The sequence below is a fragment of the Python bivittatus genome, unplaced genomic scaffold, assembly GCF_059951505.1.
Source record: "Python bivittatus isolate LINGU-HERP-01145 unplaced genomic scaffold, Pbiv_v1 ctg000020_np1212, whole genome shotgun sequence".
Taxonomy (NCBI): domain Eukaryota; kingdom Metazoa; phylum Chordata; class Lepidosauria; order Squamata; family Pythonidae; genus Python; species Python bivittatus.
This window is the reverse complement of record NW_028277030.1, coordinates 128,254,261-128,510,708: the sequence shown is the minus strand read 5'-3', so window position 1 is coordinate 128,510,708 and position 256,448 is coordinate 128,254,261. Positions and strand designations below refer to the sequence as shown.

Genomic DNA, 256,448 nt, shown 5'->3' with positions numbered 1-256,448 from the left:
TCCATCCAGATCTTGATCCTAATCCTAATCCATACACACCAGTGTTTCTCAGCCTGGGTAACTTTAAGATATGTGGACTTCAACTCCCAGAATTCCCCAGCTAGTGCATGAAGTCTACACATCTTAAAGTTACCCAGGTTGAGAAACATTGATACACACAAACAATCAAATAAGCACACTGCTTTCAAGCTTTCTCTTCTGATTGACACATGCTGTGGTTACTGAATCTTTCTGTACGTACAGACATATGTAACTTCTGCAAACTTTGAGATTCACATACACACACACAAGCTGGTGTTTTCCTATTGTTTATTGTGGCCCTGATCTTTGGATTCTTGGACGTATGCTTCAAGATCCTACCATAGCTCCATTACCACCTGGGGCAAAATCTCAACTATTTGCTAGACAGCTGCACTTAGTTCACTTGCAGTTGCAAAGTAGGTTCTGCTTTTCAGATGTTCAAGATGGGCTTCCGACAGGCCCTCAAAACTTGGTTGTATCATTGGGTGTGGGGATCCCCTGGAAGCAGAGACCCCATTAAATGGCTGGTATAGGTTGATTGCATTCTTCCCTGTCTTTTGTTAATACAGTTTTTAATTGTTTTTAACCATTTTAATGGATAAATTATATTGATTGTTTAGTTTTGTTTTAATTATGTACACCACCCAGAGTCATATGCAGGTGAGATGGGCAGCTATATAAATTTAATAAATAAATAAATAAAACTTGTCCTTTAAAATGGACAGGTGTAAGGGACCCAATGCAGAGAAAGTAGGGGTGATTTTCAGTTTGAAATGTGGCCAACAGTTACCTAAGGTCCTGCAGTATATAAGGCACTGGCCATAGACTGGAGAAAATCACATACACTCCACGTTTTGTGGCCCCTTCCCTCATCTATCTGCCTCCCTTCCCAATTTTGTTCTTTTTTCACCACACCCAACAATCTTCTCTCAAGCTCCTTCCCTTAGAGCTGTAACTCCAGAGACATGTTTCTTGGATGCTCACATGCCACTATTTACAATAGGATGTACCAACTATCAGAGGCATGCTCCTATGTGTTCTGCATGCCATGAAATACATTATCCATTAGGACTGAACAGCACTACTATCCATCCATTTACACTGTCATTTTCTGATCATCTGATCTAAGCGTTCATCACATTTTATCCTCAGGGCAATCTTATTTGACAGAAATATATATGTATGACAGCAAATTACCTTTTAGAAGAGTGTAAGCACACTTCCAATTTATTTTATGTTTTACTTGGTAGGGGGAAGACTTTCATCTGTAATAAATCAGAAAATGATCACTGTTATTAAATGCCCACCATAGAATATGACTCTAATTTTCTCAGTAAAATGAAAGCAAATATTCTACCCTCACAAGGTTTTAGCTTGCCCTTTTTCTCAGTTTCTTAATGGTGTCTGTCTTGCCTCCAGTAAGGCACAATGCTTCAAAGATTTTTGCAGAGATGGAAAATACTATCAATAAGGTATCTCCAACAGACTATAATAGTTGTGGCAGAATGTCAGTTGACATATAAATTCATAAAGGTAATACTGGAATAGGCAGACAAGAAAACCTTCAATCTTCAGAAGATGGACTTTCATCTGTTTTCCACCCTTTGACCAAAACAATTCATTGAGCACAACTTGAATTAGAAGCAGCTTAATTGGTGCCAAGAGTTCCGTCAACTTGGCAGCACTATTTCATCTATCACTGGATGCTTGTGAGCATCAGTAGAAAAGATTTTGGTGCAATGAGTTGGCCATTGCTGTCATAAAGGAAGAAGACCTGCTGGTCTGCTAAGCCTGACAAGTTGCCTCCAGGTAAAACTGAAAGCAATTGCTCCCAATCAAAGCTTTGCAAGAAAATACAGCTTCATAAGCTCAAGATACAATTCTACTGACCCCAAAACTAAAGTCCTTGCTTTTGAGACAAGATCTGGTTCAGTTCAGTTCAACTTTATTGATTTAGTCTATTGACCATATCAAGTATAAAGGGAATAAGATAAAATAAATGCCATTATAAACATACAAGTAAGAATTAATAAAAATATAAATATAACTAAAACTAAATACAAATTCATATCAAGCCATCACCCCTGCAGTCAACACCAATCTGCTCTAAATAATCTGCCCTCTTTATAACTGCCTTTGATATAAAGAGTGCAGTCTTACTGGTGATACGGAAGTTCTTGCCCTGTAAAAAGTAGGAAAGTTTCTGCTGGCCGCTCCAGTATTTTTTATTTTTTAAACATAAATCTAAATGGTCAGTCCTCTCTACTGAATATAATCTACAATCAAACAGGATGTGTGCAGTATTTTCAATAGCTGGGGCACCACAAATACATAGTCTTTCTTCATATGGGACTCCTTGAAATCTCCCATATCTTACCATACAGTCTAACTGGTCGAAACGAGCTCTGGTGAAAGCTCTTCTAAGATATTGGGGGAAAGGAGTTGTTAAATACTTTTCTAATTGGAAGACTGATTTGTGTTGGGCCAGCCACTTCAAGGACTTGAGATGCTTAAGGTGTGCTATATCCTCTTGGGCAGCCACATCCAAAACCCTTTGTTTAAAACTTTTTTTGGCCTTCAGGTCTGATTGTACTGGGAAATGGGTTGAAAAACCATATTGGGAAATTGTATTGGTAAGTCGGGCTGCCCAAGCACGAGGAGGCTTATTGTGCAACTGTTCTTCAAAACAAAGCTTTGGTAATTTTTCTGAGTCCATAGATAGGACAAGATCTGATTTATTCCAGGATTGGAAGAGATGACAGCCAGAATCAAAATTGGGAATCAAAACGCTAACAGTTTAAGAAATGTGGATGATACTATTTTGTTAGATGAAAGTAAAGAAGACTTAAAAGAGTTTATTAGAAAAGTCAAACTGGAAAGTAAAAAATCCAAATTGAAGTTAAACATTAAGGAATTTTCAACTTGGCATGCTGAGTGAATTTACAGTTGATGGCAAAGCAATTAAGGTGGTAGATAACCTTGTTTTATTGGGCTTAAATACAATGAAGAGTGTGCTGGAGAAGGAAAGAGGAGATTAATCTTAGGGAGAAGGCAATAACAACAAGATCTTGAAGGATAAGGATAATTTTAGGACAATAAAGATCAGAATAGTTAAAGCACGTTCTTTCCCAATGGTAATATATAGTTGTAACAACTGGGCAGTGAGAAAGAACAAAGAAAAAAGATAGATATTTTCAGATTATGATTTGGAGAGGAAGAGTAGGAAGCATAGGAAGGACTACAAGAATAATTAATCAGTTCTGGAAGGAAAAAAATGACCCAGAGGCAAAGATTACAAAGCAGAAAATGACAAAATTTAAGCATGTGATGAAAGCATATGATGGATGAGAAAAGATTGCCATGCTTGGTAAAGTTGAAGGACATAAAAGAAAAGGAAAGCAACAGATTAATGTGGATTAATTGGCTCAAAAATATCAAAGAAAGTCTCTGTAAGAGCAGCAAGTGTCACTAGGGACAGGACAAGATGAAGGACTTTTGTATGTTAAGCTGCCAGGAGTTAGATCCAACTCAGTCACATCAACTAACAAACTGGGATGGATAAGAGTCAAATAATCAGTGTATTGTATGGAAAAGACAGCTAGTTGTATGGAAGGAGTTCAGTGTGCCCTTGCATGCAGGCCTCTCTCCTGTCCTACATCACAGTGCAATATATAATGGCAAAACTATCTAAAACCAATCTCTCCAGTAGGATTTAACATTCATGATTCCCAATTCAACACATCATACCACCCACTGTTATCGGTTCAGTTAATCTGCCCCATAACCCAGGAACAGGCAATATTTTAATTATCAGGGAACACATTTGACAATTATGCAAAATAGGCTATTATGCAAAGTAAGTAGGGCCTGCCACATATGAACTATGCCAGAATTTCCTTTCTTCCTGTCTGGTTTGCAGGATAGGTCTTTTTATGGTTTATAGTACAAATCATGTCTTTATATGGGAAACTGTTATTTAATTTTAAGTTATTTAATTTAGGCTATGCCCAACTCCAAATATAACAAATATAACACATATTTCACAATATAACAAATAAAATAAAATAAAACACAATTCAAAAATAGAATCTGCAAAAAACAAATAAGCAGATAAAAAAGATGGAGAATCCAGACAACAACAGAACTCACAAGGAGCTCCAGCCACTTTAGCCTACGAGAGAAAAGGCCTGAAAGAAAAGCCAGGCCTTCAAAGCCCTCCAGAATGCTATCCGGGTGGGAGCCACCCACAGTGCAGGGGGAACTTCATTCCAGAGGGCAGGCACTGCAACAGAGAAGGTTTGTCTCCTGGATTGCAAAAGATAGCACTGTTTTATTGAAGGAACCCAAAGCACACCAGCCCTGTTGGTGTGTATCAGCCAGGCAGATACCACAGGAAACAGATGGTCCCTCAAATAACTGGCCCCTGTGCCATGTGGGGCTTTATAGTCATAACCAGCTCCTTGAGTCATACCTGAACGCAGACTGGCAGCCAGCGCAGCTCATGGAGCAGAGGCATCACATGGGCATACCGAGGCAGGCCTATCACTCTCAATGCTGCCGCATTCTGAATGAAGCTTCTGAGTGATCTTCAAGGGCAGCTCCAAGCAGAGCACTTTGCAAATAGTTGGGCTTTGTTATGAATTTTCGGCAACTGTAACTCAAGGTAGTTTGAGGAATTCCGAAAAGAAAAAGAAGGCTTCATGGGCCACATATGGACCTAGAACCCCAGGTTATCCATCCCTGCCTTAATGGCTTTCCTAAGTCTATTCTCAACATCTTCCATTAATTATAATAACATCACAAAAATATGGGCCAAATCTATCATCATTTGCTTTGCTTTAAATTGCCTTGTTTAATCAGAGTTAGGGTTGTAATAGCAATCTGCCATGGATTCAGTTGGATCTAAGCCATCTCCCCACCCCTGACTTTGTAGTAGCACGGACCACCTGCATTAAATGGAGTACACTAGCACCTCTTCTCCCACAATCAAACATATGCAGAATCATCTTTAAAAAGGAATTGATCCCTCTGAAAATTCCATGAAGATATTATAGTGCTAGGCAGAGAAAATCTCACTATTGTACGCAGTGTATGGGGGGGGGTGTTGTTCTTGCACTTACTTTTTATTCTTGCATACTACTTTTCACTGTAGAGTTCTCTTTCTCAGGGTGTGCAGCCTTCCTACTTTTTTCCATTTGAATTAAATCCCACAGGGGGAAAACTTACCAAGACACTCTTCCCATTGGACTCTCAAATAGCAATATTACACACATCACTAAGGGGAAATTTGCTCTTCTTCCCTTAGAGGAATTCAAGAAGTCATTCACCAATTTCTTTGCCCATGAATTTGGCAGAGAAGTCAAAAAGTCAATTTGTACCCAATGAAAAGAAGAGAGAAAATGTACAGGAAAATGTACAAAAACTTTTACTATGAAATTTAAACTAACAAAGAACAAAAGCAAGGTGATTTTCATTTTAAAACCCCAATTTCTCAGAACATTAACATATCCATGTAAATTTAGGAAAGTTGCCTTCAAAGGATAATTGAGCACTAGAGATGATTGCCCTATGGTTTGTTCCTTCTTTCTTATTTCAACTTCATTTCCTATTTTAAGACTTCTGTTCTTAACCTTGAATCTCTGTGTACTGATCAACATCTTTCTCCAACTGAACAAAAAGTTTTTCACTTCTCCTTTTCTCACACATCCTTGATTAAAGATCTCTATTTAACACTTTCTTACTCTTTCATTGTTTTACAGCTTAACTATTAGAGTATTTTTACTACTGTAGTCTAATTTTTACTTTTCTCTTCTCCCCACCACTACTCTTTTTCCCCATAGTCACTAGTCACCGCTGAGTTCTCTTGGCTGTCTCCAGCAGCATGTGGCCTTGATCCATGTCCTTTGTAATTTCTTAGGGGACTCTAATGGAAATGTAACAGGTTGACTCTGGGAAGTGATCAAAAACAACTTTAGGAGAGGATGACGCTAACAGCCTTGAAAGAAGTTCTGGAATGTCCCTTTCTTAAGAGGCTCTCCCTTCTTTCGTCTGTAATTGATAACTATTGCCTTCTCTCTAACTTCCCCATTTTGGGAGAAGTTATGGAGGTTCTGGTAAGCATAAAGCTACAGAGCATCCTACAGGAAGCAGATAATCTTTTCAGTCAGGCTTCAGACCTTAACCTAGGACAGAGACAGCATTGGTCACCTTTGTGGACAACTTATGCTAGGACCTGAATGGAGGTAGAATCTTTCTGCACTGCCTGCAAGGGTTGGGGACTGCAGGCAGTACTTTACAATGGTTCTATTTTTTTCCTTAGTGGGCAGGGGGGGAAGAGGGAGGAGAGATTGGTCAAGCAGTTGGCTCCCTTGTGAGGTGCCACAAAGTTCAGTACTTTCTTCCCTGGTGTTTAACATTCATATGAAGCTGCTGGAGGAGATCATCCAAGAGTTTAGGGGACATTATCATCAGTATATATTTCTACCAGGGGCCATACAGAGGATGACCCAATATCTGGAGTTTCTGAGGGTCTGGATAGAATGAAACAGGCTGAAGTTGAACCACAGCAAGATTGAGTTTTTTCTTGTTCATTGAGTTTCCTTGACATCTCTAGTGATGTCTCTTGGTAAGATGGCGCTGCCCCTGAAAGAGCAGGTGTGCAATTAGAGTTCCCCCTCGACACACAGGTACTGCTGAATGGCCAATAGAGGCCATGGCAGGAATGGAGGCCATTTCCCAGCTTCAAGTGGTGTGCCAGTTACAGACCAATCTGGAATAAGAGAATCTCATGAAGGTAACTCACACTCTCATTACCACTTGTCTGAAATTCTACAATGTGCTTTATGTGGGGTTGTCTTTGAAGACCACTTAGAAGCTCAAAAAGTCCAATTGGTGACTAATACTTGCTGACCCGAACATATTGTACCCTTGCTCCAGGCCCTGCATTGCTCCCCATAAGCTTCCCAAAATTCTGGTTTTGATCCTTAAATTTCTAAATGGCTTGGCACTGAAGTATTAGCAATAGCCTCTTCTCCAATTGGTTTGAAAAACAGTACAACAAAAAACAATTCCAGATAAATGTAATTATTTATTAGCTATATTAACAATGTTTTTTCCAGAGAGATTATCCTTGTCTGCGTAAGTGTTGTTCTGGATAGAAATATTGAATAAGAATGTTTACATATTTATATTTCTCCTTAAAACTTCATATTTGTATGTTTGTGAATGTACAGTATCTGTATGTGTATATATAAATACAAACAAACCAACTATTATTCCCACTTTCTTTTTCTTTAAAAGCTCCCACTGTATATTTGTCTTGATTTACATGTACACATATGTATACAATCATACATGTCATAAAATAAAAGTAAAAAAAATAAAAAAGCAATAAACCTAATTAGTTAAAATATAAGCATAAACTTGGTATTCCCCTGTTTACCGGGAGATTGATTACAAAGACCTGTCCTTTTATGGACCAAATTTCCATTGACATGGGATGCACTGAGAAATGAATGAATGAATGAATGAATGAATGAATGAATGAATGAATGAATGAAATGAGTAAGTGGAGACTCAAACAAACATGCATTCACCTCCTTCTCCATATTTTGTAAAATCCCTCAGGGCAGTAGCTATGGGTCCACTTTCTCAGTCTGTGAAGTTATAACAACATAAACCTAATGCCTCATCACAAAGATCCTGATTAAAAAAAAAAAAAAGTATGTTTTGAAACACCTCTTATTTCACATTTTCAGCTATTCCAAGGTTGAAAAGTTCATAATCCCTCTGAAAGCTTTGGCAAGTTGTTCTAAATCTATTTCCTTTCATCTTTGACATTTATAGTACACCTCTTTCAACGAAGTAAATGATGACAGAAACAGGAAATCGATTTGGGGCACTTTAAGTTAATATTGTAAACATATGAAAAACTGCTTTGTAAGTGTTCTGCCCTTCCAAAAGCAAAATTTACACAATGTGATTGAAATCCTAAACCCATTCCCTTGAAATAATTAAGATGTGATCAATCAAACAAAAAAAAAATGCTTTATGACTACTGCAAACTCCCAAGATTTATTTTCCAATGAGGCTAAAGTGAACACTGTAAACAAGTTCAGAAGTCATGAAAAGCCTGCTATCTTTCCTGGGACCCAAGCAGAACAACACACTGACCAAAAAAAAAAGAGTTTGGATCTAGTTTTCAGCACTCTCAGATCAATATCTTACTGAGTAAGACGGTTCCCCAACCTATGCATCTCTCAGATGTGTAGGCCAGCTCTCAGAATTGTATAGCAAGCATGATCATTGCTAACACAGTGGGTCTTTCTCCACTACTGAATTACAATGCTCTCCATCTACTGTATCCTTGAATTGGCATGAAATTATAGCAGTATGATGTTTGCTGTTTCCAATCCTATCCTGCATCTAATGTTAATTTCACAGTCACTGCAAGTGACCTAACTTCCTTCCATGGTAATGGGTAACACAGTTTAATGATTTACGTACTTTGAAGTTGCCCTTGGATGGTGTCAGAATAAGGAAGAAACGACTACTTTAATACTGGCACAGCTACAGACAACATAAGCCTGTCTTATTCATGGGCTGGGGTTGACATGAAGGCATTATTATGAGGCCAGCATAGTAGGAAAAAACATGTTGCTAGGGAACGATTAGGTACATGGTCAGGTGCAAGTGAGGACATGGCCTTGAGGGAGACCTTCCAAGGAAGATCAAAACTTCTTGACCCCATAATTCTTCCCACTGTTGAGGAATTGGGAAGAGATAATTTTTAGATAAATTAGTTTTATACCCTTGCTTTAAAGCATAGTGAATGGTTTTTATTATCATGTTCTCCCTTTCTTGGATATCTGAGCTGGGAGAAATTTGAAAACTGGAGATGTCCCCAACTGCACATGCATGGCAGTTGGATGAGATTAGTCAATAGAAAGTATATTTCATTCCCCATATGAATTTTGTAATTCATCTGTGTTGGGCAGTGGGCAAGAAACAATCCCTTAATGACCTATCTGAATTACTAGCAGTTCTAATTTGGGATGTAAATATATGTTCAATGATAAGCTGTTTCTCAGTTTTATGAAGAATTTCTCCGTTTTGTTCTTTCAGCCTTCCATGGGAATTCTAAGAGTAATAAATCTGCAGGACATTAGGTTGGGGAAGACTGTTCTAAAGCTTAAATACAAATTTAAGTGTTATGTTTTTGTAGCAACCACATATAAGAAGGAGCTATCAATTGCCACTGAGTAATCTCAAAAAAATGGAGATGTAAGTATAATCACCACAGGAGTCACACACTCACCTCAATCTCCAATGAAGATTGAGTATCTGCAGTCAGTGCAGTGCTGATTGACTAATTAAAAGCTGGAAAACCAAATAAATGGGATGAAAAGGAACATCAGAGTAAATCATTTTGTTTTAGTCTCCATTTGTATATACTAATATTGATCTTAGTTCTTAAGGTGCCATTGGTTACACTGTATAAGTAAAATGGTGTTAACCACACATATAAATAAGTTTCAGCAGACTTCTGGGAACCAATATTTCTTTGTTTTTTAACATCTGGGCAGTGTTTCTCAACTTCAGCCACTATGTGGTCTTCAACTCCCAGAATTCCCCAACCAGGTGGAAAAACACTGTTCTAAGGGGACTTCTAAAAAGCCACCAAGCAGAACAGCTGACTAACCACTGTTTTTCTCAAACCAAATGGGAAGAGAAATGCAGTGGAGGGGCTGAATCAATAGTACAATGTAATTCTCACTTCAAGCTTCTCTCCACTGCTGAGTGGAAGTATTGTCCACCTATCCTTAAATCTGTTTTAAATCATACTACCATGAGGTTTGTTATTCCATTGGTCTACTTACTCTGCCCCTATTGCTTCTGTTTCAGATCTTTGCCTGTCTTCTGACTGCCCTCCAAAATAATGAGTGACCCCCCCAAAAAACCCTTATGTTTTTGTACATTTTTCTCTATACATGCATTTTTTGTGTGTGTGATGCAAAAGAAAAAATATGTCCAAATGATGTCAGAAGAAGGAATAGCCTTGTGTTTCAGAAGTCAAATGTTGTAGAAATCAAAACCACTAATTACTAGTGGTAAACACTAGATACGCTGCAGTATCTAATGCTACATGATTAAATCCTCTGAAACAAAGTGTTCCTAAAGCATTCAGAGAAAGAGAAGTTAGAGGAAATTAGCTCCTAAACATTTACAGTTTTATAAGACTCCTTGTTGTTTTTACTGTAAATTACCTATTACCCCTATAACTTCCCTGGTTAAGCAATACTCCTTCATTACATATACCTCCAAACTGATGATAAATCTGTGGAGACACCCCAAGAAGAATCAGTACATACGCTGTGGGCATTCTCATGGAACATCTCTCTTGAGTTTACAGTCCCTGGGAATTGTCCTGTTGTAAACTGCAAGTGAAGGGATTGAGTAAGAGAGTTCCAGCTCAGCACCTGCTAGGGAGTGTTGTCCCACCTATTTGATTTCAACAAAACAGGAGCTGCTATAGAAGCTCTTTGCAGCTCCTATAGAAATAAAAGGTTGCCTCGTGTACAGAATGCAGCTGTTCCTTCTCTGTTCCACCAAGAATGAACCATGTCTGTTTTCTTTTTTTCAACATTACTGCATAGCAGGGCTTCTAATGAAAATTATATTTGACCATAAATGCCAGCTGCCTTGAAAAAGGAAGGCTGCAATAACAAGTACATTTAGAGTTTGTTTATTTATGTTCCCCTAAATAACAAGAATTGTTTCTAGGTTTTAGCCATCCCTATCCAAGGGCTTTCACAGTAATCAGAAATGACTTGGCCAATTTCTTTTCACAGCCTTTCTACCCCTCTTCCTGTTGACCAAGGAATATACATAATGTGCAAACCCCGAATGCCAGAGTCTGAACTGAAACTGGCACAGCCAGCACATCAAGCCATACATTTAAGGCAGGTTCAGCAAATGTGGTTCAGTGTCTGTTGTTGCCAGCTCATGGCTCAGATAGTCAGACAATGGAAAAAAGAATGCCATATACTGAAGAATATGAAGTGCTGACTATGAGCAGAACAAGTAATGCATATCCCAGAGACACAAACAGGGACTGAGAAACAATGATTGCATCTATGAAAGAAGATTTTAATTGCAATTTCCTCAACTGGCCTGGTTCAGCTGTGACAATCCCATTTCAGAAATTATGAGATGAAACCAAAAGAGTTTGACAAGTCTTTCTTTACTGATACAACTTATTGTGGCCATGTGCACAGGAACTCATCACGTTACTTATATGCCAAATGTTCTAAAATGGAAGCTACCATCTTAGATGTGTTACTGCTGCTCGGGGCCTGTTCAACAGCACCCATGATCTCTAAGGATACTTGTTTGTGAAACTTTTGAAAGTGAATGAATCTATGGAAAAATGAGGCCAGAAATACTGGTGTGAGGAAAATATATCTTTGGGTGAATCTTTGGGTGAAAGAAGCAAGTTTTTAGAGGCCTCGGATGAATGGGATCGCCTTGATAAAATTGAAACATAAAGGAAAGTGCAGCACCCTTGAAGCTGGTATGAACTGGGCTGATTGTAAACCCCTTATCACAAACATCCCCATAGCAACGTAAGGGAGGATGCCTTCTTCCTGGCAGTTGGCACCTTGAACATTTTGTTTCTTTCCCTCTGACACTATTGCTTTCCTTATAGATAACAGTTGTTCCGTCCTTGTAGATAGCAGCCAAGAACAGGGACAGAAAGTAACTTGAGAAATATTGCTCATTTAAGTATGCCTGCATCATCATATGAATATGTATTTAGGTATTCCTGCATCATCATATGAATATGTATACGTATGTGTTCTTTTCCCTTCCCCTTTCTTGTAGAGCTGTATAAATATCAGGGCATCCATTTTGCCTACAGGGGAGTGTCTCCTACTAACCTTTAATGGGATCCCCCTCCAGTACGTACTACCTAATAAACACTGCAGTGAAGCCTTGATTATTTTGCCTCTGTGTCCTGCGTTTTGATTCCACACTGGAACCTCAGAAAGGTTTGGGTCAAGAATATTCAGCCTGTTTCAAATGTGCTTAGCAAGAGACAAAACTCCTTGTCATAGCAGATTCCATTTTAGTCATTTCCACTTTGTCCCTTTCACTTGTATTTATAACCTGTACATGACACCTGGGATAATGTTCTTCCCATGTTCTTTTGACTCTTTCTGTCCTTGCTTAGAATTCCAGTCCTTAATTTTCCACTCTCGACTTTCCTTGCCTTGAGGAAAGAAAACATACCTTCATTTCTTTCTCAGCACTCCTAGAGTATTAGGGTTTTTTTGTTTTTGTCTCCTGCTGTGCAAACTGAATTTATTTCTTTTTTCCATATGTATATGTCTATAGGTATACATTTCTCAGCTTTCTCTTTCTTTCTTTCTTTCTTTCTTTCTTTCTTTCTTTCTTTCTTTCTTTCTTTCTTTCTTTCTTTCTTTCTTTCTTCTTTGCATACCTTTTTGTACTGCATTCCAAAGGAAGGAAGGAAATATTTATTTTTAGCATTATCTATTTTTATACAGAATTGTGCAAATATATTCTAAGAAAGCAAAGGGTGAGAGGAAATGTGTGCAGATCAACCACTGAGAAAGAGATGGCCCTTTCCTTGAAATGCGGATGTGGCTGGTCTTTTCTGAGAGACTCATGGGACATTTACTTTGGTGTTACTTTTTAATTTGTGTTATCTTTTATAAACTGTTTTTACTCTGTGATTTGTTTTACTATCATATTCATGTTTTTATTATGTTATTATTACAGAATTTGTTTTTCTTGCTTTAAGCGACTCAGAGTAGTTTATTGTAAGATAATCTATCTAGTTTGTAAAACATAGGTAGCCTAGATCAGGAGATGAAAAGTTAGGTAATAAGACATGAGGATCTCCCTGCAGTGAAAAGAAGGGTTTTCCAATGCTGTTGGAATAATATGTTCATAATTAAAAAGCAGTGGAATAATTTTTCAACCACTCACTCTTGATAATGAAAAAATACTCATATGTTCACATGACAAGACTTAAAATTTTATTCCACGTTGTCTGAGATTGCAGTTGTGTCAGAGCTAGAGAACATAATCTTCACTCTTGAAATCATAAACAACAGTTTAAAGAACACCGACTCCAGCTGAGTTTTAATGTAACTAAATATAAATTGAGAATTTTAACATGAGAATTAAGACCAAATGTCAAGTAAGTGTTATATCTCCATTTATCTGTAGCATACTTTAGCCACCCAGTTTATAACATTTTTATCTTTATCAATGTCTTGTAAGTTATATTAGTCACAGTGGGTATTATGAATATAGCCTACTGAAACTTTTGTTATCAGGAACATTAAGAAAGCACTGATAATATTTGTGTTAGAGATACCTAAGTACATTATTTTAAGCCATTTAATTTTGTTTCCTGTTTGTGTCATTCTACATCTGATCAAGGAAGGTATGGGAGGGAGGAAAAGAAATATTTGGTTTCAGTGATTGAAATGGTCTTTCAACCCTGGTGACCAACCTCCAGATATTTTAGATTTGAACTCCCACAATCCCATTGGCTGTGCTGGCTTGACAGCTTATAAGAGTTAAATCAAAACATCCTTGGAGGGAACTGGAATGGGGAAGGGTGCTCTGATATTTCCTCTAACAACAGCAATTCAGTTACTTTGGACCACAGCACTCAAGAGCAGCACAAACATCCTAAACAGAGGATAAGTTCCACCAGAAAAGAAGCCTCCAGATGATTGTAGTAAACAGAGGTGAAAACAATTGCCTCTGGACAAGACCCATTCAACTCTCTCTTCAGTACGACTACCTCACTCTGACAGTTCTTGCTGTGGGGAGGGAGGGAGGGAGGGGGGAGGAAGGGGGAGGAGGAAGGGGTGGGGGGGTGGGGGGGTGGGAGGAAATATACTAAGTAACTGAGAATAATAAACAAGTTACAACAACTAGCAATTTCCTTGCTTCAGAAGGTGAGCCACAAGACAGTGACCCCAGTTACCCTATAAATCTTGTTAAAGATTTAATCCTTTTGGTGCTACCACAAGGTGATTAATAACCTACCCTCCTGTTCTTCAAGAATTTGAATTAATTATCAAGTAGTATGCTGAGCCTTTGGGGTTTAGTGGTTCCCAGGAAAAGTTATAACTAACAGTTGTGCTGCATTTTAACTACTTTCCAGATACAGGAAAACACTGTAGAACTTTTAGCTAAATAGGTTATTTTGTTTAGCAACCTCCAATCTTTAAATATATGTTAACTAAAATATGAAAAAATAAGCAACATGCAACAGTAGTTATAATCAAGAGTATAAGGAATGCAACCTGAAGCATGATATGAAAACTGAAGCCTAGAGTTTAGAATACTTTAAGATCCTGTCTGTCTGATGCTTCATAAATAACATAAATGGGTTGTTCTCACTTTTCTGCCTCTCCCTCTAGAAGATAAAACCAAGGCCATATGCCTGGGTACAGCTCAGTGCCTAATTTATAGCCTTCATGGGAGTCATGCCAATGAACTCTGGCTGCCATAGTTTATTTAGACATATTTGTTTGGTTATTTGCTTAGTCAGGGAACAAAAACACCCTTATAACTGCATGTACACTTAACTGGTTTGTCTCTAGATTAAATTAGTTCTGGTAACCCCTGTTTGAACTTCAGCTTTTCTTCATCTGTGACCCCAGGGCATTATCACTTGAAAGATTGGGTGGAATAACTCTATATTTAGAAACCTGCTGGGATTTTTCTTTGCTACAAACACCAAAAGGCTTCTTGTTTGTGTATTTGAGTTCCTGTGAGGGACATGTGCACTAAACTGTCATTGCTCATCTTTCTGCACTAAATCTCTTGTTTACATGGCACTCTAGATTAAGAAACTTCTTTAAACATGTCCTTCATCTAACAAAACCTTCATTCCTGTTTCCTTGAGTTCTTATTGGTACCCATTCTCATAAACTACAACTAAGTTTAAGTATCATAACTACCAACCATGAGATTCTGTAAATGACGGTATTTTTCACAGGTTAGGTTCACATGACTCTTCCAGCAAATTAAGGTTCTTGCTACAATTCATTGAGCTTTTGCAAGTTCTTGCATGTGATATTTTTTTCACATGTGCATGATGAAGTGGGGCAAAGGGACAATCAAATCTGTTTCTAAGCTCTATTTCTCAGTGCATGGTACTGTACCCCTTCTAGAAAAGAATCTGTGCTAAACTCTAAACCATAGAACAACAATGCTATACTTAAACAAATCATATTATGGCTTAATGTAAGGACCTGTTTCACACAACATGCCAAACAGTGGCAGGTTCCCACAATTCATTGACCCATGAAATACCAAACTCTGTTTTAACCTTCTCTAGGATACTATATGGCATCATCTTGTTGGTTCAATGATAAAAGATAAAGGCTCCATTATCTTGAGCTTGATTCCTGGTGGCATCAAGGAGATATCCATATAGTTTTCCTGGCAGCAACATGGAAATAGTTTGCCATTACAGTCTTCCAAGGAGGTTTTTTTTTTTACTTCTCAGTTTAGTCTACAGTTGTGAAAAGTCAAAATGCATGTTATACAACTCATGGGACTTATGCTGATGCTAAATAAGTCTTTGGCCAGGCAACCTATCTGGAAAGTACAATGTTCATGAAGGTACCTTTTTTTTTTTTTTTTGATAATCCTCTTTGAATCATCCTGGAGCTACATCTGCTTTAAACATAGCTGGAATCCATCCTACATCACTTGACCTAGGATGCAAATTAATACAAGGAATTACCAATTTGCACTGGTACAAATTGAAAGGGAAAACTATTTTTAAGTAAGTACCTGAAATGTACACTGTCACTTTAACAAGCCAGAAATGATCCAGGCAAATGATGCAAACCAGAGAGGTTTCGTATGTTCCTCTTCAAAATGCCATGACTTGGCAATCCAAATCCAGAGTTTTAAAAATTGTATTCTGACAATTATTCACCTCATCACCTTGCCATTCAGAGAAAGTGAATGAAATGAATGAAGAAAGTGAATGAAATGGCTTCTCTTTTCTCTTTTTTTACAACATTAGAAATGTTGAGTCATCTATTGGTAGGTCCTGTCATGTTCTACAAGATCACCTTTCTAAATAACAACAGCCCCCAAAGAACAGTGTCTATTATTGATCTAGTTTGAGAGCCACTGATACAGCAGATAGAGGAAGAGATGCAGTCCAAGGTCACTGCCTTCTTAAAATACATGTTTAATTCAATCCAATAGGCTATTAAGTATTGACTGGAACAGTTGCTTGTGTTTATGTATGTATGTAAAGTTGCTGGCACCAAGTCAAGACACACACACACATTGTGCATATATGTGTGTGTCTGTGTGCCTGTGTGTATGCGCGTGGCTTGTCTTGGTGCCAGCAACTTTAAGATTGGACAATCACCACAAGAGAATCTGAGCTTTTAGGGATAGGAAAGGATTAAGAAAGATCATCCCATCCCCTTATTTAAAAAATATGTTTGAAAGAAAAGTACAACTTACATGGAATGGCTCTGTAAAGTTCCAATTCCTGGTGGGGCACCAGCATGAACTTCCATGATGCTGGGCCAGGACCAAGTCTAAATGAAATAGGTTTGGATATGGGAAGGATGAGAAGGACTATGGTTAGAGAAGGATGGATTTCATGAGGCACATTAAACATTTAGTTTATAAAACAAAGTAAAATAATGCAGTTGATTATTGTTACTCTTTTGCTAACAGTGGAAATATTTGTGATAAAACTTAGATTCAGGGACTTTCAATAGGCATGACTCTTAAACTTGAAAAAAAAAATCATGCAGGACATCAAACCCCTGCACCTGGCTAGGTAGAAATATTAAGGAGTAGGAAAAAATGGATTAGCAAGGACTTTTATCACCTGATGGGCAAGCAGATCCCAGTAATAGAACCACTTACCCAGACCCTGAAGATTCTCTACAATGTTGATCCATGCAGCAGGGCTTTAGTATATTTTGATAGAATGTGAGAGAAATAAAATGAAATATTTGGAGGAAACCCTTTCTACCACTAAAAAATATTCCTGTCCTTGGTGGAAGGTTGGAATGGGGATGTACTAAGATGACTCAGTTAAGGATTATTTGATATCCATACATATCATTATGTGCCACTTGGTGGCTCAGGACTTGGCTCTGATTCATGCATATAATATTTGAATTATTAACACTCTGCACTAGTTGACTCTGTGCATGAGGAACAGTTGAATTGATCTACTGAAACGGTTAGCTTTATGCTGCTCATGAGCTAAAGTACTGCTCAGACCCAGCCAACCATGCAGATACTTCAAAAGACCTTCAGAAAAACTGGGGGTATATGTGACTGAAAATGCTTGCCTCTGTATCTATAATCAGATACCCTTCTGTAGGAGATGTGGATGGGTACAAGCTAAAAGCTCCTAACCCAAATGCATCTTCCCAGAGAAAACAAAGCACTGGCTCAGCTACAGGATATGGTGTCAAAATGGGCAACTACAAACTTACAAAAACACTTTCCCAGGGAAACTTAGCTTAGCCATAGAATGTGGAAAAGGCCCAGGAATGCTGATAAGCTGGGAAGAAATACTGGGAGGTAAGCAGAGCTCTGGAAACACAGAAGAAAGTATCTCCCTAGAAAGAAACTGTGTTCTTGGAATAACTGCCTCTTTGTTCTTCAAACCCCAATTGTTTTGTAGTCCTACCTCATATAGTCCTACCCTAATGACCTTACTGACCTCACCAGGCACATGATGTGTTATATTCAATGAAACACCTGGCTGCTATATCCAATCCAATTAGTATATTCTAATTTGCATAAATCAATAAAGAGGGACTTTAACTCCACCCATCCTTAGGCCTGTCTTTGCCTATTGCAAGCATTTCTTCAACTAGCCAGCGGGAGTGAAACTTGACGCAGTAGCACCTAAGTGCCTTTAAAAAGAAGTATGCTTTCTTCTTATCAGCAGTGTTAAGTAATGGGGAACAAGGCAGAGATCAGGGACTCATGAAGGTGAAGGAGGTGCTACCAAGAATCCAGAAGCATTTTCAAAATGGAATTGGAGTGAGGAATCTCATCTTGGAGTTTAAAACAGTATTTGGCAACCTGAGGCCCCAGGATCATGTGTACCCTGCAGTCCCCCTTCTTTTGGCAGCTCTTAGAGTCACCCCCAGACCACAACAGTTGAAAATCGGCAAGAAATATATGAAGCCAGTTGTGTAAGTGCTTTAAAATTAAAGATTTAAATTAAAATTTAAGTTTAAAAAATTAAGAATAATGTTTTTTAAAAAACCCTCTTCTTCCCCAGAAAAAAAGCAGAAAATCCTGGCCCTGCCCATACAATGTGTCTGTTACCCTCTCCCAAAGCCACATGGCCTATATAAGGGCTCCATCTCTGTCCTAAATGGACTTCTCTGGCAATTTAAAGGGATCTACTTTGTTGAATGGCTTATATGCCAACGTCTTCTCTTTTTTTCTGTTAATTAGGGTGGCTGGAATGGAAGAATGTTCCTGCTGTGTCCTTATCATTTTTCTCTCTGGATGGTAGCACTTGGTACAAGACAAGTTTGGCAGCATGGCTGGCAGCAAATGGATCATATGGCTGAACATTTTGTGTTGCAATTGTCAGTGGCATAAATGGCATTTTCCTGACAGACTGGAAAAGATACATAAAGTAAACAGATCACAGCTACAGGATAAGCAAAGCAAAGAGCTCATCTGTTTCTAGATCAAAACATGGTTTTTACAAGGTTTCAAGCTCTTTCCATTAACAGAGATCTCAGACTGTCAAAGAAAAAAAAAACCTTCAGGGCTTCCGGCAAACAAAAAGGCACAGGGGAGAAATGTTTCAACTGGTTGCGTGGCAGGAAACCAGAGGCAAAGAAAGACGTGCCATAAAAATGCTAACTAGCATCTTTCCCTCCACCGCCTTGCAATGGGGGGAATGCGATTTTTCTGATAATAATCTGTCTCCCTAAAAGATGGGAGAGTGGGAACAGCAAGTGGGTTTTGTCTTCCCTGTAGATACAGACGTGTAAAAATCCAGCCATTTGGAAGCCTCCTGTCATCTCAAGGAAAGACATCTCTGAGTCCAGCAAAAAGAACTTTGTTGCTCTAGAAACCAAGGAGATCTCTGACAGTTAGGGAAGTGTAGTTCCCAGCTGTAAAATAAGTTGGCCATCCGTGCCTTAAAATGTAAAAGAAATAGTTTGTAAGTTTGATCATATTTATAAATCATGTGTGTGTGTGTGCCTTCAAGTCACTCTTGACTTCTGGTGACTGCCTGGACAAGTCCTTGCAGTTTTCTTGGTGAGATTTCAGAAGTGGTTTGCCACTGCCTCCTTCCTAGGGCTGAGAGAGAGTGACTGGCCCAAGGTCACCCACTAGATCACTTTTCAAATTTACTGCTTATTTGGCTCCATTTGGGTCTATTTTCCTGTTCTGGGGCTGAAACAAACTTGGGTACTTTCATCATGGATGATTTAGGCTGGCAAATTAATAGCAAAAGGACGATGCTGTTCAAATTCCTAATGTCTCTGCAGCCTTCCATAGCACTGACCACAATATTGCCCTGGGCTCCAGATGGGATAGGACTTGGAAATATTCTTTTAAAGTAACTTCAGTTCTTTCTGGACAGATGCATCCAGAAAGCAATGCTGGAACCTTTTGTTCCACCCATGTCTATGGGCTTTGGGGATACTTCTGAGTTTTAGAAGCAAGACTCCACCACATTCTTTGATATCTGCATTAAACTACTGAAAGATATCATCCCACTGCAGGCAAGGAGTCAAAAGCTGATTGTAAGCATTATGGGAAGGCGGGGGGAGGAAATAAAAACATTTTCTATTCAGTTATTTCTTAACTCAAAATCTTTAATCCAGAAAAAGTGATACCATTACCATCCATCTTCCCCCTCCACTCACTTATGGCTCTACAGTAAATGAAGTATTGTATTCTAAGCATGTGCAAACTACCTTTTTTTCCCCCATTCTGAGAACTGCAATTCACTGCAGACTTACATGTCTAGTCAGGAGTATTGAGTTCATATCCAGGTAGTTAGGAAAAGGACTGAAGGACTCAGTCCTATTTAGGTATTGCTATGATAATACTCATGATTTCAACCATCAAAATTTCTTATGGGAAAACATACTGTGTACTTGGCTAGACACTCATTTTAAGTTTATGTTTTCTGTTAAAAATCAAAGCCTTGTTACATATATAGAATGCCACAACTGAGTGTTCATATGGACTGTGAACTGAACAGAAGTAGTCAAGGCTTTCAACTGAGTAAAAATGCTGAGGACACCCACTATCCCTCCTGATTAAATGTAGATGTTTAAAGAACATAGTACATGAGGAGCACCCCTTATCATGATCTATTGTTTTATCCCTGTGTAAGCTTCTCAGTGTGCCTTACAAATGCCAATGAAACACTTTTTATTTGGACTACTTGTGAACTGAGGCTGAAACCGTTCTATCTCAGGTGATTGCTTCCGTGTAACTTCACTTATTTTTTTAAAAAAAGCACAGAGAGAAGGAGGAAGCTTGGAAAGAAAAAATAATAATTAGAAACTATTTCTGCTGGATTTTGAACAAGCAACATTTGAATTAGGAAGCAAGAGTTATAATGACTGTGTTATTACAACAGTCTCAGTAAAGGGGGAGAACCATAAAGAAGGCTGAGCGCCGAAGAATTGATGCCTTTGAACTGTGGTGCTGGAGAAGACTCTTAAGAGTCCCCTGGACTGCTAGAAGATCAAACCAGTCAATCCTAAAGGAAATCAACCCTGATTGCTCATTGGAAGGATTGATAATGAAGCTCAAGCTCAGATACTTTGGTCACCTAATGCGAAGAGAGGACTCTTTGGAAAAGACCCTGATGCTGGGAAAGATTGAAGGCAAAAGGAGAAGAGGACGGCAGAGGGTGAGATGGTTAGATAGCATCACTGAAGCAATGAGCATGAAACTGAGCAAACTCAGGGAGGCAGTGAAGGGCAGGAAGGCCTGGCGCGATATGGTTCATGGGGTCATGAAGAGTCGGACACGACTTAACAACTGAACAACAACAAAAGGGGGAGATCCAAAAGGTATGAGCTAATGTCAGGCGCTCGCTCAGTTGAAGGGGCAGCCCTTCCTCTGTGAAGTGGCCGATGAGCTGCTGGGGTTAGCCTGCAACAAACAGAAGCCCAAATGAACTCAAGGCAACACAATAGGGAAAAATGTGCTTCAGAAATAGAGCAGATAAATGTACCCTGAAATTGCTGTGAAAGCAAGTGGGAGATTAGTGGAGCATGATACTAAATTTTCACTGCTAAGATAGGAAATTTCTCCATTTGCACCTAACCCTAGGACAATTATATGATACAGCAGCATCCCCGGGAGGGTGAAAAAAGTCAGGATGGCATCTGCAACCATGTAATGAAAGCCCTGCCCTTTGTACATGCACATGACAGTGACACACATACAAAAGGGGCAGGGCTTTCATTACATGGTCACAACTGCTATCTTGACTTTTCTATCAACATCCCGTGTAGATATCCCCCTTTTTTTTCAGCTGTGTTCCTATAATCCTTCATCTCATTCACATCTTTAAGGTATTATAAGCATAGCAGTATTAAAGAAGCATTTTCCCCATTTATTTATTTAATCAATTTTTTATGGCCACCTATCTCACACAAGATGACTCTGATACAACAAAAACAATCATTAAAATCAAATATAAAAACCAATTAAAACAATTAAATATCTTTATTTCTACACTTCCAAGACTCGCCTCAAGTTAATCAAAATCTCCCAAGCTTTGTCATCTTGGAGGCACTGACTGGGAACAGAGATAATAGAAGCACAAAAGGGATCAGCAACAGGCCTAGGTAATGTTGTACCAGTATCTTTTTTCACCAATTGAAAGAACTGTAGAGAGAACCTTTCCTCAGCAGTGCCAAAAGGCCCATAGACTAGACTACTCTGCTGTTTTGCTTGAGTTGTTTCCCTGAACCTCACCAGATTACATTCAAGTGAACTGTATTTCACTGGCCTTTATAGGGCAAACCTCTGCTTTTTACTCAATTCTTCAGCAAAAGTACTTGTCTTTGAACTTCATCCATTTTCTTTCGATGAAAAAGGTATTACAGGTAGTCCTCATTTAATGACTGCCTCCTTTAGTGATCATTCGCAGTTACAATGGTGATGAAAAAGTAACTTTACAATCAATACTTGCAGTTACAAACTTCACAGATCAGTAAAGCAAAGGAAAGATGAACTAAGATCATAAGCACAGCCACAGTTTCACTTAGCGACCACTTTGCTTAACAATCGAGTTGCCGGTCCCAGTTGTGATTGCTAAATGAGGACTACCTGTAAAGGAGAAAACTGTGAGATCTAAAGAGCGATTTGTGGTTTGGAATTCAGGCTGCCATCTCTGTTCTTAAAAAATCTTGTCTTTTAGCTTCATCTTCATGCAATCAGGCATTTAATTATTAGATACCCCCCTCCCCACTCCACATCCTGGTAGATATTGAGGAACAGTGTCCATAAGCTCAGGTTTTTGAACAGGCCTATTGGCAAACCCAGGGGTTTTGCAAAAAAGTAAGTTCTAGGAGGGGACAGAAAGAACCGGAGACTGAAAGGGAGGCAGGCTGACATTCTGAAGAGCAGTTTTATGCATACGGGGCAGGTTGGGGAAAAGGCAGAGACAGTCAGAAAAACAAAAGTCTTTTGAGGATAGAGAACAACTAATCTGGAAGAGTGGTTGGCCGAGATGAGCGTTTGGTATGAAATTCAGCATCGGTGCTAAACACATTCTTGTTTTGTCTCAAAGGAACATACAAATATTCTTCCAAGTCTACAGCTTAGTGTTCCGTTCACTCTCCCATTCCTGCCATCGTCTCTCTTCCCACTCTCCTAATATAAGGTGCTTCCTTCTGCTGTGTGGTAGAAGGAGCCTTTTCAGTTGCATAAACATATTAAGTAAGCACCATTTGAAACAGTCTAAGACTAAATTCACAATTTTGGGGGGAAATCACTGTGGATTTCATTTTTGTTCTAACTAGGGTTGTATTGGAAAAGCTACTGAACTGTAAACACTGAAAGAAATCGTTGTGAGACAGGTGTAGCAACCTCTCTGGATCTCTCATGTCTTTTGCCAAGCCTTTTCTAAAATAGTTTTCTGGTTCCCCTGGTTACCAGGTAACCTAGCTATATTGCACATCTCTTTGCACAGGACTGTTAGCACCTGAACAGTTCTTTTAGTCCTTGTTCAAGAGACTTAAACTTTCTCACTCACTTGCTCACTTCATCTGGTGCCTGCCAAACCGTTGGGTACAGTGTTCTGCCATCCACATATTGCATATGATGCCCTAAGCACAGCCCAAGAATGGTGCCCCTCAGCCCTTCCATTGCTTAACTGACAAGACATTAAGACTCAGTAAGTGCTGAAAACTAAAGTCAATGTGGCAGTGAAAGACTTAAGGGCATGATAGCTAGGGGGAAAAAGTCTGAGATGGCCCCCTTCCCTTGGTGCCCTAAGTATGTGCTTATTTTGCTTAATGGTTAATCCAGGGCTGCTTGTGGTACAAATTCAACTTCATGGTCTTTGCCTGGCTTTGTTAACTATGTTGTATAAACATAGCCAATCTGTCATGCATTTAGCTGATTACAGCCAATCCCCTGTTATGTATGATGGCTCAATAAATCTTGCATGTTTTGCTCACAGTTAAAACACAGTTAAATTATTAACTGAGGCATCTAAGGAAAGATATAAGGCAGATTACCCTATGTGGCTAGTGTTGGCCTTTGGTGTAAGGGCATTGTAGAGGAATACTTCACATGTTTTCTTGGAAATAAGACCCACAAATTTTACTTCCAAGCAGATACTTGTGCTGCATTATGGATTTCATATTCTTCAGGTTGCAGAAACAGTAAGAGTGTAATCTATCATGAAAGTCATAATCTATTGGGTAAATTTTGAAGATTTGTTTGATAACTATAACTTTTGTTTTCTAGCTTATGAATATTGCTAAACTTTTAATATATCACAAAAATTTGGGCCCAAAAAGATTACAGTGTCAAGAGATTGCAGGAGATTGTGAGAATATACTTTTTAAAGAGTCATGTAAGGATAGATAATTGAGAGATTTCAGACTGGAGACTGCCTGTCAGAATTTGAACCAACATTTCAAAATGTCATTTATGGATTCTAAGACATTTACTATTATCCCACACACCAGAGTAACCTTTTAACTTGAGTATTGTAATATCTTGTATGAGGTGGCCCTTGGAAACAGGTCAAAACCTTTGACTTATTCAGTTGAGGGCAGGGGGAAGTTAGACCACCGAGCTTATGACAACATTGATGCTATAACATTGGTCCATTTGTATTTGTATAATCTTTGTATTTCGTGTTTTCAATCATCTCCTGTAAGAGCTATTATGGCAGCACATTATGGAATATATTCTAGGATGCATCTGAAGCAAATAGGATGCTTTACTTAGTATATATCATAGAATGTGAGTGGAAAACCTATAATGCTTCACTAACTGCTCACATTCTTCACTATTCCCCACGTAGCTCAGCAGAGTGATATTAGAGTGATACTACTAAGAAATTTCACAGTGGATGGCATGGACATTAATGTAAAATGATAATTCTACATGATGAGTCAGTGGCCAGACATAGAAGGATTAATACATTGCATTGGAGATGGAACCTGAGAGGAAAGCATATGCATGGCCATTTCAAGATATAAGATATTCCAAGGCAAAATATGAAAGGGCAAAGAATTTTTGGAAAGTAATAGCTGTGTAATCCCTACAGTAATGGAATGGTCATGGAAAGGAAATTTTGATTAAACTACTGACCCTGATCTGTTACATGAGATAATCCAGCAATCAAGCTGAAGTAATCCAACATTGGTTGTAAAGTGAACTGGAGGAAAGAGAAGTTTGAAGCCCATCTTCCACTCCATTAAGGTTTATCTCAAAGGGCACTCTGGACAAATGACAAGACAAATTAAAGGAAGTAGTGTATACAATGCATAGTTAAGCTATGGAATTCTCTGCCATCAGATACAGTAAAGGAACACCATTTTAGCTGGTTTGAAAGGGATCTAGCTAAATTCATGGAACATCAGGCTAAAAATGGCTACTAGTCTTGATGACTGTTTTCTACAACTGGAAGCACGGACAGCACAACCTTAAATACCAACTGCAAGTGAACAACTGTAAAAAAGGTTATTGTCTGATTTTGTGAGTTTCCAGAAAACACCTTATTGACTGCTGGCTTAAATGGGCCCTTGACCCTTGACCAAAGCAAGGCTTTGCTTATGTCCTCACAACTTGCCAGAGCTCTGATGCTCACACACATTGAACAAAATGTCCTCTGTGCTGAAAGCCTGTGGTTCATCAGTACCCAGAATTCTCTGACGTTCGATAGCAGGGATAAGCCTATGTGGAAAGGCTTCTCTGGAGCTAGAAAGTTTGAAAACCATTGCTCTGAAATGTACTACCTTTGTGTTTTATCACAGTTTTTGCTTTTTCAGAAAGCTCCCTCCTCTCTTGACTGAAGACGGCAGAGCAGAAGGATCATCCAGCAAGCCCACCTTGTTCAATTTTTCTGCACAGTTATAAAGAAGGAAGGAGAAAAATACCGGTTTCCACCCACAGATTTCTTTATTAAGGTGACCTCCATTATTTTTTACCATAGCAAGAACCATTTTCTCCCATGAAAACTAAACTGCACATCACAGCAAAAGTGAAGGGAAAGGAAAGGAAAAGCTAAAGGTCAAAAGGGGGAATATTGCTTACTTGGCCATATTTCTGCAAAGAATTTTACCCCTTCTAATCAACCAGTATAGCTTAATGCAAGAGGCAAAATTATTGCCCAGGAGAACAACAGCAGAAGGAAAGGAAGAGGAAGGAAGGAAGGAAGGAAGGAAGGAAGGAAGGAAGGAAGGAAGGAAGGATGGAAGGAAGGAAGGAAGGAAGGAAGGAAGGAAGGAAGGAAGAAAAGAATGAAGAAATCATTTTATCAGTTGGGGGGGGGACCTATCAGAAATATTCACATTTTATTTTCTAAACCTCAAACTATGTAGATTTCCACAGAAAATCCCACCTGCTTATTCTGCCACTGGGGGGTGGGTTGGCAGATAACAATCAAATGGTTGGTCCTAAGCCTTTGATAGACCAAACATCTATTATTAGGTTTTTATAAATAAGTTACCAACAAGATTGAAAATTCCAGTCTGCTCACTCTGATGATGTCATTGCATCACTACTGCATTCCCTGCAGTCCTCAGCTACTCCCCCCCACCGCCCAAACCCCTCTTTAAATAATCCAATCCCAGCTGCAGAAAGGTTGCTTCTCCTTGACAAATACTGTAGCTGTTTCAAAAAAAAAATATGGTAATTGCAGTGTGTTATGCTTTCCTAGAATTATTTCAAATTCATTAAAAAAGGATGAGATGTTAAGGTGGGCATTGATAAATAATTGCTACTATACATTTTAGTTCACAGGATGCCTTATATCATGGGACTGGTGCAGCCCTATAGCCTCTCTGCATATTTCTTCTGAAACAATGATGAACACTAGGAAGGCACCTTGAAGCTTGACTTTGATGGTCTTTGATGGTCTTAATCTCACACACATTCCTGTTGAAGTTGCGTAATAGCTGTTCTTTAATCTACTTGCTCCCCTTCCTTCAGTGCTATCCCATACAGCCAGTTTTTTCAGATACATGATCACCAGCAGGAAACAAGTCAATAATCAAATGAAGATTTTACCATTTGTCACACACCAGGCACAGTACTTGCTTCAGTGAGTCAAGAATTTTGTAAACTTGGTTTAGGCCGATGTCCTATGCTGTTTCCATGAGAATGGGTTGACATCAGGACTGGAGCAGTGCCACCCTACGGATTTATTTTCCACAACCTGGTGTCCTCAAGTACTGGAAGTTGCAAATCCAGCACAGCTGGAGGTCCTCATATCGGGGAAGGCTTGCTATAGTTAGTGACTCAGAATATGTCCGCAGGTGGCTCAGTAGGACATTCCCAGCTGAGTGAAGGCTTAGGAAAAATTTCCCCAGGCTCTAATATGCCCTCAGCTGAACCTGATCAAACAGCATGACTTGGATTTTACTTTTTATTTTGTAAGCAAGTCCTGTCTATGGCAGTCAAATGAGTTTCACAATGCAGGTGTAATTTGTGGACTTGGAGGAGAGTCAGGCTTCCATGCATTTGAATCTGAAATAAGAACAATAATCACCACTGCCAGCTATTACTCACCCTGAATGTCAACTCCAAATGCAAATACCTGGCCTTATATTTACCAACATTTCACATACTGTCTTCAGTGAACATATTTATCATCTAATTACCTGTCAGGGCAGGCATACATTTGAGATAGTTAGCAGCAATTTATGAGCTGAGGGTCACTATGCGTATCATGTTTCATTATTTGTCTTTGTTTCCTAAAAGGCTGATACATTTGTATTATATTTTAATGCAATCTTTTTCAAACTTCTGAACTTTAAGGAGCCTTTGCCACACTGATTTTTCTGCTAGGGAGAAGGCATGGAAGGTTTATCAGGAGATTGCTGTTATTTTGCAGAGAATATCTGAGGGCTCATGCCGGTTCCCATGGAATGTAGGCAAAGGCCAACTGGGTTTGAGCATTGCTCTGTTTGAACTGACCGTGCGCTCCAGAAGGCATCCGTCACTCTCCTGAGTGTAGTCCCTCCTGGGACTGCTCGGTGTAGAGGAAAATCAGTAGTCCTCAGTGGAACGATGTCTCAAGGCATAATTTTTAATAAGCTTCTGAGAAACCACAGGATTGCTTGGAGAACAAGTGACGCTGCTAAAATCTATTCTATATATGATTTTCTGCTGTTTTGTGGAGGTATGCAGTGATTCAGATTCAAACAGTAAAATGTGATTGGGAAAGTACATGGGTGTGCATATAGAACTTGTCAAGACCACTTTATAGCAGCTGCGTCTTTTCCTGCATTTACCTTTTGTAGCCGATGTACAATCCCAGGAAAAGATGCATGAAGGTTAACATGTTCCTGACAGATCCTACAGGCATGCCCAAGTGAGCTCTGAATCACATTTCATCCTTCAAATTCAGCTTGCTGCATAGCTCTGTTATTTTCTTCCTTTCTTTTTTCTTCCTGTGTCCCACTCCTTAATTCTGGTTTAATAATAATTTAATTAGCTAGAACAGTGCTTCTCGGCCTCAGCAACTTTAAGACGTGTGGGCTTCAACTCCCAGAATTCCCCAGCCAGTATGACTGAGCTAGAGTAATGTTATCCTAAAGCTATTCTAATGTTATAAACTTTAGGTTGTTTTATTTAACCAGAATTTTCTGGATTGGAACTGGTTACCAAAATGCAAATAAATAAATAAGTTATTAGCTTAGCCTGATTGTTAAAATAGAAGAAAATCATACCTCACATACCTTCACTTTTTAGGGTTTCCACATTGTTGCTGCTGTCTGGAAAAGGCTCTGATGCTGGGAAAGGTGGAAGGAAAGAGGACGAACAGTAGCAAAGTGGAGGGACTCAGTTATAGTGGCAATTGGTGCACCACTGGAAGACCTGAAGGACCAGATTAGGGACAGATTGTCATGGAGAAAGTCTATCTAAGTGGTTACTAAGAGTTGACAGTGACTTGATGGCATGTAATCAAACAATGTTGTTGAAGGCTGGTTAAAGGAGGTATTATGGTCATCCAGAACAAGACAAAAATGCATAACCATCATGCTATTTTGTATTTGTTGTAAACAACATTATGTCTCAGACAGAAAAGGAGAAAGAAGCACTAAGCTCAAGATGTGAAAAGAATGAAATAAGAAAATAAAGGAAATATTGCTACAACTAAGTTATACCAATATAACTTTTGATCCTTACAAACTACCTTGCTTCTTTCATGTCCATACACTGATTCATACAATGTCTTTGTTCTTTAATTTCCCACCTCTCATTTAAGGATGTCATCCATTCCATTCAACCGTGATGTTCTCAATCTTCTCCTTTTCTTGGTCCTTTCACTTTCCTCCATATATTCATTTTGTGATTTGATCGTCTTTTATTCTCCCCATATGACCAAACCATCTCAATGTATTTCATGCATGTTGCTGAAAAAATGTGGATCCTAGTGAATGGTAAGAAAGAAATATCCTACCATTCACTAGGATCCAAGTTTTTTCAGTAGCATGCATAATTTTTGACTTTATAATTGTGATTATTATTGTACACACAGTCAGCCTGATATTTAGGCTGGATTTGGCATTTTTTATCCACCTCTCAAGTCGTTCCTAAGGACCTGAGATAGGCAGATGTTGTTGTTTGATGGTGTTAAAGGTATCATCGCAGGATGTAAGCTGTTCCAAGTGAAGCTGCCTTTTGCAACTGACTGATGGTGATTTTGTCAATGCCGATGGTCTTCAAGTGGTGCTCCAGATGCTTTGGGATTGCACCTAAGGCGCCCATTGCTATTGGTACTATCTTTGCTTTCTTTTGCCATAGTTGTTCTACTTCTATTTGCAAGTTTTTGTATTTTGTGATTTTCTCCAGTTCTTTCTCTTCTGTTCTGCTGTCTCCAGGTAGTGCAATGTCCACTATCCAGACTTTTTTGTTTTTCTTCTCAACAGTTGTTAAGTCTGGGGTATTATGTTGCATGTGCTTGTCTGTTTGAATTCTAAAGTCCCAAAGCACTTTAGCTTCTTCATTTTCTATTACTTTGCCATTATTATTATTATTATTATTATTATTATTATTATTATTATTTTACTCATAGTTTTCTCTGATAGTCATCCATTTTGGCTATTTTATTGGTTTGGGTAGAGATGGTGAACCTGGGCTCATCCTGTTATGTTTCTTGTTCTTCCCATTGGTTCATTGCTGGCCTATCATGTCTTCAAAGCTTTATACTTGATGTTTAGGTTTAGGTTTTTTGTTTAGGTTTAGAGAAGATGTTTATTAAATAAAGTAAGTTAAAACTAAAATTTGTAGCTAAGTTATTAGCCTAAACAAATAAAAAAGTCTTGAGGGAGCACAGCAGAGAAGCTGCTGCTATATCATCATCTTAGCTCCATGCCTCCCCCTCCCCCATTCTTGACCTTATCTCTCTCTCCCTTTTTTTTTACCACATATACTTTGCAAGCACCCCATTCCCACTGTATTCAATTTATTTTTATGTTTCTCCTGAGATACTCAACTCTCACTCCCATATAACAAAGTGGGCAGAAGCACAGTTCTTTCAACAAGCTTTCATTAATTGCAACAGACCACTACCTAATTACCAGCATTTGCACATCTTAAAATGTCTGCATCTGATTTCCCATATTTAGTAAACATTGTACCAACTAACACAAATTCACCTATAGGTTTTGGATATTAGTTTTCAAATCAATACTCCATTATGCAACCTGTCTAATATTGGCTGCAAATCATTTGGATTATTTGACAACAGCAACCTTATCTGCATACAAAATTACATGTATATTAATATCTCCAGCCATCATACCTCTAATATCTTTACGAACATTTTTTACACATTTATGTGAAATACACTAAACAATGAAGGTGACAACATGCAATGGTATTTTATTCCCTGCTCGATGTTCAACCATTTGCTCAGCATTCCATTCATTTTCATACACACTTCCATCATACTTCCACTGGCGTTGAATGGCCAGTAAATTTAAATTATTATTTAATAATAATAATAATAATAATAATAATAATAATAATAATCGCTCTTATTGTATACAACAGCCAATCTTCCTAATTCCAGGCTATTCAGTTTATCACCTGCTTTCTCTCAATTAATATATATACAATAAACTTTCTTTCTCACATTCAAACATTCCTCAGTCTTGTACTAAATAGCAAAAAATCTGGTCCCTACATACCCCACTTAGCATATAACTAGACTGAACTTCCCAAATTCTGCTCATAATAGTCACATTTCACACCTTTTTTGTCAGAAGTCTTAAAAACATCTTTCTAGGCACACTGAACCACTAATCCCCCTGTCATTCTTTGCATTCACTCTAGCTACCTTTCTCTTTGTATACAGGAACAATAATGGCATTCTTCCAATCAGAGAGTAAAGATACAGCTTTCACACATACATTAAACAAGCTACACAGTCATTTCACAGGCAAACCACGTCCACAACATTTATACTTGCAGACTGCACTTTTCAACATTCTCACAGCATTTATTACTTCCTTTCCATTATTTTTCTTGGAAGCTAGCATTTATAACATTCATTTCAATTCCATTCTGCAATATATCACTATCATTCCCATACAAATCTCTAAAATACTTTTTCCAGTTTCATCCCAGATAATTCATCACTTTTAATTTTAATTCCATTCACTCTGCTGGTGTGTCCATATTTAATTTTGTTTACCTACTTCTAAAACAACTTTTTATTCCATCAAAATCACTCTATACATTCTCTGATTCTTTTAATCTTTTGTGCTTCATGATCTCTTTGACTACATTCCTTGTATCTATCTTTTTCTCTCTATACACATTATGCGATATATATTTCTCTCATTCTCATTTTATATCATTCTCTAAAATGCCTTCCCTTTTTTATCCATTGCCACTTTCACTTCATCATTCCACCAAGTCTCCTTCTTCGTATTTCCTATTAGCATAACTCCACACACTTCTGCAGCACCCTGTAACATAATTCATTTTCATTCTGTCTCAAGCAGCATCCATGTATCTTTCCTTACATCCACTTTCCATTCACTCTGTTGGGAATTCATCTCTTCTACTACTTTTTCATATAGAACTCATACATTCTATTCCTGCATTTGTTCACTTTCACTTGCATCATTTTTCACAATCAGTATTGGGTTAGGGCCAACAACTGAACTCCAAGCATGGTTGAGTATCTTTAGCACATATGGAGAGCATGACATAGGAATCCTCAGTAAGTATGAAAGCTTAAAACTCCTTCTGTTAAAACGTCCCTATAAAACTCTTTGTATAAAGTTTGCAGCTTCCCACTTGATAACTGCAGATCACTAGACATCAGAATTTAGTCTCAGCCAAATAAAAAGTTTAGAACAAATTTCTGCCTAAATCCTCCATCCTGCCCTCTGACTTTACCCAAGCTCTTTCTAAATGCTGTTTCTGTATATCAGCTTTCTCATGTAATATTCTTGTAGATCCTTTGACCTTAAGACAGATTCATATGGTGTTATTGTAGGACGTACTGATGGGGTTCACAAAACATACTTTAATGAAGAAAGTTAAAGACTCAGCATCTGCATTCTCAAAACTCCCTTGGTTTTTTCCTAAAGCACACAAGACCTGGCTTTTCCAGCAGGCTATTTGATATGTTGGATTGCTCTTTCTACAGAAGAATGTTGCAAGTAATTAGTTGTCCCTTGGTGTTTGTGCATTTATTATTTTGTTTCATTAATTGATATGTGTAATATATTACTGTACTCAGATCCTCCAAGTCAGGATGTAACTGGCATATAAACCTAGTAAGTAAATAAATAAACATACTAAATTTAGTTTTAAGATAGACTAGGATTTTTATGTTTAACACGTTGCAAGAACTAACCTGCCTGGTTAGTTTATAATTCAGTACATTGAATGAATCCCAAAAACCTGTTAATTCCATTACCAAATTAAATATATTGTGTAAACCCAGCTACTAGATCTCAAACCAATAGGATTAAACTGTTACCAAATATAATAGTTGTTGTTTTTTTCCAAAAATGTTGCAAGTTCTGATATTTTCCAAAACCTGAGACTATCTGAAAAATGCATATCATAACATGTGAATGATGACCCACAGAAAGAAGACCAAACATTCATACAGGTAACAAACAGGTGAGGCTCTTGTGATTTTCTAGTAGAGCTGTTCAAGCCAAATTTAAATGCTTGCCACATGCGCAGCCAGCCTGTAGTGTAAATCTGCTCTTTTCTTTGTCAAAATATAGTTGAGGGGAAAATATGAAGTAAAATAGTAAGCGATATACAGAACTCTTCTAGGAAACATATTTATGGCTTTTAGTCAAAGGATTCAGCAGTCAGACTTACAATTTCTCCTCATTCATAATGGATTGGCTGAGATAATTAGACTAATTATGTTTCCATCTTGCAATTGCTCTGATTTATGGACCTGGTTGTCTGGCTTGTTTCTATAATGAGTGGAAATATCTTAGGACCCTGATTCACTAAATATGATTTAGAGCACACCTCTTTGAAATGATAGGCAGTCAATATTCTTTCTTGACCTTTCATGCTAGTTGAGGCCTCACTGTTAATTTTGTATGGTATGATGAGTAAAATGTGATCTATCATAGTACTGACACAGTTCTCAAGTTCAGGACACAGGTTGCAGGTCTGTAGCAGGAGGCTCTGGCTAGAGCTGGATCTAGCAGGATAAGACATAAAGAACAGATTGTAAAAGGGGTTTTTGACAGATGTCATTCAAAGGAGAGAAAAACTGTACCAGTAAAAATTCCATTCCCTTTGCCCTCTCTTATACAAAATAGGATAAAAGGAAGGGCAGGAAAGAGTAAACTTTCCTGCAAAATAGGATAAAAGATACAAAATAGGATAAAAGAAAAAAGAAAAGAAGCATGGGGAGAAGAGTCCATCCCTTTTAGAGGAACTGCAGGGTGAATTCTTCTAGTTACTGTCCTGAGTTGCTTGGCTCCTACGTCTCTACTGGTCACTATTTGCTGTTTGTTTTTTTGTTTTTGTTTTTAATAATCTTGCAGTTAATCCAACTATGGCCCATGAAGTCCATGAGCTATCCTCAACCCTAAAAGCTCATGCTCCATTCAACCCTTACATCTCAGCACCTTTCCCAGTTTTGCTCAGGCTAGGTGAAACACACTCTCCTTGCTTTCTCACATCCTGCCTACAGTATTACAAAGCCTCCCTTCCTTTCTCCCTTATAAAAAACATACGTAAATGTCAATGTATGAACACTGATACTTGGTTTCCAGGGAGTCGAACTACCAATTCTTGTTGCAAATCTAAAGAAGAACATAGGAACCAAAAAACTGTTCTCCTATTGCTTTAATTATTGTAGCATCAGAACAATGATGCTACAATAAAGGGAAGGGGAGAGATTTCACTTTAACATCAAAGGGATAATGTGAGAAGAGGGAGTGAAGGCATCCATGTATGCAGACATCTGGGAAAGCAAAGGAAAAGCACAGGGACTAGAGAGGAAGGAAATCCCTAAAAAAAAAAAAAAAGCAGGCACTGGTAGACAAGTCCACAGGACCCAGCCAGCCAGGTTTACCCTTCTTCTATGAATGGGAAGGGCAAGAAGCAGGGAGACAAGCAAACAGATCTTGTGGTAGCCATAGTCCAGCCCACCCCCATTCCCAAGCCATTGCAATCCCGATTAGAATTCCTGAAGTTGGCATAAGGAACAGCTGGGACAAGTAGCTTAGGAGGCAGTGAGGAATTGCCCACAGATGTACAGAACAGTGCATATATTGCTGCCTGCAGAAGGCCGGTTTTCTTATTCACTGCTGGTTTCAGAAAAACATGAATGGAGTGTGGAGTCCATTGTGGCAGGAGCAGTAATCTCATTCTCCCTTTAATGCATGAAGGGAGCTCACCTTAGCACTTTAGTCAGGAAGCTCACTGAATGCCAGATGCTATGGCCCCTCTACGTGTAGTCTTTGTACCACTGTAAATCACCCATGTCTCACTCGCAATGCATCCAGAATCACGTTGAAGGGATTGACCCCATCATAATATTCATTCAAATGTCAATTTTTTCCTATATAAGGGAGGAATTCAAGGGTTCCAAAATACAAGTGCATGCGTGGATGCCCTTCACTCAGGAAAGCACGGGTTCTGAACTCCCCATCCTTCCCATGAATTCCTATGTGTGACTGGAGTAGAATTTTCATTTGAATCTTTCCCCAATTTCTTCTCACTGCATGCTATAGTAATGATATTTTCCTCCACAGACTGTCCTCCATTGAAATCAATGGACTGCTATACAAGAACATGTACAGGAACTCAAAATGCTTAATCACTCTTGGGATTATATTTTAAATGATTATTTTTAATGCTCTGACTGTATTGATACATCTGACCATTTCAGCTTCTGAAGCTTACCTCGAATGGGTTCTCCCTGTTTCAGACCTGGAGGAAATTGCCCCCATTGTCTACCCCAAAGCTCTACACATATAGGTGCACAGGACGAAATCAAGTCTTTCCTGCCATGCAGTCTTCCCACCTGAAATCAGGGCAAAAGGTTAAAAATTACAGTTAGAATGGGCTCAACACAAAGATTAAAATCCAGCAGGAAACACCAGTCTAATTGGGTGAATATTCCTTCCAGGCTGAGCTTACCTGGATGTCTCCCTGATTAAATGAGAAAAGATCCTTTCCCAGAAAGAGACTACTATTTCAATCAGCAATGCTGAACAAGCAGAAACCACGATTCAGCAGGGTGCCTGACTGCAGAGTGCTCCCTCTCGGAACTCCAGCGAAGTGCACTTTCTTGGAATTGCTAAAGGGCGCGTGTCCGCACTTTCGAGGAATAAAAGCAATGTTTCTCTATATAAAGGGCTTCTGGCGTGGCTGCCTCTGACAGCTGACTCTGTACGTTGTGCTCTCAAAGATAAACTTCATCTCTGGGTCAAGCACCTGCCTGCACATTTTATTCCAGCTTGGAAACGATCCTGGTAAGATTTCTTTCTAACAGGTGCTTTGCAGACATATAACACAATATGCATATGATGGAGGAAGAGCCTTCTGCCTGAAAGTTATCTCTCCTTACCTCAGGTATTTAGTGAAAGAATGAAGACTCTTCCAAATGCCTGAGAGTAACTGAAGAGAAAGTCATATCTGGCACTCAATTTTACGTGACTAAACTATGCCTCTTTTAAGTTTTCAAGACAAACTCAGGAGCTCCTACTTAGATGAAAGATCCAAGAAATTTCAAAGGAACTTGCAAGGAGAAAAGGTCAATCTTAATTTGCCACAAAGTTCAGCCCAATTTTGAGACAAATTTGCAGGTTTCTCCTAACAACAATGAGTGAGAAAGTTTAAGGAGGGGGGAACTGGGAAACAAACTAGCAGCTTGATTCTTCAAGCCCTTCCAAAACCCAGAAACACAAAGGAAAGCCATTATCTGTGATTTATTGGTAATCTGCAATGCCATTAAAAACAATAAAGGTAGTGGAGCTACACGTTATGGTTTGCCAGTTTCTGATAACCAATCACATCCTGGCTTTATCTAATATGTATTAAACAACTTTTTTTATGGGGCAGAAATTCAATGAAATCACAAACATAAAATCCAATAATTGTGCATCGTTCAACTGGATATAAAAGACAATTGGAGCACTTTGCATCATCAAGATGGGAAACATACAAAAACACCATTAACTTTTGGGGAAAGTGTGAGCATTTCTGCTATGGCCTTTTTCCCTACCTACAGCTTCCCCATATTTTCTAGAGTGCCATTGACATAAGCTTCACACATTGTTTCTGTTTTCAGTATGCTTGATATTATTTTTTCTCTAAAGACAAGAAAAATCACAGGAACTTTCATAACAAGCCAATAAACAGTTTTTATCAAGGTCTGCTCCATACGTCTTCCCCATTTAAGATATCAGCAGCAAACCCTCCTACTAAACCACAAAACTATTTCTAATATTCCTTGGCTTTTGAAAAAAAAAAATTTTTTTTTAAATCCTACTTACGTTACGTACGCCTTGATTTTTATACCATGGGTAGTATAGGCATAGGCCTGCCTGCTTCTCAATTAATCTTCGTTCTCCTGACTGCATGAATACAGTTTCCTAGTGTTTACCACTGGCTAGTCAAAACGCCACACCAAGAAGGGCCTTATATGTTCAGGAATGTTATCTGCAACAACAAAAAAGTGCATTAGGGTATGTAATATGAGTTGTTACATATTTTAAAAAACAACTGGGGAAACTTACATTAAACAAGGTACATTAAACACTGCATGGCTTCTGGAATTTTTTCAACCTCTTACCATCAGTGGCCATAGAAGGCACCTGCATTTTTTTTCTTTTTAATGAAGTAATGGGTTGCATCTGTGTGTGCATGGCCACACATGCTTTGCTCCGGGTCACATGACCAGCAGGGAATGGGGCTTACAATGGAACAGTCCACAGCATTCCAACCACTGGCCAGTTGGTTCTCCCATAGTGATGCAATGGGGGGATTTTTCTGGAATCTTTTTTCTGCAGTGCCCAGCCTGATCTGGTCCATTTTCAAACTTGATCTCGCTTTTACTGGCTTCTCCCCCACACTGAGTTTGGTCCAGTTCTTCTGATTTCAGAGAATTATTGTAGTGACAGATAGAAGTACCAAGTTCCAAGCCCCTGTGTATAATTTCTTTTCGACTTTCAGTTGGAAAGAATGAGGAAATTCAGTGGGAAAATGTATAATAACATTTACATATATTTGAGAATTTTATATTATTAGAAAAGCTCAATGTAATAGAGAAAAGATGTGATATGTTTTTTAAAAAATCAGTTACAAAAATATTGGAATGGATTAGTATCTGAGAAAATGTACAAGACTAAGGGGCTGTTTTTATATTAGTTGTCAGCCCCACTACTTTACATTAGTCTACCTATCTGTACTTAGAGCTATTCCATACCAGCAGCTGACCAATGTCAAGTGTCAAGCCAGTTGAAAACAGAACCTACTTCCATTCTCTGAAATGGTCTAGTTTTGTTTTACTTATGTCTTAATCTTTTTTAGGTTTTGAACCTAAAGACTGTATCATAAATAAATGTAACAACCCTGCCCAGGGCCATTCTTCACGAGGAGCAATAAAGGCAATGTCAAGGTCTATTGCCCAAGGTCTCAGCCTTGCAGGAGAAGTTGAGTTCAGGATCCTAATGACCAGATGAATCAGGCAAGATGATGATGATGATGATGATGATGATGATGATGATGATGATGATGCCAATTACCCTTCAAGCAAAAAAAGCCATTGTGCTGTAAGAGATGCAGAGTCAGTGCCTATTCCACCAAGAGTTCTGTTCAATGAACTTGGGACAGTCATTTCTCTCAGCCAAGTGACACCACCTAGCCAATCTTGTTCTCAAAAGATTAAGCAAAGTTAGACCTGGTTATTACTTGAATGGGAAACCACCAGAAAATTCCTGGGCTGTAGGTTAGACAACAAAGTTAACATCCTTGAGGAAGGCAATGGCAAACCATTTCTGTACAGTTGCCAAGGAAACGGCATGGAGATGACCATGAAGTCACTAGGAGTTCACTCAGCTCAGAGGAGACTTTAATGTACCTTAAAAGTTTGATATGCTTTATGAGGAAAAGTAGGATACTGGATATATGTAAAATAAATAATTAAGTGAACTTTATAGGAATTACAGACCACTTTAACAGCAACGTTTGCTATGTTAAATGAAATGTATTGATAACTAATCCTTCTAATGCAGCTTTTTGCAATCTGGTGCTCTCCAGAAGTGGTAAGATTGCACTTCTCATAATTTCCAAGAAACATAACTATGCTGGCTGTGTTTTCTGGTGATTCCACCATATTAAATCTCACTAATTAGATTCCACTAATTCCACTGTATCTGGAAGGCACCAGATACAGAAACACCTTCTAACCATAGCTTGGGGTTGAGAGGATTTGACTGCATCACAGAGGTCTTGCAGTTGTTGTAATAATTATTGAAATAAAGCATGCCAAAAGCTTTGCACACTTTGGAACACTATTGCATAAATGCAAAATACCCCTGTTTTTCTTTTCCTTTTAGATATTCTTATAAATGTTTGCCATCTGTCAATGCAGCCTTCCTTTAATCTAATTCTACTCTCAGGGCAAAATTTACCCTAAGTCTTTCCTCATCATGAATTGTGCCCAAAGACACAGCTTTCTGCAAGTTATGCTTTCTTTTAAATTTAAATAATGCAATTTATGGAAAATAAGTTGAATTATTCATATATGTATGAATATATAGTGTGTATGTGTTTCCTTTTAAATGTTTTAGCAAGAAGATTATGATGAACATGTTTTTAGAAACCTAATTTGCAATAAAAATACATTAAGATGTCTTTGCTTCACAAAATCAGATTTTACATGATGGTATGTTTTTAATCCCAATTATATATTGGGGAGTCATATGCCATTCAGTTGTACACAGTTGTATCCATAGACAATTGTATGTGTACAATCTGCAGACTGGAGCAGCCTATAAGTAAATTAATAAATAAAACTATAGGCTTATGGTCCATTATGGTTTACTTGTCTCATGTAACCTTGCACCTTGGCTGTTCATAGAAGCACAAGGCCACTTTTGCAAGAACACAAGGAAAAAGTCTAATGTTTTGGGACGGAGTGAGGGAGGGAGGGAAGGAAGGCAGGCAGGCAGGCAGGCAGGCAGGCAGGCAGGCAGGCAGGATCAAATTCTAGCTGTGTATAAATTCTGATCCAGTTTGTCTTAAACATTTTTAAGTATGCTTAGATATCAAGGCAAAATTTAAAATGTGACTGTGAATTTAAGATTCTGAACACTCTGTTTGCAAGAGACATGCAAGGCAATGGGAATAGGTGAGAGAACAACCACCTGCTAAACCCATTCATGTTCATTTCTTTTCCTGTCTACCAACTTTCCCCAGATGTGTTGAGATTGTTCAATTCAGAATTTCCAGTCAGGATGGCTTCTGGCTAGCTAGTAAGTTTGAGAACTGCAATTGCAATACATATGGAAAGCACCACTGGGAGGGGGAGAGGTAGAGTATACCAAAAAGGGCTATTCCTTCCTTCTCTGCCTCTTGCATTTATATTCATTAATCAGATGAAGACAGACAACAAGGAATGTGTGTGACAAATCAAGGACAGTCTGGAACTGGGGGAGCACACAATCCCCAAGAGAAATTTTGAGACTGTCATCTCACTTAGGATATAGAAATCAAAAACCTGTCCAAGATATTCCACATCACCAGGAATAAAGATAAGAATGCAGTAGGGATGAAGATCAAACTCAGTGAACCACCATCCATTTCTTGGTCAAATCTTCCCATTTTCAGTCCTAGTTAAATGTGGGAAGTAAGATCAAATACCTTCTCCAGCCTAGTTCAAAGCCCAGCAGATACCTAGGAATGGGTGAGCAGCAATATAACCACTTACAGTATTTCTACTGGTGTAAACACACTTTAAAAAGTGTTCCTTATCTAGTATCTTGTTAATTCCTCATCTAGTACCTTGTTAATCTCTTGCCTGACAGTCTCCTGTTGATCTATGCCTCCTTGCCTGGTAACTACTCCCTGGCTTTCATCATATCCAATATCTCCTCAGCCTCACTGGTTCTGCAAGAACCATTCATGACCATTCATGGATTCATTCATTCATTCAGACCATTCATGGATTGTGGAAATGAGACAGTGAGAAAAACAACAAAGGAAAATAGAATGGGCACATCTATCCACATCTTGCTTTTTCAATACCTATAACCTAGGCTCAGCTGAGGCATACATGGAGTTCACAATTTTATGAGATCTTTTTATATCAGCAGTCCATTGGGGTGCAAACTGTTTTTGTAAAACTACCTGTTATTGTTTTTTTTTAAGAAAATTACATTTGTTAAAAAAACAATAATGGGATGGGGGGAGTTAACATGATGAAGTGTAATGCATTTGGAAAGACTCCACGAGCCCCCTCCTTTTGTGATCCTGTGGGTGACTGCTTGGGAATAAGTCTTCTCAGTAATGGCACCTCACTTTTGGAATACAGTACTTGGTTTAGAGAGGCTTGCCTGCAACCAATTTAACTGTCTTTTCAGCACCAAAACGCTTTTTTTCTTCCTAGCCTTTGAATGTTAATTTCAGTTCCCTGTTCGTGCTGCCATGTGATCCATTAAATATGTTTATTTCTGCTCTTTTAGCTTCTATTACTCAGTAGCTGAATTAAACAATTTTCAGTTCATATTTACTAACTGAATGTATTCCTCAGATAATCTCTATTATGCTTTAATGTAACTAATCTTGGGAAAGCTTTTATGCTGAAAGCAGCATATAAATCTTAAATAAAAATAATAATGGACATTTCCCCTCTTTTTCTAAAATCTGCCTGTGTCAGTGCAGGGCTAGTAGTTGAGTACAGATCTCATCCATTTTGTTATCTAGAAAACTAGCTGTTGGCAGCTGTCAGAAACCAAAGGAGACGTATGTTTATGTGGCTTGATAGAAAGCTCCACCTAGAGCTGAATGTGCATGCAGACATTCAGACAATCTAATTCTAACAGTTTAATTATGGAGCATGTTAATATTCTGCATACAGGTAATTCAAGAAAACTGGGTTCTTGCTTCTATAAATAACCAAAATTGATCAGATTAGCAGCATTTTGTTTTGACAACATGGTTTGCAAGTCTCATTTGTTAATATATGTTGACTCTGATAGTCACAAGAAAGGGGCAAAAAACTACAATGAATATTGAAAGCCTACTATAAACAGTTGTCAATCTAATTGAGCCATTCTTTATGGTTTCAACTTACAATAAGAAGAAACCTGCTTTCATAACAGATTGGTGTTTCCAATAAGTTGTGTGTCAATAACTTAACTCAGAATTTGCAGGATGAAAACCAAAAAACAAAAGAGGGGGGGGAGAGAGAGGGAGAGGGAGGGAGAGAGAGGGAGAGGGAGAGGGAGAGGGAGAGGGAGAGACAGAGAGAGAGAGAGAGAACACTAAAGAAAGCAACAGGATGTCCATATTCTAATAATAATTTATTGAAAAGTTTATAGAAATTTATTTATTCAATTTATACAGCCACCCATCTCAGACCAGTGACTCTGGGCGGCTAACAACAATAAAAACAGTCAACACTTAAAACAGTACAAAAAAATTAAATATAAATATAAATACAGCCAAGAGATCTTAAAAAACCATCGGTATCAGCACAACCATGAAATTGGGCCCTTCATGCACTCAGGGCCCCAGGCCCGAGCATAAAGCCAGGTCTTCAAGGCCTTCCAACAAGCCAAAAGGGTTGGGACCATTCTAACCTCAGGAGGGAGGATGTTCCAGAGGGCAGGCGCCACAGCAGAAAAGGTATGTCTCCTGGTCCCCGCCAGCTGACATTCCTTGGCAGACGGGACCCGGAGCATGCCCAACCTGCTGGACCGGATTGGATGGGTAGAAACAACTGGGAAAAGATGGTCCCTAAGGTAACCCAGTCCCAAATCATGAAGGGCTTTAAAAGTGACAACCAGCACCTTGAATTGCACCTGGAAACACACCAGCAACCAGTGCAGCTCCTGAAGCTGTAGTGTTACATGTGCCGAGTAGCTGACACTATTTACAACCCAGGCAGCTGCATTCTGTACCAGCTGAAGCTTCCGAATGTTCTTCAAGGGCAGCCCCATGTAGAGAGTGTTGCAGTAGTCCAAATGGGAGGTCATGAGGGCATGAGTGACAGTGAGTAGAGCCTCCGGTCCAGGAATGGGCACAACTGACGCACAACCTGAAGGTCTGCAAAGTCCCTCTTAACCACAGCTTCCACCTACTCTTCCAGCAGGAGCCATGAGTCCAAGAGGACCCCCAGATTGCACACTGGGTCCATCTGGGGCAGTGCCACCCCATCCAGAACCAAATATGGAAGAACCTTGGTACTGGAAGGCCCAAACACCCAAAGCCACTCAGTCTTGCTTGGCTTGAGCCGGAGCTCGTTTCATTCAGGTCTCTCCAGCCTCCAGGCACTGAGATAGGACATCCTGAAATGGTCCCCGTACTTACAGCACCAGGATTCTCTTCCTCTCATTACTGTGGTGAACCCAGATTGGTGAGGATGGTGTTTCATAGAATCAGCTCACAAAGGGCTCGCTTTTGTTGGGCATGTTTTATAGCCCTTCAACCTCTTTCTAACCCTCCACCCCCAGAGTTGCTTAGTTTAGGCATCAGCAAGGGAAGGTTACATATTAGTGAGGATGAAGTGTCCAGCATGATAAACTACTGTTTATCATGGTGTATACTGAAATGCAAGTCAGGATTTAAAGCCAGCTACAGAATTTAATAATGATTTAATAATGTAATAATGTGCAAGGAACAAAAGTGATACAAACCATTTAATATGCTTTGAGTTTATACAGTTTTTGCATTCCCCAAGTCAGTCAAGAAGTATCACAGTCAAAGCAGCCACACAGCTGTTTTAACTATTGGACATGGAAGAATAATATATTCCCCTGATGGGAACATAACACAAGCTGCACTGGGTCAAAATAGGAGGGTTCTTTTTGACAACAATCAGCTGCATGTTCTCAGGAAGCTCACAAGCAGAGCATGAAGGCAGTTGACCTCCATAATTGTTCAACTGCATCTGTCCTTCAGGATTGTCATCAGAATCAACACCCTCATGTATTGCTGGTGCTAAGGCCTGCTTTGGAATTAACCCCCCCCCCCATACACACACACACATGTATATTCCAGTTATGAACTTATTTTGAATATCCCAGTGTACCAGCAGTTAGTATTTATAAATATGCACCAGCAGCTGCTATGACAACATAAACCAGGATGGGCAACCTTTGATTCTGGGTCTAATATTATCTTAACCTAATTTCCTGTGGCCCTTGGCCTATTTTCAAAACCCATCTTTCATAAATTGAGATCTCCATTGAGAATGATATATGAGCCTTTCCTAGCAGCCTGTTGCCTAGGGGAATCAAAGATAACTAGACATCAAAGGGACAAGAGGAGATTTCAGTGGGGAAATAGATGCCTTCGTGGGTTTTTTTTTTCTGAATTTTTTTACTTACATGGTGCTTATTTCAATCTCACCTACTAATCGGCATGTGGCTCAAAGATTGCCTCTAAGGGTGTGTAACTTTCTACAGTCATTCTTTATATGAATGCATGGCCAGAGAAGCAATATATGTCTGGTACATAGCAGAACTTCCTTCAGACCTAAAGTCAGTCTTCTAACAGCTGATAAGCTTCACTAAATGAGACAGTTGCATGAAGGACTCAGTAGCACAGAATGAGGCAATAGGGCAAAGAGTATCCTGTAGATAAAGCATCTCGGACTTGTAGCCCACAGAACACAGTATTATCATTTTGTATGGCACGTGCCTCCCTGACACATGTAGGAGGAGAATATAGACTGGATATAGATCAGCTTGCAAATCTCAGCCAAGCCCTACAGATCCTCCAGCTAAGAAGACATTGTATCTCCATGCCCAAACAAGGCAGATTGAAGATCTCAATCTGCACTCGTAGCCCCACCCCCACCCAAGGAAGCTGTGATGACAGCTTAGGCCAGTGTTGTCCAAACTTGGTCACTTTAAGATGAATGGACTTCAACTCCCAGAATTCCCCAGCCAGCAGCCGAAACCTCTATACTTCCCAATTAATTATAATTTGAAAATATCAAATGCCAATTGCCCTTTTTTCAGTGGGACAGAATGCATTTATTTATTCATTTCTTAGCTTGTTTTCCATTAAAAGTATTCTGAAATTGAGCTAAATTTTCAGGAATTATCAGTGAGCAACATATGCTAAATTGAAGACAGAATATGATTTTTTTTTCTCTTTGAGAACTGTCAATATTATTTTTATTTTTTGGTACAACTGAGAGAATTTTCAGGCTTAACTGTCTCTTTTGAGGGGCTCAATTCTGCCAGGTTTCAGTTCAAGAATGTTATTCAACCACCACCAAGCCAAATATTGTTCTGGTTAACAAAACATGCTGCCAGATAACTGACGAAAAATAAATGGCTGTTTTGCAGTAACATTTTGGATTTTTTTTTTAATTTAATAAATTTGTCCAATGGCATATCATTATACTCTCATTCAGTTTTGACTGACTTTTATATCAGTCTATGAAAAGACTTCAGTGCTGTGACCCTCAGGCTAATGAACTTCATGCAACCTTTATGATAATTTGAGTTTGAGACTCATGCTATAACTCAAGCATGGCTGATCTTTGCTTCTGTGAAGTCCACAATCAAGGAGGAAAACCATTGTTTCCTTCTTTAAAAAGAGAAAGAGAACCAGAAGACTTCCCCCCCCACCCCCAATCTAAGGTTCCAGAGGACTGGCATGGTGTTGTCCTTCACACCCCACCAAGGGGGCCCCATCTTCAGACTCTCACAGATGCAAATATTACCTCATCCCAAGTCACTTGCATGTTATAAAAAGTAAACTGTATGTATATGTACGTGGCACACTATTCCCCCGTTGATTACCGAAAGCTGTTTTTGCAGATTTCATTGGTGCAAAATGGAATCTAATGGAGGACCACAGTAGCTACTAGTCTCAACACCTGGCATCCCAACCCAAAGAAAACTTTCTTAAATTGCCTTAGACTTCAACCAGCAACATTGTGACATGGGAGCAGCTTAAGGGTGCAGTGCAAAAGCACCCATCATAATCTCAGAAAAAAGCAGGCAAGCAATTTTGAGATTAAATAATTTATTACCATTGCTAAAATGAACACATATGCTTGGTATCCCCATTATATGATGAATTGTAAAAAAATAGTTTTAGTACAGTATCAAAATTTACATACTTATGTCAAAAGGCCAACATCACTCAAATTATCTCCTGCAGAGCTTGGCCAAGATCCAATGAACCACAAGAGTTGCTCCCAACCCTCAACAAGGGAAGAGAAGGACTTAGACATTTCTTCCTTGAACAGCAGCCAGCTGCAACCTGTTTATAAGACTGAACGGAAAACCTAAAACACTTTGTGATACAGCATTAGGAAAGGGGACTGCCGTTCAATGAAGAATAGTTTAATATCCCACTGATCCAGAAAAGTCCTTAAGCTTCTCTAGAGTTGTTCTTTGGATCCAGTCCTTGACTGCAGGCACAAATTCTTTGAGGGTCTCTCGCTTTCACTGTTTGTTCTCATGTAATAATAGGAATACAACAATTTTAATATAAATAATGAAAGCAATGGTATCAACTAGCATGACATTTAAAAAAATGAATTACTAAAGCACATTTTTAATAACCGTTTTTTTTTTCTGGAAAAAAATAGGGGGCTGATTGATGCCACTCTATTATAGGATAAAAGGCTTATTATAGGTATATTAGTGCTGGAGTCATCTAATACCCACAATCATAATAGCTCAGAAAAAGAAAAAAGGAAAACAAACAGGACAATATCAATTTGGAATTAAACCTTATTAATCACCCCCAATATTGAGAATTGTTGCATTCCTATTTTTGCTTTGAATACTCAGCTATGGTTAAAAAGTCAAAGCAACAGCATTTAATCACAAGCCTGTTGCACATTCATACAAATGTTACTGCATTTTGATATATACACAAAATAGCTATCAGAGCATTTTAATACACACAATCTAATATTATACAGTAGAGGGGGTAGGGAGGGAAATTTTAATGTAAGCCCATTTATGTCCATAAACTCAAGCAAAATGAACAAGCATTTTCAACCTCAGATTAATGAAGGACATGCTTTCAAGAATACTGAATATTTCCTTTGAAAAGATGTGACCCTCTACAAAGAAAGCTCTCCCTACACCCCCCCCCCAATAAATACAATGTTATTCTGTTAGGCCCACAAACATTTGTAAAATAAAACATTATCTTGCACACAAAACTGAAGAAACTAGCTCCTTGGTATTCAGAAGGGATTTGTGGTAGGGTTGGGTTAAAGGTTTCAAATGCTTAATATCTATAACAGCACAATCCTAAAACCCACATCAGCAAATAAGCATTTGGAAAGGGATTTGTTGAACAACAGACCAGGATGAGCCACTTCAATGTGCTGACCTACAGACCCAGTGCAGGACTCTGTAGCAGCCCTGCGACTGAGATCAGTTTCATGAAATAAGGAGCACCTGACATAGCTAATTATTTTCAGGTACTTCACGGAATTTCTACATGGTACAAAAATGACATCATGTGACAGAGGTTGGGCACCACCCTAAAGGTCTGCTAACAACTGTAGCATCAATTGCACTGGAGCACAATTACTATGCAGGAAATTAGTATTAACGGATAACAAATGAGTCAGGAAAAGAATGAGTCGGCCGTACTTTGGTTCAAATTATCCAGGATTCAACCTAAAATGAATCTTAATCATGTATCTCAGAGATCTTCAGGTCTGATGATTAAAATATTGTAGCAACCTTCAGCCTCCAAATGGAGTTTCTCCTATCTTGTGTGTTATCTTAAGGAACTAGCAGAAACAAGAAGCATACCTATCACATCCCAGAACATGTAGATCCATAGGAATTCAGCAGTCTACCCTGAACCATACATGTGGTGCAAAATGCAGGTAGGTTATAATGAAGTTTACATCCTGTTGGCCCTGTTTGGAGAAGAGGCCATTTGGCTGCTCATTCTCTTGATATCAAGTATGATGTGGACTTGTGACCTATACAGCATAGGTTCTGCAAAAGCCTTGAATGCTTGTTGATATCCTGAGTAGCTGGGCGTAACAGGAATTTGAACTCCACTAAGTCTAGATTAGTGGACTTTAGGATACAGATCTCTGTGCATGGTACATAGTAGCAAAAGAAAAGGGAGCAAGAGGCAGCTGCTCCTCAAGTCACAGCAGAATCTGAGTGTCCAAATGCTGATGAACAGTAACAATAGTACCATTATATATATAAAGGCTTGACAGATCCAGCCTGCATATACTCTAAAATTGGTCCTGGAGCAGATGAAGAATACAAATTTGTGTGTGCATTTCTTTTTGTTGTTGAGTTATCAAGGAAGAAACCACACCTCAACCAAGACTGGCAGGGCAAGCCACTGTACATAACCAACCACCAAACTACACTCTCCCGTGCATTGATGTTGTTACCTAGCCTAGTGATGAAGAAACATCTGCAGAAACATCTGCAGAAAAACAACCAAGAACCCAACATTCTCTATTATGGGATCTATAAGGACCTTAAAAATATGCATAATTCTAAGTTTCCATTGATTTGTCAGGAAAAAAGTCTTGCCAGACTAATGTTATTTTTTGACTGGGTGTATAAAGATAGGGAACCTTTAAATAAAGATCAGATTTAGCAACAAATAGGTGGGAAGTTACCATGGCTCTTCTGTTATCAACTTAAATCTCTTTTGGGCAACAGAAATATTAGGGACTCAGCAACATGGCCCTATACCAATTTCGAGAATTTAATACTTCATTATTTAGAACCACCACAATTTCAAAAATGTATATATTATTATTGCAGTCAGAAATAGGGGATCCACTATATGGTTTAAAGGAAGCTTGGGATACTAATCTTGGTAATCCCATACAGGAGATAAATTGGCAGAAGTTATGGAAACCAGGGGGATTTACTTTAGCTTCAATTAAAGAAATGTAGTGGAAGATTATATATCATTAGTTTTGATTCCTGTTAGGCTGGAACATATATATCAAAATTATTCTCCCAAATGTTGGAGAGGTTGTCAAATAAAAGGGTCATTTTTCATTTGTGTTACTGATGCGATAAAGTTATACCCTTTTGGTGAAAAATCTTTGGAGAGATAAATACTATCACTAATCAAAGAACTGAATGCTTCACAGAGCTAGGCTTACTGCATTTATTTACAGGGCCAAACTATAAGATTAAAAATAAAGAACTTATTTATTTAATCTTAGCAGCCAAAATAGTAATTGTGCAACATTGGAAAACTCTAGATAACATAACAACGGAATTGTGGATTAATAAGGCCTCTTCAATTGCTACATTAGAAAAAATTGCAAAGTTAAATTAATGAGACACCAAATGCAGGAACCACAATTCTATCAAATTTGGATGGATTTTATGGTTTACCTCACTACCAATAAATTGTAATCTCATATACTTTACATATATGGCAAATTTTCACGTTTCACATGTATAATACCTGCCTCTTTATTCACTTTGCAATAGATCTCCATTGTATTTTCTATATTTTTTTCTGATTTTTTTTTCTCTATATGTATTTTGGATTTATGTAAACATAGTTACCTGATATTGTTTGGTAAAAACTAATAAAAATATATTATAATATTTTGATTGAGTAATTTCCTTAATAGGGAATGCTACGGAGGTATTTATTGACTTCAGAAAGCAACTGACATTGTATACTGTGATATTATGATTACCAAGTATGGGTTTTATGGTGTGTTTATTAAGTGGATCCACAACTGGCTTGAAAATGGTGTTCAAAGAGTGCTCATTAAAGTTTCCACATCAAGAAAGATATCCAATGGGATGCCAGAGAGTTTAGTCCTGGCCCCATACCCTTCAACATTTTTATAAATAATTTGAATGAGGAGATTGAAGGAATGCTTAGCAAATTTGCAGATGAAAAAAAATTGGATGAGATGGATAATACCCTAGAACACAGAAACAATATTCAATTTTGATAGGACAGAGAAATGGGCTGAAAAGAACAAAAGGAAATTTGAGACAAAATATTTAGGAAACGGAGATCAAATGCACAGATATAAGATGAGATATACTTGGCCTAGTAATGGTATGTATGAGAAACTAAGTCCTCTGAGAGGATCTGGCCATTGTCATGACAATATTTTTTTCAAGCATCTGCAAGACCATCACAAAGATAAAAAAGGCCAAAACCTGTTACCATCAAAAGGTATGAAAAGGAATCATGAATTATGTTATGGGGTGGCAGATCCCAGCTGGACATCAGAAGAACAAAATAACTTCCTAACAATTAAAACCAATTATCCAGGGAGGTGCTGGGCTCCTCTTAATTTGGATGTGCTCAAGTGGAGGCTAGATGTTCATCCATTAAGAATGCTTTAATATGATTCCTGTACAGAATATGAGGTTGGAGTCAGTGGTCTAAAGAGTCCCTTCCAATGCTATGATTATGCTAGTTTTCCACAGTATGGACACAGTGTTCAATTAACTACCCTTAACCTCCGCAGACTTTCAACTCATTTTTCAGTGTCAAAATATTATTCCTTCTTTTCTCCTGCATTATCCTTAAAGCCATGGGATATTTTGTATACAAGCCTTCAATTTTGGGTGCCAGATTTTTGGGGTGGAGCAGGTGATTTCAGCATCCATCACAGTCATGACGGATCATTTGTCTGTAAGATTAACCCAGGGCTTGCTCCCAGAAAGCTCTCCGAAATTCTTCCCTAACACTATGCAATTTCACACTGTTTTCTGATCTGCTTTTCCAGGAGCAAAGCCCTCTTTTCTTCTTTCTAATTCACCTTATTGTTTCATCTGCTTGGAAAAAATCCATGTTGCAATGTACACCCATAGTGAAAGTATTACCCACCGATAAAGAGTTTGCTTAGCGTAAAGTCCTGTTTGATTCATGACACACATAACTTATCATTTATTTTTGATACCCTGCGGAAACTGTCCATTATATAAACTGCTGGTTTTCATACTAAAAGTAGTGACCAAGGAGGGGAATTCATGTTATTTTGAGAAACTGTTATTGAAGATCATAAGTTAATGATACAGCCATCATTTAAACTCTAGGAGTAACTTTTAAGGATTTCCTTTCCTCAAATGTCTTGTGTTTGTTATTTTCTTTAGCGTAGTCATGGTTTGAGCTGAAGCCTCATTCTAAGACTCTTCACTTTCAATCTAATTTTGAATTTAGAACTGGGAGATGAGAAACATATATCCATAACATATTCCCAAGTATTTGTGACTTGTCTGGAAATGAGTGTCCATTCTGATACAAGTATTTTCCACTTTGCCTCTCAATCTATAATTGTCACCCCCCACAGCCACTACTATCATTAACACTCAAGCTTTCTTGGTGTGTTGCTTCTCTTAGTCCTGCTTGCATTTCCACAGCACATCCATCCGTTCTTTTCTGCCAATCATGAATATCCAGTTTCCATCAATCTCTAATCAGACTGATTAGAAACAGCACGCTGCTCCATGTTCCAAGAGACACAGCTTTCCCCTTTTCTAATCCATTTACATGTGTGTGTGTGTGTGTGTGTGTGTTAAAAATACCCCCCCCCCCAGTTTGGTGTCTGAGCTTTTTGTTTTGAAAGATATCAGCATCCCCAATCTATTAAAACACAATGCATATACTTGCAGTGTTCACACCACAGCTCTGGAAACAGTCCCTTCCTTCCAGCATTCTCCTTGATACTTATGTGTGGGTCTCCATTCAGATTTAGCCATGGAAATACTTGCAGCCACGAGGCAGCCTGGCTCCAGAGCATTACTAAGAGTGGCGATGTGCCCTGTCTTCAGCCTGGCTCAAGGGTCTATTTCATCACTGAAATTCTTGCTTCCTTTAAGAGCAGCACAGGCCTTTGATGCTCAGTTACTAAGGGTGCCTCAGGACTTGGCTGCACTTCTCTAAAAAGGGAATACTTTCTCCTGAAAAGAGAGAGGCCAGTTCTTTAGAATGCAATCACCAAAGTGGATGAAAATAAAGTGATTATTTTTTCTGTTTTTAGGGCAATGAGGCACCACAATTTTAATGCTTACAGATTATTTTGTTTTTTTCCTTTGCTACACTATTGGCCCTTGTGAGACTTTAATTTTGGGGGCATTTAGCACCTTAGAATGTAATAATCCTACCAACTGGAAAGGAAATGGTTTCAGCTGCAATTTGGCTATTCACCATTAACCAATATTTCATATGCTCAAGTATAAGACTACTCTCTCTTCAAACTGTGAAGACCAAAGGCACAGTTCATTGGGATCTCTTCATCTACTTGTTTTCTTTTTTTTTTTTACAAAAGCACTTCCTCTGTAAGTTTTCCTTCTGGATTAGAGTTTGAACAACCTCAATGATTGTTAGCTGTATCCTCCTGTATATATATGCTGAAAATGCTTGTGGCAAAAGCAGAATTGGATTAAATGGTGTGCATGAGCTGCAGGAGATCTGGATACATTACACCAAAGTCTATGAAGAAAAGAAGAGTGTTCTATTTTCCAGAGGTGGCCTAGAAAGGGTTTGGCATCATCTCATTACTACTAAAGGGGTTGCTGTGAAATCCACTGATATCTGGAATCCTTCCTCCTTTGACAGCCATTCACATTGGGCCTTTGTACTGGCTTCCAGACAAGTGCTGCCTAATTCCAGGACACGAGCCTGCAGCATCTCCAAGTTTCCTCCACACAACCTGAAAAAATAAATGGGAAAGGCATGTCAGTTGCTCATTTTGGAAATCAGAGATTAGGTACAGAACCGTACATTAGGTAGATAATACTATCTATTGTCATCATAAACTGAATTTAGAGAAACGTCTTGATTCAGTTGTAGAACTAAGGGCTAGTTTACATGTTTTAGCTGGAATACTACAAATTCTTAGATACGAAATACTACATATCCTTAGAAATTTCTCCAGGTTTCTATCAGCGATAATATATGCAGACTGTTACCATGTGACATAACTTCATGTATGTCTTCTCTAGCCTGGTGTCCTTCAAATACATGGACTTGCAACCCCACAATTCCAAGTCATCATAGGTCTCTTGCATTTTTGTATTTGATAATGAACCTCTTTTGAACTCTCAGTTTACAAGCTAACTCCTCTTTGGAAATAAGATTTATTACATGCTTTTTCTGTTGCAGTGCTTACCCTTTGGAGCTGCACCCCCTGGAGATCTGAATGGCCCCAATTCTACTGGCCTTTCGTAAGGCACTGAAGGCCTGGTTATTTACACAGGCATTTGGACCAGGGTGTTGGTTGAGCCCTATTGATTGGTTTGTCTGGGACTTGTTTGTTCACTATCGATTGCAAGAGGAAAGGATCTATTTGCACCTTGATATACAGATTGATATACTGGTTGTTATTGCAATTTCTTTTTTAAATAGAGTTGTTTAGCTACCTTTTGGTTTTAATTCATTGTCAGCCACCTAGAGTCAAAACAGCAACATGGGTAGTCATATAAATTGTTTAAATAAATAAAATTAAATAAATAAATAACACATACAGAGACATCCAGGTTTTTTGAAAATGTAGATTTTAACCTCTAAATTTGAAAAACAATGCAAATTATTAATTCAAGAGGATTGCCATGTGACCATTAAAACAGCAGAATGATGAAGTCAGATTTCTGCTTCCTTTCGATGAACTGGAAGATGCAAGATTGTTCTTCCTTTTCTATGAATAAAAAAATTGATAGATGTTTGTTCCAAGCCAAACAAACATTGTCATTATTCTTCTACCAATAGAATATATTTTTATTCATATAAGCTTTTCAGTTGAGAGAAACATTAACTTGTAACCACTAATATATCTATTTTATTTATTAAAGTAATTTACTTTAATTAAAGTACTATTTACTTATTATGTAATTGCTTTTGTATTTTTAACAATACAAAACTATAAACTTATATTTTATTATTGCTAGTCACCTTGACCATCATTTTGTAGCAGAAAAGCAAATCTAAAGGTATTAAGCCAATAAATATTTATTCCTATTTTCTATAACTTTTTTTAAAAAGTTACTTTTATTCTAATTAAGAGAGACATCACAAAGCCACATTATGTACATATCAATGCTTAATTGAGTGCCTTATGACTATTATCATTTTGTATCATGCAAAATGCATTTCATAACCAATTGTTTTCAGCACAGTGAGCAACAGAAAATACTTTTCCAGAAGATAATGCTGGGAGATAATGCTGATGTGGCAAGAAAGTGACCTCTAGCTGATCAGAAAGGACACACTGTACAACATCTGAATGTGCAGACTGAAGGGCATTCACCAGTACTATAAGAAAATTACAGTTTTCTTGTAAACATTACACTATCTGTGTGAACAGCAACAACTACATTAAATCCTAAAACCTTTTTTAGTACTCAATGTTCTGAAATTGTTACTTTAAGCTGAACGCTATACATAATTACTATATAAATACAAATTACATACAAAAGGTCAATTCCAAACTAAGTTAAATTGTTTTTTATGTCTCATCAAATTCAGTGTGAACTAATTCAAGTTATTATTAACTTGACCTGCTGATTTTAATATAACCTAACTGCAATTATTTATCTTTGGATCCAGCCCAGAGATGTTATCATGCCAGAGAAGTTCATTGGCTTATAGTATGACCACATTACTACAACTTCATGTCTGTATCACTACAGTCCATGTACCTCCCACCTGGTGGGATGTAGACAATTAAATGTTGTTTTGCAACCTAACCTCTAGATTAGAGATCCTAGCTTGCACAGAGAAGCACAAGCATCCATAGGGTAAAAGTGGGCATTGACTGTACTTCTGGAATGCAACACTAAAACATGACAAAAATGGCCAGTACTGTCCTTATAATTAGCTGGGAATGCTGCACATGGCTTGGCTATACCTTGTCTATTGCGTTAAAAACGTTATGTGAAAGTCGCAATTCATCAAAGCCATGATGGGAGATGGATATCTAAACGAGACTGCCTTTTCTTTTTCTTATTTCATGCCTTGACTTCTTTAGCTTACTATTTCTTACCTCTTGTTTGCATCTGGCATAATATTGCTTACACCAAAAGGAAATAGCGTGATAGGTATGCATGCCTGTAGATAACGTAGTACTATAAAAAACAGCAGGGTTCGTGGAGTTTCTGGCTCTTTCTCTTTAAAGAGGATACCCATATTGGAAAAAAACCCAAGTTGTTGCATCATATCTTTGCTCCTCTGAGTAATCATTATGTTTGCTTCTCAAAAAAGTCATTTACTTTTGAAGAAAATAAAACAATATTTTACTGAAACATATTTGTGCTGAGGGGGCCAGTTTGGTGTAGTGATTAAGGCACCAGGCTAGAAACCAGGAGACTGTGAGTTCTAGTTCTGCCTTAGGCACAAAGCCAACTGGGTGACTTTGGGCCAGTCACTCTATCTCAGCCCTAGGAAGCAGACAATGGCAAGCCACTTCCAAAAAACCTTGCCAAGAAAACTGCAGGGACTTGTCCAGGCAGTCGCCAGGAGTCAACACTGGCTCGAAGGCACCAAAAAAAAAAAAAAAAAAAATTGTGCCAATGTTTTTCTTCTTCGTACCTATCTCTTGGCTTAACAGATAAACAAAATGGCATAAATTAGTCATCAACATTTTGAGTAAGAAGTAATCTATCCCTCTCTTAAGTCAGAAGCCTGCCTCTTCAATGGCCAGGGAATATGGTGAATTTTGCTTAATCCCAACTACTAACTTCTAGTGGACTGCTTCAGATTGAATTTCTGCCTGTATGAGGGAAAGTGGAAAATTTAACAAGTGATCCAAATCCACGAATGTCCACAGGGCGTGGTAAAAGAAGTCAAGATTGCAGCCACAATGGTGTGATTGAAGCTCTGCCTTTTATGTGTGTCACCCATACAACACATAAAACAGACAAAGCTTTCAGTGCACCAACATGGCCACCATCTTAACTTTTTTTACCACATCCTGCAGGACAGCCCTGCCCAAATCATACTATTACACTTTCATGAGGGTTTTGACGCTGTAGAAAGTCAGACACCAAATCAGCAACTTCAGTTTCGTTTCCATTTCTTCAAGTAGTGAAAAAGGGAGGAAGTCAAATGACTGGCAAGTCTACCTTCTGATCATTGAGACTCTTTTCAGTCATTATGCTTTGAATGTGTCTGCTCTAAATAGGAACATCCTAAAAGAAATGTACTGCCATATACTGATATATTCTGATTGGCCATTGAGAACCAGTAAAAAAATAAAGGATCCATCTTCAAATCAAAGTACTGGCATTGGCTACATTGGTTTTAGGAATTATATCCAAATCAAGCATCTAATTAAGTAGAGGTTTTCCCGATAAACTATATTTAATTCTGTCCAAAGAACAAGAGGTTTGGAGCTATATTAAAAATTAGAATTTCCTGGGACAAGAATGCAAAAAACGTAAACAGGCCATTTTCATTTAATACTGTTAGAAACATGAGTTTTCCATTATGATGAGGAAAACATGTTAAGAAAAAGTGCTGGAATTAAATCCAAGGGGTGGGGCATTAGCGTTATTGCCAGAGACAATAAACAGTTGCAAAAGGGCTTCAGTTCTTACGTTATAATAAAAGTTCAGTTCTAGCTGTGCTCTGTAGCATACTGGGAAGCTTCAAACAAGTCCTCACTGTCTAGGGAGCCTGACAGAAAAACAGAACACAAAAAAACATACTGTTTAATCTTTTTTAACACATATTCCTTTAGTTTTCACTGAATTTGTATAATTAAATAATTATAAATTTTAATCTGATTTTCTTATCCCAAATTTGTAATAATACTATTTACACTGGAATTGTTGAATTTGATAGGGTTTATTGCCACATAAGGAGGACCTCTGCCAGATCTGTCACTATTCTTCCCCAAATCAACAAAGTTAATCTTTCTAAAAGCAAACAAACATAAAATAATTTAAAGGGGGCTTGCTCCAAAATCCTGGAGAACGGGTAAAGTGCCAGACAACTGGAGGATGGCAAATTATAGAATAGAATCACAGTTGGAAGGAGCTATTTAGGCTGAGTGCAGTACAAAAAATCCAAATTAAAACAATCCAGACAGATTGCTGTCTAACTTCTATTTGAACACGTACAATAAAGGAGAGCCCCTTATCTCTGTGGGCTCATGTTTCTTCATAAAGCCCTTGCTGTGTGATACCTGGCTTCATAATACCTAACTTATGAAAAAGATCTTGGAATCTTTTGATGTGGATGGAAAAAGGCAAAGGCAACTTTAGGCTGCAAATTCATGCAAAGTAATTATTGCATCCAATTGTGGCTACCTTAAGAGGGATTCAGAGAAACTGGAACAGGTTCAGAAAAATGCAACAAGGCTGATTACAGGACTAGAAACTAAGTGCCAAAGATTCCTGTTGAAAAAACCTGGCTTGTTTAGCTTTCAGAAGACTTATAAGCTGATAAGTAGTCATCAAGCTCTGAAAAGATGTCACATCAAGACCGGTTCTCAGTTGATTCAGACTGCAAGACACAGAATAATGCTCTTAAGACAAAGGAAGGCACATTCTGACTAAACGTTAGGAAAAAACTTCCTAACAATAAGACCAATGGATAGTGGAACCAATATCCATAGGAGTTGCGGGCTCCCCTTCACTTGATGTGATCAAGACAGAGGCTAGACAGCCACCTGTCAAGGAAGTTTTAATCTGGATTCTTTAATTTGGATTCTTGTCCAAGAGATTAGAGTCAATAGCTTAAATAGCCAATGATTTGGAATTTGCCCCTTTCTTACAACAGCTGCACATTGGGTGGACATTTCCATTGAACATGCCTCCAATATTCCTTTCCTGTTTGGTTAGAATGGGAGTTGTTGAGAACCAGAGTTTCTCTGGGCAGAAAACCAAGAGTTAACAATAGTTGTTCAGCTACAAAGCCAAGAAGTGCAGGGCAAAATGTTCATTAAACCATGTGAAGGGTGGGAGAAAGAGGCCAACATGAATATTTTACTGACCTGTTTCTAGTGTGCAACAAAGATTCTTATCTAGCCATGCTGTGTTTTGCATCAGAGAGCCTTTAGTGTCAGACCTACGAGGTAGGCCGAATCAGGAAACTGACGCAACAAGAAGACTAGAACAATACTTTACTGAAATATGCTGTAGTAACACTATCTTTAACTCTGTGATTTTCCTCCCCTCTCTGTTATACTTCAGGGAGTATAAGTCTTTTTCTAATATTTTCTTATCTCCTTGGGTTTAATGCATGCTTCTGCATCTGTTGTGGCTTTCTGGATGGCTTCTCCAAAGTCATCTCTGTGGCTCCCTACATTAAGCTATGCATGAGTCTACAGCCTAACCAAATCAAACCACTCTAGATTGAATGTCTAGGAAATTCTCTGATGTCTTTCCAGAGAGCATGACAATCACTGATAATTCAGATCCCAATTAATGTATAAGTTTGGATTTTTTCTGCCAACATGCATCATTTTATGCCAGTTTATACTTTACTGTATTTGCCATTTTGAAGCTCTAACCCAGTTTAGAGAATCTTCTGGTGCTCTTCATAATCCCTTTTTGATGCTACCACTCTCAATAGTTTGGTATCATCAGCAGACATGGTCACATAACTCTTCAGCCATAATTTTAGACCATATATACAGTGGGGCAAAAAAGTATTTAGTCAGCCACCAATTGTGCAAGTTCTCCCACTTAAAAAGATGAGAGAGGCCTGTAATTTTCATCATAGTCTCAACTATGAGAGACAAAATGAGAAAAAAAAATCCAGAAAATCACATTGTCTGATTTTTAAAGAATTTATTTGCAAATCATGGTGGAAAATAAGTATTTGGTCACCTACAAACAAGCAACATGTCTCACTCTCACAGACCTGTAACTACTTAAGAGGCTCCTCTGTCCTCCACTCGTTACCTGTAGTAATGGCACCTGTTTGACCTTGTTATCAGTATAAAAGACACCTGTCCACAACCTCAAACAGTCACACTCCAAACTCCACTATGGCCAAGACCAAAGAGCTGTTGAAGGACACCAGAAACAAAATTGTAGACCTGCACCAGGCTGGGAAGACTGAATCTGCAATAGGCAAGCAGCTTGGTGTGAAGAAATCAACTGTGGGACCAATAATTAGAAAATGGAAGACATACAAGACCACTGATAATCTCCCTCTTATCTGGGGCTCCATGCAAGATCTCACCCTGTGGGGTCAAAATGATCACAAGAATGGTGAGCAAAAATCCCAGAACCACACGGGGGGACCTAGTGAATGACCTGCAGAGAGCTGGGACCAAAGTAACCAAGGCTACCATCAGTAACACACTACGCTGCCAGGGACTCAAATCCTGCAGTGCCAGATGTGTCCCCCTGCTTAAGCCAGTACATGTCTGGGCCCATCTGAAGTTTGCTAGAGAGCATTTGGATGATCCAGAAGAGGATTGGGGGAATGTCATATGGTCAGATGAAACCAAAGTAGAACATTTTGGTCTAAACTCAACTTGTTGTGTTTGGAGGAGAGAGAATGCTGAGTTGCATCCAAAGAACACCATACCTACTGTGAAGCATGGGGGTGGAAACATCATGCTTTGGGGCTGTTTTTCTGCAAAGGGACCAGGACGACTGATCCGTGTAAAGGAAAGAATGAATGGGGCCATGTATCGTGAGATTTTGAGTGAACACCTCCTTCCATCAGCAAGGACACTGAAGATGAAACGTGGCTGGGTCTTTCAGCATGACAATGATCCCAAACACACCGCCCGGGCAATGAAGGAGTGGCTTCGTAAGAAGCATTTCAAGGTCCTGGAGTGGCCTAGCCAGTCTCCAGATCTCAACCCCATGGAAAACCTTTGGAGGGAGTTGAAAGTCCGTGTTGCCCAGCCACAGCCCCAAAACATCACTGCTCTAGAGGAGATCTGCATGGAGGAATGGGCCAAAATACCAGCAACAGTGTGTGAAAACCTTGTGAAGACTTACAGAAAACGTTTGACCTCTGTCATTGCCAACCAAGGATATATAACAAAGTATTGAGATGAACTTTTGATATTGACCAAATACTTATTTTCCACCATGATTTGCAAATAAATTCTTTAAAAATCAGACAATGTGATTTTCTGGATTTTTTTCCCCATTTTGTCTCTCATAGTTGAGGTATACCTATGATGAAAATTGCAGGCCTCTCTCATCTTTTTAAGTGGGAGAACTTGCACAATTGGTGGCTGACTAAATACTTTTTTGCCCCACTGTATACACAAGTTAAAAAGCATTAGTCTCAATCTTAGGGGACTCCATAATGCACATTTTGCCAGTGTGATAATTTCTCATTTATGCCTGTTCTGATTTCCATTGTTAACCAGTTGTCAGTCAGTAAAAGCACCTGTACCCTTATCCCATGGCAGCTGAGTGTGATGAGGGATTACATCAAAGTTTTGTGCAAAGGCCTAGTAAATGAGATGACTCCCCTTTATAAAATGGGAAGGAAATGGCATAGAAACTGCACACATGGAGCCCTCACATAGTGTACCAGTTCTCACAGTGTCTGCTTTCATATAACACATTAAGCCCTATCTCTTGATTAACAAAACACAAATGCTGTGTCCAAGCCTTCTCTGTGATCTACAACTAGCACAGCCTACCCCAAATATCTAGGCCATCCTCATTACATATTTGAAGAGCCATGAAAGCATAGGACTTATGAAGATCTTGTTTCTCATGAACACACATCAGAGATGTTGTTACATATGCGATTGGTTTGCTATTATTTTAAACTTTTTGTGTTGTTATTTGTAAGCTACTTAGAGCAATATATCAATCAATATTTTATTAAGGTCACAGACCAGAATTACAAATAAAATACAAATTTATACAAATATAAATAAAAATGCATTAAAATGAAATAAAATAAAACATGATAATATTAATTGTGGGATCATCAGTGGGCAAAGTCTGCCTAATTTTACAGACAGTATAACAAAATTTAGCTACATTCAAAGAAACTGAATCATACTGAACAGATAGCAACAACTGTACATAAAAAAGATCAGAATTTCCCAGGTATTTTTCCAAATAGGGAGTTATAAAATGGGTCCGTGAGTCCTTATAGAAGGTATAGTATAGCAGAACATGAGCTGTAGTTTCAACAGCACCTTGTCCACAGGGGCACAATCTCAGCTCATATGGAACTTTTTTATATCGGTCCTCCAAAACTGCTATAGGAAGAGCATTACAATGTGCTAGAGTTAGTGCCCTTCGAAATTTGGAGACAGTTATATAATGTAAGTATCTCGCTGGTTTATAAAAATGAACTTGACTGCTCAGGAAAATGTTTTGAGGTAGAGCAGACTGGTCCTGTCCAGATCTTTGATACATTGCTTAAATGCACTAAGTGCACGCTCATAGCCCATTATTAGGAACACCTCCCCGAAGAAGCCAAGATGTTGCAGTTTTTGAGGTAGTCCTGAACCATGCTGATTTATAATTGTCTTCAATAAGGAAAGAACTCAAACCTGTGGCAAAGAACAGTAATTTCAGCCAATGTGCTATAATACAAGTCCATGCACCTGTTTTGACTTTAGACAACCGTGCCTCCCTCCTTAATACTACATTTGGAATGTAGGGAGCTACCTGGAATACAGCCCTTAGGAATTTGGACTGAACCCTTTCCAGAGGAGTAAAGGAAGGTAAGGTCCTAGCTGGACATTAGAGTAATATATAAGCCAAACAAATAAATAAGAAATAAAAATAGTATGCTAGGCTAAAACAAATACAAACAAACAAATAAACCTGCCCGGGCAAGCATATACATTTAATAAATAAACAAACAAACCTTATTATGGTTGAATACATGGGGCCTTGTTCATACTATGCTAAGACAATGCCTAGCTTATCACAATTTAATGACCTAACTCCATTTTAGTCTGGTCAAGCATGTTATGAACCTGGCCAGTATGTTGCAATGAGGGGAGATGGGCAGGATTATCCTACCATTCCAAAGAGTATATACAACAGCACTATGGATTCTTGAATGTTATATGGACAATTATATCTTGACTTCTTGTAAATGACTCTATTGCACCTCCGTTGTCAGTGCCGGCTCCATATTCTTACCCCAAAAGGATATATTAACATTCTGGAGATAAAAAGCAAGCTTTGTCTTAATGCTAAAATTTACATTTCTTCTTCTTTCTTCCCTTTAATTTAGTCAAGTCTTGGAAGTGCAGGAAAATGCAAAAAAAAAAAAAAAGCCTATGACCTCAGTAAGAAAAAGCAGGAGTGGGGTAAGGAGTTGTAAGAAAGATATGTTTCAGTGTGCTTCATTTTGTCTTCCATTTTTAAAGCTTGAAATTGTATTCTGGGAAGTCTTATGAATTTTTTAAAATGCTGATAATATACCTTGAAAGTATTTTAGTATGAAAATGCAACCAATTACCTTTTAATTCTGTTCTGTACATTTACTGACTTTATGGGAATGTGGATATTGCAATGCTTAGGTCAACAAATAATGCTGTATATTGTCTTCCATATAGAAAGTTGTCCAGAATCTAAGCAATCTGCTTTATAGCTCCATTTAGACATTTATGAAGGACGTGGGTATCTATCAAGTCTCATTCTCACAAACAGAAGGCAGTATCATGATTTTAAAATGTATTTATGTAAAAAAAAAATGAAATCTCTAAAACACAGATTATATAGGGGAGCAATTTACAAATGCATTTTCTGATCTTTCATTTCTCTGTCAGACAAGAGTATAAATGTTTCTGGAGGATTACCTCCATCTGTAAAAATCTGCTCACGTTACTGGAGGAAAAAGATATGTACACTGAATACAAAACTGAGTTCAAGGCTCGATTTGGTGCTTTTGAAAAATGGTGTGATTAGACTTGGATTAAATCAGTGGTCTCCCACTTTAGTTCAGGCCCTAAGCAGTAGCAAAATCTATATCTTCCTTTACAGGAAAACCACAAAGAACTTATTTCACAGGCCTTGCTTGCTAGATTCCTGATCATCTTTGTTGTACTTTTTGTTCTAAACCTATTCAAGTTTGTCTGAAACCTTAAAGTGTACTGCCCAGAACTGGACACAATTCTTGAAGTAGGATATGACCAATACAGAATAATGAGGAAGTATTATTTCCTAAGATTGTGACTTGGAATGTAAAAGCCTGTCTTCGACAATCTGAAGATGAGGCAGAACTGTTCACAGTTGTTCCAGAACGCAGGACAAGAAACAATGGGTTTAAAATACAAGAAAATTAAACTTCAGTTAGTCATCAGGAAAAAAATCCTAACTGAAAGAGCTCTTCCACAATGGAACAGATTTCCTTGGGGGGGGTGGTCTCTTCATCAAGGCAGTGAAACAGAAATTGGATAACCAGCATTGGGGATGCTGTAATAGTGGATTCCTGAAGAGGGTTGGAGTAGATTACCTTAAAGATCCCTTCCAAATGTTATATTCTATGAATGAATCCATTACTTTTGTGATTTACAAACAATAATTTTATTGACTCAGCTGAAAAATACATTTTCCTCTTTTGCAGCAATATCATGTTGCTGCATCATTTTCAGCTTGCAATCAACTATCCCACTGCTTTTTTCAGTTCATTCCTCTACCTTATCAACATCTTGACTTCTATTTCTGTCTTCTAGTGTATTAGCTATTCCATCTAATTTTATGTCATCTCCAAATTTGATCAGTATTCTCTTCCTTTCTTCTTATTAGTTACTATTTATTCAAATTATGAGCTGCCCAACTCCAATGGATTCTTCATTCAAGTCATTAAAAAAATGTTGTATAGAGGGTCCAGATTGTAGTCATGGCATCCCACATACTTCAATTTAGTTTGATGAGGAATGAGTGATGAGCACTCTTTACTACTCAGACCAGCTTAATTGTCATGTACCCAGTCCACACTTAATTAGCTTTTTAATCAGAATATTATGAGGTGCTTTGTCAAATACTTGCTGAAATCAGCATATATGTCTGCAACATTCCCATAATCTACAAAGGAAATTCCCAATCAATAAAGGAGATAAGGTTAGTATGCAAGACTTGTTCTTGACAAATCCATGCTGATTTCTGTAATTATTGTTTTGTTGTTGTTGTTGTTTAGTCGTTAAGTCGTGTCCGACTCTTCGTGACCCCATGAACCATATTGCACCAGGCCTTCCTGTCCTTCACTGCCTCCCTGAGTTTGCTCAGTTTCATGCTCATTGCTTCAGTGATGCTATCTAAACATCTCATCCTCTGCCATCCTCTTCTCCTTTTGCCTTTGATCTTTCCCAGCATCAGGGTCTTCTCCAAAGATACCCATCTTCGCATTAGGTGACCAAAGTATCTGAGCTTGAGCTTCATTATCGATCCTTCCAATGAGCAATCAGGGTTGATTTCCTTTAAGATTGACTGGTTTGGCCTCCTAGCAGTCCAGGGGACTCTCAAGAGTCTTCTCCAGCACCACAGTTCAAAGGCATCAATTCTTCTTCAGCCTTTTTTATGGTCCAGCTCTCACAGCCATATATTACTACTGGAAAAACCATAGCTTTGACTATGCGGATCTTTGTCGGCAAGGTGACGTCTCTGCTTTTTAATATGCTATCTAGGTTTGCCATAGCTTTCCTCCCAAGGAGCAAGCGTCTTTTAATTTCATGGCTGCAGTCTCCGTCTGCGGTGATCTTGGAGCCCAAATAAATGAAGTCTGTTACTGCTTCCATTTCTACCCCTTCTATTTGCCATGAATGGATGGGTCCAGATGCCATGATCTTAGTTTTTTTAATGCTGAGTTTCAAGCCAGTTTTTGCACTCTCCTCTTTCACCCTCATCAAGAGGCTCTTTAGTTCTTCTTCACTTTCTGCCATTAGGGTGGTATCGTCCGCATATCTGAGGTTGTTGATGATTCTCCCTGCAATCTTAATTCCGGCTTGTGATTCTTCCAGCCTGGCATTTCTCATGATGTACTCTGCATATAGGTTAAATAAGCAGGGTGACAGTATACAGCCTTGTCGTACACCTTTCCCTATTTTGAACCAATCGGTTGTTCCATGACCGGTTCTAACTGTTGCTTCTTGGCCCGCATACAGATTTCTCAGGAGACAGGTAAGGTGGTCTGGTACTCCCATCTCTTTAAGAATTTGCCACAGTTTGTTGTGATCCACACAATCAAAGGCTTTTGCATAGTCAATGAAGCAGAAGTAGATATTTTTCTGGAACTCTCGTGCTTTCTCCATGATCCAGCGAATGTTGGAGATTTGATCTCTAGTTCCTCTGCCTCTTCGAAACCCAGCTTGTACATCCGGTAGTTCTTGGTTCATGTATTGCTGAAGCCTAGCTTGTAGGATTTTGAGCATAACCTTGCTAGCATGTGAAATGAGTGCAATTGTGCGATAGTTTGAGCATTCTTTGGCATTGCCCTTCTTTGGAATTGGAACATAAACTGACCTTTTCCAATCCCATGGCCACTGTTGCGTTTTCCAAACTTGCTGGCATATTGAGTGCAGCACTTTAACACCATCATCTTTTAGTATTTTAAATAACTCAGCTGGAATACTGTCATCTCCACTAGCTTTGTTGTTAGCAATGCTTCCTAAGGCCCACTTGACTTCACTCTCTAGGATGTCTGGCTCAAGGTCAGTGATCACACCAGCGTGGACATCAGGGACATTAAGATCTTTCTTGTATAGTTCTGTGTATTCTTGCCATCTCTTCTTAATCTCTTCTGCTTCTGTTAGGTCCCTGCCTTTTTTGTCCTTTATCATGCCCATCTTTGCACTAAACATTCCTTTCATATCTCCAATTTTCTTGTAGAGATCTCTAGTCTTCCCCATTCTATTGTTTTCCTCAATTTCTTTGCATTGTTCATTTAAGAAGGCCTTCTTATCTCTCCCTGCTATTCTCTGGAAATCTGCATTCAGTTGCTTATATCTTTCCCTTTCACCCTTGCTTTTCGCATTCCTTCTTTCCACAGCTATTTGTAAAGCCTCATCAGACAGCCATTTTGCTTTCTTGCATTTCTTTTTCTTTGGGATGGTTTTAGTTGCTGCCTCCTGTACAATGTTACGGACCTCCGTCCATAGTTCTTCAGGCACTCTGTCTACCAAATCTAATCCTCTAAATCTATTCATCACCTTCACTGTGTACTCACAAGGAATATGATCTAAGTCATACCTAAGTGGTCTAGTGGTTTTCCCTATATTCTTCAATTTAAGCCTAAATTTTGCAGTAAGCAGCTCATGATCTGAGCCACAGTCAGCTCCTGGTCTTGTTTTTGCTGTCTGTATAGAGCTTCTCCATCTTTGGCTGCAAAGTATATAATCAATCTGGTTTCGGTATTGACCATCTGGTGATGTCCATGTGTAGAGTCGTCTCTTGTGTTGTTGGAAAAGAGTGTTTGCTATGACTAGCTTGTTCTCTTGACAGAACTCTATTAGCCTTTGCCCTGCTTCATTTCGTACTCCAAGGCCAAACTTGCCTGTTATTCCGATTACTCCTTGACTTCCTACTTTAGCATTCCAATCCCCTATGATGAAAAGGACATCTTTTTGGTGCTAGGTCTAGAAGGTGTTGTAGGTCTTCATAGAAGCGGTCAACTTCAGCTTCTTCAGCATCAGTGGTTGGGGCACAGACTTGGATGACTGTGATATTGAATGGTTTGCCTTGGATACGCCCTGAGATCATTCTGTCATTTTTGAGGTTGTACCCCATTACTGCCTTTCCCACTCTCTTATTCACTATGAGTGCAACTCCATTTCTTCTAAGGGTTTCTTGCCCACAGTAGTAGATATAATGGTCACCCGAATTAAATTCACCCATTCCCGTCCATTTCAGTTCGCTGATTCCCAAGATGTCGATGTTCAATCTTGTCATCTCATGTTTGACCACATCCAGCTTGCCTTGGTTCATAGATCTTACATTCCAGGTACCTATACAATATTGTTCTTTACAGCATCGGACCTTCTTTTCGCTTCCAGATACATCCACAGCTGAACGTCCTTTCGGCTTTGGCCCAGCCGCTTCACTCTTTCTGGAGCTACTTGGAATTGCCCTCCGCTCTTCCCCAGTAGCATATTGGACACCTTCCGACCTGAGGGGCTCATCTTCCGGCGTCATATCTTTTAGCCTTTTAACATTGTCCATGGGGTTTTCTTGGCAAGGATACTGGAGTGGGTTGCCATTGCCTTCTCCAGTGGACCACATTTTGTCAGAACTCTCTGTCGTGACCTGTCCGTCTTGGGTGGCCCTGCACGGTATAGCTCATGGCTTCACTGAGTTATGCAAGCCCCTTCGCCACGACAAGGCAGTGATCCATGAAGGGGTAGTAATTATTAGGTCTGTGCAAAGCAACACAGATTCACTTTGATGAAATGACTCGCACCATGGACCTAATATGATTCACTTCATCAAAGAAAAAGGCCACCTGATTTACCTGAACAAAGTAAATCATAAACCACTTCAGACCATTACTTCAGGAGAAAACTTCTCTCAGCCTTTTCAACCAATACTCACTGAAGTGCTTCCAGATTGACAGCTTCAGGATTGCCCACAGCCTGTGCTGAAGCTGCCAAGCTAGGAAGACCTTTGGCAAAAGATCTGGAGGAGCCTCAAGGCTGGTTGCCTTTGAGGTGAGTAATCCTGCAGCTTTCACTGAAGCCATCCAGCCTGGAAATATTTCAGCCAGTGTTCTGGCAGAAGGCTCCTATAAGTCTTCTCCTATAGCTCAAACTCAGAGAGAGAAGGCTAAAAAAGTTCCTGAAATGCAGGAAAATGAAGCCTCACATTCATAGAAAGGAGTGGACCATATTGCCTCATAAAGCAGCTTTGAGGGGTATCTTCAAGGGAACTGAAAACAGAATTGCTGATATAACAATGCCCTTGAACAAATCAACATAAGGTCACATTAGAGTGCTATGTATAATTCTTGTCACTGCACCTTAAAAAGAATACTACAGACCTAGAAAAGATGCAAAAAAGGGAGCCTTTTTCAGCAGGTTTATAAGTATTCTCTTTAAGGTGCAAAAATGGACAGCTAATGTAATTAGGGAACCAGAACAGCCCTCCTAGGTGGAACGATGACAGCAGTTGGGATCTTCAGCTTGGAAGGAAGGAGAGTAAGGGAAGCCATGATATTGTGTAAAAAAATCATGCATGGAGAGAGGTTTTTTTCCCTTCTCTCACAATGTTAGAACTTACAGTTATCTGCTGAAACTAACTGCAAGAAGAGTCCAGATTGACAGAAGAAATACTTTTCCACACAGCATATAATAAAACTGTGTGGGATTCATAGCCAGTATTAGGAATTTGCTACCAACTGGGTAGTTTTAAAAGAGACTGGTAAGATCCATGGAGGAAGAACCATCAATGCTACTAATATGGATAGCTGTACATCCTTTCCTGAATTATAGACAGCATGTCTTAAATACTGGTTGCTAGGAACAACAGTGGGAAGGGTCTATAACTCTCCATTGCAGCTTGTGAATCTAGTTGGCCACTGTACCAAACAGAATCCTAGACTAGATGGGCCTATGGCCTGATCCATCAGGGCTCTTCCTATATTCTTATGAAGGCCACTGCATAACTGAACTTGTTCCATCAGGATTGGGCCACAGAAAGCATAATTTAGGTGACCAGAAACCATGAAATAAGCCAGTAAGTAGATATGAAGAATAAATGAAGACCAACCATAAGGTAGGAATGAAACAAAAAAAAATTACTTAAATTATTTCTTTATACACAAAATGCCTTTATTGCTAGAGTTTGCAGAACAAATCTAATAGCGAATATGCATTTGAAAATTTTCCAGGTTTGTGATCCACCCAATTATATGAAATGAAATAGCTGGAAGGTTTTTAAAAATAATGAATAAAAGTTGATGACATTATAAATATAAGAAATGTTGGTGAAGTATTTCTTTGGATTCTAGAACTGGTATGTACTGTTCTCTAGAAATTTAAAGGTCCATAGCTAACTGTTTTTTTAAAGTTCATGTTACACAGTTAAAATGAGCAAGATGCCTCATTTAGAGAAATTACTGTCTTGGTATTAAAGCAGGACTGAGCTTGCATTTCACCCCTTACATTCAAGCACTCATGGGCTTGCCTCTATACAGATCTCCTGCTCAAAATTATTTTGTGTTACGTGCTAGTAACTGATCAACTGCTATACAAGGAACCAGTCCATGCTCAAACTTGTTTCATACTGTATGCAATCACTACTTTGTTTCTTATTGCTCAAACCTGACCAAAATTTGTCCAAGCAGGATCCAAATGAAAACCAACTTTTTAATCTAAGTACAAATTTTGCATAACATTTTGTCACTTTCTCCCCATTTTCATACGTCTATTTTTATTGTCCTATTGTTACTTTAGTGCATGCTCATTCCTCACCATTTCCAAAAAACAAAAAAATGAGATGTTGCTCATAAAGGTGCTGCTATAAAGATGATTTCCTGAAAATCCTGTTTGTTCCCTTAATATCAAGCTGCTGTGCTCTACTGATGGTAGGAGACATATCTCTCACTAACTGAGGCCTACAAAGCTACCTGAGCATTTTGTATAACAGAGACAGCTGACAGAAGAGAATATATGTAGCTCAGGAATGAACTGTGGAGTCTTTGGAGTGCACTAGGTAACACACTCACTAGCACTGATGATGTTACCTAGTCGGGTAATGAAATGTCTGCAAGCAAACAACCATGCTCAAAGAGCACCAAGGGCTCCAGAGATAGCTGATTCAATGCAATTTGGTTTATGCATTAGTTTTTCTCCAAACACTTTCTAAAGTAATAATATACATCCACTTACTGCAAAACACAAATCCAAAATGATCATGGGACTTTAATACCTTCCTTCCAAAAAAAAAAAAAAAAAAAGACCAAAGACAAAATAGAAACTACTGAAACTGTGAACTTTGAAATGATCTTTTCCAATCTTATATAATAGATCTTGGTGTCACCAAATGATTTGGAGCAGATTAAGAATAGATAAAAGGAAGTATTTGTTCACACAAAATATACTATCAGTTTATGGGCTTTACTTTTCTAAAATATGATTCTGACCTTAAGTTTTCTTTGGAAAGAAATTAAATACACCTTGATGGACAGGTCTATCAGTAGGCTATTAGCATGATAACTGGGACTTGCATGTCCAGAAGCAGTTTGAACTCTACACAACCATCCTTCTGATTTTCAGCTCATCACATCATTTATGTGCTCCACCTGTTTCATTCTTATTCTGCATGATTCACAAACACACTGTGAAATGTAAGCTGGGAGGCAGGAGCATGGCACACAATATTCCTAACAAAATATCCAAAATACAGGGAACGCATTGGAAAGTGTATACCATTTGATGCAAAGAAAAGACAAAGCTATTTCTCAGAAGTGGCCAAAGACCAGATGTTTTGTAGATTACAATGTGCCACCACTGCTTTGCAGTCTATGTCTTCCAATGGCCAGGGATATAACCTGCAGTAATGTAGGGTAAAATCTGTGTGGTAAGATTCAATATCTTAGTTTCAGATTATGAGGATATACAACAAGGGATATTTCTCTTTCATGACATCCTGCTTACAAGTTTCTCTGAAAGATGTATGTCCATTCTGTGTTGGAAATAGAATGTTAGACTAGATCAGCTTATATCAGTTTGATGCCTTTCAGATTTGTGGGTTTATAGATTCCAGTTTTTGGAACTTATAGTTCAACATAACTTGAGAGCATAGTCTGAAGAAGGCTGGACTAGACAGACTGGTTGGCATGACTTTCCATGTTTTTCCTCTGTAAATGTGATTTTCAGTATTTGAGGGGAAAAAAACCTATCCATATGATGTCTGAAAAGAGAAGGTTCTTTATAGCTCACTAATGCAGTCTTTCTTAGCTTGGAGGATACGCCACACTAGTTCACAACCCAGATCAAGACAGATAATAAATAATGAATAAAACATGTGAAGAACATGTAAGAGATGAGAACTAGCATTTAGGGTTTATCATGTTTTCCTGTGAAATATGCTGATGCTTTGAAAACAATGGATTATGGATGGTTACAGAACATACAAGTTGGAGATTTGGCATATGTGCCAAACACAGCAAGGCATGTTACCTTGAGGGCATTAACCATCGCTTCAGGCTGCTGAGAAGATAAGGAGGCCTGTTCATTGAAGCTAGCTGGATGGCTCGGAGAACAGACATTCCCATCTGCCTCTGATGGCATCCTAATGGGATCCTTAGTAAAAAAAAAAATAAAAAAAAATCAAAAACTATTTAATAGTAAAAAGTAGGCCAAGCTAATCAAACAAAACAATTCCCATACCCACCCTTTCTCTTTACTTTAAATCCCATTGGGCAAATACAAAATCATACATATATACAATTCTACAATGTGTATCATATGGCCTCATAAATGTGGATGTTCCTGGTGCAACAAATGGTCTTTGGGTGAAGTTTCTACACATTTCTGTTATATCAGGATAGTGTCAGCCCTATCAGGTAGGCCAGACTAAGAAACAGACATCGTGTGTGCCTAAAGTTACTTTCATCAGAACAGCTGTAGTAACAGAATCTTTCAAGTCTGAATGTGCTACCTTTCCTCTCTCTTTTATCTCCATAAGAATTGGCGTGTATGTGTGCACAAGCGCACGCACGTGCTGTCTGAGGCATTTACATAAATCTCTTTCTTGGTATGGGTTCAAACTATGTTTATCTGATTGTTGCCTTGGTAACGGATCTTCCCACTGTTCATCAAGGCCATATTCTATACGCTCTACAGATAGCAACAAGCCTTCATTAGCCTTAGGAGCCAAAATTTCGAACTCCAGTCCAGTGCAAATTACAACATGTTTCAGTCCTACTGCAAACAATTTAAATTAATATGCCTTATTAATTTTCACAGGATTTAAGTGCAACTGACTGTATCAAATTGAGACCCAGTGTTTATTTTCACAAACTCTACAGGACCACACTGTATTAATATAAGACACAGCATCCACCATCATTAGTAAAAGTGAAGACTAGAAAAGTGGGCTTACAAAAGAGTCTCAGATCCAGGAACTCACGTGCTGTATCATTAATTGTCTGATTATAATCTCCATTTCCCCAATGATTTTACTAGTTGTACACAAATCCCTCTGAAAGCAAAGTTCAAGATGTTTCCTGCAGTTTTTAAAGGAGTTCAAGGTGAAACTGCAGTTGCTGGGGCAACCTGATCCAGCCATTTGCTTTGGTAAAATGCTAAAAATATCCTTACTGCAACCTCACCATACCAAGGTTATAATAGCATGGCTAGTCACAACCAAATAAAATCAGATCAGATCCATCTCATTTGCCTCTCCTCTCCTCTCCTCCAGTTTAATTTAAACATTGAGAAGAAACAGTTGGGGGGAAAGGGAGAAAAGAATCTTAGTTAAGGATTGTCTTAAACCAGACAACTTTTTCAGGCCAACTGGGGGATCATTTTCCTCAATAAATAATTGAACAAATATAATGTTTTTAATCCATTTGTTTAATTGGGTTCTCTTTAACAAATTTTAGGACATGTGTGAGGAACAGATCACATTTTAGGTCATATTTACGCAGAAATAATGAAAATTCAAAAGGGTTCACAAATTTGCCTCTGATTTTCGTGTTGAAAAGTTTTTTCTGCTAACTCAAGTCTTGTAAATTTTGCAGTATCTTAAGCTATCTGAACCTAGCTCTTGCCCATTAGATCTGTGTCCTGTCTCTCCATAGCATTTTACAAGAGATGGATGTTTGAAATCCTGTTGTATTTTCATAAATGGTAAATGCCTTACTCCATCCAACTGTAATTGCTTGGGCATTTTATTATGCAAGCTAAAACAAAGTTTTACTTTTTATTATTTTTAATAGAACTCATGTTAAATCGTAAGGGAAGCCTGATGTTCTTTGGCCTCGTATCTCAAAGCTATTAGGGCTAGATATATGTTACAGAGTTGATTTTCTTTTCTTTTCATCTCTATTGTGCCCAGTTTATGGCTGGATAAGTTCCTCAGGCTGTGAGAGCTCCATCTCTGTCACAAGCTTTCTTCCACCCACCCCTGCCCCTGGGAAGATGGTGGTGGCAGTGGCAAAGTATTGTAACAAGGTAGCCAGAAGCTGTGCGATGCGCCCCAGAAGGAGAGAGGTGGGAACAAAGGGGGCAGCTGGAAGGGTCAAGACCCTTTCACCCACAGCATGCCCTCAGCAGGCTAGCCATTCACTACAGCTGCTTTCAAACCTCCACAAGACAGAAGATAGGAGCACATTTTCCTTGAATTGAGCCCCAAAGAGATTTGCAAAATGGTGAGCTATCTCAATATTGTGTAAATGTCTCCTAAAATTGGTATCACAGCCTTTCACTCAAAGACATTCCTCTCCTCTTTGTCACGCACACGCACACAAACACATTTGAAGCACCATCAAAACAACTAAAATTACAAGTATAAGAATGTGTATGCTACTTGAACTTCAGTACAAAAAAGAAAAGGAGGTGGGAGTGTCTATAAATATAAACAAGGAAAGAGATAAGCACAGTTCTTCCATAATGAAATAATGTTCTCTTTATGGGGAACAAGAGAAGAATAGTTTGATTAAGGTTAGATCTAAAAAGTTGGTGTAGGACAGGTCAAGTGCTTATTGGAAAAATAACTGCAATGGTTGCACCAAATCTGGGTAGTGGAAGGGCCACTTAAACCTGAATCCATTGAAGCAATGATCTGTAACCTTTATGACCTGGAAAGAAAGAAAGACTCACCATTCTTAAGGTGCAGCCATTGATGATCAGTACAGATTTGGTGCCAAAGGATAATCCACAATTAACCCCTGTACCTCTATATTCCGAATCTGGTTGTAGCAACAAGGATAATTATTTAAAGTAACTACGTGGTTTAAAAAATATATTAAAAGACTGCATGAGTTTCTTTCAGATGCAGACCACATCTTTTTAGCAACACTTTTAAGTCTTTTTACTTTCCAGACTAAGGTAATAACAACACTTTAGAACTATTATTTAAACAATATTTGCTGCAGCAATATTCATCAAATTCTCTGCCTTCAGGGAGATATTAATTCATTTGCTAAACAACAAGTGCCTGTTTGGTATAATACCAAACGTTACTCAATATAGAAGATTCTGGTTATTTTCTTAGGCAGGTATGGCCAGACATTCTGTGGATGTCATTATATATATATATATATATATATATATATATATATATATATATAAAAAGATATTTATAAAATTTAAATCACTGTTAAAATCTTAAACAAAATATAAGAGAAAAATTAAACATGCCACTAAATCAAACTAAAATACTTAATTGGTGATTAGGACTAAAATATACTGTAACTCACATATTGGGAACTTTACTTACATTGGTCCAAGTGCCCAGGGAAAAAGCCAGACCGTAACCATCTTTCTAAAGGCCTGCAACTGTATCCTGGGGTGGAGGTCATTCCAAAGAGCAGGGACCACCACCAAGAAGGCATACCTCTTGGGTCCCATGAGGTGACATTATTTTGGAGAAGGGACCTGGAGTACATCCCTACTGAAGCATGTGGGATAGGCAGATACCCTTGGGGACAGAGGTCCCTTGTCACGAAGAGGTTTATAGGTGTTAACCAGCACCTTGAATTGTACCCAGAAGCCTATTGGAAGCTAATGGTGTGTTACAAGATCTAATAAGACATGCCCAAAATTACTGTTGCCATTGCATTCTAGACCAATTGAAGCTTCCAGAGGGTCTTCAAGAGCAGTCCCATGTACAGTACATTGCAATAATCCAAATGGGAAGTGGCTAAGGCATGAGTGACTGTGAGTAGGGCCCATGAATGGGCCTGGATTAATCATTAGGTGGACCTGGCTTGCTGAAACAGACAATGATTTTCTTTTCTGTCCTTCTCAGGTGTGAAAGACAAGGGACAAGACCTGGAGGATCAGGGGCTGTAGGAAAACCTCTTGATCCTCTGAAGAGCTGCAGGTTTTATCCAATCACATATGATGTAACCAGGATTGGGGACAAACTGGCCTATTCTTTAAATGAATGATTAAGGATAGAAATGGGAGTTGAGATCTCTAAGAAGCAAGTCAATTTTTTGCAACCGCCATATACCTAGCTGTTTTTGTGGGAGCATTAAGGGTAGGAATAAGAAACAGTAGATTTAACTGGCTTGTTAGAGCAACCAAAATGGCTGTACTTATGTTTTTACGTAAGATATAACTGGAAGAAGCTGAGGAACACAGTCCCTCCCTCCCTCCCTCCTTCCTTCTGTCCGTCCGTCCTTCCTCAAAGCTGACAGCAGACAGAGGCTAAATCAGTAACAATGTAAAGCAATCCTTCATTAAATTATAAGCACTTCTAATTCCTGTTACCATCAAGTGTCTTGAAGCCAGTTTTAAGGGATCAGGAAACCGGAAGCAGAGAAATATCCCTGAGGGAAATTCTGACAGGAAAAAAGTTATACAACAGCTCAGTCATAATAGCACTCAAGGAAATCATTTTCATTTCTGTAGAGCTGACACTTAGAAACTATGATTTTGTATGAGTATACTGTATTTTCTGGAAAGTTAATTATTTTTTCCTCAATCTTAAACTAGAGCAGTATTTCTCCAGATTTGGGAACAAACATCAGCAGCTCCACCTAAAAGAATCCCAATTAGCAAGTAATGGGGAATTCCCCTCTTTATGTGATGCCTATTACGAGCAGTTCAGTACAGCTGGAGGGAGCTACATTCTGGGAAATAGATAGATGGGCCAACAGCCTAATGCAAAATACTGAGTGTTATATTTACATTCACTAATCCTAATACAGTTAGTCCTCGGTTAAAGATCACTCATTCAGTGACTGAAGTTATGACAGTGCTGAACAAGTGATCGTTATGACCGTCCTTGAAGTTGCGGCCACTGCAGCACTCCAGAAGTCACATGATTGCGATTTGGGTGCTTGGCAACCGGCTTCCATTTAGGATGGTTGCAGCGTCCCATGGTCACATGATCGCCATTTGCAACCTTCCCTGTTGGCTTCTCAGAAGCAAAGTCAATAGGGGAGCTGTCAGGTAGTGCAAGTCGTTCCTGCTCCTGTCGCTTTTGCTCCCGAGGAGCCCTGCTACAGAGTAAGAGATCTCAGGGTTCTTGTACTCCATAGTGTGTGCCCGCAGCAACCCCCTGCCCTCTGCAGCACCCCCCCCTCACTCCAGGCTGCAGCACACGGACACACACGCGCACCCACCTGTGCACCTGGCGGCATTTCATAGCATCCCCCCACCTGCCCACATGCAGGGCCACAGCACCAACCCCCCACCCACCTGCACTCTGTAGTACTCACCCGCCCACTGGCCTGGTTTGTCATGACTGGGACTTGCAACTTCCTGCTGGCTTCCCCGTTGCCGCTTGTTGGAAACTGGCAGGAAGTCACAAGTCCCGGTCATGTGAGGTTCTCGCTTAGCGACCCATGATCCTTGCTTAACGACTGCAATGGGGACTGCCAGGACTGCCATTCGCTAAGCAATCCAGTCATGTGATGCTGCATTTTACAACCACATTGCTTAGCGATGGAAATTCTGGTTCCAATTACCATCGTTAAGTGAGGACTATTTGTAGTACAATAGAAGTATAATGTCCAGAAGTTAAAAACTGGAGGTTATGCCACCAGCATTCTGTTCCAAATGGTTTAATTCAATAGGATTAAAAGCAGAATGGTATAGAGATCTGAGTGCTGGAGTTAGTGTAGGAGTTCCCAAGTTAAAATCTCTGCCCAGCTATAAACTTTATCAAATGACAGGCCAATCACTCACTCACTCACTCACTCACTCACTCACTCACTCATTCATTTATTCATTCTTTCTCTCTCCTTACACTAAGAATATTTCAAAGGCAAAGTATAAACATGGTAAATAAATGTAGGAAATAAATCAGTAAGAATTATCCACCTTCAGAAAACCCAACTAGCCTTATATATTTATTATTAATAGACATTTTAGGTAACACATCTTTCCAAAATTTCCAAAACTGTATGTATCTTGCAAACAATACTGGAGTACCAAACAAGCCTTTCTGAGAGGAGCTATTAAACAAAAAAGGTGTTACCGCTCTACTTTATACCATCCTCCTTTTATGGTGCAAGACTCAGAACACAGTTTTAAAGATGTTTTTAGGCAGAATTTGGGTAAGTATATGAAGGTGGAACCTTCAAATTCCTTCTAGGACTTTAACAATTAATGCACTTTGAAAATGGACTTGAAAATCAACTCATAATCAGCACAGCTCACTTACTCCCCATTAACAATCTCATAGTCCTAATGTGCCAGTTTCTAGGCAATTTTCACCACAACTCCTCATAAGCACATTGCAGGTGTTACCAGAATGTGGACAGCAACAGTAACCCTAAATGGGTCTCAATAATCTCACAATTGGTATATCAATCTAACCTGAGAAAGATTCTCTGTACTTGTGCTTCCAAAGAAATGCTAGTTTCAAAAAGATTCCCCAATAGCTCACATTTTTCCTAGCCAAACTGCGAAATCAGCTCTCAAATGACACAAAATATCACACAAAATAAAAGCAGCAAATATGCAACACTCACAAGCTTTGTAGAGAAATGGCACTTTATCAGTCATGCTGATAATAGACCACCATGAAGGGAAGAAGTCACTGTTCCCAACGGCAATCTGTAGATTGCGCTGACCATGTAGTAGATATGCCAATTTACTTTGCAGATCACCAAACAAATGCACACAAAAATATGAGGGCAAATTCATAAAAGGAGATATGTTTTTGCTTCTCTTGAGAGTTTTTGTTTCTGTTTACTCTTTAGGAATTAGTAAGCTTGACAAGTATGTTTGAGAAATGGAGGATGTGCATTGACTGGTTAATTAATATTCTTAGGTTCTTTTCTGTGCTCAGCAGTTGGCTAACTGCTCAGGCTAAGCAGCAACTGGACAAAAGATGTTACCTTTGAACAATAGATTATCAAGCATGTGGATGAAAGCAGGGGAAAAGTATCTATAATTTACAGTAGATGGTAACAGGGATAATGTACAGTTTTGGGGTTTAGAACAAATGGACAGCATGTGTAGAGGGCCTTAAAGGACAGGAGGAAGAGACACTACCAAAGCAATGGTCAGATAAAAGTGCCTGAACCTGGGTCAAAAAAGTAACTTGAGAAAACATCTCAGAGAAGCCCCTTCCGAGTTTGCATGGAGATAAAGGGAGAGAGTGGGAAGCATATTCAGACTTGCTACTATAGCTGTTACTATAAACCGATTCTGTTACTATAGCTGTTACAATAAAAATAGTACTGGCATTGGTTTCTGAGTCTGGTCTACCTAGTAGGGCTGACAGCATTACACAGATCAAAAGAAACATCCTTTTCTTTATTCTGCAGAATTTTTTTCATTTTGATGCAAACAGGAAGATCCCTATGCACTCAGTATAAGTAGCTGTAACTTGCCCCAATGGAGGGTGACTGGAAAGAAACAATTCCAATTCTATTGTAATTCACAGAGAGGCAGTTGGTAGCCTCTACTCTTGAGAGAGATTCAATTAATCTGAGCTTTCCTGCATTTCATTAACTTATGTCTTACAGCATTCCAGTACACTGCTTGGGAAAAGCCAGCCTAAAGCTTTAGTAATGTAGTTTCCATCAAGAGTAAAAGCAAACTTTTTCTCCATCTCTGAATCTCTGAAGCACTGCTCTTTTAAAAAGAGCACTTTTTCTTATGCGATCAATAAGGGCTGGAACAAGTACAAAACCCAATGTTATTTGTCCAATTCATTGTCTTGGACATGGTATCCCGTTTGTCATCTTGCTTCTTTCGGAGAATGTCAGGCTGGCTGCCACTTCCCCCAGCAATTTCCCCTTGACATGCAAGAAAAGCCAAAAACCAGAGAGTAGGAGGGACTACATCAGTATCTTGAAGACAGGCACTCCATAAGAGATTTTCCAATAGGCTTGATTCTACCCAGCAGCTATTGCTCATTTGGCACTGGGGGATGCATTTGGGAACAGCTTCTGCTCTTTAATCACAGCAAAAAAAAAAAAAGTCAGCTGACAAAGCATATTGTGTCCTGCTGGTCAGCTTGGTATTCTAACTTTAATGCCATTCCTTCCCTTCCCATAGCTAGCTTAACCTTTAGGACAGCCAAAATAAACTATGTGCCTATAAAGTGGTGTCCAGAAATCTCAAGAGTTTGGAAACCAACCAAACACAGAGGAAGAAACAATATTAATAAATCTGGAACAACAACAAAAATTCAAACATGCAGATACAATCAGAATTATGCAATAAGAGCTTCTTCCATTCAATTGAAAATTAAATTCCTTGAGGGATCTGATTTTGCTGCTATTCTCATAGCCAGTGTGTCATGAGCTGTGTCATAATCAAGAACAAAATTCAGGCAAAGGAGCTAGTTAATAAGCGGCCTAACCATTGCTTTATCTAAAACTGTAACTTTACTGTACCTAGTTATCTCAGAGTAAGCCCCTTTGAATATAATATTTTGTTGGTAGGGAGTCTTTGGGGTAAATACCAGTAAAGTCGTGTTATATTCGACTTTACTTGTAAGTACCCCAAAGACTCCCCACCATCAAAAGATAAAGGGAAATTTAGACTGAAAAAAAAATCTATATAATCCAATTCTCAACCAATCTCCTATTTTAAAGAATGTTGCAAACTGAAGAATAACAAGAAACTATTCGATGGTTAGAAGAGCCAGAACAATCTCTATTATCTGTTCATCTAAACACAGCTGCATTAAAGATTTTGATCCATTCTAGTTCCCAAACTGTGGCAGAAGAAGACCAGAGAAAAGACATGCCCCCTACTCATCCATGATTCCTCCTGATGAGAAGAGAGATAAAGATGGATTCTGCAGATAACACTTGGCATTACTGCCACCTCCCTCCTCCAGCTTAGCAGAAGACTCTAATGTGAGGTGAGAGTATGATTGTCTAAATCAGGGACTTTCCAACTTTTTCAGGCCACAGAACCTGTTAATTAAAAAAAAATTCCTGGAACTTCTGATCAAGAGGCAAAGTTCTAGTGATAGAAAACTGGCAGTAAAACAAAGCTAGTCCTCATTGTAATTTATTGATGAAAATATATATATTAAAACATTATTTGAGTTTCACACAAATAAATGGATGTCCCAATTATTGTCTCAGAAAGTTCCTCCAATTACTGTAAATATAAAAAAATAAACTGCTTATTATAAATGAAAATTTTACATTTCCAATGCACAAAATTTAAACCTGAACCTCACAATTACTTGGAAGATTATTCATATATTAGGCAGTAATGGACTTTAACTATGAGGCTTCCCATTTGCAGTTGACTACCATATCTGAAATGATGCTGAAAATCCTGAATCCCCCTTTTTCTACTGATGACGTCTGATGGCCCAATTCCAAAAACTCTCCAAAATGCAATGCTATTGCTCAAGATACTACAATGCAGAGATCACCTCTAAATCTTTTAAACATGTATTTCTTTGAGGAAACCCTAGGCCCTTTACCAACCTCCAACTGATCAGCAGCAGATTTCTTTGATCTCCTGGAATACAGCTGAGTAACTATAAAAAAAAAAAATCCAGAGATCCCTCCTTTCTGAACTTTATCTGAAAATTTGACATCATCCTTCTCCAAAAAACTTGGTAATCCAAGACTCTAGAGCTGGGAGGCTTTGTATTTCACTCATTGGGGACAACTACAGGCCATAAGAAGGGATGCCCTCAGGGGGATCCAGCAGCATAATTTTTGACCTGACTCCAACAGATCCCTTCTCTTTTCCTTTTCGGGAAGGTTGTGAAAAAGATAATTGTGTGGCAACTGCAGAGGACCCTGAAGGAAGTAGATCATCTGGACTCTTTTCAATTAAACTTGCAGTCTAGGTACAGTATTCAGACAGCACCAACTGCACTTGTAAATTACCTCTGATGGTATAACTCTCATGGTCTTGCATGAGTTCTCAATGGTGTACCATACCACTGATCATGGTATTCTTCTGGATTATCTCTGGAGGCTGGGAGTGGGGACCACTGTATTGGAGTGGGTCTTCTTTCTCTGGAGCCAGTTCCAATCTGTGTTGGTAGAGGAGGCAAGGAAAAAACCAGTCCAAAACCCCTGCTATGCCCCCCCCCCATTCAACATTTACATGAAGCCATTGGGTGAGGTCTTCCATTGACACCTGACACCATTGACCCTGTGTCAATATCAATATCAGATAATGCCAAGCTCTTGATCTCAAATCTGGGCTGGGCAATAAGGACATGGAGGTTTTGTTCCAGTGTTTAGATGCTGTATAGGTCCATATGTGGAGAAACAGGCTGAGGATCAATCCTAGCAAGACTGGGTGGCTTTGGTTTCAAGTTACTTCCTGTCACAAGAATTTACCATTGTTAGTTCTCAGTGGGGTCACACTTCTCTAGGTAGAAATTGTATGTAATCTGGAGGTTCTCCTGGACCCTCAGCTCCTGCTCAGTTTCAATTGGCTACCCTTGAAGATTATCTGGACACTACAATTGATCCAGAATGCAACTACACAAACAGTTATAAGCATTCCTCATTTTGCCCACATAACATCTCTGATCTGTGAGCTGTACTGATTCCTGTAAGCCTCCAAGTGCAATTCACGGTGTTTGTTGTCACCTATAAAGCCCTACCTGACTTAGAATCTGGTTTCTTAGGAACTGTCTTTCATTTCTGCCCGACTGGTAAGTTTTGGTACGATTGTGTGCTCCATGCCCCAGCTGTAAAGCATTGTCACTTTACAGGACCTAGAAAGCACTGCATCTCCACCATGGAACAGTGTCTCCACTGAATTTGAATGACACTGACTGTGTTGGGCTTTTATAAAACTGTGATAACTAGAATCTCCTATAAAAGTAGCTGCCTTGACTAGTTTGTTCATATGCCTCTATGTTCTGAAGGGATAGCTATTTAATTTAAAGGATGAAAGCTCTGATATAGACTGAAGTAACCAAGGAAGTCCTCATGCTAAAATTCTTGCCTCATGTGCTCTGCACTGCAGGATCTCTATGCTGCAGCCTATCTAATTTCCAGTCCTTTGGTTATTTGGGAGTATCCATCATTTATTTATTTATCAAATTTATATGGCCACCCATCTCACACAAGGTGACTTTGTACATTCATCTTTGTTTACTATGACCCCTGAAACAAGTGCTATCACAAGAGCATCCACTGGGGGATCTTAAAAAAGTCTTGCCTGAGGGAGGTACAGAATATGGTGGCCAGATAGGAACAACCCCTTATCACTCCCAGAGAACACCCTATTAAAAGCTCCAGGAACCACTATCCCCTTTGAAAGCTTCAGGGAAGTAGAGACATTGGGGCAGGGAGGTTACTAACCAAAGGAAGACATCTGCTATATGCATGGAAAGTCTTATAGAAAGTCTGCTTTTTGAAATAGGCTGGTAGACTCCCTTATAAATTCACTTTGGGGTCTAAAGGGAAGTGTCCCAATCAATTGTGTCATGAAGGGGACAGGGTGTCTCTCCCAGGCCTGGTGACTTGCCTCTGCCACCTTCCTCACCCTCTGCAGCACAGGGTGGGTGCTGCAGCAAAGAAGGCTTTCCTCCTGGGTCCCATCAGATGACATTCCTTGTGAACAGAACCCACAACATGCCCTTCAGGAGAGGATTCTCCAAAGATCTTCAGATCACCCTGAGTTAATTGGTTGATAGACAGACAGACAGACAGACAAGGAAGGGAAACTATTTCCTGTTTCCCCTTCCTCATTTCTCTCTGTGGTTCACTCAGACTGAGGGAGAGGCATCCCAAAATGGGACTTTTTGCTTCTTGGTCTTCCTAGGATAAGTGGTCACAGGTGTGGGACTGTTCTAATGAAGCCACAACCCACCCACCCACCCCCGATGCCCTATGTCCTTCACTGGGGCTTTCTGGAAGATACTGGGCCTTCAAAGGGGATATTACATGAGACTGCCCTTGAAAAGCATCCAGACGTTTCAGCTGGTCCAAAATGATGGCGTGGGCAGTTAAATGCATATCTAGATCAGCACATTGCACCTCTGCTCCACAAGCTGAACTGGTTACCTATTTGCTTCTGGGTTCAATTCAAGGTGCTGGTTAATAACCTATAAAGTCCTACATGGCATGGAGCCAAGTTATTTGAGGGACCGCCTCTTCCGAATCACATCTACCCATCCCATCAGGTCCAACAGAAAGGGCATGTTGTGGGTTCTGTTCACAAGGAATGTCATCTGATGAGACCCAGGAGGAAAGCCTTCTTTGCTGCAGCACCCACCCTCAGAACATCATTCCCCCTGAGGTCAGACTGGCCCCAACCTTGTTGGGCTTTTGGAAGGGCCTGAAGGAATGGCTTTGCCAACTGGCCTGGGGATCTGGTAGCAGTGGTGTGGAGCCTGCAAAGTGGCTGCTCTCCCACTGATTATGTTTTTATGTTTTTGATAGTTTTTAGTGTTTTTAATGTTTATGTTTTTGTTGTTGTTGTTGTTGTAATGTCTTTGGTTATTTTTTGTATTCCATTTGTGTTTTTAACTTTGTAAGCCACCCAGAGTCACATATATGAGATGGGCAGTTATACAAATTGAACAAATTATTTGAATAGCATTGAATTCTGCTATTCCATCATTAAAAGTAGGAGGACTAGGCAACTGGTGCTTCCAGTTTCTGTATCCTCTGTGCCTGTTCTCCAAAAGAGCAGCAACAAGCCCGCTGGCAGCTATGAGAATTATGTGGCTCATGGCCAGCAACTGCTAGGGGTATAATGGGGGAAGGTTGCTACACAGTTGAAGATAAAACCTTTCCCCTTCCATCAGAAAAATCCTTGGATGTATCATCAGAGAGCTTGCTTGCTTGCCTGCCTGCCTGCCGCCCATCTCACCAGGGTTACTCTAGGAGGGGTACAGAGATTAAATCCAAAGCAACAATAATACAGTTTATAAAACATACTAAGAATCACAATATACTATATGCCTTGTGTTGAAAACGATTCCATTTCATCACTAAAACAATAATTAAACCGTCAACTAATGGGGCTCACTCACTAAAGAACATCCAGGTCTTTAAGCACCTTATGAAAGGTCTACTGGGTCTGGACCATTTAGATTTCCAGGGGAGAGCAATCCTACAAAGCAGGTACATCAACAAAGAAGGCGCAACACCTAGGTCCCACAAGACAGCACTGTCTAATAGATGGGATCTGGAAAACGCCAACCCTGTCAATTCTGGTGGGGTGAGCAGAGATAGAGACAGGTGGTTCCACAAATAACCTAGTCGTGTGCCAGACAAGGCTTTATAGTTGATGACCAAAGGTGTTACATGGACATTTTGTGGAATGTTCAAAAGTGCCTGTGCCACTGTGTTCTGGACCAACTGAAATTTCCAGATGCTCATTAATGGAAAGCCCCATATAGAGCATATTACAGTAATCTACTCCATGAGTTTACCATGAGTAAGGTCTCCCAATCCAGAAACAGGTGCAACAGGTCACAAAGCGAACCTGGGCAAAGGCCCTCCTAGTCATGACTGCCACCTGCTCTTCAAGCAGGAGCTGCGAGTCCAGGAGGTTATCTTGCTGTCAGTTATGGCTCTGCTGAAGGGAAAGGCAGAGAAGACTAAAGGAAAAATAAAGAAAAACAAATGAAGGATAAAGATAGTGAAAATCAATAGCTGTAATTAGAATGGTGCTTCTGAAGTTTCCTTGGGCTATGCTGTTCTAGCACAGCAATTTCTGTATAGATCCAATACAAAGTGAAGCACACAAGTACTTCACTGTTCAAGCAAATTACTTCCCCCTGTCATACTATGCCATATTCAATCTCATAAAATTGTAAAATCAGTAAAATCACATACACAGGAATAACTAATTATTTAACTTTATCTGACAAGATCATGATGTGACAGTGAGTATAATTATCCTTGGCTTAAAGTGAGCATTTGAGAAGAAAAGCTTGAAGGCAAAATTATTGTAGGTGGCTGGGACCTCTTGAAAAGGGAATTAAGGATAGTGCAGTCTCAAAACCAATGGGGAAGAAAAATCAGCCCACAAAGGAATTGAGACTAAAGAAGGATGCTTATTGGAAATGGAAGAGCTAGTGACCAAGGAAGTCTACAAAGATTCAGCTGAGGAATGTAGAAATGAGATTAGGAAGGCAATAGCACAAAATGAGGTAAGGCTAACAACAAAGGCAAAATCTAATAAGAAGTGTTTCTTCAAATAGCAAAAGGAAGACAAAGGAAATGGTGGGTTCACTGTTTACTTCAAATGGAGAAATCTTAACAGATCACAAAGAGGAACTCCTATTTTGCTTTGATCTTTATATTCAAAGGAAATAGCACAGACTGGGAATAAACACAATAGGGGAGGGTGCAGGTCAGTTAAGATCTAGAAACCAATCTTCTAGCTAATCTGAATAGCTGCAGGTCCCCATCTCCTGATGAAATATATCCTAGAATACCGAATGGTTAGCAGTGGTTTTTAAGCTGTTTGACCCAATTACCCCTTTTCTCAGTCTCAAATAATGTTATTACCACTGCAAAAAAACCCAGACTCTGTTATTTTACCCAAGTGACTTGGCAGCAGCAGTCTCAAACTGGATCCTTGAGTCACAGAAACAAGCAATTGCAAATTGTTCCATTATCCCCAGGATATACCCAAATTACACCCATGGGGTAACTACCCCCAGTTTAAGAACCACTGCGTTAGGGCTTCTGCTAATTTTCTTTTAGGAAACCTGAAGAACTGGGGAAATGTCAGAAGACTGGACAAGTGGTTCTCCTCTTCAAGAAAGGAAAAAAAGAGGATCTCAGCCAGTGAGCTTAACATCAACACCTGGAAAGATGTTAGAACAGAAAATGGAACAGGTCATTTGTAAGCCTCTTGAAGACAATGCCATGATTGCTAAGAGTCAGCTTGGCTTTGTCAAAAGTAGGTCATGTGAGACAAATCTCACCTCCTTTGACAAAATAATTGCCATATTTATTGGCCTATAACACACACAGGCATATAACAAGCACCTTAATTTTAAGAGGAAATTTGAGTGAAAAAACTTAAATTTAAAATAAAGGACTTGGAAGAAAAATAAAGGGAGCTCTGAACTTTTTGTTTATTAATATTTATACCACTTATAACGTAAATACATAATATGAAAGAAAAAGCACCTCTTTGAAGGAAGAAAACTGGCGCTCCCCATCGCTTGCGCGAGCGGCTGAGCTCCACAGAGCAGGAGGTGAGCGGTGGGCGAGTGAGTGAAAATCAGCACTCCCCATTTCGTGTGAGGGAAAACCGGGGCTCCCCAGCACCTGCGCAAGCAAAAACCAGCGCTCCCCATCTCATGCGAGCGAAAACTGGAGCTCCCCAGCGCTTGCACGATGGAAAACCGGCGCTCCCCATTTCACGCGAGCACTGGGGAGTGCTGGTTTTCACTCACTCGTCCACCTCTCACCTCCGGAGCTGCCTCAGTTACAGCCCTGGCTCAAATGAAGGCTCCACTCTCCCAGCCTTGCCGCTTGAGTATTGCATATAACACACAGCTAGGATTTCAGCCCAAAATTTTAAGGAAAAAAGTGTGTGTTATATGCTGATAAATACAGTACTTTATTGGAAAAAGGGAATGCTATGGATATAATCTCCCTCAATTTCAGAAGGTTTTTTTACAGGAGGAGATGATGCAGGTGCTTAAGGATATGTCCTATGAAGACAGCCTGAAGGAACTTGGAATGTTCAGTCTACAGAAAAGATGCCTGAGGGGAGACATGGTACCAAGTGTTTAGGTACATTCAAGGGTACCATGGAAAGTTGACCAGGAACTATTTTCTATAGACACAGAAGCCAGAAGTAATGGGTATAAGTTGAAGCTACCTAGATGTTGTTCAAATATAAGGAAAGAAACTATATGATGGTAAGATCTGTACAACAGTGGAACAATCTATCTACAGGGATTCTGAGTTCTCCCTCTCTGGAGACATCTATCTATCTATCTATCTATCTATCTATCTATCTATCTATCTATCTATCTATCTATCTATCTATCTATCAAATTTATATGCAGCCCATCTCACTATACAAGTGACTGTAGGTGGCTTTTAAGAAGAGGCTGGACAGTGATCTCTCAAGGATGGTTTAACTGGTTTTCCTGCACATTGTAGGGGGTTGGAATGGTTGTTCCTTGTAGTCCCCTCCAAATCCCTAATTTTTTTATTCTATAAATTACTAAACTAGACATTTAAAAAATCAAAGTTTGTCATCCCATTAAAAATAAAACCTGCATCAAACAGAATTTTCATAGTTCTGATCTGGTCAAAGTACAGACAGATAGATAGTACTTTGTTATACTTACTTGCCACACAGCTATTAAAGATAGAACCCATCAGGAAAAGATGGTGGCAACCTAATATGCTACCACAGATGGAATTAAATATATGGGGATCCAAAACCAGCCTTTCAAGAACTAGTCACTCATACTCTTCACTTGGATGGGCTACAACCACAGTTCTTTAAAGCAAGACCAACATTAAGACTGAGAAGACCTTAGACAAAGCATCCTCTGGTGTGTATCTTCTGTCACTGGATCCTAGCAAATTTATCTGAATGCAGTACCTACCATGAGTTTGTGATGTGCTCAGCCTCTCTTATAATTACTCATAACGCCACAGAGCAGTACTGAACCGAGTAACTGTAGAAGATACAGACACTGGATCCAATCACCAGACACTGCTCATAGTACCATGCTAAGCAAAAACTGAAGAGAGATCTAAGACAGAGATCAAGAGTTAGACCAATCAAAGTGCTGAGATTATAAACAGCTACTTGAGAACACCAGCCATTAATTCTCAGTCTAGTTGGAACTGAAAGTAGCAGTCTACATTTGAGAATAAAGAGAATATACCTAAACATTCCTAGATCCAGCTGAATGGCCTGGCCATCACCCAAGCAATGGAGGAAAACTGCCATATTGTAAAGATAACTATTACATCAGTTTCTAAGTGGATCTTTCTTGTTAACTGATGAATTTGCAAGTTCTTGGCAAAGCAGAGAGGAAGTCTTTAATGATTTGACTGCCATTGCAAGGAAGCTCTGTGAAAATTAATTGATCTTTATTAATCTCCAATTTCCAGAGATAGCAAAATGTAGTAACTTCCAGAAAAGGAATATTGTATTTATTGACATTATAAATTGGCTTTGTCAATGGCACTGTAGCTAAGATCTTTTTTAAAAGAGTCATCATTGATGTTTCTCTAGTTTTTCCTTTTCATTCATAAACTGTTATCTGGAAGGGAAAGAAATACAATGTTTAAGGGCAGTTTGCTCAGCTTCTATCTCATAACTCTTTTCAGTGAATGTATCCTGATTTTGAAACTCTTATTTTTTTTAAGGTCACTTAATAATGGTATCACCATTTATATTATATTCTTAAAATAATAAATATGGTATATGTTTCTTTTTAACTGCCATAAAATACTTCTGGTTAACAGCCACTTCTGACTAACTTAGTCTGGCTTGAAAGCTAAGCAGGATCAGCCTAGTTAGTACTTGGATAGAATACCTCCAGGGAATATTACTGCTGAAGGCTGGACTTGGAAGAAGAAGGTAATGGCAGGAAGGTAACGGTAAACCAGTTCCCTACTATTACCATGACATGCCATTAAGACACCAGGAATCAAGCTTGACTTGAAGAAGACGTTATTTTTAAAAGTACTGTCACTCTAGTATTAGGAATGAAGTATTATAAAAAAGACTGGTATTACTTTCTAGTTAGCAGTTTAATTAGGTGTGGAAAAGATTTAACGACCAAGGCAAAAGAAAAGCAGGAGGGGCTGAACTGAAGTTAAAAGGAAACAGAGGATGAAATCCAAGGTGATAAACTAATGGAACAAAAGAACAGGGTTGAAAATGCAAGGCATATTAAGAAAGAAAATAACAAATGCCTAACAGTTTGCAATGTTATCTTGCATCTTAACCCTCCACAAGTGGAAGAGAACAACAAAGCAACTATATAACAGGAGCATCATTTTGTTAAAAGCAAATTTTAACTAAGAAAAAATCCAAACCAAGCCCAAAATACACAATGCAAATGATAGTAGGAAAGATGACCCAAAAAACCCTATAAATCAGCCCATTAAATGGAGGGGGGAGCTCTAAGCACTCAATCAATATTCATCGATCAGACAGATCCGAAATTATAGAAAAGTATGATAAATATTTGTTATTTCTTATAATATAAAATGCAAATACACTTAACGTTTTCTTGCACAAGCTATGTTTAAATGGATGGAAACATGTAACTCTGATACACTCACCATTTCTTGGCCTTTTGTCTAAGATCAAATATAGTTATTGATTGACTGATTGATAAATTATTGATATTGTTCTTCTCCTGTGTCTCTGACCCATGCATCTCTGTTAGCACCCAAAATGTAATTTTAGAACACAGTCAAGAAGACTTATGCTTAATTTTCTGATCTGCCACAAATCACAAAGATGGTTGCAGGGCATTTACTAAGCTAGTTCATCAGAACAGTCTGAAAATAAATCTCCCTGGTTGGCCACTCTTAAACTGAGAAACCAGGGACAGTAGCTCTTCTATTACTGACAGAAGATATAGTAAAGCTCAGAATGTGTTCCCTTTTCACTGTGCCTGAAGAAGTTTTCATTATCACTCAAAGGTTTGCCATGTAGCAACAGAAGTCACTTCCCTGCATTGGCTCTTCTCCCCGGTATGTAAGTTGTTTGTTGTTGTTGTTCTGTAGGACCCATCAGGAAACCAGTTTTCACACCGAAACCAATAAAAAGGAAGAGATTATACATCAAATTCTCAGCCTAAGTAATGATGGTAAAATGTATTTCTACCCTCATTGACACAAACAGTGAAAATATTATTTTCCTCCTTTTGATTCATTGCCTAACTTCTGCACAAGCACATTGTGTCAATGCCTCTTCTTTATCCAACTCTGATGTGTTGCCATGGAAGTTGAGAATTTAATTTCTCTAGCCCTTGTACATATTCTTACATACTTCTAGCAATGAAGGGAATCCTTTTATTTTCTTCAGATACTGTTGCCCTGGCAATCATTTTGCTGGTTCATAGCTCTATTAAAAGGTGACACTTTTTAGGAATATTTCTAATATTTGTGAAGATAAAATTTGTAATGGCTGGGGGGAATTTAAAAAAAAAGAAACAAATTCAGGGGAAAAAATGGGGGCACAGATGAAATCTTTTCCAACATTTTTTTTAAAAAGCAAATCTGATTTTATTTGCAATTTCTGCTATATGTCCCAATAACACAACACCCACCCCTATTATAAGTGTGTCATGGTACAATGCATGCTAGGTGAAAAATGTGGACAGTGACAGGTACATTCTTTTGTGCTTAGTGCCAATCTGTGCTGTTCCTCTGTCTCTGGGGTTTCTATCCTGTGACCTCCAGAGCTTTATCACAGAATGCTACTTCTCTATGCCTCAAGTGAGGTTTTAATTCCAAGGTATAATGACAAACTATCCCTCCTCTCCACAGAAACTAAATGGCAAATATCTTGACAGCTTTCTTCCCTCAGCAGATAGAATGTTCAGGAATGATGTGCTGTGTGTCTCATCACATCAGCTCAGCCAAGCATGTCAGAAGCTTTTTTACTAGAGGTGCAATATGTTGTAGATTCATTTCTAATATACAATTCTCAAATATGACCATTAAAAGCTTTTAATGCATCCATTAATCACAAATATGGAACTGAAAAGAGAGACAAATTGCAATGATTTTTCTACTCCAAAACAGAAGGTAGATATCAGGTCTAAGATACTGATGATTCTAGAGGAATCATTATATGTCACAATTCCTGCCAACTAAATTCATATTAGCCTCTTTGAATACAGGTCATATTGTTTCCAAGACATAATGACTACAGTACACTCACAAAGCCTTGTGCACTGTCATAAAATGATATTTGTGCCCTTGTGCATCCACCAATTCATTTTGATATAATTTATGAGGGAAGGATCCAGCTGTCTGATATAAATCTTTAGAACAGCCTGTTGATTCAAATCTTCCATCTACAGCTAGAGATTCAGAGTGAGCTTGGATCCTGGCCAATCTTGTAACAACTGGAAGCATAAGCATTTATTAAGTTATAATAAATATTACTTAATGAATTTGCCAATGAAACTTGCAGTATATACATTCAGAACATGCCACAGATGGTCCAAGGTAGGATGAGAATATCTAGATCACATTTTAATTTAATTAACTTGCAGTTTCCCTGAATTATATAACATTTAGAATAGCCCTTTAGAATGTGTACTTCTCCACATTTTGCAGTGGTTCTCAGCTCAAAAAAAAAATCATATATACAAATGCATTGACTAGGGAAAGTTGCATACTAATATGGAAATAAAAGGGGTCAACACATACATTAGGGAAAGTTGCATATAAAATAAATATGGGGTTTTTTTGTGCATGTGTTTTTAATACTATACTGAAGAAGAAACTGGACAGAAAGGATAGCATACATGTGAAACTAACACTAACCAGAAGCAGAAGGAATTCCCCTAAGAACTAGGAAGCTCATCACATATGCTGTGCAACTTGGTACCCAAGTATGGTTTAGCACATGAATAGTCATAGTGCCAGTATCCCATTGTGGCTGAAAAATATTCCTTACATTTCCTGCTGTATCTTGCTGAAAAGCTTTTATTTAATCATGCCAATTCAAATCAGTATTACTATCTTACGTAGCTTGGATTTGTAAGTTTTGACCTGGGAAATCAATCTACATGGAAAAGTTCTAAAATACATATAGAATGATGAGAGGGAGGCACTATCTCTTTTTGTTCCCCCAAAATTCACAAGGCAACCACAATCTTTCCGACCAAGAGCTGTCTATATTCGTGGGATTCTAGTAATCACCTGTCAGCATAGAGTTATGGGAAATGAAGTCCAGCACATACAGACGCAGCAAAAGTATTGATACCCCTTTACTTTTTCCCAAAGAATCCTAATTTGCTATGAAATAAATTGAAACAAGCACAAGTAAATGGCATCCACCATTTTTATTCCATAGTCCACAGCAGACACTTTGCTTTTGATGTATGACTTAACATATTCTGAGAAATTTTCCTTAAAGAAAGGTGTTAAACATCCCTCCCCCTAACTGATACATGACTTGGACTTCAACTTCTAATATTCTCAGTCATTGGTCTTGTTGGCTAAGAATTCAGGAGATGCTGGACAAAGAAGAGGTAGGAGAAGGTTGGTGTCAAACAAAAGAAGATGCTACTGCCTTCACCGATACCAGTAAGTTCCCAACACTGAAAATTTTACAAATTTCACATGCGCCTGAAAAGAAGTTTGATTTCTTCTTCCATTTCTGTTCCCAACTAATGTCTTCTTCATACACTGGAGAAATAAATCTTTATAACTGAAAACTTTCCAAAAATAATAATTAAATGTGCATGAAGGCTATATTTGAATTTCTAAAACAGGGCTACCAGTTGAAATAACTTCTCAAACATTTAAATAACCAGTTTGAAATAACTTCTCAAACACTTAAATGTTCCATTGAATGTGACTAGGGCAAAAAATGACTGATGAATTCATGAAAGATTGTAACTTCAGACTTCTTTAATCATACATTTATTATGCAAAACAGGTTTCAACCTCCAGTGAGATTTTCCTAGTGTAGTATCAACACTTGAAAAAATGTAGTGTGAAAAAGAGTTTAAAACTTAACTACCCCAAGCACAAATGCTAATGATGCTCATTAAAGATACATTAAAAGGAAAGAGGTAAAGTGGATGATTGTCCTAATAAGACTTTTTAGTCTATTGCAACAATTTCTATTTTTTAAAATGCAGATTTCTATGTAAAAACAAGCTCAACAGAACCATACAAACTAAGGAGAGCTGCATTTGAGCAGGTCTTACTTCATCACAACCTGAAAAAATAAAGCCCCACTTTATACACTCATTTACTGCTATCCACTGCAGTAGTTCTGACACTGATAAGGGAATATATAAATCCTTCCTAAGAATGTGAGGATCAGTCTAGACCTAGTTCATGCCATGTTGCAAGTTGTCATATATTCATACCATGTCCTAATACGCACTGTCACTTAAAAATTTCCCTACTATCTGAATGTACATGCAGAATGTTCCTCTTTAATGCCTAGGCATTATTCAAGGCATTCAAGAGCTTTAATTGCTTAACTCCCCCATATAGTTCTTACTCCCTGCCTCAAGTAAATTAGAGACCAACAACAGCGATTAAGTGTTCAATAAAGACACCCACAGGAAACTGTTGTCTATACACACACACAGACACACACACAATTTCCATGTAGCTACTCCTGCTCTTTTTTCACTCTCATGAAGGCAAGATCAAAGAGAACTCTGAGCAGAATAGTACAGCCACTAAATCACCATAGTTGATTTTCCGTATTAAGTAAGCATACAGATCAGAGTTTGACAGAGTTTATGCTTCTTGAGCTATGAATGTGTTTTCTTGGCGGTATGGATATATCTGAGAGTAGAAAGCAGTATCCTAAGTCCACAAACTAGAGACTGGAAGGATGCTGCACCTCATAATATTCTTGTTGTTTTTCTTTATGATTGCTAAATTACTTCTCAAGGATTTGGACCCTAACTGAAATGACAAGGCTGAAAACTGTCACACAGTATATACCTTAGTATTATAGTCTTCAGGTACAATTCTTCCTTGCATAAGCTAGAATTGCATTGTAGGGTTTCAACTACATACAATTCAAAAATGCTTGTAACAGAAACATGTTCTAGGGCAACTAGACTGCAAAATAAAATAACCTTCATTAATCATCTCACAACTAAGCAGGTCTATCTCCCTAACTGACTGATTTCTCTTCCTCAACGGCTATGAAATAAAGGTATTTCATAGTTCCAAGGGGCAGATAATGAATCCACAAATCACAGAATGCCTGTGACAGAGATGCCCTAGTTACTGTCTCTGCATCATGACCTATTCCGTTTCAGCTACATAGTTTTGTCCAGGACTCCTTATCTGACTAATTGCTTGCTCCATTAAGAATTTGAGGCCCTTGTTCCAGACAACACTTAGGATGCTGACACTGACAGTAAGTATGGTAACACTTCAACTTCCCATCTCACATGAAAGGTATAAAAAGCATTCAGATACACATAACCTCCTCTATCAGGCATATTCCCTGGCATAAATCTGTATTAATCTTCTATCTCCAGACCTCAGCTACAAACTAGTATGCCTAGCAACAGAAATCACCCACCTGGGGCAGCATGCGATTTTCCTCCTCCAGCTGTCTTACTCTTGCTTCCAGCTGCCTAACATAGGACAAGGTTGATTCTAAAATTAAAAAGACAAAAGAAAAGGACTTGTATTACACAAAGAAGTCTGCTTTGGCAAACTCAAGGCCAGAATTACTCACGAACAGATTTCTGGTGCTCTCTCTTTTTTTTTGCAAAAACTAGTCTCTAAAATATATGGTAAAAGTGTTCTCTTTTTTATGGACTACATGGGGGAATGAGATGTATCCACAAACTTTTTAATTTTTCAAATGTCTAAATACTCAGATTGATAATATAGAACAGAGTTGGATGAATATTTGGCTTCCTCTTGAAAAAATGTTGACTACTCAAAACAGCTGAGCAGCCCAATTTGTTATGTGCTCTGTTGGGGAGTTCATTAGTTATGCTGCATTGTCTTGGACTCTGCAGAAATTACACAAAACTTTCTAAATGTTGTGGAGATTTAAATGGAAAGTTCACTGTTTTTTTTAATAATTGCTTCCACCTTGCTGTCCTCTTATTTTAACTCAAAAGTGCACAACTTAGACTTCTTTACCTTGAAGATTGATGTCTACACTCCATAAAGGAAATCAGGCCAGGACAAGAACATTAACTAATTAATAAATATAAATTAATTTTTAACTTACATTAAATTAATAAATACTATTTACTTGATTCTCCCCTTCTGTATAAATTTATTTCCTTCAAAGTAATTTTTCCACTTCCATCTATATGATACAAAGCATATATATGTATAAAATGAATCTCCTTCACAAACCCATATACACCCATGAAGGAGATATTTTTCCCTTTCTTTTTATGGAAGCTGAATGTTTATGGCCTAACTAATAGGTGGAGAAGGAACCATCTAGTGGATCCAGGAAGTGTTATTCCTTACATTTGTCTTCTATGTACAATTTGGGTTTTTCAATTTTATTTTCATTTACATATCTTTCTTCTTGACTCCAGCACCTCTGCATAGGACATAAAAAGCAAGGAGGTGGTATTTGCCCCAAGCTGACACCCACACTCTTTCATTCACCCTTTCCCAGAGGCTTCTTTAGGTTATAGTGAATAGGAGATGGAGGAAAAAGAATGCTGGAACCAACTTTTACTTTTCTCCTTTTATTTGGTTACTTGAGGTACCACCTGTCTCCCACAGCCTGGCTGATTCGAGGTTGGTGTGCTCTGGGTTCCTTCGATTAAACAATGTCATTTATCAGGACCCCGGAAAGACCCAAGCATTCTCTGTAGCAGCACCTGCCCTCCGGAATGAGGTTCCCCCCTGCTTGAGATTTGGATGGCCCCCACTCTGCTGTACTTTAGAAGAGCTGTGAAGACCTGGCTCTTCACCCAGGCCTTTGGTGAGGGACAGGGAGACCCCTCACTTCATCTGCCATCTTTTAACTTAATCTTCTATCTTGTATTGATTTTTATTGTTTTATTATTATTAAGTTGATTGTTGTGAACCACCCAGAGTTGTTGAGTCAGGTGGCATACAAGTTTAATAAACTATATTATTATTGGTGGTCGCACAGTCAGCCAGATGTTTAGATTGGATTTGGCATTTTTGTCCACCTACTGAGTCCATCCCAAGGACCTGTGATAGGCATATGTTATTTGATGGTGTTAAAGGTATCATTGCAGGATGTAAACTGTTCCAAGTAAAGCTGCCTTTTGCAATTGACTGATAGTGATTTTGTCAATGCACCATTGTTGCTACTTTATCATGCCATTGTTTGTAGTCACTCTGTGCAATCTTCTTGCATCAGCTAAATAGGTGGTCCACTGTTTCTTCAGCTTCTTTGCAGAGGCAGCATTTACTGTCTGTTGCTGTCTTCTCAATTCTGGCTTTGTGATGCATTTGTCCTTAAGGCTTGGTCTTGTGCAGCCAAAATTAGCCCCTCTGTCTCTTTCTTCAACTTTCCTCTCTTATCCATTGCCAGGTCTTCTTATCTGCTTTGTCTGCTAGTGTGTGTGTGTGTGTGTGTGTGTGTGTGTGTGTGTACTGCCCATGTAATACTTTGCCTTGCCATGTCTCTTTTCTATTCTTCATCTGATCTTTCCTGTAGTCCAATTTGGTCTCCTCAGTATTCAGTAAGCCTTCATGGTGCACTAGCTTCAGTGCATCTTCTTCACTGTCCTTCAGATATTCTTCTAATGCCTTTTTTTCTTCTTCAGTTGTGTGGTGTACTTGCAACATTCATGCCAACCTATGGTCCTTGGTAAGTAGAGTCTGTCAACATTGCTGCATGGATGAAGGGCATGATTCCTTGTCATTATTCTTCTGGTCTTCCTATCCAGGGCTTCTAGTTCTGTCTGAGTCTATTCCACTATTCCAGCTGTATAACTAATGATTGGAATTGTCCAGGTGTTAATCACCTTGATGGTACTTCCACCACTGAGTTTGGACTTTAATATCTTCTTCACTCTACTAACCTTATTCCTGACTTCAGTGTACTTAATGTTGTCAGCTTGAAGGATGCCCAGATATATGTAGTGATCTTCTTCATCCAGACTCTTGATGTTATTTCCATTAGGCATCTTGAATCCTTCGGTTTTCACTATTTTTCCCCTGTTGATTGTCAGGGTGGCACATTTGTCCAGTCCAAACTCCATTGCAATATCTTGGCTGTATATTTGGACAGTGTTGAACAGCAATTCCATTTCAGATGGTGTTTTTCCATACAGCTTCAGATTGTCCATGTAAAGGAGGTGGGATAGCCTGGCAGATGTTTTTGATGTGTGATAGCCATGGCCTGACTTATTCAGCACTGTTGACAGAGGAATCAATGCAATGACAAACAGTAGTGGTGATAGTGAGTCTTCTTGAAAAATTCCTCTCAATGTTAACCTCTCCCAGCCTATCATCATTGACCAGCAACTGTGTCTTCCATTGTGCCATTGATCTTTGCTTCTGATGTTTCTACTGACTCCTATTATTTCTAGGCACTTGATTATCCAGTCATGTTGCAGGGAGTCAAATGCCTTCTTGTAATCAATACAAGCTACATTCAAGTTGGTCTTCCTTCTCTTGGAGTTTTCCAAAATAATAATAATAATAATAATAATAATAATAATAATAATAATTACAACAATAGTCGCATAGTCAGCCAGATGTTTAGACTGGATTTGGAATTTTTATCCAACTATCAAGTCTATCTCAAGGACCTGTGATAGGCAGATGTTGTTGCTTGATGGTGTTAAAGGTATCATCACAGGATGTAAGCTGTTCCAAGTAAAGCTGCCTTTTGCAATTGACGGATGGTGATTTTGTCAATGCCAATGGTGCTCAAGTGGTGCTCCAGATGTTTTCAGATTGCACCTAAGGCACTTATTATCATTATCATCATCAAATATATGTATTCTCCTTCTCCTTCTATCCTAGATTTCAATGCCATTGTAGATGCACTCCCCCATTCCTTCCACTCCTCCAGTCTTAGTGGTAAAAATGGATGGGGCATGTTGTCAATGTCAAAAGAAGCCACCACAGCAGAGACCCAGAGGAGGACAAAATGGCCTAGGAGTTGTTGAGGAAAGTTAGGAAGGCAGAGAGAAGCAGCAGAAGTAGAAAAGACGGGTTTGGAAGAAAGGAAATAGTGATGCAGTGCCACATCATCCTTCTCAAGAGGCACTGGGGTCTGCACTGAACTCTTCCCTCTGCTGTCAGACCATGGGTGATTGCACTCCTCTATTCTAATTGAAGAATTAGCTGACACTTCAAAAGCCTCACCCAAAAAAAGAAACAGGAGAGAACACTCAAAATCTACAGTATAGGAAAAATCAAGTTGTAACCATTTTAAAACAACTATGATACACAAGATATATCACTCAATGGAAACACAGCCTTACTACAGCCCAGGTCCATATATTCAGTAATGTTACAGAAATTTTCCTCTCAACCAAGACAGCAACTGCTGTGTTTAAAAAGCACTCATGTGGACAGAAAGCTATGAGCTCAACCTTAAGTAACTTTGCTTCTGCTGCTGAGATAGCTAGACCAACATCACCTCATCTCCTAGGCAACCTACAGAATAAGAAGTAACAGTGATGGATGAGGCTTCATTTCCTTCCATTCCAAAATTTGTTGGAGATTTAAATAGGCTCACACACTGGGAGTGAATGTGAATTGTGGATGATCAAGGTAGCAATCCATTGTGGTTTGACAGAAGTGATTAATATACAATGTGCAAAGCAGACTAAAAATAGGACTGTGAGACAGAAGGGGGAGAAGTGATCCAAGCCTTTAGGTGCTTTGCTATGCAAGAGTTGTCACAGTAAGTGATGGGTGATCTTATGATGATTTGAAAATTAGCATACACTGGCTGCAAAGTTTCATTACAGCAATTCTTGTCTTTGGGCCCACCCACTGTGTACTTTGAATTCCCGCAATCAAGATCAGTTCTGAGTTTCAGCAGGCCCTTGTATTGGTGCCATTTTATGGATCTAATGTATTGGAAACGCCCCCCCAGCCAGCAGACGATAAGCTATAGAAAAGTGGAAGCATCAGCAGCTTTCAATAAGTGTTACTTCACAAATTGCTATTTATTTCAGTTTCATTTTGCCTCTTAAGAATTTTCTGTGGATTGATGCGGTCACTGCTTCTGTCTTATAAACAAGAAGCTAAGGCTGAGAAACTGCATTAAGAGAGGTAAACAGACCTACTATCTTCCACAGATTTTCCCCATTTCTGAATAGGATACCATCCTTATGTTTAGGATATTTTTGTTCAAATCCCAGTTTAGTTATACACTCAGAAAGCATGGGCAATTCACTCCTTCCTTTGCGTTAGCAAACTTGTCAAAGCCTTTGATGGCATTATTATAATGTTATAAATAAATAAATAAATATAAATTTTTAAAAGACTATAATTATCAAATTTATATAGTGGCGTAAAAGTGACTCTGGGTGGCATACGACAATTAATTTTAAAAAATAAATATATAAAACCAGTCATTATTAAAATATAAAAAACCAAAGGCACAAGGGAGAATGAATATTAGCCATAGTAATGGAGCCATCTTAAAATTTCACCGGTCCTCTCAACCCCCAGGCTTGATGGCATAGCCAGGTCTTGAGGAACTTCTGGAATATTAACAGGGATGGAGCTAACCTCACTTCAGGGGTGAGAATGTTCCATAGGGTGGGGACCACAGTACAGAGGGCTCATCTCCTGGGACTTGCCAAGTGTAGTTCCCTAGTAGATGGGACCTGCAGCATGCCTTCTCTACCAGATCTGATGGGACGGGCAGATATAATCAGGGAGAGGCAGTCTCTCAGTCTTGTAGCTGTTATACATGTATTTTGATCCCACCCCACCCCCTTCTTGGATGCACCTATAACTCCTCTCAGGCAGAATGAGATGTCCTAGTGTAGGCAAAACCATTAAGAATGCTTGGTTGAATCAGACATAAGTCTTTTCATCTATAATTCTGTTTCCAAGAAGAGCCAACTAGATGAGACTCAAAGCTTACAAGCAGAACATCTAACTGAAGGTCTTCTCTTTGCATTTACCTCCAACAAACGATAGCAAAAGTCTATTCCCTCTGTGCACTGATGTTCCTTCTGGCTATCATGGCTTTGCAAATCTGCTATGAATCTGTTTGATCATTTTTATTTAAATCATGTGTGTGAACTATTACCACCTAATTTTGTTACAGTAAATTCCTCAGGTTAATTATGTGTGGTGTGAGATACAACGTAGTATATGTCCTGAATCTACTGATTACAAATATTATGTTATCAGAAAGTACAGTATGTCTTGTACTTTTCTTACTATTGTTTAATTAAGATCTAACCCCTAACTTTCAATAATTATTAGAGTCCATAGTTTTGTCTGACATTAACCAAACCCCAAAAGCACTAAGTTCCTCCTCCTTTCTCCCTCCCTCCTTCTCTGCATTATCCAAAGGTAGACAAGAATATAAGAGAGAAATGCTTCAGTTGCTTGTTTGAAACCACAAATACAGGTAAAGTAAAGCCTCTTCAATATACTTGTGGCTTTCCAAGTCTTTAGGGATAGCCTCTCATGCCCAAGAAATGACAGGCTTTAGAGTGTCAAAAAAAGAAAGAAAGAAAAAGAAAAAAGAAGTAATCTGCCAAGACAAATGCATGAGCTGTTTCTTTTCTGGTAAGCACTTCCTTGACTGCTTCATCTTTCACTGATACTTTGTTGTTCCTCACCACCCCCTTCAGTGCAGCCACATCAGAATCCAGATTCCATTCCCTCTATATCCCAGCTATATTTAATCACTAGTATGGTCTATCATCTTGATCAACCTTGACCAATGTATTGATACAAAAAGAGCATGGACTGAAATGCTTGAGACAGAAGAATATACGGACATCAAAATGACATTACATCCACATGTCTCATTATTTTCTCAGCAACAAAGATCCACTTTCTTAGGCTATTCTTATTGCACCTAAGGGTAAATATGGTGTTCTACTATCCTAAATCAACTCTTCCTATGAGAAGAGTAGGCACAGGCATCTGGCAGTTCTTTCCTGGCCTTATTGAAAATAACACATGAAGTCAAATCATGTGGTCTGCTACTGAACTCAGGGCTTAGAGTTTAATCAATGTGCTTTGAGTCTTCAAGCAACAAATGCAGGTATCAGAATCTACAACTGGCAAGTAAAATTTGTGAATCCATATTGTCCACATAAAGAATAAAGTAATCCATTACTCTGAGGTCAAATAAGGTCAAAAATTTCATCAGCCACCTCTTTTTTGCTTAAGATACAAGGATTTTAACATCTTTTGGCTGGAACTAAAGAATAAACCTCTACCTCTTTTTTTTAAATAAAAACTTTATTAAGTTATAAAAAGCATACAGGTAAAAGCAAATAAGAACTAATAATCAAAAAGAAAAGTAGAGAACAAAAGAGTTAAAGATATAGAAAGAATACAGAAGTGATGAAAATTAAAGAAAAAGGAAAAAAAATTAAGCCTTTACCTCATAGCATCTACGTATCGTATTTGAAAACCAACTTCAGCTCCCCCACTGCTGTTGGATATTTAAATAGCCTTTCATGAATTCTATGGTCATGAAGAACTCTACTTACTCATTTTTCTACAAGCGTAAGTTACTGTTGCTAAATCCACAGATCACAGCTCTTTATCTATCTTAGCAAATGCATCCATGGAGTTTGACAGGAACTAATGCAGGGACTATAGCTAGGTCTTGAGGGAAGTATAGCCCACCATTTAAAGTGTCAATGACCATGTAGCTTTTATATATAACTATATTTAAAAAGTTGATAAAAAAGGAGATCCCCACTCAGTCACTAATACTATGTAATTACTCCAGATAAGCTCCCTCCCTGCCAATGTCATTTTAGTGGCTCTCCTTCATTGGATATGTTCTCACAGAAGATGGACAATTTATTGGGGAGGTTTTAATTTGGATATCTGCATAGAGAAGGGAGTTGGACTCAAGGACAGTATTTTTACTGCAGCATAGATATAAACTCAGATTAACTTAATAATATACAATTAATCAAAACAAATCACGGACTACAGATTATCCTTGCTTTCTATCATAACTTCTGCTCCACGGACAGCTGCATTTTGCGTTTCTACAATTTTGTGGGGGCAGGGGTGTCTCATTAAATTTGTAGCTTATTGTACAGCATCAGCCTTTCCTTCAGAAAATATTCTCCACTATCCCTTAACAAATAATTTTTTTACTTAAAAAAATCTTGGTGATGAATGGTCAATATACTGGTATAGGCCTTCACAGCCAGTATCTGTTGAGCAGTATTAGGCTTCACGGTTTAGTGTCCATGATCTAGACACCAAATTTCCATATAATAATATGGAAAAATTACACACACACACACACACACACACACACACACACACACAGAGTTATATATGTAACAGATTTCCTGATGTTTCACCAGCAACTGTGGCTGGCATCTTCACAGTCACTAAAACCTGAAGCCCAACACTGTCCAACTCACTGCTCTAGCATGGTTAGGAAATGAAACCCAGGATGAAGTGCTCTTCCTGCCACGAAATGAGCAGCTCTCAGCACGATGCGAACAGGATCTGTAAGGTTTGAACCTTCAATGTGTTTTACGTATATGTGTATACCTTGTATGTATATATGTATATGCCTTGAATCCTACAGTTTAAAGTCCTGGTTTTGTTCACATGAATGAGTTTTCATTATCAAAAGTTATGTCCACGAATCCTTACCTGTAACTTCTGATTCAAGTATTGGGTCAGGGCTATTAGCAAAATCAACCACCTCTTCTGCCTCCCCTCCCTTTTTTTTCCTTAATGACAATTTGCAGAAGGTACTTATTTATCCCACCTCTTCTCTCTCAAGTGCCCCTACATTTTTTTCCTAAAAACAAAACAAAACAAAACAAAACAAAACAAAACACTCCATTATATGTGCTGTTCATAATTACCAGCTTCTATACTTCTCTTTAGGGATCACTATCCCACTGATTTTTTTTTACTTTTGAGGATGAATACAGAAGGCTGCACTTTTACCAAGGAATCTTCTAGGCAGAGGAGAGTAACAGACAAAAAAGCTGAGATGGTGTGTACTGTTGGTCCTCAGGATGAGATGGACACTCCCTCCTTGTTGATGGAGAGAGCTCCACATTAGAAAGAGATGTGAGTGATGTGAAACCTAGATGGAGCTTGGCCAGATGCCAGGGGGCTCAAGACAAAACTAGCTCATTACTGCCTTCTAGGTAGGCCAGTTCAGGAAACCAACATCATAAGAAATCCTAAAACTCAACTTTATTGATATACATTATAATAACAGAATCTTGAAAGCTTGACAACATTTCCCTTTCCCTCCTTCTTATGCCAAAGGGACAATCTTAAGTTTCTTTCTCACCCTGTCCTATTTTTCTGGGCTAAATTTATGTTTTACTAGTGGTTGCCATTTATCTTCTCCAAAATCATCTCTGTGCTCCTCTACATTTACAATAACAGAGGTATCACCAACTATCCCTACTGAAAAACAAACAGCTCAAAGCCTGTAAGATTGCCAGGTTTGAACTTGGTATCCAGTATACTGTACAGAGATAGTTGGAGTTTTACACTTGAGGCTCGCAAACTCTCAAACTCCTAGTCTAGGAGAACCTGACAACTACATTTAATCCAGAGACTGAATGGGACACTCTGTGGGTAAAAAAGGAAAAACACTGAATTCTAGTACATGTATGAGATAGAAACAAACACTACCTGCCATTCCCAACTTGGATGGCCTTTTCTTGTCAGTCTAGCATCCTCTTGTATTTCTGCAATGGATCAGTCCCTCCATCTTAATTACAGTAATTTTGCTATTTTTGAAATTTTATATTGAAAGTCAAAGGTTTTTCTTTCCCCCAGAACTGAGTATTACCAACTATTATATGCCCTGAGGAGCTTCCAACCTAAAGTGGGGCAGGAAAAACAGTTTATCTATTGCATGTCTTTCCTTCAATGAAATATACCACTGAAGTGAATAGTAGTGCATGTGGGAGCATATATTTTTATGTGTTTATGTGGCTAGCCATTAGCTATCAACTGATATTATCAATTTATAGTCATTGCCAAAACATATGATACACTGATATTTTCTGTTTCCACAGTAAAAAAAAAATTCTTCAAATAGCTGGGTTAAAAACAGAATACGCAGTTACAGTATATGATTATATGAGGTAGATGTTCCTGTGTAAATGAAAATATACACGTTCATATCAGGTAATGAAACATTTTCAGTGCACTAACCAGTGATGAATTAGACTCAAGTATTTTCTCATATAATCATATTTTTAAAAAATTCATGCACATCCCATTTTAGCTTTTCCCATGTCATAACCAATCTCTTTCTCATCTGTAATTATAAATCCATAGCTATTTGATTTGTTTATTTCTCTATCAAACCAAATGTAGAATTTTTGTCTATGTGGTAGTTAATCCACTAGAACTCAGTGCCAAATATGTAGCTGCAATCACCACTAAATAAAGCTTTAGCACTTGTAAGCTTTATTCTTTGCTAGCCAAATTACAAGTAGAACTACATCTTCTCCCTTTACCTCAAGTATTATTCTGTTAGCTAATGCAGTTCTTTTTAGAAATCAGCCAACAGCTCCACTTTACACTCGCTTTTAGATGAATATCCCTGTGGTACCACTTTGACCAGCACTTGATAACACCACATGGAAAACATTATTTCATTTCCCACGGTGCTTTATGCTGGGGTGTAAAGGAAACAGCATAAAGCAAACAGCTCCCCTATCCAGCCACATGGTACTAATGTGATCAATGGGGAGAAAAATTCAGCCATGATACCATGCCTGGTGTTTTCCAAATTTTCCAACTTGCTTCTCTCAAGTCAGATTCCACAGAAGGTCATGGAAAATAACAGGGCTAAGCTCCTGTGGGACTTCCAGATACAGATGGACAGGCAGACATTGTGGTAGTAAACAAGGACCAGAAGACAGTGGTGGTGATAGATGTAGTGGTGCCAAGTGACAGCAACATCAGGAAGAAGGAGTATGAGAAGCTGGAGTAATACCAGGGCCTGAAGGAGGAAATAGAGAGGATGTGGAAAGTAAAGGCCAAAGTGGTTCCAGTGGTGGTAGAAGCACTCAGGACTGTGACTCCTAAGCTGGGAAAGTGGCTCCAACAGGTCCCAGGAACAACATCAGAGCTCTCTGTCAAGAAGACTGCAATGCTAGGAACAGTTAAGATTCTGCATAGAACCCTCAAGCTCCCAGGCCTTTGGTAGAAGACCGAGACTGAGGAAGACATATACCACCATATGGATGAGAGGGGATTTTTTTTTTGTTTAATATAAATACTGCATATGCTTCTTACTATCCCTGTGGGCATAAAATAAAACATAAATATCTATAATCCATACATGCCACAATTTCATCCTATGTTAGTTTCCCCACCTGTTTTTTTTTCCGCTGACGAGAACTCTGCATATTAAAAGTTACAATTTGAATGTACAAAAGAAGACAGTTCCAGTTAGATAACATTTCAAAATCAATACTGCAATCTTACCGACAAAGTAAAAAACAGATTTTTTAAAAAAAGAATTCAGACTTAGAGAAGAGATGGTATAATGAAGATTCAAGTAGAAAACGCCAAAAGAAAATTATTTATATTTATTTATTACCATATTTTTCTATTTCCCATTAACAATCTGTTTTCTGGATTTGCAGCAATGGAGAATAAAACTACACTATCTAAAACTACAAAATGTACATAAATTAAATATAAATTAAACAGATCAAAAGAAAAACACTGGTAGGCAGGTAGGTAGGTAGAAGAGAGAGAGAGTGTGCGCAAATTATGGGCAAAGTAATACAAAATCTTGTTTAGAAGGTCTCTGACATCATAATTTAAACCACTGGCTCTCAACGGGGGCGGTACCGCCCCCCGGGGGGCGGTGGGAGGATGCTGAGGGGCAATGAACTTGTTTTGGGCGGTAGGGGGGTGGTGGGCATGTTTTGGGCGGTAGAGGGACGATGAGCATGTTTTGGCATTCGAACTTAATTTTAAAACTCCCCAAAAAATTTATTAAATCGATTATCCAGTTTACACCATTTGTATCAGCAATAAAATGAACTTACGCGACGGCTGCCCTCATGCACTTCTAAGAATGGTGAGACGAATTTGTATTCTAGGTAGGATGACCTTGAAGAACTCGACACTACGATTCTTCTCCGATCCCAACCAGCACAGCGCATGCGTCAGCTGTCTTCCCGTGCAATTAATCGCAGTGCGTGCGTTGAGCGTCCTTTCAATATGAATGTTTGATTTGACCCGTGTTTCTTCATTCGCTTCATTTTTTTTGCATTAGTCATTTTAATTTTAATAAAAGGAATGCAATTACCTTCCAGGGCAAAAGTATCGAGTTAAATCGAACAAATTTGGTAAGTCTACTGAAAAAAATTACTTAAAATTTTTGCCTTTTATAATTCAGTAACTCCCCCCCCGCCTCCCCAAAGGGTGGCGTTGAAAAATTTTCCGCTCCTTGGGGGGGGCAGCAGCTTCAAAAAGGTTGAGAATCACTGATTTAAACCTATGCCATATCAGGCTAATGCCAGTTATGTAGAAGTGTCAGAAGAGGCACATCTGGGTCTCAAACTCCTCCTAGAAGATTTCGTTGTTGTTGGTTTGTTTCTTTTTGTATTCCTCTTCAATTGGAGGCAATGGCAGGGGAATAATTTATATTCATTCAATGGGACTGACAGAAATGGACTGGCAGACAGTGAAGATCACAAACTGCTGGCATAATATGACTACATTTGCCAAACCCTGTTAACAGTTCTGTTGTTTACCTCAGGTCATTTTAGAAATGAAAATTCCAAAATCAAGAAGGTTGCCAGATAATTAGTTACAGATACTGTCTATTCAGATAATGTAGTAGGTATACCAGCCTAAACCGGTAAAGGATGCTACTGGTGGTTCAAAATGCAGCAATGTGAGTAGTAATAGGAACTCTTTGTTATGCCCATATGTCACCACTGCTATGCGAGCTGCACTGACTGCCAGTTGGCTTCTGGGTACAATTCAAGGGGCTGGTTGTTACCTTTAAAGCCCTTCATGGCATAGGACTTGGTTACCCAAGGGACCACCTTTCTCCCATTGTTTCTGCCCGCCCAGTATGTTTGGGCAAAGTGGGTGCACTCCAGGTCCATTCTATTACTGTGAATATGGGACATAGGAACCATGCCTTCTCTGTTGCAGCCCCCACCCTCCAGAATTGCACCCCCTCAAAAGATACAGACAGTGCCTCTCTCCTGGGGTTCTGAAAAGCTTTAAAACCTGGCTTTGGTCCCAGGCCTGGGGTTAATGTGTTGGAAAGGAGGGGGCTGTCATACTTGGTTTTAATGGTTGTTTTTAGTCCAGGCTGTCTTGTTTCATATTTTTAATTGTTTTAATCATTAATTAGATTTTGTAAACTGCCCAGAGTCCACTGGAGTGGGAAGCTATTAGCTATTAAATCTAATAAATAAAATAATAATTACAGCATTGAGCCCACCTGAAACTTCTGTGATAATGCAGGATTCAAGAATATAGCTCCAGTGATGAACTTGAACTTAGAGGAAGTACAATCTCCCTCCAAAATAGGTCAAGATGAGCCATCCACGAACCACGTCTCTACTTTGTCTGGCTTAATTCTAGCTTTATTATGACTCATTTTATCCATTACTGCATCTAGACACCATCTCAAACATCAAGTGTCTCAATTGGATATAAAGAAAAGAAGAAAAAGATATGAGTTTCAAGATCGCTTTCTTAGTAGTTTCACAGGGATACTAGGGAGGAGGGGGAATAAATACTGTTGCTTTTATCTCCTCTTTACTCTTTCAGGCACTTGGAAAGTCAGGAACAGAAGGATCAAACTAAAAAAAAAAGGCAGTAAATTCATTAGGAACTACATTCTCTAAATAGTGATGCCTGTGGCAAACGTCAGTTAAAAGTCTTTATTGTTGTTACATCTCAATTTCCTCCAGTGACTATAATTTTTTTTCTGATCCCTCTATTTTACCTTTGCAGAGCTTAACCCTAACCTGTGAGGTATGCTAGGCTGAGTCAATAACTAACCTAATCTGTTCAGTTTCATTACTAAACAGGATTTGAACTAGGATTTTCCAAGACCCATTCTAACACTTCAGTTATTAAATAACACAAATTTAAATGTAAAAAAACCCCAAACAATATTATGGAATAACATTATTAACTTTCCAGTGTTTGTTATGTTGCTATGTTTCTGGAAAGAAATGTCACACTGAAAAATTTCTAGGATTTTCATATTCTTTCTAGATTAAGGACTTATAGCCATAGCCACAAATCAAGATAGAATCCAAGACCAAATACTGCAAATTATATTTTAGTTAACAATAACAAACTTATCTGAACCTTCTCTGTTATTTTTGTTGAAGTAGATTCTGGGTTTTCCATATACGCCTTTAATTCAAGCAGACCCAGGATTTTTTCCTCAACTTTTTGTTTTCCTTTTCTCCTTATTAAACTTGCTTTCATTCTGTGGTGAATCCATTTAGACATGAAAAAAACACTATGAAAATTGATCTTATGCCACCTTTGTTAAAATCTCACCATGCCTGCTTATTTCTTGCAGAAGAAATTGGCAAGTTAGTTCCAAAGGGTTCCCCCCCCTTTTTTAAAAAGATACAGTAACTTGTAACTGAATGGGGAATCCTTTTCTGCCAACCGTTTTCTTTACATATTTGATCAGAGAATGGTCCAAGATCTCAAAGTGCTGTTACACTGGTAAAATGAAATACGCATTAGCCTACTCAGCACATCGATAAAAGATGGTTTCAGAAAGGTTCCATAAATTCAGGACTGCCATTTTAAATTGTGGAACATATATAACTCTTAGCAAAATTAATAATATAACTAAGATTGTTTGTAGGGGCTCTTTTTTATGCACAAGGTCCAAGGAGAACCCATAAATACCCACCATCTGAGGAAGGAGGTCCAGATAAGCTGCTACAGCATACCACAATATCCTCTTTTCCCAGCAAAAGTCGCCTTCCTAGGGATTCCTTGGAACAAAGCATTGTGGGTAAGGTAGCTTCGTCTAAAGCCACTTTACCCACAATGCTTTGCTCCAAGAACCCCATCAGAATAAGGCATCTGAGGTATCCATAAAGGAGAATAACATTTGCAACAGGGAAGCAGTTGCCTAGGCCTTCCCAGAATATGTGGCACCTTCTACGGAGTATGAAGAATTGTGACAGGCACAGCTTTCTGGTCATACAAGTATCTTCATCAGAGCAACTAATCCTGGAGCTGGTAGCTACTCTCTGCCATGTGTTGGAAAGTTCATGTGTGAAAGCTGGTCTTGTACAAGTCTTCCAGCATGTCAGCTGAATGAGAGGGCTTCCTGGGCTTCATGCACACCTTGATTTTATTCACCTAGGCGTACCAGACTTTGAGGCAAAAGTGTTCGTACCCTAGATGTGCACTTATCCTTCACATGTTGATTCTGCCATTAATTCACAAGATCCTCTTAGTGTGAACCAGTGAGTTTAAAGAGATATGGGTTCCACTAAGCATCTGCCATATATGGTGCCATCTGGATAAGAGGAGAAGAAAAAGCTGGGTCTTCAGATTATTACCATCTTTCCTAAATAAGGCTGTACTGAGTGCCCTGAAACATGCTGAGATATCTTGGTTACATGTTCAAGAATACAATGAAGTCTAGCAATACCAATAGAACGAATGTGGTCATCAGCTTGGGAAGTTGATTTGGGATGTCATCAAAGGGCAGCAAATTGTTACTTACTGTTGCAGGAAAAAGGCACCTGTGGGATTCTCTGTCTCAGGTTGCAAATTTGAGTGGCCTTGGGTGCTCTTCACCCTGATTTGGAAGGAAACATAATTGGCTGCTCTGCATCAGGTAGCAATATGTCTTGGATTGGTTTTGCGAGGAAGAAAAGCACCTCTTGCTTATCCCAAGTTAAAGCAGAAAAACAGCCCAGTTTATTACAAGAGGAGAGGAAGAGCACTCACGTAGTGCGAGAGCTTTGAAGCACAGTGGGAAACCTTAAAAGGTTACTTGCTTGCACTGAAACATGACCAATTACATTTAACCCAGCTTTATCTCCCTGCCAACATTCTGTGGTAATTTGCTGAAAAACAAGCAGGCTTGAAAGCGTTTATTGATTCATCACTATGCTTAATCAATTAATTCTTTAATCAGACATTTACAGATTTAAAATCTGAGTCTTTAATGAGATTTTAATTTGATCAACCACCTGGATCTCAGTTTTCCCAAGGGAGTGGCTTGGGGCCTATTCTATGGGAGCAAACAGGAGGGGCAAAAGTGCACAGTCGTTGCCAAGCAACAAACTCACTGACTCATGGCTATCTTGGTGCACACTAGCAGCACATATTTTTTCTAGAGGAGAAAATGAAGAACAGCAACTCTGCCTAACCTTGAAACTAGAAGAGTTTTCTTTATTTCTTTCATTTGTACCATTCAATAGCCAGCTTGCTTTATTTAAGGGAGCCGGTAAGCTGCCGAATTCTGATGTATTAGGTAAGGCAGGCCCTATTACAACTGTTACTACTGAAATCAACAATACTGTATTATAATGGGAGCTGTAGGCAAATTTCCCACAAGCTTAACCAAGATAGCAAATTAATTCTGAAGTGAGTATCTGCACTTAAGAAGGCAAGCTGCAGAAGTTTAAACAACTTTAGAAAGGAGGATTAAAATAAACAGGTAATGAAAAGTGAGTATGTTCAGTGGTTAAGAGCTGCTGACTGATTGTTGGGAGAGGATCAGAAAAAATGGATTAATGGGGGGTGTTGAATAAAATATTCTAGATATGGCTCAATGGCATTTTAATCAGAAGCACCCCTATTTTCCTTTAGGTCACACATGAATTAAGACAGAGTTCAAAATAGCTTCTTTTCATACTGAGATAATTAGACTTATTTCCAAAGTACTACCTGGCAACTAAAATATTCACATTCTTATAAGCTTGAGGAATTAGCAGTCACAACAAAGTGTTACTGCTGCTCCTCTTTTTAGTTCTGTGCCTGAAACCTAACATAGCAGAACACTTCAACCCCATTCCTCCTCGGAGAATAATTATATCAGAAGCATAAAAGCTATTTTGGCCAATTAGCTGTTTCTGTTTTAGGGATGGGGAGAAATGCATTTGTTCACATATAAATGGATACTTGTACATTTCCTTAATATACAAATGAAGGGGAACATAATTATCAATATTTTCATTTTTATGAACGTATAATGCAATTTTCTTAGAAAATATAACTACCAAAAAAGTATACACTGGGTGAAAACAACATACAAAAGTGTTTTATAAGATGAAAGTTGATTGGAAAAATATGCATATTAGAAAAGCTGCAAACCAAAATACATGTCACAAGATATAACACAGAAAAATGTGTATGTATTTTCTTGTGGATTTTTAAAAACAGATTCAAATTCATGTAGATATTAGTTCCAATGAACTGATATAACAGACTCAAACTCTCTTACTTCTGGCCAGCAATTTTTGGCTTACTCACTCATTGTAAAACTGCACGACCACTTAGCCAGCCTCTCAGTCTAACCTTTAGGGACTGGGGAAATTTTGTATGTTGTCCTAAGCTCTGTAAAGCAGGGCTTTCAAACTTTGCAATACCATGACCCATAAAATCATAAATGAACTTGTGTAACCCTTCATGAATAAAACTAATGATTTCATTGGGGTTAGGATTTGGGAAAAAATAAATATACCACTTTATCTGTAATACTGGTATAGTGGTTATTTTTAACTTTTTTGTTACTACCCAACATAATCTTTTCTATTCTGAAAGGCTACAAACTTAAAATAATGGAAAAAACTACAAATTTTACTAACATGTACACTTCTACACATACTGCAGGAATACAGATATACTATTATTTGTTTCACCAGAAGTCACCAGCCAGTGGGAAACCATCCTTGCCGTGCTAGGTGGATGGTTCTGACGGGTTCTTCTGCTAAAATGACACCTGCAAAACCATCTCTTAGGAAAAGTGCAGTGAGATTTTTTTTTTTTTTAACTGAGCAGTCTTAAGTGGTCACTTACCATCTAGGATAGGAACAAAGTTAAGAGATATATAAGCAAGTCCAACTCATTCCTTGCACAGAATTATGAAATGTTAGGTTGAAAGAGACTTTGGAGATTAGTCTACTTGAGCCCTTGCTCAAAAAAGCTGCAATTCAGAAAGTGGCTACAGACTCTCTGAGAGATGGCCATCCAGCTTCTGCATAAATGAGAAATGTGAAGAAAAGTCCACCAGCTCCTACTATATGTATATTCTTCCATAATGTAGTCAAACAGCTCATATATTCAGAAATATATGCTTCCCCGCAATCTCAAAACTCACTGACCTTTGCTCCCAGTTTGCCTGCCCAAATATAGTGGAAGCTAGTTTTGAAAGCATTCTTACTTAGCCTGAGCAATTCTGATCAGCTTTAAATAAATGAGTGACACCCCTCCCAATTAAGAAACCTAACATAAAGGAAAAATGATTTTAAAACCACAGTAGAATTCTCTAATCATTTTAATTCCCCTAGATTTTCCTCACAAAATAACAGTTTTAATCTATTGTATATAATCTCCAAAGTGACTTCTCCAAGAATTTATAGAATAGCAAGCTTGCTCCAAACGTCAGTAGCTACATGAAGTGGGCTCTTGACACAGTGTCTACATCTGAGAGAAAGTATGCAAATAATTGTTCACAATATATAACCGAAACAGGAGTTTAACTGAAGAGATCCAACATGTTGATTCCAAGAGGGATCATTTGTAAGGCTTAAGTGATGAGACACATATGGCACTTTTGAAAAAATAATCCGTATGCTAGTTATCATGACAGCTGCAACAGAACCCTGAGAATTTTAAATAAACTAGGATACATGATTTCTGGATTCCATCACAACATTAAAAAATTCATTAGAAACCCCCCTTTCCCCCTTTGTTTCTATAAGTTAAATGACTGCATGGACAGAAAAGAACCCCAGTGACTAAATTATCAAGCACCTCTGATTATTCAGCTGAGGATGAAAAGAAATATTCTTTGCATCCTACTATAACTGAGGTGGTTGTGTAATGAGGAACCTGGTGAGAAGAAATATTACATGCATCCAACTATGAATATTTAAGGAGTTACACTCTGATTATTGCTGGATTCTCATTTGCATACTGTTGTACACATAAAAGCTAGTTCACAAGCGTTACACATTAAAATGTTAGAACACTAATGGTGTTAATGTGAAAAATTCATGACTGGTCATTTTATTATTTTAAAGTGGGGAAAGATTTGTTTACTTCATATTTTAATGCAAATTACCTAATTTGCATTTTCCAACCAAAAGGCTTTTCATTTGTCAGTATTCTCAACGCATATTACAGGGAAATATACAGAAAATTTATTGATTTAATTTGACGTATAAACTGTACAGAAGTTCAGAGTGGCATATATCATGCTCTCTCCTCCTATTTTTCCACCAACAAGACTGTAAGGTAGGTTGGGCTGAGAGAAAATGACTGGCCCAAAGTCACCCAGTGAATTTCCACAGCTGAGCGTAGATGAGAACCTGAATCTCATTGTTCCTAGTCCAACACTTAACCACCACACCACACTGGATCTCTGTACCATGGAATAGGATAAGCAGCTGCAGATGGTGACTAATATTCTTGATCAGGGGTTGCTGCTACAGCCAGTGCATAATGCTGATGCAGATTCTGCCTAACGGTCTGTATACTGTGATTTTGTGACTAAGAAGGCTTATGCCAGGAGCTACACAACTGGGCAGTAAGGGAAGCTTCATACAGTGGGGCAAAAAAGTATTTAGTCAGCCACCAATTGTGCAAGTTCTCCCACTTACAAAGATGAGAGAGGCCTGTAATTTTCATCATAGGTATACCTCAACTATGAGAGACAAAATGGGGAAAAAAATCCAGAAAATTACATTGTCTGATTTTTAAAGAATTTATTTGCAAATCATGGTGGAAAATAACTATTTGGTCAATATCAAAAGTTCATCTCAATACTTTGTTATATATCCTTTGTTGGCAATGACAGAGGTCAAACATTTTCTGTAAGTCTTCACAAGGTTAGGGTTAACACACTGTTGCTGGTATTTTGTCCCATTCCTCCATGCAGATCTCCTCTAGAGCAGTGATGTTTTGGGACTGTCGCTGGGCAACATGGACTTTCAATTCCCTCCAAAGGTTTTCCATGGGGTTGAGATCTGGAGACTGGCTAGGCCACTCCAGGACCTTGAAATGCTTCTTACAAAGCCATTCCTTTGTTGCCCGGGCGGTGTGTTTGGGATCATTGTCATGCTGAAAGACCCAGCCACGTTTCATCTTCAATGCCCTTGCTGATGGAAGGAGGTGTTCACTCAAAATCTCACGATACATGGCCCCATTCATTCTTTCCTTTACACGGATCAGTCGTCCTGGTCCCTTTGCAGAAAAACAGCCCCAAAGCATGATGTTTCCACCCCCATGCTTCACAGTAGGTATGGTGTTCTTTGGATGCAACTCAGCATTCTCTCTCCTCCAAACACAACGAGTTGAGTTTAGACTAAAATGTCCTACTTTGGTTTCATCTGACTATATGACATTCTCCCAATCCTCTTCTGGATCATCCAAATGCTCTCTAGCAAACTTCAGACAGGCCCAGACATGTACTGGCTTAAGCAGGGGGACACGTCTGGCACTGCAGGATTTGAGTCCCTGGCGGCGTAGTGTGTTACTGATGGTAGCCTTTGTTACTTTGGTCCCAGCTCTCTGCAGGTCATTCACTAGGTCCCCCCGTGTGGTTCTGGGATTTTTGCTCACCATTCTTGTGATCATTTTGACCCCACAGGGTGAGATCTTGCGTGGAGCCCCAGATCAAGGGAGATTATCAGTGGTCTTGTATGTCTTCCATTTTCTAATTATTGCTCCCACAGTTGATTTCTTCACACCAAGCTGCTTGCCTATTGCAGATTCAGTCTTCCCAGCCTGGTGCAGGTCTACAATTTTGTTTCTGGTGTCCTTCAACAGCTCTTTGGTCCTGGCCATAGTGGAGTTTGGAGTGTGACTGTTTGAGGTTGTGGACAGGTGTCTTTTATACTGATAACAAGGTCAAACAGGTGCCATTACTACAGGTAACAAGTGGAGGACAGAGGAGCCTCTTAAAGAAGTAGTTACAGGTCTGTGAGAGCCAGACATCTTGCTTGTTTGTAGGTGACCAAATACTTATTTTCCACCATGATTTGCAAATAAATTCTTTAAAAATCAGACAGTGTGATTTTCTGGATTTTTTTCCCCATTTTGTCTCTCATAGTTGAGGTATACCTATGATGAAAATTACAGGCCTCTCTCATCTTTTTAAGTGGGAGAACTTGCACAATTGGTGGCTGACTAAATACTTTTTTGCCCCACTGTATTATTGTAAGGGAAAGTAATGCGATACCCTTAGTTTATTAAATTTGTTATGGCCACCCATCCATTAGACTCTGTGTGGCTTATAAAATCCCAAAAATAATTAAAACAGTTAAAACATACATAAACAGGCAGCCTGGATTTGTTCTGGATTAATTCTCATCAGCCCAACCAGTACCGCCAATGATTAGAAACTGTGGAAGTTGTAGTAAAAAAATATTTAGATTGCACCAGCCTGTCTATCCATGAGTACATGGCTTACATTTAGTTTAGTGGGTCACAAATTAAAGAAGACTTTAAGAAATGGGATGATGTCCAGAGGAAGATGCCAGTACAGTGGTACCTCTACTTACGAACTTAATCCGTTCCGTGACTCTGATCGCAAGTCGAGTTGGTCGCAAGTCGAGGTAAATTTTCCCATAAGGTTCACTGTAAATACTGTTAATCTGTTCCGCTCTCCGAATTTGGTCGCACGACAAGGCTAATATCCCCATAAGGCTCAATGTAAATACGGCTAATCCGCCCTCCGAATTTGGTCGCAAGTCGAGGCAAATTTACCCCATAAGGTTCAACGTAAATACATAAGGTTAAACAGTTCTGAAACATATGCATTTTATTTTTAAACCACAAAAACATGGAAAAAAAGCACAGTACAGCACAGTATGAAGAGGGAGAATGGGGTGGGGAGGCAGTTATTGTTTGGAGGGAGAGTCCCCCTCCAAAAGGACATCAGGGAGATCTCCTTCAGGGGTTTCCTCTCTTTTTTGCCTCTTAGCTGCAGGCTCAGTTCTGGGAAAAAACCTATCTAAAGTCAGTTGTTTTTTCCTGCGCTGCATAACCCTCCGGAAATGAGAGAACACGTTATCGTTCATAAGATTCAGCACTCTGCTTGTCACAGTTCTGTTGGGGTGGTGCTTCTCAATGAAATCCTGGCACTCATTCCATTTCTCCATGATGGATTTTATTGCATCACAGCTCACCTCCTCCTCTTCCTCAGTGGAATGCTCCTCGCCAAGTGCTTTCTGTTGCTCACTCTGGAGCTCAGCAAGTTCTTCTGTGGTCAACTCCTCCTTATGGTCCTCAACAAGCTCCTCTATGTCCGCATCATCCACAACCAGACCCATGCTCTTGCCCATGGACACAATCTCCTCCACTACCTCTGCATCACACCCTTCAAACTCACGTTCAGCGACACATTCTGGCCACAGTTTCCTCCAGGCTGAGTTTAAGGTCCAGCAGGTGACATCTTGCCAGGCTTTGTCAATTAGGCTGATGCCGTGGAGGACATTGAAATGTTTTTTCCAAAACTCTTTGAGAGTCAAGGATGTTTCTTCGGTGACACTGAAACACCTGGTGAAGAGCGCCTTTGTGTTCAACTTCTTAAAGTTGCAGATCACTTGCTGGTCCATGGGCTGCAGAAGAGGTGTCATGTTGGGGAGGAGGAACTTGACCTTTATGAAATCATACTCGGCGTCCATGTCATCCACCAAGGCTGGAGGGTGTGCCGGGGCATGGTCCATCAGGAGAAGGCACCTTTCAGGCAGCTGGTTCTCAGACAGGTATTTTTTAACGCAGGGTGCGAACACCTCGTGCAGCCATTCCATGAACAACTGCCTTGTGACCCATGCTCTCGCATTGGCCCTCCACATGACAGGCAGTCTGGCCTTGTTCACATTGTGTTCCCTGAACGCCCGAGGGGTCTGGGAATGGTACACAAGCAGCGGCTTAATCTTCAGGTCGCCGCTTGCGTTCGCACACAGCAAAAAGGTCAATCTGTCCTTCATGGGCTTGTGCCCTGGCAGTGCCTTTTCCTCCTGCGTGATGTAGGTTCTGTTTGGCATCTTCTTCCAGAAGAGCCCTGTCTTGTCACAGTTGAACACTTGCTGAGCGACGTATCCTTCCGCCTTCATGAAGTCCTCAAAGTCTTTCTGGTAGGCTTCTGCAGCAGCCTTGTCAGAACTGGAAGCCTCACCATGTCTTGCCACACTGTGGATGCCACTTCTCTTTTGGAATTTCTCAAACCAGCCTCTGCTGGCTTTAAATTCCTCACTTGCTGCGCTGGTAGAGGGGTTTTCCCACAGTAAATCACTGTGCAGCTTCCTGGCTTTTTCAGAGATGATAGCTTCACTCACGCTATCACCTGCCAGCTGTTTCTCATTCAGCCACACTAACAACAGCTTTTCCACCTCTTCCACCACTTGTGTCCTCTTCTTCGTTAAGATCGTTACTCCTTTTGCCACATCAGCTCCTCTGATGGCATCTTTATTCTTCAAAATAGTCGAGATGGTCGACTTCGCCACCTTGTACTCCGAGGGCAGATCAGTCACACGAATACCACGATCGTGCTTTTCTATAATGTCCTTCTTCAGTTCGATCGTCACTTTTTTCTTCAAAGCCTTATTCTTGCCAAGCCTGCTCTGCATTTTCTTTGGAGCCATGCTGACAAGCACACCAAACACCTTCCAAAACCTTCCAAAACGCCACAAAACACACCACAAGCCTCACCAAACGTCTCCTTGCTACCGCGAACTTGCCCACAGGAAGCCGCGACCGCGTGGCAGCAGGGAAAATGGCCGCGGATCCGGTTCGTAAGTCGAGGCGAGTTCGCAAGTAGAGATAAATTTTTGGGGCCGGAGCTGGTCGTATCTCGAAAAATTCGTAAGGAGGGGCGTTCATAAGTAGAGGTACCACTGTATGATGGAAAACCTAGAGAACAAAGTTTATAAGATACAATTAAAAGAGCTGAATGTGGAGATTAAAGGGCCACATGACAGTAATTTTTTTAATTATTTTACAAAATAATGGAGCAGTCTTACTCTCTTTTGCTCCAGATGATAGGACTCAAGATAATTCTAGGAAATTACAGGGAAGCATATATTTCTGAATATATGAGCTGTTTTGACTACAGTATGGAAAAATATACATATAGTAGGAGCTGGTGGACTTTTCTTCACACTTCTCATTTATGCAGAAGCTGGATGGCCATCTATCAGGGAGTCTATAGCCACTTTCTGAATTGCAGCTTTTTTGAGCAAGGGCTTGGACTATGTAATCTCCAAAGTCTCTTTCAACCTAACATTCCATAATTCTATGCAAGGAATGAGTTGGACTTGCTTATGTATCTCTTAACCTTGTTCCTATCCTAGGTAAGCGACCACTTAAGACTGCTCAGTTAAAAAAAAAAAATCTCACTGTACCTTTCCTAAGAGATGGTTTTGCAGGTGTCATTTTAGCAGAAGAACCTGTAACAGCCCTGGGGATTTCCAAGCCTTTTTTTCTAATGGAATGCAGCCAAAGTGTTTATTGATGGATTCTCTGGTTGGTTAATTCCATTTTGCACAGCTTTTCCTGACATGTTGTAAAAATTAATTTAATGTGGCTGGATATCTCCCAGTGGAGATGTTTCGTTGCACATAAGGAACTAACAGTAGCGTTAAAGTGAAATAAGTTACTGCACAAACTCTTCATACTTTCTTCAAAATAGAAAATGGGAACAGTCTGCAGTAGGCTGAGAGTAGAATAGGTAAATGTGCTAGAACTACGGTCCTACTGATAATACCACATCCTCTGTGGCAGCACTTGCCCTGTGGAACAGCATCCCGCAGAGATCTGGATGGCCCCAACCTTATACATTTCACTAAATCAACAATTTGAAATAATATATATTAAGTTGAACACAATCCAGTTAGAGTTAGTACTTTTATTCATGTTGGCTTTAACTGATAAGAAAGCTTCATATATAAGAACAACCCTGATCAGCAAATCATAAATGGAGTAGAAATTCTTAAAAATCTTGGTTTGAATCTTGGTCTTGATATTCAGACATGGTAACCCTGAATTAAGATTGCTGTCATTTTTGTTCTGCCAGGCTTCTTAACTTTAACAGCTACATGGCAAATGGGTTTTTTTTTCATTACATTTTTAATGTTACCAAAGTTTGTAAGCTTCTTCATAAACACGATGGAAAGAATTACAGATAGTTCTTGGGTTACGACAGCAATTGGGACTAGGGCTGTTATCACTAAGCAATGCTGTTATAAAGCGCGACATCACATGACCACATCACTTAGTGATTTCAATCCCAGCAGTCCCAGTTCCTGTCGTAATTCCAAAACACATGGGTCATTAAGTGGGAAGAGGCAGGAGTCCCAGGTAAGGAGCGGGGGGCCTTGGGCATTGTGGGTGAGTTGGCAGGGGCTGCAGCAAGAGGGGTGTCCTGCCGGCAGCCATGTGCTACAGAGTGCAGGTCAGCAGGGGGGTGCTACAGAGTACAGATCCCTGGGAGATATGTAGTGGGCTCCTCAGGCAAAAAAGTGGTGGGAGCAACTCACTGGGGAGACTTGTGATCTTCCCTGCTGGATTCCCCATTGACTTTGCTTGTGGGAAGCTGGCAGGGAAGGTTGCAAATGGTGATCATGTGACACAGCTCACTGCAATGTCATAGTCACAACTCAGGCACCCAAGCACCCGGATTGCGATCACATGACTGCGGGGACACTGCAACAGTTGGAACTGAGGACAAGTCATAAGTCAATTTTTTTCAGTGCTGCCATCATTTTGAATGGTCACTGAACGAACAGACATAAGCCAAGGACTACCTGTATTATTACATTTTTCTATTAGCAATGAAATTAAAATAATTTGTGTCTGGTTCACTGATATCAAAAATAATTTTTAAAAGTACACTTTTGCCTTGAAATGATAGCAGCACATGATTTTGGTGTTATTCAACATATTCCATTACCAATATCTGCTTCTCCTGTAGTTCTGGCTATAAAAATACTCTTTTATTATCCAAGTTACAGATTTCTTGAATCCTATTCATTCTCTACTCCTTTTGCACCAACAGGTTAAAGGTTTTACCTATTCACCCTTAAACATTGCTTCAGTAAGTAATAGAATGCATTAAAATGTATTTCCTGATTTGCTTCATGTCTTTTACATATTTCATATCCAGAAAATTTAGTTTTAATTTGACTCCCTTTGAGTAAGAATTTCACAGGTGACACAGGGCAATGTATCTATATTGTTGGTTTTACATCTATTAAATATTGTTTCTATTCTTGCTTTATTGTTCACTAGCCAAAGTCTTAACTGTTTGAGCAGTTTACAACTATCGTAACGAGCACGCATACATTCATGAAGCTATGCTTTAATGATGTGGTTATTTTAAGAGTTCATTGCTATAATATTTAAATAAACAATGCACGCAGCTCATAATGCATGCTGAAGGAAACAGTATTTGTTGAAGAATTACAAACATTACAGCAAAGTATGAGAACTCCCCTCAGACAGCCGAGTGCACAGATCACCCCTAAATTATTTTTAATTACATAATTTTATATAAGCAGCTAGTCCTGGTATCTTTAACTACACCCTAATCTAATTAACCAGCACCTAACAATCTTTCAAGAGCCATAAAGAATTTTCTCTGATACCCTATCATATTCAAAAAAAGAATTAATATTTTAGTTTTGCTCTTTTCTTTTTTTAGCTCCTCCCCCAAATGTTTGCCCAAAGCAATGATTTCCACTGATTCATTTTATTCTCTCAGTAGTGAAATAGGTCAAGGCATTTTTAAAAAAGGAAAAATCTTACCCAGCATAGATGTAACCTAATTAGCAGCCCACAAGAGCCAAAATTCTCTCTAAATACTTCAATGTCTAGATACTTGGCAGAATCAAGAGCAAACAACTTCTGTTCAGTGTTGCCAATTATTAATTATAAGTTTAGACATCAATTTCTTCCAAGGTCTGTTCCAACCATAGCATCTTCCTCTATCAGCACCAATAAATAATAGATATCCCAACAATTTAAAAATCTACTTTAAGAAAACATGTCCACAGTGCTGACAATCTACAGTATATCTGCTGTAAAAAGAAAAAAAACCATAATCTATGATGCACATTCAGCTCAGTCACCCAGGGGGCACATTGTTGAGCTCAAAGTTTTAGGTCAATAACAAGTGGTACTTAAAACAAAATGTTGCAATACAATGTTCCTGTCCCAACTTGTCATGTCCTCTACAGTACTCCACTCTACCACCTTACTGTTTTCTGTTCTCCATAACAATCCATGTGCAATCATTGCCTCTTTTGGGGACAGACATTTCTTATAAAGTTACCTCTGGGAGTTGTCCCACCTTCAGGGTTTGTTTTTTTTTTAAAGAATTGCTATTTTATGTAATTTTGCCAACATTCTCATCATATGCAATGGACTTAAAATGGACAGGGAGCTAGCAGCATGTAAGCTTTTCAATAATTGGTATTTTTTTAAAAACATTCACATTAAGTTCATAATTATAAGAGGAAGTTTCTAATGCTTTTCATATAAAAGCTGTGTTTTTCTGAATATCATGTTTCTCAACTGTTAACATCATCTTCATGATCCATCTTTCAGGGCCTATGTTCTAGCCATTCAATATGTGAACCCTCCAGATAGATACCTGTCCTTTCTTATCATTGCTCCACTGACACATACAGTACGTCTTGTGAATTTGTGCATTCACTATAATAGTAAGACAGGAGAGAAAAGGATGTTAGCTTACATGGAAGACAATACAACTTCTCTATCACAGTCACATTTGAGCAACACTGAGTGAATCTGAGAATGGGGTAAGGCTTAATGGCAAAACTCATGAGCATTCTGTTTTTGTAACGCCTAGATAGCACCCATTACACAGTGGTACACTAATGAAGATCCACTGCTATTAATCCTGATGGAAGAATCAAAAGAAACTTTGCTGAAGAAAATGTGGGGTCTAGGAGTAAAGCGATATTTTGCATGCAAAAGATCCCATGTTCAATCTTGTTATATCCACTGAAAAACATCTGGCAGAACGGCTGAAAAATATCTTTCTTTGCCTGAGACACTGAGAACAAGCATCTATTAAAAGAGAAAACACAAAGCACAAAGATCTAGACTGAAAAATAATCTTATGCAGTATAAAGAAAATTCAACTTCATAGAACTTAAATAGTCCTCTATTTCTCCCACTCCATAAGGTTCCTTCTCCGAATTCTGTAATTGTTGTGCTCTATGGCATTCCAAGAGAATGACTACACTCAAAATCTCTCACAATTCCCATTCAATTATTTGAATCAAGTTTCATATTAGCAATATTACATCTGCCTATCCCACCAGATCCAGCAGAGAGGGAATTTTATGGGTTCCTTTGTAAAGGGAACCACAATTGGTGGGCCCTAGGCAGCAGGCCTTTTCTGCTGTGGCACCTGCGTTGTGGGATATACTCCCCACTGAGGTGAGGCTGACTCCATTACTTCTGATCCCAGGGGGCTGGCAAACTAATGAGGTGGCTCCATCATTATTAACATCCCTTCACCTACATCTTCTTTGTCTTAGCTTTGTTTTCTATAGTTTTTAATGTTTTTAATAATAGGAATGATCATTGTTTTAAGTATTTATTGTTTTAGCTTTGTTGTACACCACCCAGAGTCACTTGTTTTGTGAAATGGGTGGCTATGTAAACTGGACAAATAAATAGATAAATAATCCAAAGCTCAAACAACATATTTTTAACCATGTAGCATATAATGTTTTAATTATATAGCATACAGCTTTTCTTTATTTTACTCTTGAGTAAATATATAATTCACACAGATACGAAGGAACAACTTAAATTTCCCTCTCTGTTAACTTCATTCCCAAACTCCATCTTCCATGCATATTTTCTTAAAAAGCAGAAGGGAGCGTCTGCATTGGTACCAAAGGAAGGCATTAATTATGAAGGAAAATACTAATTACTAATTATCAAAGCATTGAAAGGACATTTTACAATCAATGTTGGCACAAATTGTGTCTCCTTGAAGCACTTTGCTAGAAAGCTGCTTCAAAAACTCTCTTAACTATTTTCACAGAAAAAATTATGCATTACTGCTTCACTTTGCTGATGATCCCACCAGAAGTTTTGTCTATACGTGCACATGGCTGCCTCAAGCCTTCAGGAGTACACGGTTTCATTCATGCTAACATGTTTTGCTGAATGCCCTTCTAAATGCTTTGCATAGCTCTGCTACTGCTTCTCCAGTAACATGCAGAGAGCCTTCAAGTAGCCAGAAGCTATTACTCACATATTTAATTTTTAACCTACCCCATGGGTCAGTTAATGTCTCCCTCTTCAATAACTGCAAAATAATTCCTTCCCAATCACAGAATTTGCCTTTTCCAGAGTTTTTGCCTAAAGGACAAATTTCTCAGAAACAATTTCCAAAAGGAGACCTTTGTGTCTCATCTCATCAGAACATTCACACAACTATCTGAAAAACAAGCATGACCTTTTATTCAGTAGAAGGCTCCTGACAAAATGATTTGCTGTCAAAAAGGCAATAAGCTTTTTGATGAGCTTGCCAATTCAATATAAATTGCATCTGGCATTAAAAAAATGCAGAGGAAATGTTTCCATGTAAATGTTTCAAGCCAAAAGCATTATTGTGATGATTGTAAAAATGAAGAGGCCAATCAACCTAAATCAAAACACAGAAGCACAAATCAGTCTATTGAATGCTGAGATTTCTGAGTATTTTCTTTAGCATACAATTGGTGCTCAAAATTCTAAAAGTAGTTACTATATACCAGCTTAATTCCAGGTACTTTCTGCATCACAAAAGCCAAGCACTAAAAACATATATAGTTCTGTTTCTTTTATCATTTCTTAGCAAAATTGATAACAGGAATTAAAATAAACTGAGACACACAACATATCTCTTTATAGGAGATATGTCTGCAAGTCAATATGGCTTGCCCCCCCAAGATAAAATTTACCTTAATTTTAATTTGTGGCCCACTGAAAAAAATGTACATTTTATAACAGGAGTGATAAGGCAACTACTCCCATATAGGAGAAAATTCAATGCACACAGAACTCCAAGATGCACATCAAGTTCTCCCTTGATCTATTTCATTTATCCATTCCATCCCCTACCCAATCACATAAACAAGCAAACCCCACACCAATTTCAATTGCTTTGGAAGCATAAACCAAACCAGCCCACATACATTACCAATCTCATTTTGTTGTTGCTGTTTGTTAATTTGCTTCTAAGATGTTATTAAACAGCCAGTGGACTATATATGATTGCCTGAACGGCATTTAGTTTTGTAGGTCACAAACTGGTTTTTAAATCTCATCTAGAATAGATGTAATAAATGAACTGCAGAATTTGGCTTTTATATGCAAAGCTGTTACATTCCATGAAGGAATATCTGACCATTTAGCCCAGTCTAGTGGCCCTCCAGGTTCTAAGGCAGAGGCCCATTCTATTACCTACTACCTTGTCTTTTAACTAGAAATACCAGGTTGTAACCATGAGGATTACTGTTCTATCTCATTTAAGATGCTGAATCTTTAAATCAGGAGACAATCTGAAATCTTTGTTCTCAACAACCTTGCAAGATAGGCCTATGTTCATATTTTGCACGTGGGAAAACGAATTCTAAGATTTTTGAATAAAACTAAATCACAACTCACATTTGTTTTTAATTTTAGAAATTCCGCATGCATACACATCCATTAAACAACACTTTGAGTTCTTTCAGGAAAATGCTGCCAATGGAATTCAATCATGTGAATAGTCATCTACCAATTTTTATTTAAACAATTTTATAGCAAACAACTGTTAATTAGCTATTCTCAAAAGTACACTAGATTAGTAAAGATTTTTACTTTTAAACTGCTGAAAGAAAATTATGATCATTTGTGATAACAGACCTTAACCATTAATGATATGAATGGATATTCACTTCTCTTTTTCTCCAGTTACAATTGGACAGCATGCATTATCTTTGAATGTTAAAACTGCTGTCTGGTATTATTTACTTCTGCATAATATACACATAAATCTAGGACAAATCAGGAACCTTTAGCAGTACAGTATACTCGCCAATAGATCAAACAAGATAAGATGAGCAACTGACAAAGGTAGAATGAATAACAATGTTAAATAAATTATCAACCATAACAAATACAATGTTGAAATTAAAATATACTTCTGAACATATTTTATGATCCAGTAGACCATGTCTTTATTTATTAGTGAGCAGCAGTGACACATTTTCTTATAATCAGAGAAGTATCTCCATGGATTTGTTCATATACTGTCTTCATATCTGAACCATAATTTACTGAACTAGAACAATGTTCAGTAGAAACTGACTACTAATCAGAACATTCACACAAATCGGTCCAAGTGTTAAGAAATGTAAAATACAGTTATGACTTAAAAATAAAGCCAATTCATCAGAAAATATTGTTTCATGTTTATTAAGACCCTTTAAAGAATGCTTTAAAAAGATTGGAAAGCAGATTTCCTGTGATACCATTGCAACAAATTTGAGGGCTTTTTGACCCCATGATTTGGTCATATGAAGTCATGGTTCCCTTTCGATTTTATGTTCCAACATTTGTTTGATTAATTGATTTGTACGGCTGTTCTTCTCACCGTAGAGACTTTGGGCACGTTAAAAACAAAGCAAAACATTAGACAAAATACAACAAGATAATCAGCAATACATTCTTTATACATATGTTAATACAGACTTGGAGAAAATATAGTAGTTAAAATGTGATGTTGAATTATGTTTGTAAAATACCAACATTTTAATTTCAGAATTTGAACTGTTATGAAGAAACTTGGTTTTATTAACACTGGAGCTCGGCAAAAAACATTATTATACACAGATGGAAAGAAATTTATATTCTTCATGTTAAGGAATGGATTCAAGATATATGATAAAGAACACATATTTTTGAAATATCTTTATATTCTAAAAATGATAAGATATATTTCTATGCAATATCAACTTACTAAATAGTTTAAGGATTGAATTAATTTCATATGGATATCATATAGATGCTTTTTTTCCTTTTCTCAGTTTCTTTTATCCTTTATGTTTAGTTTAATTACTGATGTATGTTTTTTACTAATTTAAAATAAAATTAGTAAAAACTTAAAAATAAAAATAAAAATAAAAATATTTTACTTTAATTTAAAAATAAAATAAAGGACTTTAAAATATTCATACAATTATACCTGCATTTCTCAATTCTCACAACATTCATGATTTCAACATTTACAGCATTCATTTCAATTCTATTATTCTCTCTCTCTATTTATTTTGGTGCCTTCAAGTCAGTGTTGACTCCTAGTGACTGACTGGATATGTCCCTGCAGTTTTCTTGGCAAGATTTTGGAAGTGGTTTCCCATTGCCTGCTTCCTAGGGCTGAGAGAGTGACTGGCCCAAGGTCACTCATGGTCTTCGGTTTCTACCCTGGTGCCTTAACCACTACATCAAACTGGCTTGATACATTCTCATACAGACCTCTAAAATATCCCCCCAATTAAGCTTCACTGGAAATTATTTCATTAGTTTTAACTGTATTCACTATACTGGAGGATCCTTATTTGGTTCTTCTCATTTACTTCCAACATTTGTTTTCTTTATTACCATCAAAATTACTTTGAATTTTCTTTGCCTTATAATCTTAAACATTTCTTGCTCTCATGGGTTATATGCTGTTGTTTTGATTCTTATATGCTGTCCAGAGTCATTGTTGTGAGATGGGAAGCCATATACATAATTTAAATAAATAAATGTAACTGGAAAAATGTTAAAATATGGATGAGGTTTGCTTATGAAGTGCTGTGTGACTTGTTTAATATATGTGTGAAGACCCCATCTGTATATAACAAATCAAAAAATGGTGTTACTGTTCCTCTATACAAAGGAAAGAGTAACCAGAATTCAATGCAAAAACTGCAGGGTAATGAGTCAGTTAAAGGGTTCCTGGGAAGGTATTCAGCAGAATCCTGATTGAAAGGATATCAGAAGTGACAATGAGCAAATTTTGGGAAGTGTAGTGCAGCTTTTGTCCTACGCAGGGTGTATGCATACCAGATCTTTGTGCATTCAATCAGATATGTCGCTGAGTAAATGTGAAAAAGAAATATTTTATTGTATCTTGATTTATAGAAAACATATGATAAGGCATGAATTAGGGAATGTTTTGCACCAATGTGAAGTTAAATATTGATTGCTGAATTTGATGAGAGCACTTTACAATGGATGTGCAACATGAGTGAGAAACTGAAAACTTAGCAAATGAACATTAAGCAGGGAGAAAGACATAAATATGTGTAGTCCCCTTTTTTTACTGCATTTCTAGATAAGAAATGCTTGTAGAGACATTACAGATATGTTGGTAGAGGCTGTAAACCTGTATGCAATTTTGTATGCTACTGGCTGAAATACAAATGATCTGCAGTCAGTGTTAGATTATATGATGCAACAAGGAATATAGACTTGAAAATTAATGCATCAAAGGCTAAGGTAATTGCATTTCTCAGGGAAAATGTAATGAATGATTGCAAGTTATACAAAAATGGTGAAAAACTAGTAGAAAGGTAGGGAGTAATATGTGGCCTGATAGAAGGAATGAATATTAGTTGAAACATATGGAAATAATGACATACATACCGTATTTTTCCGACTATAAGACAATACTTTTTTCTAAAATCTTTACGCTAAAAATTGAAGGGCGTCTTATGCAAGGAAGTAAGGCGAGGAGAGAACCGCGCGGTTGCAAAACTGCCCATACTTTGTCTCTGCAAACAGGCTTCCTCCTATTTCTAGCCTCCAATCACGAGTGAAATAACTTGACTCTGCAAACAGGCTTCCTCCAATCACGAGCCTTATGTAACCGACGTCAGTTGATGCTGAACAAACCAATTAGAGGAAGGCTATTCGCAGAGACAAGCTATCGGCAGTTTCACTCGTGACTGAATGTGATCAGTTATGCAAAAGAGCATGGAAATAGAGCTGCAGAGAGACGGTTTGGACCTCCTCCCACCGAGTGTATCAGGTAAATGTTAACTAATTACTAAATAAAAATGTGTTCTGTGTCAGGTTCGGTCAGCACGAGGCTTCAGGGAAGCACGGGGCTGCAGGGAAGCTCGCAACCAGACCACGCGGAATCCACCGGCGGTAGCTAGCGGGGAAAAGAGGAACCGAAAGCGCCGCTAATTAACGAGCCACCTGCGGCCAGCTAAACAGGAAAACCACAGCGGAAGCTTTTAACTATGAACTGATAACGGCGCAAGCAAGCAAGGAACGGGGCCGCAGGGCAGCGAAACAAGATCGCAACGCAGCACAGAACCCGCGGGTTTGCACGTAGCAGGGAGGGACCAACCCAGCCGGAGGGGGACTGGCAATCAAGGACAATGGACTCTGACCGACCCTGCCATCATGAACGATCAAGGGGGACATTGGGGGGCCCAATAGTCCACAGCTGCAACGCGATCACGAGGTGGGAAAAAGCGCGGGAAGGGGGGAATATAACAAGTGATGCAATTGTACCAAGCCAGTCCTGGCTTTGCTTGTGACTACTACGTTACGCATGAGTAAACCTTCTTTGTGAACCACACGTGTCACGAGAGTTTCTCTGTCGAACGGGGCAAATCTCACATTCTGCACTATCTTTAAAATATTGATTTCTTAATTTTGGGTTGGAAAAGTGGGGGTCGTCTTGTACATGGGGGCGTCTTATTGATGGAAAAATACAGTATATATATGAGCATGATCCTACTCACTTTATTAGTCATAACAGATTGGGGCAGCCTATACATTCCATAAATAAATAAAGAAGTGGGTGCTAGGCATGCCAGGAGAAACATCAAACTAAGTTCAATGTTGTGGGAAAAGGTTTTTAATTAAATTTATTACTGAATTTATACCCTGTCTTGCTCTTCATTCCAATACTCAGAGCAGTAATTTAAAAAGTGTGTGTGTTAAAATGCCACTTAGGAAGCTTCCTTTTATTTCATAATCCTTTCTTCCTAGAAGAAAGATCAAGACATGTTGTAGTATCTCAATAAGAAGTTCGAAAGTATGCAATATTTTTTTTATAGAGATCTGACCAAGATGCAGATTTTTTTCATACCATTATTAAAACTTCACACACAAAATCTACCTGAAAACAGAGTGACAGCAAAAGCTAATACTGAAATGTAAACTGAATAAAGTGAGGAGAATTGCAGTTTACACTCTACCAAGTTTGTGCTAATGACAAAGCTTTGTCAACATAAAAAGTGAAAGACAGTTTACACTTCCCACTATAGCTAATAAATTGCTAACTTAAAACCAAGTCTCTTAAAAGATTGGGAGATGAAGTTACCTATTACACCCTAATCCAAGGTCAAACTAGTTTAGTTTGATTGAGTCTTATTTGGCGATTGCTTATTAATTAAAAATTCTTTAGAGAAAATAATTTATATAAATTATACACATTTATATAAATTTGTAAACACACCTCCCTGAGATCTAAATTAGCTTATATTGTTGGCTACACTATATTGGTCTGATTTAAACTTCCATTTATTTTTAGAGCAGATCCTGGACATCAATTAGATCTCAAGTAGAGCTAAAGAAACCTCTAGAACAACTCTAATTGGAGGGCTTTCATAAAGAAAGTAGGTTAGGCATCTACAAGTTAAATGACGTAAGGAGAAACTTCAAAGGGAGTTTATATAATCTTTCAGAAAGGCACATAGTGCATTCCTCTTATTTGATTATGCTGCTTCTTTCTGATTTTTCACAAATTATGTTTTATACATGTGTGCCATTTAGCAGTAATATACCAAGAGAACAATGTTCTAAGAGACTAAGTAAGTTGTGCTATCTTATTATTTTCACAATGCCTTTCATGTGGTAGAATGCAGGCATCACATGTAAGATATTTTACTGGAGTCAGTAATCAAATGTACAAATGCACCATATGCTCAGTTCTCCCTTCCTCTCAAAACCTGGAAATTATTATTTCAAAGGGGCAGAAAATCACCCATTATTTTATATATTATCATGTAACACTGGGCCTATATAATTTTACAGCCTACACACAAAATGTTGACTGCATTCCAGATATCAAAAGAAGATACAGTATCTGATGTAAAAGAGAAACAGAAAAAAATCCTATATACTAATTACAACGTACACACAACCCCAACCCATAGCAAATCTTGCCTAATAGACATAAAAGACTTTAAGAAGTGGAAAGAGATAGGCCTGTACATTTAGCAAAATTAGGACTATATACCATTGGCACCTAAGCCTCTTTTTTTCTTTTTTTTTTTTAAAGAATAGCAACCATTTCAATCCCTTCTCAATGTATTACATTTGCTGCAGGTGACAAATAATCCCTTTTGAAACTCCAAACTGATTTCATGATCAGTTTAATAATATATTTTTTAAAAAAATCTTTCCAAATTAACAAAGAACAGGATTATGCCTATTCTGGACATGGATATCAACAGGAAGGAGTCAAAATCTAAAGGGTGGAGGGCACAGTGTTGGAGCACCATCCCTTTTGTGACATCAATGCACATCACAATACCACACCCACCATAATGCAAATTTTGATACATACACACCCATGGATGCCACTGATTCTGGGGGGCTGATAAGGTATCATTAATTGTATGCTTAACATCCATTAATGTACTCCATGCTTTTAGAAACTTTTTGGCATTATTATATGTGATAAAATTACCAGATCAATACAATGGCCTCCTATGTAGAAACAACAGACCACCCAGATGCTGTGGAGAACCAAGAGGGAAAAGCCATGAATTCCGTGTACCTCCTGAGATTCCAAAAGCACATATTTGGCAACTGTTGACAGCGTGACCTAAGTTTGTTGCAGCAATGTAGGTGACATACTTTTAGAAACTCGCTACACAGTAGTGACTTACCACAACCTTCCCAGACTGATGCCCACTAGATGTATTGGGTTATAACACAATAGTGATTATTACATTTCATCAAGTCACTATCAATTCTTAACAACTTCACAGAAAGATTTTCTCCAGGATGATCCATCTTCAATCTAGACCTTCAGGTTTTCTAACAGTGCACCCATCAGTGCTGTAGTTCAGTCCACCTAACTTGTTGCTGGTCGTCCTCTTTTTCTTTTTCCTTCCACCTTTCCCAGCATTATAGATTTCTCAAGAAAACTAGGTTGTTCCATAATATATCCAAAATATGATAATTTGAGCCTGGTCATTTGAGCATCGAGTGAGAACTAAGAATTGATTTATTCTATGACCCAGCTGCTTGTTTTCTTAGGAGCCTTCTCCAGCACCAAAATTCAAAGCATCAATGCTCTTTCTATCCTGCTTCTTCAAAGACAATCCATTTCCTTTTTTTATATATTTTATTATATTTTAAAATACAAATTACAAAACACGAAACTAATAATAACAAAAACATAAAATAATTCAATCAAACAGCCAAAATACAACACATATAAATTTAACCTCTATGTGCACCCATCACCCGTGGGACCTACATCCTTATCTCTTTACTCATAAATTTTTATTCTTAATCATTTTTAATAAGCCCTCCTGTGGAAGGATGAGTTGTAAAAAGAGTGTAGGCAACTGGAATTGCGTGCCTTCCTCTTTATTTCTAAAGCACCTCAGCGTCCAGATGGAGGAGAGACTGTTTAAAAAGCCCTGTGTTTTGAATAGCTGGGTGATGGTGGTGTGTGGTGTGGTGGTGTAGAGGAGAGGCAGAAGGAAGCAAGGGAAAGAGCAGCAGTCAAGATTTGTGGAAAGGCCAGGAGCACTGTCCATTTAAAGGAGCACTGGTAACTGGGAATAGTAATAGATATTCTAGGGATAGCAGTAGTGTTTAATAGTTAGAGTAGCATAATAGTAAGTTGAGTGATAGAAATATAAGTTAGGTGAAAACTGTATTAGTGGGACACCTGGGTAGAAAAAAAGAACACTTTTGTACTGTGAATATTGGTTTTATAAGTAAAGGAACCCCAATATAAAAAGGGGAGAGAAACGTCTGTGTGTGAAGTCTCTCATTGGGAATATCTTGGCCAGTCTGGGTAATCCACCCTTGGATATTAAACAAGCCAGTGACACCTCCTCTCCAAAAGGATGTTATATATTGATCTGGTTTTACTCCCTTCCCTTTAACAAAAACATATTCCAGAAATTCACCCCATATTACATCAAAATCATTCCTTTTCACCAGACCCTTTTTATATTTTAGTTTCACATGTCAATTTATCATTAATAGCAATGATAATCATCTCTTTCTTTTGCCATTCTAGTTTCGTATTTCCAAAATTCAACAGTAATGCAATTTTTGGATTTATTTGCAAATTAACAGATAATATTTCATTAAACTCAGCAAATACCTTTTCCCATTTTTTTTTTACCTTTTCACATTCCCACCATAAATGCAAATAAGTCCCAATTTATTTTTTACATCTCCAACCATTTTTTACATTATTTCTGTTATAATAGCTTAAAGTGACTGGAGTCATATACCATTTCCAAACTGTCTTATAACAGTTCTCTTTAATTCTAACAGACATATTTTTCATAATTCTTTGTGTCCAAATCTTTGACCATTCCTCTTCTGTAATATTGATACCGAAATCACTCTCCCAACTAAATTTCATTCCTTGTTGTACTTGATTACTTTCTATCAATATTTTATATATTTTACCTATTAACCCTTTTGTTACTTTGTCTGTAGTTTGTCCTGTTTCATCTGTATTAATTCCTCAAATTTTGTTAATTGCCTGCATTTCCCATATTGTTTTACCCAGTTCTTAGTCCATACCTCCAATTGCAGTACATTATACCAAGATATTTTACTTTGTTCAAATATTTCCTTTATATCATCTCTATAAGAAACTTTATTTAACCAATCTTTCAATCTTAATACTACAGCTCGCTCCATATCTTTTATTAGTCCTGCCTTAAGACTCTCCGGAAATTTTTCTAAATCTACAATTCGAGTCAGTGGTGATATTCCTGGGCTAAATATTTTTCATTTTTATGCCAAATCTGTAAAATAACATTACTTATTGGATTTTTTATTTCTATGAAACATTTTTTGTTTTGTGAAAAAGAAAACAATCCTTATCCCTTATCTCACCTAACTCCATTTCTCCCCAAATCAATTTTTCTAATCCGTACATCATATTAGGGACATGTCTCATTTGATTAGCTATATATTTATTAATATTTGGAATACCTAACCTTCCTGCCTGGGATACATACCATAACTTTTCATTTATTCTTGATTTTTATCTCCATTACAAAAACTGTTTATAATATTTTGTCATTGTTTTAACTCCTCTTCTGTTAATGTTATTGGTAGCATCCAAAATAAAAAATTAATTTTAGGTAAAATCTTCATTTTGCATAACGCTACTCTCCCAAACCATGACAATTTCAATTTTTTATATCCAAGTATATCTTCTTCTATTTCTTCTTTCAACTTATCAAAATTCAATGTTTTTAAATCCTGTAAATTTTTAGCTATATTTATTCCCAAATATTTAAAACTCTATGTAACTTTAATCTTATGTTTCTTTTTAATTTCTTCTATTTCCCCTCCACTATTATTGATTAACATAATCTCAGATTTGTTCCAATTTATTTTCAAACCTGTTACTTCTTCAAAATCTTCCAAATGCTTCTGAATGTTACCAAAAGCTTGTAATGGTTCTACAGTGGTACCTCGGGATACGAACTTAATCCGTTCCGTGACTCTGGTTGCAACTCGAGTTGGTCTCAAGTCGAGGTAACGTTTCCCATAGGGTTCAATGTAAATCCAGTTAATCCGTTCCGCCCTCCGAATTTGGTCACAACCCGAGGCGAATTTCCCCATAGGGTTCAATGTAAATCCGGTTAATCCGTTCCGCCCTCCACCCGAATTTGGTCGCAACCCGAGGCAATTTCTCTTCAGAGCCTGACTCCCGCCAAGCCTACTTTGCATTTTCTTTGGAGCCATGCTAACACGCACACCAAAAACCTTCGCAAAACACCGCAAAACACACAAGCCTCACCGAACGTCTCCTTGCTACCGCGACCTCACCCACAGGAAGCCGCGACCACATGGCAGCAGGGGAAATGGCCGCAGATCCGGTTCGTAAGTAGAGGCAAGTTCATAACCCGAGGTAAAATTTTCCTGCCGAGGCTGGTCGTAACCCGAAATGTTCGTTAGTAGAGGCGTTCGTATCCCAAGGTGCCACTGTACTATAGTTAACAATGTATCATCTGCAAACAAACTAATCTTTACTTTTTCTCCTTGTCCTATTCCTTCTATATCTTTATCTTTCCTTATCACATTCGCCAATAATTCTATCACTAATATAAATAAAATTGGAGATAAAGGGCAACCCTGTCTTGTTCCTCAGCTTAGGTTAAATTCTGTTATTCCATCATTAACTAATACAGCAGCTTTATTCCCTGCATAAAATTTTGTAATAATTTGTTGAAATTTCTTTCCAAATCTCATTTGTTGAACTAAGTGTTTTAATGCTAGTCATTCTACCAAATCAAAGGCGTTAAAAATATCTAATGCTAGTACTCCAGCGTTTACCTCTTTTTCTTTTATATAATTAATTATATTCAGTAACCTTCATTAAATCCACCATTTGTCTTCCTTTTATAAATCTGCTTTGATCATTTCTAATATATTTTCCTATAAACCCATTCAATCTTTTCGCTAAAATTGCTGTAAATATCTGGTTTATTAATAATATTGGTCTATATGAGTCAATTTCTGATTTATCTTTTCCAGACTTTGTAATCAAAACTATTATAGAGTACTGCCAGGATGGTGGAATCTCTCCTCCTCCTAAAATACTATTAAATAATTTTTCCAATTTCGGAACTGAATTTTTTTTTATAAAATTCTGCTCCTAAACCATCCATCCCAGACATTTTTCCAACTTTCAAATTCTTTATAACCTCTTCTATCTCTTCCTTCCTAAATCTTTGTTCTAATCTGTCTTTATCTTCTTCCTGAAGTTTAATACTTAAATTTTTCTCAATATAATTTCTAATTTTCTCTTCTGAGCTCCCTTTAGTTGTACATAACTTTTCATAAAATTCTTGCATTGCTTTTATCTTACATCAGATTACATCTATTTCCTTTTATATCTTTAATTATGCCTATTTCCCTTTTTATCTTTTTCTGTTGGACAGCCCTGTCTAGCATCCTCGAATTTTTATTAGCATATTCAAAATATTCTCTTTTTAAATCAGATTTCTCTGAACCTTTTCCATCTCACATCCTTGCAATTCTTTTTTTAACACTAATACCTCGTTCAAAATTTTCTTATCTCTTTTAATAATATAATTTCTCTCTAATTCCTTTATCTTCCCTTCTATCTTTTCCTCCTTTTGTTCTTTTTGTCTTTTTAATATTGAGGCTTCTTTAATAGTTAATCCTCTTATTACTGCCTTCATTGAGTCCCATAATATTCCCTGCTCAATTTCGCCATTATCATTTATCTGCCATATTTCCTTCCATTCTCTCTCTAGTTTCTCCAATGTCTCTTCATTTCTAAAAATATTCATATCCATTTTCCATCTTTTAGCTTCCTTATAATCACATTTCATTTTCATTTTCATTTGGATAGTCACCATTGAATGATCACTAATTTTTATAACTTCAATTTCAACATTTGTAATTTTTGCCAGTGCATTATTTGAAAGACAATTCATTTCCATGGAGGAAAAACACCTGCACAATTCTAATCTTTGTATGCATAGAAAGATCTTGGCATCTGAGTATCTTTTCCAAGGCCTTCATGGCTACTTTACCAAGTATTAGTCTGCGGCGCATTTCTTGACTGCTTTACAGTTGATAAATAATCCTAAGGCGGAAGTTATCCACCACTTCAGTATCTTTACTGTCAATTCTAAAGGTGATTGCTAAACCTGTTGTCGTTAGTTTGGTCTTCTTCATATTTTATCATTGCCCCATTTTTTTTACTGTCTCCTTATTTTCATTACTAGAGCTTGCAGATCATTGGCTTTTTCAGCTATCAAAGCAGTGTCATCAACATAGTGTAGATCACTGATATTTCTTCCTCCAGTTTTAAAACCATACTCATCTTCTTCCAACCCAGCTTCCCTCAATAAATATTCAGCATATAGGTTGAATAAATAAAGGGAAAGTATCTAGCCTTTTCTCATTCTGTTGCCAACCTGGAACAGGCCTGTTTCACCATATGCCATCCAGACTGTGGTTTCTGACCTATGTATAGGTTTTGCATGAGGACAATGAGATGTTCTGGGATTCCTATTTTTCTAAGCACATTCCAGAGCATGACAATCAAAGGCCTTTCTATAATCCATAAAGCACATACTGACTTTTTTTGGGGGGGGGGGGTTCTTTGGCTTTCTCAATTATGTATTTATTTTATTTATTTTTCAAATTTATATATGCCACCCATCTCACTATACAAGCATTATCCAGCATCATCCAGCATGCATCAGCAACACCTTTGTTCCTTGGCTTTTTCTAAAGCTAGCTTGATCATCTGACATCTCCTTTTCCATGTAAGGCTATAATCTGTGTTGGATGATCCTAAGCATTATTTTGCTCAGATATATAATTAAGGATATTGTATTATAGTCTGCATACTCTGTAAAATCACATTTCTTTTGTATTGGTATGTAGATTGACCTTTACCAAATTATTGGTCACTGTGTCATTCTTCAAAATTTGCTGGTATAGCTTGGTTATAACCTTTACAGATTCTTCTGTTGCTTGTCCTATTTCCCACTTGGTAATGAAATGAATGCTAATCTAATTTCATCTCCTGGTACTAGAGATTCTTGTAAGTAGGTAATATCATCTAAGGTACTTTGGATGTTGACATCTCTACTGTAAATAATTTCTGAACAACTGAAATAGTGACATCAAAATAAAAATGTTCTTCTTGACAATGAAGAAGTTGAATCAGTCCAGAACTTTATTTTCCTTGGCTCCAATACTGACTGCAGAAGAAATTAAACACAGATTATCATTTGGGTGCACTGCAATGACTATCATGGAGAAGATCTGGTAAAGCAAGGACATCAGTCTCAACAATTCTAACTACCTAGGGTTGTGAAAGCTGAACATTCAAAACCAAAGAGAAGAAAACTAGACTCCTTCAAATTATAGGCTTGGAGACAGCTATTGTGCATACCTGGCTTAAATAATGAACAAAGAGATTTTAGATTGCATCAAGCCAGAAATATCACTGGAAGCTAGGATTACTAAACTAAGGCTGATTTATTTTGACTGTGTCTTGCATTCAAATTACTTAGAAAAAATCAATTATGCTAGTAGAAGTGTTAGTAAACCAGGCTGGCAAAGAACACACTGGATAGACACCATCAAGCATGACGCTAGATAAAACTTAGAAAGATTAAACAAAGTTGTGAAACATCTCAAGGAATGGAGAGAACTAATCTACATAGTCTGTGAAAGTCAGGTGCAACTAAACAGATGAAGACAGACAGAGAGAGCTTGGTGTCATCTACAAATTTCATAAGGACTATGGATAGCATTTAGCAAGTATGGGGACCTGAGGGATCCCATTCAAAGTTTCCCTCCAGGATGAAGAAGTACCATTAAGAAGCAGCCTTTAGGTATGCTAGCATAATCAGTTGCAAATCTACTAGACTGCAATATCAGCATATCATCAACCCCACATTTATTCTTCTAGTCCACAAGCTTATCATGGGAAATCTTTTCAAACCCTTTACTGAAATCAAGATATCCTATCCTCAGCATTTCCTTGGTCTACAAAACTAGTCACTCTGTTAAGTTAGTCTGGCATGAATTACTCTTGATAAGCCCACGCTCATTCCCAGTAACAGGAAACTTCTTTTTCTAAATACCTGTAGACATACTGTCTGAAAATCTGTTCTACCACTTTGACCAGTATCAACAACAAGCTAACTGGCCTACAGTTTCCCTGGTCCTCCCCCTTTTCATTTTTGATTATTGGCAATATGTTTCTTCTTTTCCAGTCTTCCAGCATATCACCAATTCTCCAGGAGTTTTCAAAAGAAGCAGAAATTGCTGGCAGTGATATTTACTTCAGATTCCAAAAACTAGGCTGATCAGGCAACATATTTCACGACAAACTGTGCTGAGCCTTTCTGTATCCATTTGATACGTGGAAAGACCAGAATGCATCCCTTTGTTTGACTACAGTACTGACACTTTCTTTTGTTCCAATTTCTCCTGAATAGTCAGAATGAAGAGATGCTATATTCCTCAGAGTTCAGCAGTTTGTAGCTCCACTTGCAATAACAATATTAAACACACTGCAAATTAAATTCAAGTACTACATTTATAATTATTGTCTGAATAAACTATACTTTTACATACCAAACACATTTTATAAACAGCCAAACTATATATAATATATTTTGTAAAGTAACGAAGCAACTATCACTGAAAAGGATGCTAAAAAGGAATATTGCATATATTTGAAGTTTTCTGGCATTTCCTGCCATCCATGGAGAAAAAACACAGCGATTTTACAGCATTGCAGTGACATTCCCTCACATATTTGGTTTGTACAATTATTACCAAATATATTAATTAGAACTTTGAAACTGCAAGTTTGCCTAATGCATTTACACTTGGAACCCATTCATTAAAAATGTAATTTGTGACAAAGAAAGTTTTCAGCTAAAAAAGTAAAACAGTTGGAAAACAGTTGTCCACCCCGCATTAATGCATCTTGCAGTAATGAATTCTGTGCTGGTAGTGCATTATGGGAAGCAGCACTTTCATTTATCTGTGCTCAACTTGCTGCCAATCAACCACAGGGCCCGTGCAAGTGATTCTCCATTTCCTCTGAGGTAACCCTGCATCAAGTAATAGCAAACATACCAACAGGCCAAATGCACAAATGGTTGTATGAAAAAAAAATCAATTTTAACTTTGAACATTAAAGAACACCATCACTTCTATCTTCACTACATCATTTGTGAGACAGGAGAATTTTGGAGATATGGGGAGGAAAAGAGGGAAGAAAACTGAGGTTAATAGAGGCATTCCTTCCAATGGTTATTGACAGTTTTCCTTTTTATCCAGAAACCCATTTACCACAATATTGCAACATCACAGCAAGAAGTGTATTCAGTCCTTTAAAGGTGGTGTCCAGAAGCAATGAAAATAAAGGGTTTATAGGCAGATAATATGGAGAACACTAGTCCCTGCATCCCAGCTCTCTTTTTCCAATATTATCAATAGAGAATTTTTGTCCCAGTGCACAGGTAAGGTACACTATATATACTTTGAAGGCAAAATACAACCTTGTGGGAATTCCTCACTCCCAAGATTGATAGGAGGCCTAAACTCTGATAGACAGCTACTTGGAAAAGAAGTATGGACGTAATACAGCACTGCACATAAATGCATTTCAAACAAAAGTTTTAAAAAAGCAGTAGGCAGATGTTTGGGATGAGACAGCCCATGTAGCAGAATAAGACAGCCAAAGCGGCGCTGAAATCTGTTCATCCTGATTCAAAACAACACAGAAACGCTTAATTCAAGAGCTGGCAGATTTTGCTTAAAATGAAAACAGTAGCTCAAGGGCAGAAACTCAGACATGTCAATCGAACCACAGAAAATGGATGTTCCCGGAATGCGGAAGCTCCAGCATTTTCCAGAAGCACAAACCAATCCCTGAGAAATACCAATATTGTAATTTCAGCAAGTCTGGCAGTTAATGGTTCCAACTATCATCTCTACATGATGATGATGAGTGCAGTGAAATTCTGTTTTAATTAGATTTTCCTTCTTCCTTCAAAAAGCCTACTGAAACCCCAGGCTATTTAAAAAAAAAAAAAACTAGCACTTCTCAAATGCTCTGGAATATCATGGCATGGTAATTTACCAGTGCAAATTTGGCAAGTACTTACCAATATTTGAACCAATGAAATTCTCTGCTTGTGAAAAAGTAAGGCTAGTCCTAATACCCCCGGAAGGTCAATCAAATGGGAGGAAATCCCATTCAAAAGAAGGCTGAATATCAGCTGACTAGTCAGCAACATTTCCATTTGGCTGGAATTATCTAAGCTTCAATTATTTTGGCCCATATATCCTGTTACCAATCCCAAAGAAAAATATAGCACTTCCACAACTTCAGCTGAACCAGATAAAAATCTAAAGCAACTTGCATTATTCTGAAATTGATTCTTCAATATGTGCTGGGGTTTCAAGCATCATCAATGATCACAAAAATTTTCCCAAGGATGAAGACCAGATTGCCCAATGCTCATTGAAAAGGCCATTTCTTGTTAATTAAACAGGACAAACAATATGAATTTCCACAGAGTGAAGTCTGAATTTTCAAATACTGCTCAGACCCATACTGATAACAAACTCCATATTGTCTTTTCCATGGTGTGAAAGGAGTCAATATATGGGTACAATAAAAGACACTGTTTACGCTAGAAGGTGCTACTATCAGTAGAAAGGATAGGCTTGGAGTCTCTTTAGAAGAGCAGAAGGTAGAGGTGGCCAGTCAGCCCATAGTAAGGTCATCCCATGTTGTTATCAACCCTTATATTCTGTGATGGACGGCATGAGCGGGGAAGATTCTGGAATGGAGCTTCAAGGTTGTCAGGAGGGGGGGAGAGACATTCCAGGGCAAGTGCCTCCTCAGCCTGCAACAAGACCGTGGGAAAATGAAGAGGATGAGGCTGGCTCCTCCCTAGAGCCTCACGGAGTATATTCTATAGTAGCTGTAGATAAGTTTAGTCTGGCGAGATTCTGTCTATTAAGTACAAGTTAATAACGTATCTGAACTGTACTGGATGACCTCATTGTAGTTCTTGGGCTGAACCTGACATATTCCTGCTTTTGTAAATCCTATGTATCATTTCCAGTGGGTATATAACTGTAACCTTGTGGACTTTGGGGTTTTTCTGGATTCCTTTGGAAAATCAACTGTAGTTGTACATACCAATAAAAAATACTTTGTTGCCATTTACCTCCAAACACTTTGTTTTATTACTTAAGTGGGCAACCTAAGTGGGCATTTTCCCCATACCTAACAAAATAACTAGTTGTGGGGGGAATGCCCACTTAAGTATATTCATTCCATTCTTTCACCAGTTACTGTATACGGTTTTCTTTCCATTTTATCCATTTTAGTCTGAGACATAATGACTGGACTCAGAACAACCACTATTCTTCATGGCCAAATGGGAATCTGAACTCAGAACACTATTCTAGTCTGTCATTGCTGACTACTATCTCACATCTTTATTGAAGAAGCTGAAAATCACATATTTGGAGTCTCAGAGCCACCAATTCACCATCCCTGAGTTGCCCAATGTGTTAGAAATGTTGTCTGCATATAACTACCAATTCTCTGCCCTCACATACATATTGATGCATCTTCAGATTACTAAACCAAGGCCATCCATTTCAGGCATGAAGCAACACTTTATCATGGCAAATTGGACTGAATCATTTATTCAATTGACTGCAACCTTTGCACAGCTGCAGATTTTCTCTTCTCAGCTTAAATAAATCAAAATATCTTCCAAATTCATGTGTTGCTGATGGGGAAAGAATCATTGCTACTGTTTCATCCAAGTAATGGTAGCTAAAAGCTTCCTATAGCTACCAAACAGCATTAAAGATTGAGTTCCAATCATCTTTAACTCTGTAGAATATTGGAATTTTATTTTTAATCTGTGGATTCAATTCACCAGCAAACTTCATTGAAACATTAACTTGATATTTAAACTATGAATGTTTAGCTTGGATGGAACTTAGAAGAATGTAAGAATCAGGCCAGAGGTTTACATAATCCAGCATTCTGTGTCACAGTAATGCAGCACAGAAACTCATGATCAAGATCTGAAGATGACAGCTCTCTTTCTACTGTTCTCTCTAGCATATGGTGTTGAGAGCATGCTGCCTTTGATTCTGGAAGTAACATGTAACCAACAAGCCTAGTAATCATTATCTCTTATCCTTCATGAATAGTCCCCTTCTAAAACCAACTAAAAACCAACTAAATTAGCTGCTATCACAACCGATATAAGCAAACTCCATAGTTTAACTATATTCTTAAAACCACACTATGCTGACTCTCTAAAAACATGGATATTCAGCACCAAGGTATATATAATGACACACTATAAAGCCATATTCTAAAGAGATGGAGAAATGATTGCATGCATCCAGGGAGATTTGGGACTTCTGGTTCCTAAGCAACAATATCTCTGATGAATTATGCTAATAATAAACTCTGAAAATTTGTACTACTTAGAGATAAGTAAAACTCATCTTAAAATAATATTTTTTCTCTACAACTGATCTTCATGTTTGGCTTCAGGTATCTCTGCTCACTTCGGGGTAGTGGGAGCTGAACCTGACTTTTAGGCAGCAATTGGCTAAAAGGGGCTGAGGAGAGATCCCCACAGAACACTGGAGGCAGCATGTGCAACAGGAACTAGTAGATGGGGTCACCTCACATATCCCCCATGTATACATGCCACACACATTTGTCTCACTTCACTGCAAATCTGATCATTGTTTCTTTACTACTATTAATAGAAGAGAAACACCTTCCTTCCTTCTCCCCATCCTATTCCTGACCATAATGGATGAATGGCAATACACAGCAGAAAATTAACAATTTGGATCAGCACTGTGGTGGGGGGAAGAGAATGAGGTTCATATTTTCCTTTTTTCATTCAGACTGCTGGTGTTCTACAGTTTCCTTGGACTCAGTTCACAGCTGATCTGCTGGGTGGAAAAGATAAACATGCAAGACTCTAGGACAGTGTTTCTCAACCTTGGCAACTGTGAGATACATGGACTTCAACTCCCAGAATTCCCCGGCTAGGGAATTCTGGAAGTTGAAGTCCACACATCTCAAAGTTGCCAAAGTTGAGAAACACTGCTCTAGGACTAGGAAAGCCACAGGAGGAACAGCCAAAGTCATACGTGGCTCAAGGTTGCCAATATGTAGTCTGGAATAATGATAGGCAACTTGCAGTTCATACACTTGAAATTTTAAAGTGTTGACATTTGTTTGTTTTGCATTTTTATGGGCTTGGGGAGCAATTAAGAGCCAAAATATATATCTTAAACTGCTCCATCCCCTTTGCTGAGTCATGAGACCATAAAACATTATAGGTGAAGCTGGTAGCTTCTCTAATATTTTTATGTATGGCTTTTTGTGAACAGCCAAATCATAAGATGCTCAGTTTTCTTTTATATTTTTTAAGCAAGTATCCACCTCTGTTCTGTCCCTGTCATCCTACTATTTTTGATGATGGGAAGAACTTCACTGGATATGAGGTAAGGAGGAAGAAAGTGCAGAAAGAAGAGGGCCGGAGACCATAAAAGGCCTTGACAGCCACCAGTGGTGTTGCTTTGTGTAGAAATGAGGAACAGATTACCTTTTACTACTTCTCCAACCCAAGCATGTTTTCAGTACCAATTTCTGAATAGCTGCCCAAATACCTAATCTTCCTCATTATAGCAGCCTAGATTAGAAAGAGGGAAATCATTATTATTGTTATTACTCATATTAATGTTGCTATTATTAACTGGAGCCTCCCAAAACATCCCAGTCTGCATCCTGCATTCTGGCCATTCCAGTCTATGACAATGGACAGCAGTCATCAACAGGGCCTTTTCTGTTGTGGCACCAAGCTTTGGAAAGCCCTTTCCGTCAATACGAGGCTCGCACTAATATTATCACTTTCTCTAGACATCAGGCTGGCAGGGTCATTTTACTCTTGCACTTAAGATTTAACATGCAGAACCTGCTGTGCCTTTTACCTTCAAGCACTTCAATTAATAACCATAAAACACTGATGTAGGTGTTTTAATTAGTATTTATTTTACTTAGTTTTATTGTTTTATTATGCTTTTATGAATATTGTAACCAATCCTGAGAATATCGTCCATGCTATAAATCCATTAAATGAATAAAAAAAAGGTTTTATAATTCTGTCACCCAAAGTTAACTGCAGATGTCAGAGATCAAAACTCAGACATACAACGCACAGGCTCAGTCACTGAGCTATGACTCCTCCACAAGAAAAAAAATATTCTATTTCATTCAATAATGTTCGCCTCACAAGATCTCAATGCAGTGCAATGTTTTCCTCCAAAATTACCATTTAGACAAGATGAGAGATTAGCAGTAAATCAAGATGAGTTTAACCTTTTGCCCCAGGTTCCCTTCTCCTCCTGCCATGTATTACAAATTATTTAAGAAAGCACCACAACCCCCTGTTTCCAAAAGATTATTAAGTTCATTTCTTGATAATCTTCAAAGAAGCATCCTTTTTAATGGATGAAAAGCTGCAATCTGTTTTCTGAGCTGCAGCAAATTGCTTTTCAGACTGTGGCTGAAATAAGACTTATATTTGTTCAAGGACTAGAATTGCTAGAATACAGTCTATAGGGAGGGGCCATTCATTATTTTCAAATGTTGTGGTTTATGTTGGTTTTTCCTCATGCAAATCTCTTAGCACGGGTGCAAATTTTTCTAGGTAGAAAAAGCAACTCCCAACAGACAATGTTGCTTCCTCAAATGACTGGTCAAGAAGATCCCTGCCATTTAAAAGATCTTTTGAGAATGGGAAATTTAGTCCCCTCCAGAAGATAATTGGGTTTACACATACACTGAAGGGACACTTCTGATAAATGGAACGCACTGTATGCTTGCACAATCATTTCCTATGTCAATTTTTAATTCTAATTATCAAGAGAGATGGACAGAACTGATAAATCCCATTCCAAAAACAAAACAGAAGATTAAACTGGCTCTTATTCTATAGGATTCTAGAGTGAGATTGCAAAATACAGAGCACATTAGCCTCCAGGAACGCATGTAGTCCTGTTGTGCCATGATGTAGTTAGTGACATGATGCCATCCTTGTGCCAGGTTGATGCAATGGCTTTCTTGCACACGTGCTAAGGCCTTGAAGCCTCCTCCTCAGAGTAGATTTCACTGGAGTCCAAAAAATAGGCAAGCAGTCCTCTGTCCCCAACACAGCATCCCTAATTTGATTTGCATTTTGTTATGGAGGAAATGCAAAATCCTCACTACTAGTAGATCTTGACTAGGAACTGTTTGGTTTTAGGTTAACAGGTAAAAGTTAGGGGATTTGGATACAAAAGGGGAATGGCCACAGAAATTACAATGTGGCTGCGTACTCAGTACACTCTACAAACTATGCTTTAAAAAAGATCATATATCATCACTACTGCAGATTGAGTCCTTAACTTTCATTGGTGATTTCAGGCTGTTCCATACAGATACTAACACATCTAGCAGTTTGAATGACCAAACCCTCACTCCCATCTATGTCCTTACTCTGTTTCCTTTATAACTTTCCAGGCCTTGCTCCCTTTAAATAATGCCTCCCATATTTGAGTACCCAAGGCCTTTTCCCACTTCTCTCTCACACCTCATTCTTTATGTTGTTTCCCTTCCCTTTTCTGCTCATTACAGCTACTGACTACTACAACCTGACTGACTGGAGATATTCTAATCAGGACATAACCATCCCCCTTCATCCTGCCTTTGCCTTCTGACTGCAACAGTGACATCTGCAGTGTGCCCCAGCCCAAGACCCAACATTATCTAGACCTAAGTGCACCAAGGGCAAAATATGTCTTGCTGATACACCACAAGGTATATCTCCAGGCCAACTATGGGCACTCTAAACAGAGTGACAACAAAATACTGGGAAGAGGAGATAAATCAACCACACTTTAGAAATAACTAACAATGGGAGAAGGGCATTAAGATGCTTTCTAAATAAGAGAAGCAACCTTATGCTAAAACTGACATTTGGAAATTGTAGCCACAGGCTAATGTCCGTTTGAATGAATCTCCTTCTTCAGTTAGAGAACACTAATTGGTACATCAAAATAGCACCAGACACATGAACAAAAAATAAATATAAACTAAAAAATAATAATAATCTTTTACAGCATCTTGTTAATAGGGGACAGAAAATAACCTGTGATTAAAGCCACTCTACTTTGCTTCCATCTTGTGGCTTGGAATAGCAAATCTATTTTATTGAGGTGCACCATTATCTAAGACTGGAGCTGTCAACCCATGTGGCCTCTCAAAAGCTCACTGCCCCATTCAGCTCAGACCTTTAGCAAGAGAACTGAAGAGTGAGGAGGAAAAAAGAACCACTAAAAAGGGAGAAGGGGTCAGCAGCAAAATGGGGCTTGGATGTGTCATTGCTACTGCCCTGCCCACAATGGCACATGAAGCAACCCCTACAGATTACTCACTTGGGAAAGCAGTTCTCAACAAAAGACTTAAGAATTCTCTAAGCTCTACTTTATACAGTTCCCTGAAATCTTGAAATAAATAGTCCTTAGGCAACTTTTACAATACCTAGGACTTGGAAACAAAAGCAGAAAAAGTTTTCAGCAGTCACGCCTCACTGTTCAAATCAAGGATGTCCCCCCTCAAAGATATAAATGTTGACCCTCAAATCCAATTGTCATTTCAAGTCAACTCAGTTGTCATTCAGGGCATCCTGAGCACCAAATCCCTGCTCAGTGAAGTGACAAGAAGAATCAAAAGAGCTTTAAATGTGGCAAGAGATAGATCAGCTCCAGCGTCTTCAGACTGTTCCCTGTTCCTTGACACCTACACCCCTCCTTACTTGTTGTGGGGCAGACCTGGTACTACCATCACGTACAGAAGGTTGAGGAAGGGGGACAAGAAAAGAATTGGCTGCAGAAATGTGGCTGCTTTATCCTAGACGGCCTCAGGAGCTTTAAAGATTATTGGCAACCACTTGCTCATCCACAAAGGTCCATGAGTGACCCAAACATCTATTCTCTTTTACTCCTTAAATACAATAAGCTGAAAGAATATGACAGATATCCTTCCTAAAAACATAAAAACAAGAAAATACACATTTACTGTGATTAGGGACAGAATATTGTTATGTGTGGTCCATGCCAGTTCATCTATATTTACTCATTAAGTCAGTTCCATCTGTTTCCTCATCAAGTTGCATATTTAAAATGAAGTAGTAAAATATGAATTTTATGCACATATATAAATTGTACAGTTTTGTACATTTTTTGCTATATAATATAAATTTCATATGCATTTTGCTATATTTTTGGCAATTCAGCTTAAAACTGAATTGAAACATTTGGTGAAGTGCAATATGATGGTATAGAAAATTAGACTTAACAAGCAGGCTGTAAAAATATTTCAACATACCCATCACACATGCCCAAAGTGTCTCCACATTGTGAGTACATCAATAATGAAACTATTGCATTCTCCTTTGGCACACTGTAACGAGGTAAAGATTACATCCATACACAAAAACTGCTATTTTCAAATCTGCAAATTTCCTGTTTCTTGCATTTCAAACCTTGATTCTTCACTTAAATCACGAAAAAGCAGATTTTAGACACTGCACAATTACTACATATCTGTCTCCTTTAGGATAAAATTTCACTTGCTTGCAAAGATAATCTAAGAAGGAGGAGAGGAACAGGAGACGCTGACCTAGCCTTCCAGCTTCCGCTGTCCTTCTCATCTTTCAGTACTTCCCCCCTCCTTAAAGAATCAGCTCATTAACAAAATCATTTACATTTCAATTTCTAACTCACTACAGCCCATAGTATTAAAACAAGTAACTATGATTTAAACATCTCAGTGGAACCAACACAACAAATGTGTACTAAAATACTGTGTAAAACAATAAAATAAAATGAACTCATAATATATAAGCCATGGACACTAATTGTCAGAGGCAAAATAAATGTTTGCAAAATTATGAGTCTTCAAAGAAACTGAGGTTGAGCCAAAGATTCTCTATCAAGACCTTTTAGCTCAATGTTCAGGACAGGGATCAGATAAAAATAATCAGGATAGGGCTCAATGGTCTGAATGGACTCAGAGAAAATGATCAGGAGGTAATGGTCCAGTCAGAATGCTCCAGAATGACATCATGATGGAACCCCACAAGGGTTGCAGTATTTCATCCAGAATACTTTTATAGCAATGCTACATCAGTCTACAGCATATTAATAGCAGCCACAAGGAGGAAATTGCTAGCAAGGAACTCTCCCATTGCTACTGTTAAATACAGTTATGAATCTTCTACCAAAAAATTTCTCCTTTTCCCTGCAAAAAGCAAAATCCAGACACACACTCTACATACATATTAAGTACGCCAAAACAAAACTTTCTTTCATTCAGCTCTACTCCAAAATCCCCTTACCATGAAGAGGGTCACATGAGAGACTCTTTCAGAAATGTTGTTTGTTTGGTGCCTTCAAATCAGTGTTGACTCCTGGTGACCAACTGGACAAGTCCCTGCAGCTTTCTTTGCAAGATTTCAAACTGGGTCGCCCTTGCCTGCTTCCTAGGGCTGAGAGAGAGTGACTGCCCCATGGTCACCGAGCTGGCTTTGTGCCTAAGGCAGGAAGAGAACCCATGGTCTCCTAGTTTCTAGCCTGATGCTTCAACTATTACACCAAACTGGCTCTTTTCAGATGTTTACTAATGGAAAAAATAAATTCATGGGAATAATATTAGCAAGTATAAAGATTTATAAGCTATGCAGCCATACTAATCAAGACGCAATCTATCTCTATGTCTCAATGGGACTATGGCCACCACTCACAATTAATCACTTGACCAACAACAGTGCCCTCCAGATGAGGATTCCTCAAGCTCCGTGCCCTTCTTTCAGAAATTTTCTCCACAGATTCTGAATAGAAGAACTCAGAATTCCAACTTCATTTGTGAATGACCATTAGAACATGCCATTGACATCTGGATCCTTAATTTAGAACTGCTAATCGAACTATTTTCTAAACATTTTAATCACGATTGAATCATGAATAATTAACACTTCAATTACACTGGCTTCAAATTCCTTGCATGAAGAGCTTTCAATGTAATACACACCCTGTGAATGGAACAGTAATAATACATAACTGTGAACCTATTCTTGAAATAAGTAAATTGTGTATATTAGTGTTCGGCCTGATTGTTTATTCCAATAATAGCTTCAGAAGTTAACACTCATACAATGTCATTAATGATAAGAGCACAAGAGGATACCTGTGCCTATGATCTCACTTCATTACAAAGATACAAAATGGCATTCAAAATTATGGGCATGCTTTAACAGCAAGTGTTTAATATGCATACAAACTCACATTTATCACAAGGGTACAAGAAAATACCCATGCATAATGGACCTGCTTTTCTATAAACAGAACTGATGCTCTAGAGGGTGCAAGGAATGGAAGAATATTTAACCTCGGAAAAGCTTCAAAAAATCTGATTGCAGTGATTTTCATGTTCCAGAAAATCCCAGAAATACCCTGAATGCCAAACATTCTTCAATGAAAAGTTAAGTAACCATGAACAAGCTTCCCTGAAAAATAACTTTTTCATCTTTTATAATCCTCCCCCACAAGGAAGAGCTGGAGGGTAGCATTAGATGTGTTCTAGAGTGCTTTCTCAGTTCAACAAAGAAGGCTTAAGCAATATTCTTGTAAACTGGTTGCATTCCTTAAAACATATCCCAAATCACTTTGCAATAACAGGAAGTTTCATGTCAGGCTAGCAGGGCTTTTCAGCAAATAGGTTGACTCTGAAATGTACACCCCCACATTTCTGTAAAACATTCAAAGAAGCATGAATAAAAGATAGACAGACATCTTTATACACACGCGCACACGCACACACAAAATAATACAACAAAATTACAATATTGCCAACAAAGAAAAACTAAGAACAGTAGGAGGTCAGAGCAGCAGAAAATCTATTTCAGTGGATACTTTGTAAAAACTCACTGGAACAAAAAGTTATCTTGTTCTTTCAAGACTTGGATGTAACTGGATTTTAACTCATTCATGGTACCTAGATGCTTCCTAACTCTCCCTTTAACTTACCTTGGTTTGCCACTCCCTGCTTTTACCAACTATTTTGCTGGACAGCAAACTGCTTTAGAACTCTACCCTCTCCTTGTCGCCTGTTATTTTGGTACCATCCTGTCCTAACAGTGGCTCTGCTTGGGTCCATTAGAACAGGGCTTCCCTTCATGGAGAAGATTGAAGCAAAACAGGGGCTGAGGAGCTCTGCCCTCTGCTCTTTCCCCATCATCTGTTACTATCTTATCTTTTTCTCCTTGCAAACAACCCATCCCTTTCTTTTTCCTTGTTTCCTTCTGACATAGCCCCAAAAAGCCAGTTTTGCTATTTCTGACTTCCTTTGTGAGCCTAAGTTCCTTTTGTACTTTAGCCTTTCTAACTTTCTTTTGGCATATTAGCTGCTAGCTGGTACACAGCCCTCCTTGATGACTGCACTCATATTCAATATTCTATACAAGCCCCTTGTAATGTCCATTTCCTACACATCTTACTAGGTTTATTACATTTTCTCCTTTGCTGAATACAACAACACTTTCAGACTGCTGCTCTTCCCATGTAGTTTTTCAGCAGCTAGTAGAAAGCAGTATCAGTCAATAAATGAGTACCAACTTCAACCAGCAGACTTCAAAAATCTAAACAAAGCCACTTACAATTACATTATCACAGGAGCACAGAAAACTGCCTTATATGGAATCAGGCAGTTCATGCATCCAGCAAGTGTTGTCTACATACTGACTGACAACAATTCTCCAAGGTCATTGAAAAGACTCTTCCATCTCTGGAGAGGACAGAGATAGAGAATGAAGCTGAGGCATTCAGTGCACAAAATGTGCGTACGATTATCCACTTTCCAATAAAGGAGCAGCTCAACAATAGTGGAAGGAATCTCCACTAGGGTCTCTATCAGCAGCTGGCAGAGGGACAGAATACTTTCTCATTAGCTAGTCGCACCTAAAGCATGTTAACAACCAACATAATATGGCAATGTTTTCCAAACTTTTTAACTTTAGAGATCTCATTTCACAATCATTTGTCTTCAAGGTGGCAGAGGATTCTGGGAAGCATTTTATTCCATATGCTCAGGACTGGCCAGATCTAGGAGGCCACTGCCCTACATTTCCATGAACTAAAAAAATGTACTTTTAGTATTTCATGAGAATGGCAGACTGTAACAGCAACCTGCCTTTCAGGAAGCTTATTCGCCATAAATCCCTAATATATTTTCTAAGGAGTTCTAGTATCAGAATGAGAAGGAAGCTCGAAGATCATCTAATCCAGCTCCCTAAAACACACAGAATCTGCAGTCCAGCAAATTACTTCAGCATTATCTCTGCTTAAGTATCCCCACCTGAAAAAGAACCAGCCATCCCCTCAACCGCGCTCATCTGCTCAACCACTTCCCTTAACGTTAAGCTGAAATATGTTTCCTACTTGTTTTAATCCTGCCCCCTAAAGCAACAGAAGACAACTCTACCCCATAGTAGCCCTTCTCCTCCCATGCCCCTTTCCCTCACCTCTTTCAAACAAATTAACCCTTTCCTTAAGATTTATTTTATTTTATTTTATTTTATTTTAGAAATTTGTAAGGCTGCTCGACTCTATAACAACTATGGATGGCACACAGCAAAAACAATTATACAATACAATTAAAAGAACAACAACAAGAAAAAGAGGCCCTTCATACATTTTATTGTCCTTTCTGGACACATTCAGTTTTCCTCTTTAAACTATAATACCAAAGTTGGACACAGGATTCTAAAGGACTGGGGGGGAACAGAGATAGAGAAAGAAAGAGAATGTTCATTTTCTATTTTTCATCTTCTATTTTTCATATCTGCAGTGTTTTTCATCAAAGAGCAAGATCTTCAAGCCATTTTCAATTTGCCTTGCTCTTCACAGTGCACAGATTAACGTTCCAAAGAACTGTAATTTCCTTTTTAAAATTAGATATTTCTAGATGTACTACTAAATACACATGCTGACCTTTTAATGCAACAGATACCTGAAGCAGGCATGCCAGTAACATTTGCCAGAGTCACTGATAAAGTTCATTTTTCTCCTTTTTTTCAAAATCAATGTTAGTATTTTGAGAAACCAAAATTAGAATCATACAGAAAAGAAACAAATCACAAAGCCTTTCCTACTTAAAATAACAAACAATCCAACTGCACAGAAAGGACATTAAAGGTCAATCCCATCTTAAGGCAGAGCAAAATAATCAGAATCATACAAGATTAATGAGCTTTTAATTATTAATAACAGTTCGATAGGCTGTCATTAAAAAGTTTTAGAAATTGAAAACCACCCTCTCCAGGATGCAGCCTCTAAAAATTAATATATATTTTTAATCATACAATTTGCTGGTGGGAACAACTTGTTCCCAACTACTTTGCTCCAATGAGAAACATTCCCCAATAACATTAATCCCTTTGATAATAAGGTCAGGGGGGCAAAAAAGTATCTTAAATTCCTGTCATGCTAAACAAATTTAACATGTTGTGTTTAACACATGGAGCTAAGTTCATTTTTTAGAATGCTAATAGGTAATCCGTTTCTTCTTGGCACTCACTTTTTTTCTGAGCTTGGGTCACATGAACCCCAAGTTTCATACAGAATTCAGTTGTCTTGCTTCACCTGTAGTAGGATAGAAAACCTCAAATATTCTGAGACAATCAGTCACTGAATACTTAACAAGAAGGCAACACTGCAGGACTATTGCCTTCAGCTTCAGGCTGGGAGCATCTATCAGACCATTATCTGACAATCAAATGTGCACTGTTATTTGCAGTCATGTATCCTACCACAATCTAGTGTCATGAAAGAACATTGGATTTACCATTTTTATATCCCAGCCTACACATCTGGAAAGGCTGCTCTTAAGCATAATAGAATCCCTACTAGATAACTGTAGCTTTTTTTTTTTTTTAATGGATGTAGTGCTGAATCAGGAGTGCCATCTTATTTATATATGTTTGTTGTCTGTAGCAGCTGCAGGGCAGGTAGGTACAATATAGTTTTCAGCATGCTAGCAACAGATATAGCTACTGAATTTGTCTAGTGCACACTGGAGGGATTGTTTTCTTTTTTATCTATTCTTTATTCAGAAGTATCAAAAATTGCAAATTTCTGGATAAATGATGGGGGAAACTGGCATTAAAACAAACTGTATGTGACAGGAAACAAAACTGACTTATTTATACAGCTATAATTAGAAGTCCATATGAGTGTCAGAGCACAATTCCACACAGGCACATGCAACTGGTATTCTTAGAGGTAATATACAGCTATTGTGACCAGTAGCTACTGAAAATCTATCCTCCATTAACTTGACTAATCTGTCTAAGACAGTGTTTCTCAACCTTGGCCACTTTGAGCTGTGTGGACTTCAACTCCCAGAATTCCCCAGCCAGCCATGGTTGAAAAACACTGGTCTAAGATGATGACTATCACTGACTGTTATGGGGGAAGATATTTTGCATTAATGGCAACTAAATGTTTGGCAACGATTGACTGAGGTGCCCACTGGTAGGGATATTATCAGACTGGATACGTATAGCAACTCCCAAACATAGGCTCACCAAGGGCCTAGCAATAACACTCCATGGACCCAGTTCACCTATACAGTTCTGTGCCCAATCTAGAATTGCGGAATTAGCAATTGAAACTTAGTGCCAAAGGACTGACTGTTTAAGGCTTTGTGCTCTTCAACGAGGGGACTGAAGCCTAGAGTATCAGCCATTCTCAGGGAGCATAAAGAGAGTTCAGTCATCTGATATCTTTCTCTGGACCTTTATAAACATCCTACAAGATAAACTGCTAGCAATCTAACTGAAATTCTGCAATCTGTTTCCACCCTGTCCTATCCTGCTCCAGATTGCTTATTGATTTGTATTCTTTTGACTTCAGACAAGACAGGACAAACACTACCAGTAAGTACCCACATTCAAAAAAATGCAAGACACAGTGAAGTACACAGAAGCACAGCATTCGGGGGGGGGGACCATAATCATTACCCTGTGAGTATCTCTGATATGAGAGGCCACCAATTCAGTTGCTCAACATTTTGCTTTGGCAGACTTTGCTGTTTTGTACGAAGATTAGCTGGGCTCCAGGATGTAGACATTATTGTCCACATGCTCTTTCTCAGTAGCCCAAGGATCAATAATTTCCAAAGGAAGCAGATCACTTAGTGTATCCCAAGATAGATTTTTCAAAGTGAGTCAGTTATTAATAGATTCAATCTGACTGTGGACTCTTAACAGGGACCCACAGCTCTAAAGATTAAAAGATGACTGGTGCTGAACTTGCAAGGTGAGGTTGCTCAGGGAACATTCACATGAACCCAGGTTAGCTTCCAGGGTCAAGACTGAGGAATGGTTTTCCTATATGTATGTAGGTAGGTAGGTAGGTAGGTATATATGTATGTACGTTGCTGGTTTTGTATATGCTTGGCTGTTAAAAACTAATATGTAAAGTGACTCTCCTATAAACACTGCACTTAAAGTGATCAGAACATATAGGAAAATCTTACTTGTGGCAATGTATTTAGGATGACCTGTTCAAATATACAAAGAATCCTTTCTGTTGCAAAAATGCAACATGATGCACATGTCAGAACCAATCTTCAGGAATAATCTACTGGCTTTTACTTACTTACTTATTTATATTTCAAATTTGTCACTGCCCATCTCACTGTAGAGCGGCCCTGGACAGTTTACAGTAGAAGATAAAGAACTTCAGAATATACCTGCTACACAATTTTGTAGGTTCCATTTATATATTAAATAGCTGTTGTTCTCACATGCATGTCCATCTTGTGATGACTGCATCACCACTTATGAGGTATCCCTGAGTAGCTGACAAACAGAAAGCCATCACAGACTAAATACTACAGAGAATCCACACTATCTTTAACACAATTCTCTTCAGAGAAAGAAAAAAGAAAAAAGTGCAAGAAAAGAAAAGAAAAGAAAAGAAAAGAAAAGAAAAGAAAAGAAAAGAAAAGAAAAGAAAAGAAAAGAAAAGAAAAAAAGAAAGAGAACTAAGGTTAAAAAATATGACTTCCAACCTTCTCTTTAACAGATACTGACCAACCCATCATCTCCCCTCTCTCTTATCTCTTCCAGAAATCCCTTCAACCCCATATTAAGTTCTCACCTTTTTCAATCATTAAATCCATAAATTCATTTCATTTTTTCTTCTTTTAGCAAAAAGTCCATAAAAGGTTTCCAGTCTTTTAAAAAAGCACTTATTGTTTTCTCCCTGACCAGACAGGTCAGTTTTGCCATTTCTGCTAGTTCTGACAGTTTTACAATCCATTCCTGCGTTGTGGGAATTTCAATACTCTTACATCTTTGTCCATATAATAATCTTGCTGCTGTTACCATATTCAAAATTAATCTTCCAAGAGTCTTTTCTAATTCAGTATCCCTAAATCCCAATAAAACAAGTTCTGGTTTCTTTGCAATATTAATCTTTAAAATTCATTGTATCATTGTGCGTATTTGTATCCAAAATTTCTTGGCTTTTTCACAGTCCACCATCCATGGTAAAATACCCCTTCATGTTTTTCCTATTTCCAACATTGACGAGGTACCTTTAGACATTTTTGATAGTTTCTCTGGTGTAATTTATCAATGATACATTATTTTATTAAAAAATTCTCTTAAATTATAACACAATGTAAATGTTATCCCATTTACTCATATTCTTTCCCATGTATCCATCTCTATATTACAGCCAAAATTGGTAGCCCATTTTATCATACATTCCTTTACTTGTTCCTCTTCAGTTTCAAATACTAACAAAAGTTTATACATTTTTAGAATTACATGTTCGTCATTTGTACATAACTCATTTTCAAATTCCGTATATTTTTCAACTTCAATTACCTTCTTAAATCTTTCTTTTAATTGTGCATATGAAAACCATTGGAAGCTATGTCCCTCTGCAGTCAATTGTTCTCTTGACTTCATCTTAAGTTCTCCATCTTCCTGCATTAATAAATCCTGGTATGTTAGCCATTTCTCTCTGTCTTCTGTAAAATGCTTCCTGTGCCGAGACCAATAAAGATATTTTCAGACACAATCTGGGTAATTGTTCCATATTCTTAGTATGGTACTTCTCACATAGTGATTTTTAAAATCCACATTAACTTTAACTTTATTGTACCATAAAAAGCCATGCCACCCAAGCCTCAAGTTATGTCCTACTCATACCCCAACACTCCTACAGTGAGCACTGGAATTGGCCACTATGTTCTGAAGTGATACTATATCATTCTGAGGTATCACAAATAATTACAATGACAACCTCCAACCCTCATTGCCATCACTGCTCCCTACTTTCTACTTCCTTATTAAACTAGTCAATTCACAAAACTATGTCCACCTGCATAGTTCCTAACCAAGCTAAAATCCAAGAAACCAGAAATGTGGGCTGCTATTCAGCGGATTATTTATTTATTGTGTTTATATGCTTACACACCCACAAACCAAATTAAAATGATACAGGAGACACGAGCACATTACAGAAAAAGGGAAGGATAGAGGAGTATTTTTTAAATGATCAAACAGCACTTAAATGAGTTTGCACTTTATCTAGAAGGAAGCGGAGAAACCCAAATGGTTTAAATGGACTATTTCTGTTCTGTTAGTCATATAAAGAGACACACCATAGTCAAAATTCTTATACACATTACTGGTGATCTTTCCAAAAAGGCTGCTATGAACTCTCTGGCTGGTTCTTCTTTTCTCTCCTCTCCTTCCTTTTCTCGGAATTAATAGGTCTAAATATCCCTAAGACAAATAGGAACGGGTAGTTCCAACTGAATTCTCTCATACCAATGGCGTGAACTTCACCTGTGCTGCTGATGCTTTTCTTCTCTCACGTAAAACCCAACATATACTACTGCAATGTACTTTACTGGGGCTGTGTTTAAAGACTACTCAGCAACTGCCATTAGTGCTAAATGCAGGGGTAGGTGCAAAGGTAGGTGAGACCTATTACTGTACAGCCATATAGCACCAGTGTAAAGGGGGAGGGTTGCTGCATTAGCCTCCAATAGGTTTCCAAGCACAATTCAAAGTGTTGTTTTTAACCGTTAAAATCCTTTACAGCTTGAGTCTAGGTATCTGCAGGACTGTCTCCTTCAAGTAGGACCGACCTGTCCTGTCTACTCACCTTGGCTAGGGATGTTTAGGTCCCCCTTCCATATGTAAGGTTGGGGTGGGGTGGGGGGACAGGACAGCTAGGACACATTGTTCCTTCATTCAAAGGTTGCCCCATCCTTTTGGAACAACCTCCCCTCTGAGATTTAGATAGTGCTCTCCCTGCTGACATTTAGGAGGCCATTGAAAGGGAGTTATTCCTCAGAGCCTGCTACCACTGGTAACAAACACTTATCTGGTACCAATTATGAGGAGTGTCCACATGGTCAAGAAAATCAAGATGCACCAAAATGGTACAACAGAAGTTCTGCTTGTTTTTTATATGCATTATGGGCATCATCTTAATTTTTTTTCACCATATCCTGTGGACACCCCTGGTATCTACTGTTTTAATACCACAGTACTTGTATTGTACTGTTGGGAGTCATTTCAGAATGTGTTGGTATACCAAGACCATAAACAAATAAACATCTAACCTGTAGACTTTAAGAGGTATACAAAGCATTTTGAGGTTGGAATGTTTTAAGCCTAAAACATCTCATTCTGATATTACCTGAGTGATCTGATGTCAGTATGGCAACTTTGCCATAAACAGACTGATCTCCAAATGGGCCACTCCAGGTTGAGCCATTTTTGGTAAGGTCAGAAGAGATATATATTTATTGGTTTATTTAAACTAGGCAGTTACAGGCAAAGTTTTACTATTTCAGTGAGGCTGGAAAGGAATGTAGCTGATGAGGCACAAAGCAGCATTTCCCAATATTAGTCAGGGGACTCCAAGGGCATCAGGAGAATGGCAAAGCATTCCTTGATTCAAAAAGGCAGGAGAAAAAATCTTGGATCACAGTTCTATATACAGGGTGCGCATTGCAGTAAGCAAATCTTTCTCAGTACATGTGGCTTCAATCTTGTCTTCAATAAAGAGACTAATCTTGCCAAATCAGTCCTGTGAGCCTTCTTCCAAATAAGCCAAATCCTGAATAAGAGGTTAAGTGTCTGGACGGCTTAGATTTAAGGCATGTGTGGTGTGAAGCCTGAAAACCACGATGTCTCAAAATCACAAATGTTGACCTCAAAATGGACTCTAGTATACAGTATGTCAGAAAAAGCAGGTGCATGCAATACGGGAGGAAGACTGCTATAATCCACATTAAGGGCACCATTTTTTTTAGCTAGCCCATATAGATAAATAGATATTCTCAATCAGCTCTCTACCAGTTCTAATGACTAGACATTCTTCCCTACAAATACTATTTATTCCAGCCAAAACTCCAGTCCAAGATGTTAACTTGACCCTGGAACAATTTTTCTTCAGGAGATTCTCTTTTTGCTTTGTTTGTGTTTGTGTCTTCATTCCATGATGGCACTGTTAAAATATGACAGTCCCACCCACATCTCTTATGCATACTATTCAAAGCTACATTTTTAATGAAGGAACAAATAGAAGAAGGGACTCAATATACCATTAAAAACATGCCACTAGTAAAGGGTTTTTTAAAAACTTTTTTAGCTGACTTGAGTGGGTCACAACCAACAAGTAAATTCACTTCAGAACACTTTATTCATCACTTTTCAGTTGCACCTCTTCCTCCTCCTTGCTAGAGATAATCGTATTACAAGAGCATCCACTCCTTTTGATATTCCAAAAGAATTTTAACTTAAGCTTCAACTCATTTAGCTTCAAAACGTATCACACTTATTTTTAATAGAACATACTCCTAAGTAACTGGGTTTAAGATTTTATCTAGAGTCCAAAGACCCAGAATCATCCTGATATTCAAAACACAATCCAAATAAAATAGCACACTGTTATTCCTATTTACTTCAACAGGACTAGAGTCCACAGCTTCTAATAACTACTCATGTCAACGTCCACAACTGAACACTTCCCAAATCCAACTCCAATAATTTCCTGGAAGCTGCAGTCCCAATATATCTGGAAGGTATCAAGTTGAAGAGGGCTGACTTACACTTTAGGCAGGCACAGCACTTCAAATTCTAAGGCAAAAACAGGTTTCAGGTGTATAGCATGTGAACGTCACATGTCTGCATCTCCTTAAACCAAATGCACCTTTTCCTCAGACTGGAGAGCAGCTACACAGAGTAGATACACAATCCTGGGAAACATGGTGCTGCTTTAAAGAGTTGCAGACAGGTGCTACCTTAGTTTCTGCACACACTCCAAAGTGTTTTGCTCTTGAATACAAAACACTGTCCAGCCTTATTACACCATGCATCTGGCTAGGATTCTATCTATAGTTAGCAGGAGTTTTAAAAAATCAGTGTCCAGTAGCTACTAGAGGTCATTGCCCCCTCCCCCACCAAAATCCTTGGCACTCCAGGGATCTATTTAAGCCTGATTAAGCTTTAATGCTCCAGTAGTAATGTGTGGCTGTGAGAGCTGGACCATAAAAAAGGCCGAGCGCCGAAGAATTGATGCCTTTGAACTGTGGTGCTGGAGAAGACTCTTGAGAGTCCCCTGGACTGCTAGGAGGTCAAACCAGTCAATCTTAAAGGAAATCAACCCTGATTGCTCATTGGAAGGATCGATAATGAAGCTCAAGCTCAGATACTTTGGCCACCTAATGCGAAGAGAGATCTCTTTGGAGAAGACCCTGATGCTGGGAAAGATTGAAGGCAAAAGGAGAAGAGGACGGCAGAGGATGAGATGGTTAGATAGCATCACTGAAGCAATGAGCATGAAACTGAGCAAACTCAGGGAGGCAGTGAAGGACAGGAAGGCCTGGCGCAATATGGTTCATGGGGTCACGAAGAGTCGGACACGACTTAACGACTAAACAACAACAACAACAAAGCTTTAATGCATGTGGTTGCTTTTATCTGGTGACTGTATCTTCATCTTACTAAAAATAATGTTCTTCAACAAAAGGTTTAATTTTTTTGAAATATTTTACCATATTTTATTATTATTGTTAATTACATTAGGCACTATATGTCAGCCTTTCTCCAACCTTGGTGTCCTCCAGATGTGTCCTTCAACTTCCAGAATTCTCACCAAGATCATTCTGCTGTGAAATCCTGGGAACTGAAGTCAGCATATCCAGAGGGCACCTAGATCACAGAAGGATGCTATATGCAGACAGATGAAATAGATACGGAAATAATAAAATAACTGTGATCAAGTGCAAAAGAGGACAGGGCTCCTGAACTATGAATAATTGTGCAGAAGAAAAAAAATTGTGCAGATTTATAGCTTTCATGATAAACTAGTACCAGCTACAAATTTCTTTTTTTTTACACAGCTATTAAAGATCTGGAAATTATATCCACTTTTGCATTTTCCAAACGTGCATTATATCTGAGGTGGACTGAATATTCTTCATCTTGTTGTGCTCTTTCCTGGACTGGGAGGCCTTGCTCATAGTCACTCATGCCTTGGTCATTTCCTGTTTGGATTACTTCAATGCACTCTACATGGGATTGCCCTTGAAGCTACTCACAAGTTACAACTGGTCCAGAATGCAGCAGCGCATGAACTATAGAGAGAGAGGATTTATAACTGTTGTAAAGAAGACTGGAAGACACTTTCTTTATATCTTTTTTTCCCTTTCCCTTTTCTCCCTTTTCTCCTTTATTTCTTACTTACTTATCACTTTTCTTTTCTTCTTCTTCTTTAAATTTGTATGGTTTTTACTCTAAAAAGATCTTTAACAAAAATATATAAAAATACAGAATGCAGTGGTACATGCAGTGTCGGGCACTCCTACGTTCACCCCTGCTGCACAAGCTGCACTGGCTCCCAGTTTCCTTTCAGGTGCAATTCAAGGTGCTGGTTATTACCTTTAAAACCCTACGTGGCATGGGACCAGATTATCTGCAGGACCGCCTCTCCCTGAGGGTATCTGCCCATCCAGCCAGAGCAGATGGGTAGGTGTGCTCCAGGTCCCTTACCTTAAACACTGTTGCCTGGTGGGTCCTCAGAAGCTTGCTGTTTCCATCACAGCCCCTGCCCTATGGAACACCCTTCCCCGGAGATCCAATAGGCTCTCACCCTTTTAATCTTCCAGAAAGCATTCATGTCCTGGCTCTTCCCCCAGGTGCTGGTACAGGGTGAAGTCATAGCAGGAGGAGAATGTGATGGGTTTCATCAGCAATGTATGGTTGCGATACCAGGTTTTTCTGTTTTTCCTGGTTTGGGTTTTATTGTTTTTTATTTAACTGAATATATTGGTTTTACTGTTGGAGTGTAAGCCACCAGGAGTTTGGTTTTAAGCTGTATGGCTGTATAAATGCTTTAAAAAATCAAGCAAGCAAGCATGAACACTTTGATTTAGATCTAGAGTAAACAGATCTATACAAACTAGATTTTCTACCACTGAAATCAGTGCGACTGTTACAATCTATGAAAGAGTAAAATTTAGTATTTGTCTCACTGAATATTAAGAAGACTGAGTTCCATGGTCTATCCTAGATAAGTGACTACAGGATTGCAGCTTCAATCTGTATTCAATGCATATAGTATCTGTATATACAGTGTACACTGTGGCTGTATACAGCTTTAAATACAGTCCTGCCTATTTTGGTTATGTAGGAGTATGGTTTTTATTGTATTTTTATTGTATTTTAATTTTTGTTTTGTTTTTACTGTAAACCACCCAGAGTCACTTTCTAGTGAGAAGGGCGGTGGCCAAATTTGAAATATAAATAAATAAAATAAATAAATAAATACTGCTCTCATCTTCCAGTGTCTTTCTGCTTCTGACCTTCACTGCTCCAAATCTCCTATATTTTGCTCTCTTAAATAACTCTATTTTCCTCCTTTGTTCTTTTTCTTTTTTGCATGAAAAATCCTTTCAAATTTACTTTTCTCTTCTTTCAGTTCCACTTTAGAGCACTCTCTTTGGTCTTTAGTTTAGCACTGTGTTTTTCAAAGTTGACCACTTTAAAATGTGTGGACTTCAATGCCCAGAATTCCCCAGCCAGTATGCTGGGAGTTGAAGTCCACCCATCTTAAAGTTGCCAACTTTGAAAAACAGTGGTTTAACAGTACCTTAGTTTCATCCCAAATGGAAACAATTTTATATTTATATAAGTATTTGCATGTTTGAAAATCTGCATTTATATGTATATTTTCTTCCTTGCCTGTGCCCATCCCTCATGGGAGAGGGCTCTCTTCTTATTGATCTTTATAAGAAATACTCTATGAAATAGACTGGACTGAGTGACAGTGATTGGTCCAAACTTAGTGAGGTGCATGGTTAGCCAAAGCTCTCCTTTTTCTGCTGAAAATTATGTATAAGCTAATAAGGCAGAGACCTGTCTTTTTATATATTCCATTCTAAAAATGCCAGAGTCATTGACGGCTATAGATATTAACAGGGATACAGACATGTTCCATTAAAACCATGGTGTACATATTTCTAAAAGCAACGTATTTCTTTTGTGTCTTCAGTTTGGTCCCAAATTGCTGCATTTCACGGAAGCCAACTTGATTTATCTGTATCCTATTTAATATCATGGTTATCCTATGCACTCTTAGAGTGGCATGTACTAAAATATCTATGAATGTATTGTAGGTTTGTGTTTTTTTGAAGATACTTATTTATCTGAGACAGAGTTAGGACAGAATCCCATTTTACATTCATCTCCTCCTAGCCCACAAATTCCCAAAGCCACAATAACATTGACCAATGGTTGGAGAGATTTGCATTTTGAAACAGGCTCTGTTTCTTGGTCTGGACAGAGCCCTCTTAAAGAAACCACTTCAGGGAATTGCAGCTTACCGTTTTTAGAAATTAATTCCAGGTCATGGAATGCACAACTGTGTCATATGGGCAACTATTATTTCCTGTGAGATATACTAATATGATTAATCGGATATACAATACATATCAAAATATTTCCTTTTTGCCAGACGAATATGTCTTTAGAAAGTTTAAATGGAAGTCAAAATGCAATAGAGACAAATTTGATATAAAGATTATCTGTTTCAAAAGCTTGTACAGCTTCTAAAATGATACTAACAGGACATTAAATATATTTTTAGCTCTTTGTGCATTAAAAAAAGATTTAAAATAACATTCTGAAAGGGATTGGGAGATTTATCTTTCTTGTATTGTTTCATATTGTCTAATCTGTTGAGTAACATACTAAAATCATAAAATACTATGAACATACATGTGCAAAAATACACCAGACATGCTCTAAAAGACTGTGGAAAAAGTTTTAACATAATAATAAAACCTCTTTTCACATTACAAGTAGTCCTTATTCAGCAACCATTCAAAGTTACAGCAGTGCTGAAAAATAGATGCTGAAAAAAATAGCTTTACAGCCCATTTATGCCCTTTGCAGCATCCCTTAGTCATGTGATTGCCATTGCTTTTTGCTTTTTGCTTCCCCCCCCCCCTTGCAGAGTAGATTGATTAGAGAGAAAGGGATTGTATGAAAGTAAGCTGTTTGCTCTTCTGCACATCAAAAGCAATGCAATCGCACCGGCAGCTCAGGGCTGGGAGCCGTGGGCACGCCACACAAATAGCTTACAGTACTCTCTTGAAATATCCTTCTTTCCAATCTCCCTGCTCTGTGTGGGGGGGGGGGGGGGAGCAAGCAATTTCTGTAGGCCATCTCTCCTTTGCCTAGCTCTTTCCTGCTGCCAGCACAACTGCATTGCTTTCGGTGTGTAGAAGAGCAAACAGCTTACTCTCTTGAAATCCCTCTCCAATCTCTGCTCTCGCAGGAGGGGAGGGGGAAGGGTCAGGCAAAGGAGAGATCACGTACAGAAATCACTTGCTCCCCCCGCCCCGGGCAGGGAGATTGGAAAGAAAGAGATTTCTAGAGAGTAAGTTGTTTGCTCTTCTACACATCGAGAGCAACCAGTCCCGGGCTGCCAGTGCAATTATGTTGCTCTTGATGTGTAGAAGAGCAAACAGCTTACCCTCTTGAAATCTCCTTCAACGCACTGAAAATCTCTTTCAACACATTGCACTGCTTTCGATGCGTACAAGACAGTAAGCAAGCACTGGAGCATTCCAAAGGGTGAGGGAGTGGTTAGGAGGCAAACAAAAACTGACAGTGTGAAACTGACTAGTCTTGTCTCTTTCCAGTCAGAAAGCACAGTTGTGATCATGTGATTTCCCACTTAGCAGCCACTCCACTTAGCAGCAGAGTTTCCGGTCCCAATTAGGGTTGTTAAGCGAGGACTACCTGTACACTTGTAAAAAGATGGGGAATTTCTGGCTGTTTAAATGTAATTGTCTCTGACTCCCATCAGCAGAGTCAGCATGTCCAATGATCACAACTGATGGGAGCTGAAGTCCAAAAGCTTCTCAATTTCTATCACCACCCCCATTTTAAAAGGTACATATGTACAATATGTGATTGTAACAAGTAAGTATTTGAAAATATTTTCACCACAGGCACACATTTTTGGAGATCCAGAACCGGTTTTGGGTCCCTATGAAATGTAGACTTGGAAAATCCATGTTGCTGTGTGGTATGTGCAACACATTGCAATATCTTTCCCAGAGTTGCCCCTCTTTACATATGTATCTATTTGTCCTTCCAAAAACAGTAAAAAGAAAAGCTTAACCATTAAAAATAACCTATGTTATAAAGGAAAGCAGAAAGCCCATATTTTAACATAGCTCTTCGTTTGAGCATTAAAAGATATTTGCTGTTTATAATATTAATCAACATGATATTAAATTCACCTAAACAGACTAGAACTTCAGAATATTTTCATTACTGCTCCATCGGCTACAAATAAGGAGACATAATGGAGCTACAGCTGGTCAAAGAAAGTCTAAATGTGGGTGAGTTTTGCAAAAAAAAAAAAAAAAACAGTGAGAAGTTGCAAATCTTCCTGTACTGAAGATTTCCCAAATCCTGTAGAAACTGACTCAAATGTGTTTTACTTTGTCAATCAGACCAATTTCCCTTGTTGTCAGTTTTAAAGAGCTGGCATATAGAGTGTGGCTGCTTCAGAATTTTATTTGTTGAAGAAGACGAGAAAAGGCAAGAAAGAGTCTTTTTAATGGTGGAACCCATCAGTGAAACCTGCTCTTCAGGGAGCAGTCTTTTATTGAAGGGCCTGAATTGGGACCGGAAACTCCTAAATTAATAGTAAAGTTAGTATATGTTAGGGCAGGCACCCATAATTACGTCTCTATCAAGACTCATCCATTGTTCTTTCTACCTGGTTCTCCCAGCCACCCAAATGCTCAATTACAAGTAACAGTGCAGTTGCCAACAGTTCTACTGTAGGACTTTTTCTCACTCCCATCCTAAGAAATAACATAAAAGATGCTTAGAACTTGTTTAAACTTTCTGTGTTTAGCTAAATCTTCAGATGATTCAGTTATGGAAACAATATGGCAGATGATTTGGTGAGAGAAAAAACTGCACTGGACTGCTATGCTTTACTTTGCAGGTGTGTTTTAAGAAGTTGTGTAATATAAAATTCTGCTCAGGATTCCTTACTGTCAAGCTGAATCACCAACTAATCACTTTTTTTGTTTAAAGCCAGATGCTGTCAAATAATCCAAATTAGCTTTATGACTGAATCATTAAGAACCAATGTCTTCTACCAATGCCCCTTACTCTGCAGCTTTCTAAAGAAAAGGCAAGAGAAAGGAACCACACATATAAACCATTTGCAGGTAGGTATTTCTTGTACATAAGCAGTACTAAGATGGGAGAGGGGCATGAGCCTACATACAAGACCTGTCAAAACGTTCTACACGTAGTCCTCACTTAGCAACTGCCTCGGACAGTGACTGTTCACTGTTACACTGGTGATGAAAAAGTAACTTTACAACCAATCCATCCATCCATCCGTCCATCCTTCTAATATTTCAAATTTGTCACCGCCCTGCTCATTGCAGAGCGACTCTGGGCAACTCTTTGCAGGTCTGTAAAGCAAAGGAAAGTTGAAGTAAACTTGTAAGCATAGTTGCGGTCACATGATTTTTCATTTAGTGACCACTTCACTTAATGACAGTTGCCCAACTGTGGTCGCTAAATGAGGAATACCTGTAGTATGCCTCATTTACAGAGATTATTGTGCATTTAGAGCTGCAAACATAACATAATACAGCATACTAAGTGGTTGGAGTACAGACAGTCCTAGAAAATGAGCCAAGCCACACTTCATGAGATACAGATATGCTTCTCTGTTTCCAAATAGCTTGGAAATTAGAATTCTCAAACATTATAATCACTTTATGAAAACAGTACATGAAAATAATCTCATACATGAGGTACATTAGAGGCAGTGACTAAATCGCTAAATTCCCAAGTGAACTTCATGACTGAGGAGTTCCCTGCAGCCCTAGTCTGCTCTCTAACCACTGTACCCTACATAAATTGAGACAGCAATATTGCAAACCAAGAAATCTGTGAAGGCTAAAAGATGTGGTCAAAGCTATGGGTGTATCTGTAGCCAGAACAGAAAAACTGGTATTTCAATCTGATGTTCTCTCAACAGAATTTTCAAAAGAACCATTCAAATTACACCACCTGGTCAATGTTTATTTCTGACCCACTAATTGAACATAATGCCTCTCTCTTGTCATAATAAAAAGAGAATCATATTTGGATACAGCATGAAAGGAACTAAATTCAGTTTGAGTAGTAATTACATCAAAGCTTTTCTAGCACTAAGACCAACAACTAAAATCAATCCAGCAGGCAAAGTCAGGCACGTATCATTTTATTACTAATCACTAAAAAGAGCTACAGTATATGCTTTGGAATCCCTGAGCACTATGTAATACCAAAATAACCATCTGTACAACATGTACAACATGATTTTCCTTTTTTAGTATTGTTTTAATTCCATATATATTATGTATTTTATATATATTTATAGTTTTAATGTCTTTGTAAGCCGCCCAGAGTCCCCTATTGTGGGGGAGATGGGCGGGGGAAAAATCCAATAAATAATAATAATAATAAATAATAATAATAATAATTTCTTACACTGGAATGAATGAAAACGCAGGCAATACTTTGCGTACATTAGCTGTCCAGACCTTGAGTGCAGAGCTAACCTATCCAAATCTGGATAACTTTTGCAAGCTCATGTTTATCCAGCACTTCACTAGTTCCAAGACTCTCGAGATAGATCAATGCAGCCAACCAAACTTCCCCCTTTCAAAGGAACCCAGGATTTGTTTTCACCTAAATCCTTGCACTGGAGGTGCAGGGACTTGTCCTCACATCTTTTGTAGGCTCTATATTATATTATATTATATTATATTATATTATATTATATTATATTATATTATAATATTATGTCTTGAACTTCAGGGTGGTTATGTGAGGTAGGCAGAATTCTTGGGTTCTTCTCACTGGCTTTTGGCAGGTGGCAGCAAATAGTTGACTTTGGGTGAGTTCAAAAAAAAGGAAGCTGAGCCTTGTTAGTACATGGATGGGAGACCAATAGAAAATCTCAAGATTAACAAGACTAGTCTAGAAACTTGGGAAAAAAATCTTGAAAAAGGCACTGACAAACTACTTGCTCTATTATCACCAAAGAAAACTACATGGCCATGGCCATTTAATCATTAGGAATTAAAGTTATTATTTCTACCACTGTCATCACCAGCAACCTCAACTGAGGCTTTGTACCTTGGAACTTCACATAAAAGTTTTACTGGGTATGTCCATATTTGCAAATTCAGAGAACTGATAATTTCTGATGTTCAAATGCAGTAAGAGAAAAAGTTTAATAAAACTGAATGTAATATCTTGGTCCATATATGGTCATAACACTGTTTTGTTTTGGCTTACACTATGATCCACTGTAATTTACTGATGGTAAACAATAAATTTGGGTCTCACCAAATATTTATCTCTGGTCACTGTGGTTTATGCAGCAAACTATGATTAAGCAAATACACGTAATATCACAGTAACTATATCCACACATTACACTAAATAATGCTGTTTGTAAGCCAAAACCATTCTCAATTACAGACCATGATTTATGGCTTAGCTTAATGTGAGAACCTCAACTTGACTGCTTTTATTGTATATACACTGCATGTTTAATTATCATTCAGCAATTAAAATTGTTACCTCTTATTCTAACTTATTGTAAGTTGCCCTCGGCAAACTCAAATCTGGACAGTAAGCAATGTAATTAATGTAATTAATTAATTAAAATAAAATCCACAATCACATCTGTTCATGAGTTTGTAATATTTCAAAAGCGCCCAATATAATCTGTTTGTAAAAGAAGTTTGTCTGTACATGCAGAGGGCTTTGGGGGATGGGCAGCCATATAAATATGTCAGACAAACAGACAAATAAATGCAAAAATCAGCAATGTTCTTCACTTCTCTCCAATTTACTCTAAATGGCCAGAACTGCTTACTATGCCATGTTTTTGCCACAGAGCCCACTCAGAATCAGTCCATTTGATTCTTGGATTCTCTCAGGGATGGAAAGGCCCATGCTTAGGCCAAACCAAACCAGTACAAACCAACAAATGCTTCAAGATATATGTGCAAATACACACAGGCACACAAACACTCAGGCAGATGGTAACCAGCTGTCTTCCTCCTATACTTTAAATTACAGCCTAACATGAAAATATTACACACGTGATATTCACAGCAAATGTCAATGATGCCAAATTACAATGAGCGTAGCAAAATCATTACACAAATGCTGCCATTAAATACTTGCATCCCGGCACCAGTATGTATGCATATGTGTGTGTGTGTGTGTATTACATGTATATAGCCACCCATCTGACCCAAAGCAACTCTGGATGTGTATGTGTGTGTGTCTCACTCAGCATTTGCACATCATGCACAATTCACTATTTGACACCCACAGACACCCATGCACTTGAGACTTTTCCCATCATGTTCTTTGTCCCGGTCAAAAGCTGCAGGGTCTGACTGTAGCGAAAGGGACAATAAAATTGAGTTTGGACTATTTTAGTAACAAGCCCTATTTTTCTCTCTCACGAGAAAACCTTTCAAATATTTTCACTCTAGCTGGACAATCCAAATAACCCACAGGATATGTACAAAAGAGGGAAGAAAGCCGATTTGATTAATGTGCCTTATAAATCCTGAAGGAATGAAGAGGTTAAGCAAGCAGCAGTTTCAAAGAATTATATTAATGTAGCTATGAATTAAAATCAGCAGTGCTCAGTCAGGCTATCTAATCACTCCTATATTTCCAAGAAGCACCACCAACGTCATGCTTTATATTTCATTAAATGTACTGAGTAGTAAGCGAGGATACTATTTTAAAAGGGCTGAGTTATACAACTAGACCTAGAGTTAAGGCAGAGCTAAAATGTCTATTATTCTGGAAGGAACAGTAATCATTTCAGATTCTCTAAGCAGTAATATAATTAGATCATTCTAAACCCTGAATGTAATTATCTTTTGAGGCCCCTCTTGTGCAGCAAGATGAATTACTTTGCTTACCCCAAAATTATTTGGGCATCCTCTTCTGAATTAATCTTAGGACTTCTACCCCAAAGTCTTATACTGGCGACACCACTGTCCCTGGGTCACTTCCTAATTAACAAACTGAGCCTTTTAGTAAGGCAATAATGGAAAGGATGAAGCTTCCTCTATCACTGTACTACGAAGAGGAAAATAATGTAATAAAACTTACGGAAATTCTGTCCACAGGAGTGGCAGATCAAAATGAAAAAAATAATCCTATGTATTGCAAAAATAATCTGCTGCCTTTTTTTTTTTTTTAAACTTGACCTACACTGAAAAAGAGAAGTTACTGCCACTATCACAGAACACAGAAATCAGTCTTCAGGGTGAGAGTTTCACATTTTTTGAGTAACAAGTTGACCCTGCTTTGTCTTAAGCAGTGTTTACAATCAAACACCTATCTTCCTCCTGATCTGACTGGCACTTCCCTATTCTACCTGCCCACCATCACAAAAAAACAAACAAACCCAGCACAACTGTGGCAAGCTAAGAATGCATATGCAGTCCTTTTAAGGAGCTAGACAAGCTTCCATAACTGACTCCTGCAGCCCAAGGCAGCTTCAATACAATTCCACTTATTAGAAGTTTGGTGAGCGACCAGGTGCCCCACAAAATTGTACAGGTTTTCATGTACTTATTTGCTGGTTTTCTTTTCTATTCTGCTTTTCTTTTAGGAACTCAAGGCAGCTTCTCTTCATTTGATCCCCATCACCAAACCCTGTGAAGTAAACTGGGCTTATTACAGATAAAGACTGGTTCAAAAGTCACCCAGTGAGCTTCTATAACTGAGGATGAACTCCTGGTCCAAGTCCAGTATCTCCATATCAGTTCTTACTGAATCCCTCTGAGTTGTAGTAGTACTTGCAGCAGATTGCAACTGAGGAGAAAGCATGGTTATTTACTTAGCTTCTGGGACGAGAGCCACCTGAAGAGGCTCGCTAATCACTCAATCTTCCATTTCTAAAACAAAGAGAAAGAGAACCAGGAGAACCAATGTGGAGGCTACTAAAATACTTCCTAGCACTCAAAAGCAAGCGTGTACATATCAAACAATCTCTTAAACTCTGGCAAAAAAGTTATGTCCACAAGTCTCAATGGGCACTGTACCTCGCTGTGTGACATCTGTTTACATACTTCTCTGCCACCACTGCCTAGAGCAAGACGAAAGCAGCGAGGACTCTCCCCTTCAGCTGGCTCCTCCAAAAGGGTGTCCATCACATCCTGCATAGTCCCAAGCCATGTAAAGGAAGCAAATGGTCAGGTTTATTCAAGCAGATGGCTCAAATAAATTAGTCATTTCAATGGGTGGCTTGCTTAAGGTCAAGATACACCATGCAACTGGGAGCAAGGGGGGTTGCTTCTGGAGATTAACACTATTATACAATTTACATCTTCTCTGTGTGCTTCCCAGCCATCTGCTAACCCTGTAAATTTGTTTATAGGTACACCGTTCGAAGAAATATCAAAAGCTTCTTTCACAAAACTGACAGCATACTGTACATGAAAACTGCACATGTAACACCTCTGCTGCGTGAGCTGCATTGGGTACCAGTCTGCTTCTGGGTCCAATTCAAGGTGTTGGTTATGACCTTTAAAGCCCTTCATGGCATGGGCCCAGGTTATCTGAGGAACTGTCTCATCCCCATTACATCGACCCATCCCACCTGGTCCGGCAGGAAGGTTATGTTATGGACCCTGTCACCTAGAGAGTTTTGACTGGTGGGGTCCAGGAGGACAGCCTCTTCTGCAATGGCTCCCACCCTCTGGAATATCTTGCCCCCTGAGGTGAGACTGGCCCCCATTCTGTTGGCCTTCCGAAAGGGCATTAAGACCTGGATCTGCCAACTTGCATGGGGACCCAACGGGGGTTCACAGCACTGGGGGTGGCTGGTAGCCTGAGAATGCTCCCTCTGCTTTTTTAGTTAGCACTGTAATTTTAATTTTTTATCTTAATTTTTAACCTTTTGTAGTTTTTTAACGTATATATTTTTCTAGGATTTTATAGTTTTTTTATCTGTAACGCTGCCTAGAGTCACTTGTATAGTGAGACAGACAGCATATACAAATTTGAAAAATAAATAAATCTCACCCGTCACCCAATCCTGACCCTTATTCTTGGTTGGGAAAGTGGAGAAATCTTATTTAACCATACCAAGCTTAACAATCTAATTCTCTGCATTTTCAACTTAGAAGAATCTCTGCCCAGCAAGGGTTCTGATTTCTTGGGGAAGAACATTAAGCAGACGCTCTCTAGGGCATCAAACAACCTGGTGCTAATCAAAAATCTGTTCAGTAAAGATTTAGCACTGGAACTGAGAAGGATTTTGAGGAACAGCAATCAGGTGCATTTGAATGAGAGAACTTGCCATTGGGAAAAATTTAATTCAAGGCAGACTTCTCCCCAAATGTTTCAGTGAACTTACTAGCCACAATTTCATGTTCCCTTTGTGCAATTTCAAGGTGCATGCACTGAAAGTTAAAAAAAAAAAATGGGTCCCAACCCAATACCTCTTTACAGTTTCAGAGTAGGGCTACCTAGAAAACCTCAAAATTGGGGGTGAGGGCACTTGGGTAGGCAGCTGTCACTGTTTCCAAAGAATCCAGGGTTCTAGTCCCGGTTTAGAAAATATTTGAGATCAAACTACAAGTAATTCTGAATCTTTATTTCTCCAATAAAAATGTGCTGTTCTGTAAAAAAAAAAAAAAATGTTGCTGCTAGATATCCAGGGAGGCAAATGTTGTAACTTAAGTATTTGTCTCAGATATTGAGACTGCCACTACACAATGGCAGTATCTGTGTGATGATATCACCACTCACATTATTTTTGGATCTTTATGGTTGGTTGTGGATACCATTGATCCAAGGCAAATAATGCCAAGAAAAAAAAAATTAGAAGTTAATTTCTAGCAACTCTTTTGTGGATCCATAATTGTCCCCTGTCCAGGAGGAGGTAGACAATAGGACTAAGCATGAAAAAAGTAGTTATCAATGTTCCATCTCTTGTGTTACTAGATGCTTTGGAGTTAAGCTTCTGTTTCCAAGTTAAAATTGGCAAGTCCTATCCTAAACAAAGCCAGGTTATTAAGAAGTTAAGTTTGAAAATTAGGAAGATTACTTTCCCAATAGGTTGCAAATCCAAGGTTTGTCAGGCTTTCCAAAGCCAAATTCAGAATATTCACCTCCTCTCCATAATGTTTTGATCAATGGAATAATTCAAAGCTCACGTTTGCTTCAAGGTCAGTAGATGATTTGAATCAAAACAGTGCTCCTTGCTAATTATCAGTGTATGCCTCCAGGATGGAGATAAATGTGATCTAGTATTGCCAAAAGAGAGAATATTGGATAAACAAATCCTGAATTCAGAGCCCATCTTCAGGGGAAGATGATATGGTACACAGAAGAGGCACAAATATTATCATGGAAAGTCTGCCAAATGTACTGAAAAACAAGATTAGGAGCCTACACATTTAAGTGGAGGAATGACAGAGAAAGAGGATAGAGTGTTTGGAAAACAGAATAACTTAGGAAGTTCCTTCCTTGATAGACTTTTGTTTCCAATTATAGCCTCCAAAAGAGATTTTTAGTTTTTTTAAAAAACACACAGACAAAACACAAACACACATTAAAAATCCTATAACTGTTCACAGCTTGGCTATTCATATTAAGCTGTAATGTACTTTGGGTATAGGATGGTATGCAAATGGAGGAGGAGGAGGAGGAGGAGGGGGATTAACCAGGGGTTAGGGGTTAGAGTTCTGTGTAAATCCAGCCATTTTATATCAGCCTTATCTCACAAAAATATTCATGTTCTCATATTCATCAGCCTGACCTTCTTAAAGCATAGATCCACAATGCTTGGAGCCCAAGGGGTGCATTAGGTCTTGGATCTGTCCTCTGAGTCTGTATATGAGCATACACAGAAAGCAGTTTTCAGGAATCACGCATGGCCCACAAGTCATCTTCTATGTACCCCAGTCTTCAAGGAAGGAAAAGAAGTAGTTGCCTTTAAAATACTTTATTTCCCATTTGTTGCAAACTTTCTAAGTGCAACATTAACAAAGCCCCACAGGTTGAGTCCAACATCATTAACAAAACACCACATACAGTGGGGCAAAAAAGTATTTAGTCAGCCACCAATTGTGCAAGTTCTCCCACTTAAGAAGATGAGAGAGGCCTGTAATTTTCATCATAGGTATACCTCAACTATGAGAGACAAAATGGGGAAAAAAATCTAGAAAATCACATTGTCTGATTTTTAAAGAATTTATTTGCAAATCATGGTGGAAAATAAGTATTTGGTCAATATCAAAAGTTCATCTCAATACTTTGTTATATATCCTTTGTTGGCAATGACAGAGGCCAAACGTTTTCTGTAAGTCTTCACAAGGTGTTCACACACTGTTGCTGGTATTTTGGCCCATTCCTCCATGCAGATCTCCTCTAGAGCAGTGATGTTTTGGGGCTGTTGCTGGGCAACACGGACTTTCAACTCCCTCCAAAGGTTTTCCATGGGGTTGAGATCTGGAGACTGGCTAGGTCACTCCAGGACCTTGAAATGCTTCTTACGAAGCCACTCCTTTGTTGCCCGGGCGGTGTGTTTGGGATCATTGTCATGCTGAAAGACCCAGCCACGTTTCATCTTCAATGCCTTTGCTGATGGAAGGAGGTGTTCACTCAAAATCTCACGATACATGGCCCCATTCATTCTTTCCTTTACGTCGTCCTGGTCCCTTTGCAGAAAAACAGCCCCAAAGCATGATGTTTCCACCCCCATGCTTCACAGTAGGTATGGTGTTCTTTGGATGCAACTCAGCATTCTCTCTCCTCCAAACACAACGAGTTGAGTTTAGACCAAAACGTTCTACTTTGGTTTCATCTGACCATATGACATTCTCCCAATCCTCTTCTGGATCATCCAAATGCTCTCTAGCAAACTTCAGACGGGCCCGGACATGTACTGGCTTAAGCAGGGGGACACATCTGGCACTGCAGGATTTGAGTCCCTGGCGGCATAGTGTGTTACTGATGGTAGCCTTTGTTACTTTGGTCCCAGCTCTCTGCAGGTCATTCACTAGGTCCCCCCGTGTGGTTCTGGGATTTTTGCTCACCGTTCTTGTGATCATTTTGACCCCACAGGGTGAGATCTTGCATGGAGCCCCAGATCAAGGGAGATTATCAGTGGTCTTGTATGTCTTCCATTTTCTAATTATTGCTCCCATAGTTGATTTCTTCACACCAAGCTGCTTGCCTATTGCAGATTCAATCTTCCCAGCCTGGTGCAGGTCTACAATTTTGTTTCTGGTGTCCTTCGACAGCTCTTTGGTCTTGGCCATAGTGGAGTTTGGAGTGTAACTGTTTGAGGTTGTGGACAGGTGTCTTTTATACTGATAACAAGGTCAAACAGGTGCCATTATTACAGGTAACGAGTGGAGGACAGAGGAGCCTCTTAAAGAAGTAGTTACAGGTCTGTGAGAGTCAGACATCTTGCTTGTTTGTAGGTGACCAAATACTTATTTTCCATCATGATTTGCAAATAAATTCTTTAAAAATCAGACAATGTGTTTTTCTGGATTTTTTCCCCCATTTTGTCTCTCATAGTTGAGGGATACCTATGATGAAAATTACAGGCCTCTCTCATCTTTTTAAGTGGGAGAACTTGCACAATTGGTGGCTGACTAAATACTTTTTTGCCCCACTGTACTTGAATAGGAGGGCGCACTCTAACTCCCTTCGCTGAAACAATGCCATCTTCTGCAAACCAGGAGATGTGCCTTCTCGATGTCAGCCCCTATTCTATGGAACCACCTTCCTTCAGTTGGCCTCGATCCTGTTGGTTTTTAGAAAGGTGGTCAAGACCTGCATCTTTCCCTGGGCCTTTGGGTCATGATGTGCTGGAGCCCTGATTGGTCGATGGTGTTATTGCAGTTTGGATCACAGTTTTATTGTTTCATTGTTGTCTGTGGGTTTATGTACTGCATTTTTTGTATTTTTGTTTGGGGTTTTTTTGGTTAGGTTTGTTGCATTTTCTTTTTTGTAAGTTGCCCAAAGCCATCTTGGTTGAGCTGGGCGGTCAAATAAATGCTTTATATATATATATTGCAAATCTGAACTTGCCAGGAAAACAGATGGCTGCAGCAGCAGGATGATAATGCACAGATAGATTTTTGGCTACAAAATCAGCTGTACAGTCCAGTTGTTCAGGAAAGTGCTGCAGAAGAGGGCATGTGGAAAGAATGAGAGACATCACAAGACAAGAAACAGATACGGATCTTTGTATGTAAGTCAGTGCTTGCATTCACATCCAGACTACTTTTTCTCACTTAGCACTTTCCTGATAATATGATCACTTAAAACAAACAAACAGACCTGAAAGGTTTGGCTCGCAAATCTACAGTAGCCTTCCTTGCTACTCCAGATGCTTTGGATTTGAATTCCTTTAACCCCTTGTTTTAAATCCAATACTTTGGGAGGAAACTAGACTGGGAAACCTTGGCTTAGTGTGCTGTTCAAACCAGAAATCTTGTCTTTTTCATCTTTCTACAAGCCAGGGCCATAAACCAAGGTTTATTCATGTTTCATATTCATGTTTTGCTCACTTTACAAGCCAAGAGTCCTAATCTGTAGACTGCTCTAAACACCCACTTTGCACAATGATCAAGACAGCAGGAAGGAGCAAAATAGAAAGACAAGACTGCATGCCTAACTCTGAACTTTTTCACAATAAACCAGGATTTTCTGGAACCCTGGCTCATAGTTCCTAGAAACATGATCAGTAGCTAAAAGGAATGAAGGAGACTTGGTCAGCAGCACAAGTCACTGTCTTGCATGACATCTCTTATTATTCTTAGTTAGGAACTCCTAATCCATTTCTGGAAGGCATGGGAATTAGCTAACAAGATATATTAACATTTCATCAGTATTATAACTTTATCTATATTAATGTTTGCCAAAAAAGATACCTCAATTGCACAACAAGTATACAGGTAGTCCTCACTTATCGACTGCCTTGTTCATCGATCATTTAAAGTTACGACAGTACTGAAAAAATAACTTTACAACCAATACCTTCATTTACGACCTTCACAGCATCTCTCAGTCAGATAATCACCATTACAGTCAGTACACACTGTCCTGTGCCTGACCTGTTGTTTTTCTCCCCCCCCCCCCCCCCTTTTAGAGCAGAGAGATTATAGAGGAAGGGATTACAAGAGAGGAAGCAGGCACACAATGGGGAATATGCACCAAAAGGAATGTGGAGGCATTGGCAGCCCTAAGCGCACTCGACAAATAGCTGGTGTACAGTATTTCTCTCTGCTCTGTGAGGGGGGGAGGGAGGAAAAAATGGGTCAGGCACAGGAGAGATTGCCTACAGAAATCACTTGGGTTTTTCTCTTCCCCACCCCCCTTGCACAGCAGAGATATTGAATAGGAAGGGATTACAAAGAGTAAGCAGGCACACAACAGGGAATACACTGGGCTGTTTGCATTGCATGTTTGCAGCTCACAGCCCTGAGCACACTCAGGGCTGCCAACACCACCATGTTGCTTTCCATGTGTATTCCCCATTGTGTGCCTGCTTACTCTCTTATAATCCCTTCCTCTCCAATGAATGTAAATACAAGCATTAATTCCTTTCTTGCTAATTATCCCAGTGTCAGGGGGAGTATTCCAAAGGCAGGGGAGAGGTTAGGAGGCAAACAAAAGCAGGTGGTGTGAAACTGATTGGTCTTGTCAGTTTTGAGCCAGCAATGTCACCCAGTGCCAGGGTGCCATTCCAAAGGGCAAGGGAGCAGGGAAAGGGATAGCACAGTTGCAGTCATGTGATTTCCCACTTAGCGACCACTTTGCTTAATGACAGACCTGCCAGTTCCAATTGTGGTCACTAAATGAGGACTATCTGTATATAAACTGACTATACTCCTTTCTACTGTATTCATACTGGGATTCATCCTTCACTTGTCCTGCAATTAACTAACTTTTCTAAAAAAAGTGACTGGCTTAATTATAAATACGTATGATCTGAAATAGGCAGGAGGTAATTATTATGGCTGTACAGCACTTTGGATCAAAAAGCAAATAGGTGTTTGGGTGTGTGCATGGGTGCATACACGATACCTATAACTCCTTAAACCAGCTACACTTTTCCTTCGATGTGGCTGCTGCACGGTCTTGGGAAAATATGAATATTGTCAAAGGAGCTGCAGACAGAGGCTATGTATGTACCCATGGATGCTCTGAACCATAATAATTATGAATAGAAATATTTTAAAAATTGCTTGAGGGCAGAGAGGTGAAAGAGAAAAATGAAGCTATACCCAAGTATTGTATGGTGTGTTGCATTTAAAAACCTACATTATCTAATGCAGGGATGGCAAATGGCAACAACAAACCACATGAAACCCAATTTTGCAGCCTTCCCACTATACCACCAAAATTTTCATATATTTTGTTTTTTGTACTAAAAAGGTATAAAATGCATGTACTATATGTGAATCTTGGCCTTTTATCTAGGAATTGTGGGCTCTAACTGTTCAGAATATAAAATATGCTTTTGTGATTTTGAACAAAGTCCTTAATTGATTTATATATTCCGTTTGCTACATACCGATAGTGTGGAATGCAGTAATAGCAATTTAAAAGATAATATACCAATGAGATAGAACTGATTAGAAAACTTGGCCACCTTCCTCAAATCATTAAAATCTATGCCTACTTCAAAACAGCTTTAAAAATCTGTTTCCTTCTCCTTTGCCAACAGAAAAACAGAGATTTTTTATTTCATACCAATGTGCCAAAAATAGGAATGTGTTGACAACTGGCCTGTTTAATTTTTGTGAACCTATATGTAAGGTGATAATCATAAGCACACTTAGAAGGAAGAAGCATCCAACCTATTTATTATTATTAATTTTATTTGATTTAGATGTTGCCTGAATCCTGGACAACTCTGGGCAGCTCACAACATAACAAGTAAAAATACAAAATAAATAGGAACAGAACAAAAAGAACAAGCTAAAAAGGGGAAACAAGATGACAATTCTGGTCAACAGCACAAAAACACATATAACTACATCCAGCGAGGGACTCCAACCACCCTAGCCTGGGCCTGGGAGAACACTCAGGTCTTTAAGGCCCTCCAGAATAGCATCCGGATCTGAGGGGTACCCTCATTCCAGAGCGCAGGCACCACAACAGAGAAGTTACATTTCCTTGGCCCTGATAGATGACAATGTTTGATTGAAGGAACCCAAAGCATGCCAAACCTGCCAGCTTGAACTATTACATTACTTCTGAATCAATATGCATAAATCTGATAGCCCCACTCTTTGAAGAAGTGGCAATGATTTGTGGTTTAGAAAGCTGAGCTGCCCAATTCTAGTACATTTCTGGGAACACTACTTCTATGCTTCCAAGATGGCACAAAGGAGGTAGCAGAGGTCCTCTTGGCAATCTTCATTATCACCACTGGACTTCTGAGAAAAGAGACAATTTATCACTTTAGCCACCAACCCAAAACAGCTTGCCAGCCACATACAAGACATCATATATGGATGGGAAGAGACTACATTGAACATGGTGATCTGCAGGCTTGCTTTAAGATGCATGTACATACTAAGAACTACTGGAAATGCTGATTTCAGACGTTCATCCAAGGCAATCTTTCAAGTAGAATTATTAAAATAAATGTGGCATTAAGCCAAGAGTAAAAAACAAAAGCAACATACTGATAGGGGTACTAAGAACAAGCAGAAGGCAAGGCTTATCTTCTCTCCTTGCAGGTGGCCAATTCACACTCCTCATACGCAAAAACAAAAACAGTTTTTATCTGTTATTAGGTTCATATGCTGAAAATGTGGCTTACAGCAGAAATAAGAAAATCTGCTTTTTCTGTAGAATTGAAAATAATCTAGAACATATTGCTAGCCACAATATTTTACCCCATGTTCTCAGCAAGGTCTGTATCTGGGCACCCATCTTGCCAGAAAATATTTGTCATGTTTTTTAAAGGAAGAGTATTGCTATATTTAGATAGCATCACTGAAGCAATGAGCATGAAACTGAGCAAACTCAGGGAGGCAGTGAAGGACCGGAAGGCCTGGCGCAATATGGTTCATGGGGTCACGGAGAGTCGGACACGACTTAACGACTAAACAACAACAATTGCTATATGCTTCTTAGAAAGTTGAACTTTCTGGAAGTCTTTAAACAGGAGCAGCTACAGTACTAGGGCTTGAACTGAGAAGATACAGCTCAGAGAGGAGCTGCCCATGTGGTAAACCACCAGAACTAGACCATGAAATACTTTTCTTGACAGTGAAATACATTCTTGCACTACATACATTATTTATTTTGTACTGCTTTTTTTTTTTTTTAGCCTTGTTTTGTCATACTGTGAGTTGCCCAGAGGTGGTCTGGAGTTGGGCAGTGCCAAAATCAAATGACTGAATAAGTTTGGCAAAGGTTACTATTCTGTAATAGTAACAATGAAAAGACAGCTAAAAGAAGGAAAATCATGATTTCAATGGGAATGGAAGAACTGCAAGCCTAGCCCCAGTTCCTAAAAGAGATTAGTGACTTACAGTGCACCTTTAAACATTCGGTTCCTAAATTCTAATTTCATCCCCTGCTATTATCCGATAATATATCAGATCTGATAATAGATAAAAGAGCCTGGTAGCAAATAATACCAAATTAGGTCCCATAAGACTGAAATATCCCTGTCCCTGTCCACATGAGCCAGCAAAGGTAGTACAGTAAATAGTTCTGTTGGCTTTCTCTTGGTTCATATAGTTCCAGAGATGAAGGGGATGGCAATTCTAGAACTAATGCCTTTGGTCAGTAATATGACCTGAGCACATTCATGCTTGCACATGGATGTGGAAAATATGGACAAAATTTTTGAGACGAAAATCTGGGAGGATTTATATCTTCACCTATTTTTTCCACATGCATGTTCTTCACTGCAACCTTTCATTTACCAGCTTTCTTTCAGTGTGACTCCAACTTTAGAATTAAACATAGGTAAAGAAAGAGAGCTTTGGGGAATCAATGATTCAGATAAGCCCTCTTGTCTACTGAGGTGATTCTTCCCTGCAAACACCCCTGACTCTACACTGCCACTAAGTAGCGAATAAATTCTTGCTCAGGAAATTTGAGCATCATGCAGTTAAGTGATAGGAATGAACAATACCAGCATTTTTACTGTTCTTTGCTCTCTGTTGGAATTAAACTGAGTGACCTAATGGGCAGGGGGGGAAAGGAGAAGAAACATTCTTCTTGTAGAAAATGACCAGCTGAAGGTTTACTAAGGTACACTCCTTTTATAAGTATATACTGGAACAGTATTTCCTATCTGGATCTCCCCCTCAACCCCCAGCCCAACACACAATTTAAATGGTTGTGATTCACAATGATGAGCTGTGTTTCCATATTAGCTCTCACAAATAACCCCTTTTCTTGCCACTCCTGCCTCTTTAAACAAATGCTGTTTCTCTAAAGGATCTGTTCCTTTCCTGATGTATCACACCTCCAGACTGTTGCCAGAGAGTGTTAGTCAGCACTTCTTTTGCTCATTAATAACCTCAACAGGGAGCAAGAAGCAAAGCAGCAGCCTTTGATATTTTCTTTAGATGCAAAGTAGAACAGGGAAAGGCACTCCCAGACAAAGAAAAGAGATTTGTAATAAAATCATAGAAGGAATTTTAAGAGTACAGAGGCTATTGATTATATTTATCAGCAAGAATCCATCATATTTGATTGTTGTGATATACTGCAACCTTTTCCAAAGTTGATATGACTGCAATGTCAAGAATTCCCATACAGCATGTTACATGGTCTAGTGAGACACACAATGATTTGCAAACAATTTGAAGGGTATCATAGATGGTATCCAAAATGAGGCAGGAGCCAAAATAGACAAGTATTTGTCAAGTTGTTCCTATTCATCTTTCCATAATGGACACAAAGAAGGTGACACCATCCCAGTATTCATTTTTTGTCCTCCTTCCCATGTACATCCAATGATGGGAAAAGAGAGCCCAAAGTAGAGAGGAAGAGCTGCCATTTTTGGTAGGAGCCCCACATTCTAATAACATTTAATTTCTGCCCATAGTGGTGCTAGGACATACGCTATCAAAGCCAGCATTTCACAGTTCACCTCCACAGGAACTGTAAAGAATGTCCAACTTTATATCAATGTACCAATCTATGTAAGAACCAACATTAATATATAAAGTGCTTCAGACTTCTATAGCATATTGCAGGATTTCTATACTTGCAGGGGTGGTGGCCTATTTGATGAGTTCCAACCCTGGATTCTATGGATATATTTTCTATTCCATTCTATCCTTGACACATAGAAAGAAAGGACACAGGATTTAGCCATATACATGCATTTTTAACACTCACTATTCTGGAAGCAAATTCACAAAAAACAGCTTCCAGAGACAACCTATCTTTCCAGCAGATACACCTGAGAAGCAGACAGATGGAGATGGGCACTGCCCACAATCGTTCTTTTCACCCATGTAATCGTATCTCGAAGTGCAACATTGAGCAATCATTCAAATGCAAACGTTTTAGCAGGTATGATTCACACATTCAGCTGCCAGCCAGGCAGTACTGAGAAACTAACGGAAATGATACCAAGCGATGAATGCACATGTGAATTAACTTTTAAATTTTCTTTCAAAGAAAAAAGATGGGACTTTCAAGAAAAAATGGAAGGCATAACAAGTGGCACAGCTTAGAAAGAAACTGTAACACTAGGAAGGCCCAAGGAACTAAACTGTTAAAGATAACCACGTTTGTAGGCATCCTAGGGAATCACCTGGGGGGCACTGTACAGAGCTCCAGGATAAAATAAGCAGAAGGCAGAAAAAAGCAATAGCTCTACTAGTGCTAACTACTAACTACCCAGCCACAGAGAAGATACATTTTCCAAAAGAAAACTGCACATCTATCAAAGGCATATTAAGTAGTAAAAGGGAATTTTAATTAGTCTAAAATTTTGTTAGAAGCTATGTAAGTGGTCTGTCCAGGGAATCTCTGATCTCTTTCTCCTTCAGAAGATGGATTAACAGCAGCTTTGATCCTAAGCAACAGGAAAAATTCAATAAATGTCATAGCAGGAGTGGGAACATTGGGAGAAAACGAAGCACATGGCTGAACTTCTATCGCCTCTGAGAAATCTTGGGGGGGGGGGGTGAAGTACCAGATGACTAGAAGAGAGCAATGCTTGTTTCTATCCAAAAAAAAAAAAGGAGGCAGGGAACAGAACCCAGAGAACTATTGACTAGTCAATCTACACCAAATTTGCAGATGAGATAAACATTCAGAAGGAGGGAGAGAGACAGGGAAGGAAACTTAATTTTCTAGAAAACATAAATTAATTTCAAAATAGATCTGATAGGATAGAAAAGCATTCTGTAAAAACAACAGAATTAAATTTAACATTTGGAAAAATGAAATTAAATGCAATGATATAGGGTGAAGGATAATAATACTTGTGAAAAAGTTCTTGGAATCACAACTGAATGCAAACCGAATATGAGTCAGCATGTGACATGGCTGCAAAAAAGGCTGCATTAACAGAAATATAATTTTCAAGACTATATTATGCTTTACATCAGATCCTGCATCAGATCCTGTATCTAGTTCAGAACACAATCATCAACTGGAATCATCTACTCAGGAAGGAGCAGAATTACTATAACATGGTGCCTCCAACCCTGCAAGCAGTTTAACATCATTATACATGGTGAAGGGTATTAAGTGCTTCTGAGAAGTCCAATCGGGCAGTGCAAGTGAAGCTAAGCAAATACAGTTCATAAAGTTAGAGTAGATAAGCCATGCAACACTCCTGTATCCAATTTGCAGGTCTCAGCACTCTTGAGATCATGCTTCTAAAAGTAGCAAAATACCAACAAAATGCACCCATTTCTAAGTGGTTTAAGAGTGGAAAATCGAGCAGTTTGCCTCTAGGAGGCCTTCTCTTTCCATCCTCTCCTTAAAAAAATCTCAAAAAAGAAAAAGAGGCTAAAAAGAATGCTCATACCCTCCACATAGTATCACAGCATCACTGGATGGCCTCCTGCAGCCTTTCAGAAAGTTAAAAAGTTCAGCTGCATTCCCCCAAACCTTTAAACTTTACCTTCTCCAGGTTTAAGGGAAGAAAACTGTGACGTTCATCAGAGAGGAATGTCATGAAATTTGAGACAACAATGACGTAAGTTTCAATAAAATCTTATTAGCTTTGACAGATTTATATCAAAAAGCTGTACTGGAGCTAACAAAGTTACAAGCAAACTTCTAATTTTGAATAATAAATTAAAACTAGTAAATTCAATACAATTACATTTACATGCATTAAAGGTTATTCAATACATCATGATATTAAGCTGATACAAAGTTCATAGGAAGCTGCCCAATTCTATCTGAACCAAGTTATCAAGCTATTCATCCATCATCTCCAGGGGCTTACATAGTCAATCTACAGAGCAATTCATCACTTCCTCTTTTCCTTCCTGACAGTGGAAGGAAAGATGCAATGCTCTTGCAGAAAAATAGTAGATTCAAACACAAAGTCAAAACAATCCATAGATTTTTCTCTTGCAGATTTTATTGGGGTGGGGGAATGAGATCTAAAAAGATCCCATATAGAAATGCAAGAATCTGTTACTTTGCCCATATGTGGACTACATGGAAAGATATAATTCTTTGTTTTTTCCTAAAAAAAAAAAAAAAAAAAAAGCTCAGCCAGTAAAAAAAAAAAAAAACAGCATACTCAGTAACCTAGCTTTGTATTTGGAACCAATTTTGTATATAATGAGGAAACAGCCCACCTCCCTAAAAAAAAGGCAGCCCTGCAATCAGAAATAATATTATCACTTTTCAACTTTAAATACTTTCATTTTGCTTCTCAGTCAGACCATTCTCAGCAACAATAGAGCCAAAATGTTACTAATGAGATCCCAGTCCTGCAAAGCCTGCTTGCCATTGGGATCCCTTTTTGTTATGTGCTACAACATTTACAAATAACTGGAGCGCATTGTGCTAAATACTTCAAAGTTCTTAACATTATCTATCAGTACCAACATGTCTCAATTAGGTATATGAAAGCAAACTAGGACCTATGCCTAAAGGAAACAGAAGCTAATTAAGAAATGCAAAGACCCCCCACACTCCTCAAAGTCTTCTGCTTGAGTTGAGGACACTATCCTTCATTTCACTCTTACCTCTCCTTTCTATAGCAAGCCTACATGCTCTCAGACTCTGCAACCACTTTATTTCAATGCCTCTTCATGCAGGCAAGACACTTCCACAAAGCCCATGAGATGCAACTACTGTGCAGCCTATTACAGCAATGCATCCTTTAACTTCATCTGCACTTCTCAAAGGGAGCAAATGCAAAAACAATGATTCCTGGTTACGAGGATAAAATGAAAAATGGCTTCATTGTGAATATGCCACATACCCAAAGGTACATTTGTACTGTATTCCTGGTAATTGGTGCCCATCATTTAAAAAATCTCAACCACTGCCCTCAACATCATCATAATTAATAAAGGAAGGAACTAAGGAAGACCCACCATTCATCCCATTGTAGAGGCCCCTGTGATGGGGTGACAGATCATCTGCAACTTGTCTCCTTAAGGTGCCTTCTCTGCTGCCACTGCCCAAATGTTTGAGGTGCTCTGGACTTCCCCCATAGTGCTGTTTGAGATGCTCAGGACTAGTGCCCCTCACTTTTTGGAGGTGTTCTGTGCTTCCACTCAGAGCATGCTTTTGAAGAAGTTCAGGGCTTCCACTGCTGCTGTGCTTTTGATGTTCTGGACTGCTCCCAGGCCTATGCTTTTGAAAGTGTTCTGGGCTCCCACTCAACATGTGCTTTGGCAGTGTTTCTGGACTGCTACAGCTGTGCTTCTGCTGCTCTGCAGTACCTTTGGCAAGAGTTTTATGATGCTCTGGACTTGGTCCTTTTAGGTGCTTCTGGTGGTCAGGACTTCCAGAACTTCGGGGTTTGTGGAGGTGGTCAGGACTAGCACTCCGGTGCTTTTGATGCTCGGGACTTCCCTCACTCCTTGTTTTTTGGAGGTGCTCAGGACTTGAGCTTGAATGGTGCTTATGGTGATCAGGACTATCAGTGCTCCCAGTACTGGAGGTACTACTCCCATCTCCAACATCCCTTATGAATGTACTTGTGGCATTTAATTGGCAAAGACTGGCTTGGCTATCAATTGAATTTCGGCAGCCAGCAACACCACCCTTTTCTTCATCCAACAAGACACAAAGCTCCTTCAGTTCCAAGTTTTCCTTCACAACTTCTTCCTGCCTTACTTCCAGTTCCTTCAGCTTTTGCAAATATAAGGCAACCTCTTTATGCATCATGCTGGCACTATACCTGCCAAGCCTCTGCCATTCACGGGATACTTTTTTGCCTTTCTGCCGGTCATCATCCAAGAAACAACAAAGGTCTCGCAGCTCCTGGTTGTCTTCCTGCAATTTCTGATTGATGTCCTTCAAAACACAAGAGAAGAAAAACCGGATCTTATTAAAATTTGCATAAGAGAACACTGTTACAGCAGAAAACTCACAAGCTGTGAGCTTGTGAATCTCTTAGCTAGACATTTTCTCCCACATGACATTGTCAATGTAGTTTAGGTTAGCAACGCTGCATCTATTCAAGCCCTAGGCAAGATTGCTGAATATCCTGATTCTCAGGCACCGTGTCCATTCTTTATGGAGGTCCTACTTTTTCTCATGAACTATTTTTCTTCCTTTCTAAACCATTGTTTCTTGCCTTTCCTAATTTTAGTACAAGGACAGGGAACTTACGGTCCTCCAGCCATTGCTAAACTACAACTCCCAGCAGCCAAACCAGCATGGCCAAAGCTGGGATCTGTAGTTCAATGCCATTGGGAGAGCCACTGGTTATTCTATAATACCGATATTATACTGATTAGCTAATAGACTGCAATTTCAGTCTTTTAAGAGAAAAATAACAATTTCCCATACAGGCTCAAATATTAGCACCAAATGTTTGAGCGTGTGTGTGTGTGTGTGTGTGTGTGTGTGTGTGAGAGAGAGAGAGAGAGAGAGAGAGAGAGAGAGAGAGAGAGAGAGAGATATTGAGAGAGAGATATTGAGAGAGAGATATTGAGAGAGAGAGAGAGAGATATTGAGATTCCAAATTATCTCAGGAGAAATTCTGAATTCTGCTGTAAAGATAATTTTCTCCCACCAGAAAAAAAAAAAAATCTCAAAACCAAGTTATGATTTTTTTTGCAGAAATCATTGGATTTATTGTTATAGTTACATCTAGATTTACATATGCTCCATTTCCCACAGTTCTATTGTGTTCCAGAATCACAGAATAAAAATTTAAGGGCAGGACATGCAAATAGCATATCATCATGTAAACTGAAGAGAGCCAGCTTGGAGGGGGTTAAGGCATCAGGCTAGAAACTGGGAAACTGAGTTCTAGTCCCGCCTTAGGCACAAAGCCAGTTGGGGTGACTTTGGGCCAGTCACTCTTTCTCAGCCCTAAGGCGGCAGCAACGGCAAGCCATTTCTGAAATCTTGCCAGGAAAACCGCAGGGTCTTATCCAGGCAGTCACCAGGAGTCAACACTAACTTAAAGGTGCACACACACACACAAAAATATGTAAACTGAAACTGTATTTGCTATCAATGGAAGAACACATTTCAGAATAAGTCTGTAAAGTGGGCTTACTGTTAAGATTCTCACCAAAGCTGATCTTTATTACAATGATGTCCACAAGTACACTGTTCTGCTTTTGCCTACATAAGTGAATCATTATCATTTGCTTATGTGAGAAAAATATGTGTGATCCATTTAAGAAAAAAGTAGCAGAGATAAATCTACCTATTCCTTCAGCTCACATTCATCAACAAGGCTCTTAAAAAAAAAGTATACATTCAATATTTCTCTGTGTGCACATGAAATTACTGTTTGCATGGATGTTTTTAAAATTGTTATTTTGGTTAATTATATTTAAAGAAGTCAAAGCTTAGTTGAATGTATATAATGTTATGTCAGTGTATGCATGTGTGTGTCCATGTGTAACTGTATGTATACATACATACACACATGAATATGACAGAGGAAGGGAATTCAGGTAGTTCTAACTGAGTTCCCTTCCTCTGTCATATTCACATGTGTGCGTATGCATACATCCCTGTAATTTCCAATGTTTCATAATATATATGAAAAATTATTGCATAATACATGTAGCAGCAGGCTGAGCTCATAGGATAAAAGGCTGGAGGTCTCAAAATTTATTCTACCAGGGTTTACACACCCTGGTCCTACCTTAGTCTATTTGTTTGATAGTAATTGCTACCACCATCTAATTTCCAGAAGGCCTATTACCTGGTGTCTTCCTCCCTAACCCCAAAATGTAAGAGAGAGAGAGCCCCACAGCAAACAGGCAGCATTTAAAAGAACAGAACTTTTCTATTTATAGAAATAGGGTTTTTTTTCTTTCCAATAGAAAAATGTACAGGAAAAGAGAACGTTTTGCGAGATCATAGGATGATGCTGGTCTGCTCTCAGTTTAGAGGCCACTGTGATGTTCCAAGTTGCACATAAAAATGCAATCAATTAAGGACTTCTGGGGAAGCAATGGTGAAGTGAAGACGGTTTTGCTTTTAGCCGAGCCGAAACTGTGGCAGAACGAGGAGCCGAAGAATGAATCAGAGCCTCAAAATTCCTCCCTGGACAAAGGGGAAGACTTGGGATCACCCATAGGGCTCCTACACCAGTCTCCAGTGGGTTTTAGAGCTCTGGGAGCTGGGAGAGTCACCTTGCCCAAGCCACAGTTCGGAGCCTTCAAAGAGACACTGGGTTTGCCAACTTTCTTTCTTAATCACTTTTGAAAATGGCTTGTAAATTGCTTTTTGGATACTAAGAAGCTTCAGAAACACAAGTTTTATTTCACTGGGTGATTTTCCTTCAATCCTCAACAAAAGAAGTTTCATATAAGTTTAAGGACTTAAAGAAAAAAATTATTTGAAAATAAGCAGCAAAAGGGTGATCAGAACATTGATTTTGGAAAGTTATAAATGGACTAAGGGACTAGATTGACTGGAAATAAGATTTTGAAATTAACTATAAGAATCCTGCCTCTGGTTTGTTTATAATCCTATTAAAAATATATGAAGATCTTGAAGTTAAGTGTAAGAAATCTTTCCATGGAAAAATGGTGTGGATTAGAGAAAAACATGATAAAAGGAGACTTTGAAGGCTGGTTACTAGAGGCAATCAGAAAGAACTAAAGATTACAACTAAAGGAGAAAACCCACTAATACAGAATTGAGAAAAGTATTTTAACTCTGGAAGATTTCAAGGATATTTGGCAACAATGTACTAAGACTTTCTCTTAAGATTGTATGATACTATGAAAATGGGTTTTAAAATGGGTTTTACTGAGAATCTGGCTGTTTTGGATATGGATTTAAAAATGACAGAATACAAGAATGATATTGACAAAGATGCTACACAGGACTTACACACCAGCTGATGTTTTAATAATTAAAAGGGACATACAAATAATAAGTCAGAAGAGGGACTTGGATGTGTGGATTTCAGCAACTTGGACAACTTTCTTATTTTGAACTTACAAAAGAGACATGTTGCACTTATGAAGGAGTTTCTGAGAAAAGATAAAAAGAGAATGAAAAGAAATCAGCTTTTGGGATATTACTTAAACAGAATAAACATCAAGACTTTTAAAACCAAAAAGAAGGATTATAAAGTCAGTTTGTTCAATTAAGGTTAAAATATATGATGCTTTTTCTTCTAGTAGTTTTTAATGGGTTTTTTTTGTCCGGGAATAAGTGATGAGACCTTAAAGATTTGCTATTAGATAAGATATGGGGAGAAGAGATTTTTTGTTGTATGATTAGAGAGAGTGATGGGTTATGATGTTAAAATTGAAAGAAAGTGTTAAATCTGTGAAGGAATTTCTGAGAGGAGACGAAGAGAAAATGATAAGAAATTAATTTGTGGGATATTATTTGAAGGGTTTAAAGATTACAATTTTCTGGTAGCTCTTAATGGAATTTTTTTTATTACGTTTGAAAATGAGTTTTTATAGGTTTGCTTATAGATATAAGATAAGATATGGGAAGAAGAGCTTTTTGTTATTGTTATTGTACTTTTAGAGAAAATGATAAATTACTGTGTAAAGGAAAGGAAAGGAAATAAAATTGATTTGTTTAATTTATATATATTGTTATTTCTGGTAACTCTTAATGGACTTTTGCTGATTAAGATTAAATATGAGGTTTTGTTATTTACTAATAAATAAAAGAGATACGGGATGAAGAAATCTTTGGTTGAAATGTTAGAGAAGGTGATAAGTTACTGAAATTGTCTGTACTTGTCTTGATGGAGGGGGAAGTCATTTCTTTATATTTTTTCTTTATATATATTTTTTCTTCCCCCCCTTTTTTCTTTTTCTTCTTTTCCCTTTGCACTTTTTATTCTTTCTTTTTATATTTTTCTTAGTTTGTATGAGTTTTTTATCTCTGTATTTTTAAACTTTAATAAAAATCATTAATAAAAAAATATAATCAATTATCTTGTATAGAGAAAACAGATGCCAGACACAATAAAGCATTAATTAGCAGATATAGAAAAAAAATGAAACTTAGTACTCAGCTAACTTTTTCCTATTCCTCTAGAGAACAAACTCTTGGAACAGATGTTATCTCTGTGGCAATTTGTTACTTGGAAAACCCTTCCTCCTGCAAAATCCAACTTTAATCAGAGGTTAAAGAAGAATCTTAGTTCTCTCTTTCTCCCCAAAGCCTTGGCACATATCTTCCTCTTTTTTTCCCAGAGTTCTGATTGCACTTTTCGAAAGAACAAAAGGTCTTCCATCTAGAAGGAGAGGGACTGGGGAAATCTCTTTTTGCTACACACTAAAGTAATAACTCTACCTCAAGAAAACGTTGGTTCAAATCTTTGAGATAGCAGCTTGCTGTCTGGCATGAGGGACCGGCAGGCAGCCTGCAAGGATGAGGAATTGTAAGTTACCCATTCACTACTGTATTTAAAACTAGAAACCATAAGGCTGGGACACCTGCATACAAGGGCATTTACTTTGCTAGATGGTAGCCGAGATGAGGTTCTACTATACAAGTCTTAGGTGCAGCCTCAGATACCTCTAAACTGACATTTTAATATAACAGAGGAAACTTTTACAATCATATTAACTATATTATATGAAGATTATTTAACTCTATGAAGAAGTAAGTCCAAAGGATGAAAGTAACCACCAGTAACAAGAGGCAAAGAAGATATTGAAAAACTGCTTTCAGGCCCTCAAACATGAAACAGGCTCTAAGGACTCAAGGGAAGAAAAAGGGACTTTGACAAACAGGTGGTAGGACAATGGACCCCTGAACGGGAGATGGCAGGGAGCTGCATCTTTCAAGAAGATAAACAGAAGAGTCATGGGTTGAAATGCATACAGAATAGTAAAAATATATTTGGCAAAACCATAGCAAACTTGACCAGGAGAGCTTTGCCTTGATTCTATAGGTAGGATGAAGACAGATGACATAGATATATAGATATAGATAGGGATATAGATTTTAAGGATTTCAGATAAAGACATGAGCACTGTTGAGAGTGTGCTGTAATGGGACCTATTAAACCATTCAATGAGAAGCAGAAAGAACACTGGCTCATAAAGTTCATGGCCTCTATTATCTATACACTATAAGCCAGTATGGGAAATTTTTAAAGATGAGGTTGAATTCCTTGTAGAGGAAGACTAAAATGATTTAATAGGTATAACAGAGGCCTGGTGGGATGACTTCAATAAGTAGTAAGTAGCAATTTAAGTACACCATTTGTTCAAAAGAAATGGAAGAAATAGAAGGGAGAAGGAGTTGCACTCTTTGTTAAAAGTATCCATACCTGATGAGAAATCCAAATGGATCAACTTAGAGATATTCTAGAAATAATCTGGGTTAAAATAAATGGAGGGACAAATAAAAGTAAAAACACCACTGATGTTGAATATTGCCTGCCTGATCAAGGAGATGTGAATTATGATCTCAAACAACAAATTGCAGATATTTCAGTGACATATAATAATAGTGATGGGAGGAGAAGGGGTAATTATTCTGTTGGGAGACAAATTTTGTGAAGCAGTCTTTCCATAAAATTGTAAATGTATGTTGCTGACAATTTTCTCCTTCAGAGGGTGGAAGACGGCATAAGAGGTTTATCTATTCTTTACTTGATATTAACCAACAGAGAAAACTTAGTTGAGGAAGTGGAGACAGCAGGAACTCTAGGAGAAGAGGACTAAGAATCAGCAAAGATGGACTACCTGATCCTGACAGCAATGGGTCACCCAGAGCCTCCCTTGTAAACTAGAGACACATCAGCATGAGATGCAGTCAGAACAGAGGAACTAGGCCCTGGTCCAGGCTCTGAATGAATCCATAAGGTTAAAGGCCAAATATCTCAGAGAGCAGATGATGAACCCACCCAGAGACACTAAGGGTGCCATATAAGTAGATCCCTTTGAAGAAAAAGAACTTACAGAAGTGTTGGGAGCTGTCCTCAGGAATAATGCAGAAAAGTACAAGATGTATGTATGTACAAAATGTACAAAAATGTACAAAAAGTACATTACCACCACCACTCCCACCCCTTAGCAAAGATAAGAATTCCAAGTTAATCGAAGGAAGAGGCAGCTAGATATGTCCAACAAGTTTTCAAAGTTTTAAGTTTTGCAAGTGACCACCCAAATGGATACATGGATGTAGTGATAAGGCAAATTGTTTACTGCAGTGGATATAGCTTGGATGTGATGAAATACGTCAAATCCTCTGATGTTTGCCAAGGACGTGAGAACAGCTAAGTCAGGTGAATGCATTAATGCGCTTCTACAGTCTTTACTAGTCATGGCAACTGTATTTCAGAGTGGCAATAGACAATCTAAAGCCTCTCTAGCTCAGGGGGAATGAAGTTACATCTCCAGGGCCAGATAGATTGTATCCTAGAGTAACAGAACACTTGCTAGATGAAACTCTCTCCATTGTCTTTGGGAAATCTTGAGAATGAAATACCAGTAGACAAGATGAAAGCAAATGTTTTCATCTTCAGAAAGGAGAAAAAGGAGGACTCAGGGAACTACAGATTCTCAGTCTGACATCTTGTGATTCTAGAACAGACTGTAAAGTTGATCCCTAAGCACACTGATCAGATTGATTCCTAAACACATTGGGAAAATACCGTTACTACCAGAAATCAATGTGTTAAGAACAAATCTTGCCAGACTAATCTTATCTCATTATTTTGATTACTTAACTTTCATAATGGATTGTGGAAATGCTGCAACCCTTTCAGCAAAGCACATGAAAAAGTGCTCCATGACATTCTGAGTAGTATGCTAATTAAATGTGGGCTGAATGGCTCCTCAATGAAGTCGATACAAAACTGGCTCAAAGGATGCTCATTAATGGGTCTACATCAAACTGGAGTGAGGTGCCATTAGGTTCAATCCTGGTTTCTGTATTCTTCACCATTTTTATTAATAATCTGAATGAAAAGGTGGATATAATATTTACCAGATTTGCAGACGACACAAAATTGCATAGCATAGCTAATGCTCTCAATGGAAGAAATAAAATTTGAAAGGATCTTGGTACATTAAAGAATTGAGTTGAAAAAAACAATGAAATGTAAGAAATAAATGCAAAGTTATTTATTTAGGAAACAAAAACCAAATGATATGACATACTTGGCAGGTATCTCTGAACAAAATCTTGGAACAGATTACTACAAACTGAACGAGTCAACATGATGTTGGCTGCGAAAAAGGCAAATGCAGTTTTAGACTATCAACAAAAGTAGAGTTTCCAAATCACAGGAAGCATTTGTTCCATTTTGTTTTTGTATTGGGGAGATCCTCCCTCCCCACTCCATCTCAAATGTTGTGTTTAGTTCTGGGCACCACACTTTGGAAGAATTCAGACAAACAGGAACAGGTTCAGATAAGAGTAGCAAGGATGAGCAAGGAAAAGAAAGAAAGTCTTAGGAAGAACAACTGAACAAACTAAAATGTTTAGCACTGAGACAATAAGAAAGATCGGATGCCACTCTTCAAATACCTTAAACAATGTGACAAAGAACATTCTAACACCAGTTCTCCATCATCCCAGAGTGCAGGACACAAAATAATGGATTCAAGTTACAGGAAGGCAGATTCCAATTGAACATTAAGGGGAAACAGAACAGCAGAGAACCAAATACCCAGAGTGGCTGGGTCCCTTTCACTGGATGTTTGGAATACTGTGGAATACAGACAACCATCTGTGGGTGATGCTTTAACTTGAATTCCTACACTGATCAGAGAGTTGGATTCAATGATTCTAAATGGCATAATGACATCTATGTTTTGGTCTAGTGATTAAGGCACCAGGCTAGAAACCAGGAGACTGTGAGTTATAGTCCCACCTTAGACATGAAAGTCGGCTGGATGACTTTGGGCCAGTCACTCTCTCTCAGCCTACAACGTCAGGCTCAGGCGACAAGCCAGTCAGTCAATTCCTGTCGCAACCAATGGATCAACATTCAGTTGATAAAAAAAAAAGTGGAGCCTGCACCTATGGGAAAAACACTAAGAAGAAGTCGTTGTCCTGATCCTACCCAATACTTTTTACTTAGATTCTCATTCCAGAAAAAGCTGCACTTTTTTTTATTGTTCTTCCTTTTATTAGTAATGGAAGGGGCTCACCCAGTTTTATAATTCTAAGAAAGCACCAAAAGGATAGTCTTTACTGCAGAATATATTTTAGATGAGAACCCATCAACTAAGGTTTATCAATAAGCTCAGTTAAAACTCCTTTGAGGGAGGTAAGGAACTAAAGTTTAATTCAACAATCCACCTTCAGGAAGAAAAATCTGTGCAGCGTTTCCATCTTCCTCATAAAACACGTATTTAGTTTTCCTTCCAGCTATAAAGTTGACAAAATCCCAATCCTTTCCTCTCTCCTTTTGTAGTATAATGTTAGATGTTAAGAGAACAGGAAATGGAATCGGGATCAATTCCCTTCCTTCACTGTTCCTTATGATGTTAAATCATGGCTGGTCTTGAAAGTAAAAGGAAACTGGGAAGAAGGCTGGGGAGAGGGATGATTTTAAAAAAATCCATCTTAGTTTCTCTGTTATTCCTGAGACTTAGTTCTGGTGTTAAATAAATATTTTGGTTTAATGTGCAGGATTTTTTTTTCTGAAGACCTATAGCATCAGCTTTACAGGGATGGGCAAGTTATTTTCTGTACTGAAGGAGGAATTTAACCCTTACCATCATTGCTTCAAACTAGTGAAAACAAGTACAGTATGTTCCTTGGATGGTGCTATTTTCATTATATCCTACTAGCACTCACTGGTGATTTGTCCCATTTCAAAGTAAACAGAAGCTTCAGAAGAAGGCTTTTTCTCAGGAAAAGCCCCTCTCTATGCTTCCTACAGTTCCAACAATTATCACACACTCCTCCAAACTGACGCTATTTTAGAGAGATCAATATTTAACAAAGTTGAATATTACATGCTAAGATGTGGTATCATGCCTATTTTTTCCTTAAGGATGTGTTATGTACCCAACACTTTAGTCTAGCCTTCCAGATATGTTAGGCTACATAATACTAGTACGAATTCTATCATATCTGGAGGACATCTGGTTGGGGAAGGCGACTTATCTAGATTTTTTTTATACAATATGCAAAACAGCCCTAAGCCACGTACTTTTTTTCTAAGTAGAAGTGTTTCTCTCTTTATTTATCTTTCTGCTCAAATTGCCCTTCTTGGGTTGCTTTTTCACTCTCCATCAGTTCTCTCATCCCCCTGCCGGTTAAAAACCAGCCTGCATCGGGTAACTTTGAGATACAAAATAAAAATGGGGGGAAAGTTAGCAAGTATTTTCTTTCGCACCCTTCTTCCTTTACTTAGCTGCATGTTTCCCCACCCTGATTTTTTTATTAAAAAAAGAAGCAGAAGTCATCTTTTAATACAAATTTGAGCCTTCTGTGATTTTATACTCTGGGTTAACCAAGTGCAGCATTTCAGAATTTTAGGTGTCTCCTGCATCAGCTGGATCAATAGATCGCCAGAGATATCACTAACTATATAATCAGGTAGAGACAGACAGAAAAATCAGCTTTTTCTCCCTGCTTCTTTTTACTGGATTAGAACTAAGTAATCTGCCTCTTCTAAATGCATCAGAGGCTGGGAATCAGTGTGACAGCAGAAAAGGACAAAACTGCAGACTTTTCAAAGCCCATTAAAAGAACTGGGTTATGACATAAACCAGGCATGCTAAGGTCCAAACAGCAGCATGGAAGGTATATTATAAAAGAGGAAAGAGCCACAGCTCAGAAGAATACAGTTCTATTCATTCCCTGACGTATTGAAGTATGGCTGAAAGACTTCCAGCTGAAGCCTGGAAAGGCTTTCTCCATCAAGAGTCTATTCTTAAAAGTCTGCACGCAGAGGATCAGCCAGAGTTGTACTCACTTGCATTTGATTTTGCCTCTAGGTGACCAGGAAGGAAAGTTTTACAAAAAGTTATGACAGTGGTATTTTGTCAGGGGATGTATTTATAACAAGCTTTATCAGCAAAATAGCTGACCCTTTACCAAGTTCACAATCTTTCCCAGATTTACTCATTTATTACTAAATACAATCACAGAGTATAAGCCATGGGAGATCCCAGATGGATATTGTCAGAGAACAATATGAAATTACAAAACTTCATTATTGTTACTATTGTTATTACAGTTATATTCCAGTCTTCCTCCAGATGGCCCAGTATGGCAAGCATAATTCTCTGACCCCATTTAATTCTCATGACAAATTTATAAAATAGGTTAGGCAGAAAAGGAGATTGGCCCAAGGTGGGGCTACTTAATTATCCATCACTTCCCATGTTCAACTAAGAGAATTCCTCTAGTAGAAAGGAAGGCATTTCTCTACTTGAAGTCCTGTGAAATTGTTACCCATCAAGATAGGTAACCTCACATTTCCTAGGAAGTTTGTTTTCAACTGTAGGTCACTTATTGCATTAAAGCATCTTTTCAACTGGCTATACTTAGAATGCCCCAAGCATCAGGGAAAGGTGTCTCCTTCACTGGAGGAGGCAAAGGCAAATCACCTATCAGATGGCCAATTCTTATAGAAAAGATTGTCTAAACCACTGTTTCTCAACCTTAGCAACTTTAGCATGCTGGCCAGGGAATTCTGGGAGTTGAAGTTCAGACCTCTTACAGTTGCTAAGGTTGAGGAACACTGGTCTAGACTGCTAGGTCAACCATGCTACCTTGAAAAACCTTTACACATTTTAATACCTCCCATTCCAGACACAACCTCCCAACACAACCTCTTGAACTTTAAGGAATCAGTCCATCTTCAAAAGAAGACGGAGGATAGGTCTCACTCCTGAGAAGTTTACAAATTTAATTTCAACCAGAGAAAATAACGTAGGAATTGACAGAAAAAGATTAAAAACTCAGTGAAACAAATCTCAACTCCCGATGACACATCCTTTTGCTACAGCATCCTTCTGGGATGTTGTTGTGACTCCCCACTCAAGCCTATCTCCCTGGAATTTACTGGCATTCTCCCAACTAAGTACTAATCAGATCAGGCCCACCTTACCCTTCTGAGACCAGTTAAACCTGGCTCAGTGCTGTTACCTACCATAGACTAAAAAGAAAATACCCCCTCGAGTCAAACATAGACTTTTTTGGCACCAGTTTCAGAAGAAGCTTGCAACTGCTTTTTCAACTTCTCAGCCTAGCCTATCACCTTGAGATTTCCCAGTGATCTCCCTTCCAAATACTAACCACATCCAACCCTGCTTAACTTTTTCAAACCAGCCAAGACCAGCTAAAGGTACTTAAAGGGATATACTCACAAATTCAACTTTATGTACTCTCTCCATTAGAGATTGTTAGGGAGCTGTTTGAAGCTATTTCCATGCTAGTCTTTTGTAGCCTGGTGTATCCATCCTGATGCTGAGATGTTAATGAGAACAGGATTAATATTGCTTTAACAATGGCTGGAAGTTGCTAGAAGCCTTTATAAACCACTAATGCAGAAATGGCTTAAGACAAAATCCAGCTAGTTATGTACCTGTAAGGACTTTTGAGGGGATAGTTATGATCAGATCAGGTGCCTGCTCCAACTGGGCTTGCCTTTCCGTGCACAGGGGTACCTACCCGTAATCACTATAAAAAAGAGTCAGGAGATGAGGCAGGGCTCAGGGAAGATATCATTACAGAGCTTCCTTCTGCTCTTCCCACAGGGCCTTCTACACTGACTTTCTAGTAGGAAGGACCCTTCATTGTTTGAATACATTAATTAAAACTGCAGTAAAGAGTATCTTTCTGCTACTTATAGACTGCCTTGGAAGAATCTGTATCCTGGGAGCCATGATATAAACAACTGTAGTAAGTCAGTAAACTGTTCCGCTCTGCCTGATCTCAACAGGGTATCTTTCCAAGCTGTGCTGCTCAAGTATTTTTGGACTGGACAGGCTACAAATTGAAACTAGGGCTTTACATCAACAGAAGCATTTCTCTGTAGTGCATAACAATCACAGTTATGTGAATTTCACTGTGTAACACAGAGACACACAATGAAAACAAAACTGTAAATTTGTATTTTATCTTGATTTTAGGTTTCTTTAGCGTGTTTTATGTTTTTAGGATGTAAACCTCCCTGAATCATTTTTTTAGTCTGGCAGTGTAAACTAATAAATAAAATTGGATATAGGTTTGCAAGCAAAGAACCATTCCACTCCTTATACTGACCAAGCAATGAAATAAATATCTGCATGTATACTCATCACATGTGATAATCAAAATCTTGGTATTTCATATTTTTCCTACCAAGAGGTATATTTAGCACGAGGCTGCTCATGGTGCAACCAGAGTGTACCTTGCAAACGCTCAAGAGACGTACTACTATTATGTCTACTATCTGGGTCTGAGTCCAAACAAACCTTTTCTGGCAAGGAGATAAAGACAATGGTGAGCTATCTAAAGTTGTTATTTTTTTATATATAATTACAGGTGATAGTGAAAGAAAAAAGACTCACTTCATGAGGCTAAATCAATAGGGAAGTTCTCCTGCACAATACCCACCAAAACAACCAAGATCTGCCTTAGCGTAGGGGTAGGCAGGTTTGTGGGGCCTACTTGCATTTTACTAGAATCCCAAGATCCAACATTCAGCAACTTTTCCTAACCTAGTCCTGGGGCTGTTATTCCCAGGATGCTGGCTGGGACTTCTGAATGTTGGAGTCCCAGTGCACATGGAGAACTTCAGAAGGGGAAAACAAACTTTAAATCTAGGGATTTGTTTTGAGGACCAGAACAAAAGCACACACGCAAACCTTTTATAGCAAAATCTCTACCTAGTTTGCCCCACCTTTCTTCGTTACCCCGGTATAAAAGGACAGGGAAAATTAAGCCATGTTGTTATTGCTGCTCCTGCCATGATTAAGTGATATGGGGAGATGGCCCTGGACTTTCTACAAGGGGCTACACAGTGGCTCAAAGCTGATTTGCAAGGACCAGATCTTCTCAGCCCGCCTTTGCTTCCCTTTGGCACCCCACTATTTTCTCCTCCATCCCAGCCTGTAAATGTCCTTTTACCTTGAGTCCCCGGATCTCGCCCAGGTGCAGCTGCAAGCGGCGATTGACCTCCCGGATGAGGTTACTGTGGTCCAGCATGGCGCTCACTTTCTCTGCCTCAGCTTTACGAAGGCTACGAATGAGGTCTTCTTTGCTCCACTTCAGCAGCTCCTCATCTGACACCTTGCAGAGGTCTTCAGCCGGCCCCGCTCCGCAACTTTCTGATCCCGTCGAGGTTCCGACTCCACTGGCGGCCGCCACTTTGGACATTTTGGTGGGTGAAGTTTCTTCCTGAGGTCACAGCAAGGAAGGCTCAGGTTCTGGGAAACCCTCAAGCTTACTCCGGGTGCCCCTGCAGAGGAATGAGGCAAGGGTACCCTTGCAGTCCCTTTCTTTAAGGAGAACCAGCCCCCAATCCCTTGAGGGACGTTAAACAACCGCTTCCCTCGACCAATACAATAATCGCTCCTCTGTGCCAGGTAGACGCCTTCAGAATCCAGCAAGTGGAGCTTTCTAGTCAGCCGTTCCTTCTCCCAAACTTTCTTCTGCCGCTGCCCTCAACTCGCTTTCCCTCACTTTCCACCTGTGGCTACGGATCTTCCTCCCTGGAGAGCGGGCAAGGCAAGGAGGGGAGTTCTGGCAGTTTTACCGCCCAGGGAAACAGAGGGACAACCTTCAGCCTTAGTTTAATCCTTCCTCGAAAGTCAACTAGGAATTCTGCAGTTTCACAGAGACACCTTCGTGCAAGGAGGTCTTCTTTCGGAGGAGTGGGGAGACTGTGCCCTCTTTTGCAGAGGAATAGCCACACGTACACTTAAGTGACTGTGACAAAGGATAAAAAGTGGCATCACAGCTTGTAAAAGGCAGTATTCGAGCCACCCTCCAGAAGATCCTGGAAAGGCGGGCGCCCTCAGACACATCCAGTGAAGTGCAGTGGGAACGGCGGGTTATTTGCCCCACGAAGAATCAGCACCCGAAGCGCTCGTTGCAAAACAGGTCCCATTGGAGGTGGTAGCTATGTCTTCCCCAGATTAACAAGGCGCACCCTCTCCCCTGGAGAAGGCAGGGCAGCGGGGAGTGGCACGATTTGCGTATAAAGACCCCAGAACGGAGGAGAGAAGCAAGAGAAGCGCAACTATCTGGCCGGCGCACCCAGGCCGAGCACAGACCGAGAGTAACGGGTGGGGGCGGAGCTGATGTGCAATGAAGTGCCCTCACCAAACCTCCGGGATAAACGGGCTGGGTGGGTCCTCGAGCAGATGCTGCGATGTGTGTGGCTGGGCTGGCGCAATCATCCCCCGGCGCCCCTCCTCCCAAGAAAAAGCCCCCGCACAAAACCTTCCTCCCCTTCAGCAGCCGCTCAGGAATAACGGCGCATCTTCCACACGCCTTTTCTCAACTGGGCTCGTCCCTCGCAGCCATCCTCCGCCTCAGGAGGAAAGCCTCCTACCGTTTCCACTTGTTCCTCTGCAGGGCGCCTTGCCTCGCCCCTACAGCCCGTGCGGACGACTCTTTTCAGCGGCGTCGAGAGCTGTTGCTGAACCCGACGCTTCTCCGAACTGCCCAGGGCGTGCATTTGGGACTACGGTGGCCCCGCACACGCAGCGCGGGCGGCATTGCTCACTTTGCAAAAGACAAGTGGAGCGAGCGCTAGGAGGCTGGCTCTTTTCACCCGGGAGGCGGCAGGACACGTGCGAGCCTGGAGGGAGGGAATAAACCGGTCGCGTGGAGCAGCTCGAAGGCGCCACCTCCCGGCGACCGCTGGCATATTTTGAGCCCGCGATACTTAATACCGGTGTTTGGGCTTGGATGTTTTTTCATTTGCAGCGTTATATAAAGCTGTCGGTCGGGGTTGACGTTCATGGCGGCGGGGAGTCTGTGGTTCTGCTCTGCAGAATGAGTAGGAGGACGTGCCGCAAGGCCGGCTTGCAAGCCTGCGAAGTCAATGAAGTAATGCAAATCTCCACGGGAGGAAGAATAGTGCCATCAAACTCCCACTAAAAATGACCCAACATGGCAGCTTTCTTAGCACCCAAAGTTCAAGTCATTGTTATTCCCCGTTCAGAGCCCGGGGGGTCTGACAATTATTCTGGCACTCCAAGAAATGATGTCATTGCTTTGCTGTGGAAGAAGGAAAGAAAGAAAAGTCCTGGAGTTGCGCTCTCGTGTGTTCGATCTTTTCTGTGCCTTGGAGGTAGCTTTTCTATAGGCGGTTTGCTGCCGCCTCTGCTAAATTCCTGGGCAAAGGTGCAAGACGCCGCTGTTGAGTGAAATTCTTTATCTCAGCAAGGTTTTATGTCTTTTTAAAAGACGTTTTAAAATGTTTCCGTCTTCCAAAAAATGCAAATCAGTGGTGCGCAATAGCCAGTCCTCAGTGCTTTAAAGTGCCAGATCTTTCATTTATCCATGCATGAATGACCTTAATTGTTTCTTGTGATGTCTTTCCATCACCCTAACTGTGAGAGATACATAACATCTTCATAGCATCACTCAGCCGTTGTCGAAATTAGGATAAAGCCTGTCCACATTACTGTTATGTTGGCACAATTATACTTGGATGACTGTAGAAGATGCTATAAATCATTTGTGCAGAAATGAACGAATCCACCAGACTCCTGCACAATTGCTGGCTTCTGTGACAAAGCCACAGACCTGTTTTATGCATGTGTATATGTATTTTGTGGCAATGTTTATCCATGGAAAAGAAAGCTATGTTGAGAATTTGGGAGTGAACTTGTGAGGAAGCTATTTAAATGACTTGAAAGCAATGGAGCAGAAGCACTTAGTGGCAAGTGAAGCAGAGTTGAAGAAAGGAAAGGTGTAGGAGCATGAAAATTCTGGTCTTTCTACCTAATGCCTCTACAATACTTAATCACAAATGGGCCAAACAGGACAGTCAGAAAATAGTTCTGAAAACAACAGTATCTTCTTGCCTGTTAAGAAGTGCTAGAAGAAGCTGGGAATCATCCCATTCTGAAAACATGTCTCTATCCCATTTAATGAACAGCTTTATTCAAAGTGCAAAGCAGGTTTATGATTTCATTGCAGAGACAGTCTGAAGGAGATTAATTCATGGCATAGTAGAGATGCAGGTGAAGATCCAATGAACTCAAACCAACACTGATTGTGGAGAATTATGAGGAAAGAGGTAAGAAACGGTAAGATAAAGAGTTATGGTTTTCAGCTGTTCTTGCAAGTTGCTGAAATTTACCATCCCATTTTCCAATGGATGATTCCTGGGAAGGCTGGTCCCTGCAGGTTGCTTTTAGCCTAACCAAAAGGCTTTCAGATTTACATGGCTATCACGCATATGGTTTCAGGCATTAAAATGAATGGAGCAATTGAAGCTAGGCAGGGTGTGGGAGGATAAACTAAAAGGGCCAGTGAGACATACGTAGCTGTCCACCACCTTTGCCTTGGTGTTCCATCACAATTTGTTAGATTAACACTGAGAGATCTACAGCAGTTCGTGCATTGGCAGTCCTGGGACAGAATGACAGTCCTTAGCACAAGTAGGCTAAACATGGGAGCCAGTCCAATAGTGGCCTGGTTAGGAGTGGCAAAAAAGGCAGGTGTTGTCAAGCAACTGGCAGGCTATAATACTTGACTGAAATTTTGTCTGATCCTACAAGGAAGATGGAAATAGGCAAGAACTGTTATCTAGGCAAAGGGGGCTGAAACATTTTTTAAGTCCAGAGCAACACAATAACATTTGAAATGAGATGCCTACTGGCTAGGGAATTCTGGGAGTTGAAGTCCACACGTCTTAGTCACCAAGGTTTGAGAAACACTGCACTGGGATATAAGAAGGAGGGAGGTACAGCACAATCAGACTTGCCAGATTGTGTTATTGTAGCCAGTCTCAATAAATATAGTCTTAGCCTTCTATGCAGTTGATTTCCTGGCCGGATCTAACTAGGGGGATAGGTCATGGATATGTCCATATTGCTTTCGGGGCAACAGTATGGAAGTGGTTTGCTATTACTTTCAGGTGTTGTTTTCAGTTTCCTAATCTGATCTGCAGCCCTGAGAGTTCCTGGGGCTTGCACATCAAAGTACTAAGTAGATCCAACCCTGCTTAGTTTTCCCAAGATCAGTTGGAATCAGCTCAGTGCCCCCTCTGTTGGTACAACCCTATATGGTATAATCCTGCAGTTCTAATAGGGATACAAACAAGGGTTGAACTCCAGTTCTCATAGCTTAATAAAATCACAGCACTATACATTATTGCTTCTAAAGACTCCTAAGCCATGTAATTTTGTTTTCATTTATTCATGCTTTTTTTTCTTCCTTAGACTTGATTGGGGACTCATTGTTCCTGATGATTTGACAATCTTTTCTTTCATTCTGTCTAAATATCTACATCCCCAGCACATTATAAATAATACATGCTTCTTATAATCTACATTTGTTCCCAAATACTCCACTGAGAGTTGCAGAGTCATACTTTATCACTTGTGAATCAAGATGAAAATTAATTCAATGGAACAAATCAAAAGTTTAAGAAAAAGTCATTTGAGCATTATATCCAAAGTAACTATTAGACTTGCAAATCATTAGCAGTTTTGGCTCCTATATCCTTAACAACTTTATCAAATGCAGGATTGCCAACTGCCACTAAATTTATTGACTGCCAATTTAAAAAAGAATTGTAAAAATTACTTGTCAGTAAATTCTACTCTTGCTGGCTGTGTGGTGCTAACAACTTTATAGCTATTGTATTTCCCATAGGTAGAATGCAGACAATGTTCAGTGTTTGTTTATTTTTTACCTATTTCAGGTTATCGTTTTATTTATTTATTTATTTTGCATGGTGCATAGTAAGATACTCCTGTCTATCCAAATTCATCTGTAGTCAAAGTGCAGCATAAAGAGCAGGAATTTATAGCCATCTTGAACAGAAGGCCCTAGTTTGAACTGCCTTCTACCTCGTAAGAATATGCATCCTTCTTCCAAATACTGTCTATTACAGCCTTCTCTTTCAGATGTGCTAAGACTGCAAGTCTCAGAATTCCCTGCCAGGATGGCCATTGACTTCCTAGAACTCCAATCAAAAATATGCCCTTTGGAACATCATTCCTGCAGAACTTAGATTGGCACCTACCCTTCTGTGCCATCATACCTGGGGGTCTGGCAATGGTGGTGAGCCTTGACAATGACTATATTACCAATAGAAGAGGATATATGTAGCTCAGGGTTGAACAGTGTTACCTAATCAGGTAATGAAGCGTCTACAAGAAAACAACCAAGCTCAGAGAACCCCAAAGACTCTACAATGGCTATATTAAATGGATGTATGATTGATATTCACTGGCTGTATGTTTTATTGAATTTTTAGTCATGGTTTTAGAATAGCTGTATGCTATTGTGTTTATTGTTTTACTCTTTCTGTTGTTGTTTTAATTGTTTTGAGCTGCCCAGAGTCAAACTTTTGAGATGGGTGGCTATACAAATTTAATAAATAAAGAAATAAATATCTGAGGACAGTAGTTGAGGAAGGCTGATCTATGTTCTAGAAAATAGAACCTAAGATCTTCTGCATGCAAAAATTCAATGTTTGGCCATGGAGTTATGGCCTCTCCCTAAATAAATCTATAATCCTTCTGCCAGTGTAATGTAGTGGATAGAACGGGTTTGGGGAACTTGTGGCCCTGAAGTGTTGCAGAACAACAGTATCCCCCACCATCATCAATGCTGATGCAAAGTTGGGACCACCAGACACAGATCCAAGCCTCACAGCCTGGTAGACCTCCAAATCCAGAACTATGTGGACAATGCTATTTCATGCTTGGCAACTTTTTAAAATGACTTCAAGTGCCATCTAAATCAGGCAAGGCAGGGAGATGTTGGGATCCAAGGTGTACTTTAATATGCAAGCATAGAGTCCCTGTGAGAACCAGTCTGGTATACAGCTTAAGGCATCAGGTGGGAGACCATGAATTCTAGTCCCACCTTAGACACAAAGCCAGCTGGGTGACCTTGGGCCAGTCACTCTCTCTCAGCCCTAAGAAGGGGGCAATGCCAAACCACTTCTGAAATCTTGTCCAGACAGTTGCCAGGAGTCAATGCTGACTTGAAGGCAACCCCCTGCAGAAAAAGAGAGTCCCTGTACAAAGCAGCTTCTCTTTTGTTTGAAGCTTGAATAGTAAAGATCTTCTGATCTTATATTCTACTTGTTGGGAAATTCTCAGGAAGTTATGATTTCAACAATTATAGTTAAAATGTGTATTTTTTTCCACTTCTACAGCATTTTATATTTTAAACATACAGTAGATCCAGAACTCTTGCTATGTTTTCATGAAATCCATAATTCATCTTACTGTTAAATATTATGTTTTGTTTTCTGCATTGCAGAAATCACAAACAGCAGCCAAGAGAGGAGAATAGGTAATACATTTTCAGAGTGAGAAGGCTGTCAGTCCAAAGCTATGTTTCTTTTACCAGGAAAAGTTGTGTAAGCCTAATGTCTAAAGTGGCTCTTATATTGCACTTGTACCCAAAACCAAAGGAACTGAAGAGGTGTTTCTTGCTGCTGGAGCTAAAGTTTAATGGCCAGCTTTTACATAATTCAGTATCAATGAATTTCCATTAATAAATAGCATTATGCAAATAGTAATCAAATAAGAAAGTATAAAAGCTGAATACTTCTCCCTACACACCTTGATCACTAAGAATTTATAAAATTATAAAATAGGGATCTCTTCCTTTTCTTCTGATGGAATTTAGATTGATCTCAATCCCCATCACTTTTTTCTTTTCTGAAATAGTACATTTATCTGGGGCTGAACTCTTCCTTCTGTCATTGATTGTGATAATGAGGACTACCTCCTTAAAGAATTGCATTGATTTCAGAATAAAGGCTTATGTCTCTTGGGTTTGTGTTTTGATTTGTTTTCCTGTCTCTGTACTCACCAAAGTAAATATCACCTCATTTGAAACCAGTGAGAAAGAACATAAAAATAAAAGTGATGTGTGTGATGTTTTTACAACCCATTTGTATGTGCATCTTTCACTCACTGTGGTTGTGGCATTTGTGAAGGACAGAGCTAAAGTAGAGATGATTGACATGGTACGTTTTAGTTGTGATCACCTCTCCCAATATCTTTTTCTTTAGTGAAAAAGATACACAGGGATGAAAATATTTGGGTTAAAGCTGCAATGCTGGGAAAAAAAGAACTTTAACCCCCTCCCTGCTTCCCCCCCTCCCACCTCCAAACTTTCTATTACCGTACTTGTGGAATAGGGTAGTAGGTAATAAAGTGACTTCAGGGAGCAAATTTAAGTTTTGAAAAGGGGGAGGGGAGACAGAGCAGTATTAAACCCCATATCTTTCAGTTAAAGTGCCATAAAGGGATCTGTAATTTTTTAAAAATACCTATATTCCCAATATTTTGCCTCAGGTTCAACTTCCAGGCCACCTGGTGATTTTTTTTTAATGAAAGAAAATAGGAGATATAGATAGTATTCATACTTTACATATTTAGACATTTAAAATATGCAGAACTTGCAAATGGAAATTTAACATGCTAGGATGAAAGTTTAGCCCAGCCTTCTCTGTAATAAAATAGATTTCTATATGCACGGGCTTTTTATGACTGAAAATGTTTGTGTGTGACAAGCTCCACTGAATTGAAATGACACACACACACACGTACATGAGATTATAACTTTTACTTAATATAATATGAAATAACATATCTAAGTGATTCCTTGGCAGATTTTGCCATCTTTTGCATCACCTGTAAATAAAAGCTATGCTTTTCTTTTCTCTGAACAAATACCCAAGCTTCATTTCTGTGATCCAAGAGGAGCCACCATGAAGTGTGGAATTTCTAATCGCTAATGCTGTACAAAGTGAGTATGCAATTGATATCAAGTAACAGGCAATAATAATCTATTCATTGGAAGACTGAATCAATTTACAACCAAAAGATATGAATTCTATTGCATCAGATCACATACTCATGTAGCTTGGGATCTCGTTTCCCCAAAACCCAATCAGATGCTTCCAGTTGCATTAAAGCAATGTCTTCCATCTGTTTTTTGTTTTTCCTCCTGTCCCAAGCAGCTAGTATTCAGAAGTACAAGTGGGACTGTGCAATGATATCACTGAGGGAGCCTAAATTTGATCAGACTATGGGGCAGCATCACCCAGCTCCTTATGTTCGTCTAGGCCTTATCCATAAGCCTTTCCCAAATTGGTGATTTTTAGGAGCATTAAGATTACAGCTCCCAGAAGTCCCAGCCCACGTGCTATGCTGGATATGCTGGGAACTGTTACTCCAGCATGTCTAAGGGATACCAGATTAGGGAAATCTGCAACCAATCATTCAGTAACATTTCCTAAAAAACACAACCATGTAGAAAGTGGTTTGGAGTACATTATTTTCCCCATTATTTAAGTATGTGTTTGTTTAATTTACACCCTTCTCAATCAGAGAGGATCCAGGTGATTTTAAAGGAATTTTTAAAAACATAATAAAACAACAATAACAGACCATAATAAATTACAATGATAACAATAAGAAAATACAGGTCATAATTACATTATTCCCTGTTAAGAAAGTAGCAATGGATAGAAAGGTTTTGATCAGGAAAAAGCATAAGTAGAGAAGTGTTTTTTTTTAAAAAAAAAAAAAACCTTGTGTCATAATCAACCATTTTTAAGGCCAGAGATCTGGACTGCAATTTTCTTTTCTATATACACACTCAATATATGTATGCTTCTGCCTGGAAATATATGCTCTTTATTATTTATTTGCAATGTAATCTATGGACTCAATCACAACACCGAAAAAAGTAAACAGTGAAGCAAGCATTCTTATATAATAGATCTTTCATTGAGGATCAAAAAGATATGAGAGGCTGTTCCTTTTAATTATATTCAGAAGGAACACAGTAAGATGTCTAAGATCTCCTTGGTACCTAGATACCTGCAAGAACTAAAATAGTGGGCATTTCTGAAAATACTATAAGCTAAACAATCTCACATTTAAAACAGAAAAAAGCAGGATGCCTCCTTTTCCTGCCATCGTGGACTTCTTGTAAAAAAAATAAATACATTACAATTCTCCTCTCTTTCATTAAATTAAAAAAAAAATTAAAAACTCACACTGATTAGTATAATTGGTTTTGAAATACAAATTAGACAGTATTTCTGGGGAAATGGTGTCTATCTACTAAAGGCATACCTGATGGCATGAAACTAAAATAGCTAATTAGAGAATTCTTTTGAAAGGCTGATAATTTACTCTGGAGAGTTTGAGAAAAATTTGCAAGCTTGGTTCAACAAGAACTCTATCCATCTCTTTCTGTCTTGTGGGTTTCTGCTGGACTGGTTTACATCCATTTGTCCTAATGAGACACTAGGCCTCTATGTCTCTGCCTATTATTTTTTTTCATCTGGAATTCAACATGAGTTTCTATGAAATATGAATTAAATAGATAATGAGTTGAGGTAATATGAGATTCCAGTTACGACTCTCATTTCCAGTGCTTACAATCCAAGTTAAAATTGTCATCAGCCCCACTAGTCAGACTAGACCAGGAAACTAACTCCACAGAGAGGATAAAACTACTTTTATTGAGATTGGCCATAATAACAGAATCTTGCTAGTCTAACTATGCTTACCTCCTTCTCATACTCCAGTGAATTACAGAGGCATCTGTCTGAGCCGCTTCTGAATATTATCTTATTCTGGACTTAAAAAACGCTTCAGCCCATTTGGCCTAGGTAATGGTTCATAGCTGCAATTGGGTTGGATTTGATTTGTCATCAAATCACTTTCCCATACTTTACTGACAAGACTAAGATCATGCCTCCTAGCATTTATACATAATTATCATCATCTATGGCCCTAGGGCTGCATACCAGTACCAAGTTATGTTTGTGGACCCTCATAGCCCCGACCTTAATTGCTAAAAACTGACAACATAATTTCCTACTATTCTGAGAAACGGAACGTGTGAAAAAGTGTAGTGTAAGTGCTAACATAGCCATATCACAATTAAAAAAAAGATTCCCCCCAATTCACATATTGGACCTAAGCCCCAAAATGTTAATTGTGGCCCTTGACCACCAAAATGTTGCATTTTGTAGAAAATCTTCTTCCTGATTTCAGCCACATTCCCTCAGCATAATTTCTTGGAAGCTACATGTAAGAGGCAAATGAGGCTGAAGGAAGTGATAAATTGAAGTAGAGTCAAACATTGATAGGTCTCCCTTCTTGACATCTCTTTCTTTCTCTCTTTTCCTTTCTGTCTCCCTATTGTTTTCTAAGGAAGAACTACATGTACCAAAGCGCCACATTCAGTTAAGGCATATAATGGTACCAAGGGCAGAGCTTGTACCCCTCCCTTTTCAAGTAGCATAATAGGTTCCAAAGACATCCCAACCTATCTTTCATCAAGGAACAAGAGAAGTGAGACAAGGTATCAATCACAGTAATCTCAGTGGGAAGGTTTTAAAAAGTCTGGGGCATCTCTACCTATTGGCTGTGGATAGCTTTAAGAGTGCCCTTGATCCAGAAAGCATAGTCTGCCAGATAGCCAAGGGATAAGCAGCAAGAAGAGACTCTGGAATCTGGCTGCCGGAGGCTCAGGTTAAAAATCTCTCAGCATTTAAGTGGGAGGGAAGAAATAGAAGAATATGCCAATAGAGGCATATTGTAGATTGATGAATCCAAATAACAGAGTCACCAACAGTGACAAAATCTATGGCACTAACTTTTCTTCAATGTGCAAATGTGTAAGAAAGAATTGAGATAGTTTCTAAAAAATGAAGTAATTTAATATATATTAAATTTGTCCTAAGTATCCTGGTTCTTGGCCTCTCAGTGGAACAGTAGCACAGACTGATGGTTTAGATATATCATTGATGTGAACCAGTCTGCATTATAATTCTACCAAGGACCATGAGACAGCCTTGCCTTTCTTTTGCTGGTGAACCTTTCAACTGCATCATCTTTAGCTGGTGAATAACAGAAGCCAAGTTATATTTCCCCAGACATTTTCTGCAAGCAAACACTTATCTTCTAATAAATGCCAACCAGGAAATGCTACTGTCCCCGTTTATCATCCTACTCTAAAACCTAAATGACTTGAGGTGAAATTCACCTGAAGCCTTTGACAATTTCCCCATCTCCTGGGAAGTTTGTTTGGCAACGGATCCCTCCAATCATCCACTTTTGAGGGCATTAGAGAAGGGCAGGCATAGGCAACAGTGAGAGGAGTTCAGCTGCATTCAGAGTGATCACTGATTCAAGAATTAAACCGATGGAAGTGATACAGACATAAGTTGCAAGCTCAGCTAAATGCCTCTTTCCAAGCAGGAAGCACTGGCTGGGAAATGACACAGGCAAGAGATTTTCTCTCAAGACTTTCCAAGAAATGTTTCTGGTCCTGTGCTCCCTATCAATCAACAGCAAAGTGTATGTCAGGGATAAGGGGAGAAAATAGGCTCAGCTGTTAGGCATTACTAGGAATGAATCTCTAGTGTTACGACTGAAATAAAGCAGGAAGTGGCAATCTCTGCTCTCAATGCTGCACGTAGCTCCCAAATCTTTCCTTTTTTGTGGTTCTTACACACATCTTACCCCAAGCTGCCCAAAATTAGCAGCATGGTTTCCCACCATTTGGAAAGGGGAAACGCAAGAAAAGTGTTGTAGACGAAGTACTAGAACACATGTGTCAAATTTTAAAATATTAAAGACCCACCCTCCTCCAACCAGGAAAAAACAAAGTCCTGGCCTCCCACATGTGCACCACCATCCTACCCACTGTCACCCTTATCCTTGCACATATACACATATTGAAGTACTGGAGTAGTTCAGCTTATTGAAAGCTGGCCATTAGGAAGGGTTAAGGATAACCTGGCCAGTCACCCTACCTCAAAAAGGGCATCTTATTGCTGAATAAAAAAGATTCCTACAGTAATCAAAGGGTTCTCTGACCAAGCTCAGAGAACCCCAAGGACTCTACAGTTCAACCCTGAGCTACATATATGCCCTTCTATTGATCAAATGGCTGGAACTCCTTTTGGAATGGGAAAAGGAGTCCATTAACTTTGCCCCCAGATTTTGGGCTTCCTGGAGGCCTCTGAAGATCACTGCAGGAAAACTTTGAAAGGACAAATAAAATTAAAACAGATACATGCACCAGTAGAAAGCCTACATCTTCGTGCTTTCTGGCCTCATTGGAGTGTTTTTATGTGTTTTTATATTTGTGTGTTGTGGGAGGCGGTGTTGGTTGTGTTTTAACAATTGTAAGCTGCCCAGAATCATGAGTTTGAGATGGGTGGCTATATAAATTGAAGTAATAAATAAATAAAATCAGGAAGAAGAGCAGAGGCCAAGAGAGGAACAGTGAGGGAGTTCTTTTCTTGCTGTCTTTATTCCTAATGCTCCTTAGTGATCAATAGAATAAAAGATGTAAAAAGCTTAATGCTTCTGAAGTTGCTTGCCAATAATATTCCAAATAGAACAGTATAGGCGGTGCTTAATTTCATGATTTTCCTTGAAACTTTCTAAAACTTTTCAGAAGCAAGTGGGTAGGTTATATGAAAAGAGGAATCAGGAATATATGAGAACAGGTAAGAAAAATTTGTATCCCATTAGAGAGGCAATGTACTGATCAATCACTAAGGTTACCAAAAAAAACTGCAGAGGTCTAGAGCTAGCTGTAAAACAGACATCACAATACAATACAAAGTTGATTATATTTAAGGACCACCAAAGAACAAAATATATCAGAATTCAAAATAAAATGTGATAACTGTATACATTAATATAGCATGAGAGAAAATAAGAGCACTGTCAGATATCCAGTTCAAATCAACATTCATGGTTATAGTCATATGACAAGTCCTTGACAAAATTTAGCAACTAAAATGTGACCTTGGGATCTCTGCTTGCTAAAAGGAATGGGTGTATAAAATTTCTGAGAATGCCCTGGAAAGTTTATTAAAAGAAGCTGGATCAGCCTAGACTGAAAATCTATGTAAAACTGGCAACATAGGAAGATATGTTCTGTTGACTTGATCTCACCCTATTAACAGGAAGAAAGCCTTGGGGAGAAGAGAGTTTTACAAAACCTGCCTTTTAGCAGAGCAATCAAGTCCAGGTAAAGGCCCATCAGTCTTTGGGATAAGTGAGTGAATACAAATAGGCTGCTGGAGCAGACCTTCAACACTCGCAGAGTGATCAATACAACCTTGAAGATTGGCTTCAGTCATTCTAGAGCTCTTTGTGGCATATCCTCTGTTTAACTTCTGCCTTAGCCCTATCCAGTCCTAAAAGAGTAAATGCTCAGGAGAGAGGCCAGGTGAATACCATTTACTTGGAATATTTTTCACTGGGGGGATTTGACATTCTTAGCTAATATGAGTAGCAGTAATCTCACTAGCACCAGGTTAGGTCTTATCCAGTCTGTCAGAACAGCTAGCCTGGCTTTGCCTTTGCTTTTGAAACCTTCGTGATACACTAGGTACACGTGTGAGAGTTTGAACAAGAAGCCTTAAGAAGCCTGACTGATTTTTTTTTCAAGAGGCTATAAGTGGAACAGGGTCCCAATTGTGCCCCGTATAATAACTGAGCAACAGATTTTGCAACAAAAACATTTGATAGCTGTTGAATGAAGCTTTCAATGGAATTTGAATATTGCTGTGGCACCTTTGTGAGCCACGGAGGAGGTGTAACTGAGATGAGTGGATTTCCTTTTAAAAGCTTGGAAAACAACTCCAAGATATTTAAAGCACTTAACTTGTTCTGTGTCATGGATGTCAATTCACCATCTATATATCTTGTTCTTATTAGAAAAGACGGTGTCTTTTGTCTTACGGTGGTTAATAATTAGTCTCTCCTTTTGGCAGTGTAGAGCAAGGGCCTTACAGACTCTCCTTAGGCCCATCGGGGATAATGACAGGATGACAACATCATCCCCATAAAGCAGGACAGGACGACATTTGTCTGTCAGTTTAGGGGCAGGACGATCTATCCCCTGTGGACATGTTATGAGATAATTTATATAGATGTTAACAGAGAAGGGGCCAAAATTCAATCTTGTTTAACCCCTTTGGCTGTTGAGATTGAATTGAAAAGCTGCCCATTGCAAACCCTTTGTATGGTAAGACAGACTTCATCTGATATAAAAATGGTTAGCCTAAAGCTATGGTTTCCGCTGCGGCAAAGATAAAAAGGGAAACGCTGACCTCATTTCAGTTGCAAACTCTGAGATCTGAGGATTCTTAGCTTAGAAATGCGAACTGATTGCAGAAATCAAGGCTGCAGTCTTAAATCATAGATACAGTATTCTTGAGAATGGGAAGCAGGGTGAAGAGTATGCACACATGTGCTCATCCTAAACAAATACAATTAGAGAGCTGAAATTCCTACACTGACAAAAATTCAGGTAAAAGTTTAAAATGACATATTCTACAGAAGGCTGCAAAAACGTCCTAATGACAGGGAAAACGTCAATAGTGATATTGTATACCTGAGCTGTCATGTCCTAAAGTGTCACTTGATTGCAGCAAGATACATGATGGATTGCACTACTGTCAGTAATGGATCTTGAGCATAGCGTCTGGAGAAATGCTCTGTACCACTGCTAAAACCAACTAAATCTATATACTTTAAAGATGAGTTGCAAATCTTGAGTTTTGCAAAGCATAGAATTACTTGTTATATTTTGTTAGGAATTCACCTACAACATATTACAAACTCAATCTATTTTCAGCTGCAGATTGGCAGTTGCTATTTGCAATTTTTTTCACATTGTCAAAACGTGCTTTCTTGTCAAATCCAAAAATGAAGGTTTTTCTGGAGACCAAGGGGAAGATGAATGTATTGCTAACTGTGGCTGCTTGGTGAGTTAGAACTATTTAAAGTGTTCATGATATGGTCTTTCACTTGCGACATCCTCTGTGCCTGCTCAACAGTTTTTTAAAAGGCCACGAAAGCCTTTGCACATTTAAAAGTCACACATAATAACACATATGTTTCAAGTCCTTTATTATTTTATACGCAATATGTTTTTTAAGACCAGGCAACCAAAATTGTGCAGTGTGCCAGTTGTGAACATGTCACTGATTTAAGCAAACTGGAGAGATTCCCCATTTGCTACTTTTGTATCCATGGGTGTCTGTAGCAAAGCAGGAAAAGTTATTGCAAGCCCCACAGTGATTTCATTAAGCAATCCCCTCTTTCACATGTCTGCATTGTGATGCTGCTGTAAGATGGGGCTTGCATAGTGATGTTACCACGAAACACATCTTGTTTCTTGCTTGCCAGCAAAAAACAGGCCTGCCATCTTATTTTCGTCTGGTAATTGACTGCAGCCTGCTAGCTCTTTCTCCCCCCAGCAAGGAATAATTAAAGCATCTATCTATCTATCTATCTATCTATCTATCTATCTATCTATCTATCTGTCCGTCCGTCCGTCCGTCCATCCATCCATCCATCCATCCATCCATCTATTTATTTCTACCCTCTGAAGTTTTTTAAATATTTTCTGAGAATCAATTATGTCACTTAATTTCACTGGCTATAGCCCAGACACCTATTGTGTATACCACTGGGGATTATTCAAAATCTTCTTACAGTAATATCAGAATTTAGTTACCAAACTTCCAATCCCAGCCTTTCTAAACCTGGCTCTTTCAGATGTGTTAGAACTGTAATTCACAACAGCTGTCCTGACTGGGAATTCTGGGAGCTCTAGTCTCAAGACACCATGAGGACATCAGATGGCGGAAGTGTGGCTACAACAAATTGAACTTGCTGCTTGCAAGCAAGTATTTGCCTAAAACAATGATAGCAAAGGTGAAGAGCCTGTGGAGAAGGGAAGCCAATTTTTGCTGTGTCAGTAGAAGACAATAATAAATAATGCATATGAAACACAACCTCCAAATAGTCATTCTTGCTGCTGCAGCATAATAAGAAATAAAAAGTGGGTCCCATCCAGAGGTCAGATTTGTGAGGCTGGCACTGCAGCTACTGAACTGAGACTCATGCATGCAGCTTTCAACCTTTCAGCAAACCAGGATGGTTAGAAGATCATTCCTTAGAGTTTCCAAAAAGTTAAGCAGAAACTATGCCTGTAAAACAGAATGCTTAACCCATGCTGGTTTGTGGGAAAGAAATTTTATTTATTTATTTTATTTACAAATCAAATGTATACACCGCCCATCTCACTATCAGCGACTCTGGGTGGCTCACAAATAAAAAACATAAAAACATTTAGAAACTACAAAACACATTAAAAGACTACAGACAAAGTTAAAAGGCAGAGAGAGCATTTTCAAGGCGCCAACCACCTCCAGTGCTAGGAGCCCCCATTGGACCCCCAAGCTAGTCGGCAGAGCCAGGTCTTAACACTGTTCTGGAAGGACAGAAGAGTGGGGGCCAACTTCAGCTCAGCGGGCAAGATATTCCACAGGGTGGTGGTGATGGCAGAAAAGGCTCTCCTCCTAGACCCTGTCAGTTGAAATTCTCTGACAGGGTCTGCAACACGCCCTTCCTGCTAGACCGGGTGGGACGGGCCGATGTAACCGGGATGAGGAGGTTCCTCAGGTAACCTGGGCCCATGCCATGAAGGGCTTTAAAGGTCGTAACCAACACCTTGAATTGGACCCGGAAATAAGCCGGTGCCCATTGCAGCTTACACAGCAGAGGTGTTACATGCGTAGCCCTAGGGGCATCCAAAACTGCCCACATCACCACATTCTGTACCAGCTGCAGCTTCCAGATACTTTTCAAGGGTAGCCCCATGTAAAGCGCATTGCAATAGTCCATGCAGGAAATGACCAGGGCATGAGTGATCAAGAGAAGGGCTTTCCGATTCAGGAAAGGGCACAACTGTGCACAACATAAAGTTGAGCAAAGGCCCTCCTAGCCATGACTGCCACCTGCTCCTCGAGCAGGACTCATGGGTCCAGGAGGACCCCCAAACTGCACACCAGATCTGTCTGGGGTAGTGCAACCCCATCCAGAACCAAAGATGGTAAAACCCCAGATACGGGAGAGCCCCGAACCCACAGCTACTCCGTCTTGCCAGGGTTCAGTTGAAGCCTGTTGTTCCCCATCCAGATCCCCACAGCCTCCAGGCACCATGAAAGAACATCCACAGCATCACTTAATTTACCTGGGATGGAGATGTATAATTGAGTATCATCAGCATACTGATGGTACCTCACTGCATGATGACAGATGATGTCACCCAGTGGCTTCATGTACATGTTTAAAAGGAGCAGAGGGAGCACCAAACCCTGGGGCATCCCACAAAGCAAGAGCCACGGGCTGGACTTCTCACTCCCTATCAACACCAATTGGGACTGGCCTTGGAGGAAGGAGGTGAACCAGCACAAAACTGTGCCCCCCACCCCCAACTCCCACAGCCAACCCAAAAGGATACCATAGTCGATGGTACTGAAAGCTGACGAGTGGTCAAGAAGAGCCAGGTTGGATGCACTATCCCAGTCCCACCAGAGATCATCTAAAAGTGCGACCAATGCCATTTCTGCCCCATATCCGGGTCTGAAACCCGACTGGAAGGGGTACAGATAATCCATTTCATTCAGGATCCTCTGGAGCTGCAGTGCCACCACCTTCTCTACCATCTTCCCCAAGAAGAGGAGGTGAAAGACTGGATGAAAATTGTCCAGAATGGTGGGGTTGAGTGACTGCTTCTTGAAGAGAAGGAGAACCAGGGCCTCTTTAAAAGGGGCCAGGAACACCCCGTCTCTTAAGGATGAATTAACTATCACCCGAACCCACCCACATGTCACTTCCCAGGTGGCCTTGACCAACCAGGGGGGTCATGGATCTAATGCACAGGTGTTCCCAGATACTAATTGGGCAAGTCCATTCCCCAGGCATCTCCAAAGGACCTGCATCAGGTTCCTCCAACTGGAACAAATCTGAGCAATTTTATCCACCAGATGTTCATCAAATTCTTCTGCAAGGCCCTGAAGGTAAAACACAGAGCTCCCTTACCCAGGAGGGTCCAGGTAACCCTAAACAGGGCCTCTGGGCAGCACTATGCAGATGCAATAAGAGCGGAGAAATAATTGCTCTTATCACCACAAAGTAGGCCTTAAGAGCGGCTCTAACTCGTGTCCAGTCAAATCCGTCCCTGGTCTTCCTCCAGCGGCATTCTAGACATCTCTTGATCCTTTTCAATTCCCTTAACTCCTCCGTGAACCATGGGAAGTGACAGGAATGATGGGCCGAGAGAGGTCTCATGGGCACAATCCTACCTACGGCCTCAGCCACTTTCCTATTCCAGGCAGCGGCCAACACCTCAGCAGGACCGTGCAGCAGAACCTCAGGGACAACACCCAGTTCCCTTTGGAACCCCAGTGGGTCCATCAGTCACTGGGGGTGGACCAATCAAATAGTTCCTGCCTCCCTGAGAATGGGGCAGCATAAGAGAATCTCAAGGACACCAGGGCATGATCTGACCATGATAAACAGACAAGGCTACTTCCCCCCTTAGATCACATTGCCATTGCTCTGACAAGAAAACCATGTCTGGTAAATTTCTGACTGTTTCAAGTCAGGCCAAGAATGACCTGGGATAGGTCCATGGCTGCCATAGTAGCCATGAACTTCTGAGCTGCTTCTGAGGCCAGCCCAAGGGATGGCAGGTTGAAGTCCCCCAAGACCATAAGCCTAGGAAACTCCACAGTCAACCCTGAGATAGCCTCCAGCAGTTCAGGCAGGGAGGTTGTACACAGCAGGGAGACTGGTACAGTAGCAACAATCCCAACTGATCCCGTGAGCCTATCTTCAAAAACAGGGTCTCACAACCAGCAACTTGAGGAGCAATGCCCCGAAGACCAACAGAGATTCACGGATGACAACAGCTACACCCCCTCCCCTGCCCTGGTGCCATACTTGGAATACTTTGTCATTTCTGGGTACAGCTTCTGCAAGCTTTAAATGAAAGACTTGGCTCACACCTGCATTTTATACTTGGTCTTCTGCTGGTCAGAAACTTGTAGTTTAGGAAAACCATAATAATAGCTACCTTCTAGCTGTGTCATAAAAATGTGTTCTTTCTTCCCAGTGATCTTTTAGCACCCCCTGGCTTCTGTTTCTTGCAGCAACCCAGAAAGCAGAAAGTTGGTGCTTTGAATTCCTTACAGTATTCTTTGTTAGTGCTAGAATAATCTGTGCACTGCATGAGAATAAACAAAGAGGCTAGAATACTGCAACTAAGGATATGAAAATGGTCTGATGAGGGTGTCCATCAGAATTAGCAGAACTGAGAGCTGCTGCAGAAACTTCTCAATTTGTGGAGGCTCTACTTATGTATGGTAGGCTCATCTATGTGTACAATTCTCACTACCCATCTACCTGGCAGTTAAAAAAGATAATAAATTGTTGGTGCATGATTGGGTGGTTTCTGAGTTTTAATTTGCCTTGAGGAAAAGCATATAAAAGCAATGGAGGAATACACAAACTTTTCAAATATAATGAAGCTGAGCTCAATTGATCTCTGGTTAAAATTAAGTTATGATACAAAATGGGTCAGCATGAGACAACAGTACCATACAGCTTGGGATCTATTATAAGAACAGTGATTTATATATACCATGTTCATTATGATTTTTGTCCTACCTCCTCCTAAACTCCAGATGCTTATTGACAACTTAAGATATATATAACGTGATGCTTATTTATCTACTTATCTACTTACTGATCTTATTGGCTTAATTTATATACCATTGCATAAATTCCATTAAAGATAAAGCTATAAAATCTAAATACAGCAGCAATAAAAACTACTGTAATAAATACGTTGCTCGTAGTATATAAGACAAGTCTTTTCCAACCAACTAGATTTATAGTTTTTAAGATTACAGGAATTCTATGCATGAGCACATGGTTTGCATGTGGAAGATGCTACATATGGTCCAAAGTTTTACCTATTCAGTAATATAACTAGGAAAAATCTCAGTTGTAATAATTAGAAGAGCTGCTGCTGATCCCTATGGATGGCAGAGGGCTCACTGAACCAAAGCTACGCTTCAGTATCCTGGCTGAAGAGAGAGAACAAGGCTCAGGAAGAAGTTAGTGAGCTGTATGGAGAACCCTGAAGGCCAAATTGCAGGCCAGAAGTTCCCCATGTCTGATGTAAGTCAACCCTATTTTTGTCTCTGTTAACAAAGGAAAATATGCAGTCTATGCTTCCTTTGTAGGAACAGTTCCTACACTAACTACACTAACTACTACTGCACATATATTCTGTGCTTCTTTCTTCTGGCAATGGATGTCAAACTGAGTCTGTTCTTTTCAACACACTTCAGAGAATAGGATTTTGTCCACCCCTGCTATCTCCAAGATCACATTGTCTTAATCCAATTACAGTAAAATATGTCTAATTAGACCCAATGGATAATGATAGTTCTAAGAGGATTTAGCATTGTATCCTCAAAGCTCTTTATGGGAATTAACTAATTGATACCAGAAAGAAGCTTAAAAATCATGTCAGAACATGATCAGAACTGGCGACTAGGCTAGCTTTCTTTTCTGACTATAGCTTAATAAATTCTTTCTAATATATTTTTAAAAAGCATTCCTGTTTGCCACAGTTATACTCTGAAATTAAGGGCAGTCCCAAATGTCAATTTTGATTGATGGATTGATGATTGATTGATGGATTGATGGTGTTACTGAAGAAAGAAGCCATTACATCAAGCAGAACTTGAGTGGTCAACCAAAGAGGGAACAAGCTATGGAAGAAAAGCACAAATAAGAATTAGCCTAGTTTCTCTAGGTAATAAATTAATAAGAGCTCTCTTCAGACATTTCAAAATAGAATATGTAATGCAGACTAGAAGGCAAATGTTCCAAGCTCCCATCCTGGGGAAAATCTGGAAAGAAATTTACCATGAACAAGATTACAGTGTTTTCCAAGATGGGAGTCATGCACCTCTAATAGCTGTAGTTAGAGTTTCCATGAAGATATTCCCCGTCAATATGGGGAGATCAAAATTAGGGATGAGCTATCAGAGCACATATCCCTGTCTCCCCTTCAAACTCTTTTCTTTTTCTGATTATCTGAGGAGTGCTAACACGACCAGATAGCCAAGGAATTAGGGTTAGGGTTACATTTTAGGAATTACACTGACAAATTAGAGCATGCTGAAAGGATTGCAACCAAGATAATATAAAGGGCTGGGAAGAAAAAATGTATGGGGAAGAGCTGAAGAGTTTAGTCTGGAGAAAAGATGATTACAGGGAGAAATGATAACTGTCTTCAAGTATCAGTAGGGTTTTCTTGTAGAAGACAGGATAGACTTGTTCAGTGTCATTCCAGAATGGAAGACAAGAAATAATGGGTTTAAATGACAAGGAAACAGATTTCAGTAAGACATCAGGAAGATGTCTTGAACTGAGTGCCTTGGAAGGCGTACTTTCTCTGAAAAGTATTTTAAGAAGTAAATGATAATCTGCTGGGGATTAATCTGCAGTGCAAGGCAGATATCTCCAAAACTAGATGATCTCCAGGATACTTTCCAACCCATACCTTATTTGATTTAATTAAAATGAAGGCTCTGTGAATAATAATAATAATTACCATAACTTTGTAACAATAATTTAAACTAGTCATGATGAGAATCATAAGAACATAGGATGAAAGAAGTAGCCATTCTAAAATCTGCCATTTCAACTTTTCTTGAATGTTCCAATGAGTTGGATGAAGGTTTCACAGCACTGTACGAAGGCATGACTTTGTGGTTTTAATGAATACGTAATGATTTTAATGAATAAGGGATAATAACAGGAAAATAGAGTTGACAGAATCATAGGCAATTTTTTTATTCCACATTAAACCAGTGTTTTCCAGAAGCACTAAGAAAAAAAAATCAAGTCAGCCTCTCAGTGATTGGAAACATTCTTAATTTTGTATATTGCTTTATCATGAGAAAACAAGATGAAACAATCCACATCCATTTTTCCTCCATACTTTTGAAAAGTCATCTCAAAAATCAAATATAAATGTGAAATGCATAGACCTCAGTCAGATTCAAAATCTGTCAACATCTGTGAAGCTACCTCACACACATTAAACCAGTTACACAGTCACTTTATAAGCAAACTACATCCACATTTCAACATTTTGCCAGTTATACCTGCGGATTTACTATTTTTCAACATTCCCAACTTTTCATCTTATTTGGGGGGGATGCTAACATTTATATCATTCAATTCCACTCTTTGGCTTATCACTTTCATTTCTGTACAAATCTCCCAAATAATTCCATTACTTTTACTTTTTATTTCATTCACTCTGCCGGAGGATCCTTGTTTAGCCCTTTTTTACCTACTCCCGAAACACTCTCTTTTTTTCCATCAAAATCACTCTGTATATTTTCAGCATCTTTTAATCTTTATCATTTCTTGCTCTGTGACTACATTCATTGCATCTTTCTTTTTCTAAAACTTTGTAGCAATAAATTTCTCTTATCCTCATTATGCTCACAAACACAAAGAATGCTTCAGCCCCCAACATACAATGCTTTTGTTCATTATTTCAGTGGATTTTTCTTTTTACTACTACCCCCAAACTATTATTCGTTTTATTTAAAATCTAGCAGGAACTGTGTGCTGCCTTTCTCCTTTGGGTAAGCACCTGTTTGAAAAGAATGCATGCAAATAGAGGTTTTTATGCAAATTCATTTTTTTCCATTGAATATTTATGATTAGGGAGCTGATGCTCCACAATGAACAGATGCGAAGAGCCCAGCACAGGTACCTTGTTAAAATTGGCTTTTCATGCTCCTTGATAGTTTACTTGGGCTAAGAATGAGAGATTAGGTAGGGATCTCTAAATAATGCAGAAGAAAGCAAATATTATTTGCCTGTCATTTCCATTGTTTTCATACGCATCTTGTAATATTGTTGTGGTATGGCTTTGTCAGGATAATTTCTGTTTAGGAATGAGAGGTTGTTGTTCTCCTTATCAATAATTTGGTTGTCGCTTAGCATTATTTTCCAGGTTGTACAAATGCAAGTTAAGTTCCAAGTATACATATCCACATTCCATACCTGGATATCATGTCCATTCCTTGGCAAACAAGAATTCTGGCTTGCAGTGGCATGTGAACCTAGTTATAAAAACAAAATCATCTTAAAACATTAAAACATATTGTTCTTGTTTGCAAGTAGCCACAAGAGAGTTGGGTCAGATCTGCAACTAATGGAATACTTTTCTCCCAGGACTTTTTACTTTAGTCAAACATCTCCCCTCCAATACTGCTGTTAATTATATATATACACGAAAACAGTGATTTCCTATATTAACCAAAAAAAGTATCATTGAGAGATTTCCCCAGAGTTTGATCTTGAGATGCTCAACAACCATGCTAACTGGGAATACTGGAAATTGCAGTCCCAATCCATATGCACCAGGCTTGGGGAAACTGATCTCAGGCCATACTGTATTTAATCATTTATACAAGCATCACTAAAATAAAGGTGGGCCTTGAATTGCCCTTTGAATAGTGAGATTTAACATCTCAGCCATTCCTTTTTTCTTATGCTTATTTCAAAAGTTATGGTTTTCTGTTACCTCATCATAGAATCATAGAATGTAAAGGATAGGAAATTCTCCCTGACTATCTCTACTTACCTTGAACAGCCACTTCTGCCTTGTGTAGGTTTTCAAATGTGTGTCCATGTGAACACATTCCCTTTCGGGGAGAGCTTGAAGCAGGTAGAAATTAAGAATCAGCACCTGTTGTCATGCTACCATCTTCTTTAAGCAGTGATCCCACACCTTCCTCTTAATAATGATATAGCCCTTTTGGTGGCTTTTGGCTTCCCTTGAGAGATTATACAGTAACCCTTTTGCACTTAAGTCTTTCTTTCTTTCTTTCTTTCTTTCTTTCTTTCTTTCTTTCTTTCTTTCTTTCTTTCTTTCTTTCTTTCTTTCATTGTAAGCTACTTCCTGGTCCTGGTCCTTGTTTACTATTCCTGTCTTCCAGTTCCAACATATGTTCCTTTTAAGTCCTATTTCAGCCAAAACCTCCTTATTTATCCAGAATATGTTTCCAAACTGCTGCTATTTTGTTTCACTGCAATAGTGTGCAATATATTTGCAATATCTTTTTTTGGAGAAGTTCCCCATCCTCCTGTGCTCCCTTTGATTTGAAGGTTTCTATCTGGGTTTGGGGTTCTTGAGAAATGAACAGGCAACCCCCTTTTTTTTTTTTCCTCCTTTCATTTGTACAGAGCAGAGATAACTGCAAGTTTCTTAGTTTTGTTTTCAAGTGTGCATGGCTAAATACTCTATGCAGCTTTCATCAAGTATAATTGAACAAACTAAGCCCCCCTCCCCTGCCTCCTCTTTTCAACCTCATAAACTGACATAAGAGGCAATTCCGGTCCCAACTGCTGCTGTAAGTCGAGGACTACTGTACCTGTATTTGCTTGTAATGGGCTTAGCTTAAGCCTGTAGTTACATATCTATGAGTTTCTTTTCTGGGCTCTCAAACTAGAGAGACAGAGTGGTTATTTTAGGTCATACCCTCATACTAGAAGTTCCATGGCTCTTCCACCTCAGAGTGGGCTATTTCAATATATATTCTTGTGGTTTGCACATTACGTGACCACCAGGAGGCAGTGTGCAACACGTTTCATCCTTACTGGGAATCATGTCTGTAGCTATTTCTAACCCCACTCTCCCTTAAATAACATCAAGTATTTAAACATGTATGTGCAATGTATTGTGGCTTAGTAGTAAATCAGTCTACTTTGTTCTTTTAAATATCCTACTTTGCTTGCACTTTAGGTTCATCCATTCTGCTTCTCACATGGGCTGTTCTTTTTTCTTCTGCTGTTCTCGATGTCACTGCCGAAACATAGCTTTTAAAAATAAACCTTCAGTTTTCTAACAGCTGAAATGAACCAGCAGATGGCTCTCTACCATCACATTACAATAGATAAAAAATGCATATACAATCTCTTTCCAACCTTATATGCTTCTTTTCACAATTGTAGTCCTTCCCCCTCCAATCTTTTGGAGAATTGTTAATTACCTTTCTTCATGCCATTTTATGACGTGAACCAGGATAGAATGCAACAGCATCATTCTTCATATCGGGTAACATTCAACCAAGTGAGGTAGGAGGGAAATGTTATGTAAATGCTTACATAAATTACTAGCTGGTTCACACATCTCTTCAAGGTATAGTCATAGAGTTGGAAAAGACCAATTTATTGCTTTGGGCAGGAATCCAAATTAAAGCATTCCAGACAATGCTTGTCCACGGTTCTGCTTGAACACATCTAATGAATGGGAACACACCACATCTCTGGGTGTTGGATTCTACTATCAAACTCCTCTGACTCTTACGAAGGTTTTTTTTTTTTAATATATTTAATCCATTATTCCATGTTCTGCATTTTTCTGTTTGAGACCCACAGAAACAACTAAAATGTTTGTTTAGTTTTGGCTTAGCACAGTGGCCTGTAAATCATGGTGTATGGTTTAGCATGTTTATTTACTTTAATGTTTAATTTTATAAATTTAGAGGCCACCCAATTTATTTACAGTTTAGAGGCCACCCAATTCCCTAAGAATCTGGGCAGCTTACAATTTTAAAAACAGGAAAACACTGATAATAAGAACATAGATCATGGATCTCTGGAAGATTATGAATACTTAATGAAGAATTCTACTGGAGCTTGGCACCCATCCTTCCCCAGGACCTAGGACAATAACCAGGTTTTCAGCCAATTTCTTAATATCATCAGAATGGGAGCCAAATGGATCTTTTGGGTGGATCCTTTTCCATAGGCAGGCATCATGACAGAGAAGATAAACTTCCTAGGTCCCAATGGATAGAATTTCTTCATTGAAGGGACCTAGAACATAGCTATTCTACCCAATCTTACAGGACTGGCAGAAACTATTGGAAATAAGTCATCCCTCAAATAGCCAGGTCCTATGCCATGAAAGCCTTCATAGGGAGCAATCAGTGCTGTTCGTGGCATGCCCATTACTGCCTGTGCCACCATATTCTAGGTCAGCTGTAGCTTCTGAGTGGTCTTCAAGGGCAGCCCCATGTAGACTGCACTTGTGAGGTGACTAGGGCATGAGTGACTGTCTGGAAGGCCTCCATATCCAGGAATAGGCACACTAGATATATCTGTGGAAAGACTCTCTTGGCCACAGCTGCCACCTGCTCTTCAAAGAGGAGATGTGCATCCAAGAATTTGTTGTGAGAATGGAGCCAATTGTGGCTTATTCAACAAACCATGATGAAGTAAACTATGGCTTAGTGCAATGTGCAAACTGGTCACTTCCTGAAATAAGGATGTCTAAACCTGGTAGAAATTTTGCACATTAATTGTTGAAACTCATAAAGTATAATACCCCCATACATGCTCATCCATACATCCGCACACACACAATAAACAGAGGAGAAACAGTCCGCATGTACTGGAATGCATTATATCAGGAGGGGACTCACATCACTGAATATATATATTGAAGATTACGAAATAATATTTCCTTCCATATGGAAATAAACACTAAAAAGTAGTAATTTTATTTATGTATTTATTTATTTAATTAATTAATTAATATGTGGCCCATAAAGGCTAGATAAGAATCTTTTTCTCTGACATACACAGTCATTTTCTATTTTGAGATAAATTAATGATGGATAATTTAACCCTTCAGTCTCCCTCTGGGCTTCAGATCTTGCCCATGTCAGATTTTGCCCAAAGGCTTACAATAGATATGACACAGAAGGAAATAGGAGTTAGGAGGAAGGAAGAAAAAATGACCAATTATTTTGTTCTTTGTAAATACTAAGTGCATAGATTACATCTTGACTCAGTCTTATCAACTGCTGTTGCAGCAGGGAAAAAAAAATCTTACAACCCTGTCCATAGCTTCTACCAAAACCTGATGAGCAACTTATTTTATTAAAAAAATTCCCTGCTGTTCCATGTTTCTTGTTTGTTTGGGTGTTCGGGGGGGGTGGGGGTCTGTTACAAAAATGCAAGTCAGAAGCCACATCCCACATGCAGCAGACCATCACATGCCACACGTGCTGACAACTGGGACATGCCTGCTTTTGCCACATCCTCCATGGTCTCCGCTGTAAAAATAACTGGGGAGAATAAAGAGCCATGGCCCTCTCCATCCAGCAGAGTCCGTCCTTTTTCTCCCAGTTGTACCACCAGCAATTCTGCTTTTGAGAAAACTGTTTAAAAGTATGGGTATAAGAGAGAGAGTGGTGGAGGAGAAGGTAATCTTTCCTGCAGCTTTTTGCTCGAACAGTTTACAGTCGGAATCCAGGCCTCTGACCTTTAGCCACAAGGAAATGTGGCCTTGAACCTAAAGTGCAGGAGCTCCAGAAAAAAGCCTGAGCAGAGCTCCTAAGGCATCATCTTGTAGCTTGCCTTTTGATTTGCTTTCTGAACACTTTTCACAGCAAGGCTTTGTTAATAGATTTCTAGCTAAAAGGCAAGTGTGCAGGGCATATAATTCCATTAGTATTTGCCATGCCATTTAGTTCCAGAGAGAAGAAAAGCAGTTAATTGAGCTTTACGTTTCCACTTGGCACAGGTTAATATATCTGTTTCCACTTTAACTGCTAAATAAGCACTTCAGTGCCTTGGGAGTGCATTGAAATTAAATCCTTGTACTGGATATTCCTTTGTGCTAGTGAAGAGAGCTTCTACGAGGTATGTGAGAGTTTGAAACTGGAGAGAGTAGGGTAAGCAGTGTGGAGCCAACCTTAGTCAACTAAGGCTACCAGATCTGGGCTGCAGAAATCTGGACCACCACCAGATGGCAACCCAGAGATACAGAATGCTACCATCTAGTGGTTACCTGTGTTTTTGCAGCCCAGTAATAGTAGCCCCACTATGGGCACCATTGTCCCAGACACTCCCCTTAGTGCCCATCAGGCTCCCTGTCCCACGTGATTTTTTAAAAGGATATTTTCATAAAAATAATTGAATATAGATGCTACAGAACAAACTGCTAATGTGTACATGTATACATACCCCTTATGCTATTCCCCTTCAGGATAAGCAACTTTATGCAAAGAGCAGAAAGTAGTAAAAGGTAGTATGCCAAATAATTTAAGGCATGGGCTAAGGGGAAAAAAAGTTGACACTAAACCAATTCCCTATACTTTTCAATCCCACGCAAACTATCCTTGCGCCCGTCATGTCCATGTACGGATTGACACGTTGCCTGTTGTTTTGCTTTGTTTCAACTTCTCATCTCAAGATCTTATCAGTCTCATCCAACCACACGTTTTTTGATCTTCATTTCCTCTCAAGCCATTCATTTTTTTTCATATAATTGTTTCAGATTTGTTCCTCCTTTATCCTCTTCATATAATCAAACAATCTCAACAAATTTCTTTTGAACTGCTCACTCACTTTTGAATGCAGTCCATATTCATCCAGTGCCCTGTTCCTCTTTGTTTTAACACACACACACACACACACACACACTATAGCTAACTTACTTTTATGTTTCTCTTGACATAGCCAACTTAGTTCCATATAAAAAAGCAGGCAGAAACTCATATACACAGCCCTTTCACTCTTTTGACAGTCGCTTTTCACAACAGACCCCATATGCACCACCAGCAGCATTTCTCCATTGGTTTTCTTACTTTAGTAAACATTTTACCAAGGTGTACAAATGCATTTACTTGCTCAAGGGTTTTGTATGTATGCATATCCTGCACTTGTTCACCCAGTTTGCCCTGTCAAAAACAACTAACATTGTTTGAAACATCAATTTTCATACAATCTGTTTTCAAACACTCACCGCAAATGAGTCAGATTCTCAGCCAACATGATGGCATTGTTTGAATACAAATGTATAAGAACATTTATATCCACAACTAAGACAGCCCTAACAACACCACAATCATTCCTTTTACATATATCTGTAAATACATGAAACATTCAGAGGGACATCACACATCCTTGCCTTATTCCATTTTATATTGAACCAGTAGCTAAGCATTGAATTTATTCTCACATTCCTTTCTCATACTGTATATCACTTTTACCACATTTAGCATTTGAAAAGCAAAAGATTGGACTGGACTGGCCTAAAGCCAAACTCTACTTCCCAAATGTTGCTTACTGTCATCCTTCATGTCCTCTCAGTCATAATTCTGCCCAACACCTCCTGAGGAGCATTTAGCAATCTAATCCCATGGCTGCTTTTGCCTCCCTTCTTGCTACCTTTCCCTTGCTTAGCAGAAAAATCACTACATTTTAATCCTAAGGCACAGATGCAGCCTTCCCACCACACTGAACAAATTGATCACCCGCTCCAAAAGTAAAATCATATCCATACTTAAACACATTCTGTACCGGCAGCCATACTATTTTTCACCATTCCCCCAGCATTTGTAACTCCTTTTTCATCATTTTTTCTTGGACGCAAACATTTATAGTATTCATTTCAATCCCACTTTTTAATATATCACTTTCATTTCCACACAAATCTGTAAAAGACTCCTTCCAGCAAGGCCTCACTTCAATTTCCTCCCAATTCATTTCATCACTTTTAGTTCCATTCACTCTGCTGGAGGCTCCTTCTCTATCTTTTTTCACCCACTTCCAAATTTATTTTTGTTTCCATCAAAATTGCTCTGCATTTTTGCTCTTTTAATCCTAACTTTCCCATGCACTCTTTGGCTACATCATTTGCAACCATCTTTTTCTCTATAAAACTTTATATAATATATTTCTCTCATCCTCATTTTTTTCAGGAATCATCTTCTTATTCATTTTTCCTCACCCATAGTCTCTTTCACTTCATCATTCCACCAAGCAGGTTTTTCAGTATTTTCCATTAGTGCAACATAGCATTCCATAATATAATTCTTTTCACTCTGTTTCAGTAGTATCCATATCCTTTCTCCTTATGTCCACTTTCACAATTTCTGTAGGGTGAAAGTATTCTTCTAATACTTTTTCATATAGGACTTGTACTTTCTCTTCTTGAAATTGTCCACTTTCAATTTCATTTCTTTCATTTATGTTTGTCCATTGTTTTCTCAAGATCCATACTTGATGCCATCTAAAAATAGCATATCCTTCACTAAATCTCTCAATTTTCATCCAAAACAATCAAATCAATCATGCTTATTGATTCATTCTTTTTCTGTATATATACCAATAAACTTATGCTTAAACCACATATTAAACCAAACAAACCCTTTTCTGAGAAAATGCTCACCAAAAAGTTACTTTTCTTATTCATTTTGGGTCTTTGAATGGCTTAAGCATTTTTTCTGTACCTTCTCATCTCATTCCTACCCATCCATTCCAGTGACCTACAGAATAGCTTTCCTCTGGATTGCATTTCTTTAGAATTTTTACAAGCTTTCCCCAAACTCCTCCCTACTTCTTCCAGTGATACTTCTTCCATTGGAGCACTCCACAAGATCAGATCACCTTGATTCAGATCTATTACATCCTTTCTTTTTCTCTTAGTTTCAGAGCCATAACATAGTTTTCCCCTTTAATTCCATTCCCTCATTAATGTTCATTATTATTTGCTCCATATGCTTATGTTCCGAGTTGCAGTCTTCCGTATGTATGTATATATGTATGTATGAAAAATATAGATCTCCCAACTCATGATTCCAAGCAGTGTACAAGCTCTCTTGAATCATCCCAATTAAATTCATCAAAGTCAGGGAGCAGAGGCAACAAGACGGCACATATGGCTGTTTTTCCACCCAATGTCAACGGCATATGTGGCTGTTTCTCTACCCAATGCGACTTTGCCAGTAGTTATTGCCAGTGCTTACTTTCTAAAGAGCCAGCCTTGGTTTTCAAAGCTAAACCATGATATCATTAGATCTGAGATGATGTCCTTTTCTCACCCACTCTGAGGAATGAAATAAAGACTCTAGAAGGTGTCCACTTGCATCCACCATATAGGCCACAGGGTTGGGTTGGTTTTTTAATACTAAGGAAAAAACAGGATCTGGCATAAGACAACAGAAATTCTGTTGGGCCTTACTGAGAGACAGCTTCATATGGTATGTGCTTCTACTCAACACTAAGCCCTGCCTCCTAGCTTAGTAGATTTGATTTCATGCCCCAAAGGTTTGCAGGTCATGAGTCCCAATGGCCAATTGAATTGGGGAGGGCCATATGCTTCTATGCCTTCCACCCCTCCTAATAATTCTTAGCATAGACTTTGTCTGTTCATTGCTGCAGCACATCACATTGATTTTTAAGTTTTTATTAGATCCACCTAATGAAGTGTATACCTGAAAAGAGAATTTCTACTCTCGTGTTCATCCTTCCTCCCTTTAGAAATGAATTTATTTTGTCACGGTGATGATTAGAGGTAGTTTGAAGTTATCAGGCTTGGAAGCAATGAGGCCTTTAGCTCATTAAGAAGCCAGGGGCCAGGAGAACAACCTTCTTGTCCCTCCCCCTTGAACACTGCTTCATTTGAAGGGGGAAAGTTTTTTAAAATGCCATTTATCTTTGTGACACAGAGGAGAAGAGCTCAGTGGTTCCATGCATACGTTTCACTTCCATTGGCCTTTGCCCTCTGTTGGCCTTCGACCTGGGTATTTCATCAAGCTTGAAGGATCTTCAGAGAGGTGGACAGGTTACCACGGCAGTGTTAGGAGCTGCTTTTGTAAAGCTTTCTGCCCATATGCCTGGTTCTCCTTCCGTCTTCCTTCTATTCCATACCTACAACCTGCCTCTGTTGCAAAGATTCTGGTCCTCCTCATTAATTAAAGTGAAGACCTAGCACGGATAACAGCATTTTCTTTATTCTTCCTTTGTTACTGAAGCCTTAGCCTCCATTCCTTTCTTTTCAGTTGGTTACTTTGCTCCCTAAGCCTTATGGTGTACCCAGAGCCACCAGATCTGGGTGTCAGACTCTTACATCTTTGCTGCCATCTAGTAGCGTTCCAAATTTTTGCAGCCTAGATATGGCAGTCCTACTGTCATCTGTTAAGCTCGACAGGGCACAGTGACCCCATCTTTTGCATATGTGCTGTTCTGTAAGATGAAGGTTTTCAAAGTGGGCATTGGACCTGCCGGAAGGAGAGGCACCCTTTTTAGAAAACTTGACCAGGCTTTAAACCGCCCAGAATCACTCTGCAATGAGATGGGCGGTGACAAATTTAATGAATGAATGAATGAATGAATGAATGAATGAATGAATGAATGAATGAATGAATGAATGAATGAATGAATGAATGACTCTGATCAGAACTTACTCTAGGTTTTGTTCCCTTCTCTGCTCAGCAAGCTGGCTCCAGGCTTAGCAAAGAAAAGCAGGAGCAAATTTTGTCAGCACTCCCACTCTCTCGGCACAGGAAAACCAGGAGCACCCTCAGAACTCACTGTGGGGTTTGCACCTTGTTTTACTGTGCAGACCTGCAGGGCAGATACAGTTCTACAAAGTTGCAAAACCACTGATATACTATATAGATTAACATGTATGATTTAAAAATATGTGGCATATTTATCTCTTGGCTAGAAAAGTCCCAGCAGAGGCCAAAAAAAGTCAAGATGGTGGCCATGATTGCAGCTGCCATCTTGACTTTTATGACCTCCCTCCATAGGTGTCAATGTAATTAACTAGCAATTATTTTTCATTTCTTGCCCAACCATTGTGAGAAATTCAGAGTTGATCATGAAATGATTTTCCTTATTGTCTCCAGAATAGAAATTTGTCATGATTTGTAAGCCAGTCTTCATAGATGCAACAATTAACTTCCTGCTTTTAGGAAGTGAGAGGCAATGATGGGGGCTGGGATAGACTTGGAAAGGACATTCAAACCTCTGCTCAAGGTTATAGATGGGTTCAGATATCGTGCTAAGGCCTCATGTAGTGACTTTGGGTTCTATGTCAATGAACTGTGTAATGTCAGCTAATTGTGGCTTATTCAATAAACCATGGTTAAGCAAATAATGGCTTATTACAGTGTGAAGCTAGTCTAAAACAAAACATGATGCTAATATTGCAACCATATAAATGCTATACTGTTTTTAAAAAAAGCCCCTATTCATCAGGACTTTCTTCCAGGGAAATGCAAATTGAAATGTTTCTTTTAACATTACTGTAGATGGAGAGAAAGAAATCAGAGGCATCTGCAAAGGGGGGCGGGGACAAATAACAAAGTAGCATTGCATCATCAGGACACCCTTTTTGTACATGCATTACGATGTTGTATGGATGAGTTAAAGGGGTGGAGCCTATGTCTTGACGATGCAAACTTGCATTTGTCATTTTGACAAAAACATCAGATCCTGCAGATACTGCCTGAAAGAATGGTAAATGTTGGGGTAGTAGCAAATATGAAGAAGTGGCTAAAGTTTTTTATGGTCTTGCTTCATTGATGGAGGGAACAGATGAAAAAGAGGACTGAGCTCCTGCATTTTTAACGGTTGTGCAAAAGAAGCAATTTCATCTTGCACAGCTTGTACAGCAAAGATGCATTAAATCTGATGTTTAATTTGGCCTTTGGCCTAGCTGGTTTTACAAAGCTGAAGAAAGGCTAATGTGTGCTACTGATAACTGTTTCTTTGCCCTCTGAAGATCAAATGTTGGCATCTATGTGGGTAGAGCATTACTAGTCCACAATTTTAGCTGTATTCTCACACACACTTACCCATGGTTAACTAAACGATGGCTTACTCAAGTATAATGACTGGGTTGCCTGACACTGCTGATCCAGTAAGCCAGTGTTGTCCAAACTTGGCCACTTTAAGATGAGTGGACTTCAACTCCCAGAATTCCCCAGCCAGCATGGCTGGCTGGGGAATTCTGGGCGTTGAAGTCCACTCATCTTAAAGTGGCCAAGTTTGGACAACACTGCAGTTAGCCATTCCTTTGGGATAAATACGTAAGCCATATTTCAGTAGCACAGAGTCACCGCTGTCCTATTCAAATGGGGAGTAGCTTTTTTTGATGCCTTCCTGGCCATCACAAAGGAAGCTGTCGTGTCCAGAGTTTTTAAAATCCATCTATTAAACTTTTCTTTCACAGTCTACCCAATCAAGGGAATTTGTTGGGAGCCAGTCTAACGCTTTCGAGTTTGTGCTGACCGGATGAGGGTGTTTGCATAACGTGCTAACTTTCTGCTTGATGCAGTTGGGCACGTTGTGCAAAAAATGCCAATGAGCCATAAATCAAGCACATGCCCTAGTTTTGCATCATCTGCTAAGCTAAAAAAAGATGGTTGACTGGTTTGTAGTACAATATGTTATGTGAGCACAACCATTGTTTTCCCTTCCATTAGGGGCAGACCCAGGAAAAAGCAAGACATTATACTGTGGTGGGTAAAATATGTTTCCCAGGATGGCAACTTTGTCCCTCAGATTTCTGAAACAGAAATCCAATCTTGATGGGATGTTCCTTAAAGTCAGCTAATGATTCTAAGTGTAATTTGCAAAAGATGCCTTTTCTTGGATGAGCTTATGGTTCGGGGGGAGGTATTTGCCTCTCTTCCCAAGTTGTCTTGTACAGTAGCTGGATTTGATCATGCATAAATGGGACCAAAACTAGATAAATGATTGATAGATAGATAGATAGATAGATAGATAGATAGATAGATAGATAGATAGATAGATAGATAGATAGATAATCTGCAGTGGGGTCAAAAGATGGTGGCTGCACCATATAATAAAAGCCCAACCCTTTTATACATTATAATGCATATAGAAAGGGCCAGGGCATGGATCAATTACTTGAAGCCCCTTCTTGACTTTTTTGACACAGAGAGAGAAAGAGAGAGAGAGAGAGAATGAGTCTGGCCGCTGCTTGAATAAGTGTAGTTTTCCCCATTGTGGGGAGATTTTATTATATTTGTATTTAACTTATAAACTTTGTGTTTATAAAAATGTGTACCTACAAATGTTATGTGAATTGACCTCCAGTGTCTGAATATCAAATGTCCAAATTTAGCCAATGTACACCAGATCCTTCCAAAGTTAAGCTGAGCCTGGAGGTCGAGTCATGGCAACTGGACTTCTTTTCTTTTAGTTTTAGATGTTTCGCTGCTTGTCCAAGCAGCTTCTTCAGAGAAACGTATCAAGCCAAAAGAAAAGTCCAGTTGCCATGACTCAACCTCCAAATAATTCCGTCTGGATGACTGAGAATCTTCATCAACTTAAGCTGAGCCTGTTTAGAGGCAAAACCGAAGAGCATCATCCTGGTCTCCTCTTTGCACATTCAGAATCATGACACTGTCTGCCAAGTCCTATTACTTGATTAAAATCAACTATCCAGTTCTCACCACTAGCACAGAATGCATTTGTTTTTAGAGGTCATGATACTACAACAAATGCAAGATATTATTTGTGAAAACCTTCTTTTGCAGGAGTGTGTTTGTAAAAATGCTAATAAATCTTCAGTTTCTGGAAAGCAAATAAGAGAAACTGTTAAACATAGCATTGTGAAACCTTATTTCTGCTTTTCATACACATTTCCTGAACTAATCTTTATTCAGTACCAATATGTGCTTTACAAGCAGGTTTTTTCCTAACCCCAGTTTATATACTGTGTAGGGGATAATAAAGACCCCCTGGAGTTAAACTCATCTCCTGGTGCATTCAATCAATTTTAGGGAATTTCTTTTGCAGGCTGGAGTAAGTAGAAGTGAAAAATAACCACATACTGTTCATCAATCAATTCTAAAAGCACCCCCCCTTACCTGTAAATTAATAAATATAAATGAAAATAAATATAGGTTAATGCATGAAAAAGGTATGCACCTTTTTGTACCTTTTCACTACATAGCTACTTCAGATAAAAATAGGTGATATTTTTGCTGCAGCCATGGATAGATACAATATTCTTTTATAGGGTCTTTTTATGCTGCTACAAAACCCCAGAAGTTTTCCATCCGAGCAGGAACACCAGTACTATATCTGGGGGGGGGGGGTGTCCCATAAGCATAGTAGATTCAGTCCTAATCTTGTCATTATTGTGTAATTACTGTCATGTAACCTCCCTCTGTAAATAGGAATAATAATTTAATTAATTAATTAATTAAGTTGCTAAGTGACTAAGCATCAGTATGATGCAGGGGATAGAAATTAAATCTTTGTGGGTTATAAATTGTTCAGGCCAGACTTCAGACAAGCTCACTCACCATGCTAAGCCATAATGTGAGCGTCTGGTTGATACTGTATATCCATCATGATTTAGTGTTACGTGTGAACCAGACAACTATATTTTGTTCAAAAAACTATGATTTAAAAATCCTGGCTTAGGGTTATGTATGAATTTGGCTAGTGTCACTCAGCCTAGCCCAGCAACATCCATAACAACCTGCAAGAATGCCTCTTCTCTCTACCACAGATACCTATGCCCTAACCAGTGCAAAGCTGTTGTGAGAACAGAAGTAACTAACACCCTGCCGTTAATCCTTTCTAGATTACCTTGAAATTCTTGGAAGAAGGGTTGGGTTATTGATATCTGACAAACAAATTATAATTTTAAGCAGTTTGTAAAAGAGTAACAAACAGTAAGTCTCAGGAAAAAACACCCTTCCCTCTGGCTTTTGTTTCTCTTCTGAAAAGCTATTCCTTGGTTTACATAAACCGTGTTTCCTTTGTTTAATTAAAAAGTAGATGTTGTTATAGATTATTGTTAGCAGTACACTCCTTGACAGAGCAAAAGGTAAAAGCCAGGCTCTTTGCCATCCATTCTAAAGGTAGCAGTGTACTTTTCTTGTCCTTTTCTAAATCTTTTTTTATAAATCCATGCTAACTAAGCATGGTAATGCTTGGGAGAGCAGAGATTCTTAGGAAATGGCTCCTATGAATTCTGGTTGGGTTAATCATGCTGAAGCAGAAGACTTCCTTTATAATTTCTTTAATTATGCTCCAACTAATCACACTTAAGAAGCCCAGAGAGATCTGTCTTATTCCTATGGATTAAGACTGCAGGGGGCCAACTCCTATCTGGGATTTGCGCCTTCATTTTCCAATAATTCATTTCAAGTTGAACTCTAAGAACAAAACCCAAAGCTGGAGAGCAGATGGTGAGGTTCAAATTCTGCTTCTGTACCTTGTAAACTAGCATTAGAGAATATGTGTCTACAACTGAAATTTGACTGGAACAAAACCTTGAGACAGCTTAGTAATGGGAATTTCTCTATAAATTAATACTATCAGTTTAAAAACAATGGGAAAACCTCTCATTTCTGTTCAGCCAGATAAAACAATTGGGTCTACTGCTAACTTTTTTCTTTTATTTACCAAATATAGTTAAATAAAATATACATAAATTTGTTTGTTGTGTTTGTTTTCATATTCAGTAGATCTGCTGCCTTGTTCTCCCTTTAAGTTTAGTTTCTTCATTAGTTTGTCTGCTTTTTAGGGCTCTGTGAATCATGAAACTTGTCACCATTACCAGAACAGTATCTTGTCATAAAATACTTAATAATTTCATGAAGAGCAGACCTGAAAATGAATTTTACAATGACTGTTAAGTGCAGTGGATAGGATTTAAATAGGATATGAAAAGTAAGCTTCCTTATCAAATAGATGAAGTCTGTTTCATTTAACTAGGATGACACGCAAGATAATAGCTACTTTTACAAAGCTGCACAACAAAGGAATTAAAATATTTATGATGAAAGCAACCTTGTTTGAAAACGAACATGTAGAAATTAATTGGTTCTGGCTTCTCATATTTGCATATATCGCATTTATCGTTGCTTATGCATGCCCCTCAGCCCATGGGTCAACATCTTAAGATTCATTTTTTTTCAAGATCTGAATAAAGTCTAATCCAGTACAAAGCATCTTCAATTTATTTAATTTTTTAAAAAATCATAGACCCAGGATTTTTCAGCAGCCGTGGCCTGCCTAAAAACACAAATCTAAAGTGCAGGAGGACCCAGTATATACTACGTAAATGTGTATGGCTCAGCTGCACTTACTAGGAGGCTAGGGCAGCTCCTCTACAAAGGAAACTATTGGACCATGGGACTTAAAATAAAGGCAGGCATGACAGAAGTAGAGTTCTGTGGAGAAGTATTCACCTCTCTTCAGGTATTCTGAATTTTTGTATATCTTTATTTCATTTATCTGTGCCACTGTGTATTATTAGAGATTCATGTGGATCCTGCTGATATGTAAGGAGAGTCTGAGTGAGCAAATAACACAAACCTGAGGCACAGGTTTCACTTATTTCATAAAAGTATGCAATATGCCAGTGTGAAAAAGTACTCAGGAATAGGTTGCATTATCTTTAGCTGCCGGAACTTCAGTCAAACACTTCTAGCAAATGGTGATCTTACACAACTGTGTAAAAATGTTGATCCACTCTTCCATGGCAAACTGTTTCACTCAATGATATGTGAGGATTTTCTAGCATTAGCTGCTCACTTCAAGTCCTAAAACAACATCTTATGGGACTTTGATCTGACCATTCCAAAACACTGAATCTGTTCTCTTTACAAATTATTTTTAACGTTTTCCAGACTGATAGGCATCAATGATTTTTTTTGCAAAAGTTTTCAGAAATTTCTTTTTATCAGGACATGAATTTCATATAAAGCGTTGATAACATTCAGCGGCAACAAAAGCAGTCACCATCCTATACCCGTATGTATGAACTAGATTGAAACACTCGTTGCAATGAGAATTTCATCTTTGCCCTTGCTATTCAGTCAACTGTCTTTGAGTGTTTTTATAAATAAAGAAAATGCATCACTCCAGTGATCCATTGTAACTGGACAAAGAAAGCCAATGCTACATTCACTGAATCTGTAGAATCATGTCGTGGGTATAAGTAGTTTTTATTGCAGAACCATGAGAAGTGGCCGTAATAAGCCATAGAATAATCTACATGTTCTTCTTTCATACCACCCAGAGTTGTTGGGAGTTGGGCAGCATATACCTTTAATAAATAATATAATTTAATAAATAATAATAGTACCCAAATGTGTACACAATAGAAGAAGACACTATATAAATTGTATATAAATAAATAAACAATCACCTGCAAAAACTTCATTGGATGATGGTGGGAAAGAACCACTTCTTTGCTATCTTCACCATCATAGAATTGGTCTTAAATATTTACTTTCAAATAATGGGAATCTCCCTTGCATCTGAGCATCATCCTACCCCACACACAAAACCAGGTTTTGTATGTGCCTTGCTGAATGACTTCCGGAAGCTGTAGCATTCTAAATCAAAGCCATTCTATCATCATGGTATGGTTTGTTTCTCTGCTTCTGATCTGACTGAGATACAGTATTGGACTTGTTCATCATGATTAGAAGCTAATGTTTGTCATGCCATCAGCCAACATATTCAGTTTCAAGAGTGATTATGCAAGCTATAATAATATGCAAGCAATATGCATAGTATATTTTAAGAAGAAAGTTCCTTCCCCATAGAACTTACAAAAATTAGATAAACAGGACTGAGGAAAATGAAGGGAAGATTAAACAGAAGGTGGTAACAAATAAAATAACTTTGGCATATGAAAGATCACAACGCATGAAGGTTTGAGCCCAAAGTGGGGAATTTTCCAACAGGGACTTAAGGTGATGACACAGTCATCTAGATTTGGGGATACCTCCTGAATGTTGATAGGCCTCTTATGGGGCCAGCTAAGAAAGCTTCTGGGCAAGACAGGGCCCATTTCATTTATGATTTTACCGAATTAATTGCCAGACATGCTCATTTTGACCTAGTCTATATTTGTAAAGGCATTAAGTTTATGTCATGTCATTATAATAGTGAATTGATCCAAAGTTATTGAATTGTTTTTGTCTCTTGAATTTATTGATAGCCTTTATAAACTGTTATTTTTCAGATGTGATGAACATTTATGGTGAGCTGTTTTAGTTCCACTTCTGAAAATTGATTGATTTGATTATGTGCCATCAAGTCAGTGTAGACACCTAGTGACCATGTAGATAAATTTTCTTCATGATGATCTGTCCCTAACTTGGTTCTTCAGGTCTTCCAATGGTCCACTTCTGAAAATCTGTATATAATAAAGTAAACTGCACTAAACTTTTGTTCTGTTCATCCTTATCTACTCACTTATTTGTCTCTGAATGAATAGTTCCTGTACCATAAGTATTACTCTGCTGGAAGTAATTTTAGATACCCAACCATAGCGCAACCAGGAATAGGCAGATAGCTTTGCCACCTATTTCTCCCACACATTAAATTTCCCAGCTAGAGGCAAAGCCATAGGATAAGCCTGGATGCAGGTCCAATAAAAACAAGAACAAAATGAAATTCCTATAAACCAGGTTTCATTGTTGGTGGTATTAATTTGTTGACTCTCATGCCATTGCTTCAGGAACTGTCTTATGCAAACTACTGTAAACATTCCTAATGGTTTTATGGTTGGAAAGCTGAGATCTTTGAAAATTATAATACAAACTGACTTGATATGCACCATCTCGACCAATGTGAGGGTCACATTTGGCCCAGCTGCCTTGCTTTTCTGAGATTTTGGCTCAAAAATATAGTAAAGTCTATATTAAAAATATATTTTGAGAGGAAAATACTGTCCATATATGTGAGCAGACTTAGGGAATAGCATAAATGAAAATGCCATAAAACAGAAATAAGCATTCTGTCCATCCCTAGGTAGCATTAGGGGATTGAGTATAGCTACTTTATGTTTTGTTGCTACTTTATTAATGTGATTTTACGCTGCATTTGTTGCCTTTATTGTTGCTGCTCCTGACTTTAACCTTGTCTGCTGTTATCAGTTGGGCTTCATATGGTTTTTATACTGTTTTTAAACTTTTTTAAAAGACCACTTTTTATAATATGCTTTAAATGATTGTACATAATTCAGATAAACCTCCATAACTGAGTGATATAAAAGTGAAATCGATCAATACTATTGAAAAGGTCCTCTTCCCCAATCATCTTCCATCAGTCTGCAATGGGAAGGTATCAGATGAAGGTGCTTCGAAAGACAGCTTAACAATTAGGCCAGTTCATATGCGTACAGTATTATCATCAAGCTTATTTCAGTGCCTACAGAAGAGAATATCTGTAGCTCAGGGTTGAACTGCGGAGTCCTTGGTGCTCTCTGAGCTTGGTTGTTTGCTTGCAGACATTTCATTACCCAACTAGGTAACATCATCAGTGTGAGTGCCTCAGCTATATGCTTTTAATTGTTACCTAGCTAAATCTTTGGAGAAAAGAAAGTCAGTCCAGATAACGAGTAGAACAATCCTACCTGGAAGTTAGAATATTCTGGGCTTATTGCCTGCATTCGAGCAGAATGGAAATCAAGATAGAGTGATGCTTGCATCATTCCATCTCCTTCCAATGCTTAAGGGTAACAAAGTGGTCTCTGACTATCTACTTGATTAGTTTAAATTTTTACTTAGGTTGGAAGTATGGCAGATTCCTCAGATTTTGAGCCCCATGTGTCCCTGTCCAGCTTCCAAAAGCTCACTTTGGGGACTTTAGAGGTCAGGTTCCACAAAGATTGACAGGTATTTCTATCAAAGTGGAACCAGGTGATTCTTTGGCTCCTGGGATGTTTTGTGGAAGTATATAGAATTGCATCTAAATGAAAGATGGCAGATTTAAGTAAGCAATCTATGTCAGCTCCAGTTCCCCACTCTAAAATGGAAATATTCACGCACAGCAGGAGTATTGTAAAGATAAATGAGAATTAATATATTCCCCACTTAACATTTCAACAGTAATTGAACTAATATGCAGTAAATATATTCTAGCAACATATTCTGATCTGTTTGGAAATTGAATAAGAACTATAATATCAATCACTGATGCACGGTTTTAGTAAGCTGAACAGAGAAATTAGGAGTGCTTTATGGTGCGTATATATTGATACATTGTACAATTAAAATACAAGCACATTCATCCAGAAATTTATTTTTTGTATATCGCTGAACAAAGAGGATATGTCTACACAAGAATGTGCATAACTACAAAATTACCGTTTGACAAAATGGACTCTTCCCTCTTTCTCTCTCTTGTTTCTTTTAGCTTCCCACATGACACCAAAGTGGCGCTGAGAATTCTTGTAATAATAAAAAAGGTTGGGACTGGAGAATATAAGGTCATCAGGAGAGAATCCATATAGGGTCTCTCTGTGGTTATTACTTGAGACTCAAATAAATATCACTGTAGGGTAGCAGCTGAACACTTGAGAGCTTTTCAAACAAAAGAAAAAGTCCGCATCTGCACCCATTTGCAGCAAAACATTCTGACTGAATGCCAGCTGCCGAGCTACAGAGCTTTCAATCTAAGCACCTCGATTTCTGCTCTGTTTTGAAATTTACTTTCTCAGCTCAGTGATTGAAGTCAGTGGAATTCAAAAGTGCACAATGCTGGCTGGTGTAAAATAGAATCTAAGAAGACAGGATCTGAGCATACATCAATGCTGAGTGTAAAAAGGCACAGTGGAGTCATGCCTTTCGCACTGCTCCAGGAATGTACAACTTCTCCTGGCACCACCATTTGAAGTATTCAAAGTAAGCTATACCACCCACATAGACCTCTACATAAGTCTGCTTCCCTAAATCCTGGGGTGCTGAATGATCCCAGTTCCAAAAAAGAGGAAAACGTTTGTGCTTAGAGATTAGAATTCTCTGTACAAATTCTTCTCCACATGAGATGAGCATGTAAAGCATCAGTTCTCCAACACTGGCTCTTGAAAAGTTGTTACCAAATTGTAATTTTTAATGTGATGGAAGGGAAAAATGATTAAATACATATTAGCAGTGTTTCATGGTAATGTGATTTTAATATAATCCCATTTCATTTTTTCCCTTACTCCCCCCACTTTGTCCTGGTTTTACCCATTCCTCAGCATAAAGTTCCAGCATGCTCCTCAAAGGCCAAGTGTGACTCCCAGCCTTCCTCCATGAAGGAGCTTCATTTGTATGATGTTCTTGTAAAAATGAAAGGGCCTTTACCAAAGAACATACAATGTTTTTTTCAGACACACTCAACTCAGTTCTATATAAGGAAGTGAGCAGAAGCATACTCTCATATTCAACCAGTTTTCCTTCTCTCGATAATTGTTCCTCCCAACAGACCTCATATTCACCCCATTTCCCTGTCAAACACGATTCATTTTTGCTCTGATAAATTAATTTTCAGATCCATAGTGTTTATTGCATCATACAGTCTATCAAACATTTACTGCAGACTGTTCAGATTCCCAGCCAACAATACAGCAGCATCTGCACATGAAATACTATGCACATCCATTTCCCCAGTTAACCCATCACTAATGTCACCACAAGCATTCTTTATACATTTATCCATAAATACATTTAAAAACCAAGGGATATCACACATCCTTATCCTACTCCCTTCACTGAGCATTCAATTCATTCTTACTCATTCTTTACTTCCATCACATACCACTCTTACTGCATTCAGCAACCAACCTTCAATTCTATATTCACATGAAACTTTCTATAATTGAAGCCTTTTCATTTATCATGCATATTCTATAGAACAACAAATATACAATAAACTTTCTCACATACATATATTTGTCAATGATGTGCTGAAGAGCAAATGTCTGGGTTGTACTTCTTCTCCCACATTGCCCTTTCCAAATTTTGCTCATTGTCATCTCCTGTACCCTTCCAATCTGAATTCTGCCAAACACTTTCCCCGGCACTCTTAGCAAACCAATTCCCCTGTAAAGTTTGCATTCATTTACTTTTTAAATCTCTTACTACTTTCCCTTGTATGGGAAGATAGCATTCTTTCCATTGTCAGGAGCAGATGCTATTTTTATATACACATTAAACAAGTCACCCAGTCAGTCTATAAGCAGGCCATATCCACATAACATTTCTCTGTTTCACCATTTTCCAAATTCTCACATTACCAACAACGTCCTTTTCATCTTTTTTTTCTTCAACACTAACATTGATAGCATGCATTTCAATTCTGTTTGCTGACATACCACTATCATTCTCCTACAAATCCTTTTCTCTGTATATACATGATGTGACATCTTACTCCAATCCCCATTTTTTGCACATTTTCTTTTCCAAAGCATCTTTCACTTCATCATTCTATCAAGCATTTTTTCATTAGAATAGTTCCACACACTTTGCGGCACTCTAAAACATCATTATTTTTAATCTGTTCCAAGCTTCTTTCACATCCTCTTTCCTTACTTCTACTTCCCATTTGCTCTGTTCAGAGAATAATCTCTTGTCTAATAATTTTAATACAGAGTGTCCTTTCTCTTCCTGCAGTAGTTTTACTTCACTCTCATTTCTTTCCCTTCTTTCCATTTCTCAGTATCCAATCTATTATAATGATCTGTTCCATATTCAGAACCTCTCATTACCCTTGAATTCTTCATTAATTTTTAGTCTTTCATTACAAACAAATGAATCATGATTTTAGATTTATATTCATTCCTTTGCCATGTGTACATATGAATAGACCACATATTCAAAATTCACACTTTTTCTCTAAGCAGATACTTGATTATGTGTCATCTAGTCAGTGCCAACTAAAAGCAACCACATAGATAGTTTTTCTCCATGACAATCTATCCCTAACCTGTTCTTTCAGGTCTCCCAATGGTGCAATCATTGCCACTGTAACTGAGTCCATCTACCTTACTGCTGGTCATCCTCTTCTTCTCTTTCCTTTACCTTTCCCAGCATTAGAGCCTTCTCCAGGGAGCTAGGTCTTTGCATAATGAGTCCACAGTAGGATAATTTGAGACTGGTCATTTGTGCCTCGAGTGACAACTCTGGATTGAAGGCAGATATTTACCAGACAGTATTATTCTTGTGGAGTCCTTGGTGCTCTCTGAGCTTGGTTGTTTGATTGCAGATGTTTCATTACCTGACTAGTTAACATCATCAGTGCTAGTGAGTGTGGGTTTTGCTCCCTATTCATATACAGTAGCTTGCCCTGCCAGTGTTGGTGGGAATGTGGTTTTCTCCTTGGTAGTTCCTTGATTGGGGTATTGTTTTCTGCTTGATTGTTTGTCTGGCATTAATCCCTGCTTCTCTGGGTTTAGGCTGCTGGAGAGGATGTGTTTTGGTCTTTTTGTTTCCTTCTTAGCTTCCTTATTGTCTCTTTTGAATGGTGTGTGACTGTGGTTTATCTCTATGTGTCTGTTGATGGCTGATGTGTCTGAGTGCCAAGCTTCCAGGAATTCCCTAGTGCTTTTAGATTTAGCTTGGTCTAGGATGCTCACAGTTTTCCAGTTGAAATTATGGTTGAGTCTGTCCATGTGTTGTGAAATTAAGGAGTTTTCATCATCTCTTCTGACTGCTAGTTGGTGTTCATGGATGGGCTCTGGCAGTCTTCTGCCTGTCTGCCCTACATAGTGGCTGTTACAGTCCTTATACTGTATGTTGTAGATAACTTCTGTATTTTCTTCCTGGGCTACTGGGTCTTTTGGTTTACTTAAGATGTTTTGAAGGGCTTTAGTTGTTTTGTGTGCTATGGTGATGCCCTGTAGCTGTTATAGTCCGTTGACTATTACAACCACACGGCACAGACTATTGGTGGGTATTGATATTACTGATTGGTGGGGGTTGTTTGTAAAGAATGATGATATCCCTTTCTTAATGCATTGGAGCTGTTCCTTTGAAGCTGGTGCAAAAATGTAAGGGATTAACTAACCAGTTCTTCCATTAGTCAGTACAGCAAGTCAGCCAGCTAATGAAACTTGCATTATCATACAACTCCTCAAAATGAGAGACTGGGTTACAATGAGGCAGAATCCCATGAAGGGAATACTATGACAAAACACAAAGCTGTTCAGTGCTCCCTATTGCACTTCTACTGCTTTGGGTCACTCTAAATGTGACAATTCCAGAGGAAGGAGGAGAATCGCCCTAAGATGGTGCCCCCTATTCTGAACCCCCAGCCCTGGGGTGCTGTTGTGGTGTGTTCTATGATGAGTTTGAACTGTTGACTCCTGTGGAAGCAGACAGGGTTCTCTGTGCTGTCAGTTCGGCCACCTTTTATAAGACCCGGACCCCTCCTGGGATGTGAAAGCAGCCAGGGAGGTGAGCTGTGCTGGGTTCCATTCTGTGGTGTCAGCCTCTTTGAAGGAAGGGGTGGTAACTCCTGCCTTGAAGGAGGCTGTGGTGTGCCCCCTCCTTAAGAGGTGGTCCTTGGACACACTGTTTTAGATAACTGTCATCCTGTCTCCAACCTACCAATTTTAGGTGGTCACTTTTTGGAAGGTAGTCAGTCTGCAGTTAATGGAGACTGGAAGAAGCAATGATCTGGTCCCATTTCAGTCAGGTTTCAGGCTGGGATTTAGTATGGAGACAACCTTGGTTACTCTTATAGATGATCTGTGGGGCCAGAATGGAAGTGGTGTATCCATCCTTGTGCTCTTTGACCTCTCAGTGGCTTTCAGTACCACTGACCACAGTATTCTTCTGACCCAGCTCTGGGGGTTGGAATCTTACCAATTTACAGTGGTTCTCCTCCTTCCTCCAGGTATGGTTTCAGTTGGTATTGGCTGGGGGGAAGAGGGACTCCCTATGCCCCTCCTCTGTGGGGTGCCATGAGTTGACTCTCTCTCCCCTCCTTTTCAACAACTACATGAAAGTGTTAGGTGAAGTCATTCCCCAGTTTAGGATTCAGTGTGCTGATGATCATCAATAATATCTTTTGACCCCAGGCCAGTCAAATGAGGCTGTTGAGGTCCTGCCACACTGCCTAGAGGTTGTATGGATCTGGATGAGGAGGAATTGTTTTCCACTCAGTCCTACCAAAACCTTTTATTGGACCCAAGATGTTAGGGCCACTTAGGTCTGGGGATATTCCATCTCTGACTTTGGATAGGGTAGCACTTCCCCGTTCAAGGGTGGTAGGCAATCTGAGTCTTCCTGGACTCATAGATGCTGCTTGATGAGCAAGTGGTCGCTGTGGTCAGTTGTGCCTTTTCCTAGATTGAGAGGCCCTTCAATCACTCATGCCTAATTAACTCATGGCTTGATTACTGCACTGCACTCTATGTGGAGCTGCCCTTAATGACCACTCAGAAGCTTCAACTGGTCCAGAATTCAGCAGGAGGGACAGTAATAGGCATACCTCAATATGCCCATGTGCCTCAATATGCCCCTGCTTTGCGAGCTGCACTGGTTGCCAGTTTGCTTCTGGGTGAGATTCAAGATTCCGGTTATGCCCTATAGAACTCTACATGACATAGGGCCTGGTTACTTGAGGTGCCTTCTATCTCCTGTGGTATCAACCTAGCTGGGTTTGATCCTACAGGGTTGGCATGCTCTGGATTCTTTTGATTAAGCAGTGCCATTTATCAGGACCCCAGATCCATGCCTTCTTTTGTGGCACCTGCCCTCTGAAATGAGGTTCTTCCTGACATCTGGGAGATTCCCACCCTGATGGCATTCCAGAGGGCCTTAAAGATCTGGCTGTTCTCCCAGGCCTTGGGCTAGGGTGGTTGGAGCCCCTTGTGGATGTATGACATGTTTGTGTTGTTGACTGGAAGTCCCATCTTGTTATTATTATATACTTTTTAATATTGTATATTGGTGATGCTGGAGTCAGGTAGTGCTTAAGTAAAAAATAAGATAAATAATAAAATAAAATAAAATCAGACATACTATTCTTTTATTACTCTTAGGAAAGTGGTCCATATTGTAATATAACCCAGAGTCTGGATGCTCACTTTTCCTTTTCTTATAGCTCATCTTTGCCTCCCACTAAGTATGGCATGAAGATGCCACCTAGCCATTTTTTTAAAGAATGTATCTGCTTTCATCTCATCCCCAATCCAATGAAGAGATAGTTTAAAGTTGTTTTTAGCTGTTCTGGATTTAAAGTAGCGTTTTCCTACTTCTTCCAATACAAGCATTGTGTTCTACAATATTTCAAGGATGATGCTGGAGATGATGTGGTCAAGGGTTGGGATCTGCCCAGCTTCTATCAGCCACTTCAGACTGTATGGGCATGCTCCCCTTCAGTCCCTGGGCACTGCCTTTCATGACCATTTTGGCCTGAGCTACAGGAGAGACTGGACAGCTAGTTCCCATAGAAGCATCTGCCCACATTATGCTCTTTGAAAAATCTTAGTCAGGAATTAAGCAGGTGCATTATATATTCAGATATCGTGGTCTTCTGTCAGGCCTAGCCCAAGGAACTCCTGGAGACCATGCAGGTTCAATCAGCAAGGTTTATTAGCCAGCGCCTGTTTACAGAAATCTTCTCAGACTGACCACTAGTTCCCAGGCACAGCTATTCACTATCTTCTGGAACGTTTAGGGATGCGCCAGCTTTCTCAGCTTATCTCCAGAGTGTTGCTCTGGAGACGAGAGCACCATTTTCACCCCCCTTCCTCCATTCCAGTCCATCACATCTTCTGAGACAACTGTTTGATGTTCTCTCTTGAGAGAGAGTGCTAGTCCTTTGCTGCACAGGATATCAATTTAAACTGGGAAAGAAAGCCAGGTTGTGCCTGCTGTGCATTGCTGGTTCTCTCCCAACTAAGTGAATTACAGTTTTCCTCTGCATCTGCCAATAGAAGGTTCCACGTGGCCATACATTTTGCTGTTTTCATTGCTAGGGGTAGGGGGCAGTTTTCCCTACCTCTATGCCATTTTGTGGATTATTTCTGAGTGTTGCTGACTATGACAACTCACTGCCAGCTCTGCCGTTCCGGTGTAGCACTTAGCATTCCCTACCTCCTGCTTCTCCATCCTTGTTACTCAATGGGTGGCATGGGGTGAAGCAGGATGAAGTTTTCTCAATGCACTAGGGGAAATTCCTGCCACTTCAGCCTGTGCCCCTCCACCATGTGTGTAATTGGTCAGCTGGGCTATTATCTGGACATGAGTTTAGTGCTTTTTCAGAAAGACACTAAACCTATGTTTAGAAATAGCCCAAATGACAGGTTGCCAGTGCAGGTGACCTGTCACTTAGGCAGCCTGAATGGGGCCTTAACCCTTTTCCCAGGCACTAGGTTAGACTCATTGACTCATTGAATCCCAACTCACTGTCCATTGGTGGTTATTTTTTTCTGTTGGTAGATGACACATGATGGAGGAGGATTTGAAACAAAGCTAGGGAATCAACCAACTGTTTTCCTTTACTTATCCTGCATCAAAAGTTAAGGGTTACTGAGACAGGTTAAAACTTGGCCATTGGAGCAACACAATATATGTCAGCACACTTTTCTGAAGAATGTGTATCCAGCTGTGTCCTTATTTATGTCTCTTGCCTTTTTCTCTTTTATCACTCTGATTTCCATCTCTTCCTTACCACTATTGTCTTTCCATGAGATGAAGCAGTAGCAAATACTATTAAAGTGACACATTTCATTATTTCACTACATCTGTCATTGCTTCTTATTTATAAGTAATTTGGTCTTTTATATAGATGGATACTTTTCATCTGGTTTTTTTTAGTATGCAACCATATGCTAAGTTGCTTTTGATAAACTGTATTTCATCAGTCTGCAAAGGACAGGAGAGGAAAAAAGAATTCAGAAAACTCATGTGTAATTTATCACAATCTTCTCAGGCGACACTAAAAAACATGGATTGCTTTTTCCTGGAAAGCAAAAATACTTGATACAGTTCAGTCTGGCTAGTCATATCAAACCTGCAGATGTGACTTCTCTTAGCTCTTAAATAAAATATTAGGGTGTCTTTCTATTGTTTGTGGGCTGTCGTCGCCCATCACTCAGCTGACTGAGGTTAAAGGCTATGCAGATTAGAAGAGCAGCTGTTTAGCAATTGTCACCGTTACTTTGGAAACCCCAGGATCTCTGAAGGTAGAAACAGTGGTTGCTAAGTGATACATTCAGGTAAGACAACCCCTCTGATTTCAGCATAATGTACTGAATCCAGCAACCAGGTCTGAGATGTTTCTTATTATTAGAAGACTTTTAAGATATAATACAACTGCTTACACTCTTTGCTACTACTGTATTACTCTATAGTAAAAACACTGTTTCAGTTCTCTGTTGCCACGGTGCAAAGCAGTTGTTGGGGAAAGAGAGAGAAAGGTTTATGTTTAACTATTTTGATGCCAAAGCACAACACCTATGCACTAGCCAATCACATTTTAGTCTAGTGTGGTGAGTGATCCCAGCCTATGTGGTTAGTTTGTGATCTTGTCTGGCAAACAAAGCCAGAAAATTGGGTTAATGGGGAGAAGAAAAAAAAAACAGGGTGAAACTACACATGAGTAACTGTGTCATAACACAGCCACAAACTCCTGCTTTCCATTTGCATATTTCTTCTCCGTTTGGGGTTTTTATAAGCTTTCCACTCAAAAGGAAAATGTGCCTGGAGGAGGAAGTTTCCAGAGAAAAGCAATAGCTAAGCAGAACACTTCTGCTCCTCATTTGATTTCTATCAACCCCACTTTTTCTTGTACATCAATGGCAAACATGGTTTTCAGGTCCCATCATTGCTATCTTTCATGGGCTAAATGGTAGAATGCATATAGTGATATGGAACAGATCACCCAACAGTAAAAGAGTGCATTTAAAAACAGAACAGTCATTAGCAAATCCCTTCAAAATGCATAATTTTTCAGCTGGTGGCTAATATAATCTTCCAGTAGTCTAATGAATGGAAAGGAAAGAAATAAATTGTCACATAGAAAAAACTCTCTATAAGAATGTTCAGGTAGGTCTAGTTGTTTGCAGTGAGTTTCTAAAGGCTTAGTTTGCTATTGTTTCCTCTACATTCTATCCTGGTCTTTAAGGAATAGTGAACAGCCATCTTCTACAGTGATAGTCAGGAAGAAGAAATTGACGAAAAAATAATGGCTTCAGTACATGCACAAGCTACAGTAATTGCGATTTATATCTTGCCATTGTCTTTTGGATGTCCACATCTTCTAGCTTTCACCTCGGCACCAGATGTCATAGGATGAAAGAAATTATCCAGAAGAACTGGGTTATAAAGTGTTACGCACCAAGTAGTCAGGAGTATTTTGAAAGTATAAATGCTACAAATAACAGAACATGTCCATGGGCATGTTCTATAAAGAGTTTGCTTCTAAGACTTTACCCCTAATTGACTATGGGGCATCCTGAGCCTTTTTTAGGTATTTGTTTCTGGGAAAATGAATGTGCAGAGATCACAAAGGGATGCTAGAGGGTCCTAGGCAGCCCTCCTAGGCCACATTTTTTGTGCTCCTATAATGAAGGATTTTACCATCGATGTGGCCAAGTATCTCATCTAAATTAAATTAAACTAAAATAAATTGGGGGGGGGGGAGGACAGACAACAGTGTATGTAGGTTCAGTTGAAGAAAGAGTCTGGACACATAGTTGTATGGAATGTAAGCATTCTCCAAATAATCAGGAACTTTGCTTTTGAAGATATCTGAGGATGCTCTAATGAATGTCCAAAGACAAAGACAAAATCTGTTGCCAAGAGGCCACCACTTACTTGAAATAAAATATACCCTGAATGAAATTGTGGAAAGAACTCCATTTGCTGTAATTGCTCCAATTCAGACTCTACTATAATTTAGATAAGATACTTGGCCACATCCATGGTAAATCCTTCATGATATGAGCCCAGAAAATATGGCCTAGGAGGGCTGCCTAGGATCCTCTAGCATCCCTTTGTGATCTCCCAGAGCTCCTGGGAACTGATGGAGCCAAAACTGAGTGGGTAGTATAGAAATATCATAAAACAAGCAAATAAATATATACATTTCTTGAAGGTTTTATGGTGGTGAGGGACAATATGGGTATGTAAAGCCTTGCAAATATTTAAGGCCCTATTTTACTCCTTACAACCTTGAATTCCTCTCCTAAAATGGATCTGAGCTCTGCCCACTTTTCGTGTGCAGCCTTCCATGCAATGCAAAGACTGGAATAGTCCTCAAGATGATGGAAGATTTTCACCAATGTAATGGTCATAATATCCTTGAAAGAATTGCAAGAATTGTATTTCCATCTTCCCAGTTTCTTCTGCCTCACTTCACAGAACTTTGTTTTCTAGAATTACCTACAAAAAAATTATTACTCTCAGGACAGTATATGCCCACTGAATGGAAGGTAAAGAAAAGCTTGTGGTATTTAATCTGCTTCATTTCATTCATATAGTGTTGGGACTTAGAGACCACTAAAAGCTGATGGATAATGAACTGTAGATTCAGATATTTATTATAATCAAGACGAAAATGTTGCCTTAAGAATACTAGAAACAACCTTACTCTGAGTGGGACCATTAACCCATGACTGACAGTGACTGTTCTTAGTTTCAGGCAAGGGACTTTCTGACCCCAACTGGAGAAGATAAAAATTGACCCTGGGGCATTCTTGTATGCAAAATATGTGCATTCCTGAAATGCCTGGATCATTCTGGTTAAACTGAAGTCAAGAAGGAATGGCCACCCGAGTCTGCCTCTTTTCATGTACATTATGCTCTAGAAGTAAATTTCCTCCATGCTCATCATTTATTGGATTCAGCCATTCCCAGCATCCAGAAGAAGAAAAAAGGACCCACAAATAGTTATAAGCTGCCAGTACAAGGAGAAAACAGTGCCCTTGATTTGAGTTACTGCACAATTTTATGACTTAATTGAATGGGGTCTGACCTTTATGTATTGAGTACGATCATTCTCATTGTGAAAGGCAGTTTCTCCCTGCTCAGTAACCATGGAGTGTTACCAAAAGAAGCAGAAAGTCATCTCTGAGTATCCCTGGAGTCCATCTCTAGGAGGCCAAGAACCAAACTAGCCTCATTGACTGTCTGTCCATCAGCTATCTATCCTTGTCCTTTGGGCCTGGTTTCAGAGCTAGAGTGCTGGAAAATGTTACTTTTCTGAATCATTTTATGCCCCTGGCATGCCTTCTATGGATATCTTAAAAAGCACTTCTGATCTGTTTGGTTTCCCTGCACCACTTTTCTTTTATTGTCTTTTCCTTTGGAGCATCTAAACTTCCATTTCTGAGCACTAAAATATAATGGACAGTGAGTAGTTCATTGTGGAGTGTTTTCCAAGTGTTACTTTCCTGAGACCTAGAAACCTAACATCTATGTGTTGGTTTGTAATAGGAGCATTGTGCTGATTCAGTTCCTGAATACCACGCGTCACCACAGGGCCTTGTGGGAAGTAGAAGTGGCTGCCACACTGCCTTATTTTAAATGACTACAGGAGATGTGCCTATTCAACCAGATATTTGCAGGGTAACAACTGCTCTTGGGCGAGATTGACTTTTTAAACTGAACTTTGCTTTAATTCTTTTTTTTACAAAGTGTCTTGTTTTGACCTAGGTGATTGATTATCTGATTAGTGAGCAGAGAAACAATTACATTGTCCTTTTAAGACACTGCTGTTTTCTTTTAGGATACTGTTCTGGGTTCCTTCAGGAAGAGAAGGAGAATAATTATATTACCCATATAGAAGAGGGAAAATTCAGGAGCTGTCCTGTAAAACCATATTTTTCAAAGTCTGATTTCTATAATTGTACCTGTTTCAATTATAGGTAATGTGAGAAAATAGTACCATGTCATTGTTACACACCAACATGCTAGTGTTGGATATTAAATGAGGATCTTTTTATTGAGAACTTACAGAAAATTGATTTAGGATCTCCTGTGCCTTCCCCAACCTAACGCCTTCCAAATGTGATGGGATTGCAAACTGATGGTCTCTTAGTGTATTGGGACTGCTTTCAGCCATGCTGGCTAGGAATTCTGAGTCGAAGTCCCAGCACATGTGGAAAGCAACAAGCTGAAGAAGCTTGTTCTATGTACAAACATATGCTGCTCAGAATAGAAGGCAGCATAACAATGCCTTCCAATGTGACTTCCTTCATGGGTTGGTCTTCTACATGGAAAACATGTGGGCATAACTCCAGCATTCCTATCATCCAGCATTGTACGGTAACAACTCAACTTGCTTCTTCTCATGGTTCACAGGGTGGCAAATAACCCTTAAGAAAATTTTGAACAATTTCATTATTAACCTTGGTAATGAATTTTCAACTTCCATATTCAGAGTTGATATATCATATAAGTAATCCCTCAAGCCCAGAAATGCCTAGTCCAGCTGATCACATCTACCTAAAACAGATCTTCCTTAGATTTTCTGCCAGAAATTCTTAAGCAGAGAAGCCAGGGATTAAGCCTTTCATGGAGCTGCCACCAAAAATAGTAGGCCCATCTCTTATGTTCCTCTTCTCCCCTGGAATGGTTAATGAGACTTGCATGATAACTAGAAATGAGTTTCTGCTCTGGACATCTTTGATGGCCTCCAGCTGGAACAGGAAATTTAACTCATAGCAAAACCGTATCATGACATCTGCTGAGTTTCACTAAACATTGGCCTGGTTTATACATCAGATTTCTTTATGCACCACATTAAGCCATAATGTGATTCACTTGTTTCTGGCTTAGTTTTACATGTAATCCCCGTCACTGGGACTTGTTCAACAATATACAACAGTATATTTTAAATACTGGCTTAGCACTGGGAACTCAGGCTTTGTAGAAGCATGATGAAGAGTATATACATGATGAAGAGTATATTAGGATTTTAAATTCTAGCCAGTATCACTGAGGGTTTCTTTTGTGCTTCCCATCTGAAGCGTCTCAGACTTTTGATTCTCTGCTTGCTGTCATATCCAAATTGACCCTTGCAGTTCTTTATATTTTCTATTTGAAGAACAGTTTAATCATACAGCACTTGCAGGCAAAGTTGTTAATTTCCCCAGATTTTGCCATTCAGAAACATACATAATAGACATTATTCCATTAAAAATAGGTATTAACAGAAAGACTTCTGGTAAGAATGTGCGTGCTTGTGCCTAGCATTATGTTGTTTGTGTAAATTCATACATATGTAAATGTGTGAATACACTATCATGCTGTAGAGATATCCATATTTTGCGTGGATATGTGTGAATCTGTGTGCATACAGGCTCACAAAATCTATGGGTCCTCTAGTGATGAGGCAACTGAAAAAAAAATCAATACTTGCCATGTAGCATGTAACCAATAGAATAAGGGGAATGATTTATGGATGGAAGGATGCAGTCAGAATCATCTGGGGCCTTGTACAGAGAGAGGGAGAGAGGAGAAAGAGAGAGGTATAGGGTGAGCTGGACTGCAGCGGTTATTTCCACTGTATGGCCAGATTTTTTTTTTCTGCAGCAATAACCCCTTTTCTCTAGCACTGCGGGACAGAGTTAAAAGACTAGCAACGTGTGGAATGTAGCATGGATCAGCTTTTCTTGCCTGGACTCTGGCTGAAAATGTGTATCATGCCACATGTACAGTTCATTTAAAAAAACAGAAGAGACAGCCATAAGCTCTCCAGAGCATCCTTTGCTCTGCCAGGTACGTCCATTCTTACTGATCACCGTAGCCGAGAGACTCTGCATGACCACAATTAAAGAGGCTCAACTAATCTATCAGCTTTCTTAGCTTGCTTGCTTGCTTCTAAATGTATTGTTTCAATAATATATACTGGGGGGGGGGGTCAGGTGGGGGCTAAGCCAGAACTATTCTATGATAAGAGGAGTTTGTGGGGGTTAGTATATACCTATTGTATCATCAGGGCATGCTGCAATGTTGAAGTATTATTGAATGGCTAGTGTAACTTTGAGCAAGGTAGCATAACTGTTGATTCCAGAAAGAAACCTTCCCCGCCAGAAACAATGGTTTATTCAATGATAGTTCAGATAAAAGCTTGGGAAAATAAGCATCTGCCTGAACTGTTTCTGTCTCTGACCTGCTTACATCTCCTTAGGAACCCGTCCTGTGATTGCAATAGAACTTTCTTACAAGTCGGTCCATGGATAATAGAAGCCTCTGAAATGTATCTTGTTACAGTTGCATCTCATATGTCAAATACTATTTTCACTTGTTATTATTTACAATTTGATATATGCCAAAGTATTAATTAGTAAAGCTTTCTGGGTATATATTTGCGCATTGAATACTCAGATAAAGTTTTCACCTGCACAGTTTCTCACAAAGTAAGATAGTATTTATGCCTTTGTTAAAAAACAAAACAAAACTTCATACTGAGCCCCATGAACCTGTGTATATCATTCAAAGGCAGGTATTGTCAATCATTCCTCAAACATGGCCAACAATATTGGAATTGTTCTGGCAAATAATGCTGAACAATGAAAACGGGTTGGGTGATGTCTCCTTGATATTGTTTATATAAAGTGTGATGTAGTGACTATGTCAAACCAGGGTAAAATACAATCTTAATGAAACAAGTCACCAATTAATCTGACCATATGATTCTATAATAAAAGAAAGCTAAATTGATAACCTACTTAACCACTTTTGTCTAAATAGTACAGAAAATTAATGAAGGTTTTGATTAATTATTCCAAATATGAAATATAATTTCCAGAAAAATGTTGTCTGAGATATTGTGTTCAGTCTCAGGCAAGATAACAGACCTGTTTCAGCCACAACATGACAGCAATATTTTGCATTATTTTATTTTATCCATAGTTTCCCAATCACTTCATTTTACTTAATAATGAATTTGGTTCACTTTATTTTATGAAAGAAAAGATGGGCATATAGATTTACATAAAGCATGCAGAAATTAATTATTGTATATAAAAGTATCAGTGGCTTGTATAACATGAGCTAGAGATTGCCCAGTGTCTGTTGTTTGCAGAGAAATGGGAGTACTGCATCTTTAAAACTCCACAACAGTAATGACCACATACTATTCAAATGTACCTTATTTGTGATCTAACAAAGGATGTGCATGTATCTGGAAACACTGAATGAGATTTCATATGAACATCTGGAAAACTCTGGATGGGATTACATATGATCATGCTTTTTTATTTCTTGGACTCCTTCCTATGGTTTGTGAACTTGCTGATCACTGTCTTCCTCAGTGTGGCTTTTCCAGATGTTTTGGAATGGAAACTACTGAGAGGCTTGGAAGTTTCACATCTGAAGGGTGTCAAGATTACTTTTTGTAGACATATCATATTTGAGCTGCAAAAATCCAGACAATCACTAGAGGGCAGCAGAGAGATACCATAAAACCTGAGACTTTGCTGCCACCTAATAGTCTTCTGGATTTTTATAGTCCAAGTAGAGTGTGCCATTAACTGGCTGGGTTCACCCAACACATCTGGTCATGGATTAGTTTGTTTTATAGTGGACAAAAATGGCTTTAAAGAATACATGAATTTTCTGGGCATATTGAGTGTTGACATTTCACGTGAAAGGAAAGGGACAAAGAAATTGAATGGGCCTGCAGAAGCCCATCACGCCACACAGTAAGTATCCTGAGGAAGCAGGAAGCTACCTTGAGGAGGGGCCTCCTGGGATGTTAAAAGCACGCCCCTTCTTTCCCTTTCCTCTCTTCTCAAAGAAGATTTCCTTCACTGATCCCTCTCCTCAAGGAAAACACTGAGATTTAGAATTGATAGCAGAGCAGAAGGCAGCCTAGAGTGGGGAGACAACAAAGGTGAAGTTTTCCCAGGTCATCCTTCTAAATTTTGCTGAATTCCGGGTTCTGTTCTAGACGGTCTGAAGCTGTGAACTCTTCTCTTAGGATGAGAGGGTACATTATAACTTTCCATGGCAGATTTCCATTTATCTCATGCTAATCCTTAGAAATTTGCAAAGTTCATTTCCAGTGTTTTCTTTTTTATACAGCTATCGCTGATGACAGAGTTTATTATTTTGCCACCTCATTTTCTGGGTTTTGTTACTTTCAGATAATTTATTTTTCAAAATTATGTTTTAAAATATGATATTTATTAACATATACATGTATGGATGCAATGATCACATCATTTTTGTTTTTCCCTATTGCTTCATTGCTGTCAGCCCTTGTGATTTCTTTC

General features: G+C 38.8%; 1 protein-coding gene across 3 annotated transcripts; it reads right to left on the bottom strand.

The window, feature by feature from the left end:
- Positions 1-45,466: 45,466 nt before the first annotated feature.
- On the bottom strand, positions 45,467-200,258 carry CCDC85A (coiled-coil domain containing 85A). Of its 3 annotated transcripts, XM_088149586.1 has the most exons (5): positions 198,666-200,258; positions 184,550-185,477; positions 93,623-93,699; positions 70,469-70,591; positions 45,467-52,114 (listed from the first exon to the last, which is right to left on the bottom strand). In XM_088149586.1, the coding sequence occupies exons 1-5, from the start codon at positions 198,912-198,914 to the stop codon at positions 52,025-52,027; spliced, it is 1,467 nt and encodes a 488-aa protein (XP_088005712.1). In that variant the 5' UTR covers positions 198,915-200,258; the 3' UTR covers positions 45,467-52,024. The 3 variants fall into 3 exon arrangements, with proteins under 3 accessions (XP_088005712.1, XP_088005716.1, XP_088005719.1); XM_088149590.1 differs by lacking the exon at positions 70,469-70,591; XM_088149593.1 differs by lacking the exons at positions 45,467-52,114; positions 70,469-70,591; positions 93,623-93,699 and adding an exon at positions 108,951-109,003.
- Positions 200,259-256,448: the final 56,190 nt, after the last annotated feature.

Excerpts from the sequence above, each read along its gene's own strand:
- CCDC85A (XM_088149586.1), bottom strand. The coding sequence starts at position 198,914 with ATGTCCAAAGTGGCGGCCGCCAGTGGAGTCGGAACCTCGACGGGATCA. Across the intron at positions 93,700-184,549 it reads CCTCTACAATGGGATGAATG|AATCAACCTTGTCCTATGTT; the intron begins GTGGGTCTTCCT and ends TTTTAATTTTAG. Across the intron at positions 52,115-70,468 it reads CGATGGTTAATGCCCTCAAG|GTTGTGTGGAGGAAACTTGG; the intron begins GTAACATGCCTT and ends TTATTTTTTCAG.